The sequence below is a fragment of the Platalea leucorodia genome (assembly GCF_965183815.1).
Source record: "Platalea leucorodia genome assembly, chromosome: 5".
NCBI lineage: Eukaryota > Metazoa > Chordata > Aves > Pelecaniformes > Threskiornithidae > Platalea > Platalea leucorodia.
The window spans coordinates 51,813,910-52,102,267 of NC_138827.1; the positions used below are offsets into that span (position 1 = coordinate 51,813,910).

The 288,358-nt window shown below is 44.2% G+C and overlaps 2 protein-coding genes across 2 annotated transcripts; one reads left to right on the forward strand and one right to left on the reverse strand.

The window, feature by feature from the left end:
- Positions 1-38,605: 38,605 nt before the first annotated feature.
- On the reverse strand, positions 38,606-227,139 carry RASAL2 (RAS protein activator like 2; the record flags this gene model as incomplete). Its single annotated transcript, XM_082311672.1, has 18 exons — positions 38,606-43,388; positions 48,216-48,303; positions 48,815-49,017; positions 50,404-50,538; positions 54,950-55,811; positions 56,779-56,978; positions 59,668-59,869; positions 60,554-60,790; positions 61,699-61,843; positions 65,152-65,296; positions 67,609-68,163; positions 69,009-69,107; positions 70,657-70,810; positions 80,875-80,984; positions 94,311-94,417; positions 133,695-133,821; positions 143,016-143,143; positions 226,971-227,139. The coding sequence occupies 18 exons, from the start codon at positions 227,137-227,139 to the stop codon at positions 43,224-43,226; spliced, it is 3,831 nt and encodes a 1,276-aa protein (XP_082167798.1). The 3' UTR covers positions 38,606-43,223.
- A 29,328-nt stretch (positions 227,140-256,467) lies between these two features.
- LOC309590741 (protein transport protein Sec16B-like) lies at positions 256,468-276,172 on the forward strand (the record flags this gene model as incomplete). Its single annotated transcript, XM_082312153.1, is given in 27 exon segments — positions 256,468-256,730; positions 257,840-257,883; positions 257,886-257,945; positions 258,483-258,588; positions 258,707-258,821; positions 259,576-259,717; positions 260,072-260,229; positions 260,858-260,919; positions 262,189-262,324; positions 262,897-263,127; positions 263,724-263,821; positions 264,495-264,576; positions 264,694-264,811; positions 265,431-265,542; positions 265,794-265,895; positions 266,114-266,138; positions 266,401-266,592; positions 269,699-269,812; positions 270,531-270,603; positions 272,835-273,086; positions 273,667-273,737; positions 274,048-274,194; positions 274,381-274,488; positions 275,351-275,432; positions 275,549-275,646; positions 275,745-275,813; positions 276,098-276,172. Coding segments are annotated over 27 exon segments (3,135 nt in total).
- Positions 276,173-288,358: the final 12,186 nt, after the last annotated feature.

Genomic DNA, 288,358 nt, shown 5'->3' on the forward strand with positions numbered 1-288,358 from the left:
AGAAGGAAAAATTTAAAAAAAAAAGGAAGTAAAGACACCTCAGAAAGGGGAAGCAAAGGTAAATTTTTTGTAAGATATTCTCCTTCACTAAAGCAGGAGACAAACTACTTTATCTCATAAAACAAGCTTCTCCGCATTAGTTAAGTGGTGGATGTACGGGTTAGGTGACAAATTTTGAAAGACATTTTACAATTCTCTTATTAAATGTTTCCAGAAAAACTACATACTGGGTTGTGAGGAAGAAGCAGTGTCATGGACCAAAAACTAAGAGATGAAAGAGGAGAACGCATGATCATTCCTAATCACAGTGAAAAGCCAAAAGAGTCAGGTGTTTTTAAGATTTCATGTTAGGATATGTGTGGTAAATACCCTTAAAAATAATCTAGGAAAAGGGCTGTACAGAAGGAAACAACATTTGTAGAAGACACAAAATTACTCACAATTGTGGGGCAGATTGCGAAGATACTCAGCGTGACCCAACTGTGTAGGTAGACAATATAGTGACAAATTCAGTATGGATAAATAGTCATCAATACAATGCAGTAGACACGGGAGGAAAGAAATCTGGTTATACATTGTAGAGGGGTCTAAACAAAAGGTTTAAGAGATACGCAGGCATCCTAGGCAATCTCTCCTCAGTATATGAACACAGTCATGCACGCAACATGTCAAGATATGAAATGGAGAAACCCAGGAAATGTTGGATGTCTTGCTATCATTTCATCTCAGAAAGAGATTTAAAGACTGAGTGGGAAGGAGAATGTACATTAGACTGTGAAACAAATGCCGAATTTCACCTAAGTGCTGAAATGCCACAGTTTTACACTAGAGCCCCATGTTTAATTGTTTTTCCCCTATAATTCCAACATCTTTTCCAAGATACCACCTTCCAATATTCAGCTGCCCACTCTGTACACATAACTGATGTTCCTTATTATTTCATAGGTACAGATTTTCCCTATTATACTATTGCATTTAAAATTCATTATTAGTTGAATATTGCAGCTGTGCTGTTAAATATTCAAATCACAGGAAGCATCAAAAAGAGAGGAAATGACTAGATGAAAATATGTGGCAAAATAGTTGGCTGTAATGAAGAAAGCTGCTGTCAAAAGTAACAGGAAACTGCTGTCGCTTGTGACTGGCAGACTGCGAGGGACTGGGTGCAGAGGGCCAAACCTGAACAAACGCGGTTACACAAATCATTCCAAATGAACGTGGCTGAAAATTTTACATCCCACAGGACATCACACTTGCTGTCACCACTTTCACCTGAGAGAACAAATTTAGAAATGGTATGTGTCTGTCCATCCTGCAGATAAGTATTCTTCTGAATAATTAATTACTATGTTTTTCAGACATACTTGTCCCAAATTTTATATAATTTTTTTATAATTTTATAATTTTTTATAATTTTTATAATTTTTTATAATTTTACATAATTCACTGCCCATCAAAGAAGCTAACACTTCTCTGCAAGACTATAACTAGCTTCACCGTGCATAGAAACCCCTCAGACTACATATGATGTAACGTTTCCTTTTGAAAGCAACAGCTTGCATCTTCAACATTATCTACCAAGAGGATGGAAATTTATCCGTATATTTCTAATTTCACAGATCAAAAACATTTTTCCATTAGGCAACATAAAATGTGTATGCTTCCGTACACAAACTGCAATATGTTTGCAGGAGCAGCTGTAATGAAATGTTGAGACTTCAATCCGAAGCACTTGCTATTGTAAAATCTAAGTCTATAAAAATGCCAGCAGAGTACAGTCACTGTTTATTATACTTTTGTTAACAGAAGATAGCATAAGCATTTTCGGTTAAAAAAATTATGTTACTTTAACGTAATCTGCTTGTATAGATTACAATACAAATTATTCTAAAAATTTTAAGGAAAAAATAAATAGTGTTTGATTATGACTGATCATATCGTGCTGCATACAAGCTCTGGGATTAAAACTATACATCAGTATAAAATCAAATTAATTTTGTTGCCTTTCAGCCAAGCTTCCTGAGTAGTGCAGAAAAGATACTTCTTAATCTTGTTTTGGTAACTAATGATTTGAAAGAGTATAGCTTACATCTTTGCACCTAGTTAGCACTTCATTAATTACTCATTACTTGGCACTAAGCAAAGTTCTGCTAACATTGCCTGAATCTAGAAACAGTTGTTATCATAAAAAGTCATTAGTTCAAATCAGTTTGATATGAGATGTCTCAACCGGATAACTGCTAAAGCATATAGTTCCCTAAGCAATGACAATATAGTAAAAAATATTTTATTTATATAACTTGTAAGTGCTATTCTCTATTCATATTCTTTGACTAAGTCATTCCGTGAGTCTTGCTGCACTTAATTCACATGGTACATCAGGGTGAGAGACACTAGAGACATGTAAAATATTGCTAAATTTACTTGTCAATTTATGAGAATAAAATTGTATAATTTGTTGTTGAAACTGTGTAATCATATCTCAAGACTGCATCACAATGCTGAAGCACAGTTGCGGTACCTGCCACCTTGATTTTGTTATTTCCTGATTTTGGCGTGCTTACCTATACAAGTCTGACTTTATAAATGCAGTGCTTTACATTGTGCAATTAATATCGTGGTTCTAGTAGGGTAAGTAGTCTGTGACATTTACTCCCACGTGTTCCTACTTTTTTGATCTGTGATTCTCTCTGGTATCTTTGCCTTTGTTATAGGTAAAATAGGAGTCAGAACTGGATAAATGTAACATTGCTGTAACTATCAATCACCATCTTCCTCTTTCCTTTTGGAGGATGTTTATGCTTAATACGTGATACACACAAACTGTCTTTTACCCTTTAATAAGGAGGGCAAGCTTCCTGCTTCAATCATAGCAAAACGGAATTTTCAGTTGGTTCAGTTAAACTTGAAACTAAGCATAAAAAATATTCTAATGGATAAAAATGTCCGTACCGGGGAAATCTGGTTCAAGTAGACACTAGACACCCTACATGTTTAGAGTTTACAGTTGGAGGAAGAAAACATTACCAAGAATACTGTATTGAAAAGTAGATGTGTGCTTCACAGCTGCTCTAATCCCATATGTTCAACTGATGAGCTAAGATTTGCTCCTAAAGGTATTGTGAGAAATGCTAGAACACCTCCTTAGGTATACACGTCTACTTGTTTCTCAGTTCCAGCAATAATGAAGGGATGAGTTGGAATTGTAACAACATGATAGCAGTCTGAACGGGTTCTGGGTTTTTCTTAATATTTTTAAGATCACAACTTTTTGAAGAGCATATTCAAGCAGCAGCTTCTGAATTCACCCAAACATCCATATAAATATATATATAGATGTAAATAAAGTGTGCGTGTATATACACACACAAACACACACACGCTTTAAGAAGAATTCCTCTTTACATCTGCAAAGCATTGTTTTCCCAAGGTCAACAAAGGCTCTTCCACATGTCTCAGCAGCGAGGAAGCTGCACACAGATAACGTGTTATTTCCTCATTGTCTCTCACGCAACCTACGGATTTTTCCATAGGAAGAGAATACTGTTCTTTACTGCGTTGCCTTCCTACGCTCCAGATGTACGAAAGGCAGAAACATGCATTATGTTAGAGCCCTAAGAGGAGGCGTTTGCGACAGGGACAATGCTGATAGTACCGGGGAGGGAGCTAGAGGCAAAGAACGGATTGGCAGCACAGAGGCTGAATACAGATGTCCTTTTTCTGCTTTCCTCGTACCCCTGTACATCACAGGAGACAGTACGTCATTAGAGACAGTACTTGTAAACTGCTTAATAGAAAGCAAACACCATTTTTTATGTTGTATAAATATCTATCTACACATTTTCCATAAAGAATGGAGATGCTGGGATGCCTACATGATTTATGCGCAGTATGGAAGTAGCACAAACATGATGATTTACAACAGGTTTTAATGACCATCTGAAGGGGAAAGATCCCAAATATGGACAACAGCAACTGTTAATTGAAACTAGTAATATTTCATCTATGTAAACAAAGTAATGATCACGTCTGCCACAAGACTTCAAGAGATTTATCTTCCAGGCTCCCTAATATGGTTACATCTGTCTCCTGCTTAAATCCTATGTTCTTGCCATCTGCTCCAACACACTTTTTTTTCCAACCTCAAGCAGTGATTAAACAGCTACTTGGAGAAGAAAAAAAGTCTTTTTCAATTTTTGAACAAAATGTTTAGCAACTGGAAAAAAGTTAAAAACCAAAACCACCCCCAACCACCCCCCTGCCCCCTTGGCTCTCCATTGTTTCTGTGATATGAAATGTTATTGGTGAGATGCTCCACTTAAGTTTCCAGGAATCTCTACTTTTAACTGTACAGCAGGCAAGACTGCACCCACAGATTCAATGTAGTTTCATTACAGAGTGTAATAAGTTGGGAGCAGATTAAGTTAATACCATTCAGTTAATCAGTCAAATTGTCATTTAGAGGTAATGTTATATGGGCAAATCAGGAAGCATTCTGCTTTAAAAAGAAGGAAACTTCCTAGAATTCTTTAGTTGCGCCGTGGGAAGCTTAGCCAGTTATGCTCCTTTGAGATGTGCTGTGTACTTACCTCTCCATGTCCAGACACGGAGGAGGGGGAAGGACGGAGCCATAGCTCGCTCTCTTTTCTGTATGAGGAGAACCAAAGAAGAGCAATTTGGCAGATCCTGTGCTCCTGCCTTCTGGGCAAGACTACAGCCTGCCTGGTCCTCATGTGGGTCACAGAAATTAGGGAAGCTCTTTACTCTGCATCCATCATCCACTGTAGTCACAGAATAGTCAGTCACAATCCATCCATTAGTGCTTATTAGGAGCCTTGAAATCCTTGAAAGGTATTAGAGATGTACTGAGCATTTTGTAACTTGTTAGGGTAGAGGTACAACGCAATGATAATACTGTCATAAACATACTAAACATTTACCTCATCCCTTCTCTAGGAGTTTCCTCAAAATCTTTTTTTTTGTTTTTTTTTTTTTGGTTTTTTTTGACTGTTTCTTCCTCCTATATAGAAGAAATTATGGATTTGACCTCATCATTCCCCTGGGCTTCACAGAAAGTAACTGGATTCGGTATCTATGCTTTTTAGCCTTTGCTCTTTTGGCTGGTTTACTATGCTTCTGCTATCCCTTGCCATTATAATTGCTACTGCTTGCAAAGATGGGAAAACAGAATAAAAAAGCAAAAAGCACTGTTTGTGAAACACCATGAAGTATTTTCAGAAATAATGCACAACAAAGCAAATCTACGATGTCCACAACTAATAATCCCGAAGAGTATAATGTCTACTAGTATAAATAGGTGCAGCTCCATTGAAGACCTTGCTGTCCGTTACCGAAGAGCTTTGCTATGAAGGATATAGATAGTCAGCCAGTTTAGCTTTAGATTTAATAAATACCATTGCTTAAATTACTAAAATAGATAAAATAGATAGTTTTATAGCCACTATTTTAAGAATCATTTACATAAATGTCTTGGGAATACTTTTGGGATAAGCAGAGCTGCAAGCCATCATCTGTTGTAGTCTGTCTGTCTTGCTCTGTAAGTCTTACCTGCTGGCAATCTCTTCAGTATCATGCTACTGTATGTAAAGTGGCTTGTTGGGAGCTGGAGTTAGATGGAATAAGTACTCTGATATTATGCTCCATACATGCTTAAATGAAAATCAGGAAGCCAAGTTATAACGTAGTTTAGTTACTCATTTTCAAGTGAACAAAAAAGGTAAAGAGAATGTCTCAGGTACTCCATGTTTTCTAGGTACTGCATTCTTTCCTGAGTATCTCGAGCATTATCAGGATGATTGCGTTCAGTTATAGAGACAGGACAGCTAGAAAATGCTGAATGTCAGGACTTAGCAAACACTATTCAAGACCATTTACATTAAAAGAAAAAGACAAAACAACATTTAGAAAAACATCTGCATAAGGTTTCAGTATTCTCTACTAGAACTGAGAAATGTATGAAATTAATGCAGGTTTCTAGATCCAAATTCTCTCTTAAGCTGTGAAACAGTTTTCATACCAATATAAATATTATGGGGAATGTAGAGACTTTTCAATATTTCATTTTAAGCAGAAAAGATAATCATGACATTTTTACAGCCTTACAATATTCATGCTGAAAAATCACTTTAGCTTTCATCAGAATAGCTTCTGTTAAATGAAAAAAGAAAAAAAGACTCAATAAATACATTTTTAAAGTAAATAAGAAGTCAGTCTGTATGGAGGCAAGGCCTGTTTCTTGAGAAAAATCATCTGACATGGAGCACTTGGACTGGAAGCTCTAGTGTTTATAACTGTGTCTCAGCTGGAGACGGCTGTTGAACTTCTGAAATTTTGAAGCGATTTTTCCTGTATACTCTGGAAAGGCTTCAAAGTAAACTCAGCAAGCAAATTCGAAAATACAATGGGTGTATTTTAGCTAGTGTTCACCTAAACTTTTACTGCCGTCTGATTCATTCTGTGGCCAAAACTGACATCTATAAACTAATTTTCATTTGCATGTCATCCTTTCCCACTGATATGCTTGGGAAGTTGTCATTTACAGATTGAAATCTGAGTCTTACAAATCTAAACAGGATACGTGCTAAATATGTGAGAGGATGAAATTTCTGTTTCCAGCGTTTTATTTTTCAAAAGAGGAGCTGTGTATCATGAGGACAAGGAAACCCATGCATGATACTATTCTATAAAGAGAGCTTCTGACTGATAGGATGAAGTTTGTGGTTAATACTTTCTATAAATATGTAGTGGTAAATTCTAAAAAGGTAAAACCATTAGAAGTAAACATTCAACACTGCTAAAATCTAAAAGTTTGTCGCTTTACAGTGTCCTCTCCAGCTACTGCTATATGCTACATAATATCAGAAAAAACACGTACCTGAGACACAGAGGAGTATTACACCTTGAAAAATTACACATTCATTACAAATTATCCTTTGAGAGTTGCATGAGAAAATACTTTGCCACCGATTATTCTAACATAATGTAGAATTGGAGTATTTTGTTCTGTACTACAGTTTATGACATCGCTTTTGCCAACACACTATCTGAACACTTCTCGGCACACTATGAACAGCAACTAAAATTGGACAGATTTATTATCTTGTTCTCTCCCTGGAGGAGAAGTGTAAATAAGCTACATTGTTTTGCTACACTTTGTGTTTTAGATATATCTACAGATATTTTTAGTTTTCACTAGAGAAGATAAAATTGAAGAGGTACATATAGAACTCGAGTCAGAAATTAGAGAATTTCCCCAGGGTCTTTAATTCTTACAGGGATCCTTCTAAGGTCTCACCCTGGCTGCCTCTGTCCCCTGCATAGATGAAATGTACCTGTACAGCAGAAAGCTCCTTTGTGTCTAATGAGTGTGGTAAATTTTGCTTCCAGGACTGAGGTTTTCACATAGAAATGCTGAGCTTAGATCACTGAGTAACCTCAGCTAAGGACTAACACTTTGAACTCTGCAGCAAGGCAATGCAGAGAAGGTTTGATGTGCTCCTCATTGCTTACTTTGCCCATGTCACATCTTTTTTTTTTAAATAATTGGCATTTAAGAGCCACTGTTCATTACAGTGTTGCTTGTCGTAAGTAACAGTCCCATTCTGTCAGCCTGATAATTTACAAGATAAGGTTCAAATCTCCCTTTCAGGAAGAAGGCTGCCAGAATTGAATGCATGTTATATTTGGGATTCCCAAATAGTTATACATGTATGATAATTTGTGAACCCTGGATAGCATTTGGATACCAATTAGCTAATGGGGCTAGAAATAGCTGGGTAAAGAGACGAGGTTTGAGACTGTCCATGCAGGTCAAGGCATGATGTCGAGGACAAAAAGAGGTACCAGAAAACAGTGCAAGAGCCAAGACAGGGATACGACTTTGGTGGGTGTTTCTATAACAATAGGGGAATAAAGACGAAGGAATGGGAGATGCCTTCGCCTGCATGGAAACTACTACAGTTGCTCACACCAGGACAATCATGACTTCTGCATACTATCCAAGAAAACCGAATTTGAGAACCTCTGTCTAAATCAACAGCAGCTCGGGTGGGTTTTATGGAGATAAGAAAAATAAGACGAAATGCAGAATTGGTGGCGAGAGCGGATTTTAGAAGATGGATTTAAAATCAAGCAATTTGCTCAATTATGGGCATATTCCAATAAAAGTGGAATGGGATACTAGCACTATATAACTAAACAAAGCATATGGAAAACACAGAAAATATGATAGTATTTTCAGCAATAGATCCTTAGCTTAAATACTATTTTGCATTTTGGCTTCTGGCTTAAAAAAATCTGTAAACAATAAAAGAGGGTTAGGAAGAAGAACCTAAAAGAACCACAAGAGAAGACTGTAAAACAAGAGAAATTAAAAATAGTGTGTTTAAGTGCTTTGATCTGCAGATGAGAATTAGAGACAAATTTCTTGTCTGCATTATCATCGTCATCCAGTGAAACCAGTATGCCAACGCACTCGTAGGTACATGAAGTTACAGACAGTGACGGTTTCTACTCCAAAGATCAAAAACTACACGGTGTTTTCAACAGCATACAAGATTACAGATTTCCTGTAGCAGCATAGTGGGCTTGCTGAGGGAAGAGGGGGCACCGAGGCCTTCAGGCAGCGTTTACTCCCCAGCCTGGCATGCCAGCACAATTCCCTCGGTCAGGGCCGTGTTCTCCCAGCTCCAGCTTTGCTCTGCTCTCTGCAGGTAAGCATGGGAGCACAGCCCCTGGCACGACCTCTGCTTCTGTGGCAGCTTCCCAGCTTGACTGAGGCTGAGACCAGCAGCTGGGTGAAGACTTCTGTCCTACCTTTTGGGAAGAGAGGGGCCAGGCAGTACGAGTCCTAAGGAAACCTCTCTACATCTTTACACGGCAGGGAGGCTTAGCAGAACCTGGGAAGCAAATGAAACACATCTGACACCCTGTCACATACTATGAGAAAGAGAAAACACCTTGTCAAATGAAGAGACAATGGAAGCTTGCGTTAACTCTCTTTAGATGCATATTAATGCAATGTACCACTTTGGCTCTGGAACTCTGTGCTAGAGAACAAGTAGTTCAGCACATGAAACAAAAAGCTTAGAAGATTTTTTTTAAGGATTAGACATGTACATGTATAATAAGAACATGCTGACAGGGAGAAGAACTGCAGGCATTAGTGTCAGTGATGGTTACAGCATAAACTGATCACTGACTAGAGAAATTTCTCTCCTTATATATTTTGCATAAAGTTCAGGTACATTATGCCTTCTGCTGTAGCATTTAATATAGGCTAATGTTGGAGGTAGAGAAGATCCTCAAGACTAACAGTTCTTGGTTCTATTCTTTGTTTTTATCTTATCAGTTATTTATAATATATTATTAAAAAGCCAGACTCTCCCAATTTTGTTTTGAGGCAGAGGGAACAAGCATGTGCATGTGAAATTTATGTCACTGTGTATTTGGAAAAAGAACACTAAGAAAGGATCTTTAGCAAAAGGTCTTCTGTTTCTCCCTTGTGTCCTCTAATCCCATTTAAGTGCTTATGGTTTGGATTCATACAGGTAGGAAACATCTTTCAAGGCTTTTTCATTTCAACTTGATCAATTTCTTCTGCTGGTTTCTTTCTATTAAGTAACGGGCGACAGGTATTTAAGCCAATTGCTGCACAACGAGCCATGAGAAAAGGCAGCAGGTTGGATGGATGCTTATAAGGCAGGAGGTTTGAAGTATACTGACAAGATACTACCCAGTTTGCAGCTCTTATCTGTTGGAAGCAGCAGAACAGAATGAGGGCAATTAGACTTACTAGCTGGTCTACTGACCTGTAAGAATAAAGGGAATAAAAATGCCAGTGTCTGATAAAGCAAGCAACATTGCAAAACAATAACAGAATATCCATAATAGCTCAAGAAACATGCTTAGGAAAAAAAAAAATTAACTTTATACGTCTGTTTTTATTAGGAAAAATATAAAGGGAGAGGACCGCCAGCAGCTGTGTGGAATAGAGCTAGCTTTTCAGGAAAATACACAGGGCCAGATCTTGCCTCCTACTTCTTCACATGTTTTCTGCTCTTTGGGCCCATGGAAATATGCCAGGAAAAATTAATCAGCAGAAGACTGTATTATCTCTTCTGCATAGTTCCCATGTAGTGTCTCAGAGAAAGACCATGCAGCTGGGGAGCTGGCTGGAAAAGCTGCCTGCCTGGGTAAAACTGTCCTTGACTCCCACAGATCCCAGAGGACGTGCCAGATGTCAGTGGGCTTTCTCTTTCTTGTTGATCTGAGACGATCTGAAGAATTCTGTCGCTGAGATTTCCTTCGATAGATGAAAAGCAGGGGCTGATTCAGATGTCGGGGTTTTTACACACTGTGGAAGTTCTGGGCAGAAAGATGAATCCTGATGTAACAACAGCTTTCTTAAACTGGGAAGTACTGGTGGGTCACTGATTGAATGCTAGGTCATTAAGTCTGCAGCTGCCTCAGAAATATTGTAGGAGAGGATTTGATCTTGGAAAAAGGAAACAGGGACAGTATAAAGTCCTGGCTTGCTCCCACACAACCCACTCCCTCCCCTACCACTTACCTCTCCCCTGCCTTTCATTTTAGGAGTTTCCAGGCTCTTGGTACCCAGGGAGGAGGAACGATGTCTTTAAAAGTGGCTGATCCCCCACTTTAATATATTATGAACATAAAGCTGTCATCCAGCCTGCTGATTTGCAGAAGAAATATCAAACAACCAACCTTCTTTTCAGTTTCCCATTAAGTAATGCACATCCTTCTCCTTCTTGTCCAGTGGAAAATTCCACAAATCAGGAAAAAAAAGATTCTGGAGTTTGCATTGGTAAATTACTTAAAGTGCCTCTCCAGTTGGGGTCTGCGAGGCATGTGGCAGGGTCATAGCCTTTGTGTCCTCCAGGAATTCTGCGTCACTTCCATTAAGTGCCATTGGAGTCCTCTCCCCTCCTCCATCATTTCCTGCTCCCTTTGCTGTCTCTTTACCACTCCAGCAGCACGGCTCACTAAGAAACTGTTCCGCCGTTAGCTCCCTCCCATATGGCTATGCACTAATCACCCCCTCCCACACACATTCATGCAAAGAGGGGAGAAACCATAGATGTGGAAGAAATGCTTCACTGAGCAGCAGTGTCTGCTATCCAGATTATGTCTGGCAATTAAAAGGTGCAAAAGAATCACGGTAAACAGTATTACCGCTTTCCTCCCCATTCCTTGCAACATGTGCAGAGCTCCGAAGTATCCTGAATTTCCAAAGAAAGATTTTGTTGGGGAGTCTTAGAATTGGGAGATAGCTTGCAATCACCTTTCCTCTCCACTTACAATCTCATGGTATTTTCCACAGGATTTTTAATTACTATTTTTGCTCCCTTGTCTATTCTGTTTGGTCAAAAGAAAAATCAACCCTGGAATTTACTGATGAGTGAGGGAAGTTAGGAAAAAAATCATCAACATTGAATCAGATTTGGGAGACTAACTTTTGGAAAAAGCTCTGCCTCTGTTGATTTACACTGAAGCTTTTTTTTGCGTCCTAAGAAAGCACGTCGAGAAACATACCATTTGTCGGGAGCTTGCGATAGCGGGCTGTCAGCTCACTGCCTAGCAACTCACTCACACTGCGTAGGGATATCCTGGCATTACAGACACTGTCACGTCTCGTTGCCTAATACTTGCCTTGATGCCGTCTCGCTTGCTAACAGCATGTTACATCAGGTTCCTCACTTGGGAAATACTGAGCTGCTCTTCTGTGTCATCTGGCCCAATGAGCTCGCCTAATGACGCCAATAGGAAAAGCAATATAATGGTTTATGTAGGTAGCAGATTTACTATTCTACAGAAGTCAGAATGTATTTACACAGGATTTTATGTTAAGTAGAAACTCAGCATCGGTGTAGCATGAACATCAGGCTCCTTGAAATGTCAGTAGGCATTTTAAAACTTATTTCTCAAAACCAGTTAGTGATTCCTTGTGAAAGCAAGCTATGGTCTTTCAACTAGGAAAAAAACCCAAGTATATAAATAAAAACCTTTTGCTTTACCCACACAGCAGCAGCTTGGGAGTGTGATTTGGTGATTAAATGAGGTGAGTAACATTTAGACTCAAGAGGCCCTGGGTAGGAAATCGGAGGTGCCAGCCTCATCAGTGACAGCGAGTCACACAGGGGATTTGTGGCCTCAAATGACTGTCAGATGCTATTGATTGTCATCTTGCAGGTCATGGCTTCCCCCTCCCAGGGCATTCAGTTCTCCAGAACTTCTGTTATAATATGGTAGAATAGGAGGAACAAAACTGAGGATCACAATCCTGTATTATTAAAAACCTTTAAGAACATGTAAGAAAACCTTGACTTGAACTCAGTAAATAACAGCCAGATCTCAGAGGTCACAAGAATGCTGATTTTGCAGGTGAAGGTCTTCGAAAAACCCACCATGCTGTTTTCAACACAGCTGTGTTAGGGCCTTTTATTCCCAGAATACAAGCATCTCAGTGAGATTTAACTGTGACAAGCAGCTAATGTTTTTTTACTTTCAAGAGTTTTCAACCACAGACTTTAATATAATACTGAAGAGATTACTTTAGTAAAAAGCATACTAAGTGAAATAGAGGTCTTCCCTCAACTGGCTCTTTCACTAAACATGAAAATCAAGAAATATATTCTAAGCTTGTGGATTTTATGTATGCATACAACTTGGAATTGTCTCAGAGCACGTACATTTTTAATTGACTACACATTTCTATACAACTGTATGGGAAACAGACAAAAATACAGAACCTTTCGAAAATGCAAGTCTTAATGCAGACCATACCTAGGGGTGGTATTGCATAGAAAAAACGGAAAACAAAATATCCAGTTAAATGAGTCTGATGGAAAAAAAAAAAAAATAAGGTATCACACAGAGTTAAAAATGATAAATGATTATGGAGGTAGAGCAGTCCTGACAGGCAGGAGGTGAGTCTGTTCAGAGTGGAAGTGCCTAGCGAGCCCTGAAACCTCTCTGCTGCTCACCTCAGTCACAAGCACAGTGGTTTTGCCGTTATAGCACAACTGGCTCCACATACTTACTAGACCATTGACTAAAGAGGCACACTGATTTAGTTCATGCCCACAAAGTTCTATACAGGACCCTCAGATGTGATCAATAACTTTTCATCAATAAAAAATGAAAACTCCTCCCAAAGAACACATGAAATCATTCTCAGTGAATTTTCTGCTAGTCAGTGCATCAGGAACAGTATCAGTAGTGATGAGGCCATAAAGTATCTCTGACCAAGAGACAAATCTTGTGCATCAGAGCAGAAGACTGTCTAAAATATGTTTCTCCATCGTAGCTAACATACTGTATACTGCAACGGGAAATGGAGAGCTAGATAAATTTTTAGGAAGAGAAAAATCTAAAGAATCTCAATTAGAAGAAATCTTCCTCCCCATTAATTCTTTTGGAATTACCCAAATATGTGCATAAATTCTTATTTATTTTCTCAATAAGCTGTCTTTAATACAATTTTTCTGATGAATGCTATGTGCACGAATAGATTTTCCATGGGGAAATTATGTTATTGATAATTATAACTTTAGTATTAATCAGTACAGTAGAACAAGTTAGTGAAGGTGGTTTAATCCAATCCATTTAATTTAAGTTTGTAACAAGGCAAGAGCATGCATTTGACTAGTTATCATGCCTCTGCTGAGGCTACGGTAACAGTTTAAAAAAATACCAACAGGACCCTTGTGCATATAACTCTGGAAATCAATACCCTAATTCTGTTAGAAAATGTACATACATACCTTTTAATCAAAAAATAAAGCCAAATTATATAAGAATTTTCATTTTTAAACAAAGAAGAAACTTGCTATGATGCTATTTTTAACAGTATGACCCTTCTTTGCCTCAGGAATGTTTCAATAAGAACCAAAACACTGACAGAAGTGCATACCTTACAGCATTTGATGTACTCGGCACATTAGCACCTCTGTAAGCTAACTTCTGCATCACTTTCCCGAAGCCTCCTTATCCCAGATTATGTTAAAAGCATTTGAAGGGATGCAGGAAATTATTACAGTAAGTGTGATTGTTACACTTAACTACCTACTAAATGTAGTAGTGCATGTTTTTTAGTCTTTGGAGAGTGCTGCATTTAATACTTCAGTTACCTGTTTTTTTTATTGCAATACTTCTAGTTCTAGACAGAAACTAATGTTAATCGTTGCATCTTTCTCTCAATACATTATAAGTATATTGTAAGTACATTATAAGTACTGTAAATGGCAGTTGTATGGTATGTAGTGTGGCACTTCTGGAAGACACATGTGGGCATACACATCAGCATTTGCAGTTCACTCTCTAAGCCATCACTAACGTTATTTTTTATCAGCTTTATTTTCAACTTGGGATTCGGTGGTACAAATAAGGGAGGCAGACATACTTGAAACACTCAAATAAAGGCTGAAGAATTATCCATGAAAATGTATAATCATTTGCCAAAAAATAATTGCAGACGGCACTTGGACTCTAAACAACAAAACTGGCTCACAGATCATTCATCATTGTGCTGACCGAATTAATTTTCCAATTCCATAAAAGTTGATCGGTTTTGAGCTTGTTAGTTAAAGGGGCCGTCAGCGTTGGTATGTCTCAAATCTGACCCAGCAACTGCATTTCAGTGGGCAGCCCGTCACGCCGCCCCGTCAGTCTCCCTCTCCTCTCTGCTCAGAGGAGCGGGCCGGGCATTGAGGAAGAATTTTCCGCCTCAGAACCCTTTGGCATTGCAGTGCCTTGCTGCTGAGCAAAATCAGAGCACAGCAAAGTCCAGTGGCATCTCAGAGCGTCTGTCTAGACACCCCGGGCTCATCACCCAGAACCTGCCACGCCGCCCAGTCTATCCCCACAGAGGGCAGATAGGCCTCTCAGCGATTACTTGATTCCTTGTGTCCCAGACAGCAGATGGGACCCAAGGAGCAAATTAAAGTTGTTTTAGCTGCAGCGGCCCCAGGGGATCTGCAGAATGCAGCAGTGCTCCAGCCATGGCCTTTTCACTGCCTGCCCTTTCCTGTGTTGGAGGAGGAATGAGGGTAATTCCCAGCTGTCTACACAGCTGTACCCTTTCCAGGGCTCTCCTGACACCTGGGAAATCCTTCTACAGCCAAACAGCTTTAGAACTGCTTGGCTTTGTCCTGTAATACTAGAGGGTCTCACGACAGGATTACCCCTGCTGAGCTCTACTTCCCACCTCTCGTCTTTGCATGTGGCTAGCCGCTAGCCTGGCTGAAGTGGAAATGGAAAACATCTACACATGCTGACAAAGAATCAAGGCTGGGATATCTGCCGTGGTCTGGACAGCGATGTGACTCTACTTACGCCTGACACAGGAATGACAGCCCAGGCCTGCGCTAAAATGCTGTGCTAGTGTGTAAGAGATCAGACACAGCTTTATTCCTGAGCACGAGCTAATGTGTAAACACCAAGCTTCGGAGGCGAGTCTGGGCTTAAACGCAGGCCCAGACCTGTGCTTGGCAGAGCATAAACCCAGCTGCGTGACTTAAGCAGGGTCAGGATGTGGCCATTAAGACTACAAAAAACCAAACTGTAAAAACACCTGGCAACCTCTGCCTGCTTATTTTAGTGTTACCAAAAAGAAAGAGGCAGTCCATATCTTTGACAGCTTTTGCAGCTTTTGTTTTGTGAAGCTATAAAATTTTCCAAGATTTCCACAGAATGGTATCAGGTAAGCAGAATATGCATATCCTTAAGTCATGCAACAGTAAGGACCCATACTCCTTGCAGTTTTACCAACTAAGCTCACATTTGAAGTTTAGTGCCCTTGCCTACTCCGATTGCTAACACAACTAACAGTTCAAATTCGGAAGGAATTTCCTACTGCTTTTATCTTCCAATCTCCAAGTCCTCATATAGGTTACTATGCTTCATCTAGCTCAGGTTTCAGAGATAATTGACTCTTAAAGATTTCCCAGGATCCACTCAGTTCTTGAAGAATCCACACAACTGGGACTACACCATGTTTAACTTAGAGGGAAAGGTAGAGAGTGGATTTTATACTATGTGGGTCACTCCTGTGAGTTTTCCAGTTTGGAGTAACCCAGATTTCAATGATTGTTTGCTTATTATAGAGAAAAGTAAGTGAAATCATGAATAATAGTAACAAAAAGTTCCTTTATCTATTTTCTCCTGTATTTTTAAATAAAAATAAAAGCTTCACAAAGTTCAGATTCAAATAGCTGGTATCTATCAAAACAGAAAAATGTCAAAGCATCTCTAAACCTGACCCAGAAGTCGTCTTCCCTGGAGTTTTGTCCACGACTGCTTGGCTCAAAGTCATGACAGGTGGTGGATCTGATGGCTTCTGACAGTGGATAATCTCTAACTCTCAGAAGCACAAGGATTTCTCAATTGCATAAATCTTCTTTGAAAAATAAACTGTGTTTTAAACAAAAGTTAGATGAAACAAAGCAACGAAGAAAGAAATACAGAGTCATAACACAGCAAGATTAGGCTTTCAGATGATCTTAAAGCAAGGAAACAGAGAATCATAACACAACAAGATTAGGCTTTCAGATGATCTTAAAGCTGTATAGTAATACAAGGGCTTTAACCCAGCCCCTTTTTAACTCTGCTATGCAGTTGCAATTACAAATAGCCACAGAAGATGTGCTGATGTTCAAGGAACAAACTGGAGTTTCGATTTGCAAAAAAGGATATTTGTTTGGCTAGTTCTGTATCTGGGGCTGTTGCTTACAGGAGATAAAAATAATTTCAGATAAAAGTTGCATAACCCAAAAAAGTCTGTGTTTGTATAGAGGAATTATCAGTTCACTAATGCAAAGTGAAATTAACAATTTGTCATTAATTATTTGCTGGATTTTTTACATTTTAAAACACGTGAACAAAGCGTGCTTGTTTATCCAACCTGAGGCAACACCAGCAGTCACCTCCTCAATGTAAGAGGTCTAAGCTGCTGGCTGCGTGCCCTTTATGTGACAGAGAGGAGTCTGACACCAGAAAAATATCACAGGCGAGATGAAAGAAGAATTTGATAAGATGGGTTATCTAGAAGTAATGAGACTTTAAGATGGATAATACCTCAGTACAATCTTCTCGTTTATAGAAGCTATTGTGCAATTTTAAAAGCATGCATTTATGTTCCACATACAGTCGTATCTTATAACTACTCACTTTTCCACCTGTCTTAATAAAAAAGGTTGAAGTTGCCAGGGATGCCTGAAGTACCACGTACAATGCCACGTTTCCTGTTGACTCAGATCCTGCCACATACAGACATAAGGACAAACTGTTACTGCAACTGCAAGCTGGATGTGGCTAAGAACAGAGCACATTTGGTGGCTGCAGCAATTCCATACAGAAGTATTTAACTAGAACGAAGAGAACGACAGTGTTTCTGGTTAAAAACACGTACCAGTGTATGAGGCAGAATGTAAGGGCAGCTAAACAGAGGGAAAAAGTTTTATTTGCAATGGAAGTAAAAAAAAATCATAACACGTGGAAAGGGATCAGTACAAGGTTTCAGTGTCACGCCTGCCAAAAGCAAGCAATTTGCAGTAATGCATTGCACTCACTACAAATTGGAAAGGAATTTAAGACCAAAACAAATGCATGAACATACAGTCAGAAAATGCTCAACCTATGGTAGATAGCATTTTTTTTGATATCCTAAAATGTTTACAAAGTAGAAGAGTTTAAGAAAAAAAAGGTTTATAACCATGTAAATAAATGAACAGGAATGAACTGAAATATGGCTACTGTAATGGTATGCAGAGTAATTTTATCAAGGGTATAAAAATATTACTGGGGGGCCTACTTTAATACAAAAGAAGCCCTAATACTCTTTCAAATGTGAGCATGTGGCAAGCTGCACTCCTAAGAGCAGATGTACCTCCACAGGATTTGTTACAGCAGAACAAAAAGTCCCATATGTGCTCAGGTTAAAAAGCACCCCCCAGATAAAAATGATCAAACTGGTATACAAACCTGCCTACAGAAGAGGATGCAGAAGATGATAATCCTAAGGAATTTGATTAAGTGCTTAAGAGCCTATAATGCATTCAGGAAGTAATACACTACATTACAGGTACCAGTGTATTTATGTATTATGTAAACCCTGTTGGCACAGAAATTTAACCTAAGGACTGAGGTTGACCAAATGCTAAAATGAGACTTTATTGAGACAATATTGATATTGACCGGATGAATTAACTGTTTGGTTCCTGTAATAAAATGTATAAAAAGCGTTCATAGTTCCACTACAATAAAACCAGCCCCGTACTGAGTGCTCCTTCAGGGGGCCAGTTGAGAATACTGCTATTTCTAGATAAAGAGTCATTCTGGTACATCCTTCTTGACAGAGAAGCTATAGAAGTTGTTCTCACAACTCCCTTTCCAGAAACATTATTATATACTGTATTGCTTCCTTCTTTCCAGAAACTTAAAAAAGCTTTCTCAGAATCATAAATTGCATACAATAGTATTGAAACAACGGTACGGTTTAAAAAATAAAAACAACCCTAAGGTCTCTATCATTGTAAACACACACGTGTTGGGAACCATCCAGCAGGATTCCTGCCCACCAGCATCGATGTAAAACAGGTTTCTGTAATGTAGAAGAACACTTCCTACTGTTCAGAACAACTGAGGCTGTAAAAGCACATACCAGCTGTGACATACAGGAGCTTCTGATGCCTTGTACTTCCCCACAGTAAAATCCAAAAGCTGCAGGAAAAGATGTTTTTTAGAAATATGACTCAATACTATTATATCTTTCCGGTACACAAAGCGATATGACAAACTCAAATATGAAATATAAAATGACTCAAGCTTATCAGAGCCTGGGAAAATAACTCCTGATGCAGTTACAGGTTGCACTGTTTTAGGTGATGGGGTGGAGGGAAAACCCTCCATGATGCGCTTTTTTACCCCAGGAAAAACGTCCCCTCCCCTGTAAGGGAAAGATGATAGGAGTTGGCCTACCTGCTTAACTTGGGCTGTCTCCACACTCCATTTGCATTTGAGATCTCCAGTTACAGTCATTGTGCCATCCTCTTTTTATTTAAAGAATAAAAACTTACTACACTGGTACCACTCCCAACACTTTGTTGTTGTTGTTGCTGTTTGGCTAAATATTCAGCCTGCATGCACTTAGGTACATTCAAACTTCACTTTGCTGGGATGCTTTGGGATGAAAAAAATGTGACTCTTCAACCCCTAATGTCCGTAAAAACTAATGCAGCTGATCAGAGATGAGTCTACGATGTCCTGTAAGGTCCTCCCAGCTACTTTTCTAGAGAGAGACATGCTGCTCTTGTTGTAGAGGTGAATGCAGAGCGGGGAAGGCATGCGGCTTCTATTTTAGTAATAAGTGATTTGGTAATACGTGGTTTGACAGCGTATTTTTCAGACCGCAACAGCCCCACTCACCACAAAGCTCAAGAGGAACAGTTGCAAAGGCCCTTGAGCTATCCAGGAAAAAAAACATCACATAAGGCAGAGCAATTAATTGGCTGCTATATAAATATTGTACTGCTATATGCTGAAAAGTAATTGAGCAGTTTGATCTAAGAACATAGGTGTTTAATTTTAAAAGCTGTGCTTCCTTGGCTAGAATTGCAATGACATATTTTTACAAATGGAAGTTTTGCTTTTTAACATTATTACTGTTGAGAGATGCAAAACATACACACCCCATGTTGCAACTCTCCTTTTCAACTTGGCTTCAGATTTTAAATAGTATTTGTAAATATAAACAATAATAATGCTCCGTTGAAAGCCATTTTGAAGGCCCATGATCCACATTGTTAGCCTGAAGGGAGATGTGGGAATTAAAAACAGAGGGGGAGAAATATTCCAGTAATAAAAGCTACAGCAGAATAGACAGCACACAGAGTGCAGCTCCCCAACTTTTTTTAGAGCTGTATCTGTCATAGCCTACTCACTTGCATATCAGCACTAACTTTCTGTAGTGCTAACATGCCCTTTGCATCTCTCAGAGCATGAGTATGTGACTGTGTGTCATATTTTCTTTTTCTTCAGTACTGAAAGCACAGAAAAATAAATTTTGAAAAACAGTGTTTTAGGATGCAGGCTCTGCAAAATTGCTATCAGAAACTAACCAAATCCATGCCAGAACACAGCCCCGTGGAATTACAATACCTCTCAGCCAAGAGGAGAAAATAATAAAACCCTTCCAATCACGGCAGATAGACTGCCAGCACAGGTACTCGCAGACCAGTTGACACTCCTGCGGAGTGTTTGTGGAAAGCATCAGTGATCTGTCAGGCCTAGCGCAATCATGTGTAATAAAGCTCATCTGTTACGGGTACCTACTTGTGTCGCATAGCTAGGCAGAGAAAGCATTTTCTTCTTGCTAAAAATACTTCCTTCCCCTCTCTGAAATGACAAAAGTATAACTTTGCCTGACCTATTTTTCGTCCTTATTCATTCTGTGGGAATCTTGCAAAATTGACACCTAATTTCCAGGTGCTGTTGCTTAGCTTCCTAAATTATTAACGAGTGTAATAATTATCCCTCTTCATCATCACATGGGACAGGGAATAGATGCAAAGATTACAATCACATCACTACCCTCGTATCCGAGCATGTTTACAATATCAGAAGATCACTCAATCAGTTTCAATCAATAAGCTGTATTACAACATGCATTTTATGTCATGGTCTAATGATATATTATGCTGATCTACTCTAATTATATCAGCAGAGACCCAGGGTAGAGCAGAAGAAGTACCGGGGAAATATGGACCAAAATCAGGGATGTCTGACTTGTTTCGTGTATTCAAGAGTGGTGCCAGGTGGAGACAAAAGCCTTCAGTGGTTGGGGTGCGCTCTGTGTGCTGATTCCGGCATGGGTTTACAAAGAGGAGAAGAAATGAGAGGAGCAGAGAGGAGGCGAGACTGGTGACGGGGTGTGACAGAGAACTAGTGAATAACGGGAAAACTTCAGACATCTTGAAAGTGTTCAGAATTATTTCAAAAGTGAAATTTCCATGCCACGGTACCTTCACAGCTGTACCTGTACCAGCGAAGCTGTGTCAGCAGGGCTTCCGACGAGCAACGCAGCCAACAGGAAGAGCTTTTCTGCCAAATTAGTGGTCCCATCTCCCAAGGCCGACGACAGACATCCTTCTGGCTGAGTTGACTGGAGATGTTCTGCTTCACAGTTGTCCATCAGCATCTGCCAGCTGGGAGTTGCCACCCCGCAGCTGGGCCCACAAAAAAAATCCTGTGAGCATTCTCTCAGTCTTTGGACAAAGCTGGATGCGTTAGCACTAACCACTTTCATCAGCACCTTAAATCACTCCATGGACCTTGCCTGAAGTGGGCTAGGGCACAATCTCTTCTGCCTGCACATAAAGGAGGCTGCAGCCTCCAGGAAAAGAGCAATAACAAGCCACAAGGGGAGAGCAGGTCACAGCTGTTTGCAACGTGAATGTCTCTTCCTGGCCTGAACAACATAAACCAAGGTAACAAAAGCACGTGCTGGTCAACAGTGGTACAGCTACACCTGTAGCTTTTTCTGGCACAGCTATATCGGCAGCCCTTCGTGGCACTAGAGCTTGGAGCCACAGCCCCTGCTGGATTCAGCTGCACCCACTGAAAATGTTTCTGCTCTCAGAGCTGCGAGGCATGGAGACGTTCAGCCACCATAGCTAAATCCACAGGGATCATTAAATGGAGCTCCAGACCAGCAGGATTCACGTCTCAGGAGGCTCAGCTCGCTAGCGTCATAAGCTGCTTGCCTGGGTGGTGATCTATGGCAGGCGCAGAACAGAGACACGGCCCACCGTGCCGCCTTGGCTGTGCCTGGGCCACCCTTCCAGGAGAGGGACAGTGAGGACAGGCGGGGGCAGAAAGCTCTTAAATCACCGTCACGCAAATGGCCAGACTTCGAGAGACGAGGCTCTGGTCCGAGCCAGCTGTGGGAAAAGAGGGCAGCTAGCAAAACACTGAGAAGAGAAATCAGAAGGAGATAAGGGGAGTCTGGTTGCAGGTGGAAAACAGGGAACTGGAGCCCAACTAAGCCAGACGGGACAAAGAACAAGTAATGAGCACCAAGTGATCTGGACAACTGCTTTCGCCCTCCTGCTGCCCTGCCCATCTGCTTGGAGTTTGCTTTCAAAACACGTCCCGTTTTCCTTATGCCTGTCCTGATCCAAGCTCCCATCTTGTCATTTATGGATCTGGTGCTGTCACTCAAAATCATTTAGAGCAGAAAAGCCGAACTGAGAAACAAAGAAAACTTACTAAAACACACACATTCTTCACCCTGAGAAGTTTCCTTCAGCTGTATTTTCCCTTCACTTATTCAGGTCAGAGTCTTCTGGCTGGTTTATTACAGGCATTTAAAGATAACAATGATTTTATATGACTGTCTGACTGCGTTACAAATTCATCGCAAGTCCCGGCTGTGCCTGACATTTAGGTCCAAACAACTGCATGTTGTTGGAGAACCCCCACCCCCCACGAAATACCTTCACTGACCTCCCCTTGCAGAAGGATGAGGTCGTCAGCAGAACGAGCTCTCCACATCGATCTGTAAACAGCCTGATTCACAAGTCTTCCCTGCGAAGGAGAAGTTACCAAAGGAGCAGTTCGGACAAAAAGGGCTTCAGCTCCACCCAGTGGTAAGGAAAAGATTTCCAAACGGCTCCTCCGCCCCTGCTCTGGGTGCCTTGGTACCCGCAGGTACCCACCGGGGTTTTGCTAAGCTGAGGCACTGGAGACCTCTCCTTGGGCCCTGCTGTGCTACAGCTTGAGCTGTTACAGGTCTGAACAGCGTTGTTTCCTTAGTAGCCTGTGCCTTCAAAAGCTGGGGATTAATCGTTATTCTGAGGTTACACACGTCAGCCGTCGCTGTCCTCTTTGGTGTTTGCAAATTTTGAACATTGCTCTTCACTAACCATCTTCCAAATAACCGGCTGGCTGGGCTTGGCACCATGACCCCTTCCCTCTCCACAGTGACTTTGGGAGTGATTAAGGTGTCAAACTTCTCTTTTCTATCTCCTACGCCTGCCTTTTAATAATTTTTTTTTTTTTTATTTCTCTGATGAGGTGCCACTTTCTAACATAACTCCTGAAGCTCCTTTTAGAACTGGGGATGCTTTTAAGGAAGGTTTTTTCTTGTCCAGGTTTTCAAGAACAGAATGGCTCTCTAAATGAACTTTACAGTTTGTATGACAGAGAAACTTGAAGCCAACTCCGGCTCTGTTCGTTGGCCAATAATTAAATAGTTCACATCTGACCTAATTAATGCTCAACTACACATCAGCAACTCTCAGGCTTTAAAGCATAAAGTTGTGACAAGTGAGGGTCAGGCAGATACCATCACCCCAAAACCCCCCTCAGTCTCACCCTCAGCCAGATGCATTACGCTTTTTGGGCAGCACTGAAACACCGCTTTGTGACTCTCCGGGGAGCAGGTTCTGGATTAGACGGACTCAAGTCCTGTGTATAACTGTAAAATGTTAGAAACCTTTATTCTGTCTCTCATCACTGTTCCTGCCCTTCCTGCCTGCCCCCCAGGTGCTCTTTCTTAACTTTTTTGGAAGGCGGGTCTCATTTTTACCTCTTTATTACCCCCGTGTCGGTATCATTATTGTGGTTATATTTAAATTTCAGTGTTGAGCTTGTAGCACTTGTGCATAGATTTTGAGATTAAAATTAGATGCAGTGCCTCATTTTCAGCTAAATAGTCCAAAATATATGCAAAGTCTGAAATATATTTTAAACCAATGTGTGCTGCATGTAAGCAAAGCAACTTTTTTCCTGACTGAATATCTTCCAAACCTATTCACTTCAAGCGTTCTCTTGCGCGCTCTCTCTCACCTACGTACAGAGGCCCATATTTATTTTCATTTTAATAACATTTTCCACCACAAAACTGGTATGATATTTTTAGCTATCAAACTATATCACATTCATCAATTAAGGTTTGAAAATGAAACACGAACAACGTGAAAAAAATTCAGCCAGCCTTCCTTCTCCCATGCAAAATCTAACTTGTAAAACCAGTATTTCACAACATTTTATAGCAGCTATTTAATTTTTCAGCTCATCAGTGACAAAACCAGATAAAGCTAGTTGCATATGCAATTACAATTTGTACAATGGACTGAGTATAGCACTATTATGGTTTTATTTACAGGAGAAAGGGAAGTAACCAATTCAGGCAGGCTCTAGCACACGTGTATTAATGCCAGTCCGTGAAGTGGCAGGAAGGTGGAGAAAAGGTGGGTTGTGCAGGACAGGCGCAATGAGGCTTCCCGAGGGGACCCGAAGGAGAAGGTTGTGCTCCGGCTGCAGCCGTGCCTTCCCCCCTCATCCCCACGCTGCTTCTGCTACCAGCAACACCACAGGGGAGAGGGAGAACTGCCTTGATTTGAATTCAGCAGGCATTTTATCATCAAAATAACTCAAAATTTGACCCCTAGCTAGCACTAATCTGTAACGCCAAGAGAGTCAGGGAATGCTGCGCTTTGAAATAACACTCGATTGTCAAAGAAATCCATTTTCTTTGCCCAAGCAACCCGACTTCTTCAGCTCTTACGCTTGCGCTCTGAGGCCTTGCTATGCGACTCCGTGCTGCCCATAGCGCCTTCCACCCTTGCGTAGCGAGGACACACAGCCAGACAAGCTTCTTTCGTTTCTAAAAAACAAACAAACAGCTACATTCACGTGTGCAATAAAGCCAAGAGAGTTCGCTTCGGTGTACCTTTCCTGGGCAATTCGGTACATCTTCTTTTGAACCCCTGCCCCGGCTGAATCCAATAACCAGCTGCTTGGGTGTGACTCCCCACGCCTGACCAAACTCGGGGAGCCGGGCAAGCAGCTGCTAGAATATCGCTTGGGGGAATCGAATGTGTGCCTTCTCACTGATCTCTCCCTTCTTCTGCATAATTTAGAGAGGCAGCATCCCTAACCCTAACCTTTCTCTGCTGATACAATCAATCAGTTGCCTGTCAATTTGGGGATAAAGAAAAACCAAGATCACCAAGATCTGCACGTTAATCAGATGCCTTGAGTGTACTGTGAGCAAAGCCAGCAGCATCTCTGATGAAATGTAACCCCGTTCTCCCTCAATCTGCGCCCATCTCCCTACCTTTTGAGTAGTGCTGTTGGTGGTTTAGGAGATTCTTGTCAGTTTAGAGCATTTTTATAATGCAGGAATTTTATTTTATGGATGGGTTTTTTTTTTTCCCCACATGGTGTAGGGAAAATTAAACCTATAAGAGATACGGCAGGCAAATTTCTAAGTAAAAGGATCCTCTTTATAGCCAGAACAGTCATTATTTCAGTCTTCCCTTTTCTACGTCATATAGTAAAGCCAGAAGATAAATATTTTGGTTTTTTGCTCTTGTGTCACTAGCACAAGCACCTTGTTTCTGGCCTTTGATTAAATCTTTGGCCAAATACAGCCTGATGACACAGCTCCAAATATTCCTTTAACGCTCGGGAGAATTTTCTGGGAGAAGAAGACATTCAGAGCCCCTCACATTCCAAAGATGACCAAAACCACAGTTCATATTTCAGTTAAATTCTATCAGGTAGATTAAACCCTGGATAGAAACAAGCATCAAGCCGCCCAGCAGATTACTATTAGACCACAACAAACAAACAAGAAAAAAACCCTCCTGCTTTTACCAAAGTTGGCAGTAAAGCTGAGGGGCAGAAATGCTTTGATATTTTCATGAAACATTAACCTTCAAACATAATTACTACAGGCACTGAGATTGCACCTGAAGGCTGCACTGTTGGGGAGGATTGCTGCAAAACTGGCCTGCAGGGTGAGAACGTGGCAGGTAAACAAAAGCAATGTCTCTGCAGAGATAATGGGATGCAGGTCAGCGCATAAAAAGCGTAGCTTTAGGGGATGGAAGTGCTGTTACTGACAGGAGATTTTTGCCACTTTCCACATACCAGCAAAGGTGATGGTGACTCATTTGACATTGCATGAACAGTGATTTTTGAAAACAGACACTACTGAAGCATAACGAGCTGGACGAGGGAGCGTGAAAACAATGCTGTCCCCACTAAAATCTTGTAATGTTGAAACCATTTTAATATCTGAAACACATAATTAAGCTAGATTTACTCTGAACAGTTAAACATCTACATTCTACTTTGAGATCTGAGATAAAAGGAGCAGATGTCTCAGCCTTTGCAAGATTTCCAGCCCTATTTTGCAGATCCACAAGTTAAGGAAGAGACAAGAGATAAGCATCCAAAAGCTTGCGTGGTTCTATGCTCCCTATCTCCTGCCTGTATTATCTGGTATCTGTAAAATACAGCGACTGAGATTGTGTGCTCGCTCTTCTGAAAAATACGACATGAGGAGGACAGGACAGGACAGCAGAAGCTAAAAATCAGCTTTGGGTGGCTCTGATTTCTGGACCACTGCATTATTCAGTGTGATACCCTTCACGATGCTGTGATTGTATGCTGCAAACAGTGTGATACACGTGTATCAGGTCGATATCTGGCCCAAAGTGATTTCTCCTTCTTCACGTGTCCGAGGTAGAGAGATCTATTTAAAGTCCCTGCACTTCGCTACTCAGCCTGACTTTTAAAATGACTCTATCAGCTCAAAAGTGTCCAGAAGGTGTATGCAAATATAAAAGATGGAATTGTTAAAGCTCGCATTTCAGGGAATGCAAATACGAGAGAGGTGGAAGGGGGCCAGGTCGGTTTGGGGTGTGATTTGCAGAAGCAACTGATCTGGAAGATCCCGGTGTTGGCAGGCACAGGAGGAATGGTACAGAACAAGTTCTGAACTGCAGCAATTTCCACCAGGCTCTTCTTGGCCTTCCAACCTTTCTCTACCTGGGATAAATTTTGGGGTGTGTGTCAGGGATTAAGGGCCCTGGCCCATGCTACTTAAAAGCACAATCTATTTGAAAATTGGGTTCATAAATCTTCTTAGCGAAAAATCACAACTTACGGTGCATCATCTCTTCCCCCGCGTCTCCTGCTGTTTGATTGTTTTTAAATCCAGGAAGGGAAGAAGCGTTAATTTAACCAGTGCGGATGATTTCTAATCCGCTATAAGGAAAGACACAATGCGGGCCGAGCCTTCCCTCCCAACCAGCAGCAGTCTCGCTATCCCATTTGGAATTTGCTGCTCTCTGCACAGTCTTTACTGCCCCAAAGTGGAAACACGCCTGGAGGGCCAGGCCGTAACATCGCTGCGCTTCACGTAGAGCAAGGAAAGCTGGGAGACACAAGAGCACCACCTCTGAAAATAAGCATTGGGCCAAGCCACGGGGTCTGACACCGAGGGAGTTCAGCTTGTAGCTGGGATGTCTGAGGACACGGATGCAGCACTGGACAAATAAAAGTGTCGGGAATTACTGACTTGCTGTGCAGTCTCGAGCAGGTCACGTTGCCTCCTTGACTTGGTTTCTCCCACTGTAAAACAGAAGCAACGAGGCTAGCTAAAGCTCCTTCCCCATTTACCTGGTGAATACGTTGCTCTGGAAAACAGGAAGACAATATCAGCACACAGAACTGCTTTTAGCGTTTTAGAGATAACATGACAAAAACAGCTTTCTCCAGTACTCCATTGAACTAAACATAAAGGATTTCTGCTCGACAGCCAAAGCTGTGTGTTCAAGGCTGCAACGACAGTGTAGTATCACTTTGGATTTGCACACCTCATCTCAGGAATCTGCATGCTCTGACGACTATGATAAATTTGTGCTTTAAAACCACTAATGCTTCAGTCAGAGCTGAGCTCAGGGGATTTTATAGCACTGTTCTTGTCTGCCTCCAACTCTGCAGGGGGCTCTTCTGGCTCCAGAGGTCTGTGCTTGACAAGAGAGGCACCAGCAGGCAAGACTGCGACTCGGGAAGGTGCGTGTCTTACCACATTTCTCACCTCTACTGTTTGCAGCATACAATCAGGAAGAAAAGTTTTGCTTCTGTGTTGATTCTCTGTTCCTGGCAAACTGGGTGCCTCAGGGAGGAGGGAGCGAATATGCTAAGTTCCCAAGTGGACGCCATTGCGGTGTAGCTTAGTATAAAGTAAAGGTAAGCCCCACACATGTTCTGCTGGGAACATACCATTAAAATCCTCAGACACAGATAAACTTCCTTCATTCAGGACTGGATTTGACCTGCTTGCCTGGCACACATTTTGGACTGAACTGCAAAGGCCAATCTTCGCAGGATGCCACCCTCTTTGAATAACGCACCGCAATGTGCAGATGACGTTCCCAGGGCAATCAGCACCCTCCAAAACGTTGCCTGAGGTGGCACAAAAGCCGAGTCCCTTTTCAGTCCTGTTTCCAGTGAGCAAATAATCCAACCCGTGTGACTACATAGTTCATTCTCTTCAGGATTTCTGTTGACTTGGAGCACAGAAATTAAAATATCTGATATAGGTAACAAATTATTTCTGTCCCTGCAAAGGAGATGCAAATTGCATAGTGTTCTCATGGCGCCGGTATGGTTTGCACGGTTGCATGCAGAACAGCCTTGCTATGCCGACCGTTTGGCTGGCGGATAGGCCAGGTGGGATTCCATCATGCATTTCTACACAGTGAATCATTAATTCTAACATCCAAACCATAACATCACAGCTGTCTTTCTTACTCTATCTACTTTCAATAGTTTCCTTCCTTTCCCCCCCACCTGAACCCCTGTTTTTATCCCAGCCTGTAAGGTCATTTAGTTAGTTTTGCAAGATATTCTGGTCCTCCCATGTTTGAAGATGGCTCCCAAATTTGCATCCTAAGCAGTTTTGTTAGCACATTCGTGCTGTTCTTCCTGAGGTCAAAAGAAACGCTAAACAAGATCTCGGAACTGCGGTTCATATTTCAGCACAATTTTCTACCCTCCTTTTCAGACAGATTCTTACTCACCTTCCAGTCTGGTAGTAATCTTCTGATCTCCATCTTAAGCAACAACTTCCATGTGTTATCCAGTATTTGTCCAAAGCTCAGGTAGCTGCACCTACTGCATATCCCTTATGGGCAAAGCCCCCAGCTTCTGAACAAGAGATACTACCGCCCCTCATTCACAGAAACACGTGGTTCTTTACTCATAGTCCCAACATTTGATCTTATTTATTGGGTTGAAAATTTGTCATAGGAAAGTAGGTTATATGGTGAAGAACCTTCAGAAATAGGGTGTGGGGAGGCTACAGACACAAATATCATCACCTCTTCTACCTCTCAATTCTTGAAAAATTTTTCCTGAGTTCCACAGTGATGGCCGTAAGGGCCCAGTAGACGAGGTAGGCTTTCTCAAAGCGAAAGAGGAAGAATTTGGATTTATCACTAGTCTATTAATGTGGATCCTTCATATTATTATCATCTCAGTTGCTCAGATCTGCAGTCTTGGTTTAGGGTCAGTCAAAGCAAGAGAAGTCAATGTAGGCCGAGAGTTAATGAAAAAAAAAATACAACCAAATCCAAATGTATAGCCTGGTATTTACAAAGCATTATAGAAATGCAACAGAACTCGCTACTTGTGTGCACTGAACAGCAAACCCTGATGTTTTTTATTACAGCTGTGTAAGGGTGGGTGACGTGGAGAGGGTCAGGGAAAGCAGTTGCCCGCATTGCACTACAACAGCATGCTTCTGTGTGGAGGGCAGCAGTAGCCACTTACCAAACCCGCAGGATTATAGCAGGATCAAGGCGTACGCCCTGGGAGGGCAGTACAACTTCTGCGGTGTCAGCAAGAAAGGAGCGTACAAAGCAGCCAGGGTCAACGTGCTGCACCCCGCGACAAATGCTGTTACGCTCGCGGGTCAGCTCTCCAGCCCAGCAAGCATGCCTGGGAGGCCCTGGATCATCCAGGAGACCATCTAAACAGAAATTTTCAAGCCCATTCAAAATTCCTCCCCAGTGATACGAAGCAGAGATTAAAGATTGCTGCTAGTTTCCCTGAGGCCTGCAGCGGTACGGCGTTTTATTGCACTTGGATTCTGGACTTTGGGATTGGGAAGATCTGCAAGAATCACTTTCCCTCATCTCCCAACAGCAAGAAAAGCTTTCTTCCTAATGTACCCACTCTCTGAGCAGGTTTTTTTGGAGATCTGATAACAAGTTTGCTCTTTGCACGGATGCACCACTGGGAAGCTCCATTTCTTTGGATCTTTTCCCGAACAGCTTCATAGACGTTCTGTTCATGTTTTTCCATTTGTTCTTACCCCTAGGATAGAAGAGCTGGGGAGTAGAAGTCAAGTGGGAGGACAGGCGTGGGAAAAGGGAGGTCAGCTTGGATATCGGATATCTATTGACTCCTAAACAGCCCAAGTTCCAAGTGACTGGAAACCACAGCATTGTATGATTGTTGTTTGACAGCCCCAGAGCAATTCTTCACCACGGTTCCTACTAGATGGACTTACCTTACACAAAGGCCCGCTGCTGCCATGGGCTGTTTTGCTCTCTGTAAGAGCAAGGATTGAAATGCCCTTTAATTCTCAGCATGGTTTGTCCAACTCATCCACGCTGATATGAGGAAAGCCTGTCATTACCGCTGTGCGTGCACTCCTCATTTTAAGCTATTTATTTACAACATCGGTGCATTATTGCACATCTATTAATCATTAGCTGTTTTTTCCTAATAAATATCACTTCTGTACGAGAGAAATATTTCAGACCAGTCTGCGGGTGGGAAGGAGAGATTTGGTATTTAGCTAGTCAGCATCTGCTTTGTCCTCCTTTTTATGTTCCTAGTACTTCGGTAGGACATAAATTAGAGGGCAGTGTGTGTGGGAAGTCTACGTGGACTTTGTCACAGTGACAGATCTCGATGTGGTCTCGGAGAGGACGGGAGTGAGTTAGCAGGGATGGCCTAAGGCTCTCAGGAAAGATGAACATTTTACTGACAGCAATTTTAAACATAGTGAATTGCAAATGTCATCCCTGAACCAGTTTGCTGATAACGCTTGGAGCTCTAGTAGCATCTGCACAAGTGTATTGGCCCAAGACACTCAACATACTTGTTTTTCACGCTGATAAGGGAGCAGTGGTTAAAGAAATACTTGTGGCAATGAGTGTCAAAAAATGCAGTGGAACTTGGAGAAACGAGAAAAGAATGGCCATACAGTCTGGGACCAGTGTGGTATGTACGCAGCCAGCCACTTACACACGTATTAGAGACTAAAATGAAATTAAAAACTTGCAAGTTACGTGTAGAGTCTTGACAATGAAAATGCCAGTCCTCACATGGAGGAACTACAGTTAGGTTGAAATAATAACTGCAAGACTCCTGACTCACCGAATTTTCTCTCTGCAGCTGCTGGGGTGACCTTTCCCATGGGGAAGGCAGCCGGCTTGCCACAAACCGGGCTGGGGCCAGTTGAAAGTTAAGCAGATTCCACACTGTTGGACTCAGCCATGTTCATAATCAGCTGATGCGAGACCTTTAGGCTGCCGCTCTGACGAGTCCACCAGAATGGGCTCTTTATGATGAGGCGCATCCCATCTTTGACCAAAGTCAACTGCAAACATTTTACTGGAAGGTATAAAAACTTCCTTGTCAATATAAATTTTCAAACTATTTACTTGCATTCTGCTTTGTGTCTGTGGGGTCAGCACCCAAAGTACTGATTTGCTGATGCCCCGAAGGCTGCGGGACAATAAGCCCTTTTACCTTTATGCCAAATAGTGTAATGAACATAAAGGAGCAAAAGCTGGACTTACTGTTTCGGATCAAGAAGAGGCTAGGTTAGCATTTATTTCCACAACCTGGAAGGGCATGTGTTGTTAGAGAGCATGAGCGTGACGTATATACCACAGGCCTGTCCCAGTTAGAGAGAATAAATCTGTATCGGCATAGTCCATTTGCCTGTCCAGAGGAGGGCAATGAAGCTGGTGAAGGGTCTAGAGCACAAGTCTGATGAGGAGCGGCTGAGGGAGCTGGGGTTGTTTAGCCTGGAGAAGAGGAGGCTGAGGGGAGACCTTATTGCTCTCTACAGCTACCTGAAAGGAGGCTGTAGCGAGGTGGGGGTTGGTCTCTTCTGCCTAGTAACAAGCGATAGGACGAGAGGAAACGGCCTCAAGTTGCGCCAGGGGGAGTTTAGGTTGGATATTAGGAAAAACTTCTTCACTGAAAGGTTTGTCAGGCACTGGCACAGGCTGCCCAGGGAAGTGGTTGAGTCTCCATCCCTGGAGGTATTTAAAAGATGGGTAGACGTGGTGCTTGAGGACATGGTTTAGTGGAGGACTTGGCAGCGCTAGGTTAACGGCTGGACTCGATGATCTTAAGGGTCTTTTCCAACCTTAACGATTCTATGATTCTGTGATAGTCCTGCATCTGGGTGAACGGCAGGGAAAGGTGGGAATACAGGAAAGCTGCACAGAGCAAAATCACCAAGGAAACATCCAACCAAGTCTTAGTCTCCAGACCAGTGAAATTTAAAATAGTCAAATACTCAGCTCCTCAGGATACTTAAATCCATCTGAAACCAGATGCCTGAGTATTTCCGAACCAAGGACTATGTGAGCTCCTTGGTAGCACAGATCTCAGTGGTCCTATGGGCACAGTCTCATTTCAGACCTTTCGTCTTTGAAAACAAGAGCTGCTGCCTGGGGCAAGCAGACCCCCTCAGTGTGAGGGGCCTGCCCGTAGCTGCTGCCGCAGGCAGCGTGAGGGTCCCCAGGTGATGGGGCGGGCTTGTTCCCCTCAGCTCATTTCTATTCTAGGCAGCCACAAACTGCTCTTGCTTCTTCACCCAGCTCCTTTGCTCCTCCTCTCGGCATCTCTGCGACTGCCTGCAGCTTCTTGCTGCAGAGGGGAGCAGCTGAGGAGCGTGGCGCCTGGGAGGGAGGCCGCTGACTTCCAGCCCGCTCTGCCAAGGCAGCTCCTTCCTGACCCGCGGCACGGCGGCGGCCACTCCTCTCCTGGGCCGAGCAGGCAGGGATCAGCCGCCGTGCTGGCCACGGACGCTGGGCGAGGCGACACAAAGAGCTGTGTGAGACAGGCCTGGGATGGGGCTGCCACCCAGCTTCTTTTAGGAATGGCTGTAATCTGCATTCAGGCTCCCGGCAGTTAGCGGCTAGTAGGATAATTTTAGTAGTTTTGAACGGCACTTGAAAAGCCGCTATCAGCACTATAACCGTAAATGGCTCAGGATTTCTGATCCATGAGATAACCGAGGCTCGCTCTTCATAGACTCCTCTGGTGCCGATGCATTTTAGCAGCTGACGCAGGCGTTCCAGCTAACGCTCAGCTTCTCTCCCTAACCAGAACAGGAAAGGCTTTGCACACAGGTGGGAGCATTAATGCCTGTGATATTATGCTAACTCTCTAGAGGACAGTCATTATGGCAAAAAACCCAGTCTAGCCCTTCAGGAAAATTTCCTAGCAGCTGTTAGACCACCAACGCATTGGCAGACATCTCATAAAACCACGTCAGCCGTGATTGAACAGAGCATTCCTGTGCGCGCAGCAGCGGACTGCCAGAGGGACCCGGTACGCTGCCTCCTAGGTCTTTCCGTCTCTCCCTTCCAGGCACCCAGCTTATTCCAGCATCAACGCTTGTCAAGTCAGCAGCTGGGGCAGACGGACTTTCCGTCTTAAGCTCCCTATTTTGGCAAAGCCACAATCTGGAACCTGCCCACAGGGAATGTATTTATTTCAAGAAAAAGAAAAAAAGAAAAACCAGAAAAAATGTTACTGAGGGAGTAGCAATCTCCCTGCCCTTCAGCCAACCCCAGAGGAGATGCTATGTATTTTATCAGCTTTTTCAGTCTTATTGGTTGCTGTAGCGATGACTTTCTAAACGCACCCCGGTAGAGCCCAGATCCTGGCGTAGCAGGGAGCTCCCATGCACAGTTCCCCAATGATGGAGGAAAATCTGAAAGGCAGTGCTCCACTTAATCCCAGTTATGAAAGTCTTGGTCAGGTCTAAGTTCTTCAGTCATTCGTGATCCTAAAACACCTCCAACAATATAAAATACAATTTTGCAGTGGCTTCTGGTACTAACAAGGAAAGGGAAGTCAGTCCTCCTCTTTCATTGCCTTCCCACCAGGGAAGTCCCGAGTCCTGAAACCGTCCTTTGAACTTGAAGGCACTAGTGCACACGGAGAGATTACTGGAGAGCAAAGCTTTGAACAGTGAAACACAGGCTGCGTAACCACACCCGAGGGAAAGGGACAAAGGGACGCACATTCTAGGTAGGAGCTTAAGGGCAAAGCCCCGTGTCCAGAGGGGACGTACGCTCCCGTGCATTTCAGCAAATTTGGAGGCTGAAGTAAATTCTCTGACTGCGATGAGAACTGAAATCTACCCAGCATCTTTTCAAGGCCTTTACAAAGTCGTTTTTTACTGGACGTTCCTAGTTAGTGTCCCCGGTAAGGACAGTTCCTCCTTACAGGGACAATGCTGGCTCTGCAAAACGATTTTCTGCACAGAAGTCAGCTGCTGAATGCGCAGCGGTGTCACAGCCAGGCTACCTGCCAGGGCAGGGGCGCGGCGCCTGCGGCTCCCTCGCGGAAGGCTTGCCCTCTAAGGAAGAAAGGGGAAAACAGCAGCCAGCGAATTTCTCCTCCCTCCTTCCAAATGCCAGGTCCCAGATGGGGAGCGGCTGACCCAAATGCCCGGCCACGCTACTTCTACACAGACCTTTCCATGGAGACAAACCCAGCTGCTCCGGACGGAAACTGCTTCTGCAGATGCTGCTTCCTGGGCAGGGAAGAGGCAGTTGTTCTCCCCCATCTCGCCCAGGGCTCACAGAAGTCTCTTAACCTTTAATGAGCTCCTGCCGCCCCATTATCCACGCTGTGCTCTGGTACACGGGGTCTTGTCCAACCTCCTCTTTTGTGTATCTCCCGAAGAGACGAACCTCTCCTTCTGCCTCAGCTGAGACAAAGAAGGGGTGCTGCATCAGAAGCAGCGCTGATGCCGAGCCTCCAGCCAGGAGTTTGCCCAGGCGGTAGGCTGTTTCAAGGCAACCATCTCCCAGGCAGGTATCTACCACAGTGTTACTGCGTTCAGCTTCCTTCCCCAGCAAGTTTAGTTTGCACCTATAAATGCAAAGCCAACGCCTGTTGCGCAGACGGCCACCTCCGTGAGCCTTCTAGCGATTAACAGGTTACACACTGGCACGGCACGTCCTTCCAGCAGGGACTGTCCCTGCAAGATACCACCTGCTGCGTGCTACACTGCATTTGTTTGATTACGTTCATTAGTATTATTTGCTTGTAAATACACTGGGCCCGTGATTCTGAAAATGGGTTTTATCTGATGTGACTGTGAAGACAAGGAGAATATAAAACAGTAGTTAACTTTGGGAGGCAAGATGTAGCCCCCATCAATATAACAGCCACTCCAACAGTAATAATTCATAAATTGATGGTTTCAGGTAGGGTCCGGCATGGCACCGGCATGTTGTCTGACTTACGAGAGCTAAGTGAAGGGAGAGAAGTGACAAAGGATAGGGGTGGAGAAGTACAGCCTGCAACTTAGCTGTAGATCCTCCTCCTTCACTGCATGCAGGACTCCCTCTTTGCCAAGCGCAGTAGGAACCGCTCTCCACATCTGTATCCTGCTGCAGAGAGAAGCCTGGACCGCAGAGAAAAGGGAGCGAGATGTCATCATCTCCGCGCAGATCGCATTTCATTCCGCATTCGTTTCTGCCATCACTGTATCATCCTTCACTCCTGGTGTCAACACGAGGTGTTTGTCCCTCGCCATCCGCCTCTCCCCAGTCGTAGCACGACCGCCCTTAGGGTCGTAGTATAGCGTGAAAGCTGCAAGAACCCGGAGGGCGCGGGGAACATCTGTCCTGAGTGCCCTGCTCCTGGCAGCTACCCCCAAGTCTGCAGCATTGATGGTAATTTCTCTCTGTTTCAGTCCAGGCTGCTCTGCTACCGAGCTGGGCTAAGCGGGTCTCCGGAAAAGCGGGTTCAGGCCCACAGAACTCACGTTCCCAGTCGCGTCAGCAGGGTTACACGTTCCCATGGAGCTGAGTAAGGACAAGGTATTCATACTCGCTGCAGGAAGAACCCACGGGTAGGCAGGTTTCATGCCTACAAGCAAGATATTTGATCTACCTCTCACAGCAAAAAGCAGGAATTTAATACATCTTCTGGAGACATGAGGATATTTAATCTGTGGGACCAGGAGAAAGGTGAAGGACAGCAACGTGAGATGGGTACTAGTAAGGGCAAGCACTCTCTTCTCATGAGACTCATATCTCAGCATAAGCAAATTGGTATTCCACCTGCTAATGGATTTCAGCAGCAGCTGCTGCTTACTTAAAGCAGCAGCACGCATTCTCACACATCGGAAATCATTAAAGGTTTTACACTTGCATCCTTTGGGCAGGAGGGCCCTTGGAGGGGAGCTTCTGCAAAGGAATTGCCCAGCTGGAGCATGTGAACTGCAAGAGCGATGAGGACAGGCTCCGGAGCCCTCTGTGTTTTGTCCAGAATGGCTAGAAATGGAAGAAGAATTTGCACATTCACATACAGGGGTTTTACACAGTGGAAGTCAGGAGCACATCCAAGGTAAAGTGGAATTCAGCATCCTCGGCAGGACAGAACACTGCAGTATCAGTTGCTTTGGGACCGACACAGAAAAGCCCAGACTTCCCACAGTTTTAATGGCATGATCCCAGTGCCACCCTAACTAGCGTTTGTGCAACGCTCCTGCTCTACCTGGCTTGCCTCCCTCTGCTTCGCTCAGCACACCCTCCGGCTGCCTCCTCCTTCCTCCCAACCCTGCTCTCCCCTGCCCATCCCTCTCCCACTGAGATTCCCCCCTCCCTGTGACAGCAAACACCATACCGAGATGGCTTTGCCGCCAGGTCTACATCCCTCATCCTACCCCTCTTCTCACCTGCCTCTGCCTGTTGACACCTGGGCGGCTGGGCCTGCCCCTCCCCGGGGCAGCGCTAGCATGGCCGCAGAGGAGCGGGGGGCTCCGCCGCTGGGGGAGCACCGGGAAGGGACGGGGCACGGGTGTGGGAATTTACAGATCCACCTCCTTCAGAGACGCTGTTTGGGCTGCCCTCCTGCCCAGAAGCATCAGGCACCCGCTGCTTCGGGTTCTGTACGGACACGCAGGAAGGCAACTCTTGGCACGAAAAGCGTACAGCCTAAGCAAGAACAAGGCAGAACACGCAGGGGACTTGAACAGAACAAAGTGTCGGGCCAGGGCGGGGGCAGGCGGTAACAACCAGAAGTTTGCTCTGTGTATTTTGCAGGCTTCAAAGCTATGGAAAAAATACCATGTGAAATGAAAATAAAAAGACTCTTAGCAAAACATACCCTTGAGTGTAGATCTCACGTTCACTAAGTTCAATATGAAAGGTTTTCCCACTCATTAGCTACAAGATTTCATACATGTATGAAGCATAAATATAAATTGCTTGGAATCCAGCATTTTATGTGAACCTGTAAATCAGTATTCGTCTGTACGTCCATGCCTCAAACACTGCAGCTTTGGGCTGGTGCATGAGAACCTGTAAACTAGGAACTGACTGAACAAGAAAACTGGGCTGATCACATTCACTGGTCCGGCGTGAGAGGAATAAACACATTAATTAATAGGAGGCAACTCTCTTTTCACCACTTCAGATGTTATTATTATCCAAAAAATCCCATGCCTAAAAGAAGCAGAGAGCAATTCTCCGTGTCTCCACAGCTTGTCGCTCTCTCACTCCGCAATGCCAGAGATTTCCCAGCCATCGGACGGATTCAGAAAGCGCGAGAGGTTACTGGCACGGGGCGGCAGAGCTCTGGGACGCGGCCCTGGGACCCGTGCTGGACACCCCAGCAAAACACCCAGCCACGGAAACAGGAGAAAGGAATTAATGCCGCTGCCGTGCTCCGCCACCGACCCCCTTGGTTCACCCAGGCAGCTCCAGGCGTCAGACGGGAGCTACTCGGTCCCAAAGGCGAAGTCACGCACCGCCGGAGGCTCCCTCCGCCCTCTGAAGCTACGCAAAGCACAAGGACAACCTGAGAGCAGAGAGCGCGGTTTTACATCAGCACAGGTTTACTGAGTCCAAACTGTTTAAAGTTAAAGTTTATTTGTATTCTTTGTAGGAATATCAATAAAAGACCTCAAATGTATCTATATCTGTACATATTACAAGAACCTTCAAAAATTATTCACAGAACAAAAATAAATCTTCTTTAGAACAAACCCAGGCAATGAAATGCAGAAATGGATCTCAAAGACCAAACAGTCCAGTGCTACTAGCATAAAAATACGGCTTGAAAAACAAGTTTATTACTTTTTAAGGTGTACTTTGTTGAAATAAAAAATAAATTATTTAGAGCTATCATTGTAAAACAGTTCTGTGTAGTAACACTCTTATTAAGGCCCTTGAGACAGAAAATCTATTTTTACAGGTAGGATTCCTGGCAGGCATGATCTGTAATGACATGCTCGCTCTCATGGGAGTTAACTTACTCTGGAGAAGGAAATACCTAAAGGCATCAGCCTAAATTTAACCCTTTTTGCTCTGTCGCACTCAGCTGGATACCTGTGGCTGACCATGCTAATCGCCGATGTAAGTACATTTAATGGCGCAACTCGGACAGGAATCGTTCTCCAGGAACGACGCAGATACTTTCGCAGAACACAAACAGAATTCAGACACAGATGGTGACCTTAGCAGGTAAGTATTGCTGACACATTCCGTGGGCACTGCTGTAACATTGACAGGCTTCAATCACTGAGTTTACAGATGAAGTTAAAAGCTGGTGGGTCTAAAGCAAGCATTAAAACATGAAATTAATATATCATGTAAAAGAAAAAAGCCTAAGCCAACCCAAAGCAACTGCAAGAACATAAAATAAAACCCATTTCTTGGACGACTTATTAGATGGGTACAGAATTTATTACTGGATACACCTCATATTCTCCAACTAGAAAATATACACATCCCTTTCCACACTCCTCTGGATCCCCTACTTAGAGTTATTACACTGGAGAGGAATGTTGCAAAATGTGTAGCTGTATGAGTCTGTGCTTTTACGCATCGCTGCCCATTTCTAATACACAGGGGAAATAACAGTAGGTAATTCCTGGACGTGAAATCTGTCTATTTCCCTTAAACAAAAAGTCCGAATTGCAAAGAACAGGCATTTACAGGATGCCCCTCCTAGGCCGTGCTCCCTCCCTTCTCCATCAGTGCCCATCCCGTGCCATTCTGGCCACCTCTGTTCTCCACGCACCCTGCAGACGCCACACACAACACGGCAAAGGGCCACGGCGCTCCACAGCGCTGCTCCATTTCCCCGCCCCGCCATGCTGGCCCTGAGCTTTTACTGGGAACTCGGGAGCCTGGGTGGCTTTGTGGTTTGGGAGGAATCATCCTAGAACGGTAGGGAGGAACCAGCAAGGACTGACATGCCAGGATGGGGCAGCTTTTGTCTTTCGGTCTTAGGAACACACGAGTATTACTCCTAAAGGCTATTAAATTTTTCTTGCACTACTTCAGCTGTTTCCAAATGAGAGCAGCAGTTGCTTGCAACAGCACTAGGCACAGCCCGATGCATTTGCCGAAAGTCTGAACCAAACCCTAACGCCTGTCATGCTGATCGTCATCAGACTTCGCGCTGTTGCCGCCTTCTCTCATTGCTGCAGAAACCCACTGGCTGCTCGTCTGAGACCAAATGTGATCAGGCCCAGTTGGGGCTCTTGCTCCAAAAGAGACAGACCTTTTGGCTGCCACGTGGTTTAGCGCCACATGAATTTGATCAGACTGGGCAAAACAGAAGCTGGCATTTTCACATACTGTCAGCTTGAAGCGGCTTAAAATTTCTCTAGAAAGCTGCCTGGTAACTAACTAGGAGAGACAGCTGCCTGCAGACCTCAGGAGTATAACGTTTTGTTTTGCAGCTAATCAATTTTAGTCTTGCAGCACTGTGAGTCTGCAACCTTCACCCCCTTTTGGGTCAACAGGCAGCTTCTCCGCCATAGTGGGAGCTGGAGGAGAACGCTTTGCACTTTAGGGTAGAAATTGGAATAGAAGCGAGACAACCAGCCTAGCAACAAGCTGTGAGGATGATACTGATGGCTCAGGCTCTTCTAGAATAGCAACTTTTCCTAGTCTACAAGCTTAAGAAATACATAGGAGAAGGTACATTATTAGAATGATACATCACTGAAGACCTCACTAAAATGTATCGATCTCAGGGCAGGTATTATTTCCCCTCTAAAAATCAGGGCTGAAATGTTGCCCTATTGCATTTCTCTGGAGAAACCAAAGCGGATGCCTCAGAGTCTTCAGCATCGAACCGTACAGCTCAGCCCGGGACCTCTGACAGATTACCAGAAAGCTGGGGAGCTCCGGTGAAATGCGTTTCCCAAATTAATGCTAAACTAAACGCTACCAGAATGACGTATCTGCTTCTGCCTTCTTCTAGTCAATGTATTCCTACGACCACTTGCTCCCACGTCTCAGTCACAGAACACCCATACTATTTGCACTGTGTAATAAGCCAGCAACGCACGTGCCCACCTGCAAAGGCCACTCTTGGGAACACATTTCCCAGGATGCAGCTGTGTAATTGCAGTACATAGCAAAGGGGAGATGCAGATCACACAAAAATACTCAACCAAGAGGGGTCTGCAAAGGTTTCTTGGAAAAGAGAGCTACTCACAAGACAGATTAATACAAAGTCGACAGTGCCTACGGCTGTGATGTGTGAAGGAAGAGGGAAAGAAGAAGGAACTTAAAGGCACAGTTTGAGGAAGAGAATATCAGAGGTCAGCAATGACCCAGAGCTGGAAGACGGTTTGGGAAGTATCGAAAAGAAATCACTGCTGAGCAAACGCAGAGCACAACCCCAGGTGCGTCAGACAGCGCTGACTGGGCTAAAGATACAGCAAGAACAAGGCAGGGATGCTCCTTGGCCTGTAGGACCAAGTCACATTTGAGCAGCCAGAGAAGCTTTGATCTGAAAGAACTAAGCATTAAATATAAATCCCAACTCGCTGCCGACAAGTCTCCTCTAGATGTAAATTAACAGCCAAGGCCTGGCTAAGAGAGATTCATACACATTTTTCGTATACACCCTGCAGTGCAGGAGATGCGGTCTCTGTATTTATGCATAGTTAGTAATGTGACATACTTGTGTGACGACGCTTCGCTGAAGTATCCCAACGCAATGATCAAGCAGGACAGCGAACAGACTGCGCTCTGTCCCAAGCTGCACTTGCCCACAGAGGTGAGAGTAATTAATTTCCAAAGAACAAACAAACTTGACAACCGAGACCGAGTTTGGGTCCCCAGTACTGCCGAGCCTTCACGGTCAAGGCAACACGGGGCACTCTCAGGAAGCCAAGAAATTGGCTTAGGAACGCCTACATTTTTAATGTAGTACCATTTTAGAGACTGAGAAACTAAGGCCAGAAAGGATAATCGGATCGTCAGCTCTGACCTTCTCCGTCTCACAGGCTATACGATTTCAGCCAGGTACCCCCACAGCCACGCCGTTAACTTGCTCCTAGTTGCAGCCTGAACTGCTTGCTAAACACATCCCACACCGAGGCACCCTCTCGAGGTTTTGTCTCATTTTGAAGTCAACTCTTCCAATTTCTCATTTCCGTAACTAGTTTGAAGGGTTACTCACACTCACTGTTATAAGTGTACTTCTGTAATTCAGAATTTCAATTGCCGTTGCAATAATTTTATTTACTTTGAGAGTTTGAGGGCTAGAAATGTATACCAAAAAGTGAAAGTGGAGATTCACACACTATTACTTGACTCTAGAATCTGAGGCTTTACAAAAACTCTCAGACTAAATATTGTGGCATTTGACGAAATTATGAGGATTGATAATACTGTGTCATTTATTGTTAATCTTTTACAGTTTGTGAATGTCGTTATCTTCCACGAGAAGGTCACTTTGTAATTATATACGCATTCACATACAGCCTGTAAGTATGCTTCTATGAAATGCAACTGAAGGTAACTGGAGATGAAAGCTTAGTCAAAACTCCTTAAGAAAAAAGTAGTGTGTACAGAACTTAAAAAAAAACCAAACAAAAAACAAAAAACCAAAACAAAACCAAAACAAAATAAACCTTTAAAGTATCCAGAGAAAGGCAAATTTCAGTGGAAATGGAAGATCTTTTAACACACACTTGCAGAAAGCATCTTTCATTGGACTAGACCGGCTAAGCTAGTGGCTCAAACGGTGAAGTTGAACGAGAGTTAAAACATAGAAATCCTCTAGGAAAAAGGAAATGTTGCATATGGAAGTCTGCTTTGCTGGGCACGGACACCCTTCGGTTAGCCCTTTCCTCAGAGCGTTAACCTGGCTGTTCCTGATGGAGTGCAGAGCATGAATTCAGGGCGCCACTGCATGGTGCGTGAAGTGGGGATCGGATAGAAATTAAAAAAAAAAAAGTATTTACAGGTCTGTAAATTCTCAAAACAGAAAATATAAAACTGCATTGGAACTGGGGTAAAAAAGAAAGAATCCTACCTTGAAAAACTGCAGATTCCCTCTGTCTGTCTGATGGGAAGCCTGACTGTGCAAATGCAAGGAAACAAGCTGGCTGCTCCAAGTTTTTACCTTGTTCAAAAAGACTGAAATTTTTTTGCCCGAGTCCTACAGAAAGTAGGTACAGGATCCAGCAAGAGCCAATTTTCTTGCTAAAATATTTGCTGTCGAGCTTGCATTCAGTTAAAGAACAGCTAGAGAAGAGGGGAATAAAACTAGCAGATGAGTTTTCTTCTAGAATTAATTTCACTACTATTTCACTCCACTCATGTACTTGTGTCGGTCAGCCCGAAATATACAGCTGCTGCCTAATGTAACCCACTGCTCATCTCTCTCTCTCTCGCACCCACAACACACATGCACTCACACTCCCCTCTTCCTCCTCCAAGGACTGCAGTGCTTTCAACAAGAGAAAAAAATAATAATAATAAAAATAGCAATAATTAAAAAAATCTACAGTATTCACTTCCTTTTGGTATATTACATCGGCGTTTTCTGTACATGACCCAAGAGCTCCCTCTATTTACACAGTGATATGGAAGGACTTGTTCTTGGGAGCCCGGTTCTCCTGGCCTTGAGTGGGGAATTCAAGCCCACCTTTCAGAGTTCTTCTTTCTCTTTTCCATTTTATTAGCAGCATTATGTAAACCTGTAAGGGGAAGGGGGGCTATTTTGAAGGTTTCTTGAGTCTGCTCCCTCTTGCCCTTCTCCTGGGGAGATGGCCGGCAGCATCTGCCCAGTTAGCAGCTGCTGTTTTTGAATTCACCATTCTCCGTGATGGAAAGCTTGGTGGGATTGGTGGGGGAGATGCCATTGCGGACTTGCATGCTGTAGCGCTCCTTCACCTGCGTCAGGGCACTCATCAGCCGCGTGTTGGCAGAGTCCAGGGACACGATCCGCTTCTCCTGCAACAAACACCCCACAAAGTCAGAGCTCCTTCACAAATGACATGCCTTTGCCCCCCAGGCCTGCTGTACGGGGAACTTCAGGACCCAGGGCTGTGGCAGTGTCTTCGGATGATCTCTAGGCAGAGGCAGCTTGGCTAACATTCTCTGGTAAGATGGGGTGTCTGCCTCTTTCTGTTTTCTTAGGGTGACACGGCCCCCGAGCACCACGGGCTTCTCGCAGGCCGGTCTGGCCCTCCTGGCCCTTTTTGCATGATGGAAGGTGACAGTGAGTCAAAGTTACATTGGTGAATTGATCCAGTCACAGTGGCTTTATCCAGACAGCCTCCGACCGAGGCAGATGGAAATGCAGTATTTTGCCATGGGGGGGTGGGGGGTGTTGATGTTAGTAACAACAATAGCCAATTTCATTTTTTTAAAAATATGTTAGAAAAACAGAAACAGGCAGCAGAAAATAAAAGTGGTGGAGGTTTCATCTGGCAGAGAAAAGTGCAAGTGGTATCTAACAGCCATTGTCTCTGTATTTCGGATGGCGTGTGCTCAGAATAAACTCATGGTATGCTTGAAATAAATAAAAAAAAGCAGATAATGGCAGCCTGCAGTCACCGGCAGGAGTGAGGGTGCAATAGCAACATAGAGAGGAAGCAGCCAGAAGCTAAAACTAAGGGGTTATTTGAGGTGAAGGGGAAGAGGGCAGCGTGGGTGGAGGGGGAGATGCCATCGACAGAACACAAAGAACAAACACTGAACACACTGCTCCTAGGCCCATTCCAGCTCAGAGGGGCTCCCGGGCTCCGGCGAATCCAGGGTTCCCGCATCCCAGTTTTGATTCTTCTGGCACAGAAAGTGCTAGCTTCCACTTTTAGCAGAAAACTAAAGGATGTGTACTGAATTTATAAAAAATAAAAGCCCCATCCATGAAACCCAACCTACTAACAGCTAGATTATCTGCAGTGGGATAAAGGACTGGAGGGTCAAGCCAAAGAGTTGGTGGCACAATTAGAAATTACAATTTTCATCTTCCCTCAAAAAAAAAAAAAAAAAAAAAAAAAAATGCAGCCACACAAAGCAGCAACAGAGACGGCAAAAGGTAAATACGCTCTCCATGCTACCAGCTGATTGGCTTTTTTTCCTTTGAGAAGGAAAAATGTCTAATTTCCTTGAATGAAAAAAGCTGCATGCAGGAACTCTTCCCAGTCCAGCCCATTGAGAAACAAAATGGAAGGAAAAATGATGCACAGAAGGCACAAACATTAAGGGATAGTTCAGACATACTGCTCCGGAGACCTAAGTGCTACAACAGCCCCTTGAGATTTTGATCCCAGCACATCAGCTGTGTGGTACATCAGCAATCAAGCAGTGTTTGCTTTTCTCAGTGGGCTTCCCCACAGGGGTAAGTGTGAGGGTGAAAAAACAAAGCAGAATTTAAGTACTGCTTGTATTACAGCCCTGAAGAGACCGAGGTCTGTATAGCAGAGCAAATGGAGGAGGAGGCACGAGAAATCAACAAACAGCAAAGCAGGCCATAGCCTGCCCTAGCACTTGCCCTGATCCAGTCAACGTGAGCAAGGAGAACAGACAACGGAGGAGTTAAAGGCCTTAGCCTTTCCTCCCATGCTGAAATAAATCCTGCAAAACACAACTGCCTTAGCAGAAATGTGTTCTTCAACAAGTTAAAGCTCCTCCTCCTCGGACTAAATTTCACCTGGAATATAGAATTTAAAATTAAAATTTCTTTCCCAAGAACATAGCTTTCCAAAGAGTTAAAAATGAAAGGCTGGTTATTTTCTGGCACTGATGAGCACTCGCTATGCCAGTTTGCAAAACAGCTGGAAATCTACACTTGGAAAATCAATCTTAAAAGCATGAGCTTGGTGAGTAGCGGCATCTTCTCACTCAAAGGAAAATTCAGTCTAACAAACATATCTCTAAGACACACGAATTGGGCACAGGGAGTGGGAGGAGCTGGAATGGGTAGGAGGTCAGTGCGCTGGGCCAGGACTGGGTACTGCTCAGCTAGAGAACTGATTGGGTTTACTTGCCTGTTTGAATTATCTCATCCCCATTTATGACCTGTAATTTAACACAGCGGAGATGTCACTTGCGATAGCAACTGGGCTAGTAACTCTTTGCAGCTCCGCGGCTCCAAGGAGAGAGTTTCGCCAGCCCTAGCCCCTGCTCAGCCGGGGAGGCCCCGGGACAGCCTCTGGAACCACAGCGCGCAGCAGGCGCTGCCCAGAGCCGGTGCGAAGCGCAGGCATACTGGGAGCAAGGCTGCCCTGGTGCACCGCTGCGCTATCGGGTGCTGCACTGGACCGCAAGGCGAAAGAGCAAATCCTGAAAAGCGCCTTGTGGTGATGTAACTAAGCACAAGGAGCCCGGGTTACTGCTGTTTCCTAGCGGCCACTTAACTCTTCAAACAGGTGTGACAAGCCAGGTTCCAACTCCACTCCATAAATCTCACATAAAACAAAGACCTTTTCTTTTCTAGCCGCTGCTATATCCCTTTGCCAAATGAATCACAGGCTAAGAAAAAAAATCTTCCAAGTGCCACTTAAAGGGATTGCTACAGAACCCAGCAAGCACTTGGGCCCCTCTGGTGTGCCTGTTCTGCATCTTTCATCAGTTTTCTCTTCTGCTCAGGTACCCATGAAAGGGCAATGACAACTAAGCTTTTCCCATGAACTGGTTGACACTGAAGCAGTTAAGGTGTGCTGATGACCTTCCTTGCCCAAGTAGCTAACAGCACTTCAGAAGAAAAAAGTGTCAGATTAAAAGAGGAATCATTAATGCTGCTGTTTTGCTACTGTTTTTTCAACAATTTCCACTGCAGGTGACAAATGATGCATCATTTGATCAAGTGTGATCAAGGAGCACGCCCTTCCAGCCCTGAGGGCTTGAAGCTTTCACGACTCAGCAGCAGTCCCCTCTGCCAGCTGGTGACACTGAGGGATCAGACCGGTCCGCTCTCCGCCTTGCTAGTCCATAACCTCACACCAAGGCTGGGAGCCTACCGGCATAGACAGGTAACAAAGGGAAGGGCAAGTTTCTTATTCAGTCACAATCTCTCAAATCCTCCCCTCCAAAAGTCACTTTTTATGAGTTTGCTCAGTGCCCCTTTCACCTTCTCGAGGCAGATGAAAAAGGCATCACCTCCTTCAAAAAACAGGCTGCTGTTTGGATGAGCTGCCATTCCATCAGTGTGTAACAGCAAGACGCCCTGACTGTGCCTATCTCCAAAAAATGGCCCAGCACGTTCAACTTCTACTCCAGCTTCCACTTGCCATACTCCTTCAACAGATTGGAGGCTGCTGTACTCTTCCCCCACCACCAAAAAAAAAAAAAAAAAAAAAAAAAATACAGCGACTGACTACATTCCTGTTCATTCTCCAGCACTGCGCTCTCCCACTTCGCATTTTGAGTGCAAGTCCTCACAGAACGGATTTAATCTTGAGCTGCATCTAGAAAGGGTGACTACAGTGGTGTCTCCATGCAGAGCATCTTGCACAGTAACTAGGAACTATATATGGTGTAATTCCAGTAGGATTTTCTTTTTATTCTGCAAGGCTAGGTAACAGAAGTGCCATGTTATTGTACACAAGTGATTTATTCAGATTAGCTGGCATGGAGCCAAAAATCCAGCTTTCATGAACAGTCTTTCTGAAGAACTGTGGGAAAATGGGCAGAGGCAGCAGGAAAAGCAGAACTTTTCAAATTATCAAAAAGAAATCCACTATAAATATGTTCCTAGTGTTACCAGGCTTTTAAAAACATAGCTTTTTTCTACTTTATATTTTCCCTACAGTTCAATGTGAGCTCAAACATTTCTATTATTGCTGGCCATTCAACAGGAAAAAAATGGCCAGGGTATGCCCTTTTGTGCTCACTTATGCCTATACTCTAACACACCGGTACTGTCTTTAACAATGTTCAACTGAGGCTCCCCCCACGCCACTCTCTGCGTAGGGAAACAACTTTCTGATGTAACTTGGGTGATTTCTGAAACAGGTCGTCTTCTTAAGATTATCTATTAAGGAAAGTTTACACTTGGAACTACTGACAAGCCCAGAAGCAGGGAAGATGCCCTCCAAATGCAAATATCGCAAACATAACATGGCAGGCAGGTATCAAACCAGTCTCAGGTTCTGTTGTACAAGCTTTGCTCTCTGGGATCAGCACAGACACAGAGGAAAAGCTGAAACGATCCCACACAATACACCCACATGCATTGCCCGCTGGGTCCCACTTTCCACGGCTAACTTGTGTTGACTGAGGCAAGCGCTGCAGGTTTGTGGCAAACTGGGCATTCCTCCAGGACTGATGTGGACAGTCAGATGGGGTGAAATGCCACATATGACATTACAGAGGGCAATGCTCCATCGCAAGCATTCTCTTTTCTTGACTCAAACGTTCAAAGCCATGCTTTTAGCTTGCATAGCTGAGATGCATGCACATGGCAATTAAACTATGCTGGTACGAGGCACAGCTTTTCCAGAGTTCCCAGGCCCACGCTTGGAACAATGTCTACACAAAGCACCGCTATTCCTTTATCCCCCTGGGATCTCACAAAGTAGAAAAGGTTTTGGAGAAGCGATCAGTCCTGTGATTTGTTGTCAGGCTGTCTCAAAGCCTAGTGTCAGACAGTACAGTCTTTACTAACTAAAAAAAAAACCAGTTCTCTCCCAGAAGGCAGTAAGTCACATGTGCAACACCATGGGCCAATACTGGCTTGGGAGATAGAAAACGATGCCGGGGCGAGAGGATAGGGGAAAATAATGGGTTCTACGCACAGAACACTTTGGCTCTTGGAGATCCTGAGCTCCTTACCTGTGCATCAATAATTTTCTGCTTTGCATCGATGACAGCTTGCATCTCTGCATGATCCTTCTTCAGCTCCTCTTCAACTGCCATGAGTCTGGTGAGCAAAAAGAGGTACAAATTAGGGCAGTTTAATACTATTCCAGAGTGTTTCATGTACTCTGGCCTGTTGGTTTGACTTCTCTGATTGTCCTGGAGAATTGACTCAAGTCCAGCAAGAGAAGAGCTCTGCTGCACTCGGAAAAGCTTATCTATCCACCTGACACTCCCAATTGCCTAACCTTGTTATTTTCAAAATGGGCATTGCCAAAAACGCAACCGCTCTGAAAAACTACTGCCTTGAGTACAGATTCCAAACAAAGCAAAAAGACCCATTATAAGTACAACGGAGACCAGGGTTAAAAATTCCTAAATCTTTTCCTTTACTCTCCTGGCAATCTGAGGCAAGTTTCCACACCTGCACCCCCATTTCTTCATCTCTAAGGCAGGACGGTAAAAGTCCAGAGATGGCAAGAAGCCCATGCAACCACCTTCTCTAGTGTCAAAGAGAACACATGACTCAGGGGAGCTGCTTGTCCTACACAGTCCCAAACTTTCCAAAGCCTCACCTGCTGATGATACTTTTCATCTGGCTGTCCTTCTCCTCCTGTTGCCTGCGCAGTCTCTCCTCACTGTCTTCCAGTCTAGACTTGTACTCCATCAGCAGCTTCTGCATTTGCTGCTCTTGCACCAGGAGCCGCCGCTCATACTCCTCCAGCCGGCGACTTGACACCTTCAGGCGCTCCTTCAGCTTCGCTATCTCTTGTTCATACTGCAGGTGGAAGGAAAGAAGGAAAGAATCAGATGCAAAAGAAAAAGGGAGATATCAGATCATTATAATCTGCTGCTGCTGTTCAGAGAAGGACATTGTCTTTTTCATGAAAAATAAATTGACAGAAGTAAAGGAAATGACAAGCAAACAACTGGGGGCAACCACAGACAAGGAGCACGTAGGCTCCCATTGAGCATTAAGCTATTCCCACACTGTAGGATGCCATTCTGTAGCATAGTTTAAGCAGTCAGAGGGCTCTGACATGGCTTCTCAGCCCCGACTGGTAACATCCCCAGTTACTCCAGACTCAAGCAGTTCCCAGACAGAAGCTCCTAAGAGTGCTCAACTGTAAAAATGTCCTGGGGTGACCAAACTTACAAAACGGACCAGTATGGGACTCAAATAACTCATTCTTCAGGACCTAATCAAGGCACGAAACCACATGTGAAGACAGAGCAAATCATTCACTACAGAACACAGCCTGTAAGTTTACTTGGCTGAGTTTTTTTTCCTTCTACTTACTGTCTCTGTGGACAATCACTTCTGCAATAGTGCAATGAATCTCAAAATACTCCACTTTGTTTTGTGTTCATTCACCTTTCCTAATAATCCTGTGTTCCTGCTTCTTGTCCACCCAATGTTCTCCTCTTTGCTTCCTGCCTTCTCAAAATACCAAACCTCTTACTAAACTTCATCACCATAGCAGCATATAGACGTAACTGTATTTGGAAAAATGATATCTACTCCTGAAAATAAATGCGCTTTAAAAAAAAGATCATGGACGTTTCTGTGTAGCCCAGAAACCCTGTACTACCTAGATGACAGGCATTTGCCTCAGGTGAAGCCCAAGACAAAATTTGAATGCAACTACTGATGAAGATTGAATTGCATTTACAGAGCCTTGTACAATCACTTAGCATATCCTAGACTATACTCAGTCAGGTTAACAATCGTGATTTTTTTTTTTTTTTTAATGGAGTTTAATGATAACTAAAAAGTTTGGCAAGCATAGAAAAATGGCAGTATGCTGTAGCAATAGTGTTGTCATAAAAAATAATGACTTGAGCAGGATCTAATACACTTAGGCAGTTTGACTCACCATGCACATAAATGCCAGATACCAGCCTGTAACGTACGAACTCTCAGCTATGTCAGTTTGCACCCGTTTGACATGCTACAGCCTGTATGTGGGTTAATCTATAATAGCGGATACTCTACTACAGATATGTGTGACAGCATGTACAGCAGGAAGTTATGCCAATACGACCTGTGTTTGAAAGCACGACTCTGTCACAGCAGCGCCTGAAAGCTGTTCTGAACTCGGCTGTGGGGTGGACAGGACTCACTGGCAGCCCTCGAGTCAGCTGCATACAGAATAAAATCTACCTTCTCAGCATGCTTGATTTCATCTGGATTCTGCTCTGCGTCCTCCTCTACTTCTTCATACTGTCCATTATTGAGAACCCATGCAGCTGTCCTTTCCACTGGTGACATTGTGGCAGAGTCCACAGGTGACTGAACCTGGAGCAGAGAGAGACCTGTAAGCATTTTTCAGAGAAACTACACACAAATCAGCTCTAAAATCCAGTTTATTTGGAGGAGAAAAATGACCGTGAATCTGTCAGTCTCAAAGGATCCCCAAAACCTCTCTTGCAGAGATACTTTACCCTCCCTTGACTTTGGACCCACAGCACTTACTTGAGTCCCTCCAAAACCAATGTACTTGAGCAACTTTTCTTCCTCGCTAAGTGACCTTCTCTCTGGAAAAGTTCTTGTTTCAAAATCCTGTTCACATCCACCCTTCCCCTTTGCCAGCTTTTCAGTAAGGCTTTCTCAGCCTGTAATTTCTCTCACAAAGAAAACAGAGTGACGAAGCTGTGCTTGCAGCCTGTTCAGGTAAGACAGATGGGTTTCTTTGGAGTATTGAGGAGCTTAACTTGGGAGCAGCATCCTCAGCCAGGCTGCAGACAGACTTTGCAATGGAGGATGGGGCTGCATGGCTTGGATACGAGACAGCACAGCAGTCCTTAAAAACGGCAGAGGTGTAACGCGATCACTGTAGTGCCTGTCAGATTTAGATGGTCTGTAGTAGCATATACACCCAGGCAAGGCTGTGAAAGGAAGTCAGGGCTGGCAGTGCTTACTAGAACTGTAAAACATCATCCGAGGCTATCCTCTTTATGGGAATCCAAAAAGCAAGCCAAGAAAAGAAACAAGAAACTCTCCACCCGGCTGGGGAAAATATGGCTTGCTACAAATTCCAAGCAATTTTCATGGACAAAGACAAGTTTGTAAGCACAGGAATTAGCATAATTACCCCTGAAAGAGCAACACTGTCTTAACTTTTTGAGAAATGCGGAAGATCAACTTTGCTGCCACCACCCCCAGCTGTAGCTTCTTTTTGTGCTCAAGCAGCTCTTCAGCTCGCTGCCTCGTTTCAGTGAAACGAAGCTTCATGGCCAGGGGATTTTGAGGTCTCCGTTTCAGCGAGGCGCTCTTCATGGGGGAGTAACAGCTTCTTTTACATGAGTCAGGTGAGGGATCATGTCACCCTCCATCTCTGTGTCTCTCGTTCATGAGGACGGAGCTGGCAAGCGCTGCGTACATCCTACGCTGGGCCCGGCCAGAGGATCTGCCTGCAACGGCTTAGCTGTCCTGAGCAGCGATGAAGACCCCAGCACTGGAAGAAGCCTCAGCAAGGATGGGTATAAAGGCAAAGGAAAGGAGTAGGAATTAGGCAAAACCCCCTGCATTTAGGCAGAGGCCGTTTTGCCAGAAGGAAGTCTTCACAGCAGAAGGGCTAATAGCCCCTTTCAAGTGCAGTGTGACAGCCTGGCAAAGTTCCTTAGTTAGATATTTTGACGGTATTTGCTGTGAGGCAGCCATGGCAAGGGAGATTATGAACTGTGTGCGGCTCTGCCACCAGCAGGCTCTTCTCGGAGGTAAATACTTTGGCTCTAGGAATTGCTGGAGGAATTAGGAACAGCTGTGGATGAACAGCGTCACCGTTCATTGGAGTTATGGAGGACCACGACAGCAGAAGGATGACTATAAACTGTATCACCAGCCTTGCAACAGACTGCTGATCAGCAGCAGACCTTGCCAAACAACCTTGCAAGCTATAGGACAGAATATCTTCAGCAGCCAAACGCAGAAAGCCTACAAAGACCAAGTGGATGGCAAGCACTTCACATGCTAATGGGTTATGAGTTATACAGTAATAAAGGGGAAAAAAGAAAAAGCCTGCTAGTAATGTGTATTAATTCCCCTCTTTGCCTCTCTTCCAGAAGAACACACTGACATTTCTGTTCCCACCTACCTACTAAATGGAAATGGAAGGCAAAAAGTGACCTCTCCCAGCAAACAAAGGGCCTAGCTCTATATTCAGAAACAAATGGGGCTTGTAGAGAACAGAGTCTAATAATTATAACGCCCACAAAGCATGCCTAGAAAGAACATGCCCAGAAAGAACATGCCCAACTTCTCTTTTCTCTTTTTCTTTTTTAAATAAGAACAAAATTCCACAACACGATTTGCAATTAAAAGGACGCAATGGAATTTGCCTCAAAAAAATTTTGGCCACTCAATTTGGCACACTTCAAGACATTTCTCAAGGATGCGGGGAAGGAAAGAACAAATTGATTTCTCTGAATAAAGTACGAGCAAGTACTCTAATGAATCCAGTGAAAACAATTAATATGGAAAGTAGAGTGGAAAAATAAGTAGATGCACATCTCCTACAAGAGGGGGGAAGGAGACTGCCCTGAAGCCAGTCATAGTTGCAGGCATCTATGAAGCTAAATGTAAAAAGTAACTGGAGAAGAGGGAAGTCTGACACATCACTTTGATGCTAAACAAGCCAAGGTAACAGATTTACTTGGGGACAGTCAGGTAATCGGCAATTTAAGATAAGAAGAGCCAGGGGTTTGCAAGCAGCTAACTGAATATTTCTTGTAAATACACACAGGGCAGAAGCCACCCATGTAAGGTGCACGCATAAAGACTGGAGACGAAACACCTGTACTTTCTCCTCCTTATCCTAGCTCCTTCAAAGTAAAGCCTTCTTTGCATATTTGTGTAGGCACTTCCTGTAACAAGCCCTGAGGAAAGGCACCAGCTCCCCGGGGATTTTGGCTAGGACGCTGCACAGAACCATACAATGAAACTCAGCCGATCATACAATACAGGTTCACACCGGACACCTGAGAACTGCAAAGGGAGTTTATCCTTCAAATTTATCCTTGTTACTGGCCTAAAAACTTCCTGCCACCTCTGCACTAGGCTTAGTTGTACTCAATATACTTTACCTATCAACCCCTCTATGCCCAAACGTAAAACACACACTCCAAAGCAGGACACAAACATATGCACTTCAAATAATACGCAATTACTTTTTTTGGTATTACTAACTTGGCATAATAGCCTTTGCTTTGTGATTCAGTGTTTCTGATCTCCTTGTACTTTAATGAACTGGAGGTATCAAAGTACTTTTGAAGCCGTGATTGCTCCTGGGTTCCCAGGCATCATCCAGATTTTCCTCCTTACGACTGTAACATTCAGGAGTTTGCCAAGAAAGCTACACCAGCAGGGATACCAGTAAAACCTACGGCAGAACAGGAGCTCACGCTGGCAACTAAATTCTTCTGCCAGCTTTACCTTACAAGCCAAAAGCCTTCCCCCTGCATAACCATGTCTTCACCAACACTTTAGCCAACAGGACTCCGTCAGCAAGGAGGACCATAACCTCCTGCTCCTTGCAGATGTAGCTTCACCAGCAGCTTGGTGCAGTCTCAACCTCAGGGGCTGCAACTTTCTGGAGTGAAAGTTCTCACTCGTGCCTGTGTGCAGAACAGCATCCTTTCTAGGAGGTCTTATAGAAAGCAGGAACTTAAAAAATTTCCTTCAATACTAGGTATAGTAAAGCAAACATGACTATGTTTACCCTCACAGTGACCACAGAAGAAAACACTTAACCCCAAGGAATACCACAGGTGTTGCCTTCAAGAGCCTTACCCTGCCCAGCTGATAGGTCTGTATGCACTAATACGACATTTTGAAAAACAACCACCTTCCCTCTGACCTGCAGATCAAGACATTTTCTACTTTTGCTGTAGTGCCAAGCATTTAAATACTTACTTTCTCTTTTACATTAAACTAATTTAGGAAAATGTTTTCATACACAGCAAATCACAACAGGATTTTTTCCTCTCTCTCTCTCTTTTTTTTTTTTTTTTTTAAGGTAAAGGAATGTTGGCTTTTTGACAGGAAAATCTTGATCTACAGTCCCCTATGAACAACTGATAAAGTGCATTAGGAGTTGGTATGTATAAGCACTCCTTTCCAGAAAGTGTTTGCATTATTCATAGTTTGGGATGATTAATAAAAAAGCAGCATTTATTTGGGGACCAGCAATAGATTGTTGCATTATGGTGAAATATAGATTTCTCCACACTTAGGACAACTGTACTTACTTATTATTTTGGCAGCAATTTATTCTATGATATTTTATCTTTGTTTATTTCTCTGTTTTTAGGTAGCTATGCTTTTAAATTAGCACCACAGGGCGAATGCATTCTCAAATGGCAATCAACTACAATTTCCAACAAAGCTTCTTCTGTTTTTTTTTTTTTATTCAGGGAAATTTTCAAGTTTTGTTTCTTTCAGCAGGCTTGCTGCTACCTTAGTAAATGCAAAACATTTTTTTTTTTTAATTTAGTACAAACGCATCCAAAAATAATAGGTAAGCTAGGCTTGCCAAGCTTGTAAGAGTAACAAGCACGACTATTCCTTATACTTGCTACTGGCCACTTGCTTAAGTGCCAGTACTCTTGATTCAACTCAATTCAACTCAAAGGTCAAATAGCTTTGAAGGTCAATGCACCAATCAGCTAAACATCAAAGCAGAAAGTGTCTGGGAAAAGGCTTTCCTTACCTGCTGCGTTTGTTGCCTCTGAATTGCCCTGACCTTTGGGACAGGGCTCTCTCTAGAAGATGAGGACTGCTGCCGGGACCGGCTCCCATTCTGAATGGGTTCAGTCACCATGGCCCCCGACACTCCCGACATGCTGCCCGTGCTCCGCAAGGAAGCGCTGTGCGGCAAGGACTGCGGTGCTTTGGCCCTGGCGCCCAGCCCGGCTTGGTCCATTTTGCGGATCTGCGCTTGGCTGCTGCTGTTCTGGCGGGGCAGCGCGATGGGGACGTGCTTGTCTGGGACCGTGTGGCGTCGGGAGAAGTCCTCACTCTGCGTGCTGCGCTTGGTGAAGTCCTCCATGCTGCTATTGCTGGGTCCGCTAAGTTTGAAGTCTTCGCTGTTGCTTCGGCTCCGGGAGCTGGCAGTGCTCAGGTTCTCCAGGCTGGAGTCCACAGAGGCCTTCGGCATTGGCGGGGTTGGGTTGTTGAGATGGTAAACTGGGTTCTGGAATGACAGAGGCTGGAGGCTGCCCTGTTGGTTCAAAGCCGGGTGCAGAGGTCTTCTCACCTGGGGAGCGCTCTGGGGCGTGCTCTGAGTTTCCCACAGCTGTTTGATGTTCGCCACTTGTGTGATAGAGAGCTGGCTGCCGGCCAAGCGCAAAGGCACGTCGTGCATAATAGAAGCATGGTCACTGTGAGCCGTGTGAGGATCCTGGAGGTCCATGAGAGAGATGCTACGTCCATTGGGCAAGATGCTTTCCCTTTCATCCTTATCTGAGTAAGTCATGCTCTGGGTGGATGCCTGCTGAACCAACAGTAAGGTCTTGCCCCTAAAATATCCATCTACATTTTCCTGGGTTGGAGACTTCAGCTTATGCAAGTCACTGTGGAGCGGAAAGGAATTTGGTTAATTTTTAAGCAGCCAAGACCCCGAGAGATCTGTCCCAAAGAAGTCTTTCTACCTCATTTAACCTCCTCCCCTCATACGAAAGCTTCAAGGAACTAGATTTCCTTTTATGAGCTCTTTGTATTCAAGTCAGAGCACACTCTTCCTTAATTACCACTTATCTTTAAGAATTACGTTTGATTCAAGAAGTGCTTCATCTTTACTTTTTTCACAGGTGAAATACAAACCATCCCCACCAAATCCTTCCCCCTTAGACACCTTTGCCTCCAGCAAGACTTCAGTGCATTCATTTAACTCTTCGCCAGCATTATGTATTGTGGGGGTCTGAAGATTCAACAGGAGTTGTGTGAAGGCTCCTGTAGATCTAGATGTAAGCTCAGAGGGCAGGCACTTCCACGTGAGAAAACTGGCCCTCATACCTGACCGCACAGAAACTACTCTGAGATCCCAGTAACCAAGCTCTTTGGCAGTTCTGCCACGCCACAGCTTTTTGCTTCAGATTAACACCTATTACAGTGTGAGAAACGCTTGCACTAAACAGAGGAAGGACTATTTTTGCTGTTCCACTGGTAACAAGTTCCACCTACAGCCCGGTTTTTCCATTAGCAGTAAATAAGCGGCCTGGTCACCAGAAGGAAGCATTATGGCTGACTATGCATCTGGTCACTCAGACTGGCAGTAAACTGCAAAACTGTTTTTTAGCAGCTGAAGTCACTGACTCCTAGAGACATGTTTGAGTCCTGGGTAAGTCAAAAGCTTCAGGTCTCCCGTGCCAGCTTGTGCACCCTCTTACTGAGCCCTGCATATTCTCCGTGACAGAGGCGCAAGCTCCCCGCTCTTACAGCTGGCCTGGGCAGCCGGTTCAGGTGATGAAGCACTCAGTTCTTAACAGGCTTAACAACCCCATTACTCACATCTTCCCTTGAGCTCTGGCTGTTACATACCCATCAGTGGGGTCCTCAAATATCTTCTGAAGCCCTGAGGAGAGACTGCCACTGACGTTTGGACTAGAGCTGTGCTCAGTGAAACGCCTCAGCTGCTGCTGTATCGGTGTAGGGTTGGTCATTGATTTGGTGATATCGGCAAGAATACGAGGAAGAGGTCCCAGTTTTGCCACGGTCGCCTGTAGGAAGGAATTTTCACCCTAATTGGACAACAAGCACCGCGACATCCGCCAGTTTTTTTGATAACGATGCACAGAGGCGGAGGGGTGGAGGTGGAAGGAAGGAGGGTGGGTGGTTGTGTGCGGGTGTGCCAGGACCGTAATGCAGTGTTACGGAGCAGCGTAACCACGGCGACGAGATGGATGGAGGAGACGAAACGGGGTGCAGCAGACATTGAGGAAAGAAAAGGAAATAGAAAAGAAATTAGGATTGACCCCCAAAAATAAAAATCATGCTCAATAAAACAAAACTATTGCCATTCCAATGTAAAACTATCATGCAAAGCAAACTAAGTCCAGGGTGGGTGAGGTCAAAGTGAAAACTATGGTATCTACTCATTAAAGGGCATTCAAAGACTACAGATTCAGCTAGTGGGGGGAAACTTTCCAGGCAAAGGGTGTCATGTGGTAAAGGAAATGCATGCCAACAGACAAGGGGATGCGGCATTCAGGGGGATCATGAGAGAATTGCAAGGGTTGAGGGAGATGGGGAAAGGGAAGGTTTTCATTTCATAAGCCTTTCGCTTTTGGCATCCTACTCCGATACCATCTTCCGTAGCACCCTGTTATCAAAACCTAAGGTGTTCTTCTCTACTTAAAAGTGAAAAATAACTGCATGAAAACATCAATGATCCCAACATTATCACATCAGCCCGGGACTAAATGTGTAGCTGCTTGTTCAGTTACGTGTTAGCTCAGTGTTGGCTGGGCCTAGGGTAAGAGCAGCTGACCTTCCAGCAAGGAAGGCTGCTTGTTCAGGCTCTTTATCTTTCTCCCCTCTTTGGGTCACTGCTGGTTATATCATCTACAGGGCATCTTCAGCCTTTTGAGACTGCAGGAAGAAGGTGAAAGTGCTAGAGGTTTATAATAAAATAAAACTCTGCTACAAAGATAATGTTCTTTTCAAAGATATCCTTATTTTTTCTGTAAGCAGGTATTCAGTCAGTTTGGCTCCAGAGAAAGGTCTCTTAACAGACGCTTTCGTACAGCACTTCTTCTGTGTCTATTAAAATCTCTGAGGTGACTTCTGTCATCATTTCCCAATCGTTACCTACAGTAAAACAGTATTGCAAGGTACCTTTACCCCTTAATTCTCTTTTTAGCAAACCACTATACCAGCTCCCAAGGGCCTGTTAGGATAGATCCATGCGTCTAACCTACAGAAAGGGCAAAGCAGATCTGCTCTGACAGTTTATCCAGGTCTGGCTCCTCCCTTTCCTCGCTGCCCAAGACATTCACGACTGTTGCATTCAGAGAGCAGCTCACAGTAACTAACACCAAGTCCAATGATCCATTTGCAGTTCTAAAGACTGGAGTTGGGTTTCTCTTGACCTAATGCCTGACCAGCTGGAGGGAGATGGCAGGGTTCCCTGCACTGGTGGGTTTATCCCAATTTGTAGAAATGCAGATTCCGGTCTTTTGAGTGCTCACTTTGCCTGTTTTCCTGAGGCTGTTGAACCATCTTTATAGCTGACCTTGCTGCCTGCGACATTTTGAATGTACGCTGTGTGCATGTGTGAGGGAAACGGAAAAACAAGATCATAAATTGTTATCAAACTAAGATTATCTAAGATTAATATATATTGCCTTTTTGAGTCAAGGACATTTCACTTTACTCTGATGCAACAAGCTCAGTTTTTTGTTTTCTATTTTAAATAACGTACTGTGAGAAAACAGATACCCAACAAATAACTATTTTGGCAAACCTTAATGCAATAAAAATATTAAGAGTGCATCGCAATTCACCTCACCTCTCCAGTTTCGAAAGAAAGAATAATATAAATGGAATATGGACAAAATAATGCACCTCTAAAAGTTGAAATATGGAACAGCTCCAAGAACTTGCAACAAAAATTAATGACTCACAGCTCAGCCCTTCTGGGTCTTATCAACTACCTTTGCTATCAAGGTTTTAATGATTTTGGATCCTGCAAAGCTACATAGCTAAGGAAAAGCAAACTACTGCCTTTTCTCCTTCTATAGCTAAATGGAAGCAATGCTTATGTTGGCATGTCTACTGCGATCAGCAGAACAGAATCTGGACAATGCATATGACCCCAGCACAATACACAGCAGAAAGCATTTTGATTTTGTTGCAGGATAAAACTGAGAGAGGATCCAGGTTTTCACACTTAATACTGAAAACTAATCCAAAGACTACAGAAATGAGAACATCTCAGCAGGTTTTGGATCAGGTCTTTAATGAGAACAGTTCTGCCTGGCCAACACATTACTCGATCAGAGCTGGGCAGGGTAGGGCCTGGTGTGCAGCAAAGCACCTCCATTAGCATCAAAAAGGGCACTGCAACATTTTCATTTTCTGTCCAAACACCCTCCCTTTTTTTGCAGCTCACTTATGAGAAAGGACAGGCTGCTCAGGGAATTCCAGGTCTACTTTTAAGCGCTGCTCTCTCCACCATTTAACACCCAGCCTTACTTAAGGCTCTGCAAAGTGTTTGCACTACTGCTGAAGCCCAACCACTTCACATGCCCTGCTTTAGGCCCTGATCTGAAATCACGGAAAGAACAACTATCAAACATTCCTCTCAAAAGCTGTTGAATAAGTTCTCCCCAAAGCAAGCTTCAGCTGCTCCCTTGATGTCTCCTAGTGTTTACTGTTGCTACGATACAATCACCAGATTCGCCCCCCCGGGCCTCCAGCCTACTTTACCTTATCGAGTTGGGACACAACCTCCCATAAGAGGGAATGCAAAACTGAGAGCTCTCTGCCCAGGTCGATGTAGCCCTCAAATCCAGGCATGTTTGAGATGGTATCTGGATTAGAGATCTCCACGAGAAAACGCTTCATTCCTCCCCACTCATGTTCCAAAAAGTCATTCATGAAGGCCATATACTCTTCCTTATTACCAAACCTGCAAGAAAGAGGAGGGGGGGGAAACCCAGTCAATAACCTCCAAATAAAATTCAGAGTACAAGTGCTTCCAGACAATTACTTAAATGCTTAACTTTAGACCTGCGTTTCTGAAGATTTGATCTGGGAGGGGAAAAAAAAAAAAAAAAAAAAGGATAATTTAAGAGATTCACTGCTTTCTTGGACTTATTTAAATACTAGTAATTCACTGTATTTATTACGATCAAGGGCTCAACACATCTCTCCCCCCTCCCTCCCACAGACACCCTTTCTCTTCTCCCTATGCCCTTTGTATCATTCAGCTGGGAATTTTGCAGGAAGAAAGGAGGAAAATCATGATCCTTGGTGGGAACAGGCGTTTTTTCTTTTGAAATAGCATACACACTGACATGCTAATGCATGGCTCTTCTTGGTTTTATACTGTGTCCCCTTTACTGAATTCAACACAGCCTAAATCTGCATGTGAAAAGGAGAATTTATCTAGCTCAGCGCTGAGGTGTCTCAAGGGGAACAGCGTTCACATGTAAGTGAGAAGTTTCCTCCTTTTCTAAAGCTGATTTCAGTTTGACAGAGAATCAGCTGCCTGCAAACATGACTACCAAGCAGGGCTCTCTTTGCTCCATAGTAACCTGCAGTGACTTGCACCCCTAGAGGCACAGATTTCAGTTTTATTGCCACCACCTACTTAGCAAAATTGGCGAGATTCTGAATGACTTTAGCAATAAGTGTGAGTGTGCGAGATGTCCGGTCATCGGGATACTCCTGCATGAGGCTAAAGAGGCTGGGGGACATGATAGCGGGGCACAGGAAGCGGAGGAAGAGGGAGGCACTGATCAGGCGTTCACTGATGTCCTGCTTGCCCCTGCTCAGGCACTGCTGCTTCCAAGATGCAAACACCTCCTTCAGCTCACGAGGGAACACACTGAAAAACAATAAACCAGGAAATAAAATCGCACAGGCAATGAGATGCAACAAGTTGAACTGGTGACCAATCACATGGAATAATTATCTGTGAGAAAACATCATCGGCTCTTTCCCCCCCCCCCCCCCCCTTTTCTCTCCCTAGGCTAGGAAATGTCATTAGGCATCTATTCTTAGATCCCCATTTAATCTGGTGATACTTAAGTAGTCTTTAAAGCATCCCTTGTTCATGTATGTTAAGTGAAGCCATTTTCAGACACGCTGATTTGCAAGCTAAGAACTACTTATCCATCGCTACCCTGGAGCAAACAGGGTGTTAGAATATTAAAAACAAACTGAACCAAGCTGAAATAATCTCCATAAGTGAAATTTTTATTTGCTTGTTAAGCTCTCTCGGTATTTTGCGTGCGCTTCATCCTGAAGCAGAAAGGCCATTCTTCTTTCACTACTACTCAGAAACAGAGATTAATAGAAATCTCTCTGCCAATGTTTCCTCACTGTGATTTCCTGTTCAATTCTACAGATCTGAAGGGTCTGAAAGTTTTCTATACACGTCAAAACTTTCAGCTTTTTATTCCAAGTTCAAGCTATGCTGTTATCTTCTCACTTTATTCCCTCTTCATTCAGTCACAGCTCAGTATGTGTTCCCTTGGCAGAGTATTTCAGCAGATGCTCCTGTCAGGTATGGTGTGTGGGACTGGAACCCCTCAATCTGGGCACAAGTTCCACCTGCAATATGGTGTCACATGTAGGAAGGTAGTGAGGAAAGGAAACTAAGGCAGTCTCAGAAGATGGATGGGTCTGTGCTATTTCCCTGTACAACTGCTGTTTTCTCATCTTCAGAGGAGGAATAGGCACCCTCTAAGTCAGTGACCTAATGGGGGAAGAAGGGGAGGGGAGATGCCTCACCAGTAAGAATTGATAATCTTGCAGAAGGCCAGCTCACAACACATTTTCAGGTTGCTCTGATGATCTGTTAATTCACTGGATGAACATTTGCTGGGATCCACTTCACAGTTTTCATCTGACTCATACAAAGCCTTGATAAACTCCCCTGGACAAAGGGAAGAGGACGACAAACCAGGGTAGTTACATGAAAAGCCTGCTCGACACACCTTTAAATCCTGCTTATGCCTTTCCGTGGCAACTGCCTCTTCTGCTCCCTGGGTCTGCAATACAGCCTCCAGACACCAGATGTTGGGGACACGACTCCTCCCAGCTCTTTCAGAACAGAGCACTTGCCATACCGGATCAGACGGCTGGTGCTCTGATGCTTCAGCCTCCTGTGCCCTTGCTGCCCCCAAATACAGGTGCAATAACAGCATGGCTTGGCTTATAAACCCTGCAGACACTTCACTTATAGCCTAGAGAACAAGATTTGACTTTGTATTCAAATTGTATTATCAACTATAAAATTATCCACAGTCTTAGAAATGAAGCTGTGCTATTTGTCTTCATAATTTCCCCAGGAAATGCACTTGACAATGCTGTTTATTTTTATTATTTCTAAATTTACCATTTTTTTAAATTTTAAAAGTGTCACCTTGCTCTGGAATAAGACTAATACCCGAGTGCTAGCTAGAGACTGCTAATTTTCTCAGCCTCTTTTATCAACACCTTACACCATTTTTGTAGCCTGCATCTTTCAAAATCCTTTGCATTTCTGTCATCCTTCTCTTACGGCATCACAACAGAAACTGGACACATACAAAACCAGATGAAGTTTCCTTTGTTTGCCATACTGGAATGGACTACTTACTAGTTTTCCTCCTATATATGCTAGTACACCAAGTGATTTTTTTAAACTGTTGTTGTTCACTAGGCAAAACTCTTTATTCATTCATTTAATGATTCAATGTCTTTTAAGTTCATCTCCTCAGATCATCTTGCTGGCGCTGAGCTAAGGCCACATGGCTTGTTTGTGCAAAAGGGTTTTGTTTTTTTTGTCTTTGCTTTCCTAAAAACCCTGCAACACCTCCCAACCCCCCTCCCCGAATCTCAAGTCAGCAGTGTTCTTGCAAGCAAAGCAGGCAGCACATTTTCTTAAGCTTTTTTTTTTTGTTGTTGGGGTCCAAAATATTTCTTCTGAGGGCACCTAGATCACTTATTTGCAAAACTCTCAGCATCGCTTCTGTTGAGCCAATTCTGTTTTAACTGTTGTTTACTGGATAATATTTTTTTTCCCTTAAGCACATTTGAAACTTACTCTTTGTTGTCCACAAGACCCTGCATTAATCATATATTAAGATGCTCTTACAGATGTATTAAATAGCTAACACCAAGCATAATGTTGTTAATCCTTTCAAAGAACATGCCATCTGAGCAAAATCACATTTAAAACTTGCCAAAGAATTAGATGGGTATATTGTCATGAGCAACCTTGCCCTGAGCTACAGACAAGCTGGATGACCTTAGGGGGATCTTCCATTTCTCATGTCTGTGACTTACAATCTTATCATTCAGCACCAATGCTCTAAATGATGCATTAGAAGTCATTAATTTTACAATATTTTTATGTAATTACTGCACATTAAGGGGCTTGCAGTCAGATGTAATATACTGGTCCCACAGCTGATTGTTCAGTCTGCTGAAAAGCATAGCACAAAGTAATATGCTGCTCATTTCTCCATACCCAGCGAGAGCCTAGGACTGTGACTTATGCTCAGTGGTTCCACCCATGAGAATAAGACAACCAGAACAGGCTCATTACACTTAAGAAATGGCCAGAATGCATATAATCACAGACCTGACTATACTGACCCTTGGAGCACTACTTTAGCCAACTGTCTCCTTGATGACTTGCCAGTGTCTGGGATTGCTGAGGACAAGCAAGACTGCTGGGAAAACAAGCTGCCCTTTTTTTTTTTTTTTTTTCCTTCTTCTTCCTGGTGAAAGGATGTGGTGTGAGACTTGGGTTTGGCCTGATCTTGTTTCTCTTGTATCAATTTCCAAAGCTTTCTTCATCCAAGAAACAACAGGGGGATGGGGTGGCTCATTGTGCAATCTTGGGTAAGAAGGATTGTGTGAAGTTGGTAAAAGCTAACTGTAGCGAGGCTGTGAGTTTCTTCAGAAGAGAGCATGGACATTTTAGTCCTCCTTATTGCAATATTAGTTGCATGGACAATAATTTCCAAGGTAGTGGCTTATGACTAGAGTAGAACCTTTTGGTGAAGAGGGGACAATAATACAGTTATCAGAATCCACCCTGGCCTGTAACCATGGACGTGAAGACCCTGCCAGGGGAATGGAGTCGGACATCACAGGTTGGCCAGGCAGTTTTAATGAGGCAGTGAATAAAGAGCACTTTGGATAAACACAGGCAGGAGGCTCCCCAGACAACCTGCATCTTGCTCTCCTGCCCTGCGCTGCTCAGTAGCCCTGCAGCCCCACTCCCTCTGGCCATGTTTGTCTAAGGATTTTTGTTGGGGCAAGGTGCCAGTTTAAAAGGTTAACACAAATGTTTACGAATTAATTGCTCCGTGGCAAAGGTAAGGGCTGAGCAAGTCCAAGGGTCACTCTGGAACATGCCAGCATTACCAACAGCTGCAGCTGAAGCATCTGGAAATGAGTTTTCTTGTACTACCTGCATTCAATCCCAGCACTAAGGTGGGATTCTCACACTTAACAATTGTTAACAGCACAGCTAACATTTGCTGTTAACTACAACAGCAAGTGAAAGAGACTGACTGGAGATGCCCCAGCAATATGTACTGAGATGAGACCTTGGGTTGTCAACCAGATACCCCTGAGTATATCTAACCCCCTAGGTGGTAGCACTTTGGCTTAAAATGATTGCAGGAGCTTCTTTAACATAAAAGGAGATTAGTGAAATACATGCTTTGCATGCACCCTTTCTGAAATCTCCACCTAATTGTATCGCACATGATACCACATTCACTCCTGACACCACAGCACAAGGTACTGGTCTCAATTTCCTCTGTTAAACTTTGTGTCAAACCCTGCTTTTTAAGCCTGTTCGTACATCAGATGGATCACCATTGCCCACAAATCAATTGCAGTATCATACCTCTTCATCACAACTAGAGACGCAAAAGGTTACCCAGAGAAACATAATGTGGTGATAACAAACTTTAAGAGGGACACAGCTATATCAAATCAAGTTTGCCTTTCCTTGGGTGCTACTCCTGCAGGCACCAAAGAGCATCCTCCTCTGTGTGGAGGAAGGGCATCAAGAGTAAGACAGCATATATTTTGCTATCTGGATACCAGACACTTGGGCCCAGTGCTGAGGCAGTTCCTTCCCGTCCCACGTTCCTGGGTACACAAGGCTTCAGTCACGTTGCAGACAGTTCAGGGTTAGCCCTTGCAATGCAAACAGGTGACAGACAGGCACTTTCTTACCTAGTGCATCGTGAAGATACTTCTGCCCTACCAACTTCAGGTATTCCTCAATAGCTTTGGTAGCAAGTGTGTTCTCCCTGAAGATCAAGACATCATGCTCCCCACAACGATCTACCTCAGACATCACCAAATCCGTCAAGAAGTCCTGAAGAAAAAGGTCAAATGGCAAGAGGTTATTTTAACCAGACTCAGTCATGCCAGGCTAACTGCAGAAGCCAAGAAGGAAGGATAAACAGAGGAGCCAGAGGATTACCGGAATAATTGCCCAGCTTGGGACGAGAGGTGCAGATGCTACATGTAGTATGGGCCAAGGAAATAGCTAGGGCTCCTCTTGGGTTTATCATATTAATAAAATGTTATAGATCACAAACTATAAAGGGAGAAGCAGAAGTCTCTAAAAGAAAACCTTTACAGCCAAGCTTGTGTTTCGGTTTAGAACCTGAACAGAAACCCTTACCAGTTTGTTTATCAGTGGGCTTGTCTGCTGAAAGAAACAGTGGTATTTATCCTTTAATACTGAATTTAATACTGATTATTACATAAAAACTTGGATTTAAAAATCCAAGATGGAAGCTAGGCACAAGTTCTTACAGCTTGGTGAAATTTAAATAAGAAGAATGGCTTATATCATTTAAATTCACAAACCAAAAGTGGTTCAGGATTTGGGAAAAAAGTTAACATACTTGCTGTGGATCTAAATGGTTTAACTTGAACTGTATTCAAATGCCAATGCAGGAACTATCAGCAAGTCTCGATACAGTGAATAAGGGTCTAATTCTACAGTAATACTTATTTCCTGAAGTGATAACTTTATGTGAGTCAAGGACACTCAGCATTTCACAAGAAATACTCAGTATTTCGCAAGATCCAGTTTCAGCCACTGTAAAGTTCTCCAGGAGAGGAAGCAATTTTTTTTTTTTTTTTTTTTTTTAACTGTTCCAAAAAAAAGAACCCCCAAAACCAAAACACCACCCTGAATTAGGGCTGAGTGATAACTGTGACTTGCTGGTTCTGCTGCAAACAGCAACATCCTCCAAACAGTTCAAAGAGTGCTGTAGTAAGGTTTCATAACCTCATTAACTATAGAAGCCACAATGCACTGCTAGCATGAGTGTAAAATACGCTGAACAAATTATATATGATAAATATAGATAAAAAATACATTTAGTACTCTTGGTTTTCAATCCATTATTGCTGTTTCTCTTCTGCAAAATCTGAGAGAATTATTTTCACCTGGCACAAACTGGGAACATCCACCTGCATCACCACCAATGTAGTGCGACCTGGAAACGTACCCTCTGCAGCTTTAGGTTATGACAGCCTAAGCTGCTCAATGCTTCCAGTAAACAGAGGTTCAAATGTTCAGGCACTAGGAAGGCAAAGTTATAACACTAATTTATCTACCTGTTGCAGCCAGCACGGCAGGAATCCAGAGCCTGCTTTCCAACAGGATTTCAACACAACCCTACAGGAGCTATCCCAGCTACCAGATTCTCTTGATCAGACAAACAACTTGGTAACAGAGCACCAGCCTTTCAGAGACGTACATCAAGGGCAGAACAGCAGAGTGTAGCATATGATTATGCAAACATAAAAGTTAAATTAGGCTGTCCCTTGGATGTTGCTTATGGCCATCCTTCCACATCTCCAGCCCTCTAACTTGTGTTTGGTTGCACTTAACTTGCTCTAGCTGGCATTACTGGAAGAAGCTGGCTACAGCTTGGTACTACTCACACACACACTTGGCAGGCAGCATCCAGATAAATCAATGCTTGTTAATGCTTCTCAGAATTTCCCGAGACCTACAGGATATTCTCCCACAATCTGTCTGAAGAAACCGAGGCTCACTCCAATTGCTGCCTCACAGAGAACCACCAGTGTGCACCCAGAAGTCCTAATAACATCCTTGGGGCAGGTGGGATCACCATTAACCGAGCATAGATTCTCCAAATGGTTGTTCAAATGCTGACCAAATCAATGTTAGCATTAATTAGCTGACTTAGCACTGAATCAACAACGGCACCCTGCTACTCATTGGATCAGAGACTTATTTATACAAGTAATTCTCTGGTTTACTAACCACTTGCTTTCTTATTTCTTACTCTATATCATGATTTTAGAAATACAGAAAAGGTTCCTGAACACTCAAGTGCAGGCCCTAACTTTTCAGAATAACATGAATTTATACAGTCCTCCCACTTATACTTTGGACACAGCACCATTAATCTTTGTATCAACTCTTAATCATTGTTGCCTGTCTACAATGCCTTCCTGGTAGACACAATTGCCCAAGTCTTTTCAAATACTTTTGAGACCCTTTTCTCTGCCTTACCCCATCAGGCACCTTCTTCTGTTGCTTATAGTCATGCAGGCCCAGGCTTCCTACTTTCTAGCTGAAAAGATATCACCTATGAGCAGCGAGAGGGAGTCGTTTTGACAGGAGCCGCCTGTTCTTACCTTAGCTCTCCCAGTGCTCTGAAGAATGTGCACCAAAGCACAAGCCATCTCCTCCTTATTCCTCACGCTGATCACAGGTTCCAGCACAGAGCACAGCATAGTGTAGTTGCTGGTAACAAACTCCGCAAATTCTTTGTATTGCTCCATGGGCAAGATGGTGATGGTCTGATAGCGGGACTTTATCCGAATGGAAGGTCCCCCTGATTTCCCTTTGTTGGGCGTAGGTGTGCTGACTGGGTACCATTTTTCCACAAATTGGCGACCAGTTACACTGGCCATGGGAATGTTGACCAGGCCTACGTAATTGTTCTTGTCCTTTTTCTTCTTCTTCTCCACATCCTTGTAGATGTGAACTGTGATGCTGTGAAGAGGTGGGAGACCATAGAACTCAAAGTGCTCTCCCCAGAAAATGTTGTCCGCTTTTGTTTTGCTGGTGGTGCGGGCAAAGAGAGTGTCATCAAGGCACAGCTCACAGAAGTATTTCTTCTTGGGGGCCAGGTCCTTTGCCTCAATGATCCAGAGACGGAGCACATTTTCAGCTCGACGGCAGTTGTCCTGTGCAGAAGAAAGAGCTCAGCTTTGATTCAGAATCCCTAAAAATTGAACGTTTTCTCTTCTAAAGCAGCAGCAAAGGGCTGCCTTTTGTGTCCAAGGCAGGGACAGAATCAGAATTCAGAATCAGATTCTCTGATCATCAGAACCTCTAGAAAATCAGACATCTTCCAAAGCAGAGGCAAAGGGCTGTCTTTCGTATGTCAAAGGTGGGGACTAGAACATTTTTCTTCTCAAAAAGCTGTATTTGAAATGGTTTAGAAAACAAACACTCTGCACAGGAGCCCCTCAAAAGCGGCTAGACTGGCATGGCACACTGCGTTGTTTACTCTTGTGAATAACTCCAAGAGCACTGTTAGCCTGTCCCTCGAAGGTGGTATGCCAACTATGGAGGCGACTTATCAAATATTTCCAGCTGATCAATAACTTGACCCCCCCTTCTGACTCTGTCTCAAACTCCTTTTGTGTTTTTTTGGTTTTGTTTTTGTTTGTTTGTTTGTTTTTTGTGTTCCCCCCCCCAATTGTGGCCCCACAGTAAAACATGAAACGTATGAAGCCATGTCCCATCCTGCTGAGGTTCATTGTATCAGAAATCCAGTCTGAAACATCATAAGCAGGCACTGGGGCAGGGATCAGGAAGCAGGCCGACGTGTATTTATTCATTAAAGGTTTGACCTACTGCACTCACTGGAATTGTACACAGCAGCTTTTGATACACTGATAAGCGGACTTCTCCCCAGAATAAATTAATTGCGCATGCATCTGCGGGAAGCCCTGGTACACTGGACTAAAATCCAATCATACCACCTCCATTCCCCCAGTAATCTTATTTCCACAGTTTCTATTACCTTATTCGGCTGCACTGTTCTGCGTAGGTTTTCCATCCACTTGTCCCTCTCTGCTGCAGAGGAACAGCTGAAGCATTTACTGCCGCTGGAGTAGGTTACCTGGAACATATAAATGACAGGCTGAGTTCAGACAAGCCTAGGAGACATGTAAGAGGCTGCAAAAAGCAAGGAAAAAGATAAGCAATGCTTGAGCAACAAAGTAAATTTGAAAAAGGCAGGAAAACAATGTGAGAGCCTAGAAGGAAGAGAGGTTAAAAGGCCCACAAAATGTAGAGAGAAAAAAAAGTCCGTTCAAATTAATATAAAACTAAGGAAACACATGAGGAGCTCCAGAGGCTTTCTTAAAGACTTTTAAACAAGGCTTTAATCAACCAGTTAATTTATTTTTCTTAAACACTTGTTAATTGATCCATCGCTATTAAATGCTTGCAGCTTTCCCTGTTAAGTCCCAGAGGCAGATGATTTGGTTACTAACAGCGTAAAGACAGACAGAACTAACAATGTATTAATATAAGGCAAAACACACTGGAAATGGTTTCTTCAGTAAATACAAAATATTTCCAAGGGTCCATATATACAGCAACAGTCTAAATCAAACCAAAGGAGTTGTGCTCTAATCCAGCCATATACAACTCTGCTTTCACGCAGGAGGGAACCACCTTGGTTTCTTTCACTTTTACGTGGCCTGACAAGCTTCATTTACTCTTTCCATTCATTTGTGCACACAATTAAAAAGCAGTTTGAGGCAAGAGCCTCAGAGCTAAGTTGCTGCCAGTTTTTTCACTCAACTCCCCAAACCTAAGCAAGCTGGAAAGTGCTTCCAACCAGAAGAATGAGACTGACGCGAACAGGAACAGTTCCTGGATACATCCCGAGGGAGAAGGGCCTGATACGCTGGTTTTCTGCCTGAGCAGTTTTCCAGGTTGTAAACAGATCTTTGTTCCAGAAGTTTAGACACATCTGACTAATCCTGCTGAAGACAGACTGTCACCCACCCCTGCCACAACAGATTACGATGGACTTAAGATGCATCCAAATAGCACACACGAATACGCTGTTGGTCCTGCAAGGTAAGGACTGTGCTCACACAGTCAGCCTGCGTCTGAAGCAAAGCTGGGAGCCACGCGGTGCTGTGCTGCAGCCTGTGCTGAAACAGCAGGAGGATCTTTGCATCCCGCTCCATGGTGCAATGGACACGTCCACAATTACTGAAGCTTCTCCTTTAGCAACGGGCAAACGGGCTGAGTGAATGGAAGGGGGCCCTGACTGGAAATCACATTTCTCAGTTGCAGCATATTTTCTAAATTTAATTTTAGATGAATTTGGAGAGGATGAATACACAGCTTATGAACAATAGTATGTTTCAGCCATAAATTTGCATGCAAACTACAAATGCTTAGATATTTATCAAATTAAAGAGATTTTTCAATTAGAAGACGTGGTAATTGAAAAAGATTTCTCTTCACTGAGTGATTGATGCCATTAGCCTCAAGGACTTCAAAATCTCATGCTGGTTAGACAGCCCCCACCCAAACCTCAGGATAGCAGTGGCTGCTGATCTGTTCTCCAATTACAAAGTCACAGAACAGCGTACTGCAAGGGTTCAGACAGCATATAATCGGCTGCGTGTTTGGAGAGCGTTCTTTACCTCAAAGCAGAAGTCTTGTCCAAGGATACTGCTGTGAAGTGGTTTGACAAAGACTTTTTCTTCTGACCCAAGATCCAGGGCCTCCACAGCGCTGCCTGGGCTCAGTAAAGACTCATGGGAACGGGACTCCTTCAGTTTTGGCAATCCACGTGATCTGCAGGAGAAGAAGTGGGAAAGGAAACATTATTTTTCTCACTATTACCAAAAGAGTTGGCAAGATCCCAGAGAAAGCTGCAACTTGTTGGTGTTTATTCAGAACAACTTCTATAATTAGTCTGTAGGCATTATGAAAATAACATGAGGCCAGTAATCCCAGACTCCTAAAGAAATATCCACCTACACAAGCCCAGGAAGCCCATTGTGCTGAGCCATCAGTGAAAGAACAGTAAACCAAAAAGTTCAGAACTTAACTGCCGAAATTTAAAGAAACCCCACAGATAGGTTTGGATGTATTACTGAAAATACTTACTACTATCTTGATTACTAGATAAATGTTGTGTATTAACAGCAAAAAGCACACCAATCTCTCAATCTCTAAACCAATGCAGAATGATAGCTACTCTCATTAGAGCAGATGATCCCCCCGCAATACACTTGATTTTTCTTAACATGCAAAGCCTTTACACTAAAGCCAAATATGCAAATTATTTCCTAGTTCACAATGCTCAAGCCAGTTACCTACATTTAAATTTTGCATTTTTTTCTTTAGCTGCTTCTTCCAGTTTTAACAGTTTCCCATTTTTTTGATACCTCCATTCTCTTTTAACTTCCCCTCACTGACACATACCGCTTGTCTTTTTCAGTTGACTGGCCTATAAATCCCTGAGCTCTACCAGAGCTGGCATATCCGAAATCCATAGCACCTTTTTATCAAGGCAGTCTTCTCTTTGCCCCACCAGTTCCCGAATACTTCTCAAAGACATATCCCTCCACTATGCTGTAGCTTTTTGCAACCAACAGCAACGTTATAAAATGTGCTCTAACACTTTCTGTATTCTCCCAATTCAATTTAATGCAACATTCGTACATAGTAGGGAGTTCTGCTGCCAAACAGCACTGTAAAATGTGCTCAATTTATAGGTGACAATGGCTTTACCTGCGCATCTTCTAACTCCAAACTGACACCTGGACTACAAGCTTCTGCAATAAAGTCATATGATACTTTAGGCACAACTAGCATTTCTGCTTCAAAAGGTAAACACTATATGCACACACACCTTAAGTTTTCCTCTAGCTGGAACTCAGTCAAAGCTTTCATAGATGCCCAACAAGGAGGAAGAGCACAGAGTCCCCGCTTAGCAGAAAAGGAGCTGTTTACCTGGCAGGTCTAGATTTTGTTAAGATATTGAAGCTCGTGCTGGTCGCTATGCCTGTTCAGTGATCCATGAATATGGCTGCACATCCAGCACGTGTGACTAAGCACAAACAATGGATGTGAAAACAGAAAGGCATCAGTTGTCTATACATTACTCAGAGAAAAGCAATGCTCTGAAATGATGCCTTCTCACCTGTGTTTATCCTCACAGTAGTTCCTCTTGTATTCAATTCCCAGTATCAAGGCACAGTATCAAATGGAAAATGTTTAAAGAATGTATTTATGGAGGAGTGAAAAGCACAGCTACCTCTAACAGCTTCCTTAATTTTGAAAAATAAGTATAGTTTTTTTATATGCTTCCCTCATATATCTTATACAAAAAAATCCTCATATTTTGTAACCTTAGCAAAATCAAATTCCTCCTACCCTTGAGCAATCCTATGGGGGAACAGAAAGGAAAAAAAAAATAAACAAACATTTGGCAAAGGCGTCTTCAGTACTGCTAAGGCTGCTCAACAAAACTTGGGTATCACAAAGGATACATGTAAAGCAACAAGCAGAGTTCATCTGACTGCTCTTTTGTACAAAATGAAATCCTGAAGGTATTCTAGTAGATTCATGTACGATAAGATTTATTAAACAGTAAGGGAGAACTTTGTTCCCATTTAATATATTGAATGACCTAAGCGCAGGCAGCAAAAACCTTTCATCAGAGGGATATTACAAAGACAGAGATTTCAAATGCAAAACAGCAGCATTGGTACAAATGCGTTGGCTGCGCTGTGCATGCTTTGTTATAACAGGTTACAGCAGCAGCTGTACCAACGCAAACCTAAAACCTCAGCCATGTATAATTGAACACTTGCTGCAGTTAAGGTAGGGCAAGTCTAAAATAAACACACCACAATACACCACTTTAATATCATCTCTGCAAAATCCTCTCTAATTTCTCCTCTCAAGAAAGCACTGCTGAGGTCATTTGGCTTCTGTCCCCATCCCAAACTCTCAGCAATTCCAGTCCTAACAAAGTACTTTGGTGCATGATGCAGGGGAGCTGGCTGAGAGCCTACAGCCAACTCCCGCCTTAGCTCCTTGTCAGCGAAGGAAAGCATGGAGTGGTCATGAAGAGGGGGAAAAGAAGGGAAAGAAAAATAATTACCAAATAAAGGAGAAAGAAAAAGAGATTTTACAAATGCCAGTTAAGCGGAGGCTGCACTTGGAGTAAGACAAATCAAGCACACCTACATGAAACAATTGTACAGCCACTTAGCAGTGCATCCCCAAATCATAGCGGTGCCACATGTCACAGCCCTTCCTTTCAAACTTCGTTCTCTGGGCTACATCTCAGACAGTAAGTCCTGCCGGGAGAGGAAGAAAGGCACAAAAATCCAGGAGGGGTTCTTCCTCAAGCCTTAGGTTACAAATTTCAGACGAGCATCATGCCAGGCAGATACGCTGGGGCAAGAAGAAAAGTCACAGCCGCACTGGTAAAGAAATCTCTCTCCTCGTCGGCTGTGCTCCCACCCGGCCCCACGGGTGACAGGAGGATGCTCCCGGGGGCGTGTTGCCATGGCACGGCCTCCTGTAAGGAGATCAGGAGGGGCCGGCAGCCGGGAGAGGCAGCAGGCGCGGGGCGGCCGCTCCGCAGAGGTGGCAAAGGTGACCTTTCCAGAAAGAAAGAAGCCTCTCCTCTTCCTCTCCTGCAACGAGTTTAGTGAGACCAGGACAGCTAAAGACAGTGGGAGAGCGTGAGGCACCTTCCACGAATGCCTCCGAACAGCCTTTGGGGAGAGGGCGAGGGCAAAGGCAGGTACACGCAGCAACTGTAGTCCATGCCTCCACATCCCATCTCGCAAGTTAAATCTTCTGGTAGCATCTATTCTGCTTCATGGCTCTTCTAACTAGTCTGCTTTGAATGTTTTGTTTTGTTGCAGATCAGGTGGAGCATGGTTAGTTTTGTTGGGGCAGAGGAACGTCTATCTGCTCGAGCAATCCCTTGAAGTTACCATATTTAAAACAGCTCAGTAAACTCATTAAGTGGCTTAGAATTAGCACTTTATCTTCCATAAACACCACAGCAATGTTGTAAAGTTGTTGGTTAGATGCAACCACATGCATTTACAAACAAAAGTACATGCATTTGTAAGCACCATGGTATATATTTCATCTATCGATAGATCTGCAAAGCAAATCATTGACTTGTGCCTAAATCAGCAGCATCCCAATCAATGTAGGCAATAATAATACAGAAATAATAGTTCTCTGCTGCTTTAAAGCCTCATCTGATATTCTGAAGCTGTAAAGTAACAATGAAAGAAAATTGCTTTCTGGCTTCCCTTTTGCACAGATGCCACTAACTTACTTCCCCATGTCCAGCAAAGGGGCTGGAGTAACAGGGTCTTTCCTGTATCAGGTAGGAAGCTACTGGTAAAAGGAGGATTGCTTAGAGTCTCTGTTAAGAGAGAGGTAATCCCAGAGAACAGATTACTGTAAACAGGAAGATCGCACAAGCAAAAGGTGGGGGAAGGGTTGTTTGTACAGATCTGTTTCTGTTAAACAGCCCCATTAACAACACAAATCCTGTTTTAAATTACAATTAACCTCCGATGATCAACTTTTTTTCTGCTGCTCTATCTGCTACTGCACGCAACAAAAAGATTGCAAAGGAACAACATAACCAGTTCAGAGCAAATAGTTATCAACAGCACCAAATAATTCTTACACAGGTATTCTCCATAATTTCTTTCCAATAGGAAAAGCAGGTGGAGGAGGAGCAGGTCAGGAACATTTTAAACTTCTCACCTCTTTTCACATGCTTTGGAGTACTGGTCTTCAGAGCTGTGTAATTGCCTTCTAAATCAGAGCCCAGCCAATGCCCCAAACCACTGACCTGGCAGCAGCATGCGACTGCTACTGAAAAAGATCTCTTCAACAACACCATCTTGCTGGCCCAGCCCCAAGCTGACCCTCTCTCCTGGCACACCATAATTCAGTAATTTTCCACTACAGGAAGATCTCAGTTGTAAGCCGGGAACTAGAAACCTCTGGCTTTCAGTGGCTGCCCGTGGCACACAGCAGCCTATTAGTCGACTTATATTATATTCTACTGTCTATAGGGCATGTAGAATAAAGGGTTAAAATCCTAATTGCTCTGGCTATGAAGCTCTCCTGCTGATTTTGACCTATTTAAAAGCCAACCTACAAAGCACAAAAGACCTTCAATTACTGAGCTTACCAAGGAGAGCACTAGATTGCTTGGAAAACAAGCCGGTGGACATCAATAATCCAAAAGACAAAAAATAAATGTATAGAAATGAAGTACCAAGGAACAGAATCCCATAATCTGTTTCCATTACCAAACTGGTGTGAAGGCAAAGAATTCTGAAAAGAGTTTTTTGTTCAGCCCAAGTACCCGGCTAAAGCCACGTCTCCACTGGTCTTACTCGAAATGGTACATCTGCATGCTTCAAATAATTCCAGCACAATACCTGTGCGTTTAGAGACACTCCCCGAGATCAGAAAGTTGAATTCAATACTTAGCCACTCGCAAAGTCACAGGAGAGAGCTTGGACTGTAATGCAGTGAACTTTCTGCTCAGCGCTGCTATTCGAAATCCCAGCCCTGCTGAACTGGACCCTAACGTTGGCAACATCATCTGCAATACAGGTGCGCTCTACCAGTGCTGCAGCATCAGGTTTCCCCGTCCAAGTGTTCATTTTGTAGGCACCACACCCCGCTTCGGTTTCCAACTACCAATTAGCAGAACATCCTATTACTTGGTCAACAATTCTACAAGTCTAACCAGTTTCATTATTAGTATTTTTTTTAAAATCAGAAACTTAGGGAAACTTATTTAGATGCAAGTTCTACTCAGCTGCAATTAAACGCTGCCTTTTTCTGAGCGTATTGCTTTAGCCTTCCATTGAGATTCTGGTCTTTTCTTGCAAGGTCCTACCCAAAGCCTCGTGGTTTGAATCCTGCATTTGCAAATCCCTTCCCTGACTGTCTGCTTTCCCTACAGATCACAGCTTGTCTAACAGACACCTCAGACGGTGCAGCTGAACAGGCTGCTGAATTTCACAGTGGTAGCGTTTTCCTTACTCTAACTGTGGTCTCTGCTATTAACGTTTCAAATTCTTTTGTTTTGCTGGACCAGAGATGCTTAACCAATTCAGTTTCATTTTACTGCTAAGCGATTTATAGGTGAATGCTATGTAGAGGAGCCTGGGCTTGCAGAAAAGCATCAGCCATTAAGAAGTATGTTTTTATAAAGGGGTCAAGTGAGCCTGCAGACGGGACGGAGCAGTCTAGCCCAAAGGTGAAGGTTTGTGACAATAGGCTTAACATTGAGATCTCGTTCAATTTTCACTGAAAAACAAAACAGCTGCATGAAGATCGAAAAAAATGTTTGAAAGAAATATGCTCACCAGACCAGGAGTGAGACACCTCTCCGGAAACAAACCACTCCTCCCCTTTCCCCATACTCCAGTATGCAGATAGAAACAGACAGGCTGAATGAATACGAGCTCTGAGTGAGTCAAGCCTTAATAACGCATTGTGTAACACAGATTTTTATCCTTACGTCTAAATCAGGATAAAAATCACCCACCTTTTTTTGAAAACCGTGATTAAATTAGAATGAATGAATACGAAAAACACTGCAAGATCTGCTTCTATTATTTATATGCTCTATGCTAGTTTCATACTGCAAAGAAACCAGGAGGGAGGAGCGAGAACTTACCGAAAGTAGAAAAAGCTGTCGTTTGAGCAGCGATACCGTTTCACCATGAACCCCAGAGCCATGGCTACCCGCTTCCCTGCAACCTGCCGGAGCCCATTCTGAGCAAGCAGACAACGGATCCTGCGCTCGACTACGACTATCTGATAATGCCATAAAATGACTTTTAGTAAAGCAGGAGGATTCCCACGTGGCAGTAAATCCCAACAGGGCAAAACCCTCCCAGCTGTCTGCAGAGCTTTATTGCAGTCGCTGAGACCATATGCAGCCAGTCTCAACCGTCTTCGCTCCCTCACCATAAACAAAACTGAGGCGAGCACTGTTGATCCACTTGGAAATACTCTCAAATTCCTGGCCGCAAACTGAAAATATTAATTTGGTCTCTCCTTTCAAATGTTGTTTTCCTTAAGTCTTTTCTCATGCTTTTTTACATGTTTTATCTATTACTGACACTGAGAAAATGTTAGAGACAAATGTGTGGGTTGAAGTGCTCAAAGAATGCAGTGGGAAACAGGCTAGAAAAGCTGTGAAAGATGATACGGTAACATGGTGCCAGATAGCCTCATGGCGAGAGCTGTTGATAACCTGGTGAGATGCCGTACTGGCCACATGTCTGAAGAGCTTCATTCACATCTGGCGTGGGTCACAACCAAGCAGACTCTAAGCGTTCTTAACGTGAGTGCCTTGTGAAGACAAACCATGAGTTTTCAAGTAAAACAGACTGCCCAGCAAACAACCTGAACCTGGAATAACAGAAGTGGTACGGACTGAGAGGTTGTGGATTCATACAGGACGCCTGGATGCTGACCCACGGTGGGCTGGTTTCTGGAGGGGCACTGCAGCTCTCTCCTCTCCCCATCCACTAACCCAGTCACACTGAAACGAAGTTTAAAAGCCAGAAAAAGTAGGTTGGCCAATTGCTTTCTGCTGAAACAGAAAATCTGATTACGAAAAAAATCTGCAACTTATCTCCATCACTCCTTCCTACAGCATTCCTGAATCCTTTCTATTTTAAATCAGCTCTGAACAGACAGCATCCATCCTCTGTCACCATCTGGAATGCCATGCAGTGTTACAGTATCCCAAATTTCGACGTGTACCAGGATAGCTGATCTTCCTTACTCCAGACTTTTATAGGTATTTATCTATAAACATCTCCTGTTTCTTAACAGGACCCAAACACCTCAAAAGCATGAGAAAAGCAACATGACAGCAGCCTCTATTTCCTTCTAATCCTTGCAGGGTTTTAATTTATAAAGCCATATGATACTTTCTTTGAAGGCAGGGCTCTTGTATTTGTCAGAGCAAGAAAAGGTAGATGCTATCAGTCAGCCTGGCCCTGAAAACCTGTATAACACCATGACATCACCCAGCATCACCTACTTAAAATGGGAAAGGGCTGACTCACCGGGGTAGGACAGGAAAGTTTTTACTGCAACAGATTGAGACTTATACAGAAAGCAGGGAGAGCAGAAGGTGAGAGAATGGCAATTCCCTCCCATGAATTAAGAGTCAGCTGCTATGTGTTATCTTCTTTCACACAGAAACAGTTGTCTCTGATTTGTCCCATTGGAAAAATCCCAAACAACAGCATAATTCTAAACACAAATGAATGTTTTTAGCCTCCTCTTTCCTCCAGCCCATCTCCTCCCAGTATACTAATCTGTTCCTCATCTTCAGTGCTTCATTCCCACATGGCTTCCAAGTTGTTTTTCCTGCTTTTCTACCCACCAATTGCATTTTTCAGGCACCCTTAGATACAGAGTGAAACATATGGGAGGGAAGGGAGAAATTATTGGCAAGTTTCACTTTACAGTGGAACTGAATTTCCTTTATGGTTTTCTTTATAAAACACCATTAGAAAATAATGTCTCTAACCATAAACTTTCAAAGTTGGTATATTCAATTGGTGCACTGTCTGATAAGACCGCAAATGCAAAGAGAACTCCATTAAACCTTCAACCTTTCCAACGGAAGGTAACTACAAGGTTGAGCAGTGCTGTTAGGTTCTTTTTGGAAAGAAGGCGTATCGGCAATTTGTGACCCTCACCTACAGCACACATCTTCAACCAGCTTGAGGTGAGGCTCATGCTTTTGAACAGCAATACTCATTTGTGCAAAGATTTATCTCCAAATAAACTTCAGCTCAGCTTACTTTCCACATAGCTTGGCTATATGATCTCCCTTGCCTCCAAACTGTGCCCTCTGTTCACTTAAGCATACATACCTCTGAAAGGAGGAAGATCACATGGACTAGTTATCAAAAATGCTATCTTCCATTAGTAGCAAGCGACCGTATCAAGTCACAAACCCCCCCAAACACTGTCCCATCTCCTGCCCTACAGATGCAAGATGCATTGCTATAAGGCTAGTGTAGCAGGCCAAAGAAGGAGGGTGACCAGATCAAAAGTAAAGAGCAACCACCGGCTTGTCCCTGTCTAACATCCTGCACATCATTGGCTTGCCAGGGCTCTGTCCCCCAAACATCTACATGGACTCTGCCCCTGGAACTTCTCAGTTCATTTGCTCCTGGACCCTCCTTTTTAAATCCATTCCAAGGAGACTTGGACTGACAGAATAGATTGGTTATGCTTAATGCCATCACCGCATGCATTGGATTTTATGCTTTGCAAGCAACCAGAGAAAATCCACGTTTCATTCAGGCCTAGTTGACAATTCATGCCCACACTGGCAGGGAGTAGAGGGGGATCTGGTTTTAAAGAGAAGGCGGCTTTGCTGTGTGTAATATCGTGTCTTAAACCAAAGTTGTAGGGATTAATTATAGCTAAATTTATTGGCTTTCCCAGAACAACAGCATTACCTTTACACTGCACAAGGAAGTATCATCAGTCCACATTGACCATGAGTACCAAGTTAAGGAAAGACAAATACATTATTTATGGCAAAGAGATCTTTGCGTTACAAAACTTACAAAGATGGTTACAAACAACAGTAAAAATAACAGGTACTTTATCACATGGTGGCATTATTTAACATGCTTATGCTCACCGAGTTGCTTTTTATAGCCATGTTGCAACTCCCTGAAAATAGGGATTCATAAAAAAACTTGACTCAAAACAGACTGGGTGGACATTACTATGACTATAGGAGCAACATCATCCACATCGTTAGTCATATTTGGTAAGCGGCAGTCTTTTCTGTAACTCCTGAAGTTAACAAGACCTCTAACATCCAAAGCCTTGCTATCTCCCTGATTTTATGATGCTGCTTTTCAGATGGAGAAGATAGCATCATTGATTGAAGCAGCACAGCATGACAGATACAACTAATGAATTCAACTCAGCTAAAGGAGAAGGGAAAATGCACTAAACAATGGAAAATCACAGAAGCCTGCCGTGGCCTTAAGTACAGGGCAACATATTTTTCACTCGGTCTAGTTCTCCTGCTGGGCTACAGTGGAATGTAACACAGAGTAATGTTTAATGACAACAACCAAGAGACTTTACAAATAGCTAGGAAAAAACGCATGTATGAGCTTTTGCTTGCCTCACCTACAATCTGCTCCCAGCCTGAATTGCCAGCCAGAAACTAAACAAGCAAGAATATACCAAATGGAGCACTAAGATGGTCAGAAGTTACTGAGTTTTCCAGTGTTCTGAAAAACAGACCGTCTGTTCATTGTAGTAACGCTGCAGTAACTATACAATCGACTTATATTGGCAAGGATTCTTAATGTGCCTGAACTGCACTGTACATCTCTGTGCTTTGCCAGTGCTAGCTCAACTGATCTGCTTGCGCCAGCATAATCCTTCATATTGGCCACTGCACCGATCTGAAGGTAAGTATTGCATGCATCAAGGCAAGTTTCTCTAAAGCTGATCAATCCAATGGTTTTGTATCATGAAATTTAAAGTCTGCAGCTTATTTGAAACAGGTGCAGAAAAAGGTATTTGAGTCCATGTACTTATCCTGAACTTTTCATCAGCTGTTAAGAGCAGCAAAAGTTTTCAGCCCTGTGTCAGCAGTAGACCGTATACCAAATAACTTCTAACATACTAGAGTCAGCCCAAACCCCACCCATCTGCCATTTTAACAATCCCCTTCTTTGCTCTCATTCTGTGAGTGCATATGCATGCTCCACGTAGATTTTGCGAAGTGCCTCTGGATGAGGAGAGATTGATTTGGGAGTTGCATCAAACCTTACCTGTCATCAGCATTGCGGAGAGATGGGAGACGGAAACTTGTGTTCCTGTCCAGCTTTGACTGACTCTTTGTCCTCTTGATGGACCCTTTCAGACGTTTACTGAAGAAGCCCTAAAATGAGAAGTTGCAGAAGTGAAACAAGGAAACTCATGCCAGTAATAAAGCAATCAATGCACTGTCAGTGAGTCCAAACTCAGCAATGATTCCTGCTGCCGACGATTACAGAACGTGCTGTATTGGGATTCCTCTGAGCAGGAAGAAAGGCAGGGCTAGATTGTCAATGACAGTTCCAGTATCCGATAGCTTCAAATTGCAATAATTATCATTACTCACATTACAGGTGCACTTCAATGAATTCCAATTATTATAAAAGAGACCCAAAACCCCACAATTACCATTTAATAAGGAGTAGTCTTAGATATCAGTATTCGTTCCTACCTCCCCTTTACATGCCATGTTTTTAATTCTTGGTCAGATCAAGAGTACAAGATGTCTTTTATTATGGGCTTCCACTGCACCCACAGTTGCACCCAGGTTGTCCTTTTTAATTTAGATATAGCAGGTATGTCTTACAATAATTTATAATTTCAATAGTCTCACTAGCCAGAATTGAAAACTTCAAAAGATTTCACATACTAGTGACTTCAGATACCAGTCCTGGTATTGCTTTGAAGCAAAATTCAACTCAAAATATCTACCTGTGATCTAAAAATACTAAACCTTCAAGTAATCTGCCTTCTGAACTACAATTGTTCACCAAACAATCGCAGACCAAAGACAGGTTAGTTGGAGGGAGCCTCTGGGGATCATCTAGCCTGCCGCCTGCTCGATGTGGGTGTACTGCCAACACTAGGCCTGCGTAACTCTGACTTTGTCTAGCTAAGTCTTGAAAACCTCTGGTGATGGAGATTTTACCACCACTGGGCAACTCAGTCCAGTGCGGCATTACCCTTCCAGTGAGAAAAATCTTCCTTGTGTTCAACATAAACCTCCCAAGCAGCAATCTGCAGCTGCTGCCTCATTATAGCATCTGCCACTATGGGGAAAAGTTTGGCTCCATCATCTTTGCAATTCCCCTCTCCATTGCAGTAGGCTGCCTTATATCACCCCTTAGGCTTTTCTTTCCCAGATAAACAAGCCCTCAGCCTCTCCTTATAGTCCTCTCCTTGTAGACATCATCAAGAGCTACTGCTGTATTACCAGTAGTGTAACACAAGTACATCTGACCACTGAAATACAAAGGGGTGTGTGCATCTGTACGTGTGGGGAAATCACAGAAACATTACAACGCCTGCGCGTTTGATTTTTTCCTATAGCCCTTTAAATTACTTTGAGCATAACATGCATTTTAAATAAACCATATTGTGTCAAAATATTTCCAGGACTTGCAGACACATATGCACATACATTCTTTGGCACGATCAAAGCAAATACAGAGGTTCTTAATCCAATAGGATTAAGCAACATTTTACTGGCCGAATCTGTTCTGCTCCTTCACAGAACAGCTGCATACAACCACTGTACCCGGTGCATTGCTGTCGGGAGATTTACCATGTGAGTGAAACCACATTTGTTAGGAACATTATAGACTGCTTATAGGCTGGTAGAATTTGCTCAAAGTGAATCTTTTTTTGGCGTGGATTCCACCAGCAGATCTACAGCCTTACTTTAGCAAAGGTCTAGGGACAGTGATAGCCAGCTAGGGCCAGCCCTCTCTCCCATCCTCTGTGTTTTGCTAGGATATAAGTCAAGTACAGCTTATTATGAACACATTCGCAAGGCAAGCCTCCACAAGCTGCGTTTAGGACAGGTGACAGATGTTGCCCACAGCTGCCTCCTGTAATACCGAAATCAGCAAACTGGAGACAAACAAGGTCTCCTGTTCCTTCCTATGCAGAACATCAACAAAGCAAGAGTGTTTTATTGGCTCCAGGTGACTCAGGCAGGCTGAAGTATGAGACTTGATCATCTCTCAGACTCATAAGAATTAGGCCATCACAACAAAAGACGACTTTATCTGTAATCTTTTAGTCTGAAATATCTCCCATCCCTTTCACCTCTTCAGGAAGAAAATGAGGTTTATCTACAATTGGACAGGGTGCTACAGAATATAATCTAGGCTCCCTTTCCCACAAAAGGCTGGACTAGGTGATCTTTCGAGGTCCCTTCCAACCGGGGCTGCTCTATGATTCTACAGTATTCAAAGGAAAGGGCTATCACCCTATTCTCATCAGTGAATGTCAGGTTAATTGTTGGAAAAGAAGCTGCTTCCAAACAGCAAAGCCCGCATTTGGTCAGGTTCAAGACATACACTGCAAGCATCTCTAAACCAATTTTTCAGTCTCATATTTGCCTTTATCTTCCCCTACTTTCAGTGCTCCTTTTGAAACAAAATGTATCCTCTTCCCTTTAAACAAGCACACCCTTCAACCCCCCTCTACCTTTCCTCATTCTGTTATTCTCGGTCCCTTTATGTGCAGTTGGTGCCTCTTCTTCCACACAATTCACTCCTGTATCCTAACCCTTCTCAAAACTGCACAATTCCCTTCTCCGTTCACAGCTGTAGGTGGGTTCTCTCTCTTCTCATGCTTGTTCTCACTCTGCTTCTTCTGATGAAAGACAAAGTGAGTCCTGCTCAGTTGTCAAGTGTAAAAAGATGCCCACCAAATCCACAGTTCCTCAGGCCCGCACTCATGACATTTTCAGCAAATACAGCAAGATGGCCTGTCTCCACTCTTCCACTGAGATTTGGATGGTGATATATTACTGAAAGCCTGTCCGTACCTGATGCTGGCTGTAGGATCTTTCCAGCACATGCAGATCGTCCTCTCCCAAACACTTGTGTAGGAAACAACCTGCTCACACACACCAGTGCCTGACATGCACCTGTCCACAGGCAGCACAAAGAAATTGGGATGTCCTGTGGGATGGTGCTGCAGGGGACAAAGGAAGAGGGAATCTGTTTTCTGCATCGGAAGGGAGTGCTACACTTAAGGCCGCCCTTCAATTTCTGAGGCTTGCCAGCCAGCAAGTTCCTCAGGGGTGAGAGCTGCTATATTCTCCTGAAATAGGAAATGAAGTAGAAAAGAAAAGGCCTGATATCTAGATACTGCAACCCCCCCACCAAATCTACATAGCGTGCTGGGGGAAAAGGTACTGGCAAAAGGGAAGAAGTGTTTTTAGCTGTGTGTGCCACTCAAACTCTACCCATGTTCCTGCACTTTTCTTCGTCCTGGTATTGAAAAAATGCCTTTGAAAAAAACCTGTAATCAATATATGCTCTTGGGCTTCTCTTGGGGCTATTGCTGGAATTCAAGTAGAGGATATATAGCACTTTCAAAGGCACTTTCATATATTCTGACCTCTCAGCATAAAAGGTAACAAACCCAACTACAGGGATTCAGATCTGGTGGACCCTGGCTTCATTCCAGTACTTCTCAGGCTACTCAAATTGCAAACACAAAATAACATGTTTTTCTCTCCTTAAGGGCAAATAAGACAAAGCTGACCCAATTCAGCAGGGTTTCAAAAGTATTTATATTGAATTATTCCAAATCCCACTCAGAGAGGGACCGTGAATATTAATTTTTGTGTGCATGCACAATTTTAAATTGGCATTGCTTTAACATTAGTGAAACATGTTCTTGCTTTAATTGAACATAGTCTATTCCCTAATGAAGTAAGTATGCTATCTGGGGTTGAATAAGGCTATCCAGAGTTGACTATAAAAAAAAAAAAAAAATTAGGGTAAGAACATACTTGAGGATAAAAATTATTCAAAGAGTGTACCTATTGGTCATCCTCAAAAGACTTGAAAACATTTGCAATATTTGCTCTCTGCACCTTGCTGGCAGTTCATGCAGGGCCAGTGCTTACAGATGGACAATCTGGGAGCAGCATGAAAAATGCACTCATGCCAGAACTGAGCAGAGCTTTTTGACTTCCATTTGCCAAAGGAAATACTTTTAAATACTGAATGTAGGTATAAAAAAGATGTAGTGATGAAAAATAAACTGCTATCTGCAACAATACCATCTAACTGAAAGTTTTTTTCCTTAGGGAAGAAATCCCTGATGCTAATGCTAATGGTAATGCTAATAACTGTAGCTTGTACCATTAAAAAGACAAACCCCACTCTTACTTCTTTTCTTATTGCCTAGGTATTTCTCTTAAATACTTACTTCAACACAAAATACACTGCTGTTTGGTTCTTATACCTAAACGTAAGAAAGTGTCTGAGCTGTAAGCACCATCATGGAACATTTTTAAAAACAGTGGGAATTTTACTGCTTACACAAACACCCTCAGACAAAAAGATGTAAACTTATTACTCAAACTGCCAGAAATTATAAGACTATGTTCTTAGTAAAAAAGTACAAAATATTTGGTAGGATAAATTAGCTAGGATGCAATTTGAAAAGATCAGTACTGTGTAAACACAGTATTTTAAGAGGAGCCCAGTGAGAGAATAACTGTAGAATAACTGTAATTGTGCCTTAAGCCCTCAAGAGACAGATTTGATGGCCCGCACCTAATGGAACAAAGCTCAGTACAAAATCCCCTCAGAACCACAGGTTTGGGGGTGCAGGGATGGAACAGAGAGACGGGGGCAGAGAGAGAGTACAAGCGTGCACTCCATCAGGCATGTGGAATAGGTTCAGAGCAGGTTCATCATCTCAGCCAAAAGCATCAAACACTGGGGTAAGAAATCCCAACGATACAACATCTAAAAATAATTCAATCCCACTGAGAATTCTATTCATCTTATTTGGAAGTTAAGCAACTCATCTCTCTCACCCTGCCAAGAAGAAATCGCCACAGGAGAAGCGATAAATTCAGTAGGCTTTTGTAACTTCCTTCCATAGCTGCCCTGGGAAGGTACAGAAATTCTGACCCCCAAGTATTTTAAACTCGGGGATGGTTGTTCAGGGCAGCTTTGGCTTTGGGAAATGCTCAATCCGTGCCAAAGACGACAATTGTCTGTCTGTCCTTAATCTCAGTAGAGCAGCACGTGAACGGCCCAACAAGTTCAAAGACAGTCCAGGTGTGAACTACTCAACTCTAGCTATTGCTCCCCATAGATGCACTGATCCTTCACTTTGGAGAGAACAGACCATGCATAATAAATAATGATTGTCTTTGCTGTTTTTAAAGTGAAAGGTTAATTCGGCCATTAACTAATAAACTATATATAACTATAATATGAACTATCTATTGATAAAATGCAACGGTATTAGTGGAAGTTTCAAAGCACAAAAACCAGGGTAAAATGGGTCACAATAAAGGTTCATCTTATACACAGTGCTGTGGTTTGCAGCACCGTTATCTACATTAGGTATTTCTGGGGACAAACACATTGCATTTTGGAAGCTTGCAACACATCTTGAACATCTATAATTCTCAATGAGAAGCACTAATGCATTATTAATAACAGCAGGTGGGTAACTTCATTTACAGAGCAATGAGACTTGTTTTCTCTGAGGGGAAGGATTGGACGGGTACAAAGATAACACTCAAGTGAGTATGGACGACAGCAGAACTGCCTCCCAACTACTGTGTGTTGTTAGTACACAAAGCATTTTATTTCTTAAGTTGCTCACAAGTAGCTATCAAGAAAAAAAAAAAATTGTAGCCAAGTGAAAATGCCCTCCTGTGCCAGTAACGTTGTAAAGCTGTGGGAAGCAAAGAAGCAGGGGAAGATAGCCAGGTCATAAAATGGAAAGATACAACTAGCAGGATATACCAGGGATTAGGAGAAAACATGGTGAAGTTTACTATCCCAGGTAGAACAACAAAACCCCAATATAACTAGCAAGGAGTTGGAGAAGTTTGCTTATGAGCCCAGTAACGCTCATTATTAAAATATTAGCAGTGACTACCTTTGAAAAGGCTCTCAGCCACTCACACAGTAGCAAAGCAGATTAAACCAACTATACGTACACCTTGGTGGTAATTTAAAGAACAAGACAGTGACTTGCAACAGTCAAATTCCACCATCAACTCATCCAAAAAGCCTGGCACTATATCACTGAAGAGGTGGTTTGTGCACAGGCAGAGAACAATAAAAAACATGTTTGAATGTATAAACAAAGGATAAAGCACAATAAAAGTAAAGTGGTATTATGTAAATCTGCCACAGCTTTCACACTAATGCACCACTCTCTTCCAATCTTCTCGTCTCAGCAAGAAAACTAGAACAAAACTAAACTCCAGAAGTATAAACTGATTAAAGGCAGACAAGAGGGGGATTTACAAATGATATGTTTTAAAGACCCGACTATTTATTTTAGAAACAAAAGCAAGAAGGGATTATAGATGTATAAAACAAATAGAATGGAAATTAACTAAGCTCCCTGTGCACCCTGTTACATAAGAAAACCAAGGGGCAATTTAACATGAGAGGCAGCACATTTAACTGATTGTCAGGAGACCTTTTCTAATGCTATCTATAAATCAGCCTGTAGAATTCTCTACCACAAGATATTACACAGCCAAATTTTTTCAGCAAGATTAAAAAAGGATTATGTGTTTATATAAGGAAGAATAACATATGTAGCTGCATTAGTCAGGTTTAAAAATAACAAGAGTGAGCAATTATCATGCTTCAGGACACAAGCTGATCAACAGCAAGGATCAGGAAGATATTTTTCCCCTGATGGGACAACACTGCAGATTTGGCCAGATAACAATTTCAACCTTCCAATGAAAAATTGTCTACAGCCACAGGAGGGATGCAGAATAGGATGAACAAGTTTAAGAACAGTAATAAGAAAACCAAGGAAATGGAGAGGATACCACAACAGGGATACACTGATAATACATCTACTAATAAAATGTATCGTAAGATTGCATGTACTCTCCGTGATACCAGTCAAAATTACTAAAAGAATCAAATTTCCAAGTCACTGGGAATCATACTAAAAAATTCATGAAGGAACAAGAGCTACCAGATAGCTGGGGAGAGCTACATCAGCTTTTCAGATCCCAGTTCAGCAAGGTGTTCAGCATGGATGTGACTGGGAGCAGAGCCCGGCTGCCGAGCCCGGCTGCCTTCGTGGGAGCTGTCCACGTCAGGCACTAGCGTAAGAAAAGAGCATCCTTAAAAGCCCGTATGCAGGAATTAAGGAATAAAGGTCAGAAGTCTGTCTAGAGAATGACAAAACAATGGTGATAAACAATAAATATTCTAAGAAACAGGTCACCTGAGTCTATCAGAGTGTTTAATCAAACAACAGTTTGTCAATACATCAGCTGCAGCCGGTGAAGTACGTGGGGAAGCGACGGCCTCGAGCCTACCTCACTACGATTCAAGTGCCCGCATTTTTGTCTCTCCCTCAGGTCAGGAAGGAGGCAATAATTTTTGTGACCCTGGCTCTTTAGTCCCCTGGCACACAGCCAGTAAGCAGCCCAACATTTCAGAATACCTTTTGATAATACAACATACATACTAATTAGAAAAATTAATGGAAATGAACTTTGTCAAAGCTAGTAACACAAACCTGAGAACTGGCTGCAGGAATGTCTAAAAAGAGTAATTACGACAAATGATAAGGTATCAAGGTAGAAGAAAGGGTCCAACGGGATGTGGTGGGGATAGTGGCATGACTGCTTCTGTTTAACATCTTTGTAATGATCTGGAAGAAAAGTTAAACAGCACATTAATTACACTGAGCTATATTAAATTAGGAGGTGAAGCGAGGGCCAGGGAGGACAGAGAAATAACACAAAGGGTTGTGAGCAATTAGAAACTGATAACACACATTCCTGTGAACTTTAGTACCAGAACTTGGAGAATCAATTGAAGGGAATTAAAAACAGAAGAGCAAGAAAAGTGATAAAAGGGCCAGAAGGACTGATTTGCAGAGGATGCATTAATTAAACTCTGCATAACTTGACTAAGCCATGATTTGGAAGTGAAGAATAGAATGAGTCGGTACACATTTAAATACTATTAAACCAAGGACGACTGGAATGTGACCAGTGTTTAAAGCTATATACGTTCATAGTTCCCCTACATTAATTGCAGGGGAATTAGATAAAGTCAAGTTTACACCAAACATGAGAAAAATGTTCCTGCTGCTGAGGTCCACCAGACGGTGTCACAGACTGGATATACCCATCATCTGACTCAACATTAAAGTTCGATGCAGTGAACAAATCCGCTTTGGCAGAAAGATATTGTGAAGGTTATAGAGTCTATGAACAGTATTACCCCAGAATAAAAACACAGATGAGAACTTGGTGAGCATCCTGGAGATAGCCAATTGCCCATTTATACCTTCTGACACAAAATCCACGGAATAATAGGCAGCATACCAAAGCCATCACATCACAGGCAAATGATAAAAAATGAAAGCAGATTCAAACAAACGTGTTACAGTAAGAAAAGAGTGGAAAGTGGAAGGAAAAATGCTAATCTTACAATAGGGAGGACAGATTTGAGCACAGACAGTTTTTCACGAAGGATGCCATGATGCCTCACATTAATGTAAATCAACAATTCCATCTCTGCATTGGCGCTGATGCAGAATTAAAAATATGTGCTTGTATGCTGTCAGGTCACATGGCCAGAAAAGATTAGACTTGTCCTAACCTGGCAGCATGACGATAGCAGAGCAGTGCTCTGGAGAAGCAACAATCTTGCTGACTGCATAAAAGATGAGGCTGGGCAGCCGCGAGATCTCATCAAGCTTTGACCTTCACTTAGGCTGGCTGCATCGTCTTCTGTTCCATTTAGCAGTACTCTTAAAGAGCAAAGAGGCAGACAGTATTTCTATAGATCCAATTATACTCTCGACTAGAAACAAACCAAGGAAGGCAATCTGTAAGTATCAGTCTTCCCGTCATATTCACACAGGGTTCCTAAAAAAATAATTTTATTTACTTCAAAGATTGTGTTCTGGCTTTCCTATCTCATTTGCACTTGTTTCTTTGCCTCTTTCTCGTCTTTTTTTTCTAATAGCCAGCAGACACGGATGAATCATATATTATTTGTAATAACAACTCACTAACAACCCTACCCCAAAGAAACAAAAATTGGAGAGCGCAGTGCAAGTCTGAAGAGCGGTTTAGCAATTCCTCTCTACTATGCCACTGCAGGAGGTCTAAAGATTTGGATAATAAATCATATTTACCCTGGTCCCTCAATTCCAATGGCAGAGCAATGAGAGAATATGGTAGGTTGCCGCAGTGCTACCGGGGTTCAACAGTGCAACAGTAGGGAACGGGATGCACTGAGACTGAGACACTCTGCCAGGACATGGTGTGTGTGGGAAGGCAAAAAGCTGGTTTCTCGCCCACCTATGCGTCACGATGCCTACTTCTAGCCAGTTCCGTCTGCTTCCTATTTGTTCAGTCAAATAATATTCATTATTAAAAATATGACTTTTCCTATATATGCGTATCTATAAACAGCACACATCTGTCTATATGTAAGAAGACACACGCTTCCTCATCTCAATTTTCCTACCTTTCGTGCCCTTGCATTCTCTCTCAATATTCCACCCAGATACGCTTGGAAATTGTCAAACGGCAAGTAACACAACTGAACCTAGATGGAGACTAATGTTTTAACCGCAGACAACAATATTTGGGGAAATGGGGAAGAAAAAGAAAGGACAAGCACCAAGAGCTCTTATGTCTGTATGTATGCCTTCTGCTGTGCAAGGCATCAGCAGAATCCATTTTATCCCCCTTGGTGGGAGATAACCAGAACAAACACGTTCTACATGCTGGTCCATGTAGCGGTTAGTCCTGAGAAAGAGTATGTTTATAACTACTGAAATTCTACTTTTCACACAATACTAAATTAAACATATGTTTTTCCCTCCAGTGCACATGCAGGAGGTAGGAAGGCAAATTTCCTGAACTTTACATGTCAGCCCCTTGAAATAAGTCCCTCATTGACCACTGCCAGTGAAGAGACTACTTGAAAAATGTCTCGTCAAGGAAATGTTCGCTTAAAGGCCATTATGCTGTTATGAATCAAAATTCCAGATGCTAAACAAACGCCAATTAGCAGTATTAAAAAAACAGATGCCTTGTTCTGAGTGAGTACCACTGCCTGGCGTTTGAAAGGAAAAAGACCTGCACAGAACATGCTGGAAGCCACTGTCCTATTGAGAAGACAGCTTTTAAATAGCTCTTCTGAGAGGCAAACTTAAAAAGCTGTAAAAGCAACTTATTATGAAAGTCTCAGCATAATTTTCCATCAGTATGGAAGAAGGTTAAGCTGTCCCCTGCCTTAAGCTGCTTTCTGTTAGAAATCCAAGCAGTGAGTAGAAGAGGTATGGCACAGAGTCAGGTCCACGGAAAGAATAACTGAGACAGCACTACACTGCAGCTGCCTAGGGCCCTCCAAGCTATACTGTAGGTGTCAATGTTTGGAAAAACAAAAATGCAAGTTCTCTTATTATTAATCTCCTTTATATGTACAATAAAGCCCTGTCAAATAATGATGACCTCACGCACACACAAATTTAAAGCCATTATAGGCACCCCTTACATCCTTCATTTGAAGCTCTTCTCAGCCCACTGATCTGAGACTTCCAAGTCATCTTACCTACTTCTGAGAGCTGGGAAATTCTTAATATAAATCAAAGGAAGAAAGATGATTCCTCCCCATCTTATCATCCACCTATTAGATGTGTGCCAATCCACAAAGTTAACAGGGTATTTTATTTCAGTAGTTTTGGCTTGAGCTCATCTGTATTCTTAAGCAATCTGACTTCTAATTGCAGCTTGCTCTTTTAAACAGATCAGAAGTTGGCATGTTTTAAAACAGGGTGATCTCAGCCCCCACCTGCACCGCAACCTGCTAAGGAGTAACAGCATACAAATGGGTTATTCAGAGCAAAACCTACAAAGCCAGAAGCCTTGTCCCTATGAGAAAGACAGGAGGGTGCATTATGCTCCTGGGTATACAGGTGGCCAGGCAGACAAAGAAGCATAATACCAGCTACACGTGGCACAAATAGCTTCTTTTTTTTTTTTTTTTTTTTTTTTTTTTTTTTTTTTCTGGTTTATGCCCAAGAAAGGCAGCCATGTACTGCTTCTTGAGCCTATTTGCCAGAGTCCTAAAAGCCCAATACACTGCTGGGGAAATGAGAAACATTCTGCAAGGTTCTTGTTTTGAAAGGGAGAAAGAGCTAAGAAGCATTAGAGAACGATTAGAGAAGAATTAGAGAAACATTAAAACATTACTTGAAAGATAGGATCAACGTTTTAAAAAATGTACAAAAATGAGGAACACAGAAAAAAGGAGGCATATAAAATAAATAATACTGATAGTAATCAAACACTTCTGATATGTAGCTTGCAGTTGTTAGACAAAGACTACAACAAGGCATGTATACATCTAAAGGCTAGGGCAATTATAGATGAAGACAATTACGACAGAGAATTTCTTACAAATGAAGATGAGAACAGCTAGGACTTTTGAAGGCTCCCAGAGTTCAGAAATCCTCCTCGAACTGTGTAGACCATGGGCTCAGCATAAAAATCTCAGAACTTGAAATAACAGGATATTCTTGTGACAACTTCACATGCAACTAGACCAAGACCCTTTTTTCCCCAAGTACCACCCAGAAAACAGGTCACTGAAGTGACAGAGGATAGTTCATAGAATCACAGAACAGCTGAGGTGGGAGGGCACCTCTGGAGATTGTCTGGTCCAACCCCCCCACTCAAAGCAGGGTAAACTAGAGCAAGATGCTTAGGACTGTGTGGCCGGTCTGCTTTTGAATGTATCTCCAAGAATGGAGACTCCACAACCTCTCCAGGCAACCTCTTCAAGTGTTTGATCACCCTCACAGTGAAAAAAGGTTTTTCTTATGTTTAAACGGAATTTCTTATATTTCAAATTGTGCTCACTGCCTCTTGTCCACAGAGCCTGGCTCTGTCGCCTTTATTCCCTTCCATCAGGTATATATACACATTGCGAAGAATCCCCTCTGAGCTTTCTCTTCTCAAGGCTAAGCAATATGTTCTGCTTTAACTGCTACTTCAGATATTTTTTGAACTAGAGGAAAATGTGATTCATGGTCTTTCAATAGACATTAGAAGTTCAAGTTCTGTTCTGACAAGAAAGCCTTTACAAAAGAAATATTCTTCACAATGAGGATAGTCAAACATCAGAACAGGTTGTCCAGCAAGGCCATGCAGTCTGCATCCTTGGAGGTTTTCAGTACCTGACTGGAGAACACCCTGAGCAACCTGATGTAAGTTGGTCCAGATTTGAAGACGGGGATAGATCAGAGACTTCTAGATGTCCCTTCCAATCTATCTTATTCTACGACTCTGAAAAGGGACCAAGTATGGATACCCAGTATATTCACTGCCTCCTTGGTCCCTTTTTCAATTCCAATAAATCATGAGTTTTCAGGTTGCTTTAAACACCATCTATCCTATAGACTCTGACCAACCTTAATCCTTTTATAATTTAAGTAGCTCTCATTAAATCCTTGGCTGTTTTTTAATTTTATTTTTAAAATGTCATAATGTAGGATTTAATCAAAAACCACGTTTCACACACATTTGGATCTAAAGTGAGCTAGAAAGTGTGCTTAAAAGGGATGAGTGCTATCTAAAGCAAAGCAAGAACATATACACCACGGTACAGAAATGGTACTCATGTCCATAGAGAATATACAAAAAACCCCAACGTTCACTAGGTAATTCTTCTGCTGTTTTTCGTCAGGTTTTAAAGGAGGCAGATTACTTGCCAAAAATAAAGAGGGGTATGAAAATATTTGCAATATTCAAGTTACATATTTTAAAACACCAACAAATACTGTTAAAAAAACTACCGAGCACCTCATTTTAACTTGAAGCATTTGCCCTCAGTCTAATAATAGAAAGGCCTTTGTGCTACTGGATACACTGACCAAAGAGTGACACAAGCAAGAAAATCTGGACTCTAGCTGAAAAAGTCTCATGCAGATTCACAGCCAACCGAACTCACGACAAGAACTGAAGAACTAAAGAGCAATTAACACACCTGCAGAAACTTCATCAGCTTCCGAGTAAACTATAAAGACATTTCAATTTTTTATGTACTTCACTGGCATGAGGGAAAAATAACATGCTATCACCAACCTAAAGGAACTTTTTTCCTAGTCAAAATTGAATATGTAATGCAATCCCTGGCAGCAACTTCGAAAGTATTTATATAGGTCGCTGCCCACATTAACACTGAATTTTCACTATCTGCAACTTTAGATGAAGCCAGTGAAAGTAAGCAAGTTACAGATCTACCAGAAATCTCATTGATAATGCATGACAGTTGATAGCAATCCCTCTTGGTCAACTCGAAATATTAACTAAATAGTCTTTTTTTTTTTTTTTCCCCCCCAGAGCTTAGTTATACACTCTGATATTTTAATCTCCTCCTCCTATTCAATGAGAAAAATTCCTCCTTTGCAGGAAAGGCACACTTACTGGCACTTTGAAAGGAGAAGTATTCGAAGCATCCATGGAGTTGGTTTTCTCAGAGGTGCTGGTCCCGGAGATGCTCCGTCTGCGAGGAGATCTCTCTGCTGGGACCTCTAAGGAAGAGAAGAAAAAGAAGGTGAATGGGTGCCGGGGGGTGGGGAATAGTCAGGTTTTATGCTCTATAGGACAGACGTCTCAGTAAAGTTTCAAGTGCATTACTAAACTGCTGAATTACACTCACCTATTTTTCTATATCTTATTTACTTACTAAATTACAATGGCATTACCACTGACAAACTCAAGGTTATGAATCTGACTTGATTGTAGGCAATAGGCAATTAAAATCAAAAATGCTGGTAAAGATCAATAGCCAAACATAGTATTCTATTACTGTTCGTGAAACAGTATTCAGAGAATTTTTTTTTTTTTTTTTTTTTTTTAACATAAGCAATGCAGTAATTAACAGATAACTAAAATCAAGACACAGGGAAGCTCAATTTTAGTCACAGCTGAACACAATTTGAGAAAGGTCAAAGTTCGGTCTTATATGATCACACTACTTGCTCAAACCATGCAACCAGCAGAAGACTTATAACTGCCCGGGTAATATGACATATATATCTCTGCAGATAAAAAAAATAGGTCAACTTCTCCTCATTCTGGCAACATGACCTTACTAAGATACGACTTTGGCATCTTAAATCCATGCAGGCTGATCTGATGAGCACAAATGTTCATAAAAGACGCATATATATCTTTTTCTAGTATAAATACTAGAGTAATAGCATAATAAAGTATACACACTATTAAAAATCTCTACACAAACACACATATACTGTACATATATGCATTTTTCTATATAGCTAGATACACACATATATACACACACATACAGATACCTTTATCACAACTGCTGCCCATCTCCAGCTCAATTGCCAGACTTAAAGGAATCCAGCTTCACAAAACATCCCCCAGACCGGGGAGGGAAAAAATCACTTCCTAGCAGAAAGTCCATTGTTATCTTCTGAATCTTAAAGAAAGGGAGTAAGCCACGACTCCAGACAGTGACATTTTGACTCCTGCCGTTTTCCTTTCAAGAGACAGATGCAGCTTAAACTTCCATTTCTGTCCGCCTGGCCCTGGGGATCCGTGCTACTTCCACTTAAGAGAAAGCTGGGTCTCTCCGTTCCCCCTCCCTTCCCACGGCTTGCAGAGAGCAAGCGAGCAAGCGAAAAAGAAACACACAGGACTGCAGCTATTCAATCAATCGCTCCGACTGCACATCCTCATTAGTTACTTTCAGGCTATTAACAGACGCCCAACTGCCGGCTTCCCTCCGCTACAGAAAATTTCACTGTATATCCTGATTCACGGCAGCAAAAAAAGGTTTACAGAGATAGACAGCCAGCTGGTACCACGAGAGCAGTGTTTTCCTCAACATAACCGAAGAAAAAAAATGAGGAAAAGCCTTCTTCAGGGATAACATTACTTGTGATGCCTTTGCATACCGGATTTTGATTTCACCAGTTATAATACGTATCTCCCATGGATGCTTGAAGAACGACAAAATGGAGCATACGGAACGAGAGGCTAAGGAATCTGGACCCTGCAGTATTAGTGTCTCACACTGTAGATATTTATCTTTTAAAAAAACAAACTGCTAACATTCAGCCTTTCGATCTGCTTGTAACCATCGACAGGGAAAGAACTGCTAAGAGGGAGAACAGCCTCCTAAACTGGGCAAACAAAGTCTAACACACAATGTAGCTACCACTGGAAAATAGGCAGGGCACAGCTGCCCGCTGCTGACCACCAGGACGATGCACAAGCCCTGCTCGCACCGACTAAGTAAATCATGGTCTGTCAAAGCTTGCAATAACTGCGATAGAGCAATACCACTTTCGGGGAGATTTCTCCTTCGGCTGATGAGCAGCATCGGGCACTTTCTCTTACAGCTAAGGAGGCATCGCCTGTTCCACTGCTGGAGGGTAAGTCCCTGTCAGGGCACCTTTAGAGAACAAAGTGCTTGGAGCAGGGCCAGGGCTAGACCAAGGTTTTTGAATACTGGTCAATCCCACCATCTCAGGAGCCTTGGCAGAGGTTGCTAGTTTTATCTGAAGATGCGCTCTTTTATGCCGCCAGCCTCCTCCCCCTGCCTCTAAGAAGGGAAACTTATTTTCTGCAGCACCTGTAAGTACTGCTCTCCCAAAGAGAGCTGTATTATGTAGGATTTAAATGACTGCTTCTGCTGTTCTCACTGTAAATGTAATGAAAGCAAGTGGGAGTGATATATTCACTTGGAACTGGGGACTAAAGCGAGCACCTTTTATTTTACATCGAATAGTAATGCGTAATGTAATAGGTTTGGCTTTCTCCACTTCTCGCACACAGGAAATCACATCAAAGCTGCTTCAGTAATTTAACACAGTCTGTTAACTTTGCTGAGTCATAAATGAAGACAGGAGCCTGAATTCCCCACTGTTTTCAACACTAGGTTCTGCAGGAGGGGTGGTTTAGGAAAAAGTTTATGTTTAAACCAAATGGAGTTGAAAAGGTACAACAAGGAACACGCCTGGCTCTCCTTGCCTTCCCTCTTCCCCCCACATCCACCCAGCAGCAATTCAAGTTCTCTGCAAATAGAACACTGAGACTCCATCAGTAAAAATGAGTTTCTACCATTCTCAGACCATCAGAGAAATGTACCAAATGGGGAAGGGATTCACAAGGTGCCTGAAATGAACTAAAAATAAAACTACCTTTCCCTCTCTTCTCCTTCTAAAAAACAAGAGCAAACAAACAACATGGCCAGTTCCCAGGAAAAAGAAGACCTAGATATAGCAAAATTGTCGAGATATGTTAACTGGAAATGAAAAGCTAAAGCAACCTGCTATGATGCCCATAGAACAGTATTTTTGCTGAGTCGTGTAAAAAAAAAAAAAATCTATACTGTCACCACCAGGCAAAAAATTAGACAGTTCCCTCCCCTGCTCCACAAGTAATGCTAGAGGCTACTCCTGCATAATCTTCACCTGCTGTAAAAATCAATGCACCTCTCATCGGCTTAGTATTAAATTACAACTGCTTTCTGCATTGCTCACTCTCAGGGACCAAGACTACAGATAAATCACATTGTTTCTGTGGATAAACAATCTGAAACCCTTTTCATCCACTTTCAATTTCTGGGAAGAAAAGGGAAAGAAAAAAAAAAGGTAGACAGATTTTCCCCTTTTCAACCTTAAAAAAAAAAAAAAAATCCATCAAGCAAATGAGTTGTAAACATCCCTATGGGACACTTTTAATTTATCACCTCATAGACTGGTGATATGCAGTAATATTTATGTAAATAAATATTTATGCAAATAAGTACTTACACAAATAAATATTTACACACTACATAGAAATAGTCAGTTACCAATTAGCTGAGCCAATTACTCAGCCATGGCAGATGCCTCTAAAGAGGGAACTGCCCAAGGATACAATGAAGGTAGGGCCCTTTCACATCATCATATTGCACCACTCTGCCCTCTGCAACACCAAAGCTTGTTTTGTTGGCCAGAAGGCAGGTTTGTGTAAGACAGGTGCCACTTACTACTATGAGTAGTGGTGATGATTGACCTCCTTTGAAGGCAGCTGTCTTGGCCACAGCAAGGTAGCCTCAATGACCTCCAGTCAGGATGCAGGACTTGATCTGAATTTCCTATTGCTGGGTGCTCCGGCCACTTGAAATCCAAAACCTCGCTGTTGTGGGAATTTGTATTCTGATGTGAAGAGCTTTTTCTCAGAGTGGGAGAAGTAGAGATGAAACAAACCTCCCAGCTTTGCAGGATGGTGCTTGCTACTCTATCTCCATTTTTCTAAATTAGAAATGGATTGGAGAAGGGCAGGAAAAACAATCAGAAACAAAGAAACATCCTCAGGGGTTACAGTGAAAAGAATTAAGTTACTGAACTTGCAAATAAGGTCACAGAAACAAAGATTACAGGGGTGTCCATGATTTTGCAAAGAGCAGTGCAATGAAACTACTGCACGGTCTCAGTGGAACTTGTGTGCACCTTCCAGGCTGGGCTTGTGTCCTGCCAGGGCTGGCAAGAACATCTCCAGATCTGAGTTCCTGCTTATGAAGTCCCGGAGGTGACTCTAAAGCAGTCCCAAAGACCTACCTGGAGATGCAAAAAGGGGTAAAAGCATGCTGGCAAGTATAACTCTTGTCTGTCATTACTCGTAAGGGGCTGGTACTCGTCTCTGTCACAGTGAACAACAGATCAGACCATCTACTCCAGGCTGGCAGGTCCTACAGGTCTATAATAAAGTTCTCAGCCTGGTCACATTCTGCACACCAGCCTTTTTATCAGTTGTGACTTTTAGCAGTTCATAATAATCAATCAATCAAAAGTCACAATCAGTAATCAAAGTCACAATTTTATCAGTTGTGACTATTAGCGGTTTCTAATAACACATGGCTCAGCACTGGCCAATTATCTGCTACAACATCCTTCACTCTGATATGCAAGAAAAATTTGGATTTGTGAAAGGCTACATTTACCATCCACTGAAAAAAAAATTGTACTACTCACAAAAAATTAATTAATATTTCTTTCCCAAGACACAGATTCTGTTGAGGGGAAATAAAAAAAATCCATCCTCAAATTCATTCTCCAAATATCTTTATTTGATATCTTTGTGTTGTCTTTACTAGGCAGGGGGCAGACTGTTGGTTTATGTTATCTACTGGTTAGGAAAATAAAAGAAAGATACAATAAGATTTCAGGGATTGGGACTTCCTTTTGTTTTGTCTGCATGCATCCTGATATGATGGTACCTTGGTCTGCGACTAGAGGGGATAGAGAATATGTTTCATAAAAAGAAATCAATTCATTCTGCCTCTCAAGTCTTGCTTAATTACAGGCATTTGAAAAATACAAAACCAGTTCAATACGACCAATTACCTATCCAGAACCAAGTGTTCCCAAAGACTGCCTCTCAAGGGCACTTGTATTAAAATGTCCCTAGCTGAAAGAAAACAAAACCCCACCCAAATATTTTCACCCCCTCCATACAGCTGCCTTGGCACTACTCCCCATGAGAAAACAGCAATTGCTGCTGGTCAGAGCCTTAGCTGAACAATCCAACAATCCTGCAATTAGCCTCTTGTCTGAAGGAAGGATCAATAAGCTACACATACCATACCCCTTTTTTTAAGCAGAATTTGTCATTGTTTTAAACGTTGTAGCACTCATGCAGCAATAGTTGCCACAGTGGACCAACGATCTAAATGTTTACCTTTTATCTATGCCATTTTAGAAATTCACCTGCCTGGACAGGTTATTCTACATTTCAAATATGGTAATGCCTAGAGGCCTCTCACCAGGATGCAGCATGGCCAGACTGAGTACTGAACAGGCACCATTTCTGCCCCAAAGAGTTTACAGTCTTAACTTGAAACAAGGCACTACGAGAGCGTGATAAAGCCTACACGGGAAGGAGGAAGGAAGAAGTACGTTAAGAAAATAAGACATGCAAATTAAGTAAGTTACCGTTTATGGGCCTCGGGGTACTTATTTCTTTTTAGCATAAACTTATACTAAAGTAATTATCCCCAGATAAATAACTGAATCCTAGGGGGTGAAAAGAGTATCTTGAGGAAGGATTTGGAAAAAAACCCCAACAAAACAACTTTGTTATTGAAGATTTGTAAGAACAGGATAGACAAGTGTTTCTCTCAAAGAGGACAGACAGAAGAGACCCTAGTGGGGATGTGGCAATGGACTAGAAAGGACTGAAGGATTTCAAGGCCTCCTTCAGCACTATTTGCTACTCTGTCAAAAGGCCAATTAGTCTTACGGATTAACTACAAAAGAAATACAGAATAAAAACCTGCAGCACTTGACTATTTGTGACTTAGTATTTCTTTTACAAACACACTTAAAGAAATAACGGGCTCAAATCTAAGCTTGGAAGAGTTGGAGCACTTACGGGTTTGCTGTTGGCAGCTAGTATTTGAAGATGTTATTCAGAGATGTAACCACCAGTTGAGTGGTTTACTACAGAGACAAACAGAGATTCAATACTTGTTTCACAGACAACAGGAACTACAGAGCTTGTTGTACTTTACAAAGACAGTACACTAAAACTTTTGGCTTGTAGGGCAGGAAAACAAACCAGAACAGAGATACAGCCTTTCTACTTTGCTATATTTTTATTAACTATTTTAATTTTGAGTTGCTGATCACCTACCACAGCACACAAATAATGAAAGTGCTTGTTTGACCCTAATGGTTTGGCCTCCTCCTGTATTCATATATTAAAACTAAACCAAAACAAAAAAACCAAACAAGAACAAAAAAAACCCCCACAACATCCACATATATATATATATATGTCATTTTAAAAAATGTCTTATATGCATGAATGAATGTTCATCAAGTGGGAATATTCAGCTGGGCCACTAATTCAAGTACTTTCATCCCAAATAAACTACTGTGTTGAGCCTATTAAGAAGGGAGTATCTAATTCACTTTTAGAGCCTTTTAAAAATAAATAAGCATTTCACCAAGTACAAAAATTCAACATGCTCCAAGGCAGTTTACGATATACCAGTACAGCATATACATTCAGTAACATTATGGCATTCACAACTTTGTTAAGAGAGAAGAGACTATTTTCATCTCATTGTCTCTTTAGGTTTGTTTCAGAGTGCTCATGTGATGGCACTAATGAGACAGCACTAACGAGGAAGATCTCATTGGGTGCAGTCAGTATTTACTTATAGTTTCTTCTACCCTGGTGAAAATACGTATCAGCTGACAAAATTAGAGACAGTAATAGAAAGCAGAAAGATAGAAAGCGTTAGGAGATGCATAAGAAGGAACAAGAAGCAGCAATGTCTGAACAGCATCTTTCAGATGATTATTACCTAATGAATTAGGAAGCCTCATATAAAAATAAATAAAAATGTTAATGTTTTATCTTGGAGTAAGCATTCTCTCTCATTTTGCTCACTTGGGGAGAAGTCAGACTGGGGCCCAATTCACAGACTGTCATAAAAATTTAACTGAATGCCTATGTAAGAAGCTTAGGGTAAAAGCAAACTCAAAAACCCCCATCTGTTTTAAGTCCCGAAGTCCATGTTCGCGTTCTGACTAAAATAAATGATACGAATTCTACAAGGTATAACTTAAAGGAGAAAACTGAAATTTGCAGGGATAGCTTTTCCACATTTATCAAGACAGGGGAAAGCAAGCCACAAGAAGATACATCAGAGAGAATGCGACCAAGTCACAGCATACTAAATTGCACAAAGCTACGAAGCCTGGAAAGGGAAATACAAAGGAAACTCTGCAAAGCTCACTTGCTACAGAACTCCATCATCAAACAACTGCTAGATACCAATTATGATCAAAAACTCTCCCAATCCATTAGCAGGGATTTTAAAAGAAGATACTGTGCTTTACTAGGGATTGAGTTGATCAGACAAGTCTTGCAAGATGATCCAGGTAAATATCAAAGATTTTTAATTTACAGACAGGTAATTCTGTTGGTGTTAGATGCTTGCATTGTGCTAGCATGTAAAAAAAGTGTAATTGAATTAGTGCCCAGTTCAGAAGGTGCTTAGCAAGCAACCTAAATGACAGTTCAAGTCATTCATTCCTAAAGGACTTTACAGTCTGAAAGACAAGACCTAACATGCAAAGCAGATGAATATACAGAGGAGGCTGGAAGAAAGGGCAAGAATATCATAGGAGATAATAATTTTTGGCTTTCAAGTACTGACTCTCAAAATTTCTTTTTGCGGAATGTTCTGAGGAAACTGTATGTGGCATTTAGTGAGTACAACATCAGCTGTTATTACTGATGCATTTGCTTTGAGGCGGAGGAACGAATCCTCCAGCTCTGCGAACGTGAGTCAGAAACGAAACAGATGCACATCCCTAAACCGTTCAACATATCCTCTGCATGATGTGCGTGGCCATACAAAATTTGGAATAGTTGCCCCTTTTTAACCTCTCCTGATGCATCAGCCTCTAAAGCCTCCTTTAATGGTTGACTCTATGCACAGCAATACAAATTGCCTGGACAACTGTGCCAACACAAAAGCAGACACAAGGAGCTACTGCACATGACCTGGAGATGCTGATGTCCTCGTTAGTTCCTAATGATCTTGGACTGCCCCTGCTAATTCAAATTACCTTGTGTTTGCTGCAGAGAGATTGCACACAGACAATTAACGCAGATCAGCTGATGCATGGCAACTTGTTCCAGCAACGTAATTTGTTTAGAGGCTTATGACTTAGACACACATTAGTATGATATCAATATTTATTATCCTTATTATTAAATAACAGCCTTGAGCCATGGCTTTCAAAACCAATCTTTTTACTTTCCACGAAAGGGCTGTGAATCGAGGCATTCTCTATAAAGCAATCCTTTGCTCTGGTTATCAGGATACTCTCACAAGTGACTGGCTCTTGGACACATCAAAGATCAACAGCTCTTCCCTGTTCCTCTCAATGGGCCAGAAGGCTGCTCTCAGCTTCAGTACCTCTTGCTCACTATGGCAGGATTTTGCCCCCGCGCAATGAGAATTATTGTTATGGACACACAAAAAGTGCCAATGTACTGTAGACATTTGAGGGATGCCACTAAATGTTAAATATGGCCCCAGAGTTAAGACACCATTTGGGAACTGGCATCTCTTTAAGATCAAAGAAAAAAAGATAATTTAAGTACTTGGAAGCCAAAAATGCTACCTTCAATAGCTCAGCTTTGTGACACCCTTCAGACTCCAGGCTGAATAAATACTTCCTGGTGTCTCTGGGGTGAGATTTAGGAGACATCTTGAGGATCTCCTCGTTCAGAACAAAACGTGAACACAGGCATACGTGTAAGGTGGCAAAAATGGCAGTCTCTTGAAGAGCAGCACCGGTGCCCAGCCTGTGCATACTCTTGTCCCTGTTCACATCTGGTGCGATATCCCCAAAGAAGGCCACAGCACATAGCGGTGAAGTGTTAGCAAATCGAAATAGACTCTGTGGGAGTCTCTTATTTTCCTCCCACATTCTGTACTGTTCTGGACCTGCTAAGTAAGAGAACTGCTTACCATAGAGAGACTAGGGTAAACTCTCATCTACCGAAAAGAGCACAGCCACACCAGGTACCTGACCTTGGTCTGGATGGAGGACAACAAAACTGGGGAGGAAAAAAAAGCCTCCTACTGTATCTTGAGGAAAAAAAAAAAAAAGATATTATAGCAGATATTATAACAAACATTTTTTCAATTAGTCCACAGGAAGGAAAAGGGGCACACATATCAAGCAGCCCATCTGAGCAACTCAGTACCCGGAAATTATCAAAATAGAAAGAAAACAGATTGCATCCTGAGAACAATAGAAACCATTAAGGAGAGAGATGGAATAATTTGTGGAGATGGGATTAAATGAACAGAACCAAATAACAACAGTTTGACATAGCAACAGCTTGAAGGGAAAAACGAAACAATAATCAGCTTCTATGTGTGAATTCAGTTTAAAACATTTTCAACCTCTTACTGGTATTTACGCTGGACTATAAATAAAAGAATAGTTTCAATTTTCTACCTGAATGCAGTTGAACTAATGTGTAAGTATCCAGAAACAGAGCACAGGATTGTTTGATTGTGCTACCTAGATTTAATTTCTAGGCTAGAGAACTATCTGATCCCATGGCTGAAATTTTTATTCTAAATGAATCTAAACATTTTTCTTAAGAAGAAAAACTTTCAGCAGTCTCCTCTCATTTATCTTACTACCATCGCACACTTGAGAAGTTAAGCTGTAGGCAAGCTGACAGAAATGAGTGGAAGTAGACTGAACACAGGGATCAGCTGGTCAAATGGCACAGAGAAGAAAAACAGACCAGTAAGTAACATTGTTTAGTCCAGAAAGATTTTCTGCATGGCACATGCCCATTTATAACTTGACCTTTGCCCAATGTGTTTGCAACTATTTCAAACAGATTGTAACCAAGTTTAATTAACAATTGCATACCGCTTAAAAGCTTTTAAAAAGAAATAACAGGTAACTGAAGGACTGAAGAAATTAAGTGCCAGTGAAAGTAGTAAAGGCTTCCCAGCAAAGTGTTTAAAAAAAAAAAAAAATACAGTTAGTACCCTACCGTACCAAGAAACGAGAGAAGGCTTTTCTCATCTTCTGTGCTGCTATCCAGCCATTCGGCCACATCACCAGGAGAAAGAAGACTCATTCTCCAGCCAGAAAACTTTTCCATACAGAAAACAATAAGTGAACGAAGCAGGGTAGGAAGGGTGGGGAGGAGCTGATGGTCTTGGGATTCCAGTACTCCAGTTATTGTCTACACTGACAACATGAGAGCGTGGTCCTGCCCTGTTCTCTCAACCCTACATCTGACAGCCAGCCCGGACTGACAAAGCAGGCATGGGTGGGAGCAGTAAGTGGGATCTGTACTTCTTGTCCCTTTGTGTCAGGTTTCAGTCCAAGCAGGAACAGAAAGAAGGCAAAAAAGGGGAGCAGGGGGAACCGAGGTTTTAAAATCCAAAAGAGGTAGCAGGTTATGATAGAATCAGTTTAAGTAAAAAGAAGAAAAAGGTCTCAGTGCTGAAGAAGCCCAAATAAGTCAGCACAATAGCTCATTAGCTAAGTGTAATATATCCCTATCATTCCTTATAGTGTTGGCTTTGTTTGTAGGCTCAGGTATTATGCTTTATGCTAAAAGAAAAAACAGCAAGCTTAGAGGCAATTTAAATACCCTCCCCATTACTGAAGAGCCTGCATTCCCCTGTTTACAAGCCCCTTCCTGCTAAAGCTATTATAGCAGCATCCCAGCCTTTCTTACAATGAATTTGTTCATGCAATGGCAGGTTGATCAATCTGTGAATAGGAAGCTCCCACCCCTCCCTCTCCCCTCCTCCTGCATGGCGGCGGCATTGATCGGCAATAATGGAATCTGCTTCTGACTGCCAGCAGCAGCATTAGAGAGAGGGGAGCTGCTCCTCTTCATCAGCGCCAAGCAGCAGTCACAGCCCCGCTGGGCTTCAGCCTCGACTGCAACAGGGCAAATGAGACAGAGGTAAGGAGAGAGCAGCGTTCTTGAGGGTTCACACAAGTCATCAGTGCTAACGGTCGGTTATTTATTTAAAAAAGAAAAAAAAAAAAAGATAAATGGGAAATAATTCTGCTCTGGCTAGACAGCGAGCTTGCTCTGCACAGCTTTGCAATGAAGACTTGTCATTGTGACTTTATGAAGGGTCACATTTAATTGTACAGGATTTATAGCATATGATTTATTCTACACAAAAGAGCATTTTACAGGTTTACACATGCACGAGCAGAGACGAATCCCGGTAAGTGAGGGACTCCTGGGCCCCACAAATCAAAATTGCCTTTGTCCTCAGGGGATGGAGCTGATGCTCTGATCAAACTGCACTCTTTAAAGAGACAGCCGCCTTTTGTTCACCATTTTCTGAACCTGTCTTTATTTTAAATAATTTATACAGTTGCCAATCCCTATTACAAACTAGGACACTTGCTGACCACTGACTAAAACCCAAGCCAAAACAGCAACAACAAAAAGCCATTAGATCAGCAAAGCGAAGAATTAGATACCAACCAACAAATGAAGAAAAAAATAGCTATCAAGTCCCAGCAGGGAAGAAAATTCCAATTACTAAGACAAACTGTAGCAAGTATTGTTTGTGCAGGACAGATATTTTCATAAAACACCTGCCAAGCAGGGCAGATGCTATACAGAATTCACAATTAATGAGGGAACACGGGACAGACAGTTCAGGAGTGAGATACCACAGCAGCATGGAAGAGTTAGCTGAGCTGTCCTCCTGTTCACACTGACGAAGTACATGCCTCCACCCCCGATATGAACAGAGGAACAAAAAAAATCAGAAACATTTCCGACATAATATAAAATCCAACGATAGAAAGACAGCAGATATATTTTCCATCTATGCAAAAAATAGCTGATTTTTTTGACAAAATGAGCTTTTCCAACAAATTTTACTGTGTGTGGGAGGATCATATTTTGTCCAGCTTCTACAAGTAGAATCTTTTCTTTAAGACTGTGCAAACCGATGACATAAATCTAATTGCAATAAGAATAGAATTAAAGAACTTTTAGCTATTTTCTTTTATCTGGTTGGTCAATATGAAACAAAAATTTCACCTCCTTCCTTTTAGTTTTCTGTGAAACAAATACGGCGCTCAAAACTACCTGACTGTCCTTCCATTGAAAACTGGTTTAATTTGCAATATTAACTATCAACCTCATAAATAATAGGTTCTAGAGAAAATAAAGTTAAGAGTATTGATTTCCCATGAATGCTTACCAAATTTGCATCCTTTCTAGAAGTACAGATTGTGTACAGATCCTGTTTTCCTCCTGGCTGTCTCATCTTGTATCATAATTTAGCTTTATTCATCCTTTTCAATGTATTATAATGTTCATGAAAACAGGGGAAGTATATTAAATATCAAATACAAAACTGGCTTATTGGAATATTTTAAAATATGGGAACATTAAAAACTTTGTAAAAAATGGAGGCAGAACTAGTGAAGACTTCAGTCAGAAAGATGTAACTAGGAACTGAAATGGCATTGAAGTTTTTCATATGCAGACCTCTCCGGTGCATTAACATTCCTGGGGCAACACACAGAGGGGAAAAAAACTGCATAAATACTTCCCTACTACTAATCTCCTTTTTGTGTGGTTTAACAGGACACAGTATCATGCAGGAAGCCTGTCTGCAATGGACTGTCACAAGGTGGAGACATGCATCAGAACAAAAGCATGAATTGAGAAGTCCTTGTAAGAAAGTAAGTCACGAACACACCCCCATTAGAAATCCAGGAAATTTAAAGCGATAGATAGATGCAGAAGAACCACTGACATTTAGAAACACCAAATCCATCAAATTTTGAAGTAGAAATAATGATTACGATCATCTAATCTGACTTGAAACACCTTTAGAACGTCACCCAGTGACTCTCATCCATTCATTGCATTATTTCTAGTTGAACAAAGACACGTCTTCCAGAAAAAAAGGACATCCGATTGTAAACAGACACTGCAAAGGCATAAAGAGCCCGTCTGTTGCCTTGGTAAGCTGTTCCAATGGTTAACTCCACTCGTGCTTAGCAATTTGCTCCTTAGTTCCAAGAATGAATTTACTGAGCCTCATCTCCCAACCACTGGGCACTGGTTGACATTTGTACGCTTTGATACTCTCCATTATCAAATTCTGGTATCAGAAATGTCCTCCCTGTTTACATCCTCTGAATACCTAGTTTCAAACAATCACTTCAAAAATATCTTGAAACTCCTCTGTAGCACTGATTTTAATTTTTAAACCTTTTGCTGTGTAAGAAAAACAGAGACTAAACTTGCTCTGCAACTACAGGAGGGATATAGTGCTGGTCTCCCACTAAAGCTTGCCACAGGGAGAAGAAACACTGTGAATAGCTTCTTAAATTTGTCTTTCTTCATCTTAAAGCAGGTCTTGTGCTCTAGAGCTTACCAAAAGCTCTCAAAAAGTCTTGTCCAAATTTTCCAGGACAGACAGTTTTTGAGATAAGCTGCAAATAAGCATGAGAGGAATACTCAAAACATGACTAACTTATTTTCATGCTGTGAGGTCTACCTACACTGGGAAAAAGTTTGTTGAACCAATGCAAATACAGATACAAATTGCTCTATTGACCAGAGTGGAAGTATGCAAAATGTGAAAATATAGAAAGGTGGGAGAGATCAAAGTAGTAATAAAAAACTGCCAAAAACCTGGAGTAAGAAGCAGCTAATCTCTGCCTTGAAAGACTGCTGTTTTCCAAAATTAGCACCAGTAGCCGTACAGAATAGCAGGTGAAAACATGAGAAAACTCCTTCAAAGTGTTTGGGTTCATCTCCCTCACCCTTGAGTTCCAAAAGCAGATGAGTCCACAAGGCTGAAAATTAAACCAAGCCCTTATGTTTTGGAACCTCATAAATAAACAAAACATTTAAAACTTGTATACATCCCCAACTGGTAATTCTTTGCATTACCATCAGCAAATGAGCTTCTGCTCCTTTCTGCAGTTGTCAGAAATGTCACCCTCCTACAGTTATGATTTTGAAACCTATGAAGCTAAGCAGCTTTGCCATCCCGTGGATTTAAATATTAGCATTCTTGATAAGTGAAACTACACAGAAGCATGAGTGCTCAGATTTTTCTACAGGAATTTTAGTAAATTATAGTTCATAATATATGCAAATAATAGAGCACAGATGCCTTCTGATGCAGATGCTTTGTAAGCACAAAGTCACGGTAGTATTATAAATCATAATGTATTAATGTTCTCTGCATGAGGCACTTACAGGAAGAGGAAAAATGGATCGTACTTGCACTAGGGACAGACTCTGACGGACTGATTGATGGATATTGCTACAGTCAGTAGATGATGTCTTCACAGCAATATACATCAGACATTGTACACCCAAGTCATTCTTATTAAAATGTTTTACAGTTAATTTAGGAGTGAATAAAGACAGGATATTTGCACACTTGAAAAATGAAATGCTTCCTTCAGAACAGGGGCACAGTGGGTAGGGAGAGGGCAATTTTTTTCACGAAAAGCAGGCAGGCAGAGACATACAAAATAGCTTGCTGAGGCTGCAGCACTAGTTAATCCACAAGAAACAATAAACATCTGCTTCTCTAACTCCTGGATCAATGTCATATGCACCAGACAACACTACTCACCTCTAAACTTGTCCATTAGGAAATAGGAAAAGTTATTTGAGTCATTTTGTCCCAGAGAAATGCCAAGCAGTAATAACTTTCCAAACTCATTCAATGCCACAGCACAGAACAAGCAAGCTAGCTTGAAAATACGTTTCCAGACATCTAAAAATGTCTATATGCAAAAGGCTCTGTTTCCTGCATTAAATCATTTTAAATGCCTATCTGTAATGAAAGTAATTTAGCTTGGAGAAGCGGTATTACAATATAACAGCCTTCTAACCACGCTATAATCTAGTTCAAGAGCATCCGGACGGACAAGGCCAAGTAACTCATTGTGTATTATGGAACCATGGTGGAAGGATTCACAATTATTTTGTGACATGGATAACTTTCTGCCTTAAGCTACGTAGGCAAAACCAGTGTGTAATACCATGACACAATCCTACGAACAAGCTATGAGCACCTGAACAGAATAATTCTATTGCAATATAAATCAATAGCAGATTTACATCAGACATGAGAAGATGTGGATAGCCCTGTTGGAGCATGGCAAAGTACAGAGAAAGGCCTTTTTATCAGAAAAAAAAAAATTGATCGACACTCAAGTCTCTTTAAGCCAGTCCATTCTGTTGTGGAAAGTGAAACCGCGCTGATGAAGTACCAGCCCACACATACACATTATCGTCTAGTATTTTATCCTTTCAGATTGCTTAATGAAGTGATTTTAGCACAGTCAGTGATATTTAGCACTCACTCTCAACAGCTCGCATCCAGCTGAAGACGACAACCTCTATGTGCCACAGCACTGACACAGTATTATCTTCTACCAGGGTAATAGTTCCCCTTACTTTCCAGAGTGAACACCACTATCCTTCCAAACCCAGCTGAGATCAGAGATGTTAACCTAGTGGTTACTCAGAAGGGAGGCAGAACACAGAATTTCCTAAATAACAATTGCCAGAGCAGTGAGGAATCCAGGGGCAGCGAAAGCTGAGCCTGCTGACAGCCTGTAAAGATAAATAGGGACAGAAAGGCTCAAAATGAAGGTGAGAAGAACAACAAACCTTGAAGTTCTCTAGTGTATAATAATACAGGCAAGAGCTCCCTTGTACAAGTGACATTTTAAATTATGTCAGGAAGCTATTTCCACACTTAGTTTTGACAGGGCATTGGAGACAAACAGGTCAGCAACTGAAATGAAAATTTAAACCAAACCCAAAGGGGCTAGCCTTTATAAAGCTCTTCCATGCCCACTGAGCCTCCCTAGCAAAATCATCTGGCCTCGTGGCTGGCTATTCATACTTCACCTTTATGGAAACCGAGCAGCAAGACCCTACTACAAACACTTCAAAAATGGCTAAATACCTAAGTCTAGTCATGGGCCTCTCAGACCAAATTCACTTAAGTCAGTTCACTTGGACACAAAGAACAACACTTACCAGCACAGAAGTTGGCTTATACTTCCCTTGCAATATAAAGGTAGATCTAACTGCCTATATGAATTTAATCAATGCTTCAAAATCTTTTCCATAATAGCAAGCTATGTCTTAAGAGACCTCTCACTGCACTGTGTTTCCTTGGTGCATATGAACTATTTTGAGTATACACAACATCTTAGAATTATAGACATGCTTTTCAGGTTAAAGAAAAAAAGCTGTCAGAAGCCTATGAAGCTACTTGCTAAGGAGCTGAATTTTAAACTACTTTTAAAACATGTCTTCAATTTTTCCATAATATTTTCCTCCTGAACATTCTCACACAACACAAACAAGGTGGCTTTTTTTAGAAGGATGTCTGCCCCAGTTCCCTCTCTAGATCCCAGTATTGTGTTTTCCTGGCAAAGCTGATGCAAGGCTGTAATGCTGCAGGGGCTGGAGATGAATCCTTCATGCTGCTGACTGTACCTGCCCACAAAAATAAGTTTTGCCAAGTCTAAGACTATACACCCCTATACTTTTTTTCCCCCCCAGGATGTATTAATAAAGAGATGCTTGAGGAGAGCAGGAAGACAGCGAGTGAAACCATCCGTTGAAGATCAACAGAGTGAGCGAGACACGTACCTGCACCCACACCACAGAGAATGTCCAGCATTGTATAAGGAAAGAAACTTGGCTCTATCTAGAGGCCGAGGAGGTAAGCACAGAAGGAAGCATCAGGCTGCTCATGTACAGCAAGAAAGGTGCAGTCTTAAATGATCTTTAAAAAATTACTGTAATTGAAGAATAGGCAAATTACTGTGATTTTGGTTCTTGGGCATGTTAACCCTAAGTAAGCCAGTTCCAAAACCCAGAAGAACTAGCAACGGGACAGTTTTACTGCTATAGGTCAAACTGTCCTGTTATTGTTGTCCGCTTTCCCATGGAAAAACACTTTGCCAACGTTACGAAACAGTGACTTAACCAGAAGCACTAAGAGCTCTGACGCAAATATTTCTGCTGGGGAGAACTACTGGATTTTCAGAACTTCACTGATGAAGCAACCATAGGTTTTTTTTCCCCATTTCCCCACCAACTTAATTACATTTTTGTACTCAATCCAACTTCAGGTATCCTCAGCATAGCCAAGGGATTCGGCTAAGTTATGCTGCTAGCAGTATGGTAGTTTGTAAGTATCTATTAATGACTACTCTAAAAACATTAAGCTAATTTAATTCCAAATTAGGGCCAAGACATTATTTACAGAGTCATCCACTCTGGAGTGCCTTTCCAAACTGTGAGCCATATGCCTCATGTCAACAGACATCTTGTATTAAAGTATGAATACATCCAGCTATATATTTAACGAGCAGTATGCAAAGACTACTTAATTTCTTATGCTGGTATTCAGACGATTACTTTTTTCCCAAGAATGCATTCATGAAGAATACCTTCTATATTCTTTCCCTCCAACCAGAAACATTGGGTGTTCAAAACAAAGAGCAGACTGAAAATGTCCTGAAAACACGGAGCTGTAAAAACAAAATAAATGCCACACTTTCCCAGATTTGCCAAGCACAAAGATTGATATGGAAGCCCTTGCTCAGTAACACTGTGAAAGTGACAACTTGAAATTAATCGAATCTCAAGCACTTCAATTTAAAAAAGGATTTCTAAGCTAGCATCTTTGCTAGAAATGTTATGTTAGTTCTGAAGTTATTCAGCATTAGAAATATTACTTTAATGCTAAGACTGGCAGAAAAATTAAGAAGCCCCGAGAGGTGCCAAACCTTCAAGAATGGACGAAGAACATGAGAGATCAACATTCAGGGTCTGATCCCCTGCCCGCTGAACCCAGTTATATCACCTGCTTCACACAGCTGAAGATCCAGCCCAGAAATCCAAGAGCTGTTCCATCTTCTAAAGTAGTACGAAAGAGGAATGGGGAGTGATTTTTTGAACTTTGATACTATGAGGACTGAAATCGCCAGTGTCTCAAGTGATACCAGCATTGCATTATTGCTTTTCTGAACAAGAATTTCCAAGAAATGCAAACTTCAAATATAAGTACAGCTTAAACATGACCAAGATAAAAGTTAACAAGAACGAACGCTATTTTTGTAGAGCTACTGGAAGGAAAATAGCAAAAACCAAATACAAATATTTGCCGACAAAAAAAAAAAGCAAAAAAAAAAAAAGCACAGCTTCCATCCTTCTATCCCCCAGACCTGCATCACCTAGTAGTAGTCCTAGAAAAATCAACCTTTCCAAGCAAGGAAGCTTTGCTGGCTGTACTTCCAAGTCTCACAGGTATTAAGAAGAAAAAAAAGTAACTGCCAAGAAACCACACTGCAGGCTGGCAGTAAGCTGAAGCACCCAGTCCTCCCTGCCCTGTCTCTAAAGGCACAGGTCTCATAAGCAGTTCAGGTACAGCACCACTGCTATCTTACAGATGATCTTAAAGGCCCTACAGATTTTATCTGTTCTAAATCATTATAAAGGAGCTTTATTAGAAAGACAGACAAGGAGAAGCACTTAACACATGATGGGTTTATCAGCCATTACATTGGAACACCATGGAAAATGTATCTTTTAAATAATTCTTCCCAGTGCTTGTAACGTAACTGATAGGGACAGGTACAGTACAAAGGGTTGGCAGTCTGACAGGTTATTACTATCCTCGAGGACTCAACTGCTCGATCCTTTGCACTTCAAGATGCTGAGTGCTATGAATTGTCAGAAAGAGAAAACAAGCAGGCAGGTTTTTGGGGAAAGAAGACATCTTGCACTAAGCTGTCCTCCAAGTTGCTATTGGGACAGCAAAGCACTTCCCCATGAATGCTGCAGTCAGGCATGGAAAACAATTTTTCTTGCTCACTCTGCAGGCCACATAGTTAGCACAACTCCTGTCTTCACAAGTGCTGAATTTTGCCCAAATTCAGAAAAAAATACAAGTGAAAATAATTGATTAAGGCAGTTTTATTGGAATACTACTATAATTCATGTTGGTCTCTACTACTACTTTCTGAGCTACTGTTTTTCGTTGGACATATACTCTCAACCAGCACAAGGAAACATCCAGGAATGATTTTTCTTATTTAGACTAAGTTATTTGGATGACATCTCCAACAAGCAACCAAACGAAAGCACAAATTAGTGAGGGTTGGGGTTTGGGTGGTGGTTGGTTTGGGGTTTTTTTTGCCTTCTATGACTAGACATGATCACATAGATAATAGAGAACTACAATTTTGAGAAAAACAGTTTCAGATGAGAGAGAGAACTAAATGTCTTAATCATTCAGTCTGCAACATTCTGGTGCCATCAGAATGCGTAAGACCCACGCAGATGGCTTCAAAGTATTTTGGGAAGCGATTCAACACAATCAATATGCAATATTCTACTGACCGTGCGATTTCTTAAGCTTCTGGTCAGATCACATAGGAACTGCCACACCATTCCATCAACTGATTTACCCTCTTCCTACAAGGCTTAGTACAAGGTAACAACTTTATGTAGCACTCTCACAATGAGTTCAACTTGCTTGTTTTCAGCACAAACTAAATACCAGCAATTCTTGCAGAGCAGGGTTGAGGGTGCTGTGCCAACAGGGAGCTTTACTCCACCCTGAGGTCACTGCTTGCTCCCTTTAAATGGCAAGAAACCACAGCTTTGCTGACATCATCAGGTAGGAGTTGATCTCTCCTTGATTGGCACAAATGGAAAAAAACCAAACCAAACCAAAACCAAAACCAACAACAAACAACAAAAAACAAACAAACAAAAAACACCAAAAAGAAAAAGAGTAATTCACAATAACCTGCACCTCTAACACCAGATAATGAGACAGAAAACCACCAACAAAAAACTGTTAGTGTCTGGTAGCCCGAAAGCATGCAGCTTGCACTTACCAGGTATGCAGCAGAAAAGCAGGACCATTCTGGAGAACGAGTGGTTGTGACCAGCAATATGATTTCCTACCCCTGCCTACGAATCATGTGGTCTCCCTCCCTCTTACTACTCAGTTCCACCTGTGTTTATAGGAATACTATGTTAATCTCTATGTAAGCATCAAAATAAGGCAACTGCCAAAGCCCAAGGCCTTTCCAAACACAAGAGATCAGTACAAGAAAGGCAGTACATGGAGGGTTTTTTAAATCTGTTTCCAAATTAGGGACCAAATTTAGTAGTGAAGCAAGGAAACACAGCAAGGTAAGAGACTGTATCATCTAGGGAATTTTTACAAGGACATACCAAGTCCTCCATCTTGTGGACATGGGCTTAATTTCTGACTGATGCAATATCTTAAAGATTCTTCTTGGACACTCAGGCGAGAGTTCCCCTGGAGAACATAGCCGACGTTTTAGAGTGACCTTAAGACATACCAGGACAGGGCTTTAAAAGCATGAATGCTGTGAAAGCTGGCACTAGAATGACACTGTAGTTTGCCCATTTGGCAGTTTTCCTGTAGCCATTACTCCTGGAATCAAAAAAACATGGAGACAATTACAGCGTCTATTCTAGAAAAAGGACCTGGCCTTCACAGTTTGAGTGCAACTGAGCCTGAAAAATCTGACTGAAGCCTACTACAAAAAGGATCAAAACAAGAAGGAAAATGAATATAAAAAAAAAATTTTCAATCTCCTCTTTTCTAAACCAGACTTGCATTTCTGAATGCTTGTGGTTGGTGCCACTTTTGAAGGTTGCCCAGAGGCCTACTCTAAGCGAACACGTCAGCGGAGCTGTTTCACTTCTCTGGCAGGCATCCACATCACCACATTGCCCTCCTAAAGACCCTGCCAAGCATGCTGCAGGTGCAAGAGAAGAAAAATGCAATGTTGTGTGTCATCACAGCAGATCCACTGCCTGACTAAGGAGCAGCACTGTTCAGCTATGGAAGGAAACTCTATACAGACTCACCATAGCTATTTGTAGCTGCCATCATCTGCTGAGATAACTAGCTATTACACAACTCCGCAACTCAGTTTTTGCTATGTTTACCACGACAATTTCGGCACCATTTCCCATTAAATCATAACGTATATAGTCAAAGTCTGTTGACCATTTAACATGTGGAGGGGATACTGTTGAAACTGTAAGCACTGACTGTAGTTGCACCATTTGCGTGCTGACTTCTTGTGCAGATTTCCCTCTCCCTTACTAGAAGCAGTCACCCATATATGTAGAAAATTAAATGGAAGGGGATCATTAGGTCTCCCTTCTACCATTGGCCCAGTTTCAAATTCCACCATTATTAGCTCTCCTAAAAAACATTTGTACTGTCTGATGCCAATTAGCCAGGAAATCTAGATAAAAGGAAGTATTCCCTTCGTGGAGAATTAAAGCTTCGAAAAGGTACGTACCTCTACAGGCTGGAAAATGAATCTGTCTCTTGATGCCAATGAGCCATTTACAAATGCTCTCCATACCCTGTATTTTGCCACATCACAGAACTCTCTGACTTCCAATATCACATAGCTGGTGCAATACTTACTCCCAGATACCAGAAAATGGCACGGAGCAGTTCAAGCCTCAGTATACCAGAATACCCCTTCCTCCTGCTTATATACAAATGAAGCTGATTTGTTCCCATGAGCTTTAAGGAGCCATGACAGATCTTTCTGACAGAAGTCACCTCAAGTATTTATTACAATTACATCATTTTCCCCTCCCCACAGATTTTAGAGAGAGAAAGAGCAAGAGCACCCACACAGTATCACATAAAGCTAGGCACAACATGAAGAATTTTGCAGGAATGTAAGTTGCTGCTCACGTCTGCCTTCCAGAACTCCCCAGTATTGTATTTTTAATTCACTACCCTATTAACATGTTAATCGTATGAAAGAGCCCCCAAAAGAGAGACGAAATTCTAAAGGGTACCTCCTGGTAACCACCCCAAAATCACCTAAATGAAACTTGGAAGGGACCAGGATTGTGTTGCCTTGAGCTTTTCTGATTAGTTTGCCAAAAGTTTGCTTGTTTTTGAAAGAAACGTGTTTGTCCAAAAAAAGCTAAGGCAGAAGGTTTTCATTTTCTGATCATGTAATTCAAAAGCAGCTGCAGAACAACCTCATTGGTTCAGGCTAACAAAAACAGTCTCTCCAAGTTAGCAAATTAGTATTCTCCCTGGTCTACCGATGAGGAGGAAAATGACTAAGAAGGACTTCATAATCAGTACCTATTAAAGGCTGTTTCCAAGGTAGAAAAAATTTGACTCAGGAGTTTCCGTTCCCAGTTTCCTTAGACAACATTTATTGCTTTTGTAGCTTCTGAAAAATGTCTAACTATATCAAAAGGCATGAAATTTAAATGCTTTCCAGCTTGCTATCACTTTAACAATACATTTTAAGACAAAAGCTGCTAGAAAAGCAAGCAGCATTACTAAGGCAGTGCCCTTTATACCGAAAAGAAAACAAATCCTCTTGTTTTTATGAGCAACCTGTAGGATTCCCTGAACTGCTTTGATTTACCATCGCTTGCTGGAGGACAGGAAGCAAGGTTGGCAATATCATATGCTGAAAACATCACACAATGCCAGCCACAAGTAAACACTGAAAAATATGCCCACAGTGTGCCCTTGAAGAATGATGTCTGGCCTTATCCAGAAATCCAATGTCTCATAAAAATGTACTGACGTATGTTAGGTAAGTAAATGCTTTCAGGGAGAGGGAGAAAAGTAAACCTAATGATTTAAGTAGCAATAAACTAGATTTTTAACTTTGAAAGCCATTACAAAAACTTGTTTCTTATCTTTGCATCTACATGATGTTTGAATACTAACATGTAATTTCTGTACTAGTGAGCAGAAAAGTACCAAAAATCCACTTTTCCATTCATCACATTAAATCCATGTCAATACCTCTTTAAAAACCTGTGTATAAAACTGACATAATGACAAAAAGAGTTGATATATACATGCAACAGAAAGAAAACCTTAACGTTTCTAGTCGCTTTAAGTCTAGTCACTTTAAATTTTCAGCAAAATACCTATGTGCCTCCTACCCAATCCCGCCGCACTGGAAACATTGCAGCAATACAGTCCCCTATTTGCATGGACCGTGTCAGGAGGGATCTTTCTCACCTGTGAACTGCATTCTGCGGTAATCCTAATACCTCTACCATGGTCCTGCCACCATGCCAACCAGAAAGTCGGCGGAGCCGCTGCACACTTCTCTCCTGCGCTCTGTTTTCTCTGCCTCAGACGGTTTGGAATGCAGAAAAGCCAGAGCCGAAGCCCGTCAAGCGCAAGCCTCTCTATTCAGCTCCTTGGCTCGAGTTGAACAATAGCCGCCCTTCGGTCGGTCGCTCGCCTTCCCTCGCTGCGTATGGGATGCAAACAGCGACATAATCTACCCGGGATGGGTAGACACTTCATTTTTCCTGTCCCAAGGGAGGGTGGGGGAGCTGAGAGACAGCGCAAGCACTCAGGGTGGGGTGGAATGGGTGTGGGCAGGAGGAGACTCCTGTTAAGCAAAAACACATCCGATACTGAGAAAATCCAAGGATTTCAAGCAGCTGACTTTAAGTCTAAAATCAGCTACAGGGAAACTTAAGAGGCTGATATCACTGCATACACTGTCCAGACTACAAGAAGCCAGTCAAGATGAAAACATGGTTTTGTCAGCTGAACAAGGAACTACGTCTGAATGTGTCTGACAAAACTGCACTTTATTTGAAGATGTTTCCCCACTTCAAATGTTTCTACAGCTTAGGAAATACACAGCTCCAAAAAAGCCCTGGGGAGTCACTTAAACAAACAATGAACTTTTTTCCCCCCTTTGTTTCCAGGACTGACTTTTTTTTTTTTTTTCCTCTCTCCCCTTTAAATTCCATCTAAGATCTATGGCTTTGAAAGTGAAATGGTGAAGTTTGATACCAAAAGCTTTTTCCTGAGCTCTGTTCTTTTTTATTTTGGAAGTGCTGAGAACTGAACTTCCAGGTATAGCATTGCTCTAAAATAAAAAGACAAAAGCTGCTCTTTAAGGCACAGAAGCAAAAACCTACGCAGTTTGGTTACTGCTGCCATCATAATGTCCCTTATACGTTATAATGCCCCTGCTGAGAATAGCACGTCAAGTTGGATCAGTTTAAAAGCCGACAGTTTGATTCCCAGCAGATCCCACCTGCCAGTCGGGGACCAGAGCAGACAAGCGCACACACACAAGAGGAATGCAGAGTCGTTCAGCCTGTTGCTAAACAGCCTAAAATTGCTCACGAAGAGCTAAGAGGCTGCACGCTCTCTCCTACCTTCTGCAGTCCTTGGGCGGGGGGGCGTTGAACATACCTATTTTACTCTAATTTTGCCACTTGTTTGCAACACAAAATTCTCCTTCGATTCAGCCCTTTTTTCCTCTAATGCTGCCCATCTCCTTTTTTCTCACTGGATTACTTAAGATGAGCTTCTGTCCATTCTCTTAGGCAACAACCTCGCACACCCTCACAGTGTTGCCCCTGGAAGAAAGAGTAGCTTTGGTCACCCTACCCCCTGCCAAGGCTCACGTGAGAAATTTGCGTGAAAAGCACAGCGTAGCCCTTGGGAAAGAAACTTGTTGAATGTGTGCTTAAACAATACTGACTGCAAAATAAATAATAGAAAATTGTAATTGCTCCCTTGCTCTCTAAAGTCAGTCACTAAACTACACCCAGGGATCTTGCACCAAGATTAGCAATGGAACACAACAGCAGCTCAAAAAACAGACACCCCCCAAAAAAACCCCTGTCACTAACAGGAGTATAACAAAATAAACAGTCCCTCTAAAAGACAAATTGGTTTGACCTGCTGCTTAGAAATGCCTAATTACCGGAAACAGCAGGGCAAAACAGTCTCATGATCTCAGTTGAGCCAGATTCTGCAAAAAAGCAGTAACAGCTCATAAGCGCTCGCAATCTCCTCTCTCCCACCGCTCTTGCTCCCCAAAAAAACCAAACACTATGGTAATTATATAGAACACTTCATTCCAGAGCACTGTACCAACTACATTTGCAGCACCACAGAAAAGCATCTCTCTTGAGGGTGGAGCAACATCAGACAACTCATGTACACCACAGGGCACGATAGAAAAGATGGAAAAAGTAAGGGCTAGGACATTAAAGTTAGCCTGTACATCTCTTCAAAGACTTCTAATGCTTTTATGGGCCAATCCTGGCTTTTTTCTCTCCCCCTCTCCCCCGCTTTTTTTTTTTAAAAGTTTGCCTGATTACATTTCTGGTTTTTGTTTCTGTGTTTTGCTTATTCATTTCACATCATTTAGGAATCCTTCTGTTTTTAAATCAGGTTCAAACAGAAGGGTTAAAACTTTGGACCCAGCTCTGAAATAGGGCCCTAATCTGCCTCCTTCTTCCAAAGAAGCCATTTTTAGTGACTTGGGAAGGTTCAGTCCTGGTATCTGTTTTTGTCAACCCTAAAACTTGCTGTACTGACCTCAAAATAAGATTTCTGAAATGCTGAAGGAGCTGTCCGGCTCATGCAAATACACCTGCTTGAAGGCTTAGGAAGAGACAGTGAATTAGGAAGATATTAAAAAAAACAAACCGGAGGGGGGGGGGAAGGCAAACTATACAAGTACTCTGAAGTAGTCTAGAAATCTACCCAGTTTCAGGAATTTGAAATGCAGTTTGCAAAATCTAAGAATAAAAGTTGTTTCCAGAAGACTGTGACACTCAATAAAGATTATCAAAACCCCCCTGATAATACTACCTGTGCCTCACCACGTGACTTTTGTTCAAATAACCAATCTTCTGACAAATGTAAGATTCTACTTCTCATTAAAAAAAGGCCTGTTGAATTGGAAGAACAGGAGGTTGCCACCCAATAGCTCAAGAAAGCTATCATTAACTAGTTCTTGGCCAGCTCTGCTGCCTCTGTTCAGACCAGGCACGTTTACAGCTTCTGTCTCTGAGGGGGCTGCTGAAGAAACCTATTAGCAGAGCAGAAGCACTAAAGCAGGACAGATAAAAAGAAAATAACTGAGAGTTGGACCTTTTTTTAAAAATCTAAATTTTAAATATAAATCCATTTCCTTCAGTATAAATCATTTACAACTAAAAGCAAGATGTCAACTTAAGGTCTATCTTACTATGATCTATTTGAACTACTTAAAATTAGAAATACGTATAGAAATACTCAGCTAGCAGAAGATTTTTAAAATGCCAAATTATGCAGGGAGAGATGCTACTACAAAAATGTTTTAATAAATATTCTCTTCATATATCCAGCATATTCCAGATTAATTTATCTAAAAAAACAGTTGTCTGTATTCAGCAAAGTTTCCATTACTTAGTCTTATGCAAAAGACTCGGAAATTAAAAACTAAGGAACATCATTAGGTTTTCTAACATCTTAGAGCACTGATAATCTGAATAAATTTATATTATTGTAATATGTGCTGAATATAGCATCTTTATCAGGAAAAAGTACTGAATTCAGCTTACACGCCTGTATTGATCACGTTACCACGAAAAGTGTGAGGGAGAAGCGATGTGACATGAGGATGGTATTTCAGTGTAGATCCACTTTTCCCCGCAAATATCCCGATTGACGGCAGCGGGGAGGAAAGCAACACTTTCCCTATGTGCCCCTGTATCCAGAAACGCCACACCGAGCCCCGGCTGCCTCTGGGGCACCCGTGCGGGGTGCTGGAGGCAAGGCACCGGCAGCCGGAGGCTCTCCGTGGGGAGAGGTCGCGGCTGCCCCATGCCGGTTCCAGCTGGTTCCAACAGGCAGTCGAGGGGTCAGGAATGAAAGCGTGAAGTTGTAAAAAGGGGTGGGGGAAAGTGGTGTTTTAAGTTTTGTTCCTCCAAACTTATTTGAATTGGCAATAAATCAAATTATTTTTCCCCAAGTCAAGCCTGGTTTGCCCGTGACTATGATCAGTAGTGGTTTCCTTGTCGTTCTCTTGACCCACAAGCTTATTCATCTTATTGTCTCCCCCTACCCTGTTAAGGGGGGGGTGGGGGGGGTGGGGTGTGTGAGAGCAGCTGGGTAGGCAGCCAGCAGCTGGCCAAGGTCAACCCACCACCACATGCTTTACCAGGAGCAGGAATAAAACATCTCTCCAAAATTCAGAGTCTCTAAAATCCAACAAAAAACCCGCTCCTTAAATCCTTCCTGTTTGCTCCTGGGTGGAATGGTCAACACCTTACCCTCATTGTCAATGTAAGACCAGAGCGCTAAACCAACAATGATCAAAAGCTACCAGCCCCTGGAGGCTCCATTAGGGTCTCCCAGCCTTTAGACCAGCAATCCCCAACACCACCTGCAGCCAAAGAATAATGAAGTTGACTGCAAAAAGCAAAGCATTCGTTATTTGCAGGACAGTGGTATCTCTGGGTCAGCAAGGGTGCTGCTCTAGACTTTCCTGCTACCGTTTTAGCTCATACATGGCACATAACAGTAGGAAAAGACCATCGGTGAGGAATAAGTGAGATGGAGTTTTCAATGGTCAGATTCTCACCTAAACTACAACCAACTCAAAAAAAAAGGCTGAACTGAAAAAAAAAGGTTGCTAGTCAATGAAATATTTGCAGTTCCATCTGAGATTTAAAACCCCTTCAATTCTTCACTGAGTAATGCACAAGATAAAGCAGTCTCAAATATGCATCAAGAATTATTAGCTTGTAGCCAAAAGCACTTTACTGGACACCGAGTTGAATCTTAATGGACACTAATCACTGCTAGAACGTATAGTCCTCTCCATCTCCAAGGCTCCTTTTGGGAATCGGGGATTTGCTTGCGACACAGAGGTGCCTGTTAGAAGAGCTTCTGATGAACTCCAGCGGAGTTCAATAGCCCACTTTTCCTCTGTGGCTTTATTATTTTTCTTTGAAGTAAATTATCTCTCTGCTGTGCTGCCGAAACATTTTTGTCTGTTTCACAGATAAAAATCACGGTTATCATTCTTTCCTCCCCTTGTGCTATGAAAGAGTGATCACTTACAAAAGGGGTAGGAGGTTAGCAAAATATCCAGTACATGCTCGAATAGCCACCTCATATATTATCAACCTTTTTATTTATGCATCAATAAAAAGTAGTTCACCCACAGGAGGTATGCCTCCAGCAAAGTGTAAATATCACAAGATGGCACAGGAAATACCGAAAACTCTGCTTCTTTTATTTATTTTTTAAAAACTCTACTTGTCTACTTCCCAGAGGTATCGTGGAGATTAATTAGCTCATGTCCATAGACTATTTTGAAGATGTAAGAATATTAGTGCCTGATGGAAAACAAATCTCCTGAGGTCTTGCATGGAAAACCCCAATATGTAACTGACACTGGATTTCTTGTCCCATTATAGCTTTTTTAGCAAGTTTTGCCATCCTCAACCAGAACCAATTATAAGAAAGAAAATCCCCCAAACCTCTGGATCTTAGGGCAGCAATGATAAAGAGTTTCAGCACTTCTTATGCAGATGTATGAAAGCCTTTCGCAGAATACTTTCAGAGACATTTCAGCATGGGCAGCTCAGATGTACAGATGGAAACCTGCCAAAGGCCACAACAATCCATAATGCCAAAACACAAATACAAGGATTCACAGGTTTTCAGCACTCTAAAGATAAGATACAGGGCAGCTCACTGATTATTATAGTACAATAGCAGCCAACCCTGCTTGTCTATATTCGCTTGTTATGAGAACATCCAACACACCATAACATGGAGAAAGTATGCTGAGGAAAGGGGGAGGTTCAAGAGAAGAAAAGACTGGTTCAAACCTCCTAGAAACAACACAAAACCAAAGGAAAAAAAAAAAAAGTGACAGTCCCAAGCTTCATTAAAATAAAAAAAATGTGATGGTTTTACTATTCAGCATAGTGCACTTATTTAAAACAAAGCTATTTCTTTAAAGTTCCTGGAAGCATGACTTGAATGGTCCTCCAGGAGGACTCCACGTTTTTCCCTACTGTTTGTACAGGCTTGTCCATCACATATCGCGTGTGTATTTTTCTTGTTTTGAAGTTTGGACTATAAAAAGATTACAGAAACACATGAACGCTACAGAAGTGGATGAACTTGTAACACAGTGTATGCATAGCTAGCACGAGATAGGGAACTTAAGGCGGTGCCTAGGACAGAAAAATGTGCAACCCTAATGAAATAGTTTTCAAAAGCAAGGCATGAGGCCTAACTGCAATGCACAAAGACATGCCAGGAGTAGTTCAAGTAACAGTAGCTGTAAGAATGCGAGAGCACAGACTTCAGCAGTGGCAGAAATGGGTAGCAACACAAACTCTTCTGAAAATCTTGCAGAGCCCTCGTTCAAATCTCTGCTGCCTTGGCTCCACTCTTACTGTAAGTGCACTGGCTAGATCAAAGCTAATACAGTGAGCAGCTTCATATTACACCCAAGGCACTGTAACTCCAGGCTGCTACTAGGGGTGAGCGCAGAAGTGGAAACAATTTGGCTCTCCTACTGTCCTTAAGCAACACACTCCCACCATCTCCGTTGTGTTGGAGCCACCACATGGCTGCAGGGTTATTTGGAACATCCACCAGATCAGATTCAAAGCTAACCCATCAACACAACAAGTATGCGAACATGATTTCGCTGCGTGAAGTCAAATCGATTCACCTGGCAAGTATGTGATAGAACCGGCACCAAGGAGGGTGATACAGCAGGGAGGGAGACAACAGTGTGCACACCCCTGCGCAGTGGGGGGAAGAACTTTGTATATTTAATTTCATACAAACTTCAAACTACATGTACTTAATCCAATTCCATAAATATTTACATTGTCGAGTATCAATTTATGCTAAAGCAATAAACTGATCAGCAACTAATTCCGTAACTAATACCGAAGTCTGAACCAGATTTAATTACACCCACATCTTAAAATGTAGTTCAACAGTTCAAATTAACTCTCGACAAGACTTAAGATGAGGAAACGCAGGCTGTAGGAAGGAAGGTTAATTTTCCATTAAGTGTTAAGCTGGTTGTTACTGAAGGAAAAAAGGCAAGTCTACATGGTTGGGGGAAGTGTAATTACTTTTTGCCACAGGATCAAACAACCATAAAAGAGAACCTACAAAATTTAACAATCCACAGTAAGTTCATGCATGATTTAAGGCAGATTTCTCTAAAGAATTTCATAAATAACTTTTCATTGTTGTTGTTGAGAAAACTAAGGAAAATGATAGCTTCCTTCATAATAAACTGAGGTTTGGTTAGAACACAGTCAACAAAACTGCCCCAGATGGCCCAAGAGCTACCAGTTCTTAGCAATTACCACGTTGCACAACATGCTCTACTTACAAAGTGTTCTTTATGCTCACATAACAAAATTTTAAAATCTCTTAAGCAATTTTTTGTGTGTGCCGGAAGTAGTGGGCAGGGATGTAATAATACATTTCCAAGGAGGGGAAAAAAACCCTAATGGATCATGTATTAATACTAGAAAGTTAAGATTATGTGTTCATACCCTTGTTAATCTCTGCTCTAAAAAGGTTTAAGATCTAAACAGATAAAATTTGCTTCATGATGAAACTTGGCTTTCAGCACAGATGATCTGTGTCCAAGGGAATAAAGTTTCAGCAGCATTCAGAACAAAACAAAATCCTTTGGCTTCACTTGTGTTATAGAAGAAGAAAAAGATAGCAGCTTGGCAATTTTCTGTATACAAATAACTCCAATTGCCCAGGGGGAATGTCACTGAGACCCAGCCATCCTGTTTGTTACATCTAGCCTCCCTGGAGTCAGTTTTAATTTCAAGCAGAGTTGTCTAAATTCTTCATCCTTCCAAGGCAAGCAAATTGCACTGTACATAGTCCAAATTTCAAGTTACTTCAGGGCTTTTCTCAAAGTTTCCTAACATCTTTTGTGGATGCAGAAGATAGCAGGACGCTTTCCACACAGTAGGTGTTTCCCTGCGTAGCCCGTTGGTTCTTTAACGATGCCCCAAAGCAGCTGTATTTCACAGGAGATTTTTAAAAATGCAGCTCACAGTTTGCATGTATTTGCATTTTGGGATAGAACATGATGGGTAAACAATGTCATCTAAAGACAGTTAAAGTTTTAGAATTTCAGTTGATCTCGGCGTAGCTACAATCCCTACTAATCATACCCAACAGTCACAGCACTAGGAGTCCATGACCCAAGGCACTAGACAGTGAAGCAGGCAAAGCAGAAAGTCTTTAGCGAACCCTTGTTTGTGCTATCACGTGAGCCAAAGGCTTCAGATCTCAGCTCACAAAAGGCTCCCACGCATGGGTTCTGGCAACACTGTCAGGTCACGGCTGAAGCGCAGTGAAGAACGGAGCCGTGCAGCTAAACGTGCATAGTACCCACCGGCAGCCTACGGAAACACAGCCAGTCCTTCAGCCACCACCGAGCAGCGTCAAAGCACACAAGTACAGAACGGTGCTTTCTGCACTGATCTCATTAGAGTATCACCTTTCAGCTGCTGGGGACCTTTCAATTTACATTTTTGGTACAAAGCACTTACAGGTCAAAAAGACAAAAAAGTCCCCAAACGACTCATTGGGGGTTGCTAAATTAAACGACAAAGGCAACGGACAGTAATGCATCTGATCCTTTAGACTCCTGGGTCTGCAGAGACGAGGATGTGAATCTCTCTCACATGTATATTGTGCCTGTATATACAAACACGCTCGTGCAAGCCCAAATCGGGCAAACCCAAAGAGCTGCAAACAAGTCAAGTCAGCACATCTGAATCCATCTTCCTGCCAGAGATACTGCTATACAACACACCCCTCAATTTGAGGGCTAAACCCAAAGACCTATTTTGCCTCCCTGCTATGCATAATAGCTGACATGAGATTGATATTTTGCACATAGCAACATGGTGAAAAAGCAGACAGTGCTATTGGGAAAATTATTTCGTCAAGACACATCATAAATCCCTACAGCTAAGATACAGGGAGCTGTAAACTGCATTTTTTCATCCTGATTTTCTAACAGATATTCTTTGTAGGCAAGGTTGAGTGGTGGAAGGTGAAGGGACAGCCCTCTTTTCAGCACACAGTTTTGTTAGAAGTTACAGGATGTCCATTATTTCAAATTCCTGCATCTTTCCTAAGTAAATCTTTACTGAATGTGTAAAGATTGGTGCATTGCAGATTCTTTCATTGACCAGGTCACAAACAATCTCTCTTCTTCCAAAACAGACTGTCTCCCTCTTCCCGCCCCCCCAGGTAGTAAACCTTTTCAGGTATTCATCCTAAACCTTAATGCACAAGGATTGTAATTATGTGGTAAGCGCACAGTAAATCTATTTATTCTTTCATCACAAAGTACTCGTTCCAACTGGAATATACTGAAAGCAAGGCTCACCTTTGATAGTTTTAGTTGCAAATAACCTTGTCTTAGAAACAGCAGTTATTGAAATAACCCTAGAAATCTTTTTAGCTAATGTCTGTTCTCTCCTGCCAAGTTTTTACCTGAAGGAAGAGCACAGGCTGTGTATTTTCTTGGTGCAATCACCCCCACACAGGAGGGCTCAGCAGCGGCTCGCAGGAACTGTTGTAAGACGTACATACCAGGCAGCAATGAAACCAGACGTCACTTAACTAATCTTCTGTTGCTCACTCCATCTCCAAGCCTCTGGACATAACCTTTTAAAACAGTACGGAGGCAGGATTTCTGCACAGCTAACTGGTCACCTGATAGCAATGCAGTATGGATCTGGCACCAGAACAGATTGGTGCTTCATTTTTATCACTTCTTCCCTTGTTTGCGGGATCAGAGAATTTTCTGAATTCAGTGGAATTTTTACTGAAAAAATGAGCTTCAGGGAATGCAAAGGGGTTGATCACCAAGATGAAAAATCTATCAGCTGTGCAACTAAGTCACAGGATCAGGAAGTTAAAAGTAATGTTTGAAGCTCAAAATTCCATCTTCACCAAATTTCAAAATTGTACATGTAGTTCACCATGGTACAGAAGGCATATTTTATTTATTAGCACTAAAGTATACTCCTGAAGTTGTTTAGAGATCTAACAATTTAAGCAGCCTCAGTCTTTCTGAAAAAGGTAGCGATAGCTGCAGTTGCTTTGAAACCTCAGTCCTCTCACTTATGTGCTTAACTTGAAGAAATTCAGGTTTGAAAAAATCCAACTTGGGTGATTTACCACCGAGCTAGCATTCCAGATTAAGTGCCCATTATGTTGTGTGATCAGGAAAGTAAGGGTGCCTAGTTTCCTATCTATTTGCATTTTAGTGCTGATCTCCCAACTGGAGCACACATTTCAATACTGTTTTCATCAAAGGTTGTCCAGTCTTCTTTCCCATATGATCAATAGGCCATGTATTTTTATGAAAATTGGAGGAACTTAGCACCTCTGAGACCTTTATCTCTCTCTCAAATTCAGTATTTGTTGGCTGGGAGACACAAATTACTGGAGAAAGGGGGACACACAGATACAGCATCAGTTTTACTTAATTCAAAAAAACAGGCTGAAAACAATCAGAGAAGTCTATGCATGAGACAAGTTACAGTTGCTTTATGAAACAGGCAGATACACAGATGCTAGGAAAAGAAAGTCAAAAAAAGATAGAAAGTAAAACAGAGAACCAATGAAACACTGGTTGTAAGGAACGCGTGGAGGTTATCTAGTCCTATTTTCCACCCGGAGCAGGGCCTTGCCAACACCTGATAAGGTCAGCTGTGGCTTTGTCCAGTTGAGCCATGAAAGCCTTGAAGGATGAAGTTTCTACAGCCTTGCTGGGCAACATGTTTTAGTGCTGCACTACCCTCCTTGTGCCAAGCTTTCTCTTAATCTCTCAATCTGAATCTCCCAAAGTGCAACTTGTGGCCATTCCCCCTTGTTTTATCATCTACCACTACTGAGAAGGGTTTGGCTCCATTACCACTAACTCTCCTTCAAGTAGCCATAGACTATCAGATCAACTCATTGGCCTCTTTTTTGCCAACCTGAACAAGCCCAGCTCCCTCAGCCTCCTTTCGTGGGTCACATACTCCTGAACAAAATGACCTTGGCAGATCTCTGCTGGACCGTCTCCGGATTCTTAACATCCTTCTTCAAGTGGTGGGCCCAACACTGGACCCACTATTCCCAGTATGTCAGCAGTGCTGAGTACAGGGCATCAGCATGACTGCTCTTCCAATACCATGTTAGTGGACGCAAAGGCAATCTTTAGAGACACACAGAGAACGGCAACTCATCAGGGCACAGGAGATTCCTCCCAAGGAGGAAGAATAGATGGTAACAGTAGGTTGCATGGATGCAACTGTACCAAAGGATGGGGAGAAGAGCTGCAGAGCCAAGAGGGGAGTTAGCAGCTGAGTAACAGCTATTAATGCTCTACAGAGAGAACTAAGGCACTAAAGGCCAGCTGGTTCTCTGATGAAGTGAAGGTGACTCCAGCATAAAAGTTTGGAAGATGAGCTAGAGAGCTATGCAAGGGTGACCAGACATCGACATGCAGCAGACACTGTATATGCAGAGCTGACTGTGTAGAAGCTCCTAAAAGGTGTAAGGCTTGCTTTCCCAGATTGTCCTCAATCTTGGTGGATATTCTCTCTCTACCCAAGAAACTGGAGTATATTTTCAGGAGGGGGGAAAAAAAAAAAAAGCGGGGGGGGGGGAACAGCTGTAATTGTGTGTTTCCAGACACTTTTGTCAGCAACAAAGGTAGTTTAAGGAGTCCCTGCCTCCTCTCGTCTCACCTTTGGCTGCTTGTTTGTATTGCAGAACCATTCCACCAGAGCTCCCCATCTATGTGCCATGTTAATGATCTTTAGAAAATTATATCAGTGAAGGCAACAACCAGCAAGCATGCTAGCATTTAGTGTGGGCAGAGGGCACAAACTATGTTTCCCCGTTGATTAGACCAAGTGACTGGATACAAAACAAAATTTCTCAATGCTAGTGACTCAAGGTGAAGACAAAAGAAAATTTGCGAAGAGCATCTTCATCTCTGACTTGCTTTCAGCAATCTGTTCTCAAGAGCCTTCATATTCAGCAGTCACAGATGCGACAGAGAAAAAACAGGGTTAACTTGTTTCAACAAGTGAAAGTCTTCATTTTCTTCTCAGATGAATTCATGTCCAAATATAAAAAGAAAATGTATTTGCATCAACACTAGCCTTTCTAAGCATCAAAGAATCTCAAAAAACTCTCTCCCTGATGATGCTCTTTCGTAATAATTTAAAATAAACAAAAAAACCCAAAAACAAACCCCAAACCATTTCCTCACTTTCAATCCCTCCTGATATTTTCACATATGCAGGCAAAAAATCTCTTATTAATGCCACAAAGATGCACCCAGATGCCAGAATCAAAACTTTCGCTACATATTCTCCTTAACAACTCTCATTTAGTGTGAGCAGGTGGTGAGAAGGAAGCAGAGTAAGAGAGGAGGATTATTTTGGGAAAGGAAGCAATAACTGTTACTAGTCTGTCAAACAGTATGAATGGTGGAAATCTGAATCATGCTTTTACTGTATGAACGGTTAATTCCAATATGCTATTATAAACAATGATCCTTTATGAAGGATGTAATCTCCCTAACAGGAATAAATACACCTGTTAGAAAAAGAGAAGGATTTGAAACAGAAATGGAGGCAAGTACAAGGGATGGATCAGCTTGAGTTTTCTTCATCTTACCTCTTCCTACAACCATTTAGGTGCTGGTCTCCAGGGCCTATATCACACTTCATAACATAATTAGCCCACTGAAAGTAACGCTTGAAAGAAGAAGGAAAGAGGCTGTCACACTGGAGTTAGGGAGAAATTACAGCTACATTTTTAGCTTCCCTGAATGGAAGCACCTCTGAATAAGCGCTGCCAAGATGAAATCCTAGCAAGTAAATGACATATTTAGAGTGTACCTATTCACTCACAGAGAGGTATTACTACAATGATACAGATTACGTACCAAGGAAATTTCATGGCATATATTTAACGGATGGCTTGCTGACACGACTCTGTGTAGAGTGTACCTTCCAGATAGGAATTAAGAATTTCAACATTAGAAACAACCTCTCCACTCTCTGCAAGCAGAAGGCAAGCTCCTAAGCTAGCAGTAGATGGTGAGTGTCCTCTGCAGTCACAGTTTTTAAATTATTTTATTAGTTTTCACTGTTTAAACAAGTCACTTTCTATCTTGTGTTTTATCTTTGTGTCCACCCCTCCGGCTCTCATTCGAGGGTGACTGCAGTGGTTTCTGCATGCACAGAAGGGATGGCTCAGCTGCTCTTCTAGCAGCTGCTGAACCACCACAAATTACAGCTTACTGTAATGAAGTATGTGGAAATTGGTGTCTATCTTAGTACATGGGACTGTAAACCACGGTGGTTCAGCAGCTGCCTCACAAACAGCTGAGCCAACCCTGCAGCAAGGGTAAAAACGAAAGAGATGGCAAGAATGACTACAACAGCCCTTGGGTAAAGCACACTTGACTTAATGTTGACCTTTGGTGAGGTACACATCTCTTCCTTCAACTTCTCAGCTGTAACACAGGTAGTTTCTCTCCCACACACTTCCTAGGAATGGTGCTACAAGGATGTGTGCGCAATACTATAAAGAATGCCACAAAAATTTGCAGAACGGGTACTGCTGCTGATTATGCAGAGCCCCTGAAGAACATGCGCTGTTCCAACTGCTCCATTAACAAAGACTGACCTCATAGGATACTCCTGACATTTCATACAAGGTGCAACTGTAGTGCTACAGAGGCAAAAGAGTTCCATCATCACCTGATTCCCGCCCCCCCCCCGCCCCCCCCCCTTAAATCAATAAATCACAAAAGCAGTATGGCAACCTTAGTTAGGGAAAAAAACAAATGCCATTGCTATGCCTTAACCTCTGCACTAGAGCCAGCCACTAAGGAGTTCATCTGCAAGTAGCAATTTCAGATATCATAAGATGCAACTCCTGCTATTGCCATGTTATGCACATGATTCCCTAGGACAAGCTAGATATTCTTATCAGCTCTGCATAGCAATTTCTCTACTAGATATTTTAGCTGCCTCTGCTGCGCCTTTCAGCTTTTGGTGTCCATTCTGAATCTATTTTAGTCCAGTTGTTATCTGTACTGCTGGTGATACATTCTGGCTGCCACCATCCGTTTCTTTCTCTTTATAAAGATGTTCAATGGTTTCCTTCACTGGTTTGTCCTCTGGCTCAACATCTTGACACAAAGCTATTCCCACTGCTCTCTACGAACCTACTTTTTTCCATTAGCAGGAATTCTGTAATCATGCTAAGAGACATTTCTAACCAGGATGTGAAAACAAGGGAACTACCTAGGGCACTGCAATCAGAGATTATATATAACCTTCCCTCCCACTTACCCTCATCTTTCCTCACAGTATGGGCACTGCTCAATTTTTCTCCAGCTCGTGCCTTTCTTCTTCCCCTCCCACCGCATGCCCGCTTCCTTTAGCTACACACTTTGTGACATCTATATTCACTACAGTTGCAGCTCTCATATGGAAAAGACCCCGTGGATATGAGTTGTACTTTTAACATATTCTTGTCAGGCGTCCATCAAGTAGCACACTACAAGATGCCACATGCATCTAAAATTGTAGCAAAATACATAGTAATGCATATACCCAAATAACACAGTCATCTATTCTGTATGGCAATTTAAAAAAAAAAAAAAAAAAAAAAAGGTTACAAGGTTTACAATTTAAATTAAAAAACCTAATACTGGGATTTCCAGCTATTCAGATGCTCAGCAAAGTCTAGAAATTCTTCTACACATTTTTGCACATGGTATAGAAAAAGAAGGCAATTAAATCCTAGATTTTAAAGGTCTTTCTAGCGCGCAAAGCTGCAAATAATATTCATTGCCTAGTGCAGACTGGCTGCAATATGATTCTTCATTCATCTCACTAGCCACACACCTGGAGTAAGTACTTTGCCTATAACACTGTATAAATATGTTTAATACTAGTTTTAGTTCCAAACAGGAATGAATATTTCTTCATCTGGCAAAACAAGATCTTCATTTAGAGCTGCATTTGAAATGCCACAAACAAATCCAATAGGGGTTCTGTTTACGTCACTCATCCCCAAGTATTTTGCAGTTTTCCCTCCTAAAACCCAACCTGCCCTGTTTCTTTTCAGACTTCTAATCCAGGAATCAAACAAATCGAAAAAAAAAGTACCCTATCGGCCTTCCTCAAATAAGGAAGAGTGAAGTAGTGCTATTGGCAAGTACAAATAAATAAGTACTACAGTTGCAATGTGTTAATTAACTATCTAGAAGAGTGGGATTTTAATGACTTGTGTGCAGTATACTCACAGAATAAAATTCTTTGGCATAAAAACTAGCTGAGCCTGTGAAACGAAAAATACCTTACCTGCTCTTCACCTTTGATAACGATGTTATCAAGGCTGCTTTACTGTTTAGAGATGGATGTTACTTTTTTCCTCATCGCTCACTCTCTCCCAGGATTGATATTTTTTACAGCTGAACTAAGGAAGAATTGCTCCTAGATCCTATCAGCCTATGCCAAGGAAAGCTTCTTGCGTAGGTTGGGAATAGAAAGAAGAGTTCACTTGTGTGTGGTTGCTGCCTCCTTTCACTCTTCCTTTCTTCTGAAAGGAGTTGGAATGAATCTCTTTATGGAACCACAGGTGGGGTGGAATAAAGAGGGGGGCCAAATCTGGACTTGGGAAACTACTGCAACAGAGCTTTTGTCTGTCATTTTAATACCTGCCCTTTCTTTTGCTTTCCCTACATTTCAACATGTATCATTACAGCCAACAGCAGTTGGCTGGTTCTTTTAGGAACTGCACCCTGAACAGACATGAGGTAAGTCACAGAAAAACCTGTTATCCAGTACTTGTTATGAAAATATGAAGCAAAGGAAATTCCAGAGAGACTCAAAGTGAGGTAAAACATAACCACGTAACAGTTCTAAAAACGAGCGGGAACCACTTACAGCTATCTGTAAAAGCTGCATTCCTATTGACCTGTGTTCAGCAGCTCTCAGTTCTAAATCCCAGGGCTGTCTAGTAATCTTACAAAACACAGCTACAAACCTTCCCATGCGCAGCAACAGCCCAGCTTCTCTGGTACCCCATAATAACCTCACTGACGTTTGGATAAATCCTGGTGTTCGGAAGTCATTTTGCTGGCAGGCATTTATAAACAACGCCACGGTCGCACGACCTCCGCCACCACTTTGCTGCGATGCTACCCACCTCAGCAGGCTCCTTTGCAAAGGACGCTGCCCGGGAAGCAGTGCCCTCTGATACAGCTTGCAGCTATAAATTAAAATCAATTTGTTGTGGCCGAGATTTCGACTTACCTAGTTTGGCGGCCCCCTCTGGCGGGTACTCGGGGAATTGGCCCTCGGAGGGGACGCTCACCGTCCGGCGCAGGCAGCGCCCTTTGGTAGCATCCGCCTGCGGCTCCTGGACCCCATCGATAGGCACCTGCATAAAAAGGATGCCGATAGCTGTTAATCTGCCACTGGGCCACGCTGTGAATATGCCATCTTGATAAGAACTTAATTTTCTACTCATCCGGTAATAACTTTCAGACACAGTTCGGCATGCCCGCCCTTACCACGAAATTCCGGAGGCTCACCAGGAAAGCGCTGCAGCAGTAAGGAGCGTTAGTGCATGCAGACGGGTGTGCAGCCCGGAGAGGGCTGCATGCAGGTGTGCAGCAACCCGCACTCCAGAGGTATCAAGTCACAACACAGCTGACCTATCTGACTAACAAGGCAGTCCTGCCTTTCGAAACTGGTTCTCCAATGCCGGACCCATTGCCACCCTGCCTTGCACGCTTCCACACTGGGAGAGTCAGGCAGAAGCTGCTGATCAGATGGCTACATGTGAAACTCTGAGATTGCAAAAGCATTTTTGCAGTCTCAGCACATATTCAGTGATCAGCTACAGCATGTCAGAGAAAAACGGACATTTGGCTGGTTGTATTGGGTGCATGGAGAAAGGGGATGCCTTCTATGATTAAGTCAAACTCACCCTAAAAGCGGGACCTTGGAAGGCTCTAGGAAAGGCTTGGGGTTCTCACTATTTCATAGTAATAAAATTCTGTACACTAACTCTCTTTAAAAGTACCGAATGTCTAAAGATCTTGTTTCTCTTCTGAAATTTTAGCAGAACTTGACCCCTCAGGCTTTGCTCCCCCCTAACCTTGCCTTTAAACACCTGCCTGGATGACTACATTTTGCTAGAGAGGTGCTTATGCTGGAAAAAAAAGTGGTAAATTGTGCTACCTATCACTACAGCTGCAAGGCATTTAGACAACAGCCAAGAGCCCTAGAAGAGCCCACGTGATACAGTCTCTTTGTCCAACAGCACATATGTCTGGGAACGAGAAACGAGCCTGACGTACTCCTAATCCAATCCCAAAAAAATGTACAAAGGGATTTGGAAGATGAGGAAGAGAACCCAACTACTTTATGAATTTATAGGCACACCTTTGTGGATCCTGATTATGTTTATGTGATCAGCATGGGTTAATTCAAGCATCAGTTACTCTGTGTCTAGAAAGGCAGACAGACAAAAACTTCAGACAGCTACCTGCTCAACAGAGGTGAAATTCGGATCGCCCCAGTCCGCAGGAGATACCCTTCTAGCAGAAGGAAGACAATGCTTCCAGCAGCAGGAAAACATCTTTCACTCTACCCTTCTGAAGAACATACACATTGTTCTGAAGAGGTTCAAAAGACAAAAGACAGCAAAGATCCTTCAAGCTAGTGAAAGGCTGGTCACCAAAGATGGAGACTGCAAGGGATAAACGTATCGCCGGAACCAAACCAAACAGGGTCTTGGCCCATGGCAACCATTGTTTCCTCGACTGAGTCACTACCAAGGGGTGGGCACCTGGGGCCAGTACTGCCTTATACAGTATTTCTGGGCCCCATGCACCCCAAAGAACTGGCACAGAGGGGGGCCAGAGGTGGGATGTGATGGCTGATTAACTAGTCCAGATAGTGCTTCCATGTCTCAACAAGAGGACACCCCAGTCAGGGAACTGGGAATTCCCTGAGCCCACTGGCTGGTACGAGTCACTCGTCTGAGGAAGCCATGCCCTGCTTCCTGCTGGCCCGCCTGATAATCATGGTTATGGCCACAGTTTTGTAGGTCTTTGCATGCTCAGATCTTAAGTTCAGTTCAGTATTGGTGAATTACTGGATTTGCTGTCTTTTCAACCTGGATAATGGTGCTACTGACTCACTGCATTTCTTGTTGTAACAACCCAGATAACTGTACTCCTGATCTGTATTTGTTACCACAATGTTATTTAGAGATAAATTGTTCATCCCTAAAGCTGTTGGTCTGGTGTCTGTTACCGTATCTGGAACCTGTAACTTGGTGGGGCCACCTTAAGCCCTTATATTCAACAGTTGGAAGAAACCCTGGGGATGAAGGAGAGATGCAGCATCCAGGGGTTGGAGGCAGGCACAATCCCTCAGTGCCCAAAACATTTCAGCACGCTTTTGATGAGGACATTGGCTTCAACAGTACAACTGCGATACACGCAATATGGCAATTTATTTTCATACAGCTACGTAAAAGACAGCTCGCAGCTAAAGGAATAGCAGCCCCTGTCATATTTCCTGTGCTGCTTATCCTTTCACATCTTCAATCATCTCTGAAAACTGAGTATTAATAGCAAACAAAAAGATATTATTCACTTGTACTGAAGGTTGTAAAAGATGTACAAGATACTGTACTATTTTAGAAACAGGCTGCACTACAATGGCTCTCACAAACTAGTTCTGGCATTTCCTGACTTTTAAGCACTTAGCATTCTCTTAAGGTCATTTTTTAATGCTATTTATTACTACGCTAGTCTATTTGTCTCCTTCAAACAGTGCTCATTTTTCAAAACAAGTTCCCCAAATCCCTAGTGGTTATTCTGTTAAGGCTACTTTCTTTGCGGGTAGATTTTTACAGCAGCTCCTTTGTCAAACAATCTCCGTGCGAGAGCACATTAGGAAGTGGAAGCAGAGACTAATTTTGTTAGTTTATGCCACATTCATTCAATCAAGATCACATATTAGATTTTCAGTTTCCATCTGAATTTAGTCTCCATTTAGTCGTATTTCCTTCTAAACGCTCTTCTGCTCCGCCACCTCTTCTGCCTCTCCTGATTTCCTTCAGAGCATTTTTTGGTGGGGTGATGCAAGCCGTATTGCCAGAACAGCTATTACCAGTCATACCACGCACCTGCTTCAGCACACCTTAAAAGCATCCAACTACCACCCTGTGCTCCTCCTTCCTCAGTGAACTTGTTGCACCTACACCTAACTGCTAGCTCTATACCAAAACAGCTCCTGCGGGGTAGATTTTGCCACTATTAGATTTTTTTTAACTGAGAAATGAGTATAGTCCCTTTTCTTTCAAGTATACTTCCTCAGTACCTGCGTGCGCTTTTGGACAGGGGATGACAGAAACATTCTTTTAATGCACTGACACAAAAAAAGCACTACTACCGCCCTGACAACAGCGTATATAAGAACAGCGACGATAGCCAAGAGGACGCTATGGATGTACTGACTTGCTGCCGAGGGTGAGGAGGAGAATGGTGATTGAGGCCACGCTGTCCTTTGTGTCCTTGGGAAAAGCAAACAGGCTGCAGTACACCGGAGTCGGTGTCAAAAGCAAATCTACTTCTGCATACCAGAGATAGGATTTATCTTCAAAGAGGAACTCAGCCATTAACAGGAAGACTGTCTGAGAGCTCAGGTCCTAATTCTGGGTCACTTAGCCTTTTGTACTTAACATTTGCCGAGACTAGGAAAACATGGTTAGGCTGCACACTAAAAGAGGTTCATCGGTGTAGCTACGTTTATCTAGTCCATACCAGCAAAAGACTGCATTTGTTAGCGTTTTTATAGTGGCTTGAGAAAAACCTGACACTGTTTATTTCACTCAATAATTCTATAAACTGTATAAGGAACAACATTTTAATGATACATAGCTTGATCTACACCAGAGAATATACAAACATCCCACAATTTCATGGACAAGATTAAAGTAACGAAGTAGGTAAAAAAGATCCCCCCCCTTAAGTCTGACTTAAAAGTGCTGTGTTATTTTAAGTAACCCTCCTCCAAAACCATAGTCTCAGTCTATATTGACAAAAAAGAACTAACTCCAAGACTGCGGGACCAGTATATATTGCTCAGCGTAAAATCAACCTGCTATTAAAAATACAGCTTTATGAACATGCAAAATGAGCTTGGTCAGCAGCTCTACATCTCTTGGGGCTGGGCATGTTTTTAAACAGATATATAAACTGCTCTGTGGTGGGTCAAACGGATTGACAGAGGGGGTGGCACCGAAACAAGCAAGTGCACAGCTAAATGCCACGTAAATACCAAGCCAGACATCCACAACCTTCCCGACCCTCCTCCAGCCCCTGCCATTCCAGCAAGCAGCTCAGCAAAGGATTGAAGAGAATGACAAAGTCTTGCAGAGCCAGGACTTGAATGGCAATTTAGGCTTTCAGCTCTTTTTTTTTTTTTTTTGGTCCATCCAGCTTTGTTATCCTGTTCTTTGCCCTGCTGAGACTTCACCAACCTGGGAATCATCTGACCCTGAGATGACGTGCTGAAGCTGCTGGTTCAGGGCTGAACTCTCAGCAGTGTAACTCTGGGACAAGAAGGTATGTAGGGACAGTCCAAATGCTGATAATTTTGGCAATCTTGACAATTTTGATCACAGGCCATGTTTCACTGGCAAATTTCACAATTTAACGAGGACAGGTTCAGAGCTCAGACTCTAAACTCTTGAATAGCATCACAGCTCACCTGACGCTGAACATGCTTTTTAAGTATAAAAAGCCTATATTTGGAATTTCTATTAGTTTGCTGATGAAGAGATTTCAGAAGAAACAGGAGTAAAAGCTTTACAAGCATTTAATGTCTCTTCAAGACAAACTGAGCTTGGCTCTTTTAAAAAGAAGAAGTAGGAAAAAAAGTTTCTTCATTGTAGATCAATTTTTTGAGACTGGAAAGATTGATTCACGATAAAAACTAGAGAACTTGCAACCTCTTCTGAACTAACAGTCAGGAAGTTTGGAATCATGTCAAAAAACAGTTAAATAATTAATTTTAATTTTTACCTTCCTCAAGAAAGTTAGAAGCTGGCTAAAATTTTGACATAAAAATCCACTTCAAAAATGCCGACAACAAACATTTCTTTGGGCTTTTGGAAAATAAGTTATTAAATTCATTTGGGAATTGAAGGAAATCTTTTCTTATGACTGGGTTCAGCTTTGACGAACTCCTATTTACAGGTAAAACATATTTCCTGTAAGATGCCACTGTGACAAGTCTTTTGAGAATGGCAGAGGGCATTTCTGAAGAACCTCCTCTGGGGCCCCATGCACCAGTGTTTGCTCTTGCTGTTTTCTTTTGGAAGCATCGCTGTCGCTCCACTACTGGTGTCAATCACAGGAGATGGAAGAGTAGGAAAATACATCAGAGGTGTCCTGCTGCTGGACTCTCTCACCAGCACCAATAAGTAGCAGATCTTGTCACAGTGAATGTAGGTCTGTACTATCCTTTGCCCTTGATTAAAAACACCTCTAAACCCAAGAAGAAAGACGAGGGTTTGGGTGCAGGGAGGAAAAAGGAAGAGACTAACACAGTGAAAAGTGTTCTTCATCTTCATTTCCAGCTGAACACAAAATTAAAAGATTCTGCAGGACAGCAGCCAAGTTACAAAGACTAACTAAAAGCAGCCCAAAACCAGATGCAGCCATTTGTCACACACCTCATGAAAGTGCTATGCAATGGATTATCTATCTGAAACCGCTCCTCATAAACACTAACTCATTCCCTTTCCCTGTTCAAAAGGCACTGATTTTGCAGATGTTTTTACTGTCCCCTCATATCTCTTACCCTATGGAACAGGTTTCACAAACGATGAAAATATCTACACCTTCCTGACAGTGGGAAACTGTCTTCCTTGTAGAAAAAAATACCTGATTTGTAAGTGAATCAATCTAGACCTGTTCTCCTTGTCTTGGAAGATGCTGCTAGATATTACCACAACGTGATATGTTGTAGTAATTGCACATCTCCTGTCACTCATGACTCCTCATTTGCTAAGTCATCTCTCATGTCCCAACAGGGATTCATTTTCTTTCTACTTACTTTTTGGGCATCAATCTCTTCCCTTCATTAATAATCTTCATTCTTCAGTCTCACCTATTTTCATTTTATAAAGTTGACAAGGTGTCAAGTAATTAATATTTTTCTACACTGCACAAGGTGATACCGTCAGACTATTTTTGTCTAAGTAATTACAGATATTTTTGGATCAAGTTGTGCCTCGAAATTCTCCAATTTCCAACCTACTCTTGTGCTTGCACAGCGCAAAATCTCTCTTGCACATACTCTATGCAAACTGCCTTGGCAATAAATCCATAGTGGTGGGATGTTGTAAGAAAAGAGTTTTCTTACTACTCTGTTTATTTCTGTACTGTTTCCTCAGTCTTAATCTGTTCAATTCATAATGCTGTATTTTAACCCTATTAACTGAAAGAAACCAAACTTAGCATTATACCTGAAACAATAAATACATCTTTCATTTACCTGTTCGCATTTTGCGTATGTTTCCCTACTTTTTGGCTTTGACATACATACTTGCATAATGATTTTACAACGTATTATAAACATCAAACATTTCTGTTCCCTTTCAATTTCACACGGGCTGAGCTTCTTGGATTTTTATTCCATGAAGTAACAAAGCAGATGCACAGAGAATAAAATGAGACGCTTCAGACTTACAGCTTTCAAATTACACCAGCCTTGCAATGATGCAAGTGCTCCCTTTCAGCTGCAAGGGCACTCTGCTGTTAACATCTCTTCCTTCTTCCCCCACAGCCACCCCCTTACTGATGGGCATCGTTCTGTCCCTCACATCGTTTCCAAGATCCTCTTCAGCAGTCCAAAGAAATTCTGACCTACCTGCTCTATCAGCAAGTTCCACGTTCAGAGCAGGAACCTCTCCATCTTCAAGTTTCCCGTTGCCTATCTCACCTCATTTTGGGGTAACAAAAAACCTTCTCCAGCATCACCTTTCCAATAATTTTACTCTAAACGTAATCTTCAATTTTCTTCTTTAAGTAACCTCCCTCTTCCTCATTCACCTGGCCTTTTGCTTAGGCTTCCTGTACCTGTGGTCCCACCCATGGGCTTTTTTCGATTCCCCTCCTACATACTTTTCAATCATTATGCTCTTTCCCAAGCATCTCTCCCCATTGCTGCCTTAGGCCTTTGTTCACTCTTATTTCTAGATCACATTTCATAGAGCCTCTTTCAACTCTGAACAACTTGCCAAGTAAAATTTAACCGAGTTGCCTCCCCTTCCCTTCCTCATGAAAGCTACAAGGGATACTTCTATTTCAGAAAAATTAGAAGGTGGTGCAAACCCAGAGTATCAGCTCTGTGTCTCTTAATTAGCAGTTCCACTCCTATATGTTTTGTGTTTCTTTAAGGGCTCGTATGTACACTGCCATGTGTACAGACTCAGAAGCTCAATTAAAACAACCTTTTATTCTCCTACAGGGTACTCATAACTCTGCAAGGAGTTCCCTTTTTCCTTTCACTTACAGTAGTCCCAAATGACTTTAAAATAAGAATGGCAAATCTGACTCCAGCTACTAGCTTCTGAAACAAATCACATTATCAGCATGTGGAGTCACACCTGCACCAGAGGCATGTCTGCTTGGCCCATCTGCATGCAGCATTTCCCAAAACAAGTTATTTCTCATAGCGATAGGGCAGGCAGGCTCCTTTAAGAGCACGCTGCAAAGATTTACTCTACTGCTCAACTTTTTGGGTAACTGCTATACTTAAAACCCAGGCTCTGTATAGCCTGATATTGAATTTCTCCAGCTTCTGACAAAAAACAGAGTGTATTTAAACATAGTATATAATGACTTAATAGACCAGCGACACATCAGACTTCCCATATTTACTCCTCAGGATCTAAGCAAAAGATTCATCTTACTCCCAGCAAAATGCTTTTAACTGTATGTGGTAGGAGAAATTAAGAACCCGTAAGTGCATAATTACCACCTTCAAATAATTATTTGTGATATGAGGCAGTGGTGTTTTCAATTACATTTCTTTAATGAGATGCATCCTTTTAGCCCAGCTGTGCTGGTACAGTAGTTTTAAGAATAATTCTCACATGCCCTTAAGTTTCTTCAGTATATACTTTAATTCCTTAGGTGACAGTCCTGTCAGACTAGAAGAAGAATTATATAGTAAACAAACATCATGATATGGGCCTTCCATTTTCCCTGCGTTTGATCCCTCTCCTACGCATTAGCATTGATGTTGTTCCCTTCTAATAACTCAAGTCCTTCTCTAAACCATTTCCTCCTACTCTCCCTATGCAAGGAAATCTTTCAGCCCTTGTAAATAAACCCGATCATAGCTGAAGATGAATAATATTTAGTGCTACATCAGAAACAGGTCTTATACTCTCAGCCTGTACACAGCCATACACAGAAGCTTCAAAAGAATCAAGAAAGCAAAACAAAACAAAAAAACACACCAAAAAACCCCACAACAAAAAACAAACAAACAAAAAAACCCCCCCAAAATTCAGGTCATCTCCAAATGTAGAAAACCATGGTATTAGACTCAAATTCATGGCCATTTATAAGTAATAAAATCTACTTCAGTAATCTGAAAACATTCCTATTTCATAGCTCCTCCTGAAATATTTATTTTTAAACAGGGTAAATCTGCAGCGGAATAATTAAACAAACAAACCCAAACCCAGGAGCATTATCAAATGCTTCTAAAGCTCATGTATTCATGACAGTCTGTAGACATCAAATATCACAAGAAAAAACATCATGGCATAGTCTAGGAGAAGGGATTTATCTGCATTTGTTTGTTCAGTGTTTCAATCAACTAAAACATGCCTATTCTTTAACCATATTGACATTACCTTCATGGCAAGGCACAATGCCAAGTACTACATGCTATATATATACACACACACCACACACACAGTAATTTTATAATTAAAGCAAAGATGGTTGCAATAGCTTTGAGTATCCCTGCCAAGGGGCACCCAATCTTCCTTGCTGCATTTAGGAAGAGAGAGGGCAAACCTTTGCCTCAATTTACCTTGTGACTGCAGCAAGGAAGACTGTACAGTGTGAAGGCTACACACACCTCCTCTGCCCAGCACTCCAATACAGACACAAACCAACCCTTTTTTCCTCTACCTTTACTGCACTTTTCCCTACCTTTACGTCTGCACTGATGCAACAAGGTAGGTTTACATAGCTGTAGTGGCTTTAACTACCATTAAAAGCAACAATAACATAGGAAGATGTAGTGGCAGACTTAAACGCAGGCTGTAAAACTCCATCAGGGAGTTTTGGATGCACACAGTTTGCTGTCACCTCTTCCATGCAGCCAGCATCTGGGCCAGCTAGATTATAACTGTGCACGCCATGCCAGCCATACACAGAATAAGTTAGCTCCCCTTTTCCCCCTTTTCACACATTTCACTAAACTCGTGAACAAAATAAAGGGGAGATTAAAAAAGCTGCCTTCCTGTTTTACCAATAAAGGCCAAAAGGTAAATCCTGAGTGGCCAACGTGAGCTTCTCTCACCTCTTTCTCCCTGTTGAGCAGCACCAGCTGGCTGTCCGTCAAGATGCAGTACTTCCTTTCCCATGTTGTTGTTTCAGTGTAGGGGGACTGGCCGCAGGACAGCCTGTGTGTAGGTGGTCCTTTCACATCTGCGAACAGAAAACCACGATGCCAGAATCATTAGCATGTGTCATTAACCACCTTCTTTGCTTTTGTGGTTCTGCAGCTAGGTGAAAACCAAAACTGCAATCTGTACTCAGCAGTGCCTGTTTCAGCATATTAAAAGGCAAAATGCTAATCCTGGGAGGCACCCATGTGGAACGCTACGTAAGGTACACTATGAATACTTATTTATCTATAGCATGACTTACAAAAATGGCAATACTCGAGATGAATATAAATGTCTTTTTGACAAAGACTGAAATATAATCAAAAGAAAAGACCAAGAGTTCTCATGCAAACTTCATCTTCCCTCCACCCCCTTCTCAAAAATGTGGTTAAATGGGTAGCACCCTGGATGCACCCTAAATCTTAATAAACTAGACTATTTGAGACTAAGGACAGAAAGACATAGGAAGGAAGATGGGGATCAAGGAAGGCAGGCTTCAGGAAGGGAGGGAAAAATTCAAAGGAATGGGCATTTCATTGAGAAGGGCTTACTAGCATCTCTTGGTAGGGAAGATATTTGATTAAGTTGTGACAAATAGGACTCTTCCAGCATTTTCATTTAGCCACAGCCACCATAGTGACAAAAACTCAAACAAACCCCCCCAAAAAAACCCAACAACAAACCCCGCAAAACAAAACAAAATCCAACTTGTTTGGCTCCCAGTGCTGATCTGTTAAAACTTATTTTAAAATCAATTTCCCTTAAGTCTCTCAGGCCTGAGCTACATATCACATTGGGCCTCTCACTACTAAGAAGCTTTCTCCAAGACTGGGAAAGGAAAGAACACGAACGACCACAGCAGACAGACAGACTTCACTGGCAAGCAGCCAAGCCCAAAAGCAGAAAAAGCCTCTGAGCAGTAAGGTACGCCCTCAGTGCTACAAGAAGCAAGGGGTGTATGCAACAGAGCCATGGGTAGCACCATTTACACAAACTTAGAAAACAGTTTCAAGTCATCTCTTTCTAAAGTTTTGAGATTAAGTTCTGGCTGCTTTGTAACATTAAGTTTCGGTTTTCTCTTGCACTCTAGTTTTATACCACTTTACTTGCATTAATCTAAAAATCAGCCATCCTCAATGTACACGCTGTAGATTCCTCAAGTCCCTGAACTACCTCTAAGGGGTCTAAAACAGACACTACAAAAATCATGATATTGTCAGGGGCTTGCTGCGTAGCAGTCCAGGACCTGCTTCAACTATGACAGGAGTCCATTAGGCAATAGGAGTGTTCAAAAACAAAGTGTTTTGTAACATTTGCTTCCTTTCAGTACACATACTAACTCACCCAGTGCTTGCACAGAGTGAAGCAGAGATGCTTCTTGTAGCTTCTACCCAGCTTCACCACTAGAGGCCAGCGAATCCTCAAACACCCAACACCTTCCCAGCGCAAGGAAGAGTCTAAGTCCAAACACAAGCATTAAAAGTTGAGTAACGAACCCCTCCAACTGACTTCACTCCTTGCAGACCCTGTGTATGCCGAATCCCACCTAATTATTAAAAAAGCTGCAACATCTTCATGCTCTTTTCCTGCATATAATAGCCTCCGCATTGAAAAGAATGTGTCACCTTCTAAAGCTGGAGAATTAACTTGAAAGACGGCGCTCAGTACCTACTTCAACCTCATGTTGCATTAGGATTTTTGTAATCATTCAGAAGAATTCTTGAAACAGGTAATCTGATACCTTTAAGCAAGAAAAAGACAACAACTGCATGGCTCCTACTACTTTGAATAATTAAAAAAAAGAAAAAAAAAAGGCACCCTTTTGCTCCCTTAATTTCAGATAAGAGAATTCAGGGAAGAAGCTTAAATTCAGAATCAGGCTCCACACTGTTACCTCTCCTAACAAAGTTCGGTTTCCAATAGTGACAAGTAACACTGCATATCTCAAAATTATCCAAAACTCTACTTAGGCGTAAGCATAATTAAGGGAAACCACCACAATCTCTGTGAAGCAAAACTGCATTTGTGCCAACTCCTGGAGCACAACAGACCCTCTCACAAGTTACATATTTGTCCATCTTATAGACATTAACCCTTCAGGTAGATTTCTGGCACAACTTCAACTCCCATTTATCATGATGTACAACCAAAAACCTAACCAGGTGCAAAATAATGCCACTGTTGCTCCTGCTTAGACCTTGGTTTCCCAAACAGCAGCACATGAACCCTACCGGCACCTAAGCAAGACAAACCTATGAGCAACGGGCTGACAGAGAGAAGATAAGCAAGGAGGATGAAGCCATGGGCCCCTCGCACGAGCGTGCAACAGAAATGTGAAGACCAGAACTCTGGGGATCTCGTCTCTTGGGTAATGAAAGCACATGATACATCACCGAGGGGAAAAAAGGATGGAGGCGTGCCCTGTCCTGCTCATGTGGGTGGGCTAGCAGAAAGAGAGTGCCTCCAGCTGCTATGCCGAGTGATAACCAAGTAAACTATCTTTTGAAGTGCCAGTAGACTTTCTCATGTCAAAAGAAAACTGTTCTAGACTATTAGCTCCAACGCAGAATCTACAGTCACGACTCGCTCAGCCCCAAAAGATTTTCGCATTATAATTTCTACTAACTACAGGCCTTGGCAGGGTACCATCCAACCGATCCATGGGCTTTAATTCCACAAAGGAATTAAAGAACAGAACGACTTCTTCCACTGCAATAACAACTCCAGGACTTAACTGAGTCATCAGGCACTGGGGGCCAGCCACGGCTCTGCTGCCAAGTGGGCTGGCTACGTCAGAACAGCTTTCCACAGGCTGCTGGCAGAGGAACATGCCATCTCGGTGTCTGGAGCTGTCAATCACCACTAGAGAACACCACAGCATTAATATTTTGTGTTTGTATTGATATCCTTTTGAACACGTCAGGACAGAGCCCCACCACCCCTGCAGGCTGACCAAGTGCTGTCTTCAACAAAGAGGAGCAGTTGCAAGCTGTTTTTCTCATGTATCAGATCCCATAACTTCAGTCCTCCCCCCAAGCCTGATGCTGCAAGCCCACCTCGCAAGCTAGGTGGATGATGAATACACATCACAAGAAAACTCGCTGCAACAAAAATCCCAGCGTAGCTTTGGTGCATTTGTCCCACCTATTTGAATTATTTCTCTATAGGAGAAACTTCTCTATAGGAGCTAACCCTCCTGCGTGGTTGACCTCTTCGGAGCCCCTCACAACAGCTGTAACTTCAAAACTTATTCTGAAGTATGTTACCAGTTTAGACTGAAGACTCTTTGGGACTTTACACAGTATCACATATACAGTCGGTTGATTCACAAACCCTGTTCTGCTTTCCGGTACTCTTCATCTTCAGTTTTCATTTTACATTCTTGGCTCCAACTTTTCATGTGAATGTAATAAAACCCACCGACCTCTTCCACTAATGCCCCATAAAACTAATTTACCACCACTGTTTGAATCCCTATGGAAGTGAATGGCAAAAAGTCCATGTGTAACTAGGACCACTTACATTTTTGGGAAAGACCAAAAGTCAGAGCTGTCCTTTCTCACTTTGGGGCTACCATCTATCAGCTCATACAAGAAGGCTTGTGCTTTGGAGGATAACTCACTGATGAATGCAATTTTGGACAGGAGTTGGAGGACAGATCAGGGAGGTGCATCTGAAAGCTCTAAGTTTGCAGATATTATGTGTGGGATGGGCTCATCCAGCCACAAACCTAAATATGCAAGTTCTGGTGACAGAAGATTTCTTTCTCTGGTCTGATGCAATCCTTTCCATTCTGCATCATTACAATGAGGCATTCAAGCAAGCAGATCAGTTAGTCTACACTCAGGACTAAAGGTCATGCCTTATGTGCCTTCAAATGCTAATATCAGTTAAGTAACAGCTTGGAAAAAATCCCCTTCTTGGTACATCCTCCCCTGCTGAACCAAGAGCATCGCTGCCTGCCTGCCACATCCGACATAGCTGAAGATTTGAAGCTGAGTTGTTTTTCCTCGGGGCTCTGAAATACCATTAGCCATGTTATAAATATCCACAAAGCTCCCTTTATCTCAGCCAAATGACAACTTATACCTTATTATTCTTTAACTACAGAGCTTATTTAAAAGGGGGGGGGGGAGGAACAGTTATGCCATAACCACATAACAACAAAAAAAAGCATTGACTGGTGCAGGGCGAGGGAACAAGGAAAGAAGCAGCCAGTGCCAAGTTGATCCCCACAGAAAGGGTAAGACATTTTATGAAAACTGACGGCAGTTTAGTAGTATTTAGGGAGTAGTACTAACGCTATCAGATGGGAACATTTCTGAATCTTCCTTTGCAAGTATGCAACAATTCTTTTTTTTAAATTCCAAATGCATTCACAAGTGGAGAATACTTTCCAAAAATCCAGCAACGGGCAGAATCAGAAAATTATTTCCAAGAGATGACAAGTGCTCCAGTGTCATTTAGTCCCCAACAGCTCTTCTGCAACCAGAAGGAGGACATCTCCTCTCCTTTTCGGGACTAGTGAAAAGTACAGAATTAGCAGAAATCAGGCCAACAAAACTACATTCAAGGTAAATTCATGCCCTCAGTTTCTTTGCCAAAAAGCACTCTCTACCTACCATCAATAAAAACGCAAAATTAAACCTGCATCCCAGTGATGACAAGAGCACCCCTGGCATGTGTCAAAGCTCCTTTTTTGAACCACGCTCTTCCTATGGTGAAATCAAGGGCTTACTGAAGTACTTGCCAAATTTTTGTCAACTTTATTAGGGTCCGTATTCTGTTCCTACTATTTCCAATAAGGAGCTGCCAAGCAGCTGAGTAACTAATGTAGTGGCCAAGTTTGTATGCAGGGAGGATTTTCTTTTCCCCCTGAAGAGAGATTAGTAGGAGCCCTAACACCTTTTGACAACAGGTCTACTCGCCCAATGTCAATGTTTCCATGGTGTTTTATGTACTTACCATAGAGACGGGACTCAGAGAACTTTAGGTAAGCGCTGCCGTCTGAGAGCTTGTCAGTACCCCAGCCTACCCAGCTGTGCATAAATACGCAGTCCAGTTCGAATAATCATCAGTTTGAACGTTTACCGAGCTGTTGAACAGAAGCTGAAACTTCAAGCCTTACTATCGACATGAAGCTTCAAAGACAAATGGCAATTAAAAGTCCTTCACTAAACTTACACCATCTCTAAAAGCTGATGAAGCTCATGATTCAAGAGAAAGATATGGCAGAAAGGGAAATACACCATGTCTCAACACGTTCCGTTCCCCTAAACCTGCATCTTGTAATAAGACAGGATTTCTGCAAAAGAAGTCACTAATACGAGTGAAAATAAACAGCAATGGCACAGTTATGAGAGATACAGCTGTGTGTATCTGCAACTATTTCAGACAGCTGTGTGACATTCAGATGAAGATCTGCAGGATCTGGATTTAAAAGAGAATTCAAGCGCCGCTGCCCTGAGAGCGGGCACAGGCGTCGGAGCAACACTGGCTCAGCTAAAAGAGAGACAATCTCTCAACGTTTATGCAGAGCAGATGATGACAGAGGTCAGTTACTGAGGGTCTGCTAGGAAAAGCACAATCAAGACAACTTCCACTTTCTCTCATGCTGATATATATAGCTTTTGTTTACATTTCTTATTTCTCAAACCAACGCCCAGCCATACGCAATGGTTTCTGACCCAAGCAGGACTGCAGAAAGACACTATCAGAAACAACTCTTCAAAGAAAACCTACCATGATGCACAAATTCACTTGGGAGAAGGAGGGGACACTCATCGTCCAAGTTTGTACAGACAACGACTGCGATGTCCCAACACAGAACATACAACGCTCATGACTAATCGTATAATACTATAAGGAAAATTCAGCAAGTACTGTGTGTAGTGACTCTGACATTCACATGCTACAGAGAAAACATGATGCTCTAGGGTTAATTAATCCTTGTACAGCACTGCTCACTTGCCTTTCTACATCACTGTGTGGCACAGCTCCATTTCACTTAAGAGGTACCTACATTTTCATGGTCAGCAACAGATCTCTCTGGTGAAATAGGTGTTATTTTAAGTGTAGAAAGCATGAGCAGATCCTTTGGGATGAGAGGCATGCTATTTATGTAGGATGTTATTACAGAGTAAGTATCTAGTGTGAATTCTTTCTGTTATATTTAATAGCCGCACTCAACAAACTTCGTTACACGTGCAACGACTAGCCCTCAATTCCGCTGAATCCAGTTGCTCTCCTCCAGCAGCTGCATGCAATGATAACCAAATTCTTATATGGAAACCTAATATCATGGGTAGGAGGTAAAGAAAGCTTAATCAAACCATCAGATTTCAGTGATCTCAACAGCTCTCACACCAACTGGTTACAGCCAAAACACTACCTGGGAAATCCATTCTGCACAGAATAAAGCCATAAAAAGTTTAAGTAGGTGAAAATGGTATTTTAGAAGCTGGCACAAGCGATGACCAGCACCATGACTTTCTCAGACTCCAACACATTTGGCACTGCAACACAAATTCTTCACAAGATCTTTAATTTTTCTAGTATAGACCAATCTTGCCAATCTAACCTATTAATTTTCCACTCCTCTTTTATTGAGTGGCAGTGATCAGGCCCAGTCTAAAAACTGGTTTTCCATTATCCCAGTGGAGAACCTCATAAACCACAGACAGATTCATGTAAAAACTGTTCAGTCAGGTGCAGTTTTCATGCCCTGTACCCTCACAGAAATATCATCGTGGCAATTTTTATGCTTATTGCGTGTGCTTCCATTTCCCTACCATCAGTATGCCAACTCTGGGTGAAGGAATCTCTTAAAATTTAGAGATGAGCAGTCTGAAGGTGTCTGCTGCTCACTGCTTATGGATAAGGTTTCAAGGTTTTTTCCCTCCTTTGAATGAGGACTGTGCATGTCTTCTGCAAACAGATAAGGGCACCGCTTTTTTCCACCAGTTGCTGGAAAGCTTTGATGAAATCTGTGATGGGGTGGGAGAAGAGTCACCTTTCTGCTCTGAATTTCTCACATGCGGCAGTCTTGCCTCACAGGGAAAGCAAGACTAACCTTTGAAGCTGGAAGAGCAGGCATCAACGTGTTGTCCACTAGGCCAGAGCTACCAGCCAAATTCTTGAATTTCCTACAGATTATCTGCACAAAACTTGTAAGGAGCTATTTTATGTGGAAAGGGCTAAGCCATCAGATAAGCGAATACCTAATAGCCAGCCAAGGGCCGTCTCCTTCGCAACCAGCAGGAGACAAAATATAGAACGCTACTGTTCAACAAACCTGGCACCTCCCAGAAGGATGAGCTTTTGCTGCCTCTCCTCTCAGTTGCTGACATCATTCCCACCCCTTCATTCCTTCCCTAGGAGAGATTTGACTTGTTTGTACAAGAGACGGCCGGCAGCAAGCAAGGTACAGCAGGCTCACTCTCCCAGCTGAGCTCCCAGACGGCTCTGCCAATTTAACTTGGTCCCAAGTCAGCACATCTGCCCTATACTTGCAACGTCACCACTTTGCCTATCAAAAGCTTAGTAGTTTTCACACCAAGGCTGAGACTATGGCAGAGATCAGCCAAGATTTCCCCTCTCATTTCCCCATAACACATGCAATTCAAAAACTAAACCTATCGCAAGACCTGTGCTAACACATTTACCACCCTCAGCCCCCAATGTTTGCTAAAAGGGCTCAGTGTTCCCTGGTACCCAAGCGCTCTGCGGAAGCTCGAGAGCACAAATTCAGTTAGGCCACAACCATGCGAGCAGTTTCACCGAGATTTTCTTTTCAAAAGGGAAAATCATGGAGTCGTTCCAAAAAAGAAACCGCAAGTCTTAAAATCTTACGAGTAGTTTAGCGAGCAGATGCTGAGTGTGCCAACAGTCTTGAGCTTTCTTGCAAAGTCCTAAAAAATGAGAGCTAAGGAGCTAGCAGCAGAAGCAAAAATTAGGCATAAAGCTAAAATTGGCCTAGCAGGGTAATTCTGATTAGAAAGCAGAAAGTTGCACCAGCTTGCTGTCACCGTGCAGCTTCTTTGAGCAAAAGGTGTGGGAGCTCTTAATAGCAGTTTAAAGCTGCCAATTAGCTTGAACACTGCTGAGCTCCTCTAAGCTTCTTATGTGCTGCATAGCCGATTGCTAAACTTACAAAGGGTAATTGATCCTTGCTTCCCTCGGCTGCGCCTCTCTCTCTGTCCCTGTTCTCATGGTCTGTACCCAGCCAGGTTCGTGAGAGACAGCGTGAAAGATGTGTCTATCAGGAGACATCAGACCTTCTTGAATGGATCAGTGCCAGCAACCTCAAATCGTGCAATCATCTGTGCACTTCGTAGCTCAACAAGTGGAACCAGAAAACACAACCCAATCAAGGTGGGGACCTTACAAAACACGCAGGTGCGCTTCATGCTCAGCCCAGCCTCCCGTGCACGCCTGCGAACAAGCAGCTCATTGTGCAGCCTTGTAAATCTCATGACATCACCAGAACAGTCGCTGCTATCTGTGTAAAAACCAATTTGGTTCCCAGGATACCTAGGATTTCAAAGAACCCGCAGTTGTCAAAGCCATTGCTGTGACCCTTCCTACAATACTAAGCAGGTTTTCCTTCCTTCTTATTCAGTTCTCGTTCCCTGCCCAGGACCACTCATCTTTGCTCCTGAATATTAAGTACATTTTTTCCCTCACAGTTAAATTCCCACTTGGCCTACAAAACACTTTGGAATCTCACAACAGAAATGGTTATTACAAACCTGTAGAGAGGATTATAAAAGATTACATGCCCCTATTACATAGCTGCCAAGTTCTGAGAAGATTCTCAAGTGACACTTCTCCCCAAAGCAAGGGGAGGCTTTCGTGAGAGGTTTAGGAAGCAGAAAATGGAGAATAGCTGAAAAGTTAATTATTTGTGGGAGAAAAAAATCTGTGGTTTTTCCTCTTAATTTATGCACGATCCTTTTCTTACCCAGCTCTATACCCTTCCCCCTGTTCTTTTCTCTGTAATGCTTGCTCTCACCAACCCCTACTCTCCATCTTACAGCCTCTTCGGCACCGAGCATCCAGACTGGGCTGTTCCCTCTTAATTCTTTATTCTTTGCAGCAGTGCAGGAAGAAGACTAGAGGAAAAGCATCCTGAACTTAAAAAGGGCCTTGGCCCAAGGCAGCTGTGAAGAAAAAAAAAAAACCAAACCAAAAGGATTTAAAAGCAAATGCTGCTCAGCTCCTGCACATTTTTTGGGCGCACAAAAAAGTGTACTAGCGCACTTGCGGTCAAAGCTAAACATACGTGTACCACAACTAGTGCATCGGAGCTTGGCAAAAGCACCATTACCAAAGGTTCTGCCCCCACCAGCTTTACCCCCGACCCTTGCCAACGAGGCAACCAGCTGACATTCATCGGTCACAGACTGGTTTCAAGAGAGCAAGACCATTTTCCTGCCTTCTGCCAGCTAAAGGGAGGGAGGTATGGGAACAGCAAAGGTAGGGAAGCATTTCTGTGGATGAGATAGGGACCACAACAAGTTGAAGATGAACAACTGAAAGACAAACACGCTGCCTTTCAGGCTTTCACGTGCAGTTTGAATTACACCATGCAGGCTGTTTCTTTTAGAAGCTTTCGTCTTTGGCTTTCCTTCAAGAAAACTGACATGTTCATTGTCACTGATATGAACAATCTTAGCCCATAAACTTAATTTCTCAGAGTAATGGCAGGATTGCTGAATTCCCCTTCCCTTAAACCTACCTCTACAGAAACACAGCCTCCGTGGTTTGAAAAACAACCCTACTCGTGTGTGGTGATTTTCATGATGAGAGAGAAGAATAAAGGAAAAATAAAGAATAAAATAAATCACAAAGCTTTAAGTGATGTTCTCTCATACCTAGGAGTTTTAAATGCTTGGTCACCCTGCCATCACTGCACAGCCGGTTCCTGCTGTGCTCTTTTAGCTATTTTCAACCTGAACGGTTCTCGAAGTCTGAGTACACACAAGTGATTAGGGGCTTCTTTTGGGTTGGGTTTTTTTTGCCTCAACAGGCTTTTGGGAAAAGAGAATATAGGAGTTCTGACCACCGCTGATGTCTCAGACAAACGAATTTATTTCCCTTGTCGAAGAGAGAGTTCACAGGACACTAAAATCTAGTACAATGATGTGCAGTTTTTTTACATATTATCCAGGTCATTCAGGTATATAGGCTAAACTTAGCTTTCTTATTTTAACCACTTAAAACAAATGACTTAGTAAGGGACCACCTCAAGGGATTCAAATATAATGTAAAAGAAGCCCTCCAGTACTCCCCATGCTATTTAAAAAGACCCACTCTGCTTCCTTCTGGCATCTTCAAAATGTTTTCAGACAAACCTGGAACCAGCTATTACACACCAGTTAGTTGATTTGACCTACTTAAAAACAAAACCCCATACAAAAGCATCAGAACACTCCTCATTCCATTTTTCTCCCTAATGTCTGAAAAGTCTTCATGCATTTCAGTAATGCAATGCTAACATACAAAGGACTGGACTTTTTTCATCCTTTAAAGATGGTTCAGACACAAAACTTCAGAGGAAGGAGACCAGATCTTACATAAATGCAATGGGGATTCTGAGCCATATTTAGATTTATGCAAAGAGATGTCTTACTGCAAATAATCTGAATCCCACATTTAATCCAGTACAGCGAGGTAACAACCTGTAATACCTCTTTTATCAGCTCTACTCTTTAACCTTTAGTTAAAGGTTATATGAGGTTAGTTGCCCTTTGTAATTTAACCCAGATATTGTACCTGTTTTTAGGGAGGGAAAGCTGGCTTCAGGAGAAAAATCCACTTTGGTTAAGCATAAGGAGGCCACTACCAATTTGGTCAAGGCAGGACACTGAGTTGCTGGCTCAGATCAAGGCTCAGGAGCCTTATGACTCAGAGCGCTTTGGTCTCCTTATTGCCACATGATGTCAATATTTGCAAATCAAAACTCAATTTTGTTCTGAAATTTCAGAATATAGCAGATTATTTCTTTCTTCTTGCCTACTCTGTATGATGTTGAGGGAAACTAACTGTGAAAGCAAGAGGCAACATGGGAAGAAATAACAGTGCCAGGGCAGAGAAATTGCAAGTGCCAAGCTAACGCGGTGTCAGGGGAAATTCATTCTCGTAGGCCAGCTTGGTTTGGACATCTTAGCCATGCTGAGATCAAGGCTCCCAAGACACCACCAAAACAGGTGGAGCAGGTTTACTATGCTTTTGGCGAACCTAAATAAGCATGATTAATGTATACTTTGATGATGGGCTAGCTAATTAAAAGGATCTGTAGCTGGGGTGCAGTATTTCAGGTATTCTTCAGCTGGGTTTTCCCTCTACTTAATATGTTTCCTTCTCACTCCAGCAGGCTAGGCTATGAAGAATAAAGGCAACCCTACATCCTCACCCCAAACACCCGCCGCCACCCTAGAGCCCACGCCAACTTAGTTTTTCCTCCTCACTCCTGCTACGTTGCCCAAAACCTGCAAAATATAAAGCTTGTGAGGACCAAACCTTTCATTATTCACTATGCTGCTTTTTGTCCGATTTATCTGATGCTTAGTGTTAATGCCACAAATCCCCTAAGCGGAAACGTACACTTGTTCCCAAATGTTTTCCCTGCCATATGTTTTGCAAACTGACATCATGAAACTCCCACAGCAAATCCAAACCCCCTTCTATCAGAAGGGTAAAGCCACAGGTGCTCATCTCCAAAATCCTAGAAGGAGAACAAATGAACCCAATAAGGATAAATAACCAGTGGAGAGAAAATGTCTCTCCTACAGCAATGCTAAACAGAAATTTATAGGTCACAACCTTGCAGAAACAGGCCTGATAACATCTAATTAGCAGTCCCGCTGCACAACTGCATTTTGTAACAGTAAATCCAACCAGATCGGGAGGAAAGGGAGAGGAGAATCTTTATATAAATACAATAATTTTCATCCAGTTTGAAGAGATTTGCATTATGTTACTGTTTTGTGGGGTTCCCTCCTGGTAGGAATAATTAACCCACACAAGTGATTTTATGAGTTATTACTGAAATTCATTTCACTCCTATTGGGAAACAATTTACAGGGCAGCACTGATTTTTATTAGTTTATTTATTTTTAAATAGAAATGCTAAGAATTCTGTTTGCCGCCAGAAGATGGGTGGAGAAGGTAAGGAAAGTTCACGTACCCAAGAGACTATTAACTAGAACCAACTTGGACAATACATTTGAGAAGCATTTCCTTCCAGCTACTGTAGATAGCTGTCCTTAACATGCCTTTACTTAAGCAGCCAATTTTCCACCACCGAGTACAATGAGATTTCAAAACACACACGAAATCAGAGTATAAACATACACAAACATCCACTTAGTGACATAACAAAAGAAAATACAGGGCAAAAACTTGAGCTTCTCTATTTTCTGCCCATTATAAAATATCTCAGCATTTTAAACATTCTCTGCTCCACCCTCCCCCCTCTTTTTAAAGGACAGTATTATCACAAAATACCCTGCTTAGCTGTCTTGGCAATGGTGTTATTGAACAAAAATTATTTCTGGGGGTTGAGGGATAAATTCCACCCAATATTATCACACAGGGAATTGAGTTTCAGAGGAAACAAGCAGCAGCCGATAAAGCATGAATGGGGCTGCAGCAGCAGAGACAGCAGGAGGGAGCGGTGAATCAGGCAGAGCTAGTTCACACTAGCAGTACAAAGCAAGAACATTTAAAATATGTATGAAGATCTTGTCACAGACAGCAGAAATGACAAACAGATGAGAGGCAGCACCAAAGAATGAAAGACTAAGGGAACAACTCCCTTTTATTCAAGAGTTTCAGTTTGTTAAAGACAGACCGTGCTGCTTCCACGATTAGAGCAGGATGGTACCCTACCCCCCAGCCCCTGACGGATGTCAAACTTATTTTTGTAAATCTCTGGCGATAAAAACCATGCATGGCATCTTGTTCATTTCCTCCTTACGACGTAGGTTGCCTAAAACTTTAAGCTCTGCTTTTCTTGCCACATCTACAGACCAGCACTATTTGTTTTGCTCTCAGTGACTAACGATGATCATGCACATCCCTTGAATTTGTAAAAGCCTCTTTTAACAACAGGATGAGAACTGACAATGATATCTTGGCACCTGGGACCAGTTTTGCTAGCCCTGAAGCAGACACCATGATGGGGGGGGGGGGGGGGGGGGGGGGGGAATATATTTTTTCTTTCCCAAAATCTCATGTGATTAAAATCCATTAAAATGCAAACAGGCTTGAATTTTATTTTATCCATCAGTGACCAGACTTCACTGTCCCTGGGCTATGACTGTCTCTTTGTGAATTCTCTGCACATAGGAGTCATCAAGCTCTAGGTTTAGGAGCAATCAATCTAGAAAACCTTGCTAAATATAAAATACATGCACACATATATAATGATCTCCATTTTTCACAATGATTTACATTGATCATTGAACAGTACATTCAGCTTCATGTTTGCTCATCTCTGAATAAAGAAAGCGAAGGCTGTTGGGTATCCAAAGACAAATGAGACATTACAGATGTAGACAAAACCTATCATCACCCTGAAAGCAGTTCTCTTTGAAATTATATAGCCGTGCAGAAGTTATTCAGAGCAGAGATTGCTATATGTGTTTTCAATTCAGCCTGGGCCTGTTGGGGGAGGGAGGGAGCCTGATGAGGCTTTTTTCCCCCTCCACATACTTGACGATTCAGAAACATATGACTCAGTTAAGGATGCTTTTCTTCCCCTTGCATTCTATAGTTTCCATTTTCCAGGACAGGTCTCCTTAGGCTCATATATAGCACACCTACCTGGAGCTTCGCCATTAAAATAAATGCACCTACATCCATTTGAACATGTGATTCCCCATCAAGCACAACCACGTAAATCAAATACAGTCAGTGAACCAGCTGGGTGCATACTGCACAGGAGTATTTATTTCTCATCTTCAGACTTTGTCCCCTTTTGCCGCAGCAGAAAAAAAAAAATTGTTTCAGGGACATACAAGTCTGGAGTTCGAAGTTATAGTTTCCACAGTAACAGTAGGAAGGTGTCAGAAGTCAGGGCACATATGCTGCACAGCACAGCTAAGCTGTTGTAGAGCTAGCATCCACCACATTCAAGATGCTACATATGCACACAATAAATTGTTTTGGTTGCTGCGCAAACACAAATTTCTCAATTAGTATATTTGAGCCATTCATGTCATTTGTTAAAGTAACTCAGAACTCCTGCTCTACACATATAATTGCCCCCAGACAAACCCAATGGCATTTTACAATTATATTTCAGGGCCTTCCCTTCTGTTTATAGACATGCAGCATTCACAGAAAGCTCAGAAGAAACTCTGCAATGAAGAAGGAAAAAATGTATTTTCTGGAAAGAAGTTCTGCCTTTTTGCAGCTATTAGAGTATATCTAAGCAGGAGCTAACGACCTGTCATTATAACCAGCTCCTCAGGCAGGTTTTGTGGCAACCTGCATTGAGCTCCCGGCTGCTGCAGATAAGCCAGCTAAAAACTACCTTGTTAGCACAGCTAAAATAGTGGCTGCAGCAGTCACCTATCTGTATGGGTTGGGGGGGAAGTCATTAGCAGCGCTGTGTCGGATATGGGTAGACCTAAGAGCTAGCCCAGCCTGGAAGCAGCATGTGGCAGTGCCCGAGCAGAGATGCCTGGTTATCGGCAGCGCAGGGCTGCCCATCTCGGCTCCCCCCAGCTGCCCAACCCTGACTTGTGCTGACTGGCGCCTAACAAGCAGGTAGGAGGGCACCAGCCTGATTCTGGACACCTACAAGATTTGTCTCTGCAGGACCAAGATAAAGAAAATCTGCACCATCTTTTACTGACACATGTTGGTTTGCTCTTTCCTTATTAATTATACACACTGCTATCCCACTGACTTTTCTAAGTACCAGGGTGACTAGCTCAGGCATTTCCTTGAGACTATGTATTAGCAGTAAAAGATAGGTTTACCTAATAATGCCTAACCCCGCAAAGTCACAAGGGCCTCACCTCCCACCCTCACTCCCCTACGCTGGCAGAGTATTCAACGCTTTCCTAGGTGCCCCATGCTTTCTACAAGTCCTCTGGATTAAAAAGGCTTCTACTGACAGAGGTTCTCTCAAACACTGAGACACGGTAAATAAAGAGTCAAATCTTCACATGACAGTGACACATGCAAGTGGGGGTGGGAGTCACGGTCACAAACCATGAAAACAACCGACATCGAGACAAACGATTATCCCTTCCTCTCGCATTCCGCTTCAAAACTTCATCCTATTCTCTATAAGTCTCAGTATCATTTAGTACTACCTCAGTAAAGGAAAGGACTGTCATTTCAAGACATCGGTGGCTTGAACCATACTCATTTTATCGCACTACGGGAGGGCTGACAGGAAACCTACCGCCAACCGCACTGCAGCCAGAAGCCTGCCCTTGCTAAGCACCACGCGCTCAGCAACCCCGGCCTGAAAACGCTAGCACCTTAGTATATTAAGCACACAAGTCTTCGTTGCTTAATAAAGCTCGCGGAGGAACTGGTTGCTAAGACAGGCTATTTATACAGGACACAGCCAATAGACTTGATCAGTAATATAAGAAAAGCGTTGCTTGCGTGGAGATGACTAGGCAACTGGGAGCTCTTCGGATCTGTGGATTTACCTTCTTCCCCTCACATGCAGCTCGTTCGGTGGCACAACCGGGAGAGGAGTCGCTGACAAAGCCTCTCCTCATGTTCAAGTGCAGCCAGAGCTAACAGGAGTTATAAGGTAGATGGAGACACACTGCAAGAATTGAAAGTTTGGCAGATTTTTCTGTAGTAATTTATCAAAACCGCTTGCCAAAGCATCCATGTGACTAAATGACTGTTAGAGGAAAATTGCTCTTTAAATTGACTACATTAAAAGGGCTTTTATTTTTTCTATGAAAATGCATTGTAAACCAATAGCTGTAAGTAGAAGAAAATATACAGCAACTTAGCTGAGGACAAGTGAGATGCAGCTAGAAGTAAGACCATATCATCACAAAAGGATGTGATAATCTCTGAAGATTTTAAGGTTTTAGTTGGGAATATTTTGAGTATGCCATGCGTGAAAACGCTTCTGTTCCTATAAAACATGCAAAACCACCTAAAGTCAGACATAAAATGAATAAGGAGGTCTGCTTACAACTTGCCATTGGGCTTGGCAGCGTACTTTCTTGCATTTCACTTTTTAGAAAGAGGGGTTTGTCTGCGACGAGGGGAGTCAGGGGATGAGGAGACTCAGAGAGCTTTGCAAAATAAACAAACCCCAGAACTAGAATTCAAACCTCATACAAAGACAAGAAGCTATTAAACCAACACGTAACTCTGATCCCCTAGGTCTCAAACCTATGGACAGCATCAATAGCGATGTGTGGTGATAGCTGACAGAAATAGACGCACCTGAGCTGGAAAAGTGCATTTGCTCACTACCTGTTCTCACACGCCACTGTCAATAATCTGGCTCCTCTCTGCATCAATTTTCAGACAAGTGGTTTTTGAGAAAGATGATCCTATACCAAATGCACACATTAAGATGACCAGCATATTCCCCATAAGGAATAAAGACAGAGACTGCTCTCTAAACATAAGCTTCTTTGAGAAACCAGCTATTTCAGTAATTTTTTTTTCACCTTCTCTGTACAAAATATTTTTTAACTTCACTTGAACAAGTGGTCCTGTAACTTGTTAAAAACTCTCTCGCCCACGGAAGACCAGATGTCTAGCTTCAGCTTTCCTCATAGTAAGAACAAAACCACGCAGCGGCCAGTTGGTTTCAATGCTAACATGTCAAGAGTTTCATGCATTAGCCTGTTGTTTACATCAACAGCTTCCTTTAAACAAGTGATGTTTTACAGAATTATGAAGTATTTATTTCAGAAGAGTCTGAAGAGTCTCTTGAGTAACTACCACAGAGGAAGTATCACCACAGAAAGCGTAAGGCTAAACGATAATACAAGTTAATTAGTTAAAGCAAGCAATCCAGTAACTCTATAGTAGGGCAATGGTATAAATAAGGACACTGAGATAATCTTGTACATGTTTGTTTACTTCTAAAATGCCATTGCTTTGAGTCCTAAATCACATACTGTTAGCATTACAAATCTACACCATTCATTATTTGGAAAAAAACCAAAGACCTAAAAACCAAATACTTTCCTTCGCATCTGTTATTTTAAGGCAAAAAGGGTCAACGTGCCTAGGAAGCGCTCGTTGTGTAAGCATGCAGGCAATTTTCATCCCGCGCCAAGTTCCATTATGGGCAGCATTTGTGGAAATGCAAACCAGGGAGCTGTGCCTGAAGAAAAATTTTACCACAGCAGAACTTACCCTCTTGCTACAGGCTCTAAATGTACACGTCTACAAGAGCTAAAGGTTCCCATTTTCAGTGTTGAATAAACTTAGCAGGGACTGAGTCTTCCAGGATAGCTAAACCACTGGGTACAGTTCCCCTCTCTGCACGCTCCCACAGCTGTGTTTTAGGTCTGTCTTTAAGAAGAATACAGAATCTTGAGAAAAGTCTAACACAGTTTCTTTCATGCTTCCTAAGCCTGGGCTCGCTTACCCTTCAAGGGGAACGGCAAGGACTAGCTGCCCTCCTGGGCTGCAGGGTAGGTGCGGACCTGCTGCAGACACCCCCTAGACCGTGAGCATCTCCCGCTGCCCTCCCGGGGATCCTGCCTCCTTGGGTCTCACAGCTGAAGCTTCTCTTTCCAGAGACTCAACAGTCAAAACGTGAAGCTTTGCCAGAGACTCCAAATCCAACTGCTCCAGACATAGCTCCTCCTCTGGAAAGCAAAGACTGTTTTTCCTCCTCCAGCCACTTCCTTTCGACCCTGTCTGGCCTGCTATCAAAGGAAAAGCTTCTCCCACCAAAACCCCAGATCTTTACTTCACCGGGAGCCCTTTCCTCTAATCCCCACAGTTTCACTCTTTGGCAGCTTCTAAGAAAGCTGCATCTCTTCAAAACCCCTACCTCCCTGCAAAGAAAATACAGGAGACAAGATGTCTCTAGGACACAATTACCCTTTCCTTAGATAATTCCCATGCAGTAATTTCTCATGATCAAGGTAATCACAGATAATATTCTTGCAAGCACCAGCTGTCAGCCTCCTCTGCACAGGCAGCATGAAGTACAACATCCCAACAGTCCCACAGATGCGGACCACAAAAACAACAAAGGGCGACCTGGAATGCAAGAGACTGCCATTCACTTGCCATGATTTCATGAGTCAGAAAATAGCTCTTACAAATATAAATGTCCTCATTCATCCCACTGAATGCTAATTTTTTCATTCAGACAAAATGGTCTGGGGATTAAAGAAATGAAAATCAACAGGCAACGGTGAAATGAGCACAACTACCTGCTTAGAGACACCATTTGTTAAGTGTAATTAACACCAGATAAGCCTAATTTTATTAGCTTCAGATATTATGGCTAATTATTTTGTGTTGTGTTCATAAATATTCAGCTGAATAGTATTAGCCTATTGCCCACATTAAACATTACAATGCTTGGGATGAACCAGGCATGGCTCACCAGCACAAGGAAATACTTCGGGGTGCAGGGCGGTGGTAGATGTTTAAGTGATACTCAAAGCTGTCGAATGCCAGAAACGCTCCCCTGTGCATCCCCATCCCCCTGTAATTTTCAATATACCATGTAACACAATATTTACTATCACAAAGCCACACTACAGTTTAAAAAAAAAACAAAAACAAAACCAGAAACAAAACAGACTGATAGTGGACTGCAACATGTTATTTTCATAGTTGTAACTCTACAAAAACCGACAGTCATTTTAATGCAACGTAGGGATAGGGTATAAGCAGCTATCTTGAATCTGTTCTGACAGTTAAAGGTGAGTGAGTTTTAACATTAAGACTACACCTTGCAACAAAACATAGGGGATCGTAGCAGAAGGCATACAAAGTGACATTTGCACAGCACTTAAACACATGAATTACAGAATAAGCTCAATTGTGTAAAAGTTCCCTAATAAAAACCCCACCAAAAATAAACTACTTAAGAGTAAAAGAGATTTGGGGGTGGAGGAACATGAGTCAGTAGAAGGACTTCTAAAATGAGAAAGTGGTTTTAAAAACATGAAAATAGACAAGCTGCTCCAATGAGTAATAAATACTGAATTCCCATCTCAAACAGGAAGAAACAGTTTTTTATTTTGGGAATTGCTGAAAGAAACTGAATGTTGAACTGTCTTGGCTTTAATTTGAGCTACAAATGTGAAAATACAAATCTCTAAATAAGTTTATATGGAAAGGTATAAGAAATAGCATTTAATGAATCTAGACTGTAAAGATATTAAAAAGAGCATAGACTTTTAATAACTTTAGTGAATTAGAAAAAAAAACCCAATCATTTCAGAAAAGGAAGGGTATAAAATACTCTCTCTCACTCTAGGCACAAAAAATGAATTAAAGCATGCAATCAAAACTAAAAGACTGAAGAAACATATCTTTATCCAAGTGAAGAAAGGGAAGGAAATAATTCTGAAGAAGTGTCTTTATAAAAATTGTAACGAGAGCAAGAGCGAAAGCTAAATGCATGCTAAATAAAAGAAATTGGCATTTACCCTCTCCCTCCCCCAAACCAAAACAGAGATACCCAGGGAAGATATAGGTAATTGATTCCATTGAAGAATTATTTTGCCATCAATTTACAATTAAACTTGCACTGCCCTGAGATCCAGATAAGAAGGAACAGTGAAATAAATGTTATCCGAGAACTCTCTCACAAACGCATTCTCAGCAGTATTAAAGCGTCACTGGTAATACTCAGAAATAATAAAAACAGGTGCAGCAGCTCACCTACAGCCCTTGGATACAAGGCTTTGCCTGCATAGCTCCTTCCTTATCTTGTTTCTACTGAAATCGTGGTATGTTCACAGTCAACAAGTTTATCAGAATGACATGTCTCCTTCCTCAAGCTGATACATTCTCTAGAAATTAAAATGTTCTTAGATTTCTTAAGTTATAAATAATAACTTAATACTGAGTGCAAATCCTTTTACCTTTAGGCTTTGCATATGCTAATTTAAAAGCTGGTTCAAAATGCCTGGCTCTAGAAGTTGTTAGAAGTCAGCACATGTGCACCAAAAGCACCTCATTCACACCCAAACCTGGCCCAGGTTTCTCCTGTGAAGACCCATGCAGCACAGTGGGAAAGAGCTCTGCTCTTCCCACCGACCGTCCACTCCATCTGTCCTCTTCCTCCTACAACCCGCGCTGTAGCGTGTTGCAGAAAGCATGCCACATGCGTTGGGGAACTTCTGCATCTTGCCAAAGCTCTGGGCAGAGCCAAAGGAGGCAACTCTCCCAAGGTTCAGCATCCTTTCATCACCAAAGAGGATGAGTGAGTCCATCCAGTATGGATTTCTACAGCCAAGAACTGATGAAGCAGTGTCTGAACATGCTTCCTAGACTGTGAGACCGATTGGAAAATATTTACCCAGATCTTTTTTTCTTTTCTTTTCTTTTTAAAATCCCACTTCCCTCTTCAAGTTGCCAGAAAAACAACTGATCCTCTTTTGGGAGGTAACCGTTTCTCGAAGAAGGGAACTGCTCTTCCCTAGGCTCACAAAGATCAGTAGCAAACTCCACCAACTGCTACACAAACCCACGCAGACAACCCAGCCTCTGCGATTCTGGCGCAGAGACGAAGCAAAACACAAGAGGCCAGGCAAGCGTTGGAAGGAAGATAATCTTTTTTAAAGTTGATAATCTGCAAGTATTTCAGAGGAAAGTGGAATGAAGTGAGCTGGTGGAAGTAAAGGGCTTGGCTCCTTGGACAGAAGGGAGACAAAAAGCATGCCTCCAGGTTCTCTTGGTTGAACTACAAAGCATGCCTCTCCCGCTGTGTGTTTAACAACACAGAAAAGGTCTTCTTGGGTTTGGGTCATAGCGACAAGAATTTCTGTCCAAACAGATGTCTCCTGGGGGACTTTCAATCAAGCTCTTCCAAGTTAAACTGTTTGCATACATTGGAGAAACCCCATGTCTCACACCATCTCTTGGCTAGTAAAGTGTCTAGGCAGACCACAGACTTCACTTGCCGGAGGATTCCCAAATTCTGCCTCTCTTGGAGTGGAAAACAGAATCCACTCACTGAAAATTTGATCACTTCTGCACGTCTAGACTGCAGCTGAGAACATGACAGACTTGTCATATTTCTCTTACCCCTTCTGTCTTCAAGTTACCTCCCTCAGACCTGAGATCTAAACCCCAGGAGCTCACAAGCTCTGCCACTGTTTTATCAGGTCTCAGCGTACAGCACTGTGTGGGGCAGGAGACTCCACCCAGCAGCTCCAGCTAACTCTGGCAAGAGCAGCTCTTCTTTAAGCAAAAATAAAACAAGTGACCAGCGATTACTTGTCCTATGGCTATATATGCTGCACAGCAACATGCCTTACAGGGTGAACTAGTTCTCTTAAACCTAAGCTGTCGTCTGCCTGAAGAACAGAGGCTGAACCTTTGAGAAGGCAAAGGTTGAAAAGAAACTCCACGGAGGTGTCCCCCCCCACCAAAAGCTCTGTGGTCCCGTGACAGCAGCCCAAGCAGGACCTGGCTGTTTCAGGCAATTTTGTGGGTGACTGCATCAACTCTGTTTCCCCAAACACCTTCCTGGCTACAACTTCCTCCCTTGAGAGAGTTTGACTTTTAATCTAGAGTCCCATTGTTTTTCTCTCAGTTCCTGAACTGTGGGCTCTCTTTGCAAAACCAGTTTTGGCAGGCTCAGACAGATTTATCCGACCCCAAAGAGCCCAAAGGTTCTATCACTGTCCCATAACTGACATGAAGTATTTACCACGTGGTGGCTTCTCACAAATAATCCTTTTCCTCTGTTTACTTTTCATGCTACTAAAAGCAAAGCATCCCAATAACCTAGGCAAGTGACAATACTTAGGAATTATGAGAGAAGCATTCGGTATCAAAGTGCACTAGAACAGAGGAAAAAAAAAAAAAAGGAACTACAGCATGCTCTGCCCTTCATATACCGCGAGATTTAGATCCAAAATGCTTATATCACACAGAATACCTTCCCAATATAGCTTGCTGACTTACACTGGTGGGTAGAAGAGACCAAACAGAAAAACTGTCCCAAACAATCTGCACTAGTAAGTCAGTCTCCCAAGAGGTCTCAACAACAGTGGGAGCTTGCAGTAGATATCTTTGTTTCTAATGTGAATGATCAAAAAGGAGAGGAAAAAACCAAACCAACCCCTTAACAAGAAGCCTTCGGGGGGGGGGGGGGGGGTGAGGAGGTATTTCTATTACTTCTGGGTTTTTGTTCCCCATGTACTCCATGCAATTTAACAAACATCATCAAGGTAAATTCCAATTGACTGTATGTAACTAGGTTTGAACAGATATAGCCCTTCTTAGTTATTTCTTCTTTTTGGCCATTTGTTTTTGTTTTAAAGCAATGTGACTGCTTCCAGTAGCAAACATAAGCCTGTAAGGGACATTCCACTGTGACTGAAAGACTGAATACCCCTGTAGACAAAGTATATTCGTCTTTCACTGCAACTACTAAGTTGAGTTTTTTTGAATACTGATGACTTGTCCAGCAGTCTCAACTGGACCTAGATGTTACCAGGCTTTTAATACGATAATCTGGAGGACTCTGGAAAGTGCTGAGGTTTTAGGGAGAAGGAAGGTTTATTTTTGCTTTTATTACAAATTTAAACTTTGGGTTTTTTTCAAAGCCTCATCAGTTACTTGGTTCAGGCTGGGTAGCCCATTAGAAAGTTACAGGAGAGGCCGAGAGAAATGAAGGCAAATTCCCCCCCCCCCCCCCCCCCTTTTTTTTTCTGCTTTATGAGTGGTGTTATCAGCAGGGCAGATTTAAATGACATCTCGGACTTGCATCTTGCTGACCTCAATCCCAGCTAGCTAAACCTTTGCAACACTGCTGTCCTTAGCATCTACCAGTGAGCAGACATCAGTTTAGCTGGTTGATTACAAAACTGTAAATCTGGTATGAGGAACTAGGTCCGTTCCACTGTCTTGAGCACTGTCTAAAAGACAGCTTAATTTCTCTCTCTCCCTAGTACTTCATTTACAGTAGCAGGCTTGATATCTCAATCAGGGCACTACAACACTGCAGGGGCTACCGTGCTTGCAGGACTGCATATACCACACACACAGGGTGCATCTGAGAGGGAAATGCTATTGCTTCCACCAGATGATGCTTGTTTTAAAGGGACCTCCAAGTTTTTAAGCATACACCAAAACATCTCACACCACTTCCTTATCAGGAAAGGCCCTTTTTCAGTTGCTTTTAAAAAATTAAGACAGAAGATCAGAGAGTTGCCAATGTCATGTTAATAAAACTAAGTTAGAAAACAGTTTAAACAACTATCATATGTCCCAAAGAATGTCTCACTACACTCACCTGTTACCCAAACAGCAGTAGAATAAAACAAAAATGAGTTCATTACCTGTACTCAAATCCATTTGATTATCATCTGTCTTCCCTTCATTTACTGACTCACTGCCAGGCTCCCCTTTTCGACTCATTATCTTTGAAAAGCCACTTGAGAGAGAGGAGAAAATGCCACGGATGAAATAGCCCTGCTGTTCAGAGTCCACCGAACGCACGGCTTGCAGAAATGGCTTGGCATTCCTGTTTCCAACATGTGGCACGGGTTCAGACAGAGAGCGGTTGAAGGGAACCCGAAACGGTCTAGTCCTTGCCTGGAAAAGCGTCTCTGTTGGGTCTTCGTGGAGACCATCAGCACTGGTGGCATCCATGCTTGCAGAACTTTTGGCAAGACTTGGATCATTGCACTCCCTTTTCAGGCTGCACAAGCCCTCTTTTTTGCTTATCCTCCAGGGAAGCCGAGGATGTGTCTGCCACCTGTACGCTCCGAGAGGTTTCTCTGGGTCAGAACTCATTTGTTTAATCATTTTCTTGCTTTTTATTTGGTGGTACCAATGATAGTCCCTCAAGGCAGCAGTGCCAGCATCTTGTTCTGACAACGATCTTCTGAAGGTCCTGGGAGAAAGACTACAGTGCTTTTTGAAAGCACTCATTTTCCACCCCTTGAATTTCAGCTCTTAACTTACATTCCTTGTTGCTTAATAGTCATATAGCTGTAGTTCCCCACTCACCATTTTAAAGCCCCAGTCACTTTGTTCACCGCTGTGAACTGCAGGACAGCAGAGGTTCTTCCTGAAGATCTTGAGCATCAATCCCAGAACCAGGTATTTCTACATCTCAGCAAGAAGGATGTGCCCTCACCTATAGCAAGCCGACTTCTAATGGCACACGAAGCCTTGCTAAGCTTGCTGCTGCTTCCTGCGCTGTCACATTTCTGCACCGAGCCTTCAGGAAATGACTAAAAGAGCCCAGCCATGAAAACCCACAGTGGTGTTCTGCGCCAATCACACTTCACTTTTTTCAGTCTACATTAAAGATTGGGTTAAAAAAAAAAAAGAATGCGAAAGTACTTCACTCTAGAGTCACAGCAAAGTCTCAGAAAAGCATTAAAAAAATTGCAATACTCAACTGGGAGTCATGCACATTATGTTCTTCAGTTAGGTAGTAAAGTACATCCAACAGACAGAGTAATATACGACATAAAGACGATTCCTAGAGTTTATATTTACCACAGGTACGTTGTATCACTTAAGAATACCTCAGAGTTGCCTTTTAGAGAGAGGTAAAATAGGCAGATTCATCAGAATCGAGTGCTGGAAGACCCAGAGAGAAAGGCAAAGGGGAGGGATGGAGTAAGGAGAAGAAATGCTGCAACTTAATGTAGTGAGAGTGTAAATACACTGAAGGGAAATAAGTAAAGGGGAGGAGAAAAGGCACAGAGAAGGTGGGTGGGACTTCACCAAACAGACCAAAGCAAAGGGAAGGTTTTGGGGCACGATTCTCTGGCAAACAGAACAGGACAGCAGGCAGATTTTCCCTTTTCTTCCCCCCCCCCCCCCCCTTTTTTTTTTCCTAAACAACAGAATAGGGTTTTATTTTTATAAATCTAGTTGGAATAAGTGAGATGGAAAAAATAGTCCTATCTGTTTAACCAAGGGAAAAAAAACCCTTGCTTTCTCTACAATTTAAGAAACAGCTGACTATTTTAAAATCTCATAAAGAAAATATCTGCTGGTGAACTCGGATCATGCTTGCCAAGTTTTAGACCAGAACACTTAAATCTCAAGTCTACTCAAATCCTTGAAAATAGGGGGTTTATAATGGAAATGCTGACAGACCCTTGGCAATCAAGTGACAATGAAAACTACTTCTCTGGTTAAATAAAATGATAATCTGGTCTGGCAGACCAATAAAGCTTAACTGCCCCACTATGGGATCTCACTTTTAAGCTAGGCTGCATTCGTCAGCCAAAGTACATTCCTGACAGTTGCAGATGCAAAAACTTCCTTACTTATGTGTATATATGGAAAAGAGCATCACTGCTCCCTAGAATAGGGATGGAGTTACCCAAAGATCCCCATCGCGCAGAGAAATAATTTCCTTCTTCAGTAGCAAGTTACGTTCTTCAATTAGAAGCAACAGAAGCGCCTATCTAAAGTTGCCATGTTCAAGAAGTTACAACAAATAACCTCAGACGCAAGAACAGCTCAGACATTGCAATGCAAATTGTGCATCAAAAATAATGATGCTGACTCTCGTGCTTTGTAGGAAGTCATGCTGCTCAGAACACGAGTCTTAAATGACAAAATGCATCTAAACAAGAACTCTGCTACAATTTCCATCCAGAGTCACCAACTCATCAAGGAGGCACAAGGAGCAGTGAATACGTGCAGAGATGGCAAGTATTCCCATCGTGAAAATTACAGAATTCACCAAGAAAAAGTCAGCTGGCTCGTGCCTGCTGTTTCTTGATCACAAGGGTTGCTGCTCACCCTTCGGTGAAGCCTATGTGGTCCCACGGACTTGCATGGATTGAGTTCTTGTAAGTAATTCCTGACTTGACCCTCATCCACTGCTGGCAGGGTTTTTTTTTTCCTTCTTGATCCCTTTCACCAAGCACAGAGGCCTGAGAGTCCTTGTTTCTGAAGGCTGAGGCAAACACAGCATTGAGGACCCCAACTTTAACTGGGTCTGCTGTTACCAGATTACCCACCCCTTTCAGCAACAAGTCCCCCTTTTCCTTGTTGAGCCTTTTACGATTAATGTGGCAGTGGTGCTTTGAACAAATGCTTTGAATTAGCCAGTCTGGTAAAGCAGGCTTTATGGAACTTCAGAAATAAGTATAAATAAATACGACAGATGATGATGTGGTTCACTCTAATGGCACAAGCTATCATCAGCAGAGAAAACTGAGAATGTGAGGTAGGTTTCTGGTCAGCTCTGCAAGCCTTGCTTGTACAAGTTTCCACTAGTACATCTAAATCTACTTTTGGTTTGGGAGCACGGAAGGGCAGGAGAGGACAGGAGACGGAGACAGACTGTGCAGTAGCTGAAGTCCTCCTGGGATTTGCTTGCTGCAGATTTCTAGCATGCTTTCTAAGTCCTGTTGAAACGTAACGACAAAGCTGAGCACTCATACAAACCATGTTTTGCAACAGCGCTTTGAAAGCACTTATCTGCTGCATCAGAGGACTCGGTATGACCAACAGGAATGACTCAAATAATGTGACACCAGCTGCGTCAATGTTATTCTGAAGCAGGGATTTAGCACAACAGCGCTTCGGACAGAAAGAAACTTTAGGCAAGACACTGGTCTTTGCATGAGGACAGAGATGATCACGAGGACTGCTCTCATCCCAGCTCTCTTTTTCCCCACCATCCTGTGGACACCCGACTGCATGGAAAGATCATTTCACCTCCTTCCCAATACAGCTTGCGTTACATCAGTTGCTGACTTTCACAGACCACCCATTTCAGCAAGGGAACACACAAAAAGATTAACCACGTATCAAGTTACAGCATGAAGCAATGTGCAAAACCAGTTATGGGTTAACTTCTACTTAAAAATATTTTTATTGGTGTGGCCAGGGGTTGGACCACAGTTCTGTACAGAACTAACAATACAGAAAAAGGCAGGCTTCAATAAGCGCTCAACATGAAGCCCAGGAACATCAAAGTCTCAGTTTAGTTTAAGTTTGAATAATGTTAAGACGGGTCTTCACTTTTGACTTCTGATTTCACTTTTGATTTCATGTTACCACTGCTCAGGCAAATGCATTTTGTGATCAAAGAAAACAGTTATCCAGCTGCCTTCACTTAGCTGAGACTTCACAGTGAAGTCTACAGAGGGTAAAATGGTCTTTCTCAAACTGCATCTAAAAAGGCATACAAGGCTTACATGTTTATTGACATAAAACCACTGATACACAAGTTTGCTTAGTCTACAAATGAGACAATTCTTTCAACTTGCTACCTCAAAAATTTTAGCCTGGGCTTAGAGTCAAACTGGACTCTCTCTTCCTTACACACATCAGCAGCAGCAAAGACGATGCCCAAACAAACCCTTTGTTTATACTAATCCAATGCCACTGAGTTAAAATTGGTCTCGCTTGGCTCCAGCATTTCTTGTGTACATATCACATGCAAGAAAGTAATTCACGTAGCAGAACTTTCTCCTTGATCCAAAGTCCAGTTACTCATGTGAAAACTCAAGTCCTTTCAGAGCAGAAGTTTATCTTGGGAAGCGTTTACACAGTCTCACTATCACAAAGAAATCAGCTTACAGCAGTAACTGCTAACATATCGGTTATGTGAGATCCCTCACCGTACAGAGCCACCCACTCAGCCGTCAGCAGGTAAAATAATTTCAGTGGAAGAAAGGAGCTTGTCAATTAACTTAAGAGAATCTGGAATATTTTCATTTATACCTCCTGTTTTTCATACCTACTGCATAAAAACGTGATCCTCAGCTAGCAGATTTTCCTCAGAAGAAGTTTTTTTTGGTAATGTTTGCAGTTCATTGTGCCAAATCATTCATTTAGCTTTTTCAGAAAATTACTATTTTCTTCCTAACAATCCAGTCATTTAATCATCCGATTTGACATGTTTAACAGCATGTATTTCACTACTCCTAGATATCTAAGCAATTTATGCACAAAATGCAGATTTGCTATGTTGGAATATAACTGTATTTCAGCTTTAGGATCATATTGGGAAAACAATCTTTCTTAACTTTGTAACAACATTTTGCAGAAAATGTACACAAGCAGCATTACATTTTCATCAAGCATATGAAGATAATTCTTTGGCAATGGCCTCCTGTGTGGGCAGTCCGCTCTCCACCATTCGGCTTTCCAAAAAAACTACCCAGCTCTGCTGCATGAAGCTTCAGAAATTCCTCAGAGTTATCTGTTGTTTAATAAATATACCAGCCAATTAAAAAAAAAAAAAAAAAAGGCAACACCACAAAAAACCAAATGAATCATTGCCAAGCAGCTGGAGGGAGAACCTGTCTCTGATGATAGAAATTAATGTTTAATGCTCACTCGCTCTCTGAAACCTGTCTAGTGCTTGAGTAAAGGCACTACAACGTGTAAAATTTTAGTTCATCTTTAGCATAGCTTATATTGAGAAAAAGATGAATTGAAACCTCCCATGACTGAACTACTCCATTTTAAATTAATTTTGGACAAGCACAAACTTACCAGCTTCTCATTTTTTAAAACATTTGCCAAAACATGGAGGGGGAGGGGAGAATGAGAAGAGAGCTAAAAAAAAACCAAAAAAAAAAAAAACAAAACCAAACCCCACACAACCACCAAAACCCATGACAAGCCCTGAACATTTATTCACCACACTTGGGTTTTCAACCAAGTCCTCTTCTAAATCATAAAGACAGCAGGTTAAGAAAAGACCACTTCTGAGAAGGTCCCAGATTAAGTCCCCAACTACCAGCCATCAAATGAGTTCTTTAACATGTAGAAAAGTAAAACAAATTGCACCCTACGTCTTCCCCAGACAAACCAAAAGGGATGCAGTCAGGCAGGGATCCTCGATTTTGCAGTCTAGCTACCCTTAGCTCCTTCCCCCTTCAAAACTAGTTCAACACTCACCACGCCAGAACAGTTCATGGAGGAGTAATCGATATATAAAGCAGAAGCCATCACAAAAGTCTTCCAATTGACCCAACTTGACATGTGGCTAAACACCACAGAAGATGAAAGATTTTTCCTTCCCTTTAAATTAGAGACTTCTCAAAATATTAAGTTTTGTTTATGCAAGGCTAAGTAATTAATGACCTAACATCCCCTTCCCATCTCCTATCACTGAGACGCATCTGTTTCCCCCTGCAACATTTCCTGCAGGTGGATATCACTTCTCCTCGCCCCAGCGCAGATCAGTGCACCTGACTTACTTGACCGCTTAATATTTAGTGCATGAAGTTATGCAGCGGACAAACGAAACAGCACCTTAAAAACTGTTGCATTTGCGATTAGAGTGACTGGAAGAGCAAGGCTTGCTGGAGTTTGGAAACGGCACGGCTGGAACACAGATAACTTACTGAGCCCAAATTAAGGGTTCCTGAGAGCAAAACTGTCACGTCTTTATCTGACAAGCCTTGAGCTGGCAATGCAGATCAGTGACCGCACAGAAAGCTCACCTGTCCCAGATAAATCAACAAGGTATGCTATTTTCACTATCACTATGCTGAGAATGAAACGCGTCTATGACCAAGCTAAATGGTGATACCAGCACATTTAAATGCCAGAGAGCACCTCATTTTCCTGATCCGAAATTCCTGCGCCAAGGCATGCTGTAACTGTTGTACCGTCATTGCCCGGCATTTCCAAGCCCTTTACCTTTCGCTATAGCCAAAGCTGCAGTGATGCAGACTGACTCAGCATTTGCGGTGGTCTAGTTTCTGAAGGCAGGGACTGAAAAACTCTCTGAGATTTCTGCCCTCTAATTCCATGGCAAAACTTCTCCTACAATTTCCCTGCTGATACAAACTCCCCACTCGAAAGTCTCCTGGCTTCATTTTTCCATGCTGTTCCCGTGATCTGCATGAGAAGCTGCTGTGCCCTGTCAACTGAGCAGGGCACAGAGAGATAATATAAATTTATGAGATGCTGGGTTTTGGATGGATGCCAGGAAAAGTTAGCAAGAAAATCCCATTTCAATACATTGCGAATAAACCTGTAGAACAGCGATGCCAGATTTTAATTTCACTAGCCATCTTTTGTTGTTGTTGTTGACAACAAAACACAGCTCATGCCAAGTTTCAAGGGCCATAAAAACATACATTTAAAAGGCAGCCAAGCGCACGCAGGGGCTAAGCGAGCCCACACACAGCTGCAAGCAACGCCACCCCCAGCCAGCCAAGTATTTTAGCAACATGCACTGGTGCAAATAAACAAATGTATAACCTGAAGGTAAACACTCTGGCAACTACTATGTAGCACGGAAAGCCCTAACAGTAAAAAGACCCATTTGTAGGGAGTGGCAGCACTTGCCTGAGAAATTTGTAGAGATTTACAGGTTTCTGTAAGGCAGGCAAGCCCTCAGCCCTGACCTGCGACACAGCGGCTCCCAGAGGTCTGGCTCCTCCATGGGCTTACCACCGTGCTGAGCTGTGAAGCCACTGGCACACACAGGGGGCTCAAGCTGGGAGGAAACCCTCGGGAGCCACAGCTCACTGGCCTGAGCCCCTCAAGGCAGACAAGTGCACTGACCTGCTTCACTGACAACTTTTGCAAGACCATCGACAACTTTTCCTTCAACTATATAAATAAAAAATTGTTTATCCCCACTCTTAACATCCATTTCTTCATGATTACAGGTTAGGCTTGGTATCATCTGAAATTATCATACTCAGGCTACTGATTGAGGTTTATAATGACATTGTTTTTCAGCAGGCACAATTACCTTTCCATCTCCTCACTCCTTTCCCATCTGAAGTGTTTTTTGGTTTGTTAGTCGGGGGTTATTGGGGGGGGGGGGGGGGGGTGAGGAGTGAGGAAGTATTATTTCTGCAGTCTTAAAGCAGCGTTTTACCAGCAGAACACAGTCTTGCTGGATGCGATCCCTGCATGCACCAAACCAACTGCAGCTTAAACGTTACTAAGAGAGGAAAAATAGTCATAGTATATAGGCATGTTGATGGATAAAGATCTCAAAAATGGTCTTGGTAACTATGCCCAAATAGCAGGTGTATATATTGAAACCTGTCACCCTTTATTTTTATGTAACTGTAAAGGACCACATCCTCAGTGCAGACTGTTGCAAAAATAAGACCTAGCAACTCTAGTGTCCACCAAATACATTAGGAATTGGGCTTATAATTTCATTCTATACATTTTCTTAAAATTAATTGCTCTAACTCTGCTGGCCTTATTTTGTCCTGCTCTTCCCTATGTCAGAGTGAATAAACTAAATTATTTCAGCAAATCCTTCATGCAATACTAGCTTTGTAAATAGATCTTAAAATGTAGCTTCTCAAACATTGGAAATCCTGCAGTAAAGCCAACTAGCAGCAAAAGATAACCACCAACTAATTGACAATATTCTCCAATATCATCATGTATCAGTGTAGTATTACGGTATAAATAAGAAACAAACTTTAGCAACATCCTTAATTATAATTCTTCCATTTACCATATAAACACCACAAATCTTCAATAGAAATACCCTGCCTCCTGTCACGGCTCCTACCCTGCATTGGTGTTAAGCAGCAAGACTTTGTGGTAGCTCAGGTGGAACGATGGGTAGCAACAGGATATCAGCAGAGATGTTTTTCCAGTGCCCTGTACCAAGCACTTACCCATTCTGGAGTCTGGTTTACTGCTAGAAAATGCCAACAGGCAGGCTTGGGGGTTTCCATGGCCAAACTAGCAAGACTTAAAAAGTTCAATCCGTAACAAGAAAGTGAACAATAAGCTCACGCAAACCAAAACGTACTTCTGCTGTATTTAACACCTATGTTTGACACCTATGGAATCTGTGTGTGAACTGAAGGAACATGAGCAAACTTAATTTTTGAAATCACCGAAGACAAACTTGAGATTCTGGTTAGTTTTAAATGCAGTCTGCACAGGGGTTCATGACAGCGTTTATATCCAGCGGTGTTTCCGCCTGCTAGACCCGACTACAAGCAGCAATGATTTGAGGACCTGTGTACATGACAGCATTAAAGCGTTAGCTGCGGAGATGGGCACCAAGAGCCGGGTATACAACCAACCAGGAGGAAGAATTCACAAATCCAGAATTATTTTAGGCTCTGAATTTAGGCAATGAAATTCCTTGTGCTATACGAGAACCAGCCTAACACCCACCTCGTAGCCCCTCCAGAATGTTGTATTAATATTAGCAAATTAAAATGCAACAACTGACAATAAACCAGTGCCATGTAGGAGTTTAACATTAAAGCCTCATCTACATGGAGAGATGGATCATGGGGAGGAAAGATTAAACATGCCAGTATCTCAAAATTCCAAAAGTTTGGAATTAAAACATTTAATACCAGCTTGGAAAGAGGGTCTGTGTAAAATTCCAGGTGCTATAGCGCTAACTACTACACACTGCATGGAGAAAGAAGTAAGAGAAACAACCAAAAGGGAAGGTAAAAGAGAAGGGGGAGGGAAAAAAAAGAGCACTTATTAAATTTAAATGACCTTCTAACCAGAAGAGTTCTTTCTCCACAGGTTGTCTGTCAGGAACAGTCTTGAATCAGTGCAAAAGCCAGAAGACAGGGACAGTGATGAAGCGCTGAAATGAAGACGTACCTTCTGCCAAGCAGCCTGAGCCAGCTGCGAGCCCGGCGCCAGGGCTGGAGGAGATTTCACAACTGGCAACAGCGTGCAGAGCCAAAAGATGAAGCAAGGTGACCTGCAGGCACCAAAACAGCACAAGACTGGGGGAAAGAAAGGAGCACAAACTCTTTGACTAAATCTAAGCCTGTGTTTGTAATTTAAAGAATGAGTAAAGATGTCGACTACAGGACATTGCTCATGATAACACCGTATGATCTCTGAAAGATGAATCTGTACATCCTAACACCAAGCCTGAACTGAGAATTTAAATGAAACTCCTTAAAAGTTAATACTAAAATATGTCTGATGGTAACGTGTACAAAAGAGGCTCTCCCAAAAAGAGAAAGATATAGAGTAATTTCAACCTTTGAAGGGAGAGGAAGGAGGGAGGGAAGGAACAGAATTTCTCTTTCAAAGACTAGGGAACAAATTTGTGACGCACACACCTTCTCACTACAGAACAAACAAACAAACAAACAAGCAAACAACAACAACAACAAAAGAGCTGGACATGAAAAAGGATTTGCACAAAGCACGAGTCATTACATCCCAGGCAGAGTCCCCAGCCATTAAAACTGTCCTTCTGAGGACTGCTGTCTGCATCAGCTGGGCAGGGAGGCCAAAGCCCAGTCCTGAAACAACGGCACTCAACAGCAGGCCATGCCCAGGACACAAGCACTTTATTTCTTTTGTGTCTTTTCATTCATTATTACTGTACCAGAGGCTACTTCTCTTTCAAGTTCCAAAATGACTTTGTTTTTGTTTCATTAGGTGTGAATGCTGGATTACCAGGAGACAAAACTGCCTATTTCTGAGGTGAATCCTTTCCAAACTGAGCGTGCGAAGTCCTGTTTGTAAGTCTGTACAAGCAGCACTTCCAGCAGAGAGCCACTGTTCACCAAGCTCTTTAAAAGAATATTCTCAATTATTTCCATTGCAAAAATGGAAATTTTAACCAAAAGGTTTGACAGGACTAGGAAAAATAACAAAACAAAACCAAAAAACCCCTGCACTGCATGCTTTTGCTTAGAGCAAAATCCATTCCAGTTGGTATTTCTTAAACGCCTTTTATTTAAACCCTCACGATAGTTTTGTACCAGCCTCTTTAGGGTGCTACCATCACAGCCATCACACCTACAAAGAAGCTAGCTTTCAGAAAGAAGACACTAATTGTCCACAAAACAAATTACTGCCAGCCCTGTGAAAGGACCTGCCAATACCCAGCTGCCACCAAGGTCACGGGAGGCAGCACTTCCAGTAAAGATACTTTTGTCCCACCCTCTCTTGATGTGCAACTATTGTGAAAAAGTTACTTGATTAAAACATTCCTCCTCAAACTGCTCTGTGAGCGTATTTCAAGGCCTTCATGTTTAGTCACTTAATCAGTAAAAGGGAAAACGAGCTGTTATTGGCTATTTTTACCCTGACCACACTAGCACTGTAAGTAAACTGTGCTCCCTCCTCACTGAGCGGTGCAGAACTGCTGTGAACAATGAAGTCTGACTTTGAAATTGTATCTTGAAGTTTCAAACCAACCTGCCACCAAGTCCAGAAGTATTTGCTCTAAATAGAAAACGCAAAGCCACGTTGGCTTTTACAAATACATAAGCAACCACTGAAGCTAGACTAAACTAATGAACATGTGTATTCCAATTCCAATAGACAGGACGGTACTCGTATGGCTTCACTTAGTAACTTATTATAGTCTATGACTTATAAAAAGGTTTTTACACATAGGAAATACTCATATACCAGTGAGACATAAAATCAGGATGTAATCAAATCTCCACAGTTTTATGTACAAATCCCTCCGGACTTCAAGCTGCAAAACCAAACGTGAATAATTGCATCTATTTTCTAATAAAGACCATGTGCCTCAGGAGTTGAGTACACAAGTTTTCAAGAGGTCTGCATAATATTTTTTGAGGTATTTCTACTTCAAATAAGCAATCCAGTTAAGCAGAGATAAACACGCACACACATCACCGACCTTGTTTAAACAGTGCACTAATTATTGTGATAAATCTGGCTGCCAAATCTAAATATAGACTTTTAGGAAAAAACAATGGAGTTTGAGTAGGAGACAGACTTCTCATATTTACTGTTTACCTAATTATCCAAATGAATGTGCAATTTGGCCTCTCTCCCCTTTTCAGGCTGCATGACCACTTTCCTACTCGGAGCCAAGACAGCTCTGGCTGTTACTGGAAACGCAGCGTGATCCTGCACATTTGATGCTACGAGTGCACTTGGTGCGATTTCAAAGCTTGCATCACGGTTTGGGTATGTGCATACTCTGCTTCCCCCAGACAGCCCCATGCCTGACACAAGGCAGATAGGCACCGCAGGACTGAGTCACAGCTACAGGAACAGGGATTTTTTTTTTTTTTTTTTTTTACATGAAGGCATGGGGGGAAAAAGAAAAATCCCATTCAAAACCCACTCTAAGTTTCCAACTTCGGGTGCCCAAGCAGGAAATGAGGGGAGGAGGGGGAACAAGGAAAAAAGGAGGAGGAGAAAGTTTTTTTTATTCAGGGTTATATTTTTAGACTATTACTAGCTTTGTTTTGTCATTGTGCTACAGAAACTAGACCTGTGTGAATTAATGCAGCATTAGCCTTTCTAATTTTTGCTAAGTCCATGGTGCAGTATTAACCTAATCTTCTTACGTGGGACATGGCAGGGCATTTGCTCCCCCCGCCCTGCTGTGGCTGATGTTTTTCCACCACAGATATTCCCGACTGCAGCATACATCCAGCCATACATTCCCTCTTTCCCCAAACCACATAGGAACAAGTAGAATTCACCCCGTTTGTTTTGGGCAACAAAATCTACATACTGGGGACACTAAACCTGAAATCTTGATTTGTTTTGAAGCATACCCAGGTAATGTGATTTATAATCATAACGTATGGGAAGAAACACCACTGAAATGCTTTTCCTTCTTGCTAAAAATACACACAACTTACAGTGCCTTTGACCTTCTTGATCTATTGATATTTATAAAAGTAAAGCTCGATTTTGCCGGGCAGGCTGAGGCTAGAGGAGAGCAATCTGTGCCCGCTATTCTCTGCTCTATTTTAGTTCGTAAGACTTATGTAGCACATTTATTCTTATTGTTTCAAAACAAGTTAAAACTAACTTGTATTTTTTTTAACAAGTTTCTCTCCCCAGCTGTCATTGCTAGGGTTATGTCAAACTATTTTTTTTATTTCCTTTCTCCATGCTTGCACGGCACAGGCCAAACCCATTTGCAACTTCCCTCTCTAAATGCAAGCTGCCATGCATAGATCAATTATACAGAAATACAATGACTTACAGTAAAGAAATCATTTGGGAAAAAAACCAAACATACGGAGCTCAACTTATTTATAAATATCTTCAAAAAGAAGCCTGGAAACATTCCACCCCGGGCTGGTGATGCACGAGGCAGAAGTGGTAGGGAGTGGCAAGGGAAGAGGCAGACAGAACAAGGATTTTTTTTTTTTTTTTTTCTCTCCCCCCAGTCTTAAAAGTTTTGTTTTCTTCTTTCCGAAAAAACAAGAAAGGCCAGGAAATCCTCCCAATTCGGCATTCCCAACACCACCACGTTAAATGAACACAGGGCCTTCGCTTCCTGTTCCCTCCTCACTTCACAGCAAGCGAGGATGGAGCAGGACAATGCCGACATCAGATCTCACAGGAATGCTACAAACAGAGAAAAAGCCCTGTAAGTCAACTCTGCACAAGCTTGGGGTTACACTATTTGTTTGGGTAACGTGCAGCTTCTTATGCCATACTCACTCATCCATTTTTTTAACTATGAAAACACAGATTAGGTCTTAGGGTCGGTAAAGCTCCTCCTACACTTCTCATCTCTAACACAAAGATTAACTGGCCAGGCCTCCTGCAAAACCCAACAAGGCTCTCCTCTTACCATCACCAGCTGGAAGAATTTTGGGGTAGAGATGGTTAAAAGGGAAGGAATGATGGAAGGAAAGGACCCCAAAGCTCGGTACAACTCTCTCCCCACTTGCAACCCTGCTGTAGGGGGGGCGAGGGGGACAGGGACCCAGTTAGCTCTGCTCCTGCTCACTCCAGATGTGGAAAAGTAGGAAAGGTGGCAGAGAACACTTAAAAGTCTCATTTCCAACCCATACCTTGGGCTCCTGCTTCAGAGAGGCTGTGCCCTCCTGTATCCCAACGGCAGAGCGAGGCACAAATAGCTTCACACTAAGAGGTGCTGGTGGCACAAGATTAACACACCATTTTGAGACTTGGGGAGAAGTTGCGTGGTTTTACCACCATGCAGTTGGCATGATCTCCAGCAACAGAGGCCAAAAATCACCCCCCCGTATAAATATACATGTAGGGACATGAAACCAAAACAAAATAAAGTTTCTTCTCTCTGAAAAGCTGTCCAGTGTATAAAGTCCTTCTTTTATCTTCTTGACTGTCTAAAAAACTGACAGAAGAAAACCGATTATTACTCTGGAATAAACTGGAACAGAGGAGAAAAAAAAAAAAAAAGATAAATTAGAGCTTATCTTCTTAAAATGTAAACCCCTCAAGGAATATAATTTGATGCAATTAAATATAAAAAGACAATCCTCAAGATAAGCCTTAACAAATCACCTTAAGAGTTTAATAAGTGGTGGCTTGGTTTGGGGGATTTTTCAATGCACGTATTAGTGTTTTAAACTGACCTGTCAAACCTACTTCTGAACTCCTCACAACTCTCAAACACGGAAGCCAGAAGAGAAAGTGTCCAAGACAGGTTAGTTTCTAGGACCAGTGAGATAACTTTTGCGATAAAGAGGTTTAGAATATTTAATTCTTAAACTAGCAAGACGTCTCAGGTCTCAACTTGTATCATACATACCTTCATTGAACTTCTGCAGAGAGCGATATATTCATCTACCAGACAGAGCGACCTCACCATGGGAAGCTGCATATCCTGCCATCCAGCTTTTTGATTCAGGCTCTCACAGATCAACAAGAATTCTTGATACCAAAGTGCCTGAAAAGAGCTGATAATGCTATAGGTATTTCCTATCCTACAGTAAATACACCATCACTTTTACACTTAGGACAGGTTTAATTGTTGGTATTTAAAGTAACCCTTACATACTCTTTAGATATAAAAAGTTATTTTAACAAGATCTCTTCTGAGTTTCCTTGTCTTTCCTTTCTGGGTCACTAAAGCTTAGATACCGGCTCTATTTCCTGTGCACAGAAGGCATGAGCTCTTTTTTTCTATATTTTCTTACTTGCTTTGTTCCATGCACAGAAAGATGTTCCCCAGCCAGCTCAGAAGCGGAATGCTCTGTTCCCAGAGCAGATACCATGATTCACTGTGTACTCACAAGACAGGGTGTAAGAGCTCCCACACTTTCCCCCCAAAGCCCAATCATTTTGCAAACTTTCCATGTGCCTAAATTAAGCGTTTTTTTGTCAAGTGAACAAAAATTAACATTTCCTGCCAAACCACTAAACCACGTTCAAACCGTAGAACGTACACCCAATTTAGCGTGTCTTAGTGGTTTGGGTGGAAATCCAGGTACACAGAGACCGAGTTTGCAAAGCTGCAATGGTCAGCTTGACAGAAGGAGGATTGCTAAGACTGTCAAGTCCAAAGAGAATCAACTTGATATTTACTTGTGCATCCTGGATCGCAGAAGTACAAGCAAACACAAGCAAATCCAAAACTCATTGCTCACACCAGGCTGCTGTTGTACCCTGCAGGAGCTCCGGCTATGAGGTGACCTTGTGGGAGCGTTTTGTTGTTCTGAGCTGTTTAAAACCTTTCACTTCATGACTGTGGGTCTACAACTCCACAATTTAAGGCGGCACATCCGAGGAAGCCGTAGCAGAGGTGGGAGAACAGAAATACCTCTTAAACTGACTTTGTTACTGAAATCAGTCTACAGTGGAATTTCAAGTCTACAAAAGGTTTTCCAGAAATAGTGCAAGATTTATACAGAGATGATTGCACATCAGTTCCTTATTCAGAATCTTTTTGTCACATTCACTGGAAAAAAAAGTTGGGTTTATTCCTGTCCTTCATTCTTCTACCCTACTGGGTTTTTTCCACTCACTCTCCTCTCTGCTTTTCCCATGTAACAACTACCAAACACAACCGATAGATGGATTAAACCACACAAGCTTTCCTGTTGTACTCACTGTATTTTTTACAGCTGAATAGCCCATATCCATTCCATTGCAATCTATAGGGATTTTAAGAGATTGCATATCACTGAAGTTAACAGGAGAGTTCACCCACCTGCACCTCTGCTTTCAATCCATTTTTGAAAGTTGTTCTTATAATCACAACTCTAGTCTAATCAAATGAATTACAGTTCAATAGATTTTACAACGCAAAAAATATCTATTCCAACACTAATTTAAATTTTCTCTTTTTAACACTTTTTAATGTTGGCAATGACAGGAATGTTAAAATGAGAGAAATATTAAAATAAGATCTTCAGCTCCTTTACCATTAAGATCTCTAAATTTTGTACTAGATAGTTAAGGGAATTACTGAATGAACCAGAAGGTGGCAATTTCTGGGTAATCCCACCAAAGATGGGGCGGGGAGGGGGGAAATCACTGCTCTCACATTCTTTTTCTATTATTAAATGTACTATAATTAAATGCAAGAATTGCTAGTAAAATAACTGAAGCCAATCACCACAAACTACACTACTGGGAAAATTAAGCAGAATGAAAAACCAATGCAGCAATACAAGAGAGATTAGTGACACACAACACAATTTCTCACTAAAGAAAAAGGAGAAATAAATGTATATTTAAAGCTCAGAAATTTAGAGCCAGGAATAAGAAGGGAAACATGACAGAGAGGAAGGGGAAGGGAAGAGAAGAGAAGGAAGAAACACGTATTTCTTATCTCAAGATCTTAACTTCACGGATTCCAGAAGGAGTAAAGAAGCAGCAAAGAAATTCCACTGCGGCTTCTTCTGACATAAGTAGGTCTAACGCTGCCATTACCTGGCCATACGAATTTGACGATTGATGTAGAGTTCTTGAAATCTGACAGCTAGAAAGCTGTAATTTAGTAAGGGTAGTCATTTTTGAGCACTTACTCAGGAAAAAGCTGAATTTAGCTCAGAGAAGAACTAGTCGCTGCCTGTGATTGTCCCAGAAAGTAACTGACAATGTCAAAAGATTCATACAGGGACTTTTAAAGCTTTAAACTCTACAGATACAAGCAGGAAATTAATGTTTGTACTTTTTCTGACTAGCCTAATTATAACTTTCAGCCCCAAAGCAACTTTCAGTATTAACTGAACTCAAAGTTTAAATTCACTCTTCCTTCTACCTAAACTATCATCTAATTTGTTATCGCCTCTCAGGCCCTATGAAGAGTGGAAATCTCATTTTCAAAACCAATCCTCTCCCTTACTGTTATCTGATAACAGCTCTCAGGATTGCAAATTTTAGCATGATAATAGCAGAATATACTGACAAGTGAACCCAAATGCTTTCAATGTTTACACCATCAACAATAATTGGTGTTTATTTACATAGTGGTAGTAGTGGAGAGCTGGTTAGCGGTAGACAAAATAGCTTCATGTCACATCTGATATTACAGCCACCCTCTGTGAACTTTAGGTGGATAAATGCAGGGATATTAAAAAACCTGATTATGTTCAGCAATTAAGATAATTTAAAATGGATAACAAAACATTCTAAAAACCTTCCCCGTTCAGAATTACAGTGGCTTTCCTCTGGTATGGCTCAATTCAGTTTGGAATTAATTCTTCCGAAAAACTCTATCAATCACTAAAAAAGCCTATCCCAAAACAGCCGGGATATCTACAGTGTGCAATGCAGGTGAATGCACAGATCTCCAAAACTCAGAAATACCCTTGACAGAGTCCTCTGTCTATTGAACTCTCAAAGAAAAAAACACAGAGAGGATACTAAAGAGTATTATTTGTCCATTTTTTGAAGCTGGAAAGACTACAATGTGGAACATTTAATTAACTTGTGGAGAATCTAAGCCCGAATCTATTGCAGAGCTAGAAAGGAAAGCCTGGTCTGCAGAATCGTCAGAGAATATGACTTGCACTCCAGGAATAAAGAAATACCCTATTTTGTCATGTCAGAAAGGGACTGCAAATTTACTTCCACAAAGAAAAGCGACTATGGAACACTACAAGTAGCCTTGTTGTAGTCCCTTGGTTATTTGTAGTGAAGAGGAGATACAGAGATATAAAGAACAGGAAAAAGTTTACTTTTAATATAAGGTATCTTCAGACACAATATTAAGTGATTTATTACTAATAACAACTTTGCTTTTTAGAGGCTAATTATTTCAAAAATAAAAAAGAAAAGATATATTAAGTTCCTAGTAAACAGAAATAGGAACGTAGACACTATTTAATATTTTATACTTTACACTGCTCAATTTCCTCTCCCTACTGCAATTATCTGTCTCCAGAGGAAATAACACACAACATTCTGTGCTTAGCTAGAAGGTTTATAAGAATAATGAATATACAAGGTAACACCACATTATTTTTAAACAGATTTCTTTTTTTTTCCCCTAAGACCATTAAAAGACTTTCTGAAGACAGGATTCTGACAGCTCCATAAGAGAAGAATACAGCATTACTAAATCAAACCAGACTTAGAATATTTTTGACACCTGTACAGCAAGATTTTCATTAAGCGAGATGCTTTTGTTAGTAAATATGTTCTATAGCACGCTCACTTGAACTGGCAGCATAAATGTCACTGCACTCAGATGATTAAATTAATACTGAAGCTCCCTTAGCCATGGTGTTCTGATATGACAGTTTAGCATCTACTACCTTTAAAATCTATACTATTTTATGTACGGCCATTTACTGTAAAGGTCCCCGATGTATCATCCTCAGCAGTCTCAGATACAAGACATTCCTCCTGCTTAAGAAAATTCCTCCAAGGTACTGGAGATTCCTGTTAGACTACCATTATTTACCTGCCAAAAGAAAGCAAAGGACGTTACTTTTCTGCTATTTGAGAGCTTTGATGTGACAACTTTAACTTTCACTAACAGCTTCTTGCATCCAACATCATCTTGCATAACCTTCAGATGATATGGCAGCATCGTTTGTGGCGATGCAGCTGAAATAATGGGTGTCATTTCAAATGCTAACTAAAAGGAAATGCAGCATATAGTTAGAAAACAAAGGATATGCTTAGCTAAGTCCTTCTTTATAAGTTTTTGCTACTTTGCTGTTCTTTAATGTGTTGAGTTTTCTACACAGTTTGTATTTTTATATTTTATAAGGCAAACGATGTTAAAGAGAAGCCAATATCAGTGGACTTAAACATCTCTTCAGCTAGGGCTTGGCTCAAGCTAATTTCAGTTTATCTCAAATCCAAAAAATTATTTGCATTTTCTCCTACAGTTATAGACTACCCGTCAGGCAAATTAAACTGTATTTTAAAAGTAACAGGGATCTCAGGAGAAGAGAAATAAATACAATAGCATTTGTTAAGCTGGCAAAATACCATTTGCCTACCTTGACCTTGACTTTTTATAACCTTTTTGTTTTAAATAAAGATCGAAACCTTAGGATGCTCAGTTTCACCACCACTTCATGACGTGTTCACAAGTTCTCTACCATAACTGACCTTAAACATATTTATACAGAGGAGTCATTAAAAATAACCAACTGTCTCAAAGTAAGTGGAATATAATTCCTGCTGAAATAGCCTCTGACCATGTCTATTCTTATACAGAAGTCACCACGTAGAAGTCCCTTCTAAAGACGGATGTTCTTTCATTTAGTTCATTAATCCTGAAATCTCTGAAAGCTGCTGTGAGTTGTTGGCGGCTGAGCAAATGCATAAATTTGGAACACGCAAACGCAAGACCACTTTCAGATATCCTGTAAGTAAATCTCTCACTAGGAACTAAGAATGAAAGAAAAGATTTTTTTTTAATGGCATGAGAAGAGTTAAATAAAAAAGAGTGGTCATCAGACACAGAGACTACATAGTAAAGACAAAATGTTCATCAGCCTATTTTGCTGCAGACTTTTCTTCTGCCAGAATCACATGCGATAACACAGAATAAAGTGTAGAACTATATTCTTGCTGCTCACCATACTTTAAACACCACAAAATAAATACTGTAAGTGTATTTTATACTTCTTTATAATGTTTCCTTCCTGTGCCATTTCTTTTTCCATCTGACCACTCACTGCAGCGTTCCTTTTATCCATGCACTAGTATGAAGAGCTGGGCAGTAGGCTGGGATTATAGAACTGAGGTCTCTGCACCCAACCTCCCCAAATGAAGAAACCAAACTGACTTCAAGCACACACTTTCCGTGGGGCAGAATGAGTGCTTATGTTTATACACTCTATCCAAACAGTTTTTCAATGGGTATGCCTCTTCTGGGGTCACCCTCCCCCCAGCTGTATTTCATACCATTCTCCTAGCATCCTGAACTTCCTAACATCCTGCAGGTATTTTAAAAAACACATTTAACACACATCCCCACAGCGTAAATAATGAGATTTAAGTCTGAAAACACCTCTCTAGAGATTCTGAAATCATGCTGAAAGTCATCAAGCCAATGCTTATTACATGTTTCCCTATTGGCTATATTTCCCTCATCAAAGAATTGTGCTTTCAAACACTGATGGGCTAAAACTTCTTTGAAGAAATGTATGTAAGGTAAATGCATGCTCTAGTCCTTTAATATCTGCTAGACTTCCCTACAAAAAAACCCACCCTCTACGTTAATTCTCAGACTGCCTTTTTTTCAAGTGAAATTCCAACTAGAATCACTCCAATCTCCTTATCTCTGAAGCAAGGAAATATTTATTTATTTATTTGTTTATTTTCACTCAGTTTCTTTTTGTAAAGACTGGTTAATTTACCCAAAGTCCCTAGTTATTTACAGAGAGATCAGGGAGATCTCCTCTTCAGTTTCCTATATTTGTCATGCCACGTCTGTCACAATGTAATCAAGGAGATTACAATATCGCCGTTTTTCCTAGAGGCAGAAATTCATGGTTTCTGAGAAGTCTTGAGTGGGCAAAGAGAAACTAGTAAGTTTGGGCTAGAAGGGAATAGCATTTGCCAACAAGATCTCTTTCCCAGCAAAGGCCAAAGCAATGCTTTGCACCTCCAGTCCGTAACTTCTACACAAGAGACGCTGCTTACATCTGTGTCTGAGCTGTCCCCTCCACAAATGCAGGCTCAGTTGCAGCCTTGGGAGAGATTAGCAGCAGCCGGTAACTCACACAGAAGTCCTGTTTTCCAAGAACAGCCTTTCATTAAAGTTTCTACATTGATAAAATTGGCACTTGCACACTCCTTACCACACATGGCTCAAATTGTGCCCCCCTGTCCTTATCAAACGCTGGAGCAGAGAGAAGTTGCTCTGCTTGGGGAGGGTTGGTTCAGCCCCCGGTAACTCACCGCATCAGTCCTAATTAGCCCGAGTTATTGAAGAGCCTTCTGCTCTGTTGAAGATGGCTTCACTCAGATACATCACTGCAAAAATTGTTTCCTGCTGTGGCAGTTTATGATGTTTGCTTTGCAGAACAGCACCATGAAGAAAGGATGCTTGCACCAGAAAGACGCAAGGCTAATAAAGTAAATTCCTGACATTTGAGCTAGCCTCTTAAAAACACTCACAGGGTACGCATATAATCACACTACATAATTATTCTAATTTGCACAATTAAGAGCTGAATAAACACCATAAATTTAAATGAAAAACCCCAGGCACAGGCTGGTGCTGCTACTGGAATATTTTAAAATCCAAAATATACAAACACTGCTGATGACGCTTTCTGTAACCACTGCAACATGAGAGCACCCTACTGAAATCCAGTTAGGTACTTGCCACCAAATCAAAAGAATAAAAATAAAGCAATAAAATTGTTTCTCCTACAGCTTACTAGCGTTGCTTTCCTCTCAATCCCGTCTTTTGGTACAGTCACAACTGACACAAGAGTCTATTTGCTCCTGAGATGCCAGCCTCTTGCAAGCTCCCCACTCTCCCCAAAACCTCCCAAATTAAAAGCCATCCTACTTATACGGACTGCTGCTGTTATTTAGCTAAGCTAAGACAGAAATCCCGGGGCAGGCTGAGGAACAGACTTTAAAAGTGACCATGCCCCATAACTAGCACATTCCTCTGGGTAACCATCTTCTCCATGGACAAAGGTTTTGGCATTTCCAGGTAGCCATCTCACACTGGAAATGGAAGATGAAAACAACAATACCCAACAGCTCTCTGCCCGCTACCGCGTTTCTCCTCCTAGGCACCTAAACCAACACTTTATGATCAGTTATCTTTCCCATCAGGCAAGATATTTCTCATACTCACCGCTCAATGGCTTTGTCTGCACTAGCACCTTCCTCATCAGGCTTGCCATACCGGAATTTTTACCCGCGTTGTCTAAACCTGCTCAGGACCAAACCGGGTGGAAGAGTTAAAAAAAAAAGCCTGCATCTAGTCTCTGCGTCTCTGCCAGCCCCTTCTCTTTTTCTACTGAGGCGGCACAGCGTCTGGATGAACAAGGCTGAAAACACACACACACACACGCGTGCACGCACACGCACAGGAAGCTTGGAACCGAATCAGTATTAAACGTACCGACTTCCTTCTTCATGCTCCAGTATCTCTGCTATAAACAAGCTCTGCATATTAGCTAAGCGAAGCCGAGAAGTCCAGCAAAGGACAAAAGAAGGGAGTGGCTCCAGCAAGGAATAACTATTTTAAATACACAAACATCTTCCCATCAGATTAAAACTAGCTTTTAAATTAGGCAAATTCTGAAGCCATTGTTGTGACAGAGTAACTCAAGACAAACAGGAGACACTGCTTCCTCCTCTGGAGAGGTCTCCTGGATTTCCAGTATGAAGCGTCCCATAAGCTTTCTGAGTGCCTGGACGAAAGACTTGAGAAGTGTTCGTGTCGCTCCAGGGACAGGAGGCAAAGAAGGGGGAGGCAGATGCAGAAACAAGTCCCAGAAGAGGCATCACCAGCTACGACTCCTGCACCTTGCAGTGTAGGTGCTACAAATGAGCAGGGAAGGGATGCTGAGCTCATGTCTGGGTCAGACCATGTGGCCAGGGCTATCAGCCTTGCCCCACAAGCTGGCCACCAGCTCTCAGGAACAAGGTCAGCCTGGCAGGAGTGCACGTGTGTGCAGTGATTAGGCAGGAGTCAACTGCGTCCTCCCCGACAGCATTTCAGAAACAGCCCGCTTGTGTTTTTAGAGATCTTCGCCTCACCCCACAGAGCTTCAGGTTCCTTTAGTCTTCAACAGGTTTTCCTCACCGTTTTGAGACATTTAACTCACAGCAGCTCCACCTCTGAGCAAACTGGAGAACACACCACCAGCATGTGTCAGACATGCCACTAAACCCTTTTGCACAGACTCAGAGGGCCCTAACATTTGCCCCACTGCTGGCAACAAATGCTCTCTTGACAGATAAGAGAGCAGACAGGTCAAGCTCTCCCGACCCAAAATACTCCAAAGGAAGACCACGACGGCTTTGACCACTCCCCTGGATCTCCAGTGGGCCCATGCACTCGGCAGGCAGGATGAGCAAGGGCAAGCAGAGCTCACGAGAGAGACGGCAGCAGCCGCTTCTGCCCACCGCTGCCCTCACAAGATGTCCTGCTACAGACTGTGCCGAGCTGGGTGGCTCTGGAGAGCGTCGTACCTGGTCTGCAGAGGGAGCGAGCCAGACACAGACCACTGCCCATCCTCTCCTGTTGCAACAGGCTGCAGCAGCAGCCCTCCAAACCTGCAAGCCTGCTGCCATCAGGGAGGCCTACTGCATCCAAGCATCCCTGGAAGAAGAGAAAAGGGAGGACAGACAGGGCAGTTTTGGTCCATCACCAAGGATCAGCTAAACAGCGACCATCTTCACCCTTGCCCAGGACACAGCCGTAGCAGGCTTTCTGCTTGCAGCAGCCCGGCTACTGGAAAATGCAAGTCTGGTGGACTTCTCCCCAACCGCCTATGGCAGGAAAGGCTGAGATGCACGTGGCTTTGCAGCACTAGAAACTTTCCCTTTTCTCTGAAAGCATACCAAAGTTATAGTAGTTCTTGGTCTGGTATCTTCAGCAGCCAGTATCTTTATTGGTAACACTAATGAAACAGTGCCTGACCACTGTGTGGTTTCTCAAACTAAGTCACGCAGTGGCCAGCACAAAAGGCGGAGTGAAGAGAAGCTGGCAGCTTGGCAATACTTAGCCCCAGGATGGTAAGAAGTGCCTGTCTGAAAAAGCTGCCATCTTATGCCTTTTTGGACAGATGCATGTTATTTATCTTTCTATCAAAGAACACTTATCTCATAAAAGAGCTTTATTACATGCAATCTGAAACACTGAAAGATCTGCAAATATTCAAACGTCCTTTTTATTACTACCTTGAGAAGTTGGCTACTAGAAGATTCCCGGTGTTTTCTTACTCTCTTAATATGGCAACAACAGATTCCACAGTCCACCTCTTCCCCTCCTCTTTCCACCCTGTCTTTCAAGACAAACCAAATTCTCATAAAAGTAAAGTAAAATTAAATTGCTGCTATCCCTTAAGGCCTATAACTGCAAGATCAAGGGGTTGGGGTCAAAAAAGAGATAGAGCTGCTCTTAAAATCAGAGGCTTCACATGAATCTTCTAGGGTACATGGGACAAGTTTCACAACAACCCTACACGTAAGAGAGAAGTCCAATTACAGAGAAGCACGGGAGCACAGGGCAAGCAGCGCGCAAGCCCGTCAGTCTTCTGCCGAAGGGCTGCTTCTTCTTCTTCCACTGTCCAAGCTCAAAAAGCGACACTTCATTACTTAACCAGAAAAAACACGCTAGCACGCAAGAGTTTGACTGAGAAAGCATCCCTCCGTGCTTGTGCCCCTTTGCTTGACCAGCAGCAGCCGGCCCGTGTGCCACAGCTGGCCCGTGCCCTGGCAGAAGTCGTCATCCAGACGCTGGCTCACCTCTCAGTCTTCTCTCCTGACAGCTCCTGAGATACTAGGCAGGGAATCGGTCATGCAAGTTGTTATTCTGGCAAACTCTTCCCTGATAATCTTTCCAGTGGGCCCTGTTATCAGCCTCTAATATGATGATTCAAAAAAAAAAAAAAAAAAAAAAAAAAAAAAAAAACACCCCAAAAAAAAACCCCAAACCCAAAAAACATTAACCGTCTCCAACAACAAAACGTGAGCCCACATCAATTGGACTTAAGACTGCCCAGCCACATACACATATACCATGACACAGGACTGTGCCTGGATACATATGTCCATATATGTGACCACGTCCAGGGACAGCGCAGGACCATCCCCAATCTCTTGGGTAGCCCTTGAGAGGTCAAGAAGCTCACCTTGTGACCAGCACCAACACCATGCAAGTCCCTTTTGGGAAACTGATCTGTACGCAAGATAACGCAAAGTTCACGTCGTCCAATCTGCCAGCTAACTGCCTTAATACAAATGTTTATGTGCACATCTACTGAAAGACATCCAGAATTTCATTGTTGAAGTGTAATGGAATCACTGCTACAGTACAAAACACAAATCATTTCTTTAATACGTGTCAGCTGAAGAAGGCTTCACATTAACGCCCTCGTCCCTGCCAAGTACTGAAACAATTACCGCATGAATATTAACGGGGGTTCCTCGGCAGGATGATGCGATTATCATGGGGAATCTCAGGAGACTCTGCAAAACTCTGCACAATGCCTCAAATTTGTATCAATTTAAAGAGCGATTACTTGAGGCAGCAGAGGCTCCTCAGCCTGGTTACGGAGGGGGTTCCACGTAATAAAGATAACAAGCCCCAGGATGAGACCGCTTGGGAGCGAGGGAAAGAAAACATTGCTGCTTCCACCAACTGCACTCTGAGGAGTCACAGGCCTTCATATTTTCAGAAAGGGAAAAATACAATAGCAGCTCTGCTGCTTCTCACACCCCATGAGGAGAAGAAAAATTGTCTTGAATGTGGTATGTATTTAAGGTCACATAAAAAGAGGAGTCTGGTCAGTTAACCCCTTGAAGAGGTCTTCTGGGAAAAACAGCACCTGTAACATACAGAGATGGGAATGGGGAGAATAAAGAGCAGCACACAGGCTTCAGACCAGCAAAACCGTGCTCAAACTCTTCCACTCCCTTTGATTTTCAACCCCACCTCCCCTGTATTAGGGGCTTTCACCTGTTACACACCAAATTTAATGGTATATTTTATACTTCTATGGTGAAAGCCGATTACAGCTCCTCACCTGGGGTTCCAGAAACACAAGGAGTCATGCAGTTTCCCAAGCTGAGCCTGCCCAAGTTTATGGCTCTCTTGGCAGCTAGAACTTTCAAACGATCTTCAAAGGTTTAATGCTTTAGTCTAAAACTTCAAAAGCAGCGCCTTAAAACTAGGCATCTCCCCTTTGTTTGCCATGTGGATTAGGGAAAGATGTAGTAAAAAGCTTATTCCTAACAAAAATATAAAATCAATCATATTTTTAATATTACATATAAAACCAGTACTTAGAATTTTTGCTTCAATTACAAATATACTCAAAACCACAGAAATTATAACTTTGGGTAGCTAGGATCCTAGGATATATTTTAAGTTTCGAATCTCATACATTTATGATATGCGATTCTGGATCAAGACATAGAGAGGGTGTTGTGATTTCAGGTCACACTTGTGCTAAGGATTCACTAGCACCTCCAATTTTACAGGCTTTACCAAAAAGGAAGGACATCCTCTCCCCACCCTTGAATACCCCTCCTTCTACAGACTCTTTAAAAAAAAAAAAAAAAAAAAAAAAGAAAAAAAAAAAAAGTTGACACCCAGCACAGTGACCTGATGTTTTCCATGCATTTGCCCTCCGATAAGCACACAAATGCCTTCTGCTGGGCGTTTTCCCTGTTAACCTTCCTGACCAAAAACATTAATGCTCAGAAGAAAACGGAACCTAATGCAGTAGGTAATGATACTAAATATAAGCAATGAGTCAAATCACTTTGTTTCTCAGGCGTTCAACTTAACAAGTTGTTTCAGAGGTTCAAAAACATGGTCCCTGTGCAGACCCTAGAACAGCTGCTTGTTTCTCATTTTTAAGTAATTTCTTTTTTTTTTTTTAAAGTGAAATATATTCTTCAAAACAGAATTATTACAGAACTCTGTGATGCAGTTCAGGCAATTCTTTATAACAGCTGTTACTATGAAAAAACCTCATCACCAGTGACCATCTAAAAAACATTATTACAACTGGCATAAGTAAAGAGAAAGGAGGCACAGAAAAAGCGCGCAGGACAGGGAGTATCGGGGAGACCGCTGTGATTCCTTTCAGAGAGCTCCTGCCCTGGGTTTGGCAACGAGGCCATGGGATCGTAGCATGCACTGTTCAGGCGAGACAGATTAAATTGGCTCGGATGGCCACGGGCAGGGACAAAGCTGAGCATGCAGTGGGGCTGTCTGCTCCCCAACTCCACGAACTCCAGCAGAAGGACAGGAAAAGTCCAAAGCGTTCAACCACCCTTGAAAGCAAAGTCTCAAGGCTGGCAAAGCGACAGAAAGCCAGCGGGAGATGCTTCCCGCTATGCAAAGGACAGTGGGAGGCTGCTTTTGAAACAGAAAAATACACACTTGTTAAAAAGAAGAGATTAAATATCTAACAGTCAAGTCAATGGAGGAAATCAATGAAGCATTAATAGTTTTGATCATTCTCAAAGTATTTACACAGTCTGCATTCAACGACTTTCTTAAAAAAAAAAAAAAAAACCAAACCAGATGAAAGACCTGCTGGATTGTTTTTTAAAAAAAAAAAGAAAAAAAAAAATTCATGTTTCCCCACCTCCCACCTCTGCAAATTGTGCCCAATCTGGAAAAAGTCATCTACTTCAAAAATTCAACTTTTGAAGTCTCTTCAGTACCATGTCTCTCTGTATATTAACTAGGAATAAAGATAGCCAGGGAAAAGAGCACTGAGACTACATGGGAGATTGCTATAAAATTGTCTCCAGAGACGGTCTTTATTTGGGAGCAGAAGTATATTTATTTTCTATGTCTAAATGCCAATAGCAGCTCCGTGTCTCTGGTTTGCTTTAGCAAAATTTGAAACACAGGGAAATTATCAGTAACTGCAGGCATTATTAATACTGCTGTGACTGATACAACAATAATGCTTTACAAGACATCTATAGCAAGAGGGGGTGTGTGGGGGGAGAACCATATACACTTCCAGAAATGTGCTGATAAAATGACATATTGTCTTCTTGAATCCAAGATGTCAAAACCAAATGTCTCTAATAACGCTTGATAGGACAAAAAACACTGTAAAGAAGTTGCAAACATTGAGTCACTCTTTTCTGCATGCAACATGAATTCTCTAAAATAGAGCCCATTATTTTATCTACATTTTACTGTCTGCAAAATTGAACTTTCCACCAGCAGCTCAGCAAGTTCTCAGTACGGGGCTGAGGTTCACCCTCCCCTCAACAGTCAGTTCACCATGGCTGCGGAGGTCTGACCACATGTGGTACACTCCTCACTTGAGGCTTCCAAGAGCTGTTTTGCCTCTTCCCCCCCACCGCCCCCACCAAACCTCAGCCTCCTTCCCCCAAACAGGTCTCTCTTTCTTCCCCAGCAACCTACCTCCTCTGGAAGAAGTCCCTTTCTCCCTGCAGCTTCTCTTACCTACGCCCGCACACTTCATAGTAAAAAAGAAGATGAGGAAAAAAGAAGAGGACAGGAAAATGAGGCCAGGTCCTCTGATAGAGGGATGTGGAGGTCAAGTACAGCGAGTCTAGAAGAGGGGATCCTGTGCCTGTCCTTAGGGAAGCAGTTGTTGGGACCTGCAGGGCAATCTCAGCAGCTACATGTGGTCACAGAAAAAACAGGCAGTCTGCTACTGCATGCAAGTGCATGTTCTGCCTACACACAAAACCTGCAAGGATAAGGCAAAAAATTGCCCCCAAAATATAAGCTTCACTGTGACAAGTGTTTCTCACCTCTAGCACAACATCCTTGATGAACAAATTAGCTTTGCTGGAGTTTATCCAGTATTTTAAGGTGCACTAAACAAAAAGTCTATAAAGAAGAGTGAGGTTTTAAATTCTGTCAATGAAAGGTTTTGATAAGGGAGAATTTGCAGATTTTCTCTCCTCTCCCACTGCCCTCCCTCCCCCGGGAGACAGACAATTTTCTGCATAAACTTGCAAGGAAAGATGTGCTAAAGATTGCTTTTGAGCTGCAATTTGAGCCAGACCAAAAAAAAAGGAAAAAAAAGACAAGAAGCTAAATTCAGAAGACGGGAAATAAGAAATGAAAGATGAAAAAGAACTGCACAAATTATGCCATTGCCAGTAAAGGGGGAAAGCCTTTGTGGCTGACACACAGCCATGTGCGCCAGCCTGGCAGATCTCAGCAGCAAGGAGTTTTCAGCGGCCTAATTGCCTCTGTTAACTGTTGAGTGAATAACCCAGAATCCAGACAAACAGGAAATTTATTGGAAACCACATGAGAAACAGCCAGTGGTTCATTCTGCAGGTTAAGGTGCTTTTAAATGAAATGAACAATGAAGAGATTACAGCTTCCTAATCAAACCACATATTTAAAAGAAGCAAGGGAAGAAAGAAGGGAAGTCAGAGAGGCTGAGGATGGGAAGCTAAAAAAACATCAGATATCTACAACAGATTAAATGAGGAGAAAATAGAAGAAATTAGATTTTGTCTTTACATTCTTTCCTAGTCCTCACACCGGATTCTGCGGTCCTTAGCCCAGTGTAAACAGATGTACATAAACTGGAAATGGACACAGCATCTCTCTAGAAAAATAATTTTGGGGTGCTTATAGGAGACAGAAGTGCATTTCTATAACCCTATTTTCAGCAGAGGGAGGAAATGCTGCCTGCACCTGCAGAACATCCATCTCACTTCTGATCGCTGTTACCACAGGACTGTTCGCAGTTCTTGCCACTGGCTCTGCTGGGAGGCAAGATTAACGATTTTGTTGTCAGCAGCAGTGCAAAGAAAAATGCATCAGACCTCGCCTTACCTTGTGCCTCGCATTTCAGAGGAGGATCTCCAGCCAAAGGATGCTAAAAAGACATACAAACAAGTACCTCCTCACATACCTTACTTACTGGTGCTCTGCATAAAGAGTACATAATTCACTACTATGCTAATAAATTACCTCTTTCATTGTAGGATATTGCCAAGTTAAAATAACAAAATAGTGCTATTACTGTGTTAGTAGACTACCTTATCTTTATTAAAACCAAAACATGCAGTTAATGAAAGTAACTGGCAGTAACTGGAGCTTTGTCTACTCTGCAAGGTAGAAGAGACTCAAAGGCATCCATCTCCATCATTCTGAGGCACCCCTCAGTGATACCAAACTTAGTCATTTGCAGCCTTATTGCTAATTCCCAAAGCCTGGAATAGGTTTATTGCGGGTGCCAATATCTTCAGAGCTGGATGCAGACATTAATCTTTAACATAAAGGTTTTCTCTACCAAGAAGATCATCCAACCAAAACAATCATTTTTAAAAAAACTTTTTCAACAGATGACAATGTCTCCCTCTCCCCGTTTAAAACAATTCTCATGGTTCTTAAAATATTAAAATACTCCCCTGAGTCTTAAGGTTAAGTTCTAAAAATGCAAGAGGTACCAGCCCTTTTGCCTCCCCAGCTCCCACGCTTGTCACCTTTCCAGGCCACTGCATCCTTGAGACAGCTCACAGCCACCAAGCAGCTTGCCTCCTCCAAAAGGAAAGTCTCCTACGCTCTGCACACCCACCAGCTGACTCAAGTCGCTCCTCAGTACCGGAGCATCCCTCTACCCTCCATCCCCAAACCTTCAATAAAAGGGACTACTGAGCTCTGGAGCCAGTATAGAGGGGAAACAATTCTCGAGCTGTGATACTGGTTTAGGCATACTATGAAACCACTCCAAGCACGCAATAACCAGAACCGTGCCCAGGATGTGGTCCCCAAAAGGGACCATGGCCTTGCGAGAGAGGATGGTGTGGAGCCACCCTCCGCCTGGAGCGATCCTCCCAGCAGGAATCTGGCAGCTTGAGAGAGGCTGGGCTGCATGAGTCCTCCTCCAGGACAGCAGAAGAAACTGGCCAGTCTCTGACTTTCTCCTCCTGGGATCCCCCTCTTCCCCCACTGCTGACCAGACATTTTTAATTGCTGTGACTACATATGAGATCGTACACTTCTGCAGTTGGCAGACAGCTGCCAGAAACCCACTCAATCCCTAAACTTGAGCACATTCGTAAGGAAAACAGAAGAGTTCAGAACCACATGAGAATCTTGTAATTTGCTCTCCGAAATAACCCTAAAAGCCTATGGCAAGCCACGTGCAAGGGAATGTATTTTTCCTCACAAAACCTCAAATGAGCATTTCAGTCCCATGCCATCATGGGAATCAAAACTGTCGTTTTTGAGAAATCATGGATTTATACATTGGCTGTGTGAAAGTCCAAATGCGTAGTTTAATGAAGCAATTGTTTTTCCTTTAGCGGAACAGAAAGGCAGTTGTTTTCAATTGTTTTGCACAACTCTTCCTCATCTGCTTTCCTGAAGAGATCTTTATGTGAGCATACGCACGCCTCTGCCACGGGGCAGGCGCTTGTATTTTAGAGTAGGTGAGAGAAAAAAAGCTACAAGATACTGTAGCCCAAAAAAGCAAATCACTTCTTCACACCAGATTCCAGCTGTGTTACTAAATGAAAATTAGTGAATTTTCTCCTCTTATGGGCTTGTAGTCCTGGGCTTTTGCTTGAACTACAATTAGTGGCTACCTAGCAAGAAAAAAACCCCACCAGCCTTTCTCTCTTTCCTCCTCTTCAAAAGTTTGTCTGGAGAGAAAGCATGAAGCAGGGGTAGTATTTATGAAAAAGATGCTCATTTTAATGAAGGAATTAGGAATGTTTTTATGCATGAGCAAGTTACCTTGTTTATTGAAGCAGAGTTGACTCGACCACTCATTGCTTTCTTGTGAGTGTAACTGTGAGTCAACAGTCGGCTGAAAAACTTCAGGGTGTAGCTTAGTGTTATGCCAAAGTTGCCCAAGTTTTTCTAAGAGAGGGTAAGTCAGACATTTGACAAGCTGTTGGACCACTATCAGTGGAAGCAACATGCAGCCAGAAATTTACTTACCAAGAGAGAAGCCTTCCCCACAAGTGTAAAACAGGTCTGGGATACCATTTTCATGAAAGGTGAAAGGCACTTTGGACCCTCAAAGCATGGTTTCAAATGCTAATTCACCACTGACATGTCAATAACCAGCTAGAATAACTTGTGCAAAATGGTTTTATGTAAAATGATTGTTTTAAGGGAGGAGAGCCATGGTGAGTGAAACCCACAAATGCTCTCTCGCCCTTATTCTCCCAAATAAAGTACAAACTTGAAGTTGAGTGAGGGGACAGTAGATATTGTCCACTTGGCACAGAGAGGAGGCTTGGCATCTTAGTGGCAGCTGCTGAAGACTTTTCTAATTCTCCCATGGACTGAAAAAGAGCACATGTAAAAGGCATCCTAAAGAACATCACTATCAAAATGATATGAATTTTGATATAAAAATCAGCAAGATGGCACACTGCTCCACATGGGGCAGTGGTAAGGAAGGGAAGCATGCAGGCAAAAGAGACAGGATGAGATATACCAGGAACTATACAAGAAGGAAATGAGAGAGGAGGAAGAAGAGAAAGAATAAAGCCAGATTGGTTGTTTTAGGGGTTGGAAGAAGAGATGAAATATAGGAAGTGGAATAAATGAAGTGTATATAACTGTTTCTTTCCCTATATATGGGACAAGATCACACAGGTATTTTTCACCTCAGCTAATAAGCACATATCCTCAGGCTAGTAAGTGCCAGGTATATTTTTCCAAGGACTTGAGGAAAGACTTGTATTAAAATTAAAAATAAAAGGGAATGCTCACTTAACTTGCTATGCAGTCTGGATCCCCACTTATAAATGGCAGGGACTGGAGACAATGAGAAATTGCTAGATTACACAGTCCTCTGCAATGCAGTTAGCAACAGCTGAGGGGTAAAGTTGGAAAAACACGAACGGACTTAAGAATGCCAAATTAAGTTTGCTTGCACAGTTGCTGCTAATAAAAACCACAAAGTCTTTCTCTAGGTCTCCGCACTGCCTCATCCATACCGCTCCATAATGCTGAAGCAGAACTAAAATCACAGAAAAAGCCTCAGAAAAAAATCCTGTCTCTAACACCGTCAGTATTCCCTGCAGTTGAGTGAACAGAGCAGCTGCAAAGCTGGGTACAGCTTCACGTATGATCCTTCACCGAGGATTTTCGGTGAAGCCCATTCCCAACACAGGCGGGAGTTAACTCATTACTCCAAGTGCCAAAGACCGCAGTGCACGCATCCCAGCAGGAGAGGCACTTCAGCTTACAGCAAAATGTGTAATTTCAAGCCAATGAAGTCATGACACAGAAATCAGACAGGAAAATATTTTCCTACTATCTCACGGATAAACGGAACTTGCTAAAATTTATTAAAAGGTCTGTTGGGAGCTACAAAACAGTTTCTTCATTTTCTAGAGCCATAAACTCCTCGCTAAGCATGAAGGGTTGTCCTGCGACTCACAGAGAGCAAATGTAAAGCGATAATGTGCACTGAGCTACAGAAGCTACTCTGTCAGGGCTCGGTAATTACATGAACGAACTGATCTATTAACAGCGAGTCTAAATACAGCCCCCCAAGGGGCTACAACTCAATCAATGGTATTTTGAAAGGAAACGTTGCTATTGTAAGGGAACTGTGATGGCAGAAGGGAAGACTAGCCATGTGGTTATCAGCAATGAGAAATTACCTACTTATGGAATAATAAATCGTGCTATTTCAAAAAAAAAAATTACGCTACAAAGAACTTCATTTCACACAGGCCGCATTTAGAAGTACATCAGTTAACTCTACTTTGCCTTTCTACAGCAGATTAGCAATAGAAATTCTCAGCTTGCATCTAAATTGAAGGGTTTCCCAACTACATTAGCAAAGTAAAAATCACAGCGCAGCACTTCTTAACAGTTTTATTGTCGTGAGAATGATTCTGACTTCCGAAGGCAGCTTCTATCGGTAAGGAAGATGTGTCAGTGAATTACTCAGACCAACAGCCCTTCGACGGTTTATCCTACCAGCCGTCCTCCTCCGAACAGGGAGAATTACTACTGGAGCGCAATGCATTTTGTAGAGCAAACTAATCCCAAGATCCCCCTAATAAAATTCTGTTGTAGCCTGAAGAGTCGTCCTTCAAAGAAACACATGTTCCTGACTGTTCTCTTGCGTAAATGACACTGTAAAACAGACATTTACCTTCTCAGGTCAAGCTTACCAAAATCAGTCACATAAAATACGCGCATGTTTTCTACAACTTCAGATAAATTCAATTTTATCTTGGTCCTACATTTAAAGATCACGATTCTGGAGAAGAGAAGATATTTGGGGAAATATTTAACTTTTCTAAAGAATATCACAATTTCGTTTTGTAAGTAGCCAGTATGTAGATATCATCAAACCCATGCATGGCTATCATCCCTATTTAAACACTCTATGGCACAATATACTGATCTTTCACAAATAGCAGTCCTCTTTGCATCCTGGATATGTTACAGATTGCTCTGTTTTTCAGAGTAACCACTGATACACGAAACGCTTCTCCATTACTCACCTCTCCCCACTACAACAGGGAGAAAGAAAAAAAAGCACCTATCAGGAGCTGCTGTATCTATATTACATGCAATTCACCACACAGGAAAAGCTCTTTAAGTAGGAGGAGGATTATTTGCACATGGCAGAGACCAAGAAGTAAAAGACCAAACATGAGGAAGTCTGTACAGTCAGAGATGCGACGCTGCATTCCTTGGAAATACTATCACTTCATTACCCCTCTCTTCAAGGAATTAGGCAAAGCTGCAGCACTTGCGAAGACAACGAACGAAAGGAAAAAGGATAAAGAAATTAAGGTGTGGCAACCAATAGTCAAAACCAAGATTACTCACAAAGAAACTATCATAAACAAACATGCTTTGTTGCCTGCTTTTTATTTTGCATCTTTCACATGTCTCTTTGCTTATATTTGTGCATATGTTTGTTTTTTCTTCATTAAAAAAAGAAAACTGCACACAGCTTAGACTGTGTCTATGAAAGTGTAATACTGTACGAGCAGTGAACAGCCAGAGGCCAACAGTCAGCAACTTTCAACACAGCTGGCATTAGGGATTCCACAGACCATGGTCCTTTTGTTACCAGAGCTGAAGGACATCAAATATTTATCTCATTTGACGAGCACATGTTGCTTTAGCATACTTATGTTTTATGCAGTCTAAGCTTTCAGTCTGAAACAGAGAGGAAGTTTTTAAAATTTGTATTTTTATATTTCCAAAGGAGATTGAAGGATCAAACGTTAGTCCACCGTGGTAAACAACCTGAAACAATTTCTCTGAAAAGATGTTAACTTTTTAAAATTTTTATCATCAGGTTTGTAGTGAAGCAGGATACTTGAATTATAAATCGGGGGAAGGGAGGGCGGTGGGGTGTTTCAATCAATATTTTTATCAGATTTGCTCCAAAAGAAAACACAGAGAAGACAGAAAACCCACAGAAGAATACATTTCTAAGATCAGATATGAAAGAAGTAACAACGGGGCTTAAAGGGAAACCTTTTCATTTCCCACATTGAGCAATGCTGATTGTAAATAAAAACAAAAGTTTAAAAAATAAAAATGTTGCTATACACTGTCAAGTGTTGCTTCATGTGAACTGACATCAGTAAGAGTTCTGCTGACATGCCAATCATTGGGCCCAACACACCATGGAAGTAGGTGCCTACAAAGGAAGTTAGCGCTCCGCTCTGTATTTTCAGGGGGAAAAACCACCCTAAAATCCCTTCCTTTCAAACACGCTCGGTCTCAACCAGTGTTTTGAGTAAAAATTATAAACACAAAGACCCCTCCTTATGTTATTCAGGATGACTGTCTCCACACAGTTATTTGGCACAAGGAAGCCACAATCATAAGTTATGCTTTTATTATACGTGATTTTTCTTTTATCTTTAGTTACGCTGCACCACCATCCAGGGTCCTTTGGGGGACTCGCACTCCGAGATCCGAGGGACTGTCTTACAGTCTGTAAGGCTTTTCTCCTGCATTACACAAATCCTCAAGCTTTCAGCTAGTTACCCTTATGCCAAGTCCAGCTATTTTGTTCAGTACACAGCATCTCTCAAAGACAAACGTACGCAATACACTTACATCAGATACACTTTAGACCCCATACATGGCTAAAAGTCACAAAGCAGGGCATGGGCATGCATGAGCATCTAGTCTACAAACCCCCTGGGACTACTGCCAGTTAAGAAATGATAATAAGAACAGTTTTATTCAGCAAGGAAAATTAAATCAGGTATACAGGAGGCCTTCTTGTCTTGTTTGCTATTTAGGCACTAAATCTAGACTGCGTTTAATGTATAAGACTGAAACCTGCATGGCATTGCATTCATGAAATGCATAAGGGAAATCCTGGCTCGAAAACTAAAAATCAAATTCAAGATAGTTGTAAGCGTGAGTAAAACAATGAGGACGAGGAAGAGAAAGGGATACGAACATTTCTCTGAGGCTAAATATCGAGGCAACTGTCTAGGGAGTTTCTGCTTCGGTGAAATCCCTCCTCAGTGTAGAGGAACACTTCAAAGCTAAGCTACCACTTGCTGAAATTCTTCAATTAAATTGGAGCAGATGCTTCAAAACGAGCTTCAAATTATAGAAATTAGCCCTGAAGGCTCCTTGTAGAATCACTTTATTTAGATAATCAACAAAATAGTAAGACTGGAGAAAAAGTGACAAGAGCAGCACAAATATCCTACTTAAAAAAACCCACAAAACTCCACACTGTAGCCTTCAGAAGTCATCTTTCTGCCTGCCACAAAACAATAGGACACTGTTCTCGTTGTCCTCCTGACATGTTTTATTTCAACCACCACACCCAGTTCTGGGAAGGGCACTATGATAGCCGCTGATTTGTTTGCAAGATGGTGCAAGGTGAAGCCAAAGTTAATGATCCCATATCCTGTTTAGTTTATTTATTTTTTTTTTAATTTCACACTAGTAAACATGGAGACAAAATTCACTCGTACACGTGCTAAAAGGTAAAGGGTGAAAGGAGTAAAAAGTTACCCTATACTAGCCACTGATTAAAAACCAAAATAACACCGAAAAAGAGTGTAGCAGAGCTCATGAATAGCGACGAGCAGCTGCAGGCAAAAGAGACGGAGCACAGTCCCTTGGGATGCGTGTACTCTCCGAGTTAACAGGGCACAGGCTATGGCAGCCCGGGGAAACACCGCAGCAGAGCTTCCACCACGCCGCCTCACCCCCGCATCTCAGCCTTAATTGGCACAAGCTTCAAAGCAAGGATAAATTCTTTCCTCCATACGTTCAAGCCCCAACCTTTGCAAAATCTACAACTGACATGTTCCCTACTGAAGAAGGGTTTTAAGTCAAAAAATCAGATTTTCTTTACATAGCTCTGACAGCTGCTGGGCATAATACCCTGAGCTTATTTTCACCAATGACCTAGATATGATAGACAAATTACACTGATGCAAATCCAGAATAAATCAAAATAAACTAGTGTATGCATTGGGAGTGTGTGTGTGTGTGTGTGTGCGCGCGCGCGTGTGTTAACACACCTTTTAAGTTGTTCCTCACCAGGTACATTAGGTCCTTTACCTAGACTGAGGACCTGAAAAGGACAAGCAGATAACTTTTTAAAAAGTCCGTTGTGTGTTATGATCACCAAGCTGGCCACTCGGCTAGAACAATAAAAGGATTTCAGCCAAATGAGCATTACTTCCTCCAGACTGTCTTTTAAAAATTAAACTCTGTAAAGATAACAACAGTCATGTTCAGAGCTAATTATAGCAGAAACGTTATAGTGGCTAAAAATGCTAAAAAGAGGTGGTGGGAAAGGAAGGAAGGTAGCTTAGAGAGAGAAAAAAAAAAAAAACCAGGGAATGGCAAACCTGTGGTGTCTGTCACGCTTAGCCTTCATGCAATGCTCGCAGCGAGGTGGAAGGTAGGAAGCACGTAACGTCTATGGACAACGAAAGACCCAAACCCTGAGAAACAGTCAAAGTCAGACTGAAGCCCCACAAATGCTGCAACATGCAAGAGACCAACAGAAGTCTGAGTAATGTGCAAATTAAGTGGAAAATTAAGGAAAGCTTCTCACTCTGCTTTTTATCCCAGCTGAGAGCGCAAGGGGAGAACTATCCCGCTCCCACACTTGCACCCGACTTCTCAAAGCCCAGCTGGACAGAGGACGGGTACAAGGCCATTTCATCTTAGGCTAAAGGAGAAGGCTGCCCTCAGCAGCAATTTTAGCAATAGAAGCAAGTAAATTATAAACCCAAAGAAATCCCAAAGCCAGCGAGCCCCATGAGGAGCAGGGGAGCATGTTGCCAGGCTCCCGAAGCAGCCAGCGCATGAAGCAGCTGAGGGAGAATCTCATTTTCATGTGTAATCTGCACTGGCATTTTCTTGTCTTATGATTTTCTTTCTAACCCTATAATCAAATGGTTAGCGGCTGCTTTGACAGTACACAGACTACTTTCTCCTTCTATTCCTAAACTTTGGCTAGTAAGCAGGTGATCCAACAAGGGCAGACTACTCATTTCTTTGGGAGTGGCAAATCGATGAATGAAGTAAAATTCACAACACCCTTTGTCCAGCACTAAAGCCGGGATCAGTACCTTTCCTCGTAGCACGACTGGGTGTGCCCTGGGAGGTGTCTTTGGGCAACCACCTCCTCCAGGATCGGCAAGTAACAGAAGGGATGCGAGAGCAGTCCCTGACGCAGAAAGCACTCCTTCACAGCAGCTGCCTACAGCATGCACATCTGTGTGCCTGTGTACAGCTCTGCCTCGCTGTCCAGAGAAAAATATGAGAAGCCTCTAAATAATTAAGCTTTCCAGTGCAGCAGAGCATGTGTGTAAACTCTGACTTACAACGGTGACCTACAGTCTTCTCAAGCCAACCAGAGGACCCAATGCAGGCTGTGCTGTTCAGGGTGACAGCGCTGGCCTGTACCTGGAGGATGCAGAGGAATCCGGCAGTGTGAAACGACCGTGGAAATGACTGATGTCCCCCGCAAAACAAACATTTTTTTCCTGCACATGCAAGTGGCTGTGAATTAATAACTTCTCAAACCCACACACACAAACAGCTGTCCTTACATAAAAGATGCCTCACAGTTACTATGTGCCAGCAATAAAGTAGATATAAAAGTATTGCAAAAATCACTGTAACAAGCAAAACTGTCAGCAGAAAAGATACTGGAAAGCTACAGAAAAGGTTTCATGCTTATTCATGCTAGTTACACAGTAGGATGGTTTTCCCTCTAATATTTGTAAAATCAGCTTGTAAAATTGGAAAATAAAGTTTCACCATCTGTGAAATCAGCACAAATACCAAGGACTCTCTAATCTTCCCCAAGCTGAAATGAAGTTCAGCTCCATGCTAGCTAGGTTAAAAAAGCAGTAGTTTGGTTCATCGAGGATGCTTAATCAAATGGTACAGCATTCAAACAAATACGTGTCCCCAAACTGAATCACGTTATCATTTCTTATTCCCCACGAGGGAAAAAAAAATGCTTGAGAAAAGTGGGGAAAAGGAGTTGGGATAAGCATTTGATTACAAAAATAAAACTCAAAATTCAAGCAGACACCTTGAATTAAGAAAAAAATCGTTTATAAACATGTCCTTTTGAGAGGTACAGCAGTGCTAGCTTTCCTCTGAGTCTGTAAGTCAGCTTGCTCATTTGTTCCCTGCACTGTCTCAAACAGCAGGTGCAGCCAGGTGGACTACTGGTACAAGTCCATGATAAAATGCCATTTGTCTTTGCAAATACTAATATTCATCAATTCGTCCTGCAGATAAAACAATAAATGTTTGCTTCCACAGATGGAGGGAACATTATTTAAACCATGATACTATTCTAGTTAAATCCCAGACAGATGGGCCAGGATTCAGGGACAACTGAAGTTGCTGTGTTTAATGATAAGGGAATTAGAGTGACGGAAAGCCTCTTGCTGGGAAATGTGGGATCTGGTAGATTTGCATTTGCTTCATAAAGAAGGCGAATGCTCTACAAATACACTATTCAGGGTCAGTGAGCCAGAACAGTTTGGAGATAGTGGGTCAATCCTAAAATAGGGCACACAGATTTCCAGGTAATCATTCTACAAAGCACCATTCACAGAGTCCAGCAGGTCACTGCAAGCAAACCCGAAATAAGTTTTTGACATATCTTGTTTATCTGTCAGTGTCGAGAAACAATGAGAGTTTGGGGAGAAGGAGGAAAGTGGGAGAGAAAATACCCCAATCTCTCAGATCACAAGAGAAGAAAAAAGTATCTCAAGTTAAATTTGAAGAATATTGTTCTTTTGCATATTAATGGCGATACAGAGTGTTTGTGACCCACCTATACCAAGCAGACAGAGAGCAATTAAAACTCTTCCATCTCATATAATCAAAATATTGTTCAAATGAAGACAGGATTAAACCATGTATCTTTGTCTCTAACTTGGCTACAGGCTACTGTAGGTTACGTGGTTTTTTTTTTTTTTTTCTTTTTTTTTTTCTTTTTTTTTTTTTTTTTTTTTATTAAGCCAGCAAAGAAAGAGTCAAAGGTGTTAACAGAAAAGTGGACCTGGTACCCTGTGACCAAGGAAGCAAAATTTATCCACTTCAGCAAATGTTGACAGAGCCATTACTCAGGCAGGGCTTCAGCTAAGTCACTACTGAAGTCTTGAGCCCCAACAGTGAACTGCAGGGGTCCTTGCTCTTCATTCATCTACCACAGCTGATAATACACCAGGGCGGGGAAGAAAAAAAGGCAAGCTCGCCTACGCTATTACTACAGAAAGTAGATGCACACAGGCTATATTAAGAAGATGTTATAAAACTGGCATTTTTCTAATGAGCCTGCATATTTTAATGATGCTATCTGAAAGAAGGATCAGGTTAACAAGGCTGCAGGGCAAAAATGAGGACATGAAGAAACCAATCATATGTATATTAACCAAGGCAGCTGCCAAAACTTACTTAAAATGTTTAAGTGGACAAGTAAAGCTACAGTAAAATTTAACCCAAGTAACCAAGTTTATTCAACAGAATCTGTACGATTTCAGGCATGGCAGCAGATGCTGTGCATCTTCTTTCTATCACGCTGTCAGTCTGCTCCCTAATTATGTATCTTTAAAAACAGACATCGGTGATTGGATGCTTACTGAACTTCTAACAGGGCATTTTATTTTCCCACTTGAGAAAAAGCTTTGAGCACGATAACAAAATAATTCCTTTACACTCTGCCTATTTCTCGCTTCTCACTTAAGCATCACCCTGAGAACTTCAGCCTAGTGATAATAATAGCATCAGCATTACTAAAGACTTACAGTTTCCAAGAGGAAAGACAAACCATTTTTAATATGTGGATGTATTTGGAGTAAATGGGGAGGAAGCTGAGATATTACAAGTTGAAACTGTGAGGACAGAAAAAGCATGGAGGGAATGTGTTGCATAGCTTAAAATAAGGAAAAAATGTTGCTTTCTGACGGTCAATTTTCAAATCCAAGCAGCTTTTGTCTTCATTGGCCACTAGTACTTCTCCACATCAGAGGGGAAGGGGAAAAAAAAAAAAAAAAAAGACATCTCATTCCAACAGGAAATGAGGGTCAAAAAACACTGAAATCAACAACTTGAAATCAATATGTGAGATTGGGAAAAAAAAAAAAAAACACATATTATTGGCATTTATTTATTATTGGTATTCCAAAACGTGACTTTTTACAGCACATTCCTCAAGTCCACATGACAGCCACCGAAGCACAGGGTCAACAGGCAGCAGCTGCTTCCTACACCAATCGTTATGCAACAGGGCAAGTTTAAAAGGCTCTAATATTTAATATGTATTTATCCCTTCACTGATTATGTATGACAAAATTACAACTAAAATAAAGTGGAAAAACAATGACAGCTGAAGTTTAGCAAAACAATCTTCTAAACCTGCTTTTGTCACATCTCCCAACTCTTACTGGTTGGCGTGACATGCCAGAAGCAAAGGAGCTTCTTCATGTAATTATCGTGTCTCCTACTGCTTTATCTTTGTCTTTCGCACAAACACTTTTTTAAAAAACATAACACTGCTTAAAATGCAAGTGTAAGAAGCATTTAATCTCTACAGCAAAACCTGTTTCTTCTGGTCTTATCAGTATTTTCATTAGAGGTGCTTTTAGCTCCTATCTTCCATCTTTACTGCTTGTATCCATGTTGATGTTGAAACACTTTTAAACTGTGTATCAGGTCACAGGCTTAAGGGTTGCTCTTATTCTAAGAAACTTTTGAAAAAATAGGAAGAACTTAGAAACAATTTCTTCCTGCAGCAATGAACCTGTTCCTCTTTGCATCGGACTGGAATTCCAAAGCCTTTTTGTTTACTTCCTCATTTGCACACAATCCTCCACCCCATTTTTACAATGTGCCGTTTTGGAAAGACATAATTTCTTAACAAGCTGCCACCGAAAAGCCTGAAGATAGCAGCATTACTGTCACTTACCAGCAGCCAAGTAGAAGGTTCAAAAAAGAAAAAAAAAAAAAAAAAATCAAAGCATATCTAGATTTTGCTGTCTATCCTCAGTACTAATGGATGTAATCACCACAAGAACGTCATACATTTTATCCATGCTTTACTTCTATTACAGAGGTTTTGTTAGGAAATTTTGGCAGTGATTACATTCTTCTTCTGCAGTTTTCTTAGGTCAGTAAATTTAGCTACTGCACTTAATGCATCTTATTTTAAAAATATGCCCTCCCCAAAAGCCCAAACAGCAGGCAACAGAAGGGCCAAACGAAGCATGGGAGGTGGGGGGGAACTGAGGGTGGAAAAAAGACAAGTTAGAAATATCAGTTTTACACACCAGAATTAATGATTAAGCTAATATTTTGCTGAGAGGTTTCAATTTGTTTTCAAATGCCCATATAGCCTTCCCATGCACAGCTTTCCAGATCTCTAACTGGAGTGCCGCATCTCTTCTACTTGCTGACAACGAGCTTGGTAGAGTGCAAGACACAAAAAAAGGCACTGGAAGCAAGATGACAAGTATTCAAAGCTACTGATGGGAAAGAAACTCAGGAAGCCAGAGTGTTGAAAGAGAAGGGGTAAGTGTGGACAACGTAATGAACATGAGATAGTTGTGGAAAACCGAGCCAGTAACAAAGGCAGGTTTTGGATGCAAATGAAGGATCCCAGCAGACGAATGTTATGACCATGCCTAGATCAGTACGATATTTTTTGGACATTTCTAGAGAGTTGCTCACAAACTGTGAGACGGAAGAAAAGAAACAGCAGAATAGTGAGCTGCAAGACTAAATCTATGTGGAGTGACAACCTGCAACTTCACCAGCTTCTAAGAAGCTTGAAGTAGTTTTGGGTTCTGCTTAGATCCCTAATCCCTACCAAATTCTGCGTTTTAACGTTGTCCTACTCCTACTTTCTAGATTTTCCCAACCTTTCAGTTACAGCAGTCAGCAAAACACAAGGCTTTACTTATTATTGTAGGCAAATAACAAACATACCAAACCCTACACAGTGCAAGCCTTGTTTTTCAAGGTGTTGGATGGTAGCTACAGCAAGTTATTTTTCAGACACTTGAAAGATTTAAACAGAATGAGATATGACTTTTTTTTTTTTGCATTTACTATCACATAAAATTAGAAATAAAAAAAGAAAGTCTCAATATCCCCCAAGTATTTTTTGGAAACATCCCAAATGCTAGTATAAATGCACAGAGAGAAACTGCTGAAGCAGCATGACCTGGAACGTTAAATTAAACTGGAAATACCTATAAGCATTCTTGTAAACAGATCATGCATGGATGATGGGGATAAAGGCTGCTATGAAAGACTAGATCACTTACTGAAATATTCAGCTGCTGAGAGTATGAAGGAAGGAAAGGATATTATAAAAATGTTTATTATGGTAATACATAGAAATTAATTTGAAAAAAAATCAGCTCCCACTACACAAGCCTTATAATGAGCTTATAGCCTAAACACTGATGCTTTGTCAGATAAAGCATACTTTGCCTCCTTTGTATTTTATGATACGATGTAGCTACATGCTATTTTTTTTTCTTTAAAAGACATCTTCAGTATTCTATTACCACGGAAATAGGGCTAAGAGACAGAAATGTCAGCCTTTGAAAGGCAACAGGATTTAAAAATGAACTGAGGGGGAAAAATGTCCAGTTATCTGTTAATACTAGACCTTTTCCCGCCCCCCCCAAGAAAGTTAATGTCATTTCACAGTTCAGAACTTGCTAGCGTTGGGTTACAGAGATAAGAGGATTTATATGATCATGACAATTTTTAAAATACCCCATCACTATTACTAAATTTTACTTGTCCTGCAGACAAGTCAAAGCAATTTTCTACTTGTCAAAGATGATAAATCAGTTGTCTGGTGACACTGACAGGTGGATTTGTCAAAAGCCCCTTGAAGTACTTCGGTCTCTGCTTTCAGGCTGCTTGTGAACTCCTGAGAGTGGAGTAACACAATAGAATAAGGGAGGGATTAGGAAGAGTTTAGATTTTTAGGGCTCCTGCTCACTTCCCCAGCTTTCTTGGTATTTTTCTTTCTGCTTTACCATTAAAGTGGGTGTACAGCATCCAGCTGCTTGGTTTTATTCTAGCACTTCACCCACAGAATCCCAGTTAAAAGCAGAACAGTTAAAAAAAAACCCCAAACCACACACTGCATTTGAAAATACATTATTTTGCTTACAAATACCAACTTCTCTCTTCTTCAAGACAGGGGCACACCTTAGGAAAGATGAAATTAAACCCCATTTCTTCTACCCGCTCTGTTTGCCACTACAAGCTACTCAAAAGAAAAAACTGGTATTTGAAGTGAGGGGAAAAAGGCAACAGCAAAGATGTGTGAATGGAAGTGCACACCTTGTGCCTACCAGCCAGAAAACCATCCATTTACTTACAATAAAGGTGGAAGTGTTCCAGTGTTCAGTACTGATGTTAAATAAGGTTGACAAGATATCTAACACAAATTGCTCCCTTTTTAGCCCTTCCTTCACAAAATAAATTAGAATGATGTTAATATGGTGTTTGGCCTGTAGGTCTTAAACAGATGAAATTTTGCTTAAGAGCCCATGCAGGTGTACTTCAGACAAAGACTAATTTGGAAAAATAACTAGCTACAGATAAAATATATACAAAATTAGAAAATGCAGAGGGGGAAATGTTTTTTCCTACTACCCTCAGAAGTAACACCACCTGGGCACAGTGCTTCTCCAGCAGCGATTCCCCAGTGCTCTGCAGCAAGCTCCCAACGCTCTTGATCCGAAGACCAGACAAATGCAAACAGCAGCTCACATTTAACCAGCAGATATGAAAAGACGAGAAGCCTCAAAGCGAAGCCCAGAGGCAGAGTTTCAAATTGAATCCTCCTCCTGAGCAAGCGAGCCTGTTGGCGAGGCCTCTCCAGGCACCACTAAAGCACCACCTCCTCCTCCAGAACTTTCATTATAGACTTTGGAGTAGCAAGGTGGATCCTGGAGTTGAGTTTGGCCTCCAAGGCTTGCTCTGCTCCATCTCCAGGACACCGCAGGTATGGCTTCCCTGGGTCTGGCAGGTACCTCAATTTCTATAAAGCTCAAAGAATTAGGAGAAGCAGCAAGAAAATGTTTTCCATCTTGCCGTACAAATCAGGAGCTACTTTACAACAAATAAAAGGCAACTCCCGACTCATGAGCCTATTCTTCACCAGAAAATCTGAAAAGCGTATGTTTTTGCATTTTATTTTCTCTCTCTCGGCAAGGAATGTCAAAGAGCTTGCAGGTTTAGATGGAGGATTAGCACTGGTTTTGCTGTGTGCTAAGATAACATTTGTACCATTCCTCTAAATTTCCACATTAAATCCTCAAGCTAGAAACACAGCGTAAGGACATTTTTACATCATTTCGACAGCAAGGTAGTTCATACTTATGCCTGAGCTGTTTGAAAGCATGTCCTTCCTCCTGCATATTACGTTCAACATAGAAGAAGTGTAAAGTACAAGCATTTCTGGCCTCTGACAAAGCCTGAACGAATCACCCAGCAGCGGCACACGATTCACTGTGTCCCCATTTATCCGGGGGGCTGAGTCAGAGCTGTATTTCCCCACTGTAAGGAGGCAGGGTGGAAATGATGACAATCTGTTTTAGAGGCTACAAGATGAACTAAGGCATTTGGTATTAGTGTAACGCAGACACAATTCTAATTCTAACAAAGTCATTTATTGGAGCTGCTAAGTGCAGCTGTTCTTCCCCTGTCTCGCCACCCACACTGTACTGTGAGCGGCAAGACTGAAACTGAGGGGTGAGGCAAAGAAACCAAGTGGGAACATGAAATAAATCATTTGGAAAACAGCTGGATGGTAAAAATGGTCAGCCCTTAGGCTGGAGAGCTACTCTAGATCCTGCTGTTTTACATTACCATTAACTGGAATCTAATTGCCATCTGGGTAAGCAAGCTACATTTTAAAAGACACATGTAAATTAATCTGCAGTTATTTCCAAAGATAAGCTGTCACTGGAATAACTCTCTTGCCAGAGAAACCAGAGCTGAGTTGCTCAAAGTTTTTAGAGGCAAAATGTTTTTGTTTTTTTTTTCCCTGGAAGTGCTATGATTTCTTAAGAAAAGTTTTTTGAGGATTTCTTCCTGGCATGAATAATTTATATGCCTTTATACTCTTAATATTAGAGAGAGACAATTATGAACAGGAGATAACTCTTCAATTTTCAAAGTTGCTTCTAATTCAGGCTGCATTCATACTATCAAGGCGGGGAGGGAGAAGAAGAATCATACTATCCGCTCTCTCCCCGCTGTTGTAAAAGGAAAATTGAGCAAAGCATAGAGCAGCCAGTATCTCTTTCAATCCTGAGCCAACAGCGTTCAGATTGCAACATGGGTTTGAAGAATACAAAAGGGGAAAAAATGCAGAGGAATAATACCCACGATGGCTCATCAGAATATTAAGGAGATTGCAGATTGTCAGAGCTCTGGAATCAGATGCTGATAATTCATCAGAGCTCCTGCTCAGCTTCCAAGCAACAAAATGCATCTGCACGTGTTGGGGAATAGATTTGCATTCGTTGTTTCCTATCTGCTGATAAAGGGTAAGATTAAAAAAAAAAAAGTATAAAAACTTCGTAGCTTTCCCTCATGGGTGCCAATATTTCAACCAGAGAAAAAGAACATCCTAAAAAAACCTGAAAACCACTAAAATCTTTCACATGCCATGCCTCTGGACTAGCACAGCCTCTGTACCCAGCTTGCTTCCAACAAAAACAGCACCACTCCCCTTTCACCCAATACTCTGCTGGCAAGAAATGTGGTGAAATAGCTGGTCTATCCAGCAATCTACTGGGTAACACAGCTTGCCACCACACTGCAGCTGGCATTCCCAACGTTTGCTGAATTCTTCATTTTCTCACCAATCGCATGCAGTGCATTTAACCTCAGAGCCCTGGTAATGCTCGGTCCAATGCCTTAGGCTTGCCTTTTGAGGGAAGCAACACAAATGCAGCTACTTTCAGCTACATTTTTAGCCCCTCAGACTCCTCCAGCACTCCTTTTACAAGCATACCTCCACTTTATGTTTATACCAGCACACATGCCTGTGTCCAGTTAAACACGACACAAGGCAACAAGGGAGTGAGGATTATTATTTATAACAGTGGGCTACAAGGAGAACTTTCTCCTCAGATGCCTTGCTACCTGCACCACCAGTGAACATCTCTTGCTAGTTTAAGTTCTTCGTTCATCTTCTGCTAAAAATTTTCCTCAGAGGGTTAGAGGCACTGCACACCCAACACCAGTGCAGTAAAGACAAGTCCATCTCCAGATCCTAATGGGAGCTGGACGTCACCTTTGTTGAAATTCCTTTGAACACATAAAAACCATTTTTCTCGGGGTTTTCTTTGCTGTTCCAAGCAAAAACTGCACAGTTACAATTAATAGCATGCTCATTTTGTAACAGAAACACACACAAAAAAGGAAAGATCTGGCTACTCTTTGCTGGAAACCAAAAAGCCATCCAGGTTCCAGGAGAAGGACTGGTGGGGATTTTTTCTTTAGGGTAACCAGCGTTTATACCAACACAACACCCGAGTGAAATGAAGCAGCGGGAGAAAGCAGCAAGTCTTACGAGATGATGATTACAAATACTAAGCTACATCCACTTTGTGAAATTACAGAAGTAAATTATTCTTTTCCAATGATATGTAATAACTTCATGTATTAATCCCTCCATAAGACTTAGCTAAATGCCACGTGTCTGCTGAAAACTGCACATCTACATCACATTAATCAGTTTTTAAGTATCCTCACAAATAAGTAAGCATATACCTCATGCCCCAGATAAAAAGCAAAAGCACCACTAATTGAAGAGAGATACAGCTAAGCCTTGAACTGAATCACCACTAGTGGAAATTACAGAAAAAAACCACAAGGAGCAATGCAAAGGAAGAATACCCCAGAATGAGTAAAAAGAGTAAGAACTGGGATGTTCCTTCCTTCAGCTGTGCAAGTGCTTAAGTAATAAGCACATGACATACTGCTGGCCCCTTGCAAGGACAAGGGGCAAACGCAATGCCCTTAGAGTCACAGGGCTAACCAATTCAGTCATGAGTAATGACAGCTCCAAGGAAATACAGGCATTCCCCTCCTTAATTCTCCAAACACCCACCTCCAGGGTCTCAAAATGATTAGCAACAGAGCTTAGTAAGGAAAGTACCTAAGAGTCAGTCGCATCATCTATCCTGGGTGTAAGCGGAAGGCCACTCAATCACGCAGGTCCAAGTTTCCATCTACCAGTATTAAAAACTGGCTAGCGAGCTTCCAACATTTCTCATGGAAGGCACTTCCTTTTGGAAGGGAATGAAAAAAAGTAACCTTAAAGCGGTGAACACAAAGTCACCAAGAAGCCACATCAATAAAGTCTGGAAACAAAACAGGGAGGGATACCATGCCAGCTACAGAATCGAGTTGTTATTATAAATGGACATCAAAAGTACTGCTAGAACATTTCAACTGGTAAGCCAGTTGAATAGGATGAAATATAAGTACACAATAAGCGATACACTATAGCTTTTCCTTTTTAAGTCTCCTGCAAAGCTACTATAGTTTTAAACATAATTGCATGCTTTTTAGACCTAACTCACGATAACCCTTCTAAACTCCATCAACAACAATAGCAATCCTGACAGCAAAGACTTATGCTATTGATTATCAACTGCCCCAACACCCCTCTCTCACCACAGTTTTAATTTAAGACTCATCCCAAAGTTCTTAGAGCCATCTAGGTACAGACTGATCTGTAAACAGATGTGGTGCTTATGTTTTACAGCTGGATGGATATGGCAGCCAATAGATCTCATGGCCTGGACAGCAGGATAGCTGATACCTCCCTCAGCTAATCCTGCAGAGCCAGTGAGCCTGCTATCCAAGGTCGTCAGCCTGAATGCATGGAAAACTAGGGTCCACCAGTCCACTCTCACCTTTTTTTTGTAAAATGTTAGTGAAACATCAAAGCTAATGGAATCCACAATCATAGCAAGTCGTTTCTCAGCGAGGAAGAAGTAGGTCAATTTAATTCTTGGCACCTGTTTATAGGAACACCTACCTACTCATATGGGAAACTACCTTAACTCTCGTTAGAGCACCTGCTGTGTCCTGGGCTAATCTGGTTTCAAACCAATTCTGAGAACAGAGTCAGACCATTGGAAGGAAAACAGTTACCATCTCTTGATAATAACAGCTATTGCACTTCAGATTCTTCATATAGACAGGTCTTATACTTTAAAAAAAATGTTTAAGTCAGAATATAGGATTAAGGAGATAACCTCCTTCTAGTTGCTTATGGTAATTCACAGTTGCTTAGTGGCTCATAAATGTAAAAATTATCTATGACTGGCTGCCTTCTCCTTCCGAGCACCAGGTTAAAGGTCCTGAGAGCACTATTAAACACAAATTACCTAAAATGTACAACTTGAGATCAATGAAGCCAGGATCCAGATAACTGTGAGACACCAGGCTTCAGGTAAATGCTGCACTTTCATACACTAAAAATATGTTTACCATTGATAGCCACGCTGCATTTTCAGACAGTTTTCTATTTTCACCCTTTTCTATTTTTCAACACAGAAAAAGCAATGTGTTCTGACAAAGAAATAGCAGAAAGCAAGTTCTGCCAGTATAGGGAAGATTAATGCCTTTTCATAGCACTTAGCTTTTTAACTATTATTACTGCATTCCTCTCAATTTTTTTTTTCCCCACCAAAGTTTCAGACATATTTTCATTTCTACAACATGCAAACTCCCCCTTTCCAGCACTGGGCTGGAATCAAAAATATTTGTTTCCTTCTTATCACCCTTCCTTTCTCATTTCATCATTTCGGCGAACAGAGGCTGTTTACTTCACATTCCTGACTTCCCTATTAGTAAGTCCAAAAAAAAAAAAAAAGAAATTAGAGCGGAAAATGCTTAACTTCCGTCTACAAAGCTTGTCTAGGCCAACAAAAAAAGGGGCTTTCTTCCTTAATTTGATTTAATGGTTATAATGATTTAATGGTTATAAATTGAGAAACTATCAACTACTGGAATCAAAATGAGGATAGTTGAATTTGAAACGGCCTCAGTTCACACTGGTCTGTCACTACTTACAGATCTTAACGTGAACAACCATGGGGGCTTCCTTAAGCAGAGGAGTCACCAGCTGAGGGCATGTGAAAGAAAACTGACATAAATATTTATGGCAAGACCATAAAACCTTTTTGCTACCTTACTATATGGGATATAAAACTCATTACCTCCAAGGAGTTTAGGCTATTTGAAAACTTCAGTGAGCAAGGCCTTAGCTAATGGAAGGAGTTAAGGAAGAACCCCATGAAATCCATTCAACAGGGTAATCAATCACTCCACACTTCACTGACAACCTACACAAGTGCTGCCAGAGACCAAGAGAGAAAGAGACCCCATAGGCCTATGCCATCTAGAAGACAAATCTTCTCAAATCAGGTTTAAAAGGATGTTGATTTTTTAATTTATTTTTTTTTAAACACCATATCCTTTTGCCATAGCTCTCTATTTCTCTTTTGGTGATGCCACTCCATTTTTCCCGTTTCCTTATTTTCCAAGAGACCTATCCACCATCCTGAACAAAAAGATGGAAAATAATTACAGAAAATGTACCTCAAAATAGCAAATGCTCAGTATTATTTGATGAGGAAGTCGAATGATTTCCTAGCAAATGTGAGCACATTGTGCTTTTCGTGCGTGATGTACGTGTTCCAGTATACTCAAGCAAGCTAGGAAACCCAGCAAAGGCAGCAGCTTGGCTGTACAGCCTGAGGTATAACCTCATAATGTAAATAAACATATTTTCAGGAAGCTTTTTGTCTCCTCTGCTTTCATAGTACCTGCACTGCACTGTACTCCTCCACATCCAGATAAGATACCTAACTAATATGGAAAACTACTACGGATCAGCCAACTCTCCTGGCAAAGCCAACAAAACACAAAAGTGTTACCCAGTGGCACAGGGTCTCAAATGCCATGGAAAGGATGTTAGAGCTTCAGGTGGTTTAATCATTGCTCTATGGTTTTCCAGTCTCAATCTGTGATATATTTTCCTCCCCCAGTCTACAGTGAAGAGTTACCTACTTGGAAATAATGATTTAGTCAAACACCTGGCCCTGTCCACAAATTAAGAGAAGTTAATCAGTGCCAGCTATCCAAACTTCATACCAGCAGTCCAGCATGCTATCACTGTAATGAGACAAGTTTATTACATTTTGAAGGTCAACAAAACTTTACTTTTGGGGTGGTTTTTTTTTGGGGGGAGGGGGGGGGGGAGAATGGAGTAAGCAGACATAACTAGCTGAATGAAAGTCTCCCCTCTGAGAGCATCTTGCCCCATTGACCTACAGCTCTGACAGCTAATAGAGTATTTGAGAGAATTATTAATAGTCAGAAGAGGATCCAAGTAAAGTAGCAGGCTTAAAGGTATCCCAAACGCGAAGCAGTGCAACTCAAAGTGTGCAAGCAAAGCACTGTAGAGGTCTCAGGAGATCCGACTTCTGTTGCCAAGTTTCTTGTATGTCCTTGGGCAAGTTATCTGACCTACTTGTGCCTCATTTCTTCACCTTCCCAGCTCACAGCAGCACTCTGAAATAAAACCGTTAATGCTTTGGATGCACTAACATAGCAAGGCAATGAATGGTCCGAGTAAGTGAAACTGATCTTTCCTTAGTGTAAATGGGCAGCACGGGAATTGCTAACAAAGCAGTCACCGTTTGCCATGACAAAATGGTACACAAAACTGAAGCAAAGCAATCATTTAATTCCTTAAAGAGATTCAAAGACTGGATTCGGCTGTTCCAGTCACTGCTACTTTCCACACATTTTCCTCAAACCTGAAATCCCTCGTACTACACATTGTGCTGACTACCGCAGCATCTGTACCCTATCTTGTTGAGACGGGTATCAGTGCACTAAAGAGTCAGCTAAATGAAGGTGTGAATTACCTTTGCTTATCTCAAGCCAATCCACTGACTCAAGTAATGAGAAACTGAAGAAAGCAAGCAGGTTTTCAACTATATCTGCCATACAAGTACCAACCGTGGAAAAGAAATCCCTCCAGAAGTACCAATCCCATCCATATTTCCTCCAAACCCTCAACGGCAAAAGGAGATGCGTTTCATACGAGGAAAAATGCAGTTATGCTGTTATATTCCATGTAATCACTAAGTTCTTCTGTGAAGGATATCCCAAAAATGCATGTGACATAAATTTCTAGGCTTTCCAACTTATTCAGCCTAAACATAAACACTGCTATTCTAGAGTTGGGGAGCATCAGTCCTCTCGCAAAAGAGCTTGAAGATGTTAAGGGTGCAAGTTGGCTCACAGCCATCCAGCGACAGCTCACAGCCCCGCAGATCCTTGCTGCCTACTAAGAGCATTTCCTTCCTTTCCTTTTCACTTCCACGCCACTAAATACCTTGCAGCTGATAAAATGACAAAGCTAGAGGTGCTGCACACAGGCAACAGTAACCACTTCTCATCTGGTGAGATAATGCTTCCTCCAGTGCTGGCCAACCCAAAAGTGCTCTGCTGGCTACCAGGTCTATGCAAAACCATCGCCAGCAGGAGATGGGGCAGTGCAGCTCCAGACTTGCATTCCTTGAGCATTAAGCTTTGTCTAGAATACTGCTAAATTGTCTTTTGTTCCTTCATGCCAAAAAAACCCTAAAAACAGTCCTGACGCAAAACCTCTTCTCCCAAAGCCCTGGATCGTGGTGGTGGGCATCCAATGTTTGTCATACGTGGATAAAATCTACGCAAAATGACGCTTCCTAATTAGTTTCTTTCTCCTTGTCAGAAACTTCACATCAAAATCCAAGTTCTCATCCTCTTTTCCAATATCCTGCCTCCCAGTACCTTGCTTAAATTCCCTGCTACCCAGTGTATGCAAAGCTCACTGAGAATTAATGCTACAATATCCATGGTCTACCCAGAAGAATTTTCTATGCTTTTGTCATACCATCCAGGTTGGGAACGGGACCGAGGTGAAGAGGTTCTGCTGAATCCTTTGGACTGTTACATGAAAGCCCAACATTGGGAGGGGTTAAGTCTAACAGATGGGTGATCATTTTTAGTCACAGGTTCCTCAACATTTCTCTTCCTCTCATCACAGTACTGATTTCCATTCCCACACCTCCTTGGAAGCAAGGACTGAATACACACAATACCCTCCCACCTCATGATACTCTACCGTGTAATCCTCCATCCACTTCCAAACGTGTTTGCCATTTTTCATCTTTGCTATTTCCTTTCTTCTCCGGTCCAGGCTACAAATTCCAAAAGGCAAGTAAAGCAGCCTCTGTCTGTAAAACACCAAGCGCATCTACAGTGCAGTACTGTGTAAATAAAATGAATTATCTTACCACAGAAGAAAAGGGGCATTTTCAATTAAACCACTGATGTCCAAGAACGCAGACACAGCACTACAGGAAGGGAAAAGGTGCCTGCAAGTTTTAATCAAGCCAGAAGCTAACAGAGAAGCATATGCATTCTTATGCAAATCTACACCAGACGCATTGCACATCTGCTGAAATGGGTGTCGTTTTCCCACAGTTTGCAGAATTAATGTGTTTAACTAAGTGCCTGCCAGTGCTTGCAGTATAAGAGCTAATTTTTAACGGGGCATTCCCAGCTGTAAAAAAAAAAAAAAAACCACACCAAAAAAACACCAACAAAAACAAACAAACAAAAAAAACCCACCACCAAACCCCCCCCCCCCCCCCTTTAGATAATAAGGGAAATAAATCCAGGACTTGGTTTTACATTTACTTAAGTGCAAAGACCCCCTTCACCTCCAAGAGCTCATTACTTGCACTACTCCAACTTGCTTTATAATTAAAACTAATCCCGATTCTTGGAGAAGAGCCTTTCTACAGTTTTGTGACCTTTTGAAACCCCATTAAAGAGAATTAACAAATGTTATTCCCTCCTGATCACTTTTATAAAGGCTTTATGAGATAGGGGGGCGTCAAAACACACAAAGGACTTTGTGAGAAGTTTACAAACCAAAATGCAGCAATTCTTCTTTTGACTTGGCTACTTTCCTTGCAGATACAAATTGTATTTCCATGATTACTATGTGCCTTTACAGAGAATTTCGAAAGAATTCAGATGAGAATTTAACTCCATGACCTTGGGGCTAAGAAGACATATATGCCAGAAAATGCTGAAATCTCAGCTATTTTTTATAAAAATCTATAAATATCAGTTGAAAAGAACCCATGATCTCATAATAAGTCAGTGGGTCACAGTTATGCTCCTCTTATCTTCCCTTTTTTCCCTATTGTTTAAAAATAGGAAACAGCACCACATGAAAATGTTCGGCCAGAGATAAATCGTGTGACTGAAATACAGGAGTCAGGAAACTGGTGTTTTAAAATAATGTCATCCTCATTTTTCCCAACATACTCTAGTATTGTTGATGCCTCCAAATATTTAAGTGAATTAATAAATTAGTAACCTCGGCAACATTTGCAACAACACAGCCAGCTGAAAGAGCCCAGCTAAAGACTCTTTAAAAGAAAAAAAAAAAAAAATCGATTTATTTGTATATTAACATCAATGTTCCTTAAAAAGAGGAAGGGCAAACAGTTTTAACGTCAAAGGGCTAATTCTGCAATAAAGTTTGGGAGTAAAGCAACCAAGAAGAAAACAGGCTATATCCAGCCCTCAGCTGCACTCCAAATCACCACTGCAAATACACAAGAAAGTCAGCAGAGATTCAATAGCTGCAGTAGCACAGAGGGCCCATAATTCACCCCCTACATGCTTGTAAGAATTCCTTGCAGTCAAAAAGAGCCATCAGAGGAGCTGTCATACAACAGGAATGAGCAGATCACCTGTAAGAGCACTTCAGTTGCATCTTTGGATATTCCCCGCTGCTGGCTGGCAAGGGAAAGCAGCATCTATGCCCACAGCACACTTGTCCGTTTTTAATCTGTAGCAAATGCAGTTGCTTAAAAACCTTGGTTTGGATTAAACTCTATCTTTTACAGTAGGGCGCCAACTAGAAATCATTGTTATTTATCATCTTAACAAAATGAAAAAAAGCTTTATGCCTTCATTATTTAATGTTTGTAACTAATACGCTGCAGTGGTACCTGGAGGCCACGATAAGGTCAGGTATCACTGTAGTAGGCATTGTCCAAATACACAGGAAATGACATTTTCCGGCCCAACAAGGTTTATCTTCTTTCGCACCAACTTTCTGCGCGAGTTAAAAATAAGCCCATTGATCAGAAGGGAAACAAATGCTCATGATCACTGATCTTCTCTACTTTCCAACACAAGACTGCCTGCATAGACATGCCGTGCAGCTCTTCAGCTCCCTTCCAGCTTTCCAAGGGTCTCACCTGCACCTTCAGCTTATCTCACGTTAAGTCCTTCATAACAGCATACGATCTCCTGCAACAAATTGCAGCTCTGTACGCACTCATAAACGCAGCAGGATAGAAAACCTAGCCCAGCTACACGACCTGCACGCATCTCAAGGAGAAGAAAACCCTCTACAGCTGTAACAGCCATCCCTCAACTATCAGATTGCCTCACCGCTTCAATTTGTTAAGAGGGTTTTTTGGTTTTTGTATTAAATACACCCTTCCTACCTACCCCTTGTTATACAGCCTCCAGATTACTTTTTAATTGAGCTTCTGGAGATGAGTGATAAGGTTCAGAAGCGCAGAGGACGCTATCCCCCAGCCTGTTTCGGGCAGCCTCGGGCATCCTTCAGCAGCTCCTGCACCACCGCAAGGAAGATGCCGCCACCTGGTGGGACATCCACCGGCTTGGGTGGAGCTCGGGGGGGGGGCAGGCTGGACCCCGGGGAGGGGAGACTGCCCCCCGGGGAGGGTCGTGGCTCACACTCACCATCCTCCCACGGACAGCTCAGAAAAAGCTGGCCAGCAGCATGAGCAGGGCTGGAAGGAGAGGATTTGCTGACAATGACAAGATGCTATTCATTACCAAAGCCTGTTGATGCTTATCCAAAGAAATGGTTTGGAAATGGATAGTCTTTGCATTTTTAGGTACAACTGCAAGCAGTGGAAGAAGAGAAGGGAGGGTGGGGCTGGGAAAAGGCAGGTATCAAGCTACCTACAAAGCTACAGCAAGGCAGGCTGTCATGAACCAGAAAACCCTGCTAACAGAGTTGGAATCATTGATAAAAGAGTTGTGCAAGGTAGACAACGGATTGCTGGAATGGGTGACTCGCAGAAATTGGGCTTTTGGACTGAATTTCACATGATTAGGAGATGCTTCTGTTCAGTGCTCAAGCCACAGCTATTTTTTAATCCCCACATGACACTGTGTGCATTACCGTGGCTTCAGCCCTGAGCGTGAGCCTAATATTTTCTGAGGGCCAATACTTAAAAGCCTGGAACTCAGCTTTGAGGCAGCCAAGAGACGTTTCTGTCTGGTTGCACGGGGTCTAGGGCTTTTTCTGGAGTCAGAGCCAGCGAAACTCTGTCTGTAGATCAATATCCATGAAAAAGCATGGAGCCCTTCAAGCCTGTGTTTGAAGAGCCTTCTCTGTCTGCCAGGAGAAGGGGGGTGAGGAGGCTTATTCTGGCAGTGAGGAATGTCTCCGGACTGCTCGCAGGATTAGAGGACAAGGTGATGAAAATGTCCACGTCCGACCTACACTCGAGTTGGTACAACTACTATCGTCTTTTAGCACCCCTGCTAAAAGAGAAAGACATTTCCTAGTCCAGATAAGGCCCCAGAGCAGCTATGCCCATTCGCAGGATGAACATTCAAGAACAAACAGCCTCTTCCCCATGCTATTTTCTATGTATTTCAGCAACTCCTATTTTGAAATTAATCATTTTAGCATACAAGCATTTGCAGTGACCTTAGAGCAGGCACACTAGAAACTAATTTGACAACCACCATTACTGAAGTTTAAAACCTGTTTAGACACAGACTGTAAGTCAGGCAAAATCCAATTCTGCCCCCATCACATGCAACATTTAACACCAATGCTGCGATGCTAGCTTTATAATTCATTGCTACAAAATCCATGGATGTTCAGTCAGCCACACCAGGCAATATAATTGCTCTGTTTTCACAGTTAGCACTGAAAATGCTGTAAATTCAGTTATTCCCCTTCCTCCCCCCAAAAAAATCTGTTTCAAAGAGCAGAGAAAAAGATCTTGAAATGCTGGTGGATGCTTTCAAAAGTCAGTTATCCTTTTTACAGAGAAAAAAAAAAAAAATCATAGCATTAATCCAGGCAAGACAATCTCTTCCCTCTTACCCATTACACACATGCCACGAGTCTGAAAGGAAGCCATCATCCAGAACACATGTTGATACATATTTTACAGAAACATTAGTTATGTGTCAAAATGAGTTCTTGGAAACATCATCTAACAACACTCACATGATTTGTGTTTCACAAGCAATTAAACCTATCACTCCAACAAGCAAATTTGCTGTTCCCGTTCACTATTCAAACATCAGGTTAGAGGAAACTGCTTACATTACAAACTCTGCCCTTCAGTAAGGAAATTGTATTTCCATGGTTTGATAATGTCCTTGCTAATTCACTTAACCAGAAGCTGCCGAACCTCCAGAACACAGAATGAAAAAGCTATGCTGGAACTACTGCAGCTAACACAGGAAATGCAAAAATAGCCAGACTATGATTTGGATCTCGAGGTGAAGTCAGACGAGACCTCAGTGTCACACTGAAATCACATCCCAGATGTTGTAAAGTCCTACTGTATTCACATCACTGTCATACTGCTGGCAAGCCAGAGACCAGTAATGATGGTACTTTACTACTGAATTCTTTTTTTTTGTGTTTACAGACGAAGTTTTACAGGCTCTGCAAGCAGACCAGCTCCCCTCATGCCAGTAATTACCTCCTTGGATAGCGACAAAGTGGACGGCACATCACTGCAGAACATAGAGGCACAGAAATAAAGTCATCTTTAAGCAGCTACTGAACTCTTTTCCTTTAAAATAAGTGTTTCCACCACTTGAGCCGCTTTTCAGACAGTCACCTTCCATTTGGCACAACTCCCCAACACGGCAGTCCACATTCATAAAGACACGTGGAAAAGAGATGCTATGACATCAAAAGCTGCATTTCTTGCCATGCTAGAAAATGCTTCTCCACTTTTCATGTTAGATATTCCTTCCCTCCCCCAGCCATTCATGGTGAAATAATTAGCGTTAGTGTTCTCATTGTTTATCAGACAATACAGACAATAAGGCTAAGCTTTCTGCTCCTGTTTTCTTTCCCTATGCTGCTGTGGTTCCTCAAACAACTGTGCAAGGCTTTACTTTTAATCCTATAAATAACACTTGTCACTCCTAGGTTTGTAACCCATATTTAGTTGTGCACAAATGTGGCACAGTTTCAGCTTGATTCATTGTCCACGAACTTCTCCAGATGTGTTCTTGCAAGGAAAAAAGGCTAATAAGCAGGAGAAAATGAACAAATAGTAGCTAATCCGATGGCAATTTCATAGGGAAGGAGAGAAGACACTACCACATCAGATTCTTTATGAGGGAGAGAGATGATGAGTTGTTTTTAAACACAGACTAGGAATAATTAGTTATTGTCCTTGGGCTACGAGATGTATTTTTACATGCGTGAAGTCTATGCTGATTTTTATAGCCCGTGAGCTAGCTGCTCTGTCACAGGGAATTTTTTTCCCCATTTATCTACATGTTAGTGTTAGGCTACAAACACATCACAACATATGATGTGACTTTATCAACAAGCAATGTTTTTCACTGTGGCTAATTTTGAAACCACATTCCTGCTTCCACTCATACAAGATATAACCTTGGGTAACAATCAGATAGGCTGGTGCCAGACATCCTCTTCTTAAGTACATTCTCATTTTACCTTTGGAAAGTATTCTAAACAAACAAACAATTTGAAGGCAATTTGCTTTCTTCGGAGCTCCCCCTGACAACTGCAGAGATATTTTTTTTTTTTTGAAGGCCACATTTTATAGTCTCAGCATTAGGCCGAGAGTAACAAAAGAAAGCCACGCAAGAAGCAGCAAGCGAGACACAGTGGAAACTACTGAAAATCCCAAACTTCTATTACAATTAATTGTGCTAAGTATAACTTTGGTCATTGATGCACCAGACAGAAAGCAGACAGGCAACCTCGTCCCACTGCACCAGCTTTTCAAGCTTCCAAAATAAACACAAAGGTCTTTGAACAGACTGTGCTCTCCAGAAAACCTGCAGCCTGATCTTCCTCATTTGATATGTGCAGAGGCTAACGCTGGTGGTACTCACAATAATTAACTGCCATCAGCCAAGAAATCCAGCAGAGTTCTTGTAGATAACTTATTTATGTCATCTTTGTGTTTCAGGAATAACGCAACCAGGAACAGTTCAATGATAAGGGTAACAGAGAGCGTCTAGTTTTACAGACCAGTGAAAACCTGGAGAATCTCTTTGGGATTCTCAGGGGAGGAAGAAGACAGGGACAACCAGCAGCATGACAGGATCTCATGTAAAAAAGTACCAATAAAAGAAAGTGTTTTTACAGGTTCTCCATAATATTCGGCAATGGTAACATAGTAACTGTATGTCCAAACACCACAACTGCTGCCTTTTCAAGGATGGGCCATCAAATTTGTTACAGGAGGGAAAACAAGATACTGTCCGCAGTGGTCTTTACTCTGCAACGTGGGAGTAATTATCGTTAGATTACCAAGACAAACAAGAGGGAAAGACAAGGAAAAGATAAAACAGAATTTCCACTATTTAGGTGCTGATCGAGAGATTAAGCCTGACTGCATTTCAGTTGGGAGCCTAAACAAACCAGAGCCCGGTGACATAAATCAAGCTAATTTTAAAAGGTTACATACCAGGGAGAGTTTGAGAAGGAAGGGGAAACAACACCGGGTCCCGCACGCTGGCCGGACTGCCAAAGACTTTAACGTCCTTTGTATAAATAATAAAGGTGCCAACTGAGCACACACCAGCGGGTCTGGGGCGACGGGACCCGCCGTATCAGCGCCTCCCAGCCCTCATTAATACTAATGAGAGCCGGCGCAGCCCCGCGCGCACTCGCATCCCGTACTCGACCCCCGGCGACACAAAAGGTTGGGACGCGGACCCCGCCGGGTGGCACCGCCGCCGCCTCCCCCTCCAGCAGCGCCCAACGCGGGGCATCCTGCATCCCGGCCGCGGCGGGTACCGGCGGGAAAGCGGCTGCCGAGGGACAGAGGCGGGGTGCGGCTGAACGCGGGGCGGCTCAAGGAGACTCGGGGAATGGGGAGCTTCGACAGCGGTGGGGGGGAGGAAAAAAAAGAAAAGGAGAAAGAAAAAGTTAGGGCCGGGAAGTTTTCCGCCGCTCCCCGCTTCCAACCTGCCGCCGCAGCCGGCGACGGGCCCCGGCCCAGCCCGGCCCGCCCCTCCCGGCCCGGCCCCCCCGGCGCCCTCTTACCGTAGACGCGGACCCAGCCCTGCTGCTGGCAGACCGACTCCAGCAGGACGCGGTCCAGCCCGCCGCCCGCCGCCGCCGCCTCCAGCTCCTCCGAGCCCAGCTCCGGCTCCGCGAACGCCTCGGCCGCCCAGGCCGCCGGCTCGCCCGCCGCCGCGGGGGGCGCCTCCATGCTGAGGGGAGGCGGGGGGGGGGGGGGGAGACGGGGACGAGGCGCCGCCGCCCGCGCTGCGCCCCGGCCGCGCCGCGCCTCGCTTCGCCTCAGTGCGCGCCGCGGCGCGGCTCCATCCCTCCCTCCCTCCCTTCCCCGCCCCTCGGCCCCTGCGTCAGCGCGGGAGGAGGCGGCGGCCGCTGCCCGCCCGCTCCAGCGCCCGCCGGCGGCGGCGGCGGCCCCGGCCCCGCCGCGCCCTCAGCGCCGGCGGCATCCCGGGCGAACAGGCGCGAGCAGTGGCGGGCCGAGCGCCCGCGCGGACAGGGCAAGCGGTGGACGGCGGGGCTCGGCCAGGCCAGAGTAATCGCCCGCCGAGGCAACGAGCCGGGACCCCCTCCACCCCCTCCCCGCCCCTGCCCTGAGGGAGAGGGGGGCGGCGGGAGATGGCGGGCGGCGCCGGGGCGGCCGCAGCCCTTCCTCCCCCTCAGGGGCGCGGGCAGCGCTCTCCTCCGGCCCCCGCATCCCCACCCCGCGCCCGCCCGCTGCTCAGCACCGCTTCCCCACGCGGGGCTGCTCGTCGCGCCCCCCGAGGGGGGTCATCCCGGCCCCCCAGGGCTTTCAAAATGGCCCCCGAGGGGCTTCCCCTCAGGCCCGGCGCAGGCAGCAGCTGCAGCCCCGGCGCCGCCGCGGTGCCCGCCCGCCGCACGGCTTCCCCTCCCCGGCGGGAGCCAGCCTGCCCGCGGGGCGGGAAGGGCGGCTGGAAGTGGGAGCTTGTGCCTTGGTAGAAACATCCCGAGGGAAAAAATGAGGGGCTAAGGCCGCCGGGGGTCTGCTGGGGGGTGTAACGGCGCATGCCTCTGGCAGCGTCCCTTTCTCTGACCTGCTGGTGACAGCGCAGGAGGCTCAAAATGATGGGTTTAGACTCAAAAAGCAGTATTAGCCGGGGTTCCCCGGGTTTCTGGGGCGCAGACCTTTTGTCACGTTGCGCTTCAGGAGCACGCCTAGTCGAGGCCGTTAAATCTTTCATGTGCTACACATCCCTTTCTTTCAGGTAGGTGGGAAGGAGACGTGCTGGAGAGAAAGGAAGCCGACTGGCTTGATTAAGTTTATTTCATTTACGGGATTTGCGAGTTTGTTTTCTCAATGCCTATTTACTGATCTCCCTGATTACGCAAGGTTTCAATTTTCCCATTGCTTAAGGTGCATATTCTTAAAAATCCAGAATAAATTATCTGAATATAGCCTCCATCCCACAGTGTCTTTTAAATCACGGTATTGTAACTTGAATTTTCAGGGAGGGTGGGCAAAGGGGTCCAGCTTGCTTTGCGTTCCTTCACTGTAATCTCTAGGTCTGAGTTTGTGCCCGTCCATGATCAATGCGAACTGGGTAAATTCATCCAAGCACGTAGATTCAGTGATTATCTCCGTGGTGCTTAGAGGATTTAGCAAATCGGCCATCTCCTCAACATTTCTCACTGAAATCTAAAGCTTAGCATGGGCTGTGTCTAAGGGCTCATCTCTGTACACAACGTCTGCATTAGTAGAAAGGGGCTAACAATTTTTTCTTTATTGAAATAGCTGCTGAATTAGTGTGGGCTTAGAGCAGTTATACTGCCATAAAGCTGCTTTAAACTAGATACAGCTCCCCCACTTTCTAACCATGCTCTATGTCACTTTGTTTTATTTTGCACTACAGCAGGATAAGAGGGTTCACACAGTGAGTTACTGCAGTTCTGTTGAAGAGCACTAAATTCCCTCGGAAAGGGAAGCTCTAAGCTCTGCAGTTGGCAGTTGTGATCAGCTGCCCAAACCTGAAGGTCTTAGGAGTTCCCAAAAAGTTCCTCTTCGGAGCTGAGGACTTGCAAAGTGGCAGCGAACGATCCCCTCCTGATCCAACTGGACTGGAGTACCCTTATACTGGTATAGTCGTGTCCACGATGGAAGATGTATTAACTATTTCAATGAAGAAAAAAAGTCCTGCCAGCCCTATGATTAATTGATGAAACCTCGTTTACTGTGGGTTTCTGTCTCATGCTTGACTTGAGAGCTTGACCTGAATCTTGCCCTACAATTGGGTCATTCCCTACCCAGTTGGGAGCCCTGTTTTCTGAAACGGGATGAGTTCACGTTGCAGCTCTCCCATTGTATGGGGGGAATATGCGCCCTGCTGCCATTTCCAAGCTGAGTTTGAAAACAAAGAAACCTCCTTCTTCAAAATGTTTGGTTGTTTCGTGATTGGCAGAAGGGGTGTAGCCCAGTTTCCTACAGATTCATCCCTCAGCATAGATCGCCTGGTATCTAGCAGAGGGTGGACACCCTCCGTGGAGAGGCTTGTAGGATCGCCCTGCTTTACCTTGCTGCCAGCTTTCATTATTCCTGTGGGGTCCAATTAGCTCTTGGACCTTTATCCCTCTGTTTGTTTTGTTTGAAACACACCAGCGAGTTCAACGCTTCTTGAGGTTGTAGGAGGTGAGAAACAGGATGAGGGGAAAAGAGAGATCCTATGAGCTTGATGGTGTCAGCCTCAGTTCTCTGGGAAATAAGGATTTTAAAATTACCCCTATAACCAAGAAGAGCTAAACCAGCCTGAAATTTGGTGAGGATTTGTCCCTCCACCACTGTGACAGGCATGGGGCCATTCTGCAGAGTTCTGCACAGAAGCAGCACAGCTGGGACACCCAGTCACCTCTCTGAGCTTCTTTCCACCCCAAAATATGCTCTGCGTCATGGTTTCCAAAGGACTGGGAGCTGGGGGCACGCGGGCTACTCCTTCCAGAGCAGACGTCTGCATAAATTGCCACAATAATACCGGAAAGCAGTAGGAAAACCGATTTTTCCCTCCTGCATTCTCTCTACCCTTGCTCATTCCCACTGCTGCTGATAATATAACAACGTACATATTCTCCAAGCTTATCAGTTAGTGGCCACAATCCAATAAACTCTTTAAGGCTTTCCCCTCCTGCTCTCCCCGCAGCCCCCTTCTCGCCATCAGCCTCCCAGAGACTTGTCCGTCCCTCACGCAAGCCTGGGGTCTTTACCTGCTGCAGCCGCAGGGAGCTTGCACAAGCAGCTGCAAGGGGAAAAGGGGATGAAGCTGCACTGAGAAAGAGAAAAGGAGCTGGTGTGTTGCGAGGGAAGGATGTGGCTGCTGAGCTACTGCCAAAAGGGGAATAGTGGAGTTTTAAAAAGCTGCCACACAGTCCTGGGATGACAATTATGCAGGAGCAGCACAAGACACCAGCAACTGGTTCCCATCAAGTGAGGACCGGTTGTATCTGCAAGTATGATCAAGCAAGGTCTGGAATGACTGGATAGTGAGGTTTCTGAAATTCACATGGTAGCAGAAAAGAAAATCCATTCTCCTGCCTTTATTTGTGGGGCTTGGTGCAATATAAACAATAATAAAGAGCAAGGATGACTAAAATAGGAAGGCTGGTTTTGCAGGCATGACAGTAGCAAAAATAGACATATTTTATAAATAAAGATGTCCTGGAAATCAGAGACTCCCCAGTTTCATGGTCATCAGCTCAGCTGTTCTGGCTGGGGGTCTTCTCCTCCAGTAGCTCAGAGGGGATTTGTGCAGGCGTAAATGAACAGTAATATAAGCACATGCATGAAATTCCCTTGTGTAAAACAGCCCCATTCGTTGATCTACTTGTGGCCGTCACGTTAACGCACAGGCTCCAGTAAAATTAGGGCTGGAGGTTTACTCAGAATAGGTTAAATCAAAGTGTTTGAAGAGAGCTGCATATGTATTTTCCACTAAGCCAAAGACCATGTGTGTTGTAGAAGAAATTGAACTACATCGGTCTGACTTGAGAAAATAAAGCTTTAGAGCTGACCTTCTTCCAGGAGAACAAATTCGTGTCTTCAGGAATGAGCAAGTCTCACTTCAGTGATCTTATCTCAAAAAAAGGCGATAATAAAATGAGAAGAGACATGGAGGAGGGTGGTAAGGAAAGCGGAAGTGATGGGATACATACCATATGAGGAGGAAAGACTAGAAAAATGAAGAGTCTCCAGTGTGGAAGAACAAAACTTTGGAGCAAGCGAAGGCAGAGAAGTCTGAAGAGGACAGAGAGGTCTGGTATAGACCTGGAATTATTTTTCCCTGTTCCCCACAACATGAGAGCATAGGAGCATGGAGGGAAATGTTCAGGAGTTGGGTCTAAAGCAGACGAAAGGAAGTACTTTTTCACACAACACATAATTACATTGTGGAACTTATTGCCACAGGATGTCATGGAGGCCAAAAGTATAAATGAATTCAAAAAAAAGGATTAGACAAATTCATGCAACCTCCGGCTCAGGAAGTCTCTCAACTGCTGATTACCGGGAGCCGGGAGGGTATGCCGGAGGAAGGATCACTTTATACTCTCCCTCTTCCGATATCCCTTCCTAAGCATCTGCAGCTGGCCATGGCCAGGCGCTGGTTATTGCCCAAGGTGAACGTTTATTCTGAGCCAGCCTGGCAATGCTTGTATCCTCCTGGTAACTCCCTATGGATGGAGCCTTAGGGACTACAGGCATCTCCTGGCCAGGTACAGGAATGACCCCTAATTTTGTTACCTCCAGCCCGACGCGGTCCCAGCGAAGTCCATCGTGGCCACTCTGTGCTGATTTAGGCTGGTGTAATTGAGGCCAGATTGAGCCCTGAAACCTTCAGAGAGACTCTTCCGCTTTCCCTGCCCCTGGGATTAAGCGCCGAAATCTCTGTGCTAAAACCCTCTTTGAACGAGGATAGCAGATAATGCGCAAACTGATTAAAAAAACTCCAGCGCTGGGGAAAGTTAAATATTAAAGAGCCAAGCCCAGTTTTAACTGCTGCTGCCGTCCCTCCTTCATCTCATGCCAACTGCCTCCAGGATACATATGCTGACACTGAATTTCTACCTCACAAAAGCGTCCGCAGCATGGGCTTTAAACTCAGGCCATTAATGCCGGGATAGGAAGCAGAAAAAAAGAGAACAAAGGCAGCGAGGGGCTCCTCCGGCTCGCACCCACTCTGACCGTGCCCAGTCCATCCCTGCAGCATTGCAGGGTGGCTACCCCAGCACCCCCTGCCCCAGCAAGGCATTTTGCTCCTCCATTGTTTCCTTTGACTTCCCAACATTAGCAGGTCTAAAATATTTTGCTGCCTGCTTAGCCCTGCTGTAACTAAACTATAATTTTCACTACCGGAGAAGAGGGATTTTGGAGAAACATCTGGTCTCGTTTCATCAGGATAACAGCTCTGTCTCTATTTATACACACGCCAGGATCGTTGTAGCTCTCAGCTGTTCTTCACTCGACATCTCCTTTCAAGCCGCCGTGTCCCACTCCGTTGGGGCAGGCAGTGGGTCAAGGCCAGCCTGCTGCACCATGAAACAGAAACCGGTCCTAAAAATGGGGACTTGTGAGAACTTGTCCTCTCAACACTTGGCGCTCACTGTCTGCCAGGCTTGTGACAATGACGTGCTTCAATGGACGGGGTTGCTCCTGTCCTTCCATCCTGGTGGACAGAGAATGGGGAAAACCCATCCGACTGGGAAAATAATAGCAATTTGCTCAGTAATCCTGGAGATTTTGCTTGGTCAGGGATCAGGGTTGCAACGAGCCAGCCTCATTGGTCTGAATAAGCCGACCTCGATAGTCTGAATTTTCCTCCGAAATCACAATAAAAAATTCAGACCATCGAGAAGAGACCGGCTGGCCCCGGCTCTTCTCTACAAGGTGTTAACAAATAAGCTGTGGCCCTGCAGAGACGTGGGAGCATCAGAGACTCCGCTTGGGAAGGCGGCATGTCCTACAGAATTCACCATGGTGGGAAAAATCTGCTCTGCTGCCTCCACTCCAGTGCTCACAAGACATCACATCTCATTCGGCATGTTTAAAAAACCCTCAAGTCAAACAGCTGAGTACCTGGAAAATTACCAGACTGCACGTTCAGCAGCGCAATTCGCTGTACAAAATGAACGCTTATCTCCTGAATGATGATGGTGTGTAGGTCAGCATTAATCATCTCAAGAAAGTCTACCCCACTGCCTCACTTTTCCCTCAAACTGTCTGTTCCTCTCCTCCCATCCCGATCTACTTCTAGCGCTGTGTGCCCCCAAAACATAGCTATTTTAGCATCGCTCCCTCTCCTCATTTCAGGAGATCTGGACTGTTTATTAATTATTTTCTGATACACAGCGACGAAAGGAGGAACCGCTTGGAGACACAGATTTTTGTAACCCAAATGAGACCAGCATTTTCAGATGCTACTATTGATTGTACTGAGGTTGCAAACCCCCTGGAGCAGGATTGAATTTCACCCTGCATTTGTACCATCTGATGCGATCCTACCCCTTCAATATACAGCTTCAAAATACTATTCTCAGCAGTGACCTGAGGTTGGCTAGATCAATATTTGTTTACCCAGCTCGGGTCTAATTTTCATATGCGCTTGGTAATCCAAGTCCACCTGAATGCAACAGAAAGGGCCACTCCTGCTTATTGCATGAACCAGGCAGAAACGTGCACCCTTCCCAAAACACCACCCTTTAGGAGCAACTCTTGAGGAAGGAAATATGACTCAGTCTTGGGAGAACATGGTCCAAATGTAAACCCTGGTCATTCTGTGGACACTTTGGGGTGGAGGGGTGACCATTTGAGCCCTTGTGAGCTCTTCGCTTCCAGGGCTCATCTGTTTGGGAGGCATTTTTTCCCCCCCTCATTTAAGTCAGTCCCTTTGCAGCACATTGAGTACCTTTGCAAAATGTATCAGAAGTGCGCCAAACTGGCCAGTTTCTGTCTAATTGCTGAGAAATAGTCTCTCACCCTGAGCAAAACTACGCAAAGGGGCCTAAAGGAGCAGCCTGAGATAACAGCACCTTATCCTGCCGCCAGGATGCTCTTACGGTGAAATCTGTCTTCATCCCATCCCCTTTATGAAAAGCAAATGTGAAGACATCGCAGCACTGATCTTTTTTTCCTTCCCGCAGGATTTGGGGAGGAGGGGAATGAAGAAAGGCTGGTGCTGGAATACAAAGTTCTGATTTTGGATATCTTTTCTTTGGGCCCTGGGGTGTGAGGATCGGACACAAAGCTCGAGGAATGGCTGGATATGGCCTTGCTGGGGTACCTAAAGTCGTATCAAAGGCACTCAAAGTCGAGGCAGGGCCCTTGTTAAAGAAGGTGGAGGTTCCTCTCTGCCTGCTGGAGGTGCTCAAATCCTCTGCTCTGGCAAAATGTTCCCTCACCTTGCAGGTCAGGAATATCCAGATGCAAAAACTCCTGCTTGTCAAAAGCAGTCATCTGGCTTTAAAGCCCGAATAACTCTTTTTTTAAAAAATTTCTTTTTTTAATAGTGGCTGCCTGTCTGCTGCTGCTCCTACTTTAAAACAAAACAACCAGCCTCTAGCAACCTTCAGAACAGATCTGTAAAACTCTCCAACTGACTCTAACAAGCAAAGGCAAGACTGTGACAAACCTGCCAGCTTTCTTTTCGTGGATTAGATCATCTTCAGGGAGCGCAAGACTGGCATTTAAAAATGTAGCCTTTGAACTGGTCCTTTTTTTGTGATGAAGCTGGTCCCGGGGACACTTGGGAGATGATGACAGCAGATGCGGTGATGAGTCAGTGGAGAAGAGGCTGTGGGACAGACATGGGGCCAGTGACAGGGTACATTTACTGGACTGTGCTCAGCCAGAAAGGTTTGGGGTTTATCTTTAGGCAAGAAATGAGGCCAACAAAGAAGGAATGATTTATTTGTCCCTGTTTTTCTTGTCAGACTCCAGGTTAGGTGATTTGGCTTGAATTTTGAGAAAAGAATAATCACTAGATTTATCTACATCTCTAGGAACACAGGCTTCTTTTTCTGGGCTGCCTATATTATTAGTTTATCCAGCTTCTCTCTGCTACATTTTTGTTCTGCGTTGCCCAAACAGATGGGTTCCCTTCCTTTGCTATTGTGAAGGGAGGCAGATGCAAATAAATAGGCACTTGTGCTCTGTTGTGTGGTTACCTAGAGAGGCTGTTGTTTGCAAACAAAGGCTGTACCAGGACACAAATAGCCTCGTTTGGTGTAGCCTGGAGATACACTTCATTAAAAATACTGCTGTGGGGTCCCCCACGCTGCCCTTCAGCGTTTATCATTGGAACTGAGTGCAGCGGTGGTGGCAGCATCCACCAAATCAGAACTGATCAAGAGCGCTGTAAGATGCTGACATTTCAGAAGAAAGGAGGAGCAAAATGTATAAGCTCTCCTCCTCTCCCCTCCCAATTCTCTAACCTATTGTTCCTTTAGATGCTTGAATAAATAAAGGAAAAAACACTGCTGTGGAGCACAAGGCAGCTGTTTCGTAACAGCTCACGTACATACAAATACAACGTCCAGCTTTCTCCCCTGTCCTGTGAGCAGAGCCAGACAGCCGATACACATTACCATGCACCACAAACAGTAGCTGTTCATGTTTTAACAGGGGCTGGATGCCAGTTTGGGGAATTTCCTCATGGACCACATGGAAGCAGTGACTGTAGCTGCCAGCCCTCAAAGCCGAGTCCAGATGTTCCTCCCACAGGGAGGGCACCTGCAAAGATGCTGGGATGGAGATACATCCCTGCCTGTCGCCTGTGAACCTCCTGGGAGCAGAGCCTGCCCCATAGGGTTGTTGGCCGTGGTGACATGAATGAGATACCAGCATAGCTGCTGTAGGCTCAGTCGCTGTTAAAAATGCAGAGGTCATTAAACTACATGCCCATGCTTGTCCTGGTTCAAGCTGCATTTACAATAATATGTAGGAATCCCAGAGTTGGGTCCTACAAAAGAAAACTGAATCTCAGAGCAAGAATTGCCTTGTGGTGGAAAATGGCTGTGTGGTGCCGGTCACAGCAGCCCTTCAGCCCAAAGAGTGCAACTAGGATTTAGGGTTGCAAGGAGGAGATTCAGGACATTGGAGTGGTACAGAGGCAGACTGAAAACCATGAAAACGTCTCAGGCACTTAAGAAGAAACACCCAAACAGAAATGGCTCCACTTAAGACAAGGTTATAACCACATGACAATAGTAACAGCCACAATCAGAACCATGATGTAGCTTTGCATTTCTGAGTAGTATTCTCTCCTGAGAAGGTCTAGGCTTCCTTGGTTACCGCATGAGCCTCAGGTCTCAATCCCTCTGCCTTTGTTTTGCCTGCCAGAGTCTCTGTGAGGATTTCGGTGCTCTCTTCCACTGGGTGTTGGTACTTGGGTATTTATTTTAAGAGATGGGCAGCAGCGTTCCTCCAGGAGTCATACCTACTGCTCATGCTGTGTGTGCGTGGCGTTTGGAGCATCAGATGTTCTACCTCAGCCAATTAAAAGTGCTCCAGGATAAAAATACTGCCATTTCCTTTCTGCTTTTCCAGGAACAAAGCATGCATTTTGAGTGCAGATGACAGTGGTGCCGTCCGTACAGGAGGGAGAGAGTCCTGAAGGTGTTGAGCAGACAGGAGCAACACTCAGCGGCTGCAGCACAGGGAGAAGGCAGGCAGCGTGGGATGGTACCGTTTTTACAGTCCCTATTCTGCCCTTAATTATGAGCTTAAGTGATGGCTAATAAAGATGATCCAAAACAAATAAATTGAGCTGCTGCTCTAATTAAGCGGCTTTTGCTGCATGCAATGAGCCAGACCCATCTGTGTCATAGTTCGGCAGAAGCCAGGAGGGTTCCACGAGGGATTCATTTGAATTGCATCTGAACTGCTTCAAGGAGGAAAATGCAGCGCTGACCATCTTGTTTCCTACACTGCTAGCCAAGAAACACTGGTCTGTTCCCCAGACAGTCGTCCTGGGCAGGGGCACAGTCATTCACATCCATTTCATTTGATTACATCTGCCTTTACGGCAAGTACATTAACATGAGACCTTCCGTTGCTTATGGAAAGGAGCAATTGCTTTTCTGGCCAGATAATACTACAACAATAACACTTCGTGGCTGCGCCCCTGTTTTTTAACCAGCCCCATACAGCAGAGACAAGAAGCGATTACTGTTGGACATATGTTTGTTTGATGGATGAAATGAGCTGACAGTCCCCTTGACAAATTGCAGCAAAAGGCTTTTCAGATCATCCACTTCATCTCACAGGTAGGGGCTGATGCCAGGGAAGGGCAGATGGAAAGAATGGCATATATGGAGAGAGCCCACACCGTGACTGCCCTGCAGATATACAGCTTTAATTTCAGGAGCCTGAACTCCCAAACCGCACCTAACGCTCCCGCAAGCCTCTGCTCTCCAGATGTACAATGCCCAGTCATCCCTGCAGGTACAGTCCAAAATGTTTAGGGCTCCCTGTGCATGAGTGCAAATTTTTGCCTGAGAAATACTGAGCATCTGGGAGATACATAGGATATTTTTCCTCCCTCCTCTGTATTTTCCATGGAAGAGTGTAGTCTCAGCACTGTATCTTCTATGACCACAGCTGATATTTTAAAATCCACTTGCCCCAGAGAAGAGCCAGTACATAATCCTTTTGCAGGACTCCAGTCCAGGTTGTATATGGCATCTGGTAACAACATGCCTCGGCATATTTGAAAATGATACCAGTGTTCAGCTTGAGCCTGCTCCCTTCTCCTTCATGTCACTGTAATGCACCAGGGCTAGTGGTCATGACCCTGGTAAGAAAGGCATTCTCTTAAGATATTAAGATACCATTTATTGGAGCTAATCCTAGAAGGAAAAAGGGGAGAGCATAGAAAATCTCATGTCCGTTCAGTTGCAGGGCACTGCAAGTTGTGCAGCATCAGCTGGATCTCCGATCAGGGCATAGCACCCTGCGCAGATCCCATCCGTCTGGCCTGTCACCAACACTTTGGTCTTTAGAGCTCTTGCAGGATTTTATCAGAAGAAACCAACTCTGTTTCTCATGCCAAGTGCCAAGCAAAAGCATGGTCACGTGTCAACATGCTGCTTCACTTGAAGATAAAGGCAAGGACGCACAGGTGGTGTGATCGCCGGTGCCAAGCGGGAGCTGCCTCCGATACGATTAGCCAGCAAAGTTTACCCTGTGCCAAGGGCTACGCATGGCGTGAGCTGGACAGCCACATTGTACGTGCGGCGCGGCACAGCACAGCACAGCACCTTCACAGGGTAACTGCTGCATCGACTGGTAACTGCTGAATGTACCATGGTCGTCGTCTTAGGGTCACTACAGTAACAAATAGCCACACTGATTTCTCCAGACCCAAATTTGTTGTCTCATGCTTCCTCCCCCATATGCATTCCCATCCGCCTTCTGGACAGAAAGTTATAAGATGTTTTACCCCAAGAAGCACATTATTTTCTCTGAAAATACTTTTCTCTGAAAATCATACGCAAACAGCAATGCAGCTTCAGAGCAGGAGATCCCCCGAGGGGAATGGATGAGCTTGTGGTTTAACCATGGGATGAAGAGTCAGCAGATCAGGTTTTCTCATCCCCTGGCTCTGTGAGCTTTGACTCACTCCATGACCCCTGCATGGTTCATGCATGTTTGTTTTTCCCATCTGGAAAACCAGTATGATGACACTGCAATGGCAGCACATGGCCATTTATAGCTGCTGGGAACTACCACGCGCGCCTGCAAAGGCACACACTTTCATTACAAAAAAATCAAGCCCTTTGGGATGCAAAATGCTCCTCTGCAAAGTTTTACACCGGTGTGGTTCACCGGAGCTGCAAAGAGATCTACTTAGATATTTAAATATTTACCCAGCATTTAAATATTTACCCAATATTAAAAGTGTCAGTTAGTGCTCAATGCCTGGTCCCCTGGGGATGCACAGCCACGTGGCCGGCTGTGCTCTGAGGAGCTGTGCTGTGGGGCCGGACTGCCAGGGGCTGCAGCGGCCCTGCTGCCTCCCCAGCCGCCCCAAGGTGGGATGGGGCACCAGGGCGGGGGGAGGCCCTGGAAGGCCCTGAGGCACCCTTTCTTTTTCCCCATGCATTCCTCTCCCCGCTTCAGCACCCACTGTCTCCCCCAGGCCTGCCTGCAGCTCAGCCCCAGGGCAGGGCTTCCTTCACTTCCCCTCAAGCCCCGCACTGAAGATCTTTGCTCCCACACCGCCTTCCTGGAGCATTCCCAAGATCCTCCTTGGCTTTAGCTGGGAGCGCTTCATGAAACACTGCCCCGGTGAGAGGATGGTACAGTTTCACCTCCTGCAGGCATCTGTGTTTCAGGATGGGCATCCTGGGACAAGACTCCTGGAGAGGAGGTGTTTGGGGCTCCTGAGCTGGCAAAGCCCCTGGTCTTGCAGGATGTCCCATCCCCTCCTCTGCAGCCCCACCAGGTATACCAATCACTGCAAAGGCTTGTGGCATTTGATGGATTGGCAAGAATAATCTAATGCCCTTATACTGAGGAAGTAAATCACGTTGTGTTCCTCAGGGGAGCTTGTACTGCCCTGCCTGGTCTGCTCTGTCTCCAGGATCTGTTGTCCCTCTGCCCTCCTTTTTCAGCTCCAGTCATCTCCTGCTTCAGCACCCTCTTCTCTTTGGATCTCCCCTGCTGTCCTGTCCCCTCTGCAAACACTACTGCCATTGCCAGGGGTTTGTTGCAAGTGCAGGAGCCACCAGTCCTCCACAGCTTCATGCGCTGGAGAAAGCCCCGCCCTGGGAATTTGACAGCTTCTCCAGCCCCCTCTCCGCTTGCTCTGCCCTGTCCATTTGCCCTGAAACTCTCCACGACACAAGGGACTGCTGCTTTTCATATTATTTGGGCAATGCCTTACAACAGCATAAGCCTTGCTTTCAAATTGTCCCCTTTAATGCTACATTAGCAAGAATAAAGCTCGCTCTCTTCAATGATACATCTCCAGGCTCTTTACAGAGAAGAGGGTCTTTGCCCCCATTTTACAAGTGTGGACACTGGACTTACACAAGTGACTTGTGCAAGATCTCCAGGCAGAGAAGCAGCAGCAGAGCTGGCAGAGCTGCTAAGTCCCATCCCAGTGAAGTTGCCTAAGAACAGGACATACAAACAGACGAAGGTTACGTGCAGGTTGCAAAAGGTAGAGAAGATAGAAGAGAAGAGGAAGGTTAAATCCAAGATGCACGGCAATGTGATGTTCAGATCTCATCCCCCTTCCACATGTCACTTCCAGTATCTGCCAGCCCATTGCAGTGTACACTCCACCATGGCGGTGGGGTGTTCAGTACATGTTTGCCATGTCCTTGAAAGAGCAGAGCTCTGCAAAAGTGTGTGTTTTTTCCCATTATTTGCACTGGGGAAAGAGGATGACAAGCTTAAAATCCACAGGGCCTCATGTACCTGCGCCAAGGAGATAAAATCCACAGAAGTCTCCCGTAACGATCAACATACACTGAAAGAGTAAACATCCCAAAAACATAGCACAAAACTGTCCCAGCACAATAGTTGCTCCTCAATGCATACTGTTCATTTTCCACCAGGTCGCATGGGACAACATCCCAGGGGAGAATCCACACAGCCACAGGAAAACCGGTTGCTGTCCCCAGTTTTGTCTGGTTGAGACTGTGACCCTGTGCTTTAGAGAGCACCAGTTCTTTTGAGAGGTGGGAGAGCACAGTGGTTAGTGTGAAAACTGGAGAGATCAGGATTTGGTTATTCAGACTTTGCTGCAGACTCAGGGCAGTGTCTCTAAAACTCTTCTGCGGCTGTGGGATGGGAGGGAGTTAATGTTTGTCCCCTTGTCTCTTGCAGGTCCCACTGGGTGTCCATTACTGTGAGTTAAATTTTGCTGGTATCTTGGCCTGCCAGGGATTGTATCAGGAAAACCATACTCTTCACTCCTGGTGAGAAGGTGACTGATCTGTGCAGAAAGTGTAGAGTGACTAACAAACTAAAGTATTAAATTCTCATTGGGTTAAGAGCAGAGGAGCAGCCCTGAGAAATGAAGGCTACTGCAGGTAAAGCAGAGGCTTACTTAAGGCATCTTCTTGGAGCCAACAAGACCACCATGTTTTAACATCCTCTCTGAAAATACTCAATGTAAAATATTTTGCATTTTCAAGGTAGCGTGCAAAGAGCAGCAAAGAGCTGCAGTAAATATTAAGCTTGCCTGAAAGCTAAGAAAACCAAAGCATAGAGAGGTTCTGAGCAGGGCTGGGTCCTTCTGTCCTAAGCCTAGAGCTCCTCAGCCCTGAAATAATTCACATAAGCACATGAGACAGCCTAGCATCGTGGGAATGGGTGCCAGCCTGTCCCTGGACAGACATGCCACCTTGGCACCCTTCAGCCTGGCGTGGACACAGGGACTGTTCCCCTGCTGAAGGCACATCCTCTCCCCTTGCAAAAAACCCTCTGGGCCCTCAGCCCCTGTGTCTTTCAATGCACAGGTGATGTTTATGTGGTCCTTCTTGCACTAAGCCCTTCGCTGAGCCATCTCCTTTGGCTTTTCCCATCCAGGAGCGTTGTGTCTGGTGCCTTGATCACAGTTCCGAAGTCCAAGGACGTGAAAATGTCCCCTTTCCTCTGCAAAAATATATTGGTATTCCCAACCAAAAGAAATCCCACCTAGTTAAGCAAGCGGTTGCTCTCTGCTGGGCTGATGCTGCCATCTTCTGCCCACCCAGTGCTTTGCTGCCGAGAACTTCCCCAGCCCCTGGCCCGGGGACCTGCCCCTGTGCAAGGTGAAGGAGATGGCAAAAATGCAGGAATGCAAGAATGGCCTCATGGTTCCTCAGCGGTCACTGTGGGTGGAGATCCAGGCGTGTGCCACAGGGGTTGTCCTCTTCAAGCCTTTGCATCGTGGTTGTGGATGTGAGCGAGAGGTGCCACGCTCTGCCGGATGAAGGAAAAGGCATAGGCTCTGCATGAGGAATCCCGTTCAAAAGATGAAGGGGGTAAATATGTGCACAGTTAATGCAATTGCTAAGTGGACTGTTATTAGACACAGCTTGAGCTGTTCACGGTTCTTCCTGAAAATGCAGGAAAATCAAATGTTTAATTCAGAGAGAACAGCAGGACTGCACGATTTCTCTCCTGACACCCATCCAATAAGGTTTTTTTGGCAGGGATACAGAGTAATTGCTGTGACTGGCACTAAAGCTACAGCAGCAGAGTGGGTTGTTGATCAGAAGGTAAGGATACAGACCATTTGTTTTCCAAAATTGCAAAAGACTTTTGCCTCTTTGTTCGGGGCTTTAGTTCTGCCAGAGCCGCTGCCTCACAACCCTTTGATTACTTTTTTCCCTTTCCCTGGCACCACTGGCAGAGTGGGATGCTTGGGGGAGTTTTTCCCAAAGGGCAGGCTGTTAAAAGATGTAAAAACTGTTAAAACAAACCTTTTCTCATACAAATTCCCCACGATGCCTCACCACGGGTTCAGTTCAGCAGAGCCTCAGTCCCATCCCTCTAGGGATTGTGTTGCAGGTCTTTGTATGCAGATGCTGTGGCAGATCCCTGAAGGTATCATATGAGGATGCGGTGGCATCTCCGACCACACGTGGCACAGCCTTGCTAGTTCTTGACCATAGGGCATGGCTTCAGCCAGGGTAAGTGGCAGCAGCAGCAGCTCAGAGGGCAACACATAACCCCACACCTGGGCGTTTCAGCTGTCAAAAATGTGGCATCTTGTCTCTTTTGCACACATCTGTATAAGCTGGGGCTGATCATTTCACGTTTGCGCCTTGATTTTCCCTTCCTCTAAGAGGGAGGGAAGTGTGCAGATCCTGTGGACGTGAGGACTGCAGAGCATCCGAGGGGGAATGTAGCCAGCAAGAGATGTGGGCAGCAGCCCCGACCTGTTGAATTTCAACAGTACTAAATTGTCAGGGCCTGCAGGAAAGGTAGCTCTTATAAACTAAACCTGCAGATACTGTGTGAGCTTTAAAACTGTTCAATATGAACTTTCGACAAAGAATTTGATGTTCCTGGTTAACCTGTTCAGCACCAAGAGGCTCTATAAACCACAGGCCATGTGCAGTGGTGAGTTAATTCCCCATTCGCCTCGCTGGGAAGTGTTCCGAGCAGGCAACATTGCATAGTTGTCTCACCAAAGCTGAGCTTGCTGTCCCTGTGCATCTGTCCTGATGGGGCTCTAGGGCAGCAGCTCTGTTTTGGAGGAGCAGGGTCGTACCACTCTGCCTTGGCTAGGGAGCTGTAGTGGGGGATGTCCGTAACTCACTGGATTTTTTGTAGCGGCTGAAATGCCGAGTTCTCTGCTCCTCTGAAGTACAGAAACGTCACTAGACAAAGCCATAGAGATTAAGCAACTTCCTGACGTTCATACAGAGAGACAACAGGAGAGGTGGGGACAGCCTGCAGAAATCATGTCTACACCTTGATTCACGCAATCCTCCTCCCCCTGCCCCACAGCAGAGGCAATTACACGGTCTGTCTGAACGGTACAGGAGTGACATTTTCTCTGCAGCCTGGAGTTAATGTACTTCTGCTTGTAAAATCATCCAGCAAACGTGGATCCTTGCTTGGCAGATCATTTCACTTTGCAACATCAAAGCTTTGTGCTGGGGCAGAGCCAGCGCCTTGGGTTTGACTGAGCCCAGGGAGTGAACAGACCTCCTTTCCAGGGAGGTACCCCTCAAATGGCTGCGGTAGCCAGCACATCGCTGATTGCAGGGGGGATTCTTGTGGCCCTGAAACATGTTGTCCCCTTCAGAAATCAATAACATGTTTCTGCTATGCTGTATACATATACACATTTTAAATATATACAGAGAGAGTTGGGTCTCTGACTCCAACTTCCTGTCTGCTATAAATAAAATAAACATCCCTCCAGCCTGAGATGCTCTGTGCTTCTCTGAGCAGAGCAGTTTTCACACTGGGTGGTGGGTTTTCCTTTGGTCTCAGATGGTAGTGGCAGCTGGAAGTGACCCCACACATGAGCTGGCTCTGAAGAGTGGCAGAAGCCACAGCATGAACTACAGCCAGAGCAGACAGAGAGAAGAGGTGAAGATGGTCACAAGCAGCAGAGCAGTCGACATGGCTGTCGAGGCCATCAGTAGGGACATCTTCAAGGCAGCTCTGCAAAGTTGCACTGAAATAAAAACCCTGCCTTGCTCTGCCTTATGACAAACCCATGCGAGCACAGGTGATGCTGTTGACCTGTTTGAAGGTTTTGCTGCCCTTTCAGGGAAGGTTAAGTGAACCTGTTGGGCTCTGTTTGCAGAGATGCAGCCAAGGGGAGGCTGTTTCAGGGTCCCGATGCAGCTGACCACCTCCCAGGGGCAATGCCTGTGCTTGAGCCCACTGTGCACACAGAGGGGGTGTGGATGGGACAGGACCTTGGCTTGCTGCTTTTTTTTTTTTTTAGGGTTTTAAGTATGTTCCCTGAAAACCAAAACTAAAATACAACAGCCCAGACCAGGGTGTTTCATATGTGAAAGCTCAGCATCCACAGCTCTTCAGCCCTCCTCAGCGTGCAAGTACTTCCTCAAGACAAGGTGGGAAACCTCTACTAGATCTGTCTTCTTCCCTCCCTCTCCTTGCAGGTTGGCATGGGAGGGCAGGACTGTGAGGATGGGTTTTGCCAGAGGAAAAATCCTCTCAGTTCCCACCAACCTGCTGCTTCTGAAGAACGCGTCTGCCATGGGAGCATACCAAGTCAGTACCAGGAAGATGATTTCCCCTGTTTTTTCCTCTGTCTCCTCCATTCCCCAGTATTGCTGGGAGGGAAATATCCATCCCCATGTTGGAGCACTCTTCAAACTGGAAGAGGTAAGCATGGTGCAGATTCCTCAGAATTATTTTAGCAAAGCTCTTTTTGTGTAGGTAGAAACATGGTTTTGTGTGCAGTTAGGCCCCTGGCACATAAGCCTCCAGAGTCCTGCTTCTCTAAGAAACAAAAATATTAAGTCAAGAAATGCTGTTTTCTCCTCACCTTTTTTAATCTTCTTTCATTGGGTTTCAGCCAGGGAGTCATTAACTCCTAGTTCAGTACTGCAAGGCCAGAATTGTGATGTTCTCAATGGCAAAGTTATATAAAACCTCTCACTCTCATACCAAAGAGTTTGTGGTCTTAAAGAATAATGTTCTGGGATAACATTTTAGAAGTGGATTAGTGGATCCTGATGTGCCTTCATTTGCATTTTTCCCTGAGCAACTCTGAAGGTGTTCAAAACACTTCTTTTTTTTTCCTGATTTGATGGTATTTTAATCCTTAAATAATGGCTCAGTTCTTCAGATATACTTATGTAGCCACCATCCAAACACAGTCAGGGATGTAAGGCAGAGGAATACCCAGGAGCTTGTCTGATCCCGAGTTATTTCAATCCCAGCAGTGGATCCCAGGGATGGAAAGCCTGGACTCAGATGCAGACTTCTCCCACGTGTCCTCGTTCCGCCCCTTCCTTCCCTGCAAAGCCCTGCCCTGATGGCCATCACCATACATACCCAGGGCTTTGTGTTTGCAAGTAAATGAAGCCTTCAACCACACGCTCCAGCACAAGTCCCGGGAAAGGCTGTCATCATCTCCGTGAAGTAAACGCGCTGTTTCCCCAGGACTCAGCCAGAGACAGAGCCTCTCGAAGCTCCCACCCCAACAGCGGACGAGTCAAATGAGTCAGGGACACAACTTAGTTATGGTGGCTTAAGAAGTTGCTGCACGTCAGCTGAACAGGGGTAGCTGTTGATGGCTGTGTACTTTTAGCCTGTTCCCTTTCTCGGCCTAACCCCCAGCTGGAAAGGCTCCTGCAGAGGTGAGAGGGAACCTTTGCAGCCACTGCTCAGTTGTGTGGCTGATGCTTTGCTTCATGCCTTCGCACAGCCCAGGGGACCCCACAGTAGTCAGGGATTTCTTGCATGACTGTACTTGTGTGTGTTATATGGTAAATTAGAGGATCCCTCAGTATTGAGCTTACGTTGTGAATGTCCTGTATCACCACAGCTGCAGGAACAGTCATTTTGACCAGGTTACCTAGCCTCCCAAAATCTTGAATAAATTTACGCAGCACTCAAAATCTGACCCAGCAACATTTCTCAGTGGCAGTGTCACATGTATAGTCCAGATGTAAGCAGACTTCTTACACAGCTTCTCCAACCCCATCAGTAGTCTGTGGGCCATTTTTCCCTTATTGACAACAGCCTAATATCCTGTGTTGGCGGTGGTTGTTGGTTATGGGAGCAGAGGAACGTAGCTCTCTTCCAGCTCCTTTTTGCATAGCTTGAGCTGTACAAAGAGCAACTGAGGCTAATTGGGGTCCCACCGATGCCCGTTTGGGAGCCATGGCCATAGGACATCATAGCAGTGCCCCGCCAGGCATCCGATAAGCAGCTTGACAGAAAGGTCTGATCTGAAATGAAGACCAAACCAAGAAAGGCATGAGTAGAGGGGTAAAGGTTTGCATGTATGTTTTGAACAGGGAATGAAGTCACTGGCCCATCCTGCCTCCAACAGTGACTTCATTCAACATTCATTCAACAGTGACTTGGCAAAGAAGGGAGATTGCTCTCCTGCCTTCCCTCCCCCTTGCCCCCCCACATGCCCGGTCATTTCCACCTGGGGAGAAGGAATACGCTCTTGACCCTGTATCAGTCCAGCTTGGTCCCAGGCGGGGCAATTACAGATACCATTACCTTCATAAGCATCGCTGCAAACGAAAGGAACCTGAAACTGGTAACAGGCTGGCTATACTCTTTGAAGCTTAACGAGAGAGACTTGAACTACAACAGACTGTGGAGACACAACAGTCAAACCATTTCATCTGACAATACTTAAATTTGTCTGTGCTGTGCCCTGCTGTTCCAGCATGGCTTACACTCTAGCTACACAAGCTGCTTCAGCGTTGCCTCCGATTACAAAGCGCTTCCTCTGCTGCAATAAGCCTCCCGGCTTTCTTAGCGTGCCTTTATTATGGCAGCAACTCCAGTCCTGCTTTGCAGTGCCTTAGACCCTGGAGGGAGTTATTTAACTCTCATCCATCCTTTAAAAGCTTTGCAAATTCATCACATTATGCACAGCTTCTCATTGCAGAAGAAAAGAAGTGGTTTTTTAGCTTATTTCACTGGTAATAGCAGAAAATGTTCTATTGCAGCAAAGAATTTATCCAAATAAGCTGCGAGCTGTAGCTGTCCTGTAGATAACATCCAGCTCATTTTAGTGTCCTGGAAGCACTCTACAAGTATCCACTATTGGAACACATTGTGCTTTAGGTAAATGTGCTGCTTAGAGATAGCAGTCAGCAAAGATCACCGAACAATGGTTTCATTTTACATGTCCAGGCTGTCCCCTAAATGACTGACAACACATAAACTTAGTAGTCTGATGGTAGTAGTTAGTCTCATGGTGGAAGAGCAGGACCCTTATCCTGTTGCACCCACTGAGCTTCCAGCAGTATTTAAGGTCTTTAAGTCATACATTACACCTAGGTTACTGCATTTATTAGCCTTCAATCATCATCCTTCCATCAGTTTGCTTTGTTGAAATAGTATCTTTAGTGTCTTCAGGTCACACCACAGGGGTTCCACAATTTAGTTATACACTACAGATACAGAAAAACTAAACAAATTGATTTAAATCTACCTGATGGTATTTTTTTTTATATTATTTCTACTACAATAAGCCCTGAAGAAACAAGTCCCTCACTACTAAGCACTGCTTACCTTTGCTACATCTTTTCTTGATCTTCCTTTTCCCAAGTAGAATAGTCTTCAGGCCTTCAGAGACCCCCATACTTTACAGCCCTATCTCTTCAGTAATATGGAATTCTTTCAGAGACTTCTGCTTTTTACTCACAAATAGTTATTTTAGACAAAGTAATAAGTACCTTTTTTATCTCATAGCTGTAGAACATGTTTCAGGCTTTGGCCTCTACTACTTAACCTGATGCCCAGCCTCAACAACTGTTTCACTCCAGCTCTGTCCTTTTTCATCAGCCAGCCCCACAGCAGAAACCCACCCTTTTCTGCTGTGCCCCTCCATAAGCCCCTACTGCACCTCTCAGTGCCTTAATAAGCTTTAGTGGCCCTGACTGACCTCACCTGAGCATCCATGGACCTGGGGCCCTATATAAGCTCAGCCTGGGGGCTTTACTTTTCTAAACTGTGTTGTAGGAACACCAATCTCTGGCTCAGCATAGCCAGACTGGCCTTAGACCCTGCTGCTTCTAGACCTAGCCAAGCATGTTTGACCTGGGTACTCTCTCTAGACCTGATTCTGAGCTGGAGACTGACTTGCCAGCTAGACTTTAGACCTACCTCATCCCTACAGAGGTGCCTGATGCCTGGACCTGGGGGCTTTCAAACACTTTTCCCTCTAGGTCCTCCAGCTCCTAGACGAGGTAAAACCTCCTTTACTACTTATTTTTATATCCTAGTGTTAGCAGTTGATCATTTGTTGTTCTTGCTGAAGATCTTCCACCATCCAGGTGGTTCCTGTGTGACATCTTTCCCAGAGCAGCACTGTTTGGTTGTCCCAATGTCTTCCCTTTGCAGCAGGAGCTGTGGTAGTGCTGGGCTTTCCCTTGCCTTGGCTCTGTGGGGCCTGCTGCCCCTCTGCACCTGCATCTGGGAGGTGGGAGGCACCCTTGGGACTCATTTCCCCTGTGACCTCCTGCAGCCTGGTCCTGGCACCCCACACTGAAGCTCCCAGGTGCTGCGAGAAGGTTGTGCATCCTACCCAGGCTTCATTCAGCTGAGCTGAGCTTATGAGTGTCAATAAGCTGGTCAGGTGCAATGGCGAGAATCTGCTACTGCTTGCTGAGTAATTTGTTATTGCCTTCTCCTGAACAGACACTCATCAGCCTCACGCTGGGGTAGCTGAGCAATTTGGGAAAGGAGCATGCTGTTGGCCAGGGTGTATCACAACTCTGCTAGGTAGAGTTAAGTGAGGTGGAAAAAATTGCAGCTACCCACAGGGTGTTGCCTTTCTCAGGAACCGTGAAGGATTTCTTCAGTTCTTCAAAATGCCTGGAGTTTTAGTACTAACAATCAGCAAAAATTGGAGTGGAATATCAACGGAGCACAGCTTTCAAAAACTCATTTTCTTTTTCCTTTCAAGCTGACAATAGGATTTTAAGAAAAACTTTGAATAATGGATACACTTTTGAATAATGGATGTTTCACAGCCAAAGTCCCTTGACTTTTCTCTCTGTGCCTGAATGAGAAGCCTTTTAATTGCACAACACGTGGAGAGGAGGTACAAAATGCTTTGTGTCTTGTGCTGCTGATTAACTGATGTGTACGCTCCCATTAAACATTCAGAGATGTCTAAGTGTATCCCAGCCTGAAGCTGTTATGCACGTTGGTTTTTTATCAGCTAAGGATCTGGCATGAGATGTTTTGCATTTTTCCTGGTCTCTGTCATGGCTGCTCATAATTTTCCTCTTTTTTTTGTGGGTTGGATCTTTCCTGCTTCTAGGTTGTTGTTCCACATGAAGAGCTCACACCTTATTCATGCTCGGGGCTCATGTGATGTGGTGTGGGGTCACCTTGCAAAGTGAAGAATCCTCCTGAGCTTAGACCATGGAACAAACTTTCAAATAGGGTTTTCCAAAATAGCGGTGCTTATTGCAAGGGTTTTGCTGAGAGGTTGTTGTATGGGGTGAAAGAGTTGCCCTGGTGTCTGTGTCAGGCTGGATGCTGTGCTGTGGTGTGATGGTGAATCTGCAACACGTGGAGCAATTCGAGCCCCCTGCGAATTAGCTGTGTGGGATGCAGGGAGGGGAATTAGCAAGCACAGCAGTGGTACAGGTCTTCCCTGCTCTTATTCTAGCATGGTGCTGTCTGTCCCTGGCGGTGGCTCTTCTCCAACTTAATTCAGCTGTCATGAAAGTTTAACTCTGCTGCAGAAGGGAAAAGACAAGTCACTGTGCCCCTGAAAAATGTAAAGGGTGGGTTTGGGGTCAATGGTTTTTTTTTTTTTGTACTCTTTGTCCTCAGTTTCCCCAGTCCCTGGTGAGGTGCCCAGCACTTTGAGTGAACCCAGATGTGCTCAGCTGAGAAAAAAACCTGCTGTGTTAGTACTTCTCTAACTTTTGCCTGCACAAAAAGCTCTTAAAAGAAGAAGCTATGATCCCATCAGCTCCCCAGTTTTCTGCCCAAGAACAAATCTGGCTGAGGGACTGAGCCTCAATGAATAAATGCTGCTGGAGCCTGGCTCTGTCCTGCTCCCAGCCCTCTGCATCCTGGCTGCGGGGGACTGGAGGCTCAGCTTATATAGAGAAATCCTGGGAGTTTGGAACAGTTTTAACTCTTGCCATTAGACCACAGAAGTACCTATGGAGGCAGCTTGTTGGGGTGGCACAAAGGGTCCTCTGGGCTCCCTTGTATCAGACTTTTCTTTTTTACTTAGAGGTTTTTGGTGATCCTTGCCCCCATACAGCATGGGAGGTTGCCAACCAGATTTCTGGCTTTAAACGGAGCTCGTTCTCTCTCAATTTTGCAGCTTCTTGCCTTAGAGGACAACTGCAATTTAGTTTTATTTCACAAAATTTGACATGACTTGAGACTGTGATTTACTGGCCTTGAAGGATATGGTATATGTAACTGTGGAGGGCATAAGTGGCTTTTCATGGTAGAGGAGTCATAAATTGAGATGAAAAAAAATGAGGGAAACATTACTGTCCAACTTTACAAGGTAGCACTAAGAACAGGACACAGCGAAGCCATCTGTAACTGTCAAGGGTCTTTATTGTCCCTGATTGTCTGTAATAAAGCTCCTGGACAAGACCTGTGGTCTCAAATATGAAGACAACCAATGTTCAAGTGCCTGAAAAGACACAAGATGGCAATCTTTTCAAAAGGACACCCTGGAATATTTCGGGGCTAAAGATTTCCAAGCTATCAGCTTTCCTCGCTCTGGCACTTGCTGGAGACCCTGGGAAAGAGTCTGGGTCCAGGTCCCTCCCTCTGTGGCCACCAGTAAAGGAGCCTGAAGGTATGTGGGGTGAGGTGGAGATCTCTGAGAGCATCAGCACAAGCAGGGCTGGTAGCCCTGGCTGTGTGGCCTGATCCAGAGACGAGCTCAGCATCCCTCCCCTGCTCATTCATGGCACCTATGCCACAAGATGCAGCAGTTGTAGCTGGTGATGTTTCTTCTGGGACTTGTTTTGGTATCTGCATCCCCCTCTTTGCCTTTGGTCACCTCCATATTTTCCAACAGACACAGATCCAGAGGGACATTCCATATAGCAAAGACATTTTAAACAAGGAAGAATAACCTCCTCTTGTGTTTTTTTTTTTGCTTAATGCCACAAGAATAGCTTCAGAATTTGTCTCACTTAAAAATTAATTTTCCCTGGTTGAGCAAGGGGTGGTGTGGGGTGGGTGGAGGAATTACCTCTGCTTGATTTTCATCATTTGCCCAGTGAATATTTCCAGGCCTCTTGGTTTTATATGTTAATTTTCAGCTTAAAGGTTGTAACGCATTGCAATGTGGCAAGGCGACAGGGGTGGTGTGACAGTTTCCAGGCTGCTCGTGCTCGTTTTATCTGCAAATGGTTGAATTTGCAATGTGTAATGATCTCTGTAAGGCAGTTAGCAGCGAGATAAACATCAATTTTATGGCTGGGAAAACATAAGGGGTGTTGCACAGAAAAACGAGAGGACCTGAATACTGAAAGCTCTCTGACCTCCTCAGTGCAGTCGGGTTTAGCAGTTGTGTCATCGTTGGCCTTTGTGCATCCCAATTCCTTCCCGTGGTGGGTCAAGCCAGGCGAGGTGCTGGGGCCGAGCCTGCCACAATGGGATGCAGGAGCAGCACAGCCTTTCCTTTAGGGATGGGGCATGCAAGTAGCAAGGACTTAGTATTCACAGCCAAGAGTTAAGAGGTTTTGCTGAAGTGGGAATGAAGTAAGGCAAAGACTTCTAAGTTTTTTGGGGCTTGCTTTGTAATAGGAGTTCATGCAGGAGGCTGGAGTTACCTTTCCGTTGCAGCCAGACTGGGGACTTGTACAGCACTTTGCACAGACGTGCTTTGATTTCCACAAATGATAGCTTTTTGCAGTTCTGCTTCTTCGTTGGATACGAAGTGGGGTGTAAAATGCTTTTTCTTAATTTGCTGTGTGCTGAATGCCTTTGGAATGCAATTAATATTCTTGCTAAGTCTCAAAAAATTAATAGGCGTGTCTGGATGTTGCTAACTGTGACTGTGTATGTGCGGAGAGTGGTGGTGGGAGGGATGGCTCAGTCCCTTGAAGCTGCAAACAACCTAATGTGGGGAAGAAAGGTGCAAAACCCTTGGTGAAAACTTAAGCACACAAACTGGCTATGGGGAAATGTGCCATGGTGCCATGCTGGCTGAATCAAATCCACATGATGGTGCTAATGCAGCAGCTGCAGGTGGGAGCAGACATCTCTCAGCTGCTTTGGGAGCCACCACCTTCCTCCCACTGGGATGTCCCTGACCTGGGAAGGACCCAAATACCACCCCCAGCTGGAGCAGGGGCTCTTACCACTCCTTTCCTGTAAGCCTGGCAGGAGTGATCAAGCTAATTAGTTAATTAGCTGCCATTGAGACTGATTGAGGATGAGGGCTCTCCCCGTGCTGGTGCAGGTGCTCAGCCTGCCTGGGAACCTGAGCTCCTGGGTTTCCTGGGTGTTTTTAATTTTCTTGGTCTGTGTGTGACATGTAATATGCTGTCAAATGGCTCGAATGCTGGCATCGTGTTCAGGGCTGGTATTTTCACTCTAAAGAATATTTAAGATGAGTTTTCACATTTTATGTAGCTCATTTACTACTTGCCTTTCTGCCACGCAGATGTGATGAGAGACGAGCTGGTTTCAATTTTTTCTCTTGACTGTAACCAGCCCTTTCAAATTCCCCTGTGCTGTGACATGATGCTTAAGATGTCGCCACAAAAAAAGTGTGTGTATATGTATATATCTCTCGCATTTCTATAGAATCATAGAATCGTTAAGGTTGGAAAAGACACTTAAGATCATCAAGTCCAACCGTTAACCTAACACTGCCAAGTCCACCACTAAACCACGTCCTAGGGGGCTAAAGCTCAGAGATAAACAAAGCTTCCTATTGATGCTGTTTAAAAAAAATAATAATCTCATCTCAGAACCAATTAGAAATCACCTAAAAATAGCTTCAGGTACTGAAGCCACCTGGATTTCTCCTCTTAGGTTACAAAGATTTCTGATGAGGCTTTGCTAATTATTCTCACCAGTTGGGTTTGGGGCGGGGGGTTGGCCCGAGTGTCTGGGGGGCTGTCTGCGAGCGGAGCCCCAACACACTGTGCAAACACCCAGAGGGCGTGAAGAAAAATGTTTTCCACCTAATCTTGTTACTGTGACAACAGCAGTGAAACCTTTTAAAGCAGAAAAATATGACTTTTTAAAGCGATAGTGGTGTCCCTTCAGCTCTGTTTGACAAATGCTATCTGTAGCGTGTGCTGCCTGCTTCGCAATAGTCCCGTAAGCTCGATGGCAGTCCTATGGCACAGAGCTTGAATTTCCAAGAAAGCTATGAATCCTTTTAAAATAGAAATTTCTTGACTAGAAGCGATGTAGTTAAAGGGTTACCCTTTTCTTTCCCTCTTTCTAGCCCATCTGGTCCTTTTATCTCTGTTTTTTCTTCCTTCACTTTTCATTTCCCAGCTCCTTCCCCTGGCGCTCCCCCACGCTTTTCTGCTTCTTCCTTTAAATTGGTGTTCCCCAGCTGCCCATTTTAAGCCACTTTTGCTCGAAGCTTGATGTTGCTGGTAGCGTTTCCTGCATCTCCTTCCCTCGCATGGACCAGTACAGCGTTTCCACTCATCTCAAACACAAGCATCACAAGTCGCAGCTGCTTTTATGCAAGTCAAGCTCCTGAGTCTTCCTCGCAACCCAAATCCCCCAGGTTTGGCTGGCAACAGCAGCCCAAGAAGCTGGGGCTGCTCTCAGCCTCTTTACATGGCACTGGTTGAACCCTTGCAACCCTTGCAACCCCCAGTATAAATTCATGTGGTTGCTAGAAAACAGGTTGGAAACATCCAGCAGTCACCTCTTGGCTAGAAACCTAAAATTATTAGCCAGCAGCCAAGTGGAAGTATGATACATTTATATATTAAAAAAGTGGGATCCTCATGGTCTCTAGGGATCCTTTCCAGCTTTCCCAAGAAATCTGACCTGTCCATAACAGATCTTTTACTTTGTTCAAAGCCTCCCGAAGTTTTGAAGGGCAGGTGTGAAAGGGATAGAAGATGCTTAATTTCATTCTGCTGAAGCAGCTTGGCAGCACAAAGACAGCACTTCCCTGGTTTGCATTTCTTCCAGTTGGCTCTTGGTATGGCTGAGTGCTAAGGATATTTTTTTATTTGAAATCTTGAATTCTGCAGAGACCGAGCGCATGTGTTTTAGGATCACCAGTGAAAATTTCTTACTGTCCCAGCAGGGTGGAAATTTCAAAGCTATAATATATGTAGTCTTCCAACATCATTAAAATAGGGTTTTGCCTGACAGTGCCACCGTGATGCAATGAATAGGATCCTGCCTGCAAATTCCAAATCAATCGGTGTTGCGGTATTACAGTGGAGGTAATTTGGAGAAAATTTCTCAGGGAAAGACAGGGCTACAAGGGTGTGAAAGAAGGAAATAAAATCTGTTTTTCTGCCGGTCATCCTATGGTCCTCTGTGCTGCCCTCAGGTTGAAATCTGGCTGCTCGCACTCAGCAAATGGAGGCTTCTGGGGTTAGGAAGCCGTGCGTGCTTTCCCTGGCGAAGGGAGAGAAGGTGGCACGTTGCTAGGCTGCTGGGTGGAAGAAGCTGGCTCTTATATCTAGCTTTTGCTGAGGTTTTCTATGATGCCATTTGCTTTAATTTACTCCTTTTTCAGTTTTTAAGGTGCCCGGGGGAGTTTGGGAGAGGGTGTCCAGGCAGGAATCCCCAGTCATGTTACTGCACTATAAGGACTTAGATGAGGCGACGCTGGGGTGGACTCCAGCTCCATCCTGCCCGATTTCTGCCCTGGTCAGCAGCCAGTGGGATGGATGTTATTTGCTTGAGCTGTGGCTGGGTCCAGATTAAACCAACAGCTCAACCAGCAGGTTTTATTTATTATTAATTAGGAAGCGTGAGGATGTATAGAGGAGGATACTTATGGCATTTAAAAAAAAAACACAGGAGAGGTATGCGGCTTTTTTTGAGCTTGGAGGGCTGCGTGCTCCAACTCTTGGGTGAGAGGAGGCCCAAGTGATGGGGAAGGTGACCCTCAGGGATGCAAACAGCAGCGCAAATCCCTCCTGGGAGCAGAGCGAGCGGCCGAGTAGGTTGGTCCGGGGCGGAGGAGCGGAGGCTGCCCTTTGCCCACCGTGGCGGCCGGCGGCCCATGTGGCAGTGGACTTTGGCAGCAACGCCCGGGGAGCGGAAGAAGGGCCCCGGCGGCCTCCAAGCAGGTGTGTGCGGCTGCCGCGGGGGGCGGACGGCGGTGGGAACCCCTGGCCGAAAATTAGGGGGGCCCTCGGTGGGGCCAAATGATGGGTGTCCAGATGTTTGTGCCCGGGGGCTATTTAGGGCAAGGATTTAACCTTGATTTCACCTAGAAGGGGCACAAACTGAGCCGCCTCTGTTCAGACCTGAGTGTGTCATCTGTCACCCCCCCCCTCCCCCCCCCCCCCCGAAATGATGCCAAAATGCCTTAAAATTTGAGTGTGAGAGGGGTGACAAGTGGTTCAGACAGCATCTGGCCATCTGCCCTTGTCGGGGAGGTTCGTGAGCCTTTGTGGGGGTGGTTCGGGTACCGATGCTGCAAGAGGAGACGTGGGGGGCTTGAGGGTGGCATCCCCTCCTGGCAGCTGGGGCTTCACCCACGTGTTGCCCTGGGCTCTCCTTAGGGTTTCCTCTTCTGCGTGGGACAGTTATAAGTAAATCTGGTGTCCGCTTGAACTGCTGTATTCTTGCTGGAGCTGAAAGGCAGGAGGAAATCCCTGCTTCTACCCCATCTCATAGCTCACATGAGCAAAGCTCCATTTCGTCCTGCCTCTGTTCCTACTTGTTTCTTTGAGAATAACTCTCCTTGTCCTGCTCATAGCTTTGCCAATATTCCTTCCCCTACCACGTATAAAATGAGGTTTCGCTGCCTTATCACAGAGGTAAAGCTGATTTGTCACCTGCTTGGGGAGGCTGTGAGCGGTGGTGCTTTGCAAGGCTGGCTGGCAGTGCAGGAGGATGCTACCTGGATGCTACCTCTTGCTCCAGGAAGAGCTGGATGCCTGTTGCTTTCAAAAATGGACCATTTCATCATGGTGTTTTAAGGGTAGCTTCAAGTTTAGGCAAATGGGGAGGCTTTTTCTTGCCTCTGGGCATTTTGGAAAGGATGGTGGGTTTCCAGCAGGCTCCCAAAAGCAGAGCAGATGGCAACAGGCTTCACAGGGGACTGCGAGGGGGATGGAAAACTGCTGATCAAATGCACTGTGGTTTATCTCATTGCTTGCAGACCACTAAAGCTGTTTGGAACTTAACCCCCACTCCCACCCCAAAACCGGAGAGGCTCTCGCTGGCAAGCTTGTGATGGACCCCCGGGGCCCGGCCCGGCCGCCCCAGCAGAGACAGGCAGCCTGGGGGCCGTGGGGAGACGCACACCACGGCCCCCCACTGCAGCCTAGGTGGCAGCTCCTCTGTGTGGGACCCCCGCCTCGGCCCGGCTCCTGGGACGGGAGCCACCTCCCCGGCCACCCCTGGGATGAGGGCCACCACCCCCGGAGGGACGCCCGCAGACCGGCTTCCCGGGCTGAGTACTACGAAAGCAGCTACCCCAACAGGCCATACTCCAGGTGAGAGCTGCCTCACTTTGCGATGCTCACACTGAGCCCCCTCCTTGTAAACCCTTTTAAAATAGGATTTGACCACTTCACCGCTCTCGTGGGATTGCAACACGGGTGCTGTCCTGGTCATGGCACAAAGTGGTGAGCAGCCACCAGCTGCAGGCTCAGAGAGGCAGTGCGTGATTAGGCGATGTCCAGCTATCAAAGCAGCCGGTGATTTCTATATTTAAGGCTGCATAGCAGTTGCAGCTCTGATTTCTTCTTACAGCTGTGACTTCTGTGGTTGCCATTTTACAGGCTTCATCTTGGTCCCGAGGTGCATTTTTCTTGAAGGTTTGATTAAATGCAGTTCTCTTTTACCAAGTGCAAGGTGAACAATAAAAATACAAATGGTAATATGGGAGCAAAAGGGAGCTTGCAAGCTCAGCTGCTGAAACAGCGGAGGGTGGAAAGATAAAATGTGGGCCAGAGGATGCTCTGGGTGCTGAGAAAGAGCTTCGAGCACTCCAGCAAATATGGGTTGATTTGCCTGAGTTATTGCCCTCTGTGAGTTATGGTGTGGATATGCAGGGTTTTGTGCTGAGGTTGTGCGATGCTCACACCGGGAAGGGGGTTGTTGCGTGGGGCTGACCAAATCGCTGTGTAAATTGCGAAGGGTTAAGGTATGTGAGTAACGAGTGGGTGGCTTAGGCTGGGGCTGGGCTCCAGTGCAGGGGGAGACCTGCTGAGCTATGCAGTGGACACAGCAGCTCCAGAGCTTGGCAGAGAGAGCGCTTTTGGGGGACCTATCCTAAAACGTGGGTGAAAGTTGATCACCATGACAAGCTCACACCATCAAGCTGAAACTGGGCATCTCCTGAACTGCAGTGCACAGCTTTCTCGTAGATGGGGATGGGAAAGTATCCAAACCTCCTGCTGCTCCTTCCAGGTGTGATGCTGGATCAGTTTCTGGTGCTGCTGCTGAGCGGGGCACCTGGGCAGTGGACCTGGCTTCATTTCCATCACCCTTTCTGCCTCCAAAGCTCCCACCTGGGGCATGGGTCTAACCCTAGATGTGGTCCAGAACCTGCAGTGATGCCCTTTCTTTCTCAGATTAAGTATGTCATGTTGCGTTTCAGGCAAGGATATGAAGACCCCCACCGGCAGTATCCAGCAGCCAGCTACGGGATGACTACACCTACCAAAGCCATCAGTGGCAGCCGGTGGCCTGGCAGGATGGCAGAGGTACAGGCTTATCCTTTGGGTCTGGGGATGGAGGCAACTTGCTTGCAGGAGAAGAGGCGATGCTTTCTCCAGGATACGTTCTTCTCCCAGGGCTTTCTCCTGCCCACACGCCTGGGCTGTCGGTGCTGTTCTACCCATGCAGCACTGCCCTCAGTTCGCATTTGGGAAATGTGAGCAGGAACTAGGTGCACCCAAGGGAATGTTTGATCTTGATCTCCGTGGCTAAAACCTGTGCCATTCCCAGTTCCAGGCTGAACTCGATGCTGATGGAGCTGTGTGACCAGGGTGGCCGGGGCCTCATTTCTGCTGTTTCTGAGTTGCTGGGCTGAAGAAAAGGGGAGAGAGCAAAGAGGAAAGGACATCAGTGCTGTGTTGGCAAACATGTACAGGGCTTTGTCATACCTCCAATGTGTCGGGCTAATTTGGAAGCAAATGGGGTGTGCATGGCAAATTGCCTGACTCATTGCTTTTCTTCTGTGACTTCATTATGGCTTGTTGCTCCGGAGGGGCAATGCTAAATCTTGATTCTCTCTCTAGACCTGAGACAGGGCGAGCCTTATGGCAAGAGTACCAATTACCGGGACCAGCACTACTACAGGGGTTACCATCCCAACCTGGCCACAACGCCCCTGGGGCAGGACAGGTAAGGGTGGGGAGTCTGGGCATCACCTGGTGCAACCATCTGCTGCAAAATTAGGGGGTTTGTGGCTGGTCCCAAAATCTCTGACCTTCAGGGTGTCTCCTTTTGCTCCTGTCTGCAGGACACAGACCTACAACTCCTACGAGGACAGCTACATCTCGGCTGCCAGGAGGGAGTGGGCAGGGGGAGAAACCCTCGGCAGTGAATCGGGGGAGGCCGGTGGCCAGTCCCAAGAGGTAACCTCAGGATGGGCAGGGGCTGGAGGACAAAGGGCTTGGGGATCTCCCAGAGATTTTGGGAGCAATCCATGTGACCCTCCTCCAGCTGGGAAGGAGGCTGAGGAGAAAAGGGCTGCTTTGCCATGTTGCACTCAGTGCTTAACAGTCTCTGGGGATTATTATAGTGGGATATTAGTATTTATGAACTCTCCATCTGCTGGGCTGTCGCTCTCCCAGGGATGGGGCTGTACACCACTCCCACCAGGGTCAAGAGCAGGACAGAAATCCAGGCTTGGTGGGATGCTCTTCTGCATCGTCCCTAGGTAGCAGAAAGCTGTGTGTCTTTGTCAGCTCTGCCAAGTCCTGCTCCATCACACTTGTGTCCTGATCCCTGTGTTTTTCCAAGAGCAAATGAAAAGATCAAATCAAAGCTGCTGTGGTGGTTTTGCTCCTGGGCAATGCTTTTTTGGGTTCTCAAGCCCTGTCTGCTGGCTGTGTTGAGGAGTCTGTGCTAGGGCTAAGAAAGCTGTTGGGCTAGAGCAGTGGCTGATGTAAATTATTTTAGAAGCCATTGGGTGTGACCAGGGTATGTGCCATGATGAACCTAAGACGCTGAAGAGTGTGAGCTGCTCAGATGGGGATCGGCTGTGCTGTGCTTCTCCTGCTGGGCACTTTCACGGAGCAGTAGAGCCTGTCCCACTGCCCTGGGAACAGAAAAGCAGCAGTGTCCCTAGTTTCTCAGCCAGGTTTGTGTTTTCTCCCTTCCTTGCAGCCCCCGGGCCAGCCCAGCCTGCTCCTGCAGTACCGCGAGTCGGGGCTCAGCTCCAGCAGTGCCGAGCTCAGCCAGTACATCCATGACAGTGCCGACAACTACGACCCCATGTTTTCAGGGACCTGGAGCCCGGCACAAGCAGGTGAGGTGTGATGGGACCCTGGCCCCCTCGACAAGGGGGCGGATCAAGGAATTAAATGGCTGGTGTTAAGAGATTTGCTGTCTTGCAGCTTGATCCTTCCCTGGAGGAGGTTGTGCAGGTGTAAGCCATGACTGGGGGACCACGGGGTGGGTGCATGGTCTGGCAGCTCTCCCCTGGTAGGTGCAGGAGCTGCCATGCATGCCTTCTGCTTTAGGGGACAGTTCTTGCATAGGGGGAGTCAGTGGAGGATTACTTAATTTAGGGGGCCAGGTTGGGACCTGGTCACATCCTCCATAGTGGAGGTGGTGTGGGGTCAGGGTGAGGGGACTCATGGTGGCCTGTGTGTCATTGCAGGGGGGCCCTTGGTGTCCACCCTGGCCCCGGTGGTACCCCTCAAGTTCTCGCTGCCGCACATGGCGGTGTGCTTTGGAGCCAGAGGCCAGCTGGTGATGGTGTGTCCCCACCGCCCTGCTGAGGGGCAGCTAGCCCACATCGAGATACACAGCCTGGAGGTATGCCACAGCCCAGCACCCCAGACCACCCTAGGTCCCCTTGCTGGAATGGCTCCTTTTGCCCCGAGGGATGCAAACACCGTTCGTCACCCCAACAGCCTCCTTAGCAGCCTTCCTGTCCCCTTCTGCCATCTTATCTCCAGCTCATGTGGACTCTTGAGTCTGCATTGTGCTAGCCTGTGCCTGGGAGTTGCTTTCAGCCTTTGGGCCCCGCATCCTGCTCCTTCAGCTCCATAACCCTTGTCATCTGTGACCTGTTCGCAGTGATCCCTTCTGATAGGGGCAGACGTGGTCCATACCTCTCTGAAGGACAACGCTGCTCTCATTTCTGAGATGCTCCAATACAGAGGCCCTATCCATCCCCTGAGTCTACCACAGCATTTCAGTCTCTTATTTTGGCTCCCAAAGGAGGCAGATGCCATCTCAACAGGCATTTCTTTCCTGGACCTTAGCATTGAGGTCCATGTGATGGCTTAGGGTCTATGCGCTGGGGTTACCTTAAGACAGCACAGAGAATGGGTTCACTAGTGCTGTTGAACCCTTGGCCAAGGTACTGGCTTTCAGCTAGCCCAGCTGGGGCTGACCTGATTGCTGGAGTCCAGCCACTGAATTTGCTCTTGTTTTTTAGGTAATCCTTCATGATACGAAAGAGCTGGAGGAGCTACAGGCCTTCCCGGGGCCCCTAGCCAGGTATGCTGCACCAGCAGGTCCAGGAGCTGTGTCCTCCTGGCTGTGCTGGCATGGCTGGCCTGGGACCACCTCTCCTTTGAGAGGAGACGTGAGCTCAAGGCAGACTTTAGGGTCCCCATGGTTTTGATATATCTGCAAAGGCCAAGTCTAGGTTCAGATTGGGAGCCCAGCCCCTTTGCTGCGGTGTATGTTGGATGGATTGTGGGAGATGTTTTTTTTGAATATTCATAGGGTGTGGCTTCAGTGTGGTTTGTATGTCTGACCTTATTTTGTACTCATGTCCCAGAAAACTGATTTTTGGGAGATTTCTTTGGATGTCTGAAGCTCTGGGTCAACCTGTGGTTTAGCTTTTCCTAAGGTTTTTTTCCCCTGAGACTGTTGAGCACAGCAGGGTCAGACGCAGTATGCACCTTCATCCAGTGTGAGCCTGGGGATGAATCATGGCGTATTGCATCATGTTGTCTGTGTATCATACTGGTTACACCAGTGTGTCTTCTGGTCACTCGTAACCAAAGCGGGGAGAGAAAAGGAGTATGCAGAAGGAGGAAAACAACTTACTGAAGAAAAACATTTACTGAGCAAAAGAGCTGCGTACCCAGAAGCTGGATAGAAGACCTGGAGGTTCCCACTTGTGCCAAAGGGGACGTTGGGAATCTCCATATGATATGTCGGTGTGATTGAGTCAGGATCAGCATCTCCATCCCCAGTCCTTCTCCCCTGGCTGATCTTGCGTCTCAGCCACCCTTTCTTTCAAACCATCTGATTATTTTATTGTAAGACAGCAGTTCTGCCTGGCTTGCACATAGCTTAAAGGTTTCTGCTTCTGTTTCAGACCCAAAGGGTTTATGTGGTCACAAGCGTGTCTCTCTCCCTGCACTATGCCAGTTAAATAAATATACTGCCTGTATGTGTGCCTGCTCCTGCAGCCTCGTACATCCACAGCTGTAACAGCAGCACAGCAAAGCAAAACTGATGTTCTTTGGAGATGGACGGATGAAAATATTATCAGGAGGGCAGAGAGAGAGTTTGAAATGCACTCTGCATCCCTGAAACAGAAATCTGCAGAGTCATAATCATGATAAAATTTAAGCATTTTTGAGTTTGGTGTGGGCAATGTGGTATGTGGTCATTGGCACTGAGGATCTTCTCCACCTCTCACTTTGAATCTTTGGTATCCCCATCAGTGAACCTGGGGACACTTTGAGTCTGAATGATGTCCTAGATTGCTTTGCCTTGGGTTTCTTTTGATGCCTGCCTTTGCTGCTGTAGGGAAGATCTGCACAAGGTGGATGTGATGACATTTTGCCAGCAAAAAATAGCCACGAGCTGTGATCTCTCAACACAGAGAGGAAGAGATTCATCTCTTCTCTGGAAACTCCTGGTCCTCCTCTGCCGGCAGAATGGGGTAGGTGTCCCATGGAAGGGGCTGACCCCTTGATCTTAGAAGTGAGACAAGTTATATGCCCCTTAGGTGCCTCTTGATCCAGTTGCTATTTTTGGGGCGGGGGGGGGTATACCTTAAAAGCATCCCATTCCCATAGTACTATCAATCGGTTTGATACTGCCTGGATATTTAGAGCAAACCCTTCTCCATGATTGCTTTTCATCCTTGTGAACTACCAACAACCCGATGCTATAACAGCTGTGAAAGGGACTGGTGCCACCTTTGTCAAGGAGCCAGCACTTATGCTTAAAAGGGGGTTATTCCCTTAACCTAATGAAATCCACCCGATCTAATCTGTGGCTGCTTGTTGGAAGCAGAAGAATAAGATCTTTAGAGCAAGTGCTGTGAAGGTCTTGCTAGCTAGGCTGAATCCTTTGCCCTCCAAAACTGCGTGCTGGTGGCCAAGTCTGGTCTTGCTGGGGAGATGTGCTAGGATGAGGATACAAGTATAAAGGTGTCGGACTGGAAGTGTTGTCAGCCTTTGCTCATGGGGCAGCTTCCATGGGCCTTGCTCCTCCCCTTCCCTTTTGCAGTCCATGGTGGGCTCAGACACAGCTGAGCTGCTGATGCAAGACTGTAGGCGCCGGGAGAAGTACAAGAGGCAAAACCCTGCGGCAAACCTGATCGGCCTGACGGATGATGAGTGGATGTCGTGTCAGCCGGGGACACTGGACCTCATCACAGGGGAGGTCCCTCCTGTTGTGCAGACGCAAGCACAGATAGTGGAGAAGTTCACTAAGCTCCTCTACTATGGCAGGAAGAAAGTAAGTGGTGAGCAAGATCCAGGACACAGGGCTGACTTTTTTTCTTGGCCCCCTTGGCCTCTTCAGGCGGGTTTTAAAGGGAAGAGTGGTCAAGAGGTACTTTGTGGTTGTGGGATCAACCCTTCAAGTTGTGTTTGTACAACAGGGCTTATGGCAGTGATTTTCCACCACTGGGAATTGGGATGGGGCCCCAAGTGAAGACAAGATGCCGAGGCTTTTACCAGCACCGCAGGTTTAGTTGCAGCTATGTGATCTCAAGGGATACCAAGGGAGACAGGAGGGTTGGATGCAGAGAAGCTTGGGTGCCCAGGCTGGGATCCCACAGTGGTGGCATTGACAGCTAAGAGGCAGCACAGACCTGGAGATCCAGGAAAGACAATATTCCTATGAAGGTCCCAGTTCTTGTCATTATGCAAGGTAGAAAGATAAAGGGGCCTCTGTGAACATTGAAGACTTTTTTGGAGGGTATTAGTTAAAGCCAGAGCAGTTATTGGGGCTCTTCTCTGAGCTGGGTGAGCAGAGGGTCCCCTGGCAGTGGAGGAGGGTAGGGAAACAGAATTAGTGCAAACCCTTTTTCTTCTCCACCTTGGCTGCAGGATGCTCTGGTCTGGGCCATGAGAAACCAGCTGTGGGGCCATGCCCTCTTCCTCTCCAGCAAGATGGACCCTCGGACCTACAGCTGGGTGCTCACCGGGTAAGTTGGAGAAGCTAAAGCAAGATATGATGCTCTGTCACTGGCCTTGCCAAGCCTGTTATCCCTTTGGGTGCCCTCAGCCCCAGTGCACTGAAAAAAGAGGATTGATTTCAGCTGGACCCTTTCAGAGGGGGCAAGGGGGAGAGGGGGCATCCATCTGGATGGGCATGAGTCCTTTGGGCTTCCTGATGGACAGGAGAAACCAAGTGGGGGCTGGAAAGCAGAAGGAAAACCATCCCCTGGAGATGCAGGGTGGATTTGGTTTTGCTCTTGCTGCCCTAGCAAAGGCAGCATCAGGGTAGGGGGAGCTGAGCCATCTTCACTCTGATCCAGCCTGGTCTGAGCTGTTTATCCCACTCGTATGAACGTTTTCTGGTGGAATTAATGTACTTAGTCTGGATTGGGTTGATCCCTTCAGGGAGAGTTAAGCAGAAATTTTCTGTTTTGAGCAACCCGAATCCTTTTAAGGAGGTTTTATCCAGCGTTGTCCTGGAGACTTGCCTGCTCTGGAGGTAATTCAGATCACCAGCCTGGTGGGCTGACAATCCGTTCTGCCTTCTCCGGGAAGGCCCTCAGGACACTGCTTTCCTGGGGCATTTGGGACATGCCCTTGGAGGTGAATGAGGGTTTGGGGTCCTGGCACGGCAGCCCTCTCTCTGCTGTCTCCTCACAGGTTCACCAGCACGCTGGCCACCAATGACCCCCTGCAGACCCTCTTCCAGCTCATGTCGGGAAGGATTCCTCAGGCAGCGCTGGTCCGTGAGCAAGAGGCTGGCCTTGGCATGTGTAGCTCTGTGCTGTCACCTGCCTGTGACACCTACCTTGTGGTGACCATCTCTGCTCACCTTCGCTCTCCTCTTGTCTCCCTCCAGTGCTGTGGGGATGCCACGTGGGGAGACTGGAGGCCCCACCTGGCCGTGATGTTGTCCAACAAGATTGGAGACATGGAGCTGAACCACCGAGCCATCGTCACCATGGGAGACACTTTGGGTGAGCCAAGGCCATTGTGAATAGTTAGTTCCCACTGTCTTGTAATAGTGGGTGGACACCTGCAGTGTCACCATGTGTGCCCACGCTGGCATGGATGTACATTGGTGCTGAGATGGGGTATGCATGTTTGTACCCAGGGAGCTGCAGTGCCTCTGCGGTGGCAGGGATGAGGCATTGATGGATCCCGCTGCCCTTCGTGCTGGCAGATGAGTCAGGCTCAGGCACATCCATTAGCTGCTCTTTTGGAGACACCTGGAGCGGCTGGACCCAGGGAGGGCATATGTAACTGCAGGGACTGAGACTTGCTCCTGGTGGCGGGAACTCCAGGGGGCTTCATGCCAGTAATGGCACCCTGCAGAGTTGAAGCTGGAGCTGGACCCTGTTCAGGCTCCCCTGGTCCTACCACTGAACAGAAACCCCCTCCTAGATACAGAAAACAGCAATTGAGGAAAACGGACACAAAACAGAAGAGGGGGATCAGGGTCTGCATGGACAGGGAAGAAAAGTGGGGCGATTGGGTTTGTGTTTTCATGTGAGCTTGGGGGCCTCCAAAGCAACGTTGACCACACGGTGACCTCTCTCTCAGGACTAAATGTTTGTCTTTTTTCCTCCCATGCAGCTGGCAAGGGAGCAGTTGAAGCAGCTCATTTCTGCTATCTGATGGCAGATATTCCTTTCGGTTACTTCGGGGTGAAGGCAGACCGCATGGCTCTGCTGGGCAGCAGCCACCGGTGAGGAGCTCAGGAGGTGGTGCTCTTGCCAGAGTGACGTGTCCCACCTTCTCCCCATCCCCAGGGATCTCACTTTTATGCAAAAGCAATCCCCCTTTGTGGGGTTTTCCTGCTCTAAATGTGAGCTTTGCTCTGGACCTCTCCAGCTGCAGGCTGGCACAGTGGTGGAGCTGGGAATCTGTGCGTGGGGCTGCCTGGGGAAGAGAGCTCTGCTCCTGCTTGCTGAACCTGCCCTTCTCCTCTGCAGTCAGGCATTTGCCCAGTTCGCCAGGACGGAGGTCATCCAGCGGATGGAAATCTTTGAGTACTGCCAGCAGCTACGACAGCCCAAATCCTTCCTGCTCCCCTTCCAGGTAGCAGAGAGGCACAAGCACATCTGGTGCAGCAGCTTAGACCTGCCCCAAAATATGCATCCATCCCTCTGAAGCCAAGGATTCAGGCTGCTCTCCAAGGCTTGTTTCCTTGCTGGGCTTTGGAAGTGATGAGGTGGCTGCCCCGGCCGAGGGGCTCCTCCAAGGCAGGGCTTTGGGCAGGTTTGGGGGCACGGTGTGTTTGATTGGTGCTTGCTCAGGTCTAGTTCCCCTCCTGCTCCCTGGGTAGTGGATAGGCTTTTCATTTTGCAAATAAACACCCGGCTGCCGCTGCCTCAGGTGCTGCACAAATCGGATGGATAAATGAAGATGGCGGGCTGGCCTCACGACAGTGTCACAGTTTGGGGAGTGTGGCTGGGCTGCCCCGCGGGGATGGGTGGGGTGTCCCCAGGTTGCAGGTGACCTCTGGGTGGTAAGATGCATGACCCAGGGTGCTCTGAGTCACGCTGGGATGATGTGCTAGCACCAGGGCAGAGGGGACTTGCAGGCACGAGAGTCTCCTCACTCACCTACTTCTGCTCTGCTTCCCTCTCCCAAGGTGTACAAGCTCCTCTACGCCTCTCGCCTGGCTGACTACGGGCTCCCAGTCCAGGCCTTGCAATACTGCGAGCAGATTGCCACTGCGCTCCTGGGCCAGGATCCAGCCAGCCACCCCGTCCTAGCCCAGCAAGTGATGAAGGTGAGTCTCGTACCCCTCTGCATCCTTGGCAGGGTGGTACCCATTCAGGACCCGGTGTGTTGGGAAGCACCCTCGGGGTTTCCCCATGGCTGGGGGTGCTTGGCAGCTCTGAGCAGCCCCCTCAGGGTTTGCTGCCTGGCATGTGCTGAGCATGGCAAAGCCAACACCTCCGCAGGGTCTCTAATACTCACAGATTTAGGGTAGAAAACAAAGGAATTGTGTTGACTGCCAAGTAGGAGCAGAGTTATTTGGAAGCAAAGCATGTTTTCTATTCTGGAGGGGCTTTTTGAACTTCTAAATGGAACAGACTTAAGAAGCTGAAGTGTGAGTGTTTGACATTTCCCCTCCAGCACATCATCCCACGGTTGCATTTACCTGCTGGGGGCTCTTTTGAGGTGACAGTGAGCAGGAGCATGTCCCAGCTTGTAGCCCCGAGCCCAGCTCCTCCACTTCATGAGCAGGGTGCTGGGGCAGGGAGGGGAGAAGCAAAGTGTCCCAGGTCCCCCATGCAGGTTGGGCTCTCAGGAAAGCTGGTCTGCCCACTCCACGCGCATCACCGGGGCAGTGCCAAGATTGCTCAAAGCCTTCCTCCATTGGGAAGGGGGCAAAAGCTGCGGTGCTGTGGGATGAGGGGCAGCAGGGATGCCTGTCTGAAGCAGGTGCTGTAGAAATTGCCCAAAACTCGGCTGGTGCAGCCCCCCCCCCCCCCCCCCCCCCCCCCATCATCGAAACCTATTTACTATCTAACAGCCTCTCAGATCTACCGTTCTGCTGGGGATAATGCTTCTCCTGGGAGAAAACACTTTCATCTGCAAAACTAGTGCATGCATAGACACTCTTGTCTTTGATGTTTTAGACTGTGTTACAAATTATGATACACATTAGTGTTTGATTAAGGCTTCCCCTCTTTTGAAGCTGGGGACGATATACAACCAGGTGCTGGTTCATTAATATTGGATCAAAGTGCACATTAGCTTTTGGATTAAACATTCCCCCCGTTTAGGAGTAATCATGCTTATAATTTCCTCTTTCCTGCAATTGATTTAGGATGAACACGTGTGTTTGCAAAGAGATGGGATGGTAGTGCAAACTCCTGGCTGGGTTACTCTGCTTGTTGTGGCTGGCCCCTGTCCCGAGCCGGGCTCTGGCTGCGTGGGTCGTGTCTCACTGTAACCTCCTGGAGGTGGGAAGTGTATTTTGTGCTGGGTTAGACTATTTTGAACAATTTTGGGAATAGGAAGAAACAGCTGATGTGGGCTGGTGTGGTGGTGGGTGGGGATAGCGGAGACCTATATGTGAATTTTGGGGTTGTCCTATGCAGGGACAGGAGTTGGACTCGATGGTCCTTGTGGGTCCCTTCCAACTCAGGACATTCTATGATTCTATGACCTGTGTGGCTGTGGAGGGTGGCTGAGCTGCAAAGTCACTTCTGGGTGGCTTTTGGTGGCCCTTGATGAGGCAGCCTTGTAGCAAAGCGTGGAAGATAAATGAGCATGAAGGAGCTGGGAGGGAGCTTGATAAATTTCCAAGAAGTGGGTCGATACCAGGAAGAGAAAATTCAGTAAAGGCTCGGATGAAGAGCAGTGCTTTGGGTGAGCGTCATCTCCCCTCATACAGCTGTCTTAAAACTGGACCCTTGTCTATGCAATTTGTCCAGACTGATTTAGCTCTGCAGGGAGCCCTCCATCGCACCCTGGGCCAGTAGGTTGGGTCACCCCAGAAAAGCCTCGTGCTCCGTTGGCAGCAGCTGGAGCCCTGTGTCGTTGAGACGGCTGCAACCAGGGAGGCATGGGCCCCTCTCTTGCAGGAGAAATTAAACACACAGCAGCAATACTGCAGAGAGGGACCTGGGGGAGATAGTGGAGCATGGAAAAAATACCAAGCAGCAACATAGCAGGATGCTGTTGCAAAAAAAGAAAAAAAAAAATCCAATGTTATAATGTTATTCTGGGCTGTGAGAGCAAGAACGGCATGTGTGAGACAAGGAGGTGATAATCCCCCTGTGCTTGGGTCTCGGGGGTCTTGACTGGGGCACTGTGCCCTGTTCAGGACGCTGTACTTGGAGTCAGGGCCAAATTGGAGCAAGTGCAGAACTGAAGAGCAGGGGTGATAAGAGATTGAGGGGAAAATTACCTCCAAAGAAGGACTTGGGGTTATTTCTTTCCAGGCAAGACATGCTGGGGGAGGAAGGGGTATGGGGGATGTGATAACAGCTCTCCGGCATGCAGGAGGCTGCTTTTCATGGGATGGTGCCTGACCATCCCCACAGCTTCTGCAGGAGCAGGAATTGAGAGGCTTAATTTGCAGCAGGGAAGATTTTCACTTAGATATTAAGAAAAAACTGTTTAGCTCTAAGGACATTAAGCATCAGGACAGGCCTGGGAATCTGTGAAATCTTCTCTTTGGAGATTTGTAAGTGCAAATCAGACAAACACAGGCTTCATGGGCTGGTGTGGGCACACAGGATTTTCTCGAGCATTGGCAGATGGATCAGGTAACCTCAGAGTGTCCCTCCCAGCCCTGTATTTTTCTGTGTGGTTATTAGTGATGGTAATGCTTGTTGCAAAGCTGGGTGAGGAAACGGCTGGGTGAGCCCTTAGCTCCAACCCTACTGGCTCCCATCCACCCCCGTGGGGCAGGTACGGGGCTGGTGCACAGCCCTTGGAGCTGGGCTGTTCCCAGAGCTCCTGCTGGGGTGTTCTGAAAACCCACTGGTGCCCAGGGCTGGCTGTCAAGTGGGATTAAAGGTGGTCGTTTACCTCAGAGGAGAAGAGGATGGTAATAGTTATCTGCCTTCCTGATGTGAAGAGCATCTTTGACATCGGTACTTTGACATCTCTGTGGAGATGGCTGAGATAGCCCTGCTGGGAGGCTCTCTGCAGGGCACAGGATGGGCCAGCACCTCTCCGCAGCAATGCAGGAGAGGGAATAAATCTCACACAAGAGGCTGGTGTTACTTTAACCCCCGTATTATGAAGAATTGCTGCTCTGGTGCTGTTTTTCCCCGGGCTTGTGTGCCCAGCCACGTGCAATTGCTGCGAGGGTTGGTTTCTTCCCCGCGGAGCTGAGATGTGTGATGAGCCCTGTTGCCCTCCTGGCTCTGCAGCTAGCTGAGCGGCTAAAGCTCTCCGACCCACTGCTCCTGGAGATGCCGGAACAGGACCAGACGCTGGAGCCTGACTGGCTGGTACAGCTCCGAGCCTGCTGCCAGGAGTGGGAGGTAAGGAGGAGTGGGGATGCGGGGGGGCAGATGGTTTGCGTTGTAGTTTGTCTGCGGAAGCATCTTCCTCCTCTGTCCTGAATCCAAGGGGACATGTATGGAGGTTCGAAGGCCATTGTTATCCGGGTGCCTTTCCCCTTGGCTTATGAGCTCAGACATGTGGTCTCTGCTGTCGGACCTGCAGCTTCAGAAGGAGCAGGGGGGTTGCAACACCCAAGGGTGTGAGCAGTGAAGGCTGCAGAGCATCTCACGGGGCAAAATGCTACTTGTCTTGGCTCAAGGAGGGCAGTCAGGGGCTGGTGGGTGAATGATGACCTCTTGTAGTGAGGATATTGCAGAGGATACTGGTGGGGCATCACCTTGCAGACATGTGCTCTCGGGTCTCTTAACCGTGGTCCAGTCCTTGGATTAATGCTCTTTGTTCAGGTTTCATGTCCGCTTTTGGTTTTGTGCCCTTTTCTGTCACCAGTTTCCCCTCCTGCCTGCTCTCAGCAGGGCAGCAGTGCTGCAGCCCCCTTCACTTGCTGGGAAAGCTGTGACCGTGCTGGTATGGGTCTCACCTGTAACCTGGGCTCCCACAGCCTGGGGTGGGTTGTGAGCCCCAGACCCATGAGCATCATGCTTTCCTTTACATTGGTTTCATGGTTTCCTTAGTCTTTGCCCTGTGCCATCCCTTTCTCCATCTGTTTTATCATGTTTTCCCTCTGAGTCCTTGCAGGTGGAAGATGACCTCCCTCCAGAGGTGGCACCCGCTCAGCCAGGGCTCTCCTGGGCTAATGCGTCGATGGCAGGTAAAGAAAATGAAGCAGCAGGTTGCAGTCACCGTGGCGGGCTTCTCTGCAGGTGGAGTTGTGCTGCCACGGGCTGTGAGGCAGCTCCCTGCTCCCCAGAGCATTTCTCAGCAGCTGCTCCTTGCTCCTTTTACATCCCCCCCAGAGCTCAAAATTTTGCTCCTGCCTGGATACATCCCTCTGGCATGGGGCTGCTGGGGATGGGCTGCAAACAGAGGGGCTGATGCTTGTGCCCTCCGTATGAAGTCCGAGTAACTGGGCCTAATTACTGCAGCTGCAGGAGTCCCTGTGGGCACTGTGGGAGGAGAAGGGTCACCGGGGGGTGGGCGGCTGGACGAAGCACATGCCTCTGGCCGAGCCTTGGGGGAGACAGCCCCATTCCCAGGCAGTCCTCCCAGCATGCAAACTGGAGCTGAACTAAGAGGATTTCACACTTGCAAAGCAAAAGATTTGGGAAGGAGCTCGTCCCTCTGCGTGCCAGGCTGTAGCATGCCTGTCGGTGAAGCCCCAGCATTTCCCCTTCCCCACTGCCTCTTTCATCCCTTTGCTTTGCCTCTCAGTGACCCCAAGAGTCCCCTCCAGTGACAGACCACCCAGAGGGTCAAGAGACATCAAGATGAGGGACACGAGCCTCCCCTGGGTGGCTGTCAAGGGAAGGGCTGGAGAGCTTTCCTTTCCTAGCTGGGCAGTGTGTCCATCGGCATGTCCCATTGCGGAGATGTCAGGGGCTGGTGACCCAACGGCATTGCTTCACAGCCACCTCCACCAGCAGGACGCCCGGCACAGCCCGCTGCTGCTCAGACCTAGCTTTCTGCTGGGAACACCAGCACCGATGGGTGGAGAATAAAGGCTGGTGCGGATGGGATAAAATATGACAAATTCCTCCAAGCCGTTTCTTCCTATCAGCTTTCCCTGCTGCTGCCAAATTCCTTTTCAAAGAGCTCTCCCAGGCAGTAAAAAGGATCATCAATCCTGATTGCCTTCTGCTGCTATCAGGGCTGAGGCTATGATCATCCTTCCCTGGAAAAAAGTTGCAGGTATGATGGGATGGCTTCTCTGAGTGGCCAGGTCTGCTTCATGTGGTCTCTGCAGCTTGCCTTCCCGATACTTGGCCTTTTGTTCATTGAGAAAGCCATCCAGAGTCACCATCTGAGGGACCTGCATGCAGAGAAAGCTGGCTTGGTGCTGAATTCATCCACCTTAGAAAGACAAAGCGCAAATCAAGGTGCCAAGCTGGGATCCGTGTGGTCACAGCAACCTCCCTCTCCATCCTCACAGCCTGGGCTGTCCTCCCTGACTTTTTCCAGCTGAGCTTGCCGGGCTGCGTGGAGTTGAGCATCCATCCTCCTCCCTGTGCATCTCAAGCATCTCCAGGCCGTGTGGGAGCAGCTTGTGGGTGTGAAGCCAACCCTGAGCAGGCTGGAGGCGATGCTGGCAGGCAAAGCAAAGGGTTTTGTAGCACCGCATCCAAGAGGTGCCATAGTCTGTCCCCAGGCTCAGACCCATGGGGTCTGGGTCCTGCCCAGCTGTGTCTCATGGTGATGGGAGAGAAACTTCCCAGTGCCCAGCACGTTTCTGGCTGGAGGCTGCAGAGCTGGAACAAGCAGGACATGCACCTTGGACCAACAGCAGCGTGCTGCCGGCACTGTGTCTAACATCAGACAGAGCAATGTATGTCTGTGTATTAAATAAAACAAACCCCACTTGTTCAACCTGCTTTCCAAACAAAAAAAAACCAACCCTGCATAAATCTGCCTAAAGCAAGAAACTCATCCGTGGGCACTCCTGTGGAGCAGGAACGAAGGCTTGCGGCGAATTTTCTTTCCTGCTCAGGGTGTACAGCAGGAGTGGAAGAAAAGCCTGCTGGAGGCCCCGGCTCCTTTGAACTGCTGGGCGCATGCTGCTCGTGCTTGGTGTCTTTGCTTCCATAGCATTCTCCTTCCAAGGTCGTTTGCAACCTCAGGCATGTTCCTGGGAAGTTTCCCCCCTGTCTTTCACAGCCCACCTTCCTTGAAGCCTCTGAAAGGTCCCCGCTGCTGTGCCATGCCCTACCTCCTCCCTCGCCTGTGCGTGCTTCCCGGGGTCCCTCCTCAGCCCTCTGGCTCCTGCTGATGTATAATGGAAAAGGGGAGAATTCTGTGCAACAACCCAATGAAATTATAAACGCTGGAGTAAACTCCTGAGGTGTGGGTTGGTTTTTGGTTTTTGTTTTTGGTTTTGTTTTTTTGCAGATGGAGAGCCTGGCCACGAGCTTCCACAGAGCGAAGGCTACCAGTATGATCAGTGGTACCAGCCCATGCCACCCCAGGGACCCAGCTCCCATGAAGGCGTGTCTCTCCAGCCCCCGGCACCTGCTCAGGTCGCAGCATCACCAGTGCTTGGTATTCGGCAAGAGCTGCAGCCCACCGCGCTTGGCCAAGGGATGGCCGCCCCTCCGGGAGGGGTTTTTGCTGAGTCCCCTCCGCAGGTGGTGCCACCAGCAGGTAGGTCTCCAGCCTTGTTTCTCTGCAAAAACACCTGTCCCTAGTTAGCAGCAGTGGGATGGGGTGTCCCTCGGGGAAGGGTGATCCCTACGGCATGCGTGTCACTTCAAATGCTACTCCCTGCCAGCGCTGCCTTCACCCAGCGCCTTGTTTCCCTTCAACCTTGCCCAGACGTGGACCCACGCTTGCCCGGGTGCCATGCGTGCAAACTGTGTCCACCAGCGCTGGCTGCCCTGGGTGGGCAGGTCTTCATTTTTGGCAGACCTTGCCCAAAGCAGCAAGGGAGGGCAGCTGCGGGTTGGTGGCAGCGCTGCCGCTTCCCTGCCAGATGGGAAAACCAGCTTCACATCCAGCAGCGCAAGGCAGGTTTCTGAGATGCACCGGTGCAGCCTTGTGGCTGTCTCCCTCCCTAGTGCTGGTGACGACAGGGACAGGGTCCAGAATGGTCTTTTGCATCTCTTGGCCACGTGGCCTTGCTTTGGGGTGGGATGATGGAAGCACTGAAAATACCTCTGATTGATAGACATGGCAGGAACTTCTCGGCCCAGACCCTGACTGTGTCCTTCCCTCTGCTCCACAGGAGAAGCTGGGGAGCCCCAGGGCACCTCGCTGTCCCCCGGAGGGGTGCAGCCATCCCTCCCAGCAGAGCAGGTGAGTCAGAGGAGACCCTCCCATTGGGGGCCCCGGGAGGACTTGGGACTCGCTGGCACATCCTTCCACGCACTTAACTTGCACAGAAACCTCCCATCATGGTGCCACCTGTCCCCTCAGGGACCTGACAGGCTAGGGTAGCCACCCCGCTGTGGGTGCTCTCCCTCCCCACCTGCTGTGTAAGGGATGCAGGGGTCCCCGGGGACACTGTCCATTAAGATTGGCACGGAGGAGTCCCAGGGATGCTCTGATCATGCTTGGGGTGGCTCCTCTGGGAACACCAAGTAGCAGCTCCAATCTCCAATGCCAGGAGGAGTTAAAGGCAAGGGCTCGGACCATCTCGGAGTGCTCCACCGTCTCTTTGGAAGATGACAGCCGGCCTTCCTCGGAGAGCACAGATGAAGATGCTGCTGAAGAGCCGGCACCAGCAGAGGCGGTGAAGCCGGGTGAGGATAAGGTGAGCATGCCAGAGCTGATCTGAAGCCTTGTGCTCTGAGCTTGCCCGGCCCCAGTGCCCGCCGTGCCTGTCCTGACCTGGGCAGAACGGTGCCTGGTCCTGGCCGGCACGGGGGACATCTGGGTGGCCATGGCATCCTCCCCTTCCCGCCCATTTCCGTTGACTGTGACAACGTCTGTTTCCCAGAGCTCCGGATTCAGGTGGTTTGGCTGGTTTCGGTCGAAGCCCACCAAGGAAACATCTCCCAAAGCCGCATCTGAGACGGCCCCAGACTCCCCCACGCTGGGACCGCAGGTAGGGGGCGAAAGGCTGTTCTGTCCCCAGGTGACAGCCAGGGTTACAGCTATGGGGGCAGGTGACACATCTCCCCCTTCACCCACTATTTCTCCCTCTGTCCTCATGCAGGTGGCTGGGCCGTGCACAGCTCTTCATGGCCGTAGCCTCTGTGTGTGGGGACAGAGCGGGACTGGGAGCACTTTTAGCCTGGAAGTGAATCCTTGATTAATAATAATTGTAAATTTATAAAACCTCTTTGATCCGGGAGGTCCTCCGAGCACTTGGCAAACTCTGCAGGGATCGCTTGCCCTCCTCCAGAGCGGAAAGCGGCAGCTGTGAGCGGCACCACTCAGGCAGATTTTGGGAGCTGAAGGGAAGGAAAGCTTCTTTAACTGGAAGTGCAGCAGAGGGGGGGAAGCAGCCATGTGTGGTTATCCCAGTCCTGGCCAAGTCCTCAGGGCGTCACATCCCTGACCGCAGGCCGACGGTGGGCTTGGAGGCAGATGTTGGAGCGAGATCCTTCCCTGGAAGTTTTCTCCTGGTTGAGAATGACCTACAGTCCTGGAGCAGGAAATTTTGGGATAACCTTCCAAAACTAGCAGGAGATGAGGAACAGAGGGGGACCCACAAACCCTGGAGGCCCCTTACACTGTACCCAGGCTTGGTGTCCAGCCTCTGGCCTAATTTTGAGCTCTCCGGGCGATTTAGCTTTGTGACAGAGGTTGCTTGCTCTGACCCTGTAGCTCCCCCTTAGCTTGGGTGCCTGTAGCTCTTGGGGTACCTCTCCAGCGGTACCCCGAAAGTGTGGTGTGGTATCTGGTGCGGAGGTATTTTCACTGTGCAAGGAGCTTCTGCTCTGAACGGGTGGATGTGGTTTCAGGAACGGACGTCGCCATCCCCACCCGAGGCTCCTCTCGCAGCTGGGACAAGCCCTTGGGCTCAGCCTCCCTCCGGAAATGCTGGTAGATGCTATTTCCCCTCACCCCTCTCCCTGTCAGCTTTTTTGAAGCTGCTGCTCTTAATTTTAAGGGTTTTTTTTGTTTATTTGTTTGGTTTTTTTTTTGGTTGCATGCCTCAGGAGGAATGCAAGGTGAAAATACCTTTCCTGTTAGTCCAGTGTCCATTGAGATGAAAGGCTCCTGGGATGCAGATGGTGGGGGGTCAGCAGGAGAGCAGGTGAGGAGAGGAGGGAGGTGTGTTTGTGACGGGGGGTGTGTGTGTGTGTCCGAAATTGGGGGGTGGCTGTTAAGTTTCTTTCCCTTCACTCCTTCCAGACCGGCTCCCACAAATCTCCCCCACCGGTGGGGACAGTCCCCCTCTTCAACCCTCTCCAGGTCTCTCAGGTGAGAGCATCCTCTTGGGGTGTTACTGGGTAGGGCTGGGGGTTGGCTCCTGGCTTTTGGGGTGATGCCAGGTTGCCTGCAACCTGCTATGGGCAGGGGGATATAGGGGATAGCAGCCTTGGGTATAAGAGTTTGACGTTTATAAGAAGAAAAACTGGGGGAGGACAGCAATGGGGGGCTGTGATGGAGGAGGGAAATGGCGGGGGGATGCATCCTGAGGGACAGAGAGTCCACGTTTTTGGGGTACAACCCTCCCTTACACCACCTCTCTGTCTGCTTCCCAGCTCGCCACCGCCGCCGCCTCTCGACCCAACCAACCCAGGCTGCTTTCCCAGCGCCGCTACCCCAACCCTCTGTGAGCCAAGAGGGGTGGGGAGGGGGCAGCAGAAATCAACAGCGGTGACCATTTATGGTTTTTTTAAGCAAAATGGTGTTATGTGATTATTTTGAAGGGGGTGGCAGAGGTTGGGCCCGCGGCCCCGGACGACGCGGATGCGTCGTCCGGGGCCGCGGGCCCAACCTCTGCCACAGGTTTTGTGGGTGTTGGGGGGGTTATAAAGTTATAAAATTTGGGGCGGGGGGGGGATAAAAAGGGTGTCCGGGGGAGAGTAGTCTGAATTGGGTTGTAGGGCGCTGCCCCACCTCACCCATTGGACTCAACCATCGCCGGCCGTGAGTCTGTCTCAAAGCACCGCGGGGCCACGAGCATCCGCCGGGGTTGAACGTTGGGGGAGGCCGTTAAACCGTCCACACCACCGTCAACCGACCACGGCTTCTCCTGCCCGGGCCGGCCCTGGCGTGCGCGGCGCCCCCCCTTGCTGGTGGCTCACCCGCCCCGTCGCGGGCGGGGCTCTGCTGGAGCCGCGGAGCCGGCCCTTCCCTCAGACCTTCCCCGAGGCGGGGCCTGGGTGACGCGCACCCCGTGCGTGGCCTCGGCGGTGAGCTTCCCCCGGACGCACGCCCAACCGCCCCCGCCTCTATATAAATACTCGCTTCTCGCTTGACTTCCAGGTCAGGGCGAGCGGCCGGCGCTACCCAGGGTGCACCGCGCCGCATGCTAATTGAGAACCGCCCCTTCGGCGGTGGCGACGCCCGGTGTGGCAGGGAAAGCGCGGCTCGGCGCCTGAGGGCCGCCCGGCACCGACTGGGCTGCGGGCAGCTGGGCTGCGGGACCCGGGCCCACTCGTCACGGGCTGTGGGGCCAAAACCTGCCTGTGACAGGCTGTGGGGCTGGAGCCCACTCGTGATGGGCTGTGGAGCAGAGACCTGCAGGCTGTGGGGTTGGGGCCCGCTCGTGACAGGCTGTGGGGCTGAAACCTGTCTGTTGGAGGCTGTGGGGCTGGGGCCCATTTGTGATGGGCTGTGGAGCCAAGACCTGCAGGCTATGGGGTCGGGGCCTGCTCGTGACGGGCCGTCAGGCCGAAACCTGCCTGTTGCAGGCTGCAGGGCTGGGGCCCACTCATGATGGGCTGTGGAGCCAAGACCTGCTTGTGGGGCTGGGACTCACTCATGATGGGCTGTGGGGCCAAAATCTACAGGCTGTGGGGTTGGGGCTGACTCGTGACAGGCTGTGGGGCTGGGGCCCGTTCATGATGGGCTGTGGAGCCAAAACCTGCAGGCTGTGTGGCTGGGGCCCACTCGTGACGGGACGCTCTGCCCCGTGTGCTCTGAGCAGGCCTGGGGAGGTGCAGTGAGGGCGGAGGCGGTGGGTGAGCCTGCAGCCCTTGGCGAGGGCAGCCTGGGATGAGCTCAGGGCTGCCAGGGGAGCCTGGGGCCATGCAGCCCTGCAGAGGAGCACCTGGGGAGCCTTGTCCCTCACCACCGCTGTCCCATAAGCACAAGGTGATGGGTGAGAGTAGTGGCGGGGGGGACTTATAGTCAGTGTGGGGCTGGCTGTGCAGGGGAGTGCAGGTGGCTTATTTTAAAACACCCCCAGAAATGCAAGCCTCCTTAGTGTTCGGGTTGTTTTGCTTTACTGGCTGGGCAGAAGCGCCCTGAGCACTGCTCACTGGCCTCTCCCTCCTTCCAGGGCTGGATGCCTCCGGGTTTGGCTTGCAGAGCTTTGCAGGTGGAAGCAACTGGCTAAGCCCGAGATGCCGTGCTGGGGTGAGTCTGGCTGATTGCAGCACGCAATTCTAGCAGATTTCCTGGGGCTCTGGCTCCTAATCTTGGCATACTTCTGTCTCTGTCGGTGTGGGGAGGGGGACCCCCAGGCTGCACTGGGGCTGCAGCCCTCCTAGGTGTCCTCACAGCTCTGTGTGCTGTAGGCCCTGTGTCCGCGCACCGTTCTGTCCCTCTGTCCCCGCTGCAGGACGCTTTGGGCAGCAGTGCTTGTGCGGCAGCCCTTTGTGGGGTAGATATGTTGCTACCCTGGTTTTGTAAGGGCTATTTGCTGTTCTCTAGTCTTTTGAGTTGATTTAAATGGTATGAGCAGCACGCAAAGCTCTCACCTTGGGCCTTAAATGTCCTGCTTTTCTGAGATCGAACACGGTCTGTCCTGGTTATTGGGCAATCTCTTTTTTGGAGGAAAATGGTAAACACAGGTGAATTCTTGTATTAGCTTGCAGGTCTGGCAAATACTTTTAGAAATAAACCTTGTGGTTTTAGGATGACTTCAGAATTTTAGTTTCTGACTCCACTCTTGATCCCCCTGAGGTTGTAAGGAGTCAGGTAGCAAAGTTTTTCTGAAGTAGAGCGTGCTACAAATCCCCTTAGGAGAGGCAGCTTAGTGCACAGCCATCCATGTTGGGGGCACAGGGGTTTCCATGCTTGTATGTGGCCTGTTGCACTGTTTATAGTCTCAGTACCATGGGGATAATAGAGATCAAGAGTCATGAAAGAGTTAAGAGGCTGAATCTGCCGTGTCCGGTGCGCACTTGATGCACGATTTGGGTGTCAGGCTTTGATAAAGGAGCTAAGAAAAGGAGAGGCTGTGGGCGATGTTGGTGCCTTCTCACAGCAGGGAGGGTGGCTTGGTCTGGGTGCGATGTGATCTTCCATTAGCTTCTTTCTGTGGAAATGTAGAGGTAGGGCAGCTGTCTGCTTGGACTAGGAGGGCTGGAGGAACTTGTTTTTTCTGTGCAGCTTTGGGTGTTTCAGAGGTGGTGAATATCCTGGGGAAACTGGGTGCCTGGGAAGTTTGCCCATGAGTTGCTTTCTTGTGGCCTCCCGGTGAACTTGAGGTAAACTGGGACTAAGACTCCCTTTTCCTTCCCCATCCTCTCCTGAGAGCACTGGGAATGCATTAACCTGATGCTAATTGTTACTCTGAGTGATAGCAGCAATTAGGGTCTGTAATCTGAGATCAAGTCTCTGCTACCTTGAGTGTTGTAACGGCTGCCTGGGGGAGCTCTCTGCTAAATACCCTGAGCTGGGATGCTCCTAAATGCTACCAGCTTGTTGAGGGAGGTGAGTGTGTTCCCACTGAGCTGGGCTAACTGTGCCCAAAACACCGTGATTTATTTCAGAGTTACACACCTGATCTGCTGGTGAGAGGTTGCTTCCTCGCTTCCCTGACACACAGCAGCATTCCGTTGCCCAGCCTCTCCTGGGCAGGGTGGCCGAGAGGAGGCACTGCCCTGCCCAGCTTGCAGTTCGGGCATCTGCTTCCCAGATGCTTTCAGTCTCATGTGGGTCCCGCCGGGTACGGCAAGGCCACGCTCATTTAGAACTGTTATTTATTAGAAGAAGTGCTGGGTGATGACCCTGTCTCTGTCCCTTCAGCTCCTGGTGACATCTGTGACACAGCTGGTCTTAACAGGTCACTCATTTCCCTCCGCTTAATGATCTGCTGTAGAAAGCAAGCTTTCATTGCTTGCTCGAGTGTCAATGGGACATGAATATTAATGAAACCTCGGTGGTCCTGTGGCGCTAACTGTCACGGCCGCGGAGGGCTCATTTGGAGCTGCCGGGCAGTGCGGGGAGCTCCGTGATGGAGCGATAATAAAGTGTTTGTGAACTCTGCTCCGAGGTGCTGCTCAGGACTTTGAACTTGCAGGCTCCTGGCACAGCAGAGTGAGACTGGCTTGGCATTTTCTAAAGCAGGCTCTTGCTCAGCAGCGTGAGCATTGGCAGGGAAGGGACTCATGGGGACACTTTGGATGCTGCAGGTACGGGAGAGTTTGTTGGTTGCAACTTCAGGTGGCAAACAGTCTGGTTAATGGAACCTAACGTCCTCTGGGGCCCCGAGCTGGGATTGGGGTGAGGGTGGTTGCAACACAACAGCTATTAAAATGGCCCCATTTGGCTGCTGGTACCAGCTGGGAGTCACCATAAGGAGTGGGATGACTGCTGTTATATATATGCGAGGGAAGAGCACAATTTTGAGTCTGCGGGAAGCAGGCTTTTGCTGTGTTAATCCAGGCAAGTCCCTTCCAGCTTCTGCTACTCTGTGTAGAAAAGTCAGGGTAACAACTGAGGTCTTGTAAATAAAACAGTTGTCTTTGGAAAAATGAGGCTTTTTACATACTAATCTGGAATGTATTACACAGGCAGCGCACTGTGCCTTTTTACAGGGCATGTTTAGTACCTGTGCTTGAATGGCAGCAAAATTGCTCCCCAAAAGATTGTCTTGGAGAGAGAACCCCACTTCCAGGTCTCTTGCTCCGAACCCTTATGCGTCTCCTGAAATGAGAGCCCGGAGTCAAGCTGTGTTGGGTAGATGGTTGGTGACTCTTATTTTCTTATCTGTGGAGAAGAATCTGCTTCATTCCTGGAGTAAAGCAGACCTGACTCACCCTGCTTTCTCTTAGAGCAATATCTTCTTCCCCTCCAACCTGGCCATAGAGATCGCAGGGGCCCTTCTGCAGGGATTTCTGCTGGATCAGGGCCTTGGGATTTTGGCAGTGTCTGGTTATAGTAATGGACACCTTCCCATTGTATACCAGTCCTTGCAGGAATCGCCCCATTGCTGACCAGGCTTTTGCAACCTGCTGTATTACTGTGCATCCTCTTGCTACACAGAAGGACTGTTCCAACTCCTCTGATCAAAAGGAGCATTACCTTTCCTGCAGATCCTGCCAGGTGTGGCACAGCTGAGCTCATTTAAGTTTAAAAAAAATGGTGGGTGTTGTCTGTGTTGTCTCCAAGCTATGGCCGTTGCGGGCTGCAATGTCTTAGCAGCATAGAAAGTCTGCCTGCATTCTGTGAAGTTGCTCGCCTCTTTCATTTAACACCCAAGGATGAAGTGCAAAGGTGGGAGCCGATGGCTGTGTGTTAACTGTTATCACAGCGTCCGGCAACCTCATTCAAACTGGCTTCCTTTTGCAGTACGTGAGGTATGAGCAGATCAGAAGGCTGGTCCTTCCTTCCTGCTCCCCAAAAACTTGTGGAAGAGCCTGGCTGGTGCAGGAGCATCATGTGCCTGGGGAGCTGGCAATCAGTTCTGTGACCTGGTTAGCATGTCCTGGGAGGGCTGTGGCAGAAGTAAGAGGAAAAAGAACATTTGTGGTGGTAGGAAGACTAAGGAGCTGCCTTTAGGAAGGGTGCAGGATGGTTTCATACCTCCTCATCTTTACTCAGAAGCATTGGAGATCCTTAGCCCCCTAAATATGGCAGGAAAGACTGACCTACAAAATCCTCTCTAAGCCTGTGCCCACCAGTGTTTCCAGAGTATAATCCCTGTGAGTAAGAAGCAGGAGGGGCTGCTCTACCTGCAAGCCCTGAGGGACCTATGCCACTGCTCTTGGAGATTTAAAGTGCTGAATATTACCTCGAGGATGTAGATTATATTCATGGAGGGGGGAAAAAAGCAAAAAAAATTGTTAGAAGCCTTTGGCAGTATAGGGTAAAAGCGTCACCTTTCTTGACATGTTTGTCTTGAGTGGAGATTGTATCTAGTGGTAGGATGAAGAGAAGTTGCATACTGCCTGGTGTTAATTACGAAGGGAAAACCACATGAAAATCAAGTGAAATTGAATCCCACTGCATTTGATATTCCCAGAGTTGAAGGCCTCGGTGCATCTCATTAGTTTAAAAACTCTGATGGAGAGAGCTCAGCTTCGAAGAGGAAATTGATATGACATTGAGACCTGGGAGAGGATTAACCGCCTGCCTCTGAACTTGTCTAAAGGAGTTGAACATATAAATGTTCCCATAGAGCAGCTCCCTGCAAGAAGGCATGCCAGTTAATTAAGGCCCCCGGGACCGCGCAGTTGCAGTGAGGGAGGGATAAGGTCTGTGCGCGTGGAAAGTCCTGCCGCTGTTTTCTCTCTGCGGTGGAAATACTGCATGGGCTATACAGACAGGCCCAAAGCTTTGGGTGTGTGGGCTCTACTTGGATGCTGGTAAAAGAGATGCTTTGCTATACTTCTCAGTGGGCTTGGCAGGCTCTGGGTTAGGATTGAACTAAACAGGGCATGGTGTTCTGGGACTAATGTGTTGGCCCATCTGGTGGAGGTGTCTACGGAGGCTGTGTGGCTGGGAGGCGAATTTGGGTTTTGCCCACAGGTGACTTAGGGACTGGCTTTTGTGCCAAAGAGTTTGGTTCAGTTTTGGGACTCTACAGAGATGCTGGGGGCCTAGAGCTCTGTGGATCTCACACTTGGATGCCAAAACACATCTGGTTGCTGTGACCCAGTGTCATTGCTCTAATGGTATGAGAATTGCAATACCAAGGCAATGTCCTCGCTGTATATAGAAAGCTGCAACTGCCTTTTTTTTTTTTTCTTCCCCAGTGTTTGAGCTGATAGGAGATATTTGCCAGGGAACGAAGGCCATCAGATACGCTGTGCCTGCCAATTTGTACCTGTGAGCCTATCTGCTTTGGGCCCTGCTGGGTTTACCCTTCTGATGAAGAGTTTTGTAATGGCCGTATGTGGAGAGAGGATATTTCACATTTTCTCTTGCAAACACCAGCCGTGCTGTGTGCAGTCTTAAGGTGAGGTGCTAATGATGAAGAATCCATGACTCAGCGGCGCACCAGGGTTTTCAGCAGTACTTTGCTCCTTTTGAAAACGAAATGTGTTTTGTGGGCTGATGATTGTAATCTCTGTGGCAAGTGGAGTTTGCAGACCACACCGACGTCGTTGTGCTTCTCGTGTACTCGGAGGGCAGCTTCTAGCTGGAACATTGCAGTCTCTGGGCAGGATTGCTGGAAGGAGGGCTGGTGGGGCCCTTTGCTTCCTTGGTGGGGTGATGGAGGCTGTTGGAAGCCTGCAGGGATCTGGCCATCAGCATGATGCCTCTGCTTTGGACAGAAGCCCCTGCCTGAGTGGCCAGGCGGCAACAATCTCTGCATCCCTCTGGCACGGGCCTCCTCAGGGGAAAATCTTGTCTCTTGTTGAAGCAGTGGACTGTGACAGGCTGTGCGGTCGTGTAGGGGCAGGGATCCTCCTCACCCATCCTCTGCCTGTGCATCTCTCAAGCCCTGCTTAAAATAAACAGACCTTCAGGTTCTCTACTGGAAGAACAGCTCCAGTGAGGAGCCCCAGAGCCCCCTTGTCCCAGCACAGTGAATCACTCACGCTGATGTTGCTGCTGGAGAAGATGTTGGCTGGAACGGGGAGTTGTGCTTTATGTAACTCGATGCTGTTGCAGCTTCCATCTGAGGACAGCCTAGATCAGGACTCACCAGCTTGGAAAAGACGCGAGGGAGGAGGACTTGAGAGACACCTATAAAATTACCCAAGAAAGTGATTAGGAGGCGATTGTTTGTTGTTTCCTGCAGGGCAAGAAGCCGGGGCTCCCCACCAAAAATAGCAGGCTGCAGGTTTAAACCAAACAGCATTTCATGCTATGTGTGGGGGTGAAGTAATTCAACCCTGGAAACTTATCCTGGGCTGTTGTGGAGGCCAAAAATATCATGAACCTTTAAAAAAGAATTTGGCAATTTCATGGCAGATAACTCTTGACGATGGACCTAAACACAGCCCTGGAGCGATTTACAGCTTTGGAGTTCGTAAGTGCAGGGCTGCTGGGAGCTGGAGAAATGTCCTGGGAAAACACCTCCGTGTTCCACCTTCTGTTCAGCTCTTTCCATTAGCATCAAGCTCGGTTGCTGTTGGAGACAGGAGGCTGAATTAGAGGAACCTGTGGCCTCTTGGCTGACGGCCGTCATGAGTGGACGGACACGGGTAAATGACCCTACCATGCACCATCTGAAGGAAGACTCTCCTTTCTGGGAGGCTGTGCTCAAAAGAGCTGTTTCGAGTCTAACACTGGCAACGCATGTTCCTCGGTACAGGCACATGCCTGAGTGACTTCTCCGATGCCCACGCCTGCCTGCGCAGAAGTTGAGGCTGTGTTTAGGGAGTTGCTTGGTGACAGTTCTTCTGGGCAGGTTTAGGGAATTAAGCAGTAAGTAGGATTAAGAAAAATGTATCAAAATATGTAAACATATGTATGACATCTCTTTGATAATGAAGGAGCAGTTAATAAGTATTTGCAATCAACGTTCCTACCTGGAAGCTTTCTCTGAAAGCATTTCTGAGGCTGCTCAAACAACCCATTTATTTCCATCATTTTAACAGCCTGTTTTCTCAAGGCAATTGAAATTACTTGCTTAAAGAGCTTTCTCCCCTCCTCCCCACCTACAACACGCTCCATTTTACTAAGCCTTTGCTCGGTCTCTGGCTCCTGGCTGTGTCCTGAGCTGCTGGGGTGGATTCTGACCTAGTGCTGGCTGGGTTCCTGCTCTCCTGGAGGTGTTGGCAGGGCAGGTGGACAGCCCTGGGTGACAGTGAGTAGCTGGCTCATAATCACTGATGTGGAGATCCCTGCCCAAAAGCCAGCACAGACATGGGGAGTCAGGAGCTGCCTTGATGCCTGGCCTGGGTGTGTGTGTGTGTCACTTGGAAACACTGGTACCAGTTGGAAGAGCTCTCGGTTTGGGAGCAGGGCACTTCTTTTGCTATACTACTGAAGCAACACTTCCCACTGATGTGTCCTGAGGACTTGTAGGACACTCTTAGTCACCCAGCTGCTGTGCCTGGTTCTTTCAGTGCCTTGATGAGCTGTTGTATATATCCTGGTTCTTCTGGGGTAGAGAGATGCAGGTCCTGAACTGCTGCTTCCAGGACATGTGGGCATCATGTAGGTATGGATGACTTCTTTCTTTGGGCTGTTGGAGCAGTATTTCATCCTCTTCAAAGACAGCAGTTTGTGTGTGGGTGGCTCGTTCCCAGAGCAATGATCTGCTGCCTTGAAGACTGTATGATCAGTTGGGGGTGGTGCGGGAATAGTCTAGATCTCCACGATACCAGTCCAGCAACGGCACAGCGTTGTCTTGGTCCTAGCACAAATGAGCGTTGGGCCTGTGCTCCTGGAAGAGCTCTGGGGCTGCAGTGTGTAGTTTTAAAATGTTGCTGTCCCACCTCCCAGCCTGGGTACATCCCAGGACAGGGCTTGAAAGGTCAGCCCAAAAAGTGGGGATGATCCCTGCCCATTAACAGTGGTAACTTACTCTTGGCTAAGGAAAGATGGCAGATGATGAGCTAAAGCTTCAGCTTCCAGGGCTCTTCCTCACATACTTCTTGCGAGGATTTCAGTGCTCAGGCTGTGCTGCTACTTTGCCTTTCCCTGAGGCCTGGGGAGCTGGGAGCCACGTGGCTTGTGGTGTTCCCCTGTTCCTTGGGGTTATTCCCTGTCCCCCTCTCTGAGGACGTGTTTGGGCTCTGCTTTGTGGGATAACTAATAGGGCTGTCAGACCCCTTGTCCCAACAACCTGAGAAGATAAACAGTCCAACATGTGCAGCCACCTTGACATCCTGAGGCCCCGGCAGGTACCAGCACTGTGACAGATGGGCTGACAAGCAGGGCTGACACAACTGGGCCAGTAAGAATGTCGAACGGGGGGAAGCTGATTCTCTGTCTCCCCTCTACTTGGCACCCCAGTGCCTCTGGGCCAGACGGCGGCCACTCATCACCACCTCCTTCAGTGACTGCTGTAAGCTGGTGGCACAAGAGCCTCGTCTAGAAGAAAGACGCTAGTCATGGTCCTAACACTGCTCTGTGGAGCTGCCATCTGTCCTCTCCTTGGATGCCGCTGCCAGGGCAGTCTGGGAACATAACCTAGCGCTGATCGTCAGTCAGATAAGCATCTGGTTAGACTGTGCTCTACATCTCTACCTTCCCAGCACACTGTGGTGCTGCTTTCCCTCCAAAAAGGTGAGCTTCTTCATGTATCTGTACATATAGGTGTGCATATGTATATATTTTTTTTCTTTTTTTAGAGAGCTCCAACTTTGTGCTTTGTGGCTTGACGCCTCTGCCCTTGCCTCCTGCAGCCTTAGCACTGTGTGTCTTGCCTCTCTTAACCAGCACCAGCTTGTATGCTGTGGGATGGGTTACTTGTTTGGAAAGGACTGTGCCAATAATCACGAGTTTCTCCTTTTGTGGATGGGTGAGGAAAATTTGGCAAGGCTGCTGCGAATGAGTCTCGTGAGCATCTTGGAGCGATGAGCCGAGAGCCCTGAGCCAATCTCACTGTGCAAAATCCATTAGCCACGAGCAGAGCTGCTTCTGGGCTCAGCATTCAGTACCTGTTACGGGTTGAATTAGTCCCTAATTTCTGTCCCTTACAGTTAAAATGACTCAGACATTTCTTTTTGAGATGGGGTATTGCTTCTGACTAAGTACCCTACAGCCATGGCTCTACTGACTATTAAATTGTTCTCAGAAATGCAGTGATCGTCTTGTCTCTGGGTCAGTGTAGGCTGGTGCTGTCACCTGTGTGTTGCTGTGGGGCTAGAAGAGGTGCTTTGCTTTGCTGTAGGAAAGCAAATGCTGAGACACATCTGAGGACTCAATGGCTGCAGGTTTAATAAGATCAATACCACCTCTGCAAAAGATTACATGGTATACTAGGCAGCAAATAGACCACTTCTGCTGGATTTGGAAACCATTTATAGAGTCTATTAGGGATAGTAAGGTAGAAGGGACGTATCCGGAGTGAATTGCACAGACATAGTAGTTGAGACTCCCACATTAAGGATTTTGCAGTCTATTAAATAGTGGATTTAAAAGCAAAATAAATGAGAAAGTTTTATCCGAGAAGCTTTACCTACAGCCACATCATCAGCCGGCATGGCAGAGCTGGGCTGTGGCACCCTTCTGGTTGCTTCTGCTGCCTGTAGAAGGGCTGAACCTCCTAAAGCCAAGGCGGTGGCTTAACTCTGCCTGAAGGCTGAAGCTTCACCATTGCAGAAAGAACAGAGGAGAAAAGAGCTGCCCAGAAGATGAGTGCTTGCTCCCATATCTGTTGGCCAGTACTGCCCCTCTGAAGCCTCGAGAGGCGGTGAGAGGGGCTGTCTGCCAGCCGCCTGTCACAGCAGAGAAGAGCCGTGTATTAATGCTGCTCCCATAGGTGGCCCACAGCAGGCAGGCTTGAGTTGAGGAGCAGCTTTTGGGAGCAGCCTCTCTGGGCCCAGGCTGCTCTGCTGGCCTTGTTTGAACTGCCCTTGTGCTGCCATCACCTCTTGTGGTGTACCCTCGGAATAATTAACTCTAATAACACATGAGCAATAGCCTGCCTGGTCACCCTGCCTGCTCCCGGGGGCATTTCTCTGGTGCTCTGTCCGGTCTCATTTGAAATGCCTTGCAGGGTGAATTAGTGCTCTAAGGGAATCTGCAAAATAAGATCACAGGCCAATTGAATCCATCTGCAAAGTACCGGAGGACAATATGTCAGCCTATGGATGGATTCTGCCCCCCTCTTCTTTTTTTTTCTTATTTTAAAAGACTCTTGGACCTAGCAAGAACAACAAATAGTTAGGGAACGAGCTGTGTGGTGTAATGAGGAGCTGGATCAGGCTGTGCTGACTGAAGGTGGGTTATGCAGAAGGGAAGTTGATGCTGAGGATGTACGTGGCAGCAACAGGTAGGGGAGCAAGGCAGGGATTCATACTGTGCTGCTGCCCGGCCCGGTCCCTCTGAAAGCAGAATAATGTTATGTGAGTCTCTGGCAGTGTGCCATGGGATAAAGTGTGCTGGGAGAGGCAGGAGTGGAAAACGTTTACCAGTCATGGGAGGCTTTAGGGACAAATAAGAACCTGCCCAAGTCGGTAGAAGCACCCTCAGTAGGAGCCATGCAGGTACTGTGACCAACATGGACATCTCGGGTACCCCGGATCATCTCAGACAGCTCTGCATGCTGACACGGGGGCAGCTGAACGCAGCCCTCGGGGTCTGGATTAGCAATTCCTGGCTGGCTGGCCTGGCTGCACTCCCCGGGGAGCGTGGCCGGGGTTGCTCACCTCGGCTCTTGGCCCTGGTGTGGGTGGACTGCGGAGGAGGGAGTTAACCCCTTTGCACTTTGGGTGGATTGTGGATGGCCTGGTGTTAGTTACCAAGCCTGCCTTCTCCTCCAGCTGGGATGCTCCAGCCATTGCCCGAGGGGGAAGGGAAATGAGTTAAACCCATCTTCAGACACGTTTGTATTGATTCTGTCACTTTCTTGCTGCTTGCTGACAGGTGATGGATGGCTCATAATGCGACCGGCACAGTACATTACGTTTCCCATCCAGGGACTCCTAAATCATTTCAAATTTTCACATTCCCTAATCAATATTTTATCAGTAGCAGAAGAAAGCGGAACGGACCCATTTCTC